Source organism: Macaca thibetana, chromosome 8, assembly GCF_024542745.1.
Source record: "Macaca thibetana thibetana isolate TM-01 chromosome 8, ASM2454274v1, whole genome shotgun sequence".
Classification (NCBI taxonomy): Eukaryota; Metazoa; Chordata; class Mammalia; order Primates; family Cercopithecidae; genus Macaca; species Macaca thibetana.
In genome coordinates this window covers 70,360,685-70,649,042 of record NC_065585.1, presented here as the reverse complement: position 1 = coordinate 70,649,042, position 288,358 = coordinate 70,360,685, and the positions used below count along the sequence as shown (strand labels likewise).

The 288,358-nt window shown below is 38.8% G+C and overlaps 2 protein-coding genes across 12 annotated transcripts; one reads left to right on the top strand and one right to left on the bottom strand.

Annotated features, from left to right (window-relative positions):
- Positions 1-50,104: 50,104 nt before the first annotated feature.
- On the bottom strand, positions 50,105-130,376 carry JPH1 (junctophilin 1). Of its 5 annotated transcripts, none has more exons than XM_050802299.1 (6): positions 129,748-130,376; positions 123,682-124,441; positions 69,827-69,945; positions 59,990-60,636; positions 52,618-52,713; positions 50,105-52,447 (listed from the first exon to the last, which is right to left on the bottom strand). In XM_050802299.1, the coding sequence occupies exons 1-5, from the start codon at positions 130,124-130,126 to the stop codon at positions 52,633-52,635; spliced, it is 1,986 nt and encodes a 661-aa protein (XP_050658256.1). In that variant the 5' UTR covers positions 130,127-130,376; the 3' UTR covers positions 50,105-52,447; positions 52,618-52,632. The 5 variants fall into 5 exon arrangements, with proteins under 5 accessions (XP_050658256.1, XP_050658257.1, XP_050658254.1 ...); XM_050802300.1 differs by having other exon boundaries at positions 50,105-52,167; XM_050802297.1 differs by having other exon boundaries at positions 50,105-52,170; positions 129,748-130,277.
- On the top strand, positions 129,613-175,679 carry GDAP1 (ganglioside induced differentiation associated protein 1). 7 transcript variants are annotated; one of them, XM_050802304.1, is made up of 6 exons: positions 159,534-159,724; positions 160,406-160,598; positions 169,209-169,382; positions 170,657-170,751; positions 171,717-171,831; positions 172,792-175,679. In XM_050802304.1, the coding sequence occupies exons 1-6, from the start codon at positions 159,608-159,610 to the stop codon at positions 173,172-173,174; spliced, it is 1,077 nt and encodes a 358-aa protein (XP_050658261.1). In that variant the 5' UTR covers positions 159,534-159,607; the 3' UTR covers positions 173,175-175,679. The 7 variants fall into 7 exon arrangements, with proteins under 7 accessions (XP_050658265.1, XP_050658267.1, XP_050658266.1 ...); XM_050802307.1 differs by having other exon boundaries at positions 159,674-159,724; positions 160,406-160,453; XM_050802306.1 differs by lacking the exon at positions 159,534-159,724 and adding an exon at positions 159,783-160,093 and having other exon boundaries at positions 160,406-160,453.
- Positions 175,680-288,358: the final 112,679 nt, after the last annotated feature.

The window sequence follows — 288,358 nt, the reverse complement described above, 5'->3', positions numbered from 1 at the left end:
TTAGTGAGAAAGAGAGACAATACCCATAAAATTGCGGGAGAATGGGGCCAAAACTTTGGTAAACATCTGAATTTTTTTGAGTACAACCAGGCCTTCTTTCTATTCCTGGGGTGCTGGCAGAGATTGCAGATTTGTGCTAGGCCGGGCTTTCTTTCACTTTGTACAAACTATAGGAATTTGTTCTTTCATATCTCCAGCAATAAAGATACCAGGATGTGACCATGCTCAGCTAATTTAATGCTCCTTCCAAGGATTTTTTTTTTTTTTTTTTTGAGACAGAGCCTCACTCTGTCACCCAGGCTAGAGTGCAGTAGTGCTGTCTCAGCTCACTGCAACCTCTGCCTCGTGGGTTTAAGCAATTCTCAAGCCTTAGCCTCCTGAGTAGCTAAGATTACAGGCATGCACCACCATGCCTGGCTAATTTTTTGTATTTTTAGTAGAGATGGGATTTCACCCTGTTGCCCAGGCTGGTCTCAAACTCCTGAGCTTAGGCAAACTGCCCACCTCGGCCTCCCAAAGTGTTAAGATTACAGGCATGAGACACCGCGCCTGGCTCTGTCAAGGATTTTGAATCCAGATGGAGAGAAATAAAGATACAGGGACTACTATTGAGAAATGTTTTATTTATTTTCCAGTTTTTGAGATGGAGTCTCGCTCTGTCATCAGGCTGGAGTGCAATGGCGCAATCTCGGCTCACTGCAGCCTCTGCCTCTCAGGTTCAAGTGATTCTCCTGCCTCAGCGTCCCAAGTAATTGGGACTACAAGTGTGTGCCATCACACCCAGCTAAATTTTGTATTTTTAGAGATAGGGTTTCACCATGTTGGCGAGGATGGTCTTGATCTCTTGACCTCACGATCTGCACGGCCTTAGCCTCCCAAAGTGCTGGGATTACAGGCGTGAGCCACGGTGCTGGGCAGAGAAATGTTTTAAAGATTGTGGCCCCAGCACTGAATCCAGAAACTACATTTGGTTTCTGTACATTTACCAATGTACTCTAGACTTCCAGGCACTCCGTATATTCCAATATATTTATCTTCTTCTTAAATTATTCAGAAGTATGTGTGTGTGTTGTTTTTCTTGCTTGAAATCAAAATCTTTGATACAAAAATTAATAATGGGGAGTGCAATGCAGACAACAGATCCTTAGGGATGGGAAAAACTAAAATTGGGAGGGGATCTGTGAAACTTGCATTAGTATTGGTTATGGGATTCTGGCAACCATGACATGAAGTGGTGAACACTAATTCAATGACCGCCCATGGTCACTTGTAATGAAGCACTCATTGAAGGCAAGATTTCAGGGACCACTTTACTGCTGACACAGAATAGTATGAAGAAATAAAAAAGTAGTATGAGAAATTGTTTAATTTAATAATAGTATGAGAAATTAAAGAGTAGTGGGTAAGGTGGATTCTTTTAATGGCACTAGAAAATCTGAAGAAAGAAAATGATAGGCCCAAATATATTAATTCAACCTTTGGCTGTTTCCTAAGTCTTGGGGGAAGAGGACTTACTTTTGTCACTGCAACTCCCTTGCTATGTGAAGCCAGTTCTTCTCAGGTCTTAGCCATCTGCCACCCTCACCCCCTCAACCTAACTTACCAGTAGAATAGCTGCCAGCTTTGAGTGGGACTCAGGACAAGAAGATGCTCTCTGGCTGGTATAATCAGAAGGACAGACAACTAGAATGATAAGCAGTGCTCATGGCTCAGCACAGCCAGCACTGTGTCTTATAGGAAATCATGCCATTGATTAGTTAAGAATTTCTATCACAACACCTGAGATTCTACCAACACCACAACATTTATCTTTTGTGAACCAGCTGAGCATCTACTAAACAACTTCAATATTATTTTTTCATGAGTAAATGCGCTTTAAACCTCCCCCAAATCATTTACAAACACAGCTTTGAAACATAGGCTGTTTGTTCCTGACTGTGTGTGGGTGCATGCGTACACACACAAACATGCACACAAATAGTTGTATGTGTAAACTCATTGAGCTTTGCCTTTTACTATGTATAAATACCTTTTAACTCAAGTGCACATTTCTACTTAGCATAGTGTAAGATGCAAGATGCATTGTAAGCCTTTAACCAGTAATTTTGTTATCAATAATTTGCTGAATCAAGACATAGGCGCTAATAATCTCTGATTCCTCAGATTCATAATGCAACAGATTTTATTTTCCTCATGGATTGAATTTCTTCCTAACTTGGTTTGACTCCAAACTTGTCAAGAGTTTATATCTCCAAAAAAAGTATCCCAGGGTGAAGAAAACATGTTTAAATTGTTGCATCTCTCTTAAATGTTATACTCTTTAGAAGGAAAGCTTAACTAAAGGCAAATAACTGGCCACACTTCCTCCTCCTCCTCCTCCTCTTCCGCTTCTGCTTCTGCTTCCGCTTCTTCTTCCGATGGGGTTGCCCAGACAAGTCTCAAACTTCTGGTCTCACAAGATCCTCCCACCTTGGCCTCCTAAAATACTGGGATTACAGGTGTGAGCAACCACAGCCAGCCTAAAATTTTATCTTTTGAAATTAGTATGGTGTATCATTGTTTAGAGGTCCCATTTCTACATAACAAGGGAAATGAAATACCTTTTACTGCTACAAAAATAGAATTAGGTAAGTGTGGTTTGATGAACAAATGTGTTTTTGGATGCTTAATAATGTGTTTCTTTTTTTTCTGTCTTTTTTTTTTTTTTCTTTGAGACCGAGACTCGCTCTGTCGCCCAGGCTGGAGTGCAGTGGCGTGATCTCCACTCACTGCAAGCTCCGCCTCCCGGGTTCATGCCATTCTCCTGCCTCAACCTCCTGAGTAGCTGGGGCTACAGGCGCCCACCACAATGCCCAGCTAATTTTATATATATATATATATTTTTAATAGAAACGGGATTACACTGTGTTAGCCAGGATGGTCTCAATCTCCTGACCTCGTGATCTGCCCACCTCGGCCTCCCAAAGTGCATGTGTTTCATTTTTTAAGGCATATGTTCTATAGAGGTATAACTGATACGAATTTGTTATCACTGGAAACATCTTAAGGTCTACTTTCTGAATAAATTTCAGAAATGAAAGAAGCCATTTCATAGTGGAGTTGGGAGCTCTCATGGTGGGATCTATGTTATAACTGAAACTTCTTTGAAGAGTTCATGTAGATATAACCTTTATTTAAGTATTTGATCTATTTGATGTAGATGAGGAGTTGGCAAATTTTTTCTACAAAAGGCTAGATAGTAAATATTTTAGGCTTCGCAGACACCTATGGTCTCTATTCCTCTTCCTTCTCCTCTCTGTCCTCCTCCTTCTCATCCTCCTCCTCCTTTCTTTCCCTTTCCTTCTTCTCCCACTTCCCTCTCCCTCCCTGCACCCCCATTCCTCTTCCTCTTTTTCCTCTTTCAGTCCATTAAAAAGGAACAAACCAATTCTTTGTCTAGAAAAACAGTCTGCAGACTGAATCTAGTCTGCAGGGCACAGTTTGCTGACCCCTGAGGTAGATTATTATATTAGTCGGAGCAGGGTGACAACAATAACAACTCTAAAACTCTGAAGTCTCTGTGGCTTAATACGTTTATTATTTATTTTACACGTATGCAGGTCAGGTGGCCCTCCCCCATCTTACAGACCTACTAGATCCTCATCAGCCATCCTCAAGCTTCCTGCAGAACAGGATTGGCACCAGGGTGAGGCAAGTGAGCTCTTTAGGGCATGGAATCCAAGGAGGTCCTGACTGTTAGGTTCACCAGGGTCTGCCTCTGAAGGGGAAGAGAGAGCTGGGGGATCGCGAGGCATTCTTTAAAGAAATATTTTTAGAACAGTTTTAGAATTACAGAAAAGTTGAGGAGACAGTACATAGAATTCCCATATATCTGCATCTAGGTTCCCCTATTATTAACATCTTATACTGGTTTGGTGCATTTATTACCATTAATGAATGAATATTGCTACATTAACATTAGCCAAAGTCTATACTTTATTCAGATTTCCTTAGTTTTTACAAAGTGTCGTTTTTTTAAAAAAAAAATTCCAGGGTCGCATCTGGGACACCATATGACATTTAGCCGCCGTGTTTCCTTAGGCTCCTCTTGGCTGTGACAGTTTCTCAGAGTTTCCTCGTGTTGGATGACCTTGACAGTTTTGAGGAGTACTGGTCAGGCATTTTGCAGGATCCCCTTCTATTGGAACTTGTCTGGGGTTTTTCTTACAGTTCAACCATTTTTGTGTGTTTTGGGGAGGAAGACCACAGAGGTGAGGTGCTATTTTCCTCACATCATATCAAGCATGCACATCATCAACATGATTTATTGCTGTTGATGTTGACCTTGATCCCTGAGCTGAAGTAGTATTCATTACCCTCTTCCTGTCTTCCCATACTGGACTCTTTGGAAAGAGTAATTAAGTGTAAACTTGCACCTAGGTAGTAGGGAATAGCTACATAAATTATTTGGAATTCTTTTGATTCTTCTTTCCCATTTACTTTCTTATTTTTTTTGTTTTATTTTATTTTAAATTGACAAAGAATAATGGTATATATTTATGAAGCACAATGTGATGTTTCAATACATGGATACATTGTAAAATGATTAAATCTGGTAATTAGCATATCCCTTACCTCAACTATCATTTCTTTGTTGTGAGAACATTTAAAATCCTCTTTTAGATATTTAGAAATACACAATACATTCTTATTAACTGTAATCCTCTCGCTGTGCAACAGAACAGCAGAACTGATTCCTCCTAACTGTAACTTTGTACCCATTGATCAATGTCTCCCCTTTCCCTGTACACCCCTGCACTCACCAGACTCTGGTAACCACCATTCTACTCTCTACTTCCATGAGTATGACTTTTGTAGATTCCATGTATAAGTGAGACCATATGATATTTGTCTCTTTATACTGGGCTTATTTTATTCAATGTAATATCCTTTAGGTTCATTCATGTCGTCACAAATGACAAACTTTTCTGTGTATTTTAAGGCCGTATAGTATTCCATTGTGTATAGATATCACATTAAAGAATTCGTCTGTTGATGGACACTGAGTTTGTTTCCACTTCTTGGCCATTGTGAATAATGCTGCAGTGAACATGGGCATGCAGATATCTCTTTGGCACACATTCCTTTGGGTATGTGCCCCACAGTGGAATTGCTGAGTCATATAGTGGTTCCACTTTTAGTTTTTTGAGGAACATCCATACTGTTTTCCAAAATTGCTATACTAATTTATATTCCCACCAACAGTGTTGAAGGGGTCCGTTTTCTGCACAGCCTCTGCAACACTGATCTTTCAACTTTTTGATAATAGCCATTCTCACAAGTCTCACTGCAGTTTTAATTTGCATTTATCTGATATTTAAAATCTTCAGCATTGTTTATATTATGTATGTCTTCTTTTGAGAAATGTCTCTTCAAGTCCTTTGTCCATTTTTAAATAGGGTTATTTATTTTCCAATTATGAAGGCAGTATGAATTCCTTGTATATTTTGGACATTAGCCCCTTTATCTGATGTATGGTTTGAAAATATCCCATTTATTAATTCATTTATATTAGTATGGGCTCTTGGATATTTACTTTATACTTTGGATTATAATTCAGTACCTTATTTTGGGGCTTGAGTTGTTTAGCTTTGGCCACAGGGACTCTTTTAGCTGGCTCCTGTGCTTCTTTGACATAAGTAAGTACTGCCATACTTTTTGGCACGAAAGAACCCTTCAAGTTCGTATTTTCTGCTCCAGCTTTAGAATTAGCCATTTCTCCAAAGAGCCGCAGTTCCTTCTGTTGGAGAATGGTATTAGAAACCAAGATTTGGGTGTTAGTGTGCTCATTGCTACTGGGGTATTATTGGTTCTATCTGGGACATTTTTGGGACTTGAAAGTGTACCATACTTTGAAGCTATTTCTGTACCAAACCCACAAAAGCGTCATCCTCATTTGAGAGATTGTTAGAAATATATACTTTTTGGCCCCAGACCTACTGGATTAAGATCTACATTTTAACAAAATTTCCAGGTGATTTGCATGGACATTCAAATTTGAGAAGCACTGGCTGGAACTTAGTCCTCCAACTACTAGGAAACCTAGAAATGTGTGCTCAGAAAGAGGAAATAATGTGGAGGGCATATGGTGGTGTCTCTGCCACAACTATGCCCTCGAGTGTTTGCTGACAATTGCTGATTTGTTTAGATAACTTATGCTTAAAACACCTGTTTTATTTTTGTTCCTGCTCTTTCATTATATTATTTTTTACATAAAATATTCATTCATTTATTTAAATAATTATTCATTGTATTAGTCTGTTTTCACACTGCTATAAAGAACTTGTCTGAGATTGGGTAATTTATAAAGGAAAGAGGTTTAACTGACTCACAGTTCCACATGGCTGGGGAGGCCTCAGGAAACTTATAGTCATGGCAGAAGGGGAAGGAGGCACCTTCTTCACAAGGTGGTCGGAGAGAGAGAAAGAAAGAGTGCATGAAGGGGGACGAGCCCCACACTTACCAAACACTCAGATCTTGTGAGAACTCACTCATTACCATGAGAATAGCATGGGGTAAACTGCCCCCATGATCCAATCACCTTCCTTCCTTGTGGGGATTACAGGTACCTCCCTTGACATGTGGGGATTACGATTCAAGATGAGATTTGGTTGGGGACACAGAACCAAACCATATCATTTATCAAGTCACTGCTGTGTTTCTGGTACTGTTCTGAGTACTGGGGATGCAACAGTGAACACAAATATAAACATTCCTACCTTCACAGAGTTTACAATTCATATGGGTGGGCACAGAAAAAATATGTATATGTTAAATGTGATGACTGTTGTAAAAAAAATAAGGCAGGTCAAGGGGTAGACAGTACTGGAGGGGTTGGGGGCAGGTTGATGATTTAGGTAGGATGGCCAGCAAGGGCCTGTTTGATTAGGTCATCTAAGAAGGGATTTGAATAAGGTGAACATGTGAAACCTGTCCTTATCTGAAAACATTCCAGGCAGAGGGGACACTATACCAGTGGTTCTCTTCAAAGCCAAAGAAACACATTTTGATTACAAGTTTAATTCTCAGCTCCAAAGCCAGGTGTCCAAATATCCAGGTGTCAAAGCCTTTTGGATCCTGGACTGATATTTTCTTTTTCCCCCATCTAGATTTTTGACAAGATATAGATCCTGCTATGTTATTGCAACCACTTTTGTCATCAATGTATGTTATGTAGTGGTGCTCACTTTATGGGATATAAAACACTGTACTATAGTCATTCTTAAGATTTTTTATCTCAAGACCCTTTTTCACCCTTAAAAATTATTGAGGGCCCCAAAGAACTTTTGTTTATGTGGGTTACATCTATAGATATTTAGTACATAGAAAGTAAAACTAGGAAAATTTAAGCATTTGTTTGTTAATTCATTAAAAAAGAAAGGTATTATATATTAACATAAACAGCACAGTTTTTATGAAAATAAGTCTATTTTTCAAAACAAAAACAAAATTTGGTGAAAAGAATGGCACTGTTGCATTTTAGCACATCTTTTGGATGCCTGCCTTAATAGAAGCCGGCTGGACTCCCGTATCTGCTTCTGCACTCAATCTCTTACATTGTCATGCAGCATCTGGAAAACTCTATGATATACTTGTGAAAGCATGACAGTAAAAAGGGCAAATAAGAGTTTAGTGTTATTACAAAAATAGTTTTGACCTCCGGGACACCCTCAAGGGTCTTGTGTAGCTCCAGGGGTCCCTGAGGCACAGTTTGAGAACCTGGCCCTGTGAATTCCAGCTTCAGTATGCCACCTTGGGGGCATTATTTAGTCTTCTGTGTCTTAACTTCTTCCTCTTTAAAATGGGGAGAAAAACAGTCCTTACCTCCTAGGGTTCATGTGAGGATCAAAGGACAATTCATGTGAGGCATTTAGAGCTAAGCCTAGTACAGAGAAGACTCCGCAGTCATCAGTACAATGTTTCAACAAGCACAGAAGTCGATTATGACAATTTCTGATCTGTGATAGAGTATTGTTCACATACAGGATTTAATTTTATGCTACTTCCTTGGTCAGGAATGCAATATAATCTTTTTAAAACTTATAATCTTTTAAAAATGTCATTACATTTTTTTCATATTGATAATCTCTTTGTGATCAGAACTGGGAAAAACATGTTCTTCCACTCCTCAAGTTGAAACATGCCCATGTATGACAGCTCTCCAAACATAGATCTCATTTGCTATTTACTGTTGCTGTGGATCTGAATTCCTGAAAGTCCAAGACTTCAACCACTGTAATAATTCCTTTGAGACCACTGACTTTTCAATGCTTCTTTCATTCACAACCATTTTGCATAGTTGATCTAATTGCTATAAAAATAGTATGAATTAAAACCACCAATCAAGAACACTAACATGGAAAGCTGTTTTTTTTTTTTTTTTTCATGTCAAGTTGCAGTGATTTTCTCTTAACTCAGGATATATGGCATTCACATTCTGTTTTATTGCACCATGTGAGTTAAAATGAAAAAGCTTCACATTACTTAAGTAACAGATGTACGATACATGCAAAGTTGTGCAGTCTTGTGATAACTGTCTTAAATGTAAAAGAACTTCAAAAGACAATAATGTGAGGTTAATCCAAGAAGCATTAACAGTCTCCTCCTTAGCCACCCTGAAAAGGGAAGCATTTATGTAACTAATTAGTGTTCCATAGTAAATAATCCACTGACATTTATAAGAAGCATTCCTATTAGAGTCTGGAGTAAATATTATGTTGCATGTAAAACTATAAATAGGATGAATAGTGGTACCAGGCTCAATTTTAAAATGCTATGGAAAATAAATGAGCACCGTCTGGGTAAAATGGGTATTCTATGTCCTCTATATACCGATGTCCAGCTGCCCAGCTCAGGTTTCCCTATAGCTGCAGTGGAAACTCGATGATTCATCTCAGTTTCCAGTATGACTCTACAAGGTGGCTAAAAAAGTGAGTGAAGTTTCTCTTCTGGAAACAAAATGTAGAGGACAAAAGAAAACAAAATTTCTAACTGACTTAGAGATGTAGATTTCACTTAGCTTTAAGTGAATGAAGAAAACAGGATTTTCTACATCATAGAATATAGAGTTTCTACTTGCAAAAGCTTAGACAATTTGAAGAGAGTTTAAATAAGGAAACCCTATGTTGCCCCAAATAATTTTATAACAAATGATCTTTGCCTGCAAGATCTGAGTATTTGGTGGTTTTCTTCAAAACTGCGTATCAGGTATAGAAAGAATAAAGCACAGAGTAGAAAAGTAAAAAAGGAAATGACATGTCTACATGGATAAAATTTCATGAGCCCACAGATTTGGGTGAAGCATAAACCAGATACTCAGTTTAAGGCCTAGATAAGAGGGAGTGAAGAGAGGAGTAGAAAAGAGAACCAGTATTTTTAGGGCTCACCCCAGCATAGCCAAAGAAGCAGCTGCTTTCCCAGGATGTGAGGAGCCCAGAGATTCTCACTTGCCCCATTCCTGAAATTCCCACCATGAGAGCCACACATTCTGATTAAATCCCTTTCAGTGGAATGATCCCATTCCTGTGTGTGACTATGTATTCATCGACTTAGTCTTTCACTCATTGATTAAACATCTATGAATAATGCATTGGGCTACAAATACAAAGATAAAACAGAAACATAAGAAAACGCTATAGTTCCTGTCTCAATGAGTTCATTGGTAGAGTAGAGAGAGGAAAATAAGTGACATTTTAGTGTGACAGGTGATTTGATGGGGATAACTTCCAATAAGTACAAGAGTACAAGAGATGGGGACCCAACCCAGGTTGGAGTATGGTTGGAGTAGATCCAGGTAATATTCCTGGAGGGATGGAGGACAGGTAAGGGTGGGAAGAGAGGAACGGAGTCCAGAGCATGGGTCTCAGGGCTTCTCACAAACAGGGGAGAGTGGGGTAATCATGTCTATCCTCTAGTTCCATTAAAGAAGACCTTACCCAGTGTTTCCACTGCTGAATCTTACTGAGGATAGAGTGTGGTACACCCTGGATAGCAATATTTGTGCATATAAGTGATAAGTATTCATAGATCACCTGTTATGTGCTAGGGATACTGCAGTGAATGTGACACACCCTGATTCCTCCCCTCATGGAGCTGATGTCTTTTTTTTTTTTTGAGACAGGGTCTTGATCTATTGTTTAGGCTGGAGTGCAGTGGCATGGTCATGGTTTAATGCAGCCTCCACCTCCCAGGCTCAAATGATCCTATCCTACCACCTCAGCCTCCTGAGTAGACGGGACTACAGGCGTGTGTCACCATGCCCAACTATTTTTAATTTATTTTTATTTTTTTGTAGAGATGTGGTCTCCCTGTGTTGCCCTTGCTGGTCTTAAACTCCTGGGCTCAGACAATACTCCCACCTCGGCCTCCCAAAGTGTTGGGATTACGGGCGTTAGCCATCATAACTGGCCGAGCTAACACTCTTGTTTAAAGAATGAATGAGTACCTATGAGGTAAAATTAATTCAGGTTATGGTTACACTAAAAGCCCAGACTTCAACTACACAACATATCCAGGTAATAAAAATGCACTTATACCCCCTAAACCTATAAAAAAATATTTAAAAGGAATGGATGGGGCACAGCATGGTGCAAATAGTTAATAATAGAGTATTGAACATTTCTTTTTTTTTTTTTTTTTTTTTTTTTTTTTTTGAGATGGAGTCTCACGCTGTTGCCCAGGCTGGAGTGCAGTGGCGCGATCTCGGCTCACTGCAAGCTCCGCCTCCTGGGTTCACGCCATTCTCCTGCCTCAGCCTCCTGAGTAGCTAGGACTACAGGCGCCCGCCACCGCGCCCGGCTAATTTTTTGTATTTTTAGTAGAGACGGGGTTTCACTGTGGTCTCGATCTCCTGACCTTGTGATCCGCCCGCCTCGGCCTCCCAAAGTGCTGGGATTACAGGCTTGAGCCACCGCGCCCGGCCGAGTATTGAACATTTCAAAATTGCCAAAAGAGTACATTTCAAATGTTCTCACCACAAAATATTTTAAGTATTTGAGGTGATGAATATGTTAACTAGCTTGATTTAGTTGTATTCATAAATCATAACATCACCTTGTACCCCATATATACAATTATAGGTGGTCAATATTCAATTAAAAAATAAAATTTAAACAAATGAATGGAAATGGACACGCAGAAAGAATTCAATTTGTTGTGCAGCTCCCTTACTACAACTGCATAGGAAATATGAATTGGACATACAGTAATTAAAAGATAACCATGGTTACTTCTGGATACCTGGAGATATTTATATTGTAATAATTTATTTCTGTATGCTTTAATTTTGCACACTTTGTTGCCTTAGTAATTATAAGAAGAATAAAGATGCAAAAAGAAAAAAGTGAGTATATGCTTGTGTAATAAATGATACTGCATTGATTTTTATAAAGATATTACAGAAAGTCCTGTTTCTGTTTCCTGGGAAAATGTGAGTTTTTCATCTGCTCCCTGACTTTTTTAGTTGTTGGGTCAGAATCCATTTCCCTTCAGTTTTAAGGCTGAGAACATTTTAAGGCTTTCTGCTCTTTTAACACTTTTCCGTTCCTAGAATGATTGACAGACACTATTGCTGAGCGAACTGCATTCTTTTTAAAAACATTCCCTCGTCAAACACAGGACATCTGTAGGTCTTAGGATAATGTTAGACCCATAATATTAGATACTTCATTTTGCTAATACGATATCTTCAATGTGAAGTATGCATCCGTCCGTCCATCCATCCACTCGTTCATTTATATTATGCGCTTTATGGTATCTAAATAGTTTAATAAGAGATACCAACAAGTAAGCAGGCCAGAGCCACCAATGTCGTAGTGCTCTGGGAGCATACTGTAATAGCTATTTGGCTAAGATGGAATTAATTCAAACTTAGCAGAATGAAGAAAATGAAAATTTGAAATATTTATCATACATAATGGTTATATTTTAAAATTTCTATTTAAAACTAAAATCATTGGAAGATTTTTGACAAGACAAGATAGCTGATGGCCTAAATTATTAAACAGCCCTGCTGCAGATCATGTTACCTCCATGGAGCTGTGCTTTGAGGATGTGCTCCAGAATTGCACATTAGAGAGGCAAAATAGTACCCTAGGTGGTAGAAAACCAAGCAAAGAAACACAGTCTCTGAAATAGTTCCTTCTGATTTGGGTGAAACCCTTAGACTGGGGTGAAAAAAATCAGATGCTCAACTTAAGACATAATTAGGGAGGGAAGAGGTGCATGGCAATGTCTGCTAATCACAGTCACACAGTTACAAGGGCCTCTGCTGCTCCTCGTGCATGATCTGTGTGCCAAAGCCCTTCCCCATGAGCCAGTTACTATGAAAATCCCCCAGAGGGAGGAGCTTCCTGTTCAGCTGTGCCTCTACTGCCCTTAAGGAAATGGAAGGGAGGCTGCATCCACTATTAATGACATCAATTGATATTCCCATACTACCAATAGGCTTAGAAGAAAGAACATCAAGGTGACAGCAAAGTCATGGTAAATGGTCCTTTGCTGGATGACTGGCTCCAAAACTTTTTTCTAGGTTAGCCCAGCATGGTGGCATGCATCTGTAGTCCCAGCTACTCAGGCGGTTGAGGTGGGGAGGATCACCAAGCCCAGGAGGTCAAGGCTGCAGTAAGCTGTGATTGAGCCACTGCACTCCAGCCTAGGCAACAGAGCAAGACCCTGTCACAAAAACAAAAACTAAAACTAAACAAAACCCAGAACTTTTTTCTAGGGCTAACATGCCCTTGGGGCTGAGGCTACCTGTGTCTGTTGTTGCACTCACATGGAATCTTCCTGGGATGTGGAGAAGGCTGAATCTGGTCAGCTGCAGAGGCCTGGGGCAGGATACCCTTGGGAATCCCTGTACCATGGGGTCCGTGTCTATAACTAACTCTTCGCATTAGGAGCAGACAGGACTGGGCAGGGCTGGTACTCATACACCCAGTAAACCTTCTCTGAGCAGAAGAGCAGCCTTTAATTCCCTGAGGCCACATCGGCACATAGTATCTCTCTGAGATTGTTCAAGGTTCTGGTTATTGAGGAGTTCCATTCCTTTTGTGGTTCCTGTTGTCTAATTAAGTAGATGTGCTTGGAGGTGGGTGGTCTCGGTGGTGGGTTGGGCAGAGACAGACTTGCAAATAGGAATATTCAAGGTTATTCTCCACCTGGTGGTTATGATGAATGCCACACAACCAAGGCCAGGGAGGGGCATGATGGCTGAAACAGTGGCTGGGGAGGCCACTTAGTGTCCTGCTGCAGGCTTGAGCCTGGCCCACCAGCTGTTCTGTTAACCACTGCTATGCTGTCATTCCAGGCCCCCTCTGGACTGCTCCAGTCAGAAGAGAGGTGAGGATGGGCGCATTTGCTGGAGATCCTGACCCAGTCATCTCTCTCTTTGGGATGAATAATGGAGGACAGTACCTCTTGCCTCCAAAGGATTCTTGAGAACAAAACCCAGATTTCTTGTCTACACACTATCTCCTGCTGACTTCTCTGAGGTCCCAACACACTGTATTCCCTGCTGATCCCTCTTCTCTTTGCTTAATTCATGCCAGCCCTGCTGGTCCCTGGGCTGATCCTAGAACACACAGGCAGAATCCTGCCAGTAGACATTTGTGCCTGCCTTTCCCTCTGCCTGGGGTCATTTTCATGCCTTGCCCATTCAAGGGCTTCTTGGAAGTATCTGCTCAACTGTTGTCTTATCAGAGACCACCCTATTTAAAATACTACCTTCCTGCCTCCCCTTCCTCCCTGCTGAGTCTCTAGCCCTTTCCTGGCTTTGTTTCTTTTCTTAGCACTTCCCACCAACTGACTTATGTTGTGCGTTTGATGTGACATGCTGAGTGTATGTCTCCCATCACCCAAATGCAAGTTCCTTGAGAGCAGCCACGTGGTATCCCCAATGCCTGGAACAGTACGTGGCAACTGATGAGTATAGTCAAAGGTATTTTGGAATGTTTGCTGAGTGGGTAAGGGCTGTTTTCCCAAAAAGAGTCCTCTTCCTGTAACCTTCACTGTCTCTGCTTGTTTACCTTTGATTCATTTTGTAATTCATGGCAGTGAAGCTTCTTCCTTGGCAGGACCATGTCCTCTTACGCTCTTACAGTTCTTTGTAGTTCCTATTTGACTTCACCTTTCTGAAGCAATTTATGCTGTGGAAAGACTACTATGGGCTTTGGAGCCAGAAAGGTCTGGCTTTGAATTCTGTTTCACCTCTTAGTAGCTATGTGAATCTGGGCATGTTATTTCACCTTTCTTGGCTACCATTTCCATGTTAGTTACATCAGGATACTAATGTCTCCTTCATGAGATTTTCCCAGGAACATGAAGTGAGAGACACAGGTAAAACTCCTGGTACAAGACTGAGTACATAATCAGAGTTCAATAAATGTTAGCTCCATTGCTTTCTTCCCTTTTCTACTCCACTTTTTTGTGACTCCACTTTTTTGTGACTCCACTTTCTTCTCTATTATGTTTCCTCTCTCTTGTCACTTCTTTGTGTCCCTTGCACACTTTTCTTTTTTCCTTCTCCCACCTTCTGAAAACTATTATGTTTCCCCAAATCTGTCCTCAGTCTTGCTCTTTTTCTGCTAATGTGTGCTCCCTGGGTTATCTCGTTCACACTTGTGACTCCAATTAGCATCTATTAATGATTCCAAAGTCCGCAGGCCCATCCCCGGCCTCTCTCCTGGGCTTCCAGCTCATACTTCCCAGTGCTGACATCTCTATCTACACGTCCCATGGGCTGCTCCACCTCAGTGTGTCCCGACTCAACTCATTCACTTCCCTCCAACCTCTCCTCTGTCCTAGAGCATGGTCCCATCTTCCCAGTTGCTCATTGGAAATTTGAGTCCGTTTTTACTGTTCTCTCTCCTGTGTCTCATATCACAAAGCCCAATAATTTGTAATTGCCAAATATACTTTAAACATTTTCACCTTATCTGCTGCTTCCTTAATTCAATCTCTAATCTTTTCTCACCTACTTGACTGCTGTTGTTTTTAACTGTTCTCCCCATTCAATGTGTTCTCTCTTAAATAATCTTCCAGAGTAAACTGGAAATATGATTATATCACTTCCACTTAAAAAACGAGATAATTCAGTGGTTGCCTGTTATCTTCAGGATTGAGTTAAAACTCTTTAGCCTAACAAACAAGACTTTTCATGAACTGGCCCCATTCCCAGCTACACTTGTAGTTCCCCCAACATGCTGAGCTATTACAAGCCCCCGACTTTGCCCAAGCTGTTCCTGGTGCCTGGAACACCCTCCTCTTCCTCTTGTCTATTTGGCAATCTCTGGTTAAGCCTTGCAGTACTCAGTTTCAACATCACCTCCTCTTTGAATCTTTGCTGCACTTTCTAAGCTGGGGCAAGTGCCTGCCTTCCGCATCCCTTGTATTCCCATTATATGACTCACCTCACTCCACTGTAACCCATTGATTTTCCTGTTTCATGTGCAGTCCCACAGGCGGGAATGTCACGGAGCCACTCACCTCTGATTCCCCAGTATTTAGCACATCTGGCCTTCAATAGATAATGGTTGGCTGAATGAAGAGTGGGGTTAGTGTTTGTTTTAGTAGAACAAACTGGTAATGGCCTAGCTCACCCTGTAGGGCATCGAAGCTGTTGATAAATTCAGCTTTACCTCCCTCCACCATTGTTCCCCATCATATATTGCATGTGAATTCATTGGAGACTTGCCTTCAGCTTCTTTTTTGTTCTTTTTAGAACAAGTTCAGTTTTCCTTCTTCATCAAATCTGAAGGAGTACATTGGACTAGTTCATCTGTAGGCTCCCTTCCCACTCTGATATACCATGATGACTTCTAGTGAGAATAGAAACTAACAGCCCCAAAGGAATGTCCCAGCCCTGTCATCAAATAGCTGTAGGACCTTGCACAAGTCACTTAGCCTTCTTGAGCTTCCACTTCCTCTTTATAAAATTGAAGGAATATTCTTCTAAATGTTTGTGGGGATGAACTTAAAGTATGTGAAAGCATCAAATGCAAGGCAATATTTTCAGGGTGTTATACCCCATATTTTTACACTTTATGCATCTTGAAATAAAGAGGGACAAATGTCACATAGCTGCCTGGTCATGCTATTTTGGATCAGGAGAGGCCATATCAAGAACTTCGGGTGAAGTTGTGAGGAGATAATGCAGTCCTCAAATAACTCAGAGCATTCAGAACATACCAGAAGACTGTCTTAGAGAAGTGGTCTAAGAACCTCTCTTCTGAAACCTAGATGAGCTGAAATGGAATCCCCTGGGGTGAAGCTATGAAGACTGGGGTGATGTCCACCTTGCTGGATCTTTCTGAGCTCTATCCAGGTGGTGCCCTGGAATGTTCTGCTGATGTCTTCTTCTGAGAGCACTGACAATCATGGATAAAGAGGTCACTGCTGTGATTTAGAAATCCAGGAAATCCTTGAAGAATGTTTCAAACACAGAGCCCCAGAAGCTATCTGGCGTCATGGCTACAAAAAAGACCTGGTCATGAGACCACAGCCAGGGATGGAGGCTGTCTGTGGATAAACCAGTTAATTCGATAAGACTTCGTGAGCAACTGGTATGAGTCAGGTCCACTGTCAAGCTCTGGGAAGGCAAAGATGAATAAGAAATGGTTTGCAGCTATAGTAGAAGTTAGAGAAGGGTTTGATATCATCAGGGTCTGGAGGAAAGGATTGCCACAAGGAGATGTGGCCCTTCCCCCAATGACTGACTACCAGAGTGCCTCAGGGACACAGGGACCAAGGGTGTGGGAGGAAGCCCAGCTTGGTCCCCACTTGTGCAGTCCCCTCCCAATAACTGCATGAGTGACAGGTACCTGTTCTCCCATCTCTATACCATGGTGGTCAGGGGACCTCCCAAAGGTTCAGATGCTGAACCGTGGGTGTGGTTTGGGGTGTGAGCAGCCAGGCAGAGCTATCATTCACACACATGGTTCTACTTGGTAGGCACAAAAAGCCCTCCCACTTAGAAATAACTTCCCCAGAAGCCTGTATTGCCTGACCTTTCACTAATACAGATTCATTGCTTCAAACTATCAATGAATGACATTTAAAAATAGGAATAATTCTGCAAATACTAATGATACTTAGTACCTACTGATATTTTCTTTATGATAGCCTCTGAGTGCTTTACTGTTATTATCTCATTTAATTCCCACAACAACCTAATGAGGCAGGTGTTATCATTATCCACATTTTACACATGAGGAAATGGAAATGCAGAGCTATGAAGGAACTTTTCCGAAGCAAGTCACACAGGGAAGTAATAGAGGCGAGATCTGAATCCAGGCAGACTGGCTCCAAATTCTTGCTATTAAACACTATGCTTTTCTAGAAAGAGCAGCATTGAGCCTTATTAGCAATTAGTTCCTTAGTTTAAACTACAGTAGCTAATATTTAATGAGCATTTATGGTGTGCCTGACACTGCACCAAGTGGTGTTTATTATTTAATTTATTGTTAATAAAACCCATAGACTAGGTACTATTATTAGCATTTTACAGATGAGAAAAATAAAGCTTAGGGCAGAAAAAGAATTAACTTGAGGTCATATAAGCGGGAAATATGGAAACAGGATTTGAAATCAGGCAGTTTAACTCCAAAATCCACACATCCAACAGCTACCTTCAATTGTGATGTACAATTGGGTGAGACCAGACACTTGGGAGCTGCCACACCCAGTTTGTCAGTGGGAGAGCAGGCCTTGTGGGGAAGGTCAGTCCAAGGGCTCTGTGGCACTCCTGGGGAAAAGAGGACTTGGGACACATGGAAATAATGCTTTTTACCCCTCAGTTCCATCTGGGGCTGACTCTGCCCACCGTCCAGCTCAGAATTGAAGATATGGCTTTATTTACTAAAGCCTTACCTACCAGGCCTAACATTCTATCACTGAACTTTAAAACAAAAAAGGTTAAGGATCTTCTATTTCAACATCCCACCCAATGCCACATGTAATCTCCCTGACAGGTACCAGCATTCTCATTTACAAGAACTTGTCTTTCTCAGGGCAACCATTCCTTTGTTAGAGCTCGCTATGGTGGTCAAATTATTGAACTGTAATCTCTCCTCCTGGAACTTCCATTTCTACCCTCCAGAGGCTGCATGAATCAGGTCCCTCTCAGGCAATCAAGAAAGCTGTGTTCTCTGCTTCTGCAAGACCTCTGCTCATGCTATTTCCTATGCCTGGAAGTCTAGCTCCTCCCTTCCAACCCATTTTGTTAACTTTGACTTGTCCTTTCACTTCAATGCAGTCATTTCCTCAGAAAGCTTTCCCTGGCCTCCCTGACTTGGTCAGATCTCCTAATTATATACTTTCAGAATATCATTGTCTTAGATCATGTTCTCTAAAAGCAGAACCTGGGGTAGGGGATGTGTGTTCTCATGATTTATTGAGGGAGCACGCCCCCCTAAAAAAAACTGCGAGGGAGTAAGAGCCACGCAAGAATGAGGTTTCAGGTGAGTCTGGTTCAGCCTGATTTGGAAAGGAGTGCAGGAGGGTAAACTGAATCTGCCCCGCCTTGAGGCAAATGTCGGGGGCTCTTGCATTCCCAACCCGGTCAGTGATTGGCCGTGGCCCGCCATGGATGGGTGAATTTCCAAGCACTTCCTGCAGGAAATGTCATGGGCAATGCTCTGGAAAGGCTGCAGGCATCAGCCATTAGGTAAAGACTGGCAGTAGCCGCAGCAGCCAGGCATGGGCTTGCTCACTAAACAAGCGAAGGGCATCCCAGAGTTCTGAGTGGGACACCAGCAGTGTGTGCTACAATCACAGCCTCTCCTTCATGGAACTTGCCCAAGTAAGACTTTTACATTTCTGCGCATGGTTATTCGATTGAAACCTGACCCTTCCATTGGAGCATAATCTCCTTGTGGCCAGAACCTGAGTCTCGTTGAGTTACTTTCCCACAGTCATTAAGCCAGTCAATCAATGTCTTTGCTTGTACAGTTTCCACAGTGCCAAGCACAGGGCTTGTAGATAGTTGGTGTTCAGCAAGGACTAGTTGAGTGAATAAATAGATCAATAGATAAATGATTGAAGTCTACTTTCTCTTATAGACGATAACAGTCTCTTTTATGTCCATATCTCCTTTTCTACTTACCAGCTTTTGGACACTTTCAATTCTCTTGTGTCTTACAGAATCTTTTCCTTTCTGGCTTCCTTGTATTACATTTTCCATCCTGTCTAGGAATCCTATATCCTGGTTGTTAACAAGCCAGGGTGTCTAGAGACATTTATCAAGTGCTTGTTCTCAAGAATGGGGCTCAGCCTGCCTTTGTAACAACTCATAATTCCTAAAGGCCTCAAGGAAAAAGACCAACAGCAGATATCCTTTAGATAAGGTTCTTTTCTGTTCTTTCAATGTCTCTTTCTGGGTGTCGGGGAAACAGTGGTGAATTACAGTCATTTTTCTTCTCCTGGAGATTTTCGTGGCTAACTTTCCGCTGACCTTTTGCTGTATCCTACTACCCTGCTTTATACTATTTAGAGTGCTGAGGATTTTTATTCATTCTTGCTAATCTATCTATTGGCTCATTAAATCAGCCAAATCCCACCTGTTGTCATATAGATTGTTGAGGGTTCAGGGTCCAGAAGCAATGGGACGAGAGAAGGCTAAGTGTGGATGGTTGAGAAGCTGTTTGGAACCTAAATGCTTTTAGAATGTTCAGGATACTGGGCATTGGGTACAGAGAGTGTTCTAATGGGTGATAGAAGGTTCTGAGGCACAACTAGTCTGGCTTCCATTCTACGAATGACTCTATTGGATTAGGCAGTGGAGTTCCAATTGTGCTCTGCCTTAACAAAATATGTGTATGTGTGTATTTTTGTGTTGTTGTTGTTGTTTTGAGATGGAGTTTCGCTCTTGTTGCTCAGGCTGAAGTGCAATGGCACCATCTCAGCTCACCACAACCTCCACCTCCGGGTTCAAGTGATTTTCCTGCCTCAGCCTTCCTGAGTAGCTGGGATTACAGGCATGCGCCATCACGCCTGGCTAACTTTTTGTATTTTTAGTAGAGAGGGGATTTCTCCATGTTGGTCAGGCTAGTCTTTGAACTCCCGACCTCAGGTGATCTGCCCACCTCGGCCTCCCAAAGTGCTGGGATTACAGGCATGAGCCACCGTACTTGGCTTTGTGTGTTTTTTAATTAGTCAGTCAAAAATATTGTCTAGGGTCTACTATTTGGCAAGCTGTGTTCTAGGTACTGGGAATATAGGAGACAATGAGATGACAAGGTCCCGTCCTTCAAGGAGAATTCCAGAGTGTGTGTGTATGTGTGTGTGTGTGTATGTGTGTGTGCGTGCATGTGTGTATTCATGCATAAATCCAATCCTGAGGTTTGCAGCTGTCTAAATCTGCTCCTGTAACATGCATACTCTTCTGAATTTCCATAGCCTCTCCTTCCACACATCAGAGCAGCTTGGTATATGGAACAGAGCACTAGGCCAGGAGTGAAAAGGCTCCATTCTTAGCTCTATATTAACCAGCTGGGTCACATTAAGAACTATACCTCATGTCTCTGAGCCCGAGTGTCTTCATTTATAAAACAAAAGTGTTGGAATACATATTCTCCATTTGCAGAATTCTAGGGAAACATTTACTGTGGGTCTACTATGTGCTGGGCACCTTCGTGGTATCTCATGAGATTCCATTTTCTCATTGAATTATCAGTGGAGCTGCTGTCCTCCTTGATTTATAGATGAGGAAACTGATGCTAGAGATATTGAGTTACCTTCCCACAGCCACTTAGCAAGTCAGTGTCAGAGTCAGGATTAGACCCATTAGACCTGAACTCATGTCCAGTGCTATGCTTCATCATAACATCTGCTTCTCACTTCACTCCAGAGCCTGCCACTGACAGGGAGTGCAAGGTGGATTTGGTGGGGAGAAAAGAAATGGGCGAATCCCATCTGGATTGGCTATGACACTCTTACTGCCAACCTGCTTTAAATCCCTGTCTCCACACGTCCATCCATGCTGGGGCAGCGAGGCAGTAGCATCGCTGGGAGAGAGAGCCCCAGGTAAGGCGCTGGGCAAAAACACACAGAATTTAGTGCTGGAGACTAACCAAATGCATGTTCAATGATGTGCACAATAGCTATTATATTCTATAGTTTTTAAGAATCAATAGTAGTTTATGTAAGTATGATAAATATTAGATTTTAAAAGTTAAGCCGAGTGCTGTTAGTTTTAGAAGAAAAGTCTTAGCTGAGATAGAAAATTCTTCACATTCAACTTTTCCCCTAAATGATTTGAGTACCAGCTCTGGCCTTACCTGATCGTGTATTCTTGGGCAGTGGTTCACTGCGCCCACTGATACGTAGTTTCATCATCTAGAAAATGGGGACAACAATAGTAACTATTTTGGAGGGCTTTGGTAAAGACTAGATCATGTCATGAAAACAATTTTGTAAAGTGCCAAACAAATGTTCATTTTTATTTTGTGCTAGCTCTTGCGCTATCCAGTTGCTGGGGATATAAAAATGAAGAAGACACAGCCCTCTTAACAAGCCAGGGTATCTGGAGACACTCCTCAAGTACTTGGCTTTTTGATGACCTTTAAATGCTGTTTTCTTGAGGCCCTTGTGGGCAGGACTGCCTTTGACTTGTGTGTTCTAGTTGCTGCAGGTCATATAGTTTCCTAGTCCTCTCATTCCTTTGATTTATGTTACCCATGGAGCAAACTGAGTTGATTTAAGGGAGCATCTCATTTCCTGCCATGCAAACCTCCAATCTTCTACCTTAGATTTTCCTGTCAGATTGCTTTCCTAATACCTGCATTCGTTTGTCAGTGACTGATAGCACAACAGAGAAGCTCCATGCAGAGTGGATTGCTGGCATGGGGTAAGGAGGAGAAGCCATCCGGAGTGACCTGGCCCAGCGATTGGGAACCAGGGACCTTGACTAACTTTGTCCAGATGTAAAGGGTGAGTATTGCAGAGGCTGCCACTGTCCGCTCATAACAACCTCCTTTCTTCCTCTAGTCAGATATCCCCCAGTTTAAGCTTGGTATGTGACTGCCACGCTCCATGACACGTATGTGTGCTTGGGAGGCTAAGTTCTGTGATGTGAACACGATTGATATGTGCAACCCCCGGGTTGTGTCCTCAGGGGAAGGGGTTTTTACTCAGCCTTCTTTTCTTTCTGCAGGCTGGAATGTTGGCATGATGGTTGGAACTGTAACAGCCATCTTCAACTACAAAATGGAAGCTGCATGCTACAAATGACAGAATGACAAGATCAAAAGAACCTGTGTTCCCAGCGCCGCAGAGCTGTCGGAAATAGACGTAACTTTGGGAGGCTGAGACGGGCGGATCACGAGGTCAGGAGATCGAGACCATCCTGGCTAACACGGTGAAACCCCGTCTCTACTAAAAAATACAAAAAACTAGCCGGGTGAGCTGGCGGGCGCCTATAGTCCCAGCTACTCGGGAGGCTGAGGCAGGAGAATGGCGTGAACCCGGGAGGCGGAGCTTGCAGTGAGCTGAGATCCGGCCACTGCACTCCAGCCTGGGTGACAGAGCGAGACTCCGTCTCAAAAGAAAAAAAAAAAAAGAAAGAAATATACCATACTATGTTTAAGCCTCTGTTATTGCAGTATGTGTTGTAGCAGTTGTATACTAAGTAACTAATGAGAAAGAATATTTTGTGCCCTGGTAAAGACGGATATCTCTATATGATGAGAACCATTTGATGAGGTAATTATAATTTAGTAGAATAATATCAAATATTAATGTCAAATGACTAGTTCGGAATTGCCACATAGTAATTGTTGGGCAAGTTACTAACCTGTGTCTCAGTTCCCTCACTGGTAGAATAGCGATAACAGACACGATGGTACTAGTGTCCAACATTTTACTGAATATGTAGCTTGGCTCAGTGCCATACATTATTTGAATTAAAGTAGAACAAGAGAGTCCTGAGTAAATATAACCCAAATGTAAATTATTTTTAAACTTTATTATATATGTGAATATTATTATTTGAGTTTTCTCATCCTGACTTCTTATTTACTTAACTGATTCTAGGCATTGACCACTCCTGAGATTTTACATCCATAACCCCTAAAAGATCTGGTCCAAAATTTAACACATAATACATATTTAATGAGGGCATAGCTTATTTTTAAGTGGATACCTCTATTCACAGAATGTTTCTCTCTTGATTAAAAAATTAATTGCATTATATACATAACATAAAATTCACTATTTTAGCCATGTTAAGTGTGCAATTCAATGGCATTAAATACATTTACATTGCTATGAACCATCACCACTATCCATTTCCAGAATTTTTCATCATTCCAAACAGAAACTCCATATTCATTGAATAATAACTCTCCATTCTTCCTTCCCTCAGCCATTGGTAAACTCTTTTCTACTTCCTGTCTCTATGCATTTGCCTATTCTGGGTACTCCATATAAGTGGATTCATTCACTGTTGGCCTTTTTGTTTTTGACTTATTTCACTTGAGATAATGTTTTCAAGGTTCATCATGTTATAGCACAGCACGTGTTAGAATTTCATTTGTTTTAAAATTTATTTTACTTTTAAGTTCTGGGATACATGTGCAGAATGTGCAGGTTTGTTACATAGGTATACATGTGCCATGGTGATTTGTTGCACCTATCAACCCATCATTAGAATTGCATCCATTTTTAAAGCTCAATAATATTTTATTGTAGGTGTATGCCATATCTTGTTCATCTATTCATCCATCAATGGACTCGGATTGTTTCTACCTTTTGGCCATCGAACAATGCAGCTATGAACAAGGGTGTACACATTCTTGATTTGTTGTTAAAGCAGCAATTTGACTTCATTGCAGGAGTTGACACTGATGTTTCTCTGGGGTGGTGCAGCACACTGGAACCTGCTTGCTGTGTTTCTGTTTCTCTTAGAACAAGCTGGTCCAACCCATGGCCCATGAGCTGCATGTGACCCAGGATGGGTTTGAATGTAGCCCAACACAAATTCGTAAACTTTCTTAAACATTGGAGCTTTTTCTGAGGTTTTTTTTTTTTTTTTTCTCATCAGTTGTCGTTAGTGTTAGTGTATTTTATATGTGGCCCAAGACAATTCTTCTTCTTCCGTTGTGGCCCAGGGACGCCAAAAGATTGGGCACCCCTGTGGTTAGCACGATGCTTGGAATATTGAGTGTTTCATTGGTGCCTAGACACAAAAACTATCTCTGGCAGAGCTGTGAGAATGTTCATAGTGTGAGGCCATGTCACTTTGCACAGAAAGACTCTAAGTCACAAAGAGAACATGGAGAGGGTGACATCAGGGTATACGGGCACAACAAGAGTTTGTGCAAATGAATTTCTCTCTGTTCCTGGGTATAATGTGTCACACCTGATACTTCCAGACTGGATGCAGGGGTGCTTCAATTTACTGAACAGAGTCAGAGTGGGAGATGGGAGCTGCAGGTCAGGCCTTCCATACCCGGTACTGTAAACGCTGTGTATGTGTTTGTCCGATAATCCTTCCATCTCTCAGTGTTGGCTCTCTGTTGTAGAGGCAGAAGCTGATGACTTTGAAGCTGCGTTACAGCAGAAGATTGCCTGAAGAATGTGACCATTACTCCAGCTTCTGCAAAATGCAGTCATGAGGATTCTCACTTAGGTTGTTTAGCTCCAAAGACATGGCTCCCTAGGCCTGCAGTTTTTATACTGGCTGCCAGTCAATTTTAGAATTGGTGTCAACATAGAAAGCACTGCGTGGCCTTGGAGTCTCTGATGTTGATCCTGCAGTCTGACAGATCAGATTCCGGGATGATGGGATTTTGACTGTCTCTAAATTTCAGCAAAGTCAGATGAGGACACCACAGGCAGGTGTTCTCATACATCCCTGATTTTAGCTCTGTCCCTTTGAGTTTCAGTCATTCAGTACAAATTCATATCCTTTTATGTATTGTGGTTTAAAATATTTTTGATTGTTTACTGCTTCTTAGGCTGTGTAAAAGACCTAATGAGATATACTAAGAAAAGTAAGGATGTTGGGCTGTGCTAGAAAAACAAAGGACTTACATTTCATGTTTTGGTTAACTGCAGAAATAAAAGAGTTTATGGAATGGAATAGCTCCCAATCCTCTGGCTGGGGTCCAATGCCCTCATTTGTGCTCTGCTCACTAGGTTTCTAAAAGAAAAAAAGAAGAATTAACTAGTTTTTTTAATTGAAAAAGAAATACATGCCTTAGTCTGGAAAGCCAGCTGAAGAAAACTGAAGTGCTACTGCTTAATTGGTGGGTACAATGCCAAGGCAGCGGGAGCAAGGGGGTGTTGAGGCAGGGAAGGATGGAAGCAAACACCAGGTGGTGTGTTACTGCACATATACATACAAGGTGGCTGCTGTTCACAAGTGCGTCAGCCCCTTGGAATGGCTCTGGACAAGATATGCAGAAACACTATATCCTGCAACAGTCCATGGAGGGATGAATGATGAAGACATTTATTTCTTGGTTCTTTCCCATTTTCTGTACTTCCATAAGTTAAAGTTCACCCTATGGGCTGTTATTGACCCTGTACCCTCAGGTTGCAACCCCTGACCGCTTGGCAGCTGTTGTAGAAGTCGGACTCCACAGGGTGTCACTTCATCTGAAGCAGTGGGAAGAACTGGAGACTTTGACCATTGATCTCACTGGGGTGGACCAGGTGGATGGGGCAAGTGAAAGAGGTCAAGGAGAGGGCTGAAGCTAGAGAATCTCTGGTAGCCTATAAGATGGGTTCCCTACAGACACAGTAAAAATTTCAGCAATACCAAAGAAAATACAATAAATACGTTTTCCTTCCAGCTCAGACCACCAAGTCACTGTCAGTGGTTTGCCCTAACATCTTGTGTATACCAAACATTCGTCTATGTTTATAAGATCATATGTTACAAGATTTTGCTGCTTGTAACAGAAACCCCACAAACATGGCTAAAACAAGAAAGAAATTTATTGTTCTTTGTCATGTAAAAGTCAGAGGAAGACAGGAAGGCAGACTAATGGCAGCTCCCTGGTGATCATTCTGCTTCATCATGTTTAGCATGTCCCTTTAGCTTCTATCCTCAAAGCTACTTCATCAGAGCAAAAAAAAAAAAAAAAAAAAAAAAAAAAAAAAAAAAAAAAAAAAAAGAGAAAAAGAAAAAAGAAAAAGAAAGGATAAAAGATTGTGTCTCCTAGCTGTGTTAGTCTCATTTAAGCATTTTTCTCAAAGGCCCTACCCAATAATTTTCACTTCACTTTCATTGGCCAGCCCTAGCAGCAAGGGAGGCTGGGAGGCTGAGAAATAGAACCTTTTAGACAGGTATTTTGCAGCAAAATAAAATCAGTGTTTATTTAGCAAAAATGAAGGAAAGAATGAATATTAGGTAGACAACTAGCAGGTTCGTTTTACACAAATTCAACACCTTGCTTCTTATAAATGTAATGTGTTTTGTATATTGTTCAAGAGTAACGCATGTAGACGTACTTCATTAATTTGAATACATTCATTGTATTCTATTGTGTGAAAATACTAAAATTTACTTAACATATTCTCTATGGGTAGATATTTAAATTATTTCTGATCTTTTGGCTATTATAAACAGCACCACAATTAACATTGTTAGACATATATATTTACTCATTATTTGAATATATATTTCTAGGATAAATTTACAGATGAGGAATCACTAGATTGAAAGGATAACTGCATTTTGAATTTTACTATATATTGTCAAATAGCCTTCCAAACTGCTGGCATTAATTTGTATTCTCACCAACGGTATATAAAAGTACTTACTGCCTTCCACCCCAGATAGCAATGTGAGTTATTGAACGTTACGGCATTTTCCAATACAATCAGTAAAAATGGCATCTTATCAATTTGGTTTTCATTAATTGTCTTATTAACCTTCTAAGTGATCATAGAAGTGGTCAGTTCCACCCATTTCCTAGCCCAAACCAGTTTGGATCAATGGGTGTTTATATTACTCTTCACAATTTTATAGAGAGGGATATTTAGATTCTCAATGTGTAATCCATTCTAGTCATGAAACATTTTTTAAAAAGAACAGCTTTATTGAGGTGTAATTTACATATCATAAAGTGTACAATTTGGTTTACAATTCACAGGTTTTTAGTATATTCATAGAGTTGTGCAACCACTGCCATTATATAATTTCAGGACGTTTTCATCATCGCAAAATAAATCTTGTATCTGTTAACAGTCACTCCCATTCCTCTTCCCTTCTTATGTTCCTTGGAAATCAATAATCGACTTCCTCTTTCTGTGGATCTGCCTATTCTGAACATTTAAATATAAATGGAATTATACAATATGTGACCGTTAGTGTCTAACTTCTTTCACTTAGCATAACGTTTGTCAAGATTCATCCATGTTGTAGGATGTACTAATACTTCATTCTTTTATTTCATTTTTCATTGTGGTAAACTGTATATAACATAATGTTTATTATTTCAAGCAATAAATATACAGTTTAGTAGCATTAAATACATTGACAGTGTTGTGTACCTATTACCACCATCCAACTCCGATCTTTTTCATCTTTCCAAACTGACACTTTGTACCCATTAAACACTAACTTCCTGTTCTCCTCTCTGTGTCTATGAACTTGACTACTCTGTGTACCTCATATAAATGGAATCATACAATATTTGTCCTTATGTGTCTGGCTTATTTCACTTAATGTAATGGCATAATGCTTTATAGACCATTCATATTGCAGCATATATCCAAATTTCCTTCCTTTTAATGGCTCAGTAGTATGCCATTTTACATGTATATCACATTTTGTTTATCCATTAATATGTTGATGGACACTTGGGTTGTTTCTATCTTTTAACTATTGTGAATAATATTGCTATGAACAGTGATATACAGATATCTGTTTGAGTCATTGCTTTCAATTCTTTTTCATATAACTTAATGGGTGTGAAGCAGTATCTCATTGTGGTTTTAATTTGCATTTCCCTAATGACAAATGATGTTAAGCATCTTTTCATGTAATTATTGACTATTTGCATTTTTTTCCTCAGAGAAATGTCTACTCGAGTCCTTTGCTCATTTTTAAAATTGACTTGTTTTTGTTGTTGAGTTAAAACAATACTTTAAACAATCTGCATTTCCATATTGTTCATTGTCTTGTCCTGACTACTTATTTGTCAGTTTCCTTTTTCCTCCCATTATCCTCCTGTGTCTTAGTTCGTGCAGCTGTGGTATCATAAAACACATAGACTGGGAATTTATAAGCAATGAAAATTTATTACTTACAGTTCTGGAGTCTGGGAATTCCAAGATTTGGTGTCTGGTGAAGGCTTCCTCTCAGCTTTTAAAATGGTGCCTTGTTGCTAAGTCCTCTAACATTTCCCTTGTACTTCTTTTGTAAGAAGAGGTGAACATTTCCCTTGTACTTCTTTTGTAAGGTCACTAAACCCATTCATGAGGGCTCTGCCCACATAGCTTAATCACCTCCTAAAGGCTGCACTTCTTTTTTATTTATTTACTTTTTTGTGATGGAGTTTTGCTCTTGTTGCCCAGGCTAGAGTGCAATGGCACGATCTTGGCTCACCAGAACTTCCAACTCCCGGGTTCAAGCCATTCTCCTGCCTCAGCCTCCTGAGTAAATGGGATTACAGGCATGCACCACCACGCCTGGCTAATTTTGTATTTTTAGTAGAGACGGGATTTCTCCATGTTGATCAGGCTGTTCTCGAACTCCTGACCTCAGGTGATCTGCCTGCCTTGGCCTCTGAAAGTGCTGGGATTATAGATGTGAGCCACCGTGCCTGGCCAAGGCCCCCCAGGGTGATCAAGTTTCAACATACGAGTTTCCTCAACATATTTAGACTCTAGCATCTTGCTTTGATGCTCTGCGATCATCCACCTCTTAGATGTGTCTGCTCTTTATAGAAGATCCTTTGATCAGAGTCATGCATAGCTCTCCACTGCCTTATTTTTATTCTCCATATACCCTAATCATTCCAGGTTACTCTTATGATTTAATTTTCAAACTTTTATGACCTCAGGACTTACTTTTTATGTAAGATAATCCTGAATCAATATGTGCCCTGATGTTAAATTTGTAGTCAATTTGATGTATCTAAAATTAATGTATATGATCGTTTTGTTCACATTGTCTTTGTCCTGTTCCCTCTTAACCAGTTGTGTGCTGGTTAAAGGGGCATAAAGCCCAAATGAATGGCCACTGGAAAATTTATTTTCATTTTTTTGTTTGTCATTTTCGGTTAGTTATCTTGGTAGATGTGAATTTTGAATTGGTATTTCAATATGGTTTTGATTTGCATTCTCCTAATAACAGATGATGCTGAACATCTTTTTGCATGCTTATTTGTATATCTTCTTTGGAGAAATGCCTATTCAGATCTGTTGCCTATTTTCAAATAGGGTTATTTGTCTTTATATTTTTGAGTATAAATGTTCTTTATATGCTCTAAATACATGTCCTTTATAAGATATATGACTTGCAAATATTTTCTGTCATTCTGTAGGCCATCTATTCACTTTCTTGATGGTATTCTTTTTTCTTTTTTAAAATTGTAGATTCAGGGAGTTCATATCCAGGTTTGTTACATGGGTATATTGCATAATGCTGGGGTTTGGGCTTCTACTGAACTCATCACTCAAATAGTGAACATGGTACACAATAGGTATTTTTTCACCCCTTCCTTGTCTCCTCCCATTGGAGTCCCCAGTGCCTATCGTTCCCATTTTTATGTCCACGTGTACTTATTGTTTAGCTCCCACTTACAAGTGAGAACATGTGGCATTTGACTTTATGTTTCTGCATTAATTCACTAAGAATAATGACCTCCAGCTTCATCCATTGTTGCAAAGTATATGATTTAATTGTTACTTATGGCTAAGTAGTATTCCATGGTGTAATATGTTCCACATTTTCTTTATCTAATCCACCATTGATGGGCACTTACATTGATTCCATGAATTTGTTATTGTGAATAGTACTATGATAAACATAGGAGTGCAGGTGTCTTTTTAATAGAATGATTTCTTTTCCTTTGGGTGTATACCCAGTAGTGGGATTGCTGGGTTAAATGGTAGTTCTATTTTTAGTTCTTTAAGAAATCTCTATCCTGTTTTGCATAGGAGTTAAACTAATTTTCATCTCCATCAACAGTGTATAAGCATTCCCTTTTCTCTGCATCCTCACCAACATCTCTTACTCTTTATGTTTTAGTCATAGCCATTCTGACTGGTGTGAGATGGTATTTCATTGTGGTTTTAATTTGCATTTCTCTGATGATTAGCATTTTTTCATATGTTTGTTGGCCACATGTATGTCTTCTTTTGAAAAGTGTCTGTTCATGTCTTTTACCCACTTTTTAATGGGATTATTTGTTTTTTGTTATTGTTAGTTTGAGTTTCTTATAGATTCTGGATACTAGTCCTTTAACGGATGCATAGTTTGCACATTTTCTCACATTCTGTAGGTTGTCTGTTTACTCTGTTAATTGTTTCTTTTGCTGTGCAAAGCTCTCTAATTAAGTCCAATTTGTCAATGTTTGTTTTTGTTGCGTTTGTCCTTGCGGTCTTAGTCATAAAATATTTGCCTAGGCCAATGTCCAGAAGAGTTTGTCTTAGGTTTCCTTGTAGCATTTTTTAATGTGAGGTCTTGCATTTAAGTCTTTAATCCATCTTGAATTGATTTTTGTATATTTTGAAAGGTAGAGGTCCAGTTTCATTTTTCTGCATATGTCTAGCCAGTTATCCCAAAATCAGTTGTTGGATAGGGTGTCCTTTCCCCATTGTTATTTTTGTCAACTTTGTCAAAGATCAGTTGGTTTTAGGTATGTGGCTTTATTTCTGGGTTCTCTATTCTGTTCCATTGATCTAAGTGTCTGTTTTTGTACCAGTACCATGTTCTTTTGGTTACTATAGCTTTGCTTGAAGTCAGGTAAAGTGATGCTTCTGGCTTTGTTCTTTTTGCTTAGGATTGCTTTGTTTATTTGGGCTCTTTTTGATTCCTTGTTGGTGTTCTTTGAGCACAACAGTTTTAAATTTTGATAAAGTCCAAGTATTTAGGATTTGGTTTTTGTTTTGGTTTCTATTTGTACTTTTGGTGTCATATCTAAGAAACCATTGCCTAGGCCGGGCGCGGTGGCTCAAGCCTGTAATCCCAGCACTTTGGGAGGCCGAGACGGGCGGATCACAAGGTCAGGAGATCGAGACCATCCTGGCTAACACAGTGAAACCCCGTCTCTACTAAAAAATACAAAAACCTAGCTGGGCGAGGTGGCGGGCGTCTGTAGTCCCAGCTACTCGGGAGGCTGAGGCAGGAGAATGGCGTGAACCCGGGAGGCGGAGCTTGCAGTGAGCTGAGATCTGGCCACTGCACTCCAGTCTGGGTGACAAAGCAAGACTCTGTCTCAAAAAAAAAAAAAAAAAAAAAAAAAAAAAAGAAACCATTGCTTAATCCAAGATCATGAAAATTTATTCTTATATTTTTTTGCTAAGAGTTTTATAGTCTTAGCTCTTACATTTAGTCCTGTGATTCATTTTGAGTTAGTTTTTGTATATGTTATAAGCTTAAGGTGAAACATTTATAAAACCATTTTTATAAAACAAGGAGGTTTTTATTATATCTAAGCAGTATACCTCCTCCCTTAGGTTTAGCTCATTTTCCTTCAGGAAAGATTTGTTCATTCATTTACTCAGCAATGATTTGTTGAGCAACTGCTTAGTGCCAGGCTCAAGCACACAGTGTGAAGGAGAATAAGGAGTAGTATCTATTTCCAGTGAACTAACATTGGAAGAGAAAAAAAGAGAAGGAAATCAACAATTACTGCATACTACAACAATAGGAGGGGTGCTTAATTCTGCTTGAGGAGGTCAAGGGAGAGTGTTTCTCTGGAGAAATAATGACTGACTTAAGCATTGGAGAATGGAGTAAAATTTATCAGGTGCATGAGTGTGGTGGGAGAAAGATGATATTCCAGGAAGGCAAAAGCACATGTAAGAAAGTCACAGAGCCCGTGAGGAAGCATGGTACATTTGCAGACATGAACATGTGGTTGTTATTTTTCAGGGCATCATACTGGGAAGTTGTAGTACAGTTCTGGTAGCAAAAGCAAAACAAAATAAAAACAAACAAGAAAAACATAGGTGAACAAACCTTGTTCAGGAAGTCCTTTGCTATAATGCAGATTAGAAGTTATTAAAGGCTTAACTGAATCAGAGTTAGTGAAAATGAAGGGGGAATGTAGATTCAAGGAATATTTAGGAAAGTTGAATTGATGGGAGCTGGTAATTGATCAGATTTGGACTGTGAAAAGGAGATGCCTAGGACACAGCTTTGCAGTACGGAGGGATTGGAGCGCAGTTCACTGAGATGATGAATTCAGTTTGGGACCTAACTATGGTTTCTAAACTTACCTACCACATTTTAAGTAACCCTGGACCAGATCCAAAGCTTTCAAGAGTTCCCAATAATGTCATTTAAGTGCTTTACTCTTCAAAGTCCAATTCAGTTCTTTTACATTTGAATTATTAAAATAGAAGAGTTTCTTATAATATTGCTAACACATCTCTGAATTAGGCTTATATTTCCTTTCCCTACCGCTGTTCTGCCTTCAAATTTTTTTTTTCCCCTTTTCAATACTCTTTTTAAAATTTGTGTTGAACTAGCCTATTGCAGGCTGGGGAAAGAAAGAGCAGAGAAGTTCTGACTCCCAGCACTGCTTTTCCCCACTGTTTCCCTGTGTGGAGTTTTGTCTCCATATTGAAGAACTTGCCAGATAATGGATGCAAAAGAATTTGCTTTTCTATTTGTTCCCTTCGTAAAAGCATTGCATGGAACTAGCAGATGCCTCACAAGGAGAAAACACTGCTTGTTAGCATAGGAAATGCAGATAATTGGCATGCTTCCTTTCCTGTCTGCCAACACTGGCCTGAAAACAAGCCATCATTGAGTGCAGCTTTTCCTCAGTGCAGCTGTGGCTCCCAGCACTCAGTGTCTGTTCTTTGGGGATTAGAAACACATTGATCTGAGCTGTAAAAGCTGATGGCTAAAGACAGTTCAATTGCATAAGTTGTCTAAGAGGCTCTAACTAATGAATGCACTGTTCGGTCAGTGGGGCTGTCCGGGTGGTGAGTGAGCCAGCTCTTTGCTTCTGTTTCTCCTTTCCCGTGACCCAGCATTTCAATGGCAAGGTAATAAGCATCCTTATGACAGGGCCAGGAGACCCAAGGGGAGCCAGAGAGGCAGTGTGTATGTGTCTCCTTCGCTAGAGTGTAAGCTGCTTGAGGACAGGGGAGTAGAATTTATTTTCGTATTTCCCATAGCACCTAGCATGGTGTTCTTCCAGGAGAAAAGTTAGTTTACATTGATTCACCTAAGTACCCTTGCTCCAAGAATGTGGCAGATTGACTTCATCTTTGATTCCTTCTCTTTCTTGGCTCATTCTCAGGTGAGCTAATGGGGCTTGGAGTGGGTATTTGAGCTATGACACCAGATGTCTAGAGAGAGCAGGCACAGGATTTTCTTCTCCCTGGTATCTGGAGAGGGCTGAGGGACAAGCAGAAGAGGAGAACTTGCCTCACCTTGAGGTCTAGCCAACACTGACCTTTCCTGGTTCCCCGTGGAGGCTGAAGTTGGAGAATTACTGCCTATGTTACTTTCATCTGGTGATCCTGATGGCCCCTTCCCTGAGCCTCAGTCGTGTAGTCCTGGTGTGCTGACTGGCTTGTGGGTCCACCTGCTCATGATGGTCCACTTCCATCCATCACTGGTTTGCCAATGTGCCAAAGCCCCCAACAGCCTAACTTGGTTGCTTGCAGGGCTGGGGTGGACACAAAATCATGAACAAAAAACAACAGCCCCTGGATATGAAAGCCAAGTGGGACATCTGGCCCAGGTGACTCTCTCAAAGCTAAGCTCTTTCCATAAACAAGGTAAAAAGGAACTTGAACAAAATATATCACAAAAAGTCTTAAGGCACTGAAATCACAGCATTAGAAAATCTTTCTGAAACAAAAGAACTATAATTTTTAAAGAAATTCAGCAGATGCATTTTGAGCACTTAGTATTTAAAAAAACCCTATGCTAAGTGCAACGAATACAGTGATGACTGGGACTGTCCCTTCTCTCGAGGACTTTACAATCTATTGAGGAAGACAGACTTATGGATAACTAGACATGGTACAAAGGAGGATGACATCAGAGCTTATGTAAAGTAGGAAGAAAGTGTTTTGCATATAGAAGCAGGAGCTATTAATTCTAAATGGCAGATAATGGAATGTTTGCAGAGGAAGTGTTGTTGCAGCTCAGTTCTGAGAGATGAGAAAGGTCTCAGCAGTGGGAGGATGAGTGGAAGGACAAACAGGGCTGTGAGGAGTGCTGGGCTTGGGGAACAGTGTGTGCAGGACTGTGAGACTGGAGAGAGGTCACAGGAGATGCAGCTGGAAAGAGGATTCATTCCACAGGTGTAGAATCAGCATCAGGGACCTAAGACTGGCATCAGGCACATATAGTTTTCAAGGCTCATTCTATCACTCACAGCTGTGTGCCCTTCTGCAATGGCATTGTTACCATGAAAAGAGGAATGCTGTAAGAACTGGGAATAATACATGCACAGGGTGTAAGGTACATCGTGGTCTCTTGGGGGTAGGTTTGCGATCTGAATAAACAAACCAGAGAGAGGCATGGGTATGTTATCTCCATTTTTATAGTTGGGCTATTCGAGATGGAAAGAGTTGAAATAGCTTGTTTAAGCTGTTTCAACAGTAAGAATTCCGGTCCAGATTTGAATCTACCTTCTGCCCCTTAAAATACACTGTTGCATGGGAAGAAGGCACGATGTGCGGAGGGGCAGTATAAACAACGTGTGTGGCTTCCTTCAGAGCGTGCAGTCTGGCTTGTTGAACATGAAGGTTGGACTGCAAAACAGAAGGGGCCACAGAGTGGCCGTGCTAGAGGGGCTTAGAGGAGGCGTAGTCCCAGTGAGGGGCAGTGGTGGTGGGGACTTCCTGGAGGAAGTGGAACTCTCCCCTGGAGTGGCTGAAGACAGTAAGCAGAGAGGGAACCCCAGAGTGGTGGCTGCTGTAAAGGCCCCAGTGTCCTTCTTAGGAATGAAGGACTTACTCCCCTGGCTGTAAGACGTGCTGCAGGAAGATGGCCCTCAGCTGCCAGTCCTTTGGGGACTGCCTCTCCTGAAGAGACTGCCTCGCCCACAGTCCCACCTCCTTCCACACCCAGGAACTGAGGCTTGGGTCTTTTGCCCAACTTGTGCCAACTTTGAAGGCTCTCTCAGAGCTCAAGGTCCTCATGGAGTCAGCTGAGGTCCTCTTCGGGGCTGCACCTGGGGCGACCTCTCCCTCTCCTGCTCTGTCCCCACCACGGATGCTGGCCCAAGAGCACTAATAGGCATCTGCATGTCTGTCAATCTCTGTTTTATCTTCCCAGGGAACCCAACCTGTGAATCCAGATCTGGATCAAAGCTTGTAGCTTTGGGCTGCAGCTGAGTCTGCAGGATGCAGCCCACTCCCGGGTGCTGGGTGGTGAGAGAGGGGGATCAACATAGATGACTGATGGATACCCCAGAGCCTGCTAGTGTGTTTTCACACAGGACCTGCGGCCTACCATCCCCCACCTCCCACCCACCCCCTTAACATTCTTTTCTGGGAGGGACACATTCTTTTCCACCTGACGGGTCAGAGCTGAGGGTATGTGTGTGGTGCGGTAGGGTGGTGGTCAGGGCGAGGGAGGACTCCAAAGTTCAGGCACTGTCTTCCACAGGGGTCTGTAGCCCTCACTCAGTGGAGAGAGGAGCAGAATGTGGGAAAGGAAACTGGGGAGGGACCGGCTGAGAATGAGGCCCAGTGTTGAGCAGGAAGGAGAATCAGAGTTCAAGAAGGACCCCTAGGTGGTCTCAATCTTATAAAAAACTTGGGCTCACTTTCGATGCAATGAAAATATGAAAATATCATGCTCAGTTATAAATATTAATTTGAGAGTACTTTCATTTAAGTGATTTTTTACCCCTAAGATATATATTTTAAATATTCTTTGGTCTGAACATGGTGGCTCATGCCTGTAATCACATCTGGGGCAGGAGGATTATTTGAGGCCGGGAGTTTGGGCAACATAGTGAAGCCACACACACACACACACACACACACACACACACACTTTTATATATATATATATATATTTCATAACATTGTGTTACTTTAAATACACACACACTGTATATATTATATATTCTATACACATATAACATGGTGTTATGAAATGTATATATAGTGTAATAAAATGGTTACTATAGTAAAATAAAAGAACATATTCATTGGGTTAAAATAATTAAACAGGCATAAATAAATAACACATCATAAGGAAAAAACAGTCATGCTTGAAAGGATCACAGATGTGCCGAGTGGAGAGCCCAACTTCTGCAAATCCCCTCAGGAGAGATGGTTCCATTGGGATTTATTTTCTGTAGTTTGGATCAAGAAGCAAGTTATTCTTCATTCGACTTAGTGAATGTAAAATTATGATTTGTAAATCAGAGACTCCCCTTTGGAAGCACAGCAGCTTGAGGCTATATGTATGTGAAGCTGGAAAATCTGGCTGGCCCAGTCTGTGGGGGTCCCCTTAGTGTTGAGCAGCTCCTTGGGGAACTTGGGGGTCTTTCAGAATCCCTCTTGCACTCCAACGACAGGAGGGCACAGGCCTGACAAAGTATCTCAGGCCTGCCTGGCTTGCGTGTGGGTGCACAGGTGCAGCCCTCAAGTTTCCAGTGAGTTTTCTGAGTGACCAGAGCCTGCTCTCTGCCCCTCGCCTGTCTGATTTCTCATGGCCAAGCACTGGCCATTGAAAAGCTGAGCCCCAGCAGGGGCCCTGGACCCCATGGCGGGGGTAACCTCTGACATTCTTCAGGCACCGAGACCCTTAATCAGAAAGAGTTGGACCTGATCCTGGGAATACAGAGGCCCGTTTCCCTGTTTCTTCCAATGTGTGCGACAGCAAAGAAGCTGGTACACATTTTTGAATAAGGAAGCATGAGGCTCAGAGCTGACTTTTGGAAAGATTCGGCTTTGTGTCTCTGGCAAGTCCTAGCTGCAGCAGTAGAGAGGGCAGATCGGGGGCAGGGAGGCCAGTCTGGATGTGCCTGTGACCCTCCAGCTGGTGGTAAGGAGGAGCTGCACTGGAATGGTGGCTGTGGGAATGGAAAAGGGGATCATCTGAGGCGCACTGGAGGCAGAATGTGTGGGCAGCAACAATGGCTCAGACACAGAGAAGTCTGGTTTCAGCCCCGAGGGAATGGTAGCTGATAATGCCATTAAAAGAAACTGGGAAGTCAATTCTCACAAACCCTGTGAGACAGGCTTCAAAAATAGATCTGGTTTCAAATTCTAGCCCCATTACTACCAGCTGTGTGGGTGCCACTGGATATACAAGTCACCTTATGGACTTGTATATCCATATACAAGTTATCAGCAGCATGAAAAAGGTCTAATACACCATTCTAATGATTTTTAAGTGTACAGTTTAGTGGTATTAAGTGCTTTCACATTTTTGTGCAACCATCATCACTACCCATCTTCAGTAGATTTTTTAAATTAAGATCTATTAAAATTGCCTTTCAAAAAATAACTACTTTGTAATTAATGTCACTATTAATTGTGTGTGTGTGTGTGTGTGTGTGTGTGTGTGTGTGTATTTTTAGATGAAGTCTCGCTTTGTCACCCAGGGTGAAGTGCAATGGTGCGATATTGGCTCACTGCAACCTCTGCCTCCTGGGTTCAAGCAATTCTCCTGCCTCAGCCTCCCGAGTAGCTGAGATTATAGATGCATGCCACTATGCCCGGCTAATTTTTGTATTTTTATTAAAGATGAGGTTTCACCATATTGGCCAGACTGGTCTTGAACTCCTGCCTTGTGATCCGCCTACCTCGGCCTCCCAAAGTGCTGGGATTACAGGCGTAAGCCACGGCGCCCAGCCCTTGTTGTTTTTTTTAATTTGTAAAATTGGAGATGATGATGACGATGATTTCATAGTTATTTATTGCAAAGAATAAAAGAAAACATCACAAAACATTTTCAAGAGGACAGCACACAGTTGGCACTCAATAAATGGAAGTGACTGAAGTAGAGTCTGATTAGTGCAATTTATGAGGTTGTAGAGGAAGTCAGACCCTCAGAGGAGAGTGAATGTTCCAGCTGAGCGGCGCACGGAAGGCTCATGGAGGAGCCAGAGATTGTGCTAGTGTCTCTTTAGGGTTTTTGAGGTCTTAGAAGGCCAGCTCTTCTAAGCACAGAAATGAATCAATTTATAAAATGGTCTCTTATTTTTCAGAGTTAGACGTAAATGACAAGCATGAATACTGTTGATAATCTCTTTCATACTTAAGATAGAAATAATTTTCTTCCTCTTTTTTGCAATTTTAATAGCAGCTGAGATTTTTAAAAAAGGGAATTAAACCATAATGACATTTATTTTTTCCTTAACATGAAACATTCAACAATGTTATTAAGGATCCAGCCTCTTTCCCAATTCTTGTTGGGTTTTTCATCTTATACCTGTTGCTTCATGGTTGCAAGATGGCTGCCATAGCAGAAGGGATCGCATTTATGTTCAAGACAAAAAAAAAAAAAAAAAAGGAAGGTGCAACACCATTGAGCTTGCTGATACCTAGCCCTCTTATCAGCAAAGCAAACGTTTTCTAGAAGAGTTTCATTGGCCTGAATTAGGTCACATCGTCATGACCAAGGATTAAAAATGTCTGGGAAAGCAAATATCTGGCAAAGAGGAATAGGATTGCCTGATAATGATTCGGTATGTTAGTGAAAGATTTTTAAGCAGCTGAGATTTTGGCAACTTAGAATTTTGGTTTATCCGGTGATTTACCATTTAACTGTATATCAATAACATTTTAATAGATGACAACTGTTTTCCAAAGGATAAGAGAACTGAAAGGGCATTTGAGAAGAAGAGATATTTTTGCCTTTTTGGTTTTCCAGGGCCTACAGAAGCTTTAATTCTGCTTCCTTTTTTTTTTTTATTCTTTTTTTTTCTTTTCTTTTCATATTTCAGTAAGTAAATAGAAGACTCTTCAATTAGATAACTGAAAAATATTGGTGGACTTCAAGCTTAAACTTTGTAGTTGGTTTTTAAATCTATTTCTGAGTTCAGCAGTAGACTGAGTTGCACTGGAAGCTGAAACTACAGGAAGGAGGAAAAAGATGCCCATGTCACCTCGTGCAGGAAGGGGCCTGTGCAGTAGTCATCAGCAGCTGCTCCTCTTGTCCTGATGGCAAGGCCCAGGTTCCTTCTGGTAAAGAAAAACCCTCCTCATCCTTCATGATTAAGCTGAAGATAGCTTAAGCATCTACAGATACTTAACAGTAGTTTAATTATCAAATGTCTTATTCTAAAATGAATGAGAAAAGTTGTATATTTGATTTGGTATTCGATAACTTCAACAAGATATGTAATAACTTCAAATGCCTCTGTAGTAAAAAAAGAGCTTCTAATAGTGACATTAATTACAAAGTAGTTATTTTTTGAAAGGCAATTTTAATAGATCTTAATTTAAAAAATCTACTGAAGATGGGTAGTGATGATGGTTGCACAAAAATGTGAAAGCACTTAATACCACTAAACTGTACACTTAAAAATCATTAGAATGGTGTATTAGACCTTTTTCATGCTGCTGATAAAGACATACCTGACACTGGGAAGAAAAAGAGATTTAATTGGACTTATAGTTCCACATGGCTGGGGAGGCCTCAAAATCATAGTGGGAGGTGAAAGGCACTTCTTATATGATGGCAGCAAGACAAAATGAGAAAGAAGCAAAAGTGGAAACCCCTGATAAACCCATCAGATCTTGTGAGAGTTATTCACTATCATAAGAATAGCACAGGAAAGACCTGCCCCCATGATTCAATGACCTCCCCCTGGATCCTTCCCACAACACATGGGAAATCTGGGAGAAATAATTCAAGTTGAGATTTGAGTGGGGACACAGCCAAACCATATCATTCTGCCCCCGGCCCTTCCAAAGCTCACATCCTCACATTTCAAAACCAATCATGCCTTCCCAACAGTTACCCAAAGTCTTAACTCATTTCAGCACTAACCTAAAAGTCCACAGTCCAAAGTCTCATCTGAGACAAGGCAAGTCCCTTCTGCCTATGAGCCTGTAAAATCAAAAGCAAGCTAGTTACTTCCTAGATACAATGGGGGTACAGGTATTGGGTAAACACAGCCATTCCAAATGGGAGAAATTGGTCGAAACAAAGGGGTTACGGGACCCATGCAAGTCTGAAATCCAGTGGGGCAGTCAAATCCTAAAGCTCCAAAATGATCTTCTTTGACTCCAGGTCTCATATCCAGGTCATGCTGATGCAAGAGGTAGGTTTCCATGGTCTTGGACAGCTCTGCCCCTGTGGCTTTGCAGGGTACAGCCTCCCTCCTGGCTGCTTTCATGGGCTGGCATTGAGCATTTGCAGCTTTTCCAGGTGTGTGGTGCAAGTTGTTGGTGGATCTACCATTCTGGGGTCTAGAGGATGGTGGCACTCTTCTCACAGCTCCACTAGGCAGTGTCCCAGTAGGGACTCTCTGTGGGGGCTCTGACCCCACATTTCCCTTCCGCACTGACCTAGCATAGGTTCTCCATGAGGGCTCTGCCCCTGCAGCAAACTTTTGCTTGGGCATGCAGGCGTTTCCAACATCTTCTGAAATCTAGGCAGAGGTCCCCAACCTTCAGTTCTTGACTTCTGTGTACCCACAGGCTCAACACTAGATGGAAGCTGCCAAGTCTTGGGGCTTCCACTCTCTGACGTCACAGCCTGAACTGTATGTTGGCCCCTTTCAGTCACAGCTGGAGTGGCTGGGGCAGAGGGCACCAAGTCCCTAGGGTGCATACAACATGGGGACCCTGGGCCTGGCTCATGAAACCACTTTTTCCTCCTGGGCCTCTGGGCCTGTGATGGGAGGGGCTGCTGTGAGGGTCTTTGACATGGTCTGGAGACAATTTCCCCATGGTCTTGGGGATTAACATTAAGCTCCTTGGTACTTATGCAAATTTCTGCAGCCAGCTTGAATTTCTCCCCAGAATATGGGTTTTTCTTTTCTATCACATTGTCAGGCTGCAATTTTTCTGAACTTTTATGCTCTGCTTCCTTTATAAAACTCAATGCCTTTAACAGTATCCAAGTCACCCCTTGAATGCTTTGCTGCTTAGAAATTTCTTCTGCCAGATACCATAAATCATCTCTCTCAAGTTCAAAGTTCCACAAATCTCTAGGGCAGGGGCAAAATGCCACCAGTCTCTTTGTTAAAACATAACAAGTGTCACTTTTGCTCCAGTTACCAACAAGTTTCTCATCTCCATCTGAGACCACCTCAGCCTGGATTTCATTGTACATATTGCTATCAGCATTTTGGGCAAAGCCATTTAACAAGTCTCTAGGAAGTTCCAAAATTTCCCACAATTTCCTGTCTTCTTCTGAGCCCTTCAAACTGTTCCAGTCTCTGCCTGTTTCCCAGTTCCAAAGTTGCTTGCACATTTTCGGGTATGTTTTCAGCAATGCCCCACTCTGCTGGTACCAATTTACTGTATTAGTTTGTTTTCATGCTGCTGATAAAGACTTACCTTAGACAGGGAAGAAAAAGAGGTTTAATTTTACTTACACTTCCACATGTCTGGGGAGGCCTCAGAATCGTGGCGGGAGGTGAAATGCATTTCTTACAAGGTGGTAGCAAGAGAAAATGAGAAAGAAGCAAAGGCGGAAACTCCTGATAAACCCATCAGATCTTGTGAGACTTATTCACTATCATGAGAATAAGCATGGGAAAGATGGGCCCCCATGATTCAATTACCTCCCTGTGGGTCCCTCCCACAATATGTGGGAATTGTGGGAGATACAGTTCAAGTTGAGATTTGGGTGGGGACACAGCCAAACCACATCAAATGGTAAAATTTTATGTCATGTGTATTTCATTACTGAATGTAGCCTTGTTGAGAGGTCTGCTTCAATGAATGGATAAATAATTTGTAAAGAGAAGAACAAACAATTGCATTTAAGTGTTTTCTTGTCTCTCTACACTCAGTACATATCTTGGTCACAGTATTCTCTTGAACCTTGGACCTGTACATTCAATCTACTTGGCACGTCTCATAGACACGTCAGGTCCACCATGTCTAAAAGTGAATTCAGTGTCTTCGGTTCACCTGCAGACACCTGCTCCTCCTCTTCCATTCTCTATCCGTGCAGCCAACTGCCCAAGCCAGAAATCTGGATGCCATTCTTGAATCCAACTTTTCCTTTATCTTCCACACCAACTGATCACCATGTAGGGTTAATTCTATCTTCTCAACGTTGCTCTAATCTGTCCACTTCTCTTACCTTCACAGTTGCCATGCTAAGGTAAATAAGGAATCAGGAATTCTTTCTCTAAGCTCCTCGCATCCATTTTGCCATGCACTGATCTTAATATGAGTCTTTCCAAGGAAGTAAGAAATCATTTTCTTAGTCAAGGTAGATGATCTGCTGGCTTTCTTGGAGATACTATCAAGTTGCTTAGCAAACCAATTTTACAAAGGTACTCAGCCATAATTTTTGAAGAATGGAAATTAGTGATCTCTCAGCAGGACTTTTGCATATACTTAAAACTTCTTACCCTTCCACAAAATATTCAACCCCACTCCCCACTTAGCATAGTAACACTGATAGTGTGAGACAAAAGAACTGGGGATCAGGTGCTCAGGGAGTGTTATGGAAAATGGGTATCTTACATTAATATGTGAGTTGTCCAGGACAAGTTTATTTTAGTTTCATCAATTTACTCATCAGTTAATTAACATTTATTCAATATCTATATGTATGGAGCACTGTTAGGAATAGAGAGATGGGACAGTCTCTACCTGCAGAAAGCACACAGCCTAGGGTGGAGACGGATGGAAAAGCAGACTATTGCTTTGCAGGGTGGAGTGCTGAGAATAGAGCAAGGTGGTCTGGAGTCATGGGGAAGGGCATTTCTCACAGCCAGGGATGGTCGGGGAAAGCTTTCCAGAGCTGGAAAGTAAAGAAGATCTGAATTTAAGATCCAGTCCTGATCTCACATCTGGCCTTTTTCCCATTTCAGCTAAGAATGTAATCAATGTGACAAGGCGCTGGACTTTAATAGTCTCAGTATTATTTCACTTCGTACTTCCTGCCTACCAGTCAGGCTGAGCATCTTCTCATGTTTATTGACCCTCCGCGTTTTCTCTTCTGTGTATCATTTAGTTTTATCATTTGTGGAAAATCTTAGTATTGAGAATAAACTCTCTGAGGCAGATAGGGAGCTTGTCTTTTGCTCTTTGAAGGATTGATTTCCTAAGTCCTACACACATCTACGGACAAAATAAGAATCAGGATGTTTCTCTAAAAGCCCCCTTGCTTCCTGCTAGTCCCTGCCTTCTTGCCAGTAATCTGGCTTCCTAAGGGAGGTCAGCAGGACATGATGGAATCTGTATGTGCAGACACCATCGTCATTTTTAACAGTTTTTTTCTTTCAAAAGTAAGCAAGAAAGTCTACCCAGATGGACAGAGGGAGTTATGTGTAGGTTTGCAAATGTGAGAACTGTCTGATAAATCGAAGTATTTGAGTGTGCAAATGTTAAAGAATGAGGTCCAATTTCATATGTGGTGTGAGAGAAATGTCTATAAACTACTACATGGATTTGAGAATGACTCTCATTCATGTAACAGAAAATACAATGCCTTCAACCAGTTATCAATGTCCCAATTAACACAAGGACTCAACATTCCTGGTCTCTTGCCTGATGGCAGGCAGAAGGACTCTCCAACTGTGCTTTGTGTTTTAAATGCCTGGTGGCCAGAGGACAGAATTAAAGCTGCCTGAAATGTAGGGGAAGCAACACTCAGGACTTGGAGCCAAAAGTACCTGGGTAGGACTCTTGGCTCTGTTACTTATCAGCTGTGTTCTGTTAAGCATTTCTCTCTACCTCTTTGTGCCTTGGTTTTCTCAAATGCAAAGTAAATGAAACACCTCTTAGCTTCCTGAGTTATTATAAGGATTAAATAACATGATAATAAATTGTTATACAGATGTTAGATGTGTGTACATATTCTTTTCCACTCTTTCTTTTCTTTACTATATCACACACACAGCCAAGCAGAAGGCCTTGAGTGTGTAGTTGATGCCTAATACTTGTTCATTGCTTGACTAAATACTACAGTGGTTCCTTTGGGGACCACTTTGATGTGGCCACCTGATTTGCAGCATTGGCATCACCCAGGAACATATTAGAAGTATAAATTCCTACACCTACTTGATCAAAAACTCAACAAGCTGTTTTCACTTCTAGGCAATTCTAATGCTTGCTCAAGTTCAAGAACCACTGAAATAGTCTCCTTTCTATTGTGGTCAATATAGAATGAGATTTAGTAAAATAATTTTTTGTCTTTTTTTTTTGAGACAGAGTCTCGCTCTGTTGTCCAGGCTGGAGTGCAGTGGCGCAATCTTGGCTCACTGCAAGCTCCGCCTCCCGTGTTCACGCCATTCTCCTGCCTCAGCCTCAGGCATAGCTGGGACTACGTGCTGGGATTACAGGCGTGAGCCACTGTGCCCAGCCGGTGAAATAATGTTTTAATGGGCCAGGCGTGGTCCCAGCACTTTGGGAGGTCGAAGCAGGCGGATCACCTGAGGTCAGGAGTTGGAGACCAGCCTGTCCAACATGGTGAAACCCTGTCTCTACTAAAAATACAAAAATTAGCCGGGCATGGTGGCAGGCGCCTGTAATCCCAGCTACTCGGGAGGCTGAGGCAGAAGAATTGCTTGAACTCAGGAGGCAGAGGTTACAGTTAGCTGAGAGTGTGCCATTGCACTTCAGCCTGGGCAACAGAGCGAAACTCCATTTCAAAAAAAAAAAAAAGAATGTTTTAATGACATAAAGGCTAATATTTAAAGTCCTAGGAGGTGACTTTCATCTAATGTCATATTTTCCTTAAAATATAAACGACATGTTTAAAGTATAATTGTTTCTTGTTACTTATTGAAGAAAAGCACAAGAGTTTAAGCTTAACACCAGATTTGAGATAAGCTATCTGGATGTCTGCACTGAACTGGAATAGATACATGTTTTTATCTTTTCTGTTCTTTATACAATGAATCACCGAACTTATAAACTAATGGTTGCTATCCTGACTACTCAGCTATGGAAGATCTGACATGATACTTTGCCATGCTATTATTTCTGATTAAATATATTAATGTTATTTAAAGCCAAAACCATTTGCTCGTGTTCATAACCACAGTGATTAAACATAATAGCTAGGCCCATTAACACATTTCTGCATATCAGTGAAAATCCTGAGGCTCTACACACACCAGGAAGTTCATTCCTACAACCAAGAGTATAATCATCGTGGCAAGTCTTTGTCAGGATCATTTCTTATACACCTTAATTGTATCTTTTTATCATGCAGTCTTTGTAATAGACATGAATGCAGTTGTACCTAGTGCATATAATGAGTGCTCTGTGTTATTGAATATTCCTAAGCCTTTTACGAGAGATGCATCAGTAATCACCAGTGTACCTTCTGATGACTATTAAAAAGCTTTGGATTTTATCTGCCCTTTGGTTTAGAGAAGAAACCCATTTAATTGTATAAACTACAATTGATTCTGTATGAAGAGTACATTTCTTAGGGCAGGACCTGATGCTTAATGACCTAAGGCTGGTAGAATTTTTTTTCAATGAATTTAAAGAAGTATCAATTAAGCATGTAATAAATGTTTGATGAAGTAAAAATTGCTAATAAGGCAATTAAAATCGCTAATAAGGCGCGGTGGCTCACGCCTGTAATCCCAGCACTTTGGGAGGCCGAGGCGGGCGGATCACCTGAGGTCAGGAGTTGGAGACCAGCCTGGCCAACATGGTGAAATCCCATCTCTACTAAAAATACAAAAAATTAGCCAGGTGTGGTGATGGGCATCTGTAATCCCAGCTACACGGGAGGCTGAGGCAGGAGAATCGCTTGAACCTGGGAGGCGGAAGTTGCAGTGAGCTGAGATCCTGCCGCTGCACTCCAGCCTGGGTGACAAAAGCAAAACTCTGTCTCCAAAAAAAAAAAAAAAAAAAAAAAAAAAAAAAAAATTGCTAATAAAACTGAGACTATTAATGTAATAGTATCTACTCTATGTTGAGAGTCTACTGTGTGTTGGGGAGTTTACTAAAGTTACCTAATTTGATTCTTATAAAAAACACTATGAGGCAGATATTATTGCTCCCATTTTATAGACACCAAAACAATCCTTAGAGTTTACCAGAATTGGGCATGTGGTGTTTGGTGCTGGCATACCCAATGAATATGGGGAAGACTCAAAAGGAAGGGTATGCTTGGTTTCAAAAAATGGCATCTGAGAAAGGAAGACCAGATGCCCAAATTCAGTTCTTCTTATACTTCTCTATTCGAATTAATATCACCAACTAATCTGATCTGCTTGTCAGACTTCACTGGTGAACTCTGAGCATGCTACTGGTGTGGTGATGCTGACAAGGCGCTATGGTCAGGGGAGAGGGAGAGCTCAGGTTTTGTACGGGACTAAGGGACTAAAGTGTACTAAACACACAGGCAATGTTAACATTCCTGAAAGCTAGCAGCAGGAGAGCAGAAAGGTTTGGAGTGCTTCTTTTATAACCTACTCAGGTAGTCTTTAGAATGTCAAAACAAATCCAGGGGAACTGTTGATAGTTTGAGTGAACCAATGAAAACACCCAAATATAGCCTGCCATGGCATTTTGGATTAGTAATACTACTTTGTGAAGAAAAAAATGAACATGATTGTTAGTAAAAATGGAAAATGATTTCTATACACAAAAATTTGAATGGAATAAAGCTGACACCGAGACATGAAAATTATGCTGAATTCCTCATATTACTTGCTGTATCATGACAAGTTGAATGTAGATAACATCAAGTCTTATTTTGAGCACATAAATATCTCATTCTTTGGTGCTCTATTGTGTGAGATTTTGTAAACTCTTGCTTTGTTTCAGTGAGTAACAGCACACTTACATAATATTTATCCTTTTGGATAATGTATGAATTAGAATATTTTCAATCTTGACTTTTTATTTGGCCCAATTATCTGATGTAAAACTGCTTTTACGATGCATCTGTAGTTCTTAGGTCATGGATTCCACCACCTGCTGGCTTTACGGCAATCCTATGTCTAAGCACCTCCTTGGGCCTTATCAACTTCCAAAGCAGCTATATGACCTCTAGATAGGTACTCACTCTACTGGTCAGAAACAGTTGTTAAAATATGTCCAGAAAATAATTAATCATGTCCAGAGAATAATTAATCTTTGGCTTATCCTCACCTTTGCTTCTGCTTTTATTGTGCAGATGATGTGATATTTATGACTCTTTTCTTCCAAATATATGTTGTAAGTGGCAAGGATGTGGCATATGCATTCCTGAAACTGAAGACCTCCACTGTTTTCTCATAAGCAAATATCATCATGAATTCCACTGCACATGTTCAATATCATTCTTCACATTTTATGAATGAGTTGCTTGGGTTGAGGCAGCGGACAAGGAAGAATGTGTGTATCAGTGCTATAATCTTCTGTTCATCTCTGCCTCCATTTAAGGATTGATATGCTCTTTACCACAGTATGCAAACAGCTTTATCAACCACCAGCTGAACAAATTTCAGGGCCTCGCTTCCGTGTTAATTCCATTATGGCTTACCTAAATCAGACTTCAGATTCAAGGGAATACCAAGGAAGTTTTATGGAATATTGACATAAGGTATCAAAAGAATACCACAGCATTGGCCAAACCTTTTTATGTCTTCTAGGTACTATGTGCAACTTCTGTGTTAATTATTGAGCTTAAGTTCAAACATAGATACGAAGTTCATGTACAACATGCCTCTTCAAAAACACCATTACTTATATGTTAAATTTTAGTAATATTTAGTATAAGGTTCAAATATATTACTATATAAATATCGTGCTAAAAGTGATGAAACAGGATTGTAAATACATGCTATTCAGAACTTTTAAAAGACTCTGCTGTAGTTATTATTAACTCAGTGGCTCATTAAGGAGCTTATGACAGATAGAAATGGGCTCATTCAACCCGCACTACTACCTTGGATTTCATGGTATTTGCCATCACATCTTCATGGCTGATGAGTGGCAATGTGGAATAATGCTAGGCAATATATGAAATGAAAAAGCACAAGACGTAGTGTCAGATCTGGGACTCTGATACAGATTTTTATGACTTTATGGCTACGTGATCTTGTGCAAGTCATTTAACTGCAGGAAAACTTTCCAGGGAGATTGTAAGAATCCAGTGAGACACTGATGTGAAAGCTCTTTGTAAAGCAAATGTCTCATATTCTCCTATACTGGAAAACACATGTTAGCATAAAGAAGGAACTCTGTAGGTGGGGCCTTTAATTTTCCCGGTGAGAAAGACTGACTTGTCATTACTGCAGCAAGGACATCCCATGACCCCGACCTAATTAAACATTACAAAAAGACCCTTAGAATGGAATCTCACTGTATTTTTCAATGTGTCTGAGACACTAATAGGAATTTAATTATTTTATCCCTTTCAGTCAGTAAAAAACATACAAAGCAGTTACTATGTGCCAGGCACTATAGTAAGCATTTAACATAAATAAGGTCATTTCATTCTCACCATCACCCTGTGAGGCCAGATAGTGCTATGACTACACCCATTTTATTGATAAGGAAACCAGGGGCATGGATTAGAGAAGGATCCATAATCAATCATGACCAAAGCCGGAATTTCATCTATATTGACTAGATTCATCAGTATTCACTGTCTTCTCTCTCTCTGCTATTTTCCCCTATTCCTATAAACCAGACCCCTATTATAGAGGCCACTGCATTTCAGTACCTTTGGGGTGAGAGTGAATTGTCAGAACAGATAATTCTTAAACCTGGAATAATCAAACGCAGTCTGATGAACCGTGACACTGTACTGGCAGAATACGCCACGTCAACAGCCACCTATTAAGTTGGGAAGATGAGGCTATGTTACTTTCCAAAGCATGGCAGGAGAGCTGCAAATGGCAGGGAGGGTATGCCTGGGGAGCCTGCTAGCCACAACTCTTGAGAAACAGTTTTTACATTAAAAGGGCATGTAGAATACTTTCCAGACTTCCCAACCACACAAGCTTCACCCTAGCTTTGGCATCAGCGCTCACAATGTGTGGCTTGGACACGAATCTGGAATCAATAATCTCTCTAGCACCTTGTGCTTTCCTTCCCTGCTTCAAAAGCCTGTTCTGTGTTCCCCTCTAGGATTTGCTAGGAGGCTAATTACTGAAGTTGAGTAATCTGTTTAGCCCCAGAGGCAATAACTCTGTGCATTATTTATATGAGGGGCTCCAAGATCTTAGCCCTCAACAGGTGTGATGAATTTGGGAATTTAAAAGCACCATGGCACCTCCCTGGAAAGCTGTTTTGGAGATGGTCCTTTTATCACAGCGCACAGGTGGCTTGCCTACGTGTCGAGCCAGCAGCTTAGGCCGGCACCCTGGATGGCTTCAAAGGGAGCACAGCGGCTAGAAGTCCCGGTGGCGGCAGGTTTATTCAACCCATGTTGTGCTTAACCTTCCAGGAGTGCACCTAAGCAGCAGGGGTCATAGCAACATATTAATTTATTTGGGGCACAATGGTAAAAAAAAAAATTCTAATTAATTGAAAAGTGCCCATGTAGGAGGGAGATTTACTTCAAGTTTTCTTTAAAAATAAGAGCAGTCTTTAAACTCTGGATAAGGCACTAATCCAATTAATGAAGGCATTAAGCAGAGCAATGAACCTTATTTTGCAAAATTATTTGAAAGGCCCAGGATGAAAGAAACGTAGAACCAACTGGTGGAGCGGTATAACTACCTTCTGGCACATGGCTTCTTTGTGCATTTTTTCCTTCTATTTCTGCTGTTAATTTTTCAGCAGATCTCTTTCAACACCACCACCGAAGCATTCCACATAACTCAAGACAGTAATTTACTCACAAAGAAAACACACCTCCGACTTTATTAATAACCAACTTTTTTTTTATTAGAGCAGATACAGTTGTGAAAACTGTACATTATACATTTTGGTTTCGAGAATTATAAATAAAGGAACTCACAGGTAGGGAGTTCTTTTTCACAGCAAGAAACTTTAAATAAACAAAGTCATGTTTTATTAAGTACATTGGCAGACTTCATGTGCTGTCCAAAATGTTGAGTACAGTATAACAACCCATTAGAAAGAGCCTTCATGTAAAATACAGCTGTGCACATTTTAGAAAAATACCAACAATTTGAGCTTTGTTTTAAAAAAGCTTATAAATCATACATATATTTATAAATGGGACCAACATGCTCACTTTATAAACATATCCTCTCGCTATCTGTTACCCATGATTTCCAAAGCATTACACATTTTAAACACTTAATAAGATTAAATATTTTATTATTATTTTTTAAAAAACCAGTTTTCCCAGCATAAGGAGCTACAGGGTTTGGGAGGGGCGGTGAGAATACTGAGAGTGACACAGGAACTTTAAACGTTTGTTCTCAGGTATAAACGGACTTCCTAAATTTAAAAGTCAAAGCAAAATGTAAAAAATGAATATACAAGTTGAAATTTTTCATTTGCTCTCTTTCTGCCTTCTTCTTTATTCCATATTGGTCACACCCAGGATTTTCAACATATTGTGCTTCTGTAAGAAACATCACTGGGTTACTACCCTGCAGGTGGCAAAGCACTCAGTCCACATCTGTGCTAACCAGGGAATTGTGTGAACTGTCTTCTGCATTGAAAAGGTAGCTAATACGGTAAAAAAAAAAAAAAAAAAAAAAAAAAAATCTGATTAAACCATGCAAATCATGAAAATATTTAGGAGTAGCTCCCCCTCTGCAATGTAATGTTTTAAAAAGATTTAATAGATTAGATAGATACTTTTCCTCCCCTGATTTCTTTTTAACTAATTACTTTTATAAAGACCATTTAGTTTCTCTAAGTAAGCATGCTTCTCAATAATAAAGGGTAAATTATAAAACAGCAAAAACCCAGAAATGTCAGAATGACAAAAGACTGTAAAAGACACATATTTAAAATAAAAATGTCTAAGCCTTTAAAATGGGAAATGAAATTACAAAAGGACTTTGAAAAACAGGAAAGGCAGAAAACTGAGAGGCAGTGATTGAACAAGGCTTTATGTTCTACCTGAATGTATTCAACAGAAATTTAAGTTGGAAAAAGAAAACAAGAAAGAGCAGAGCAGTTTATTAATAGCATCTTGCTTAACTTTCATGGGAATTAACACAGCCACCGACAAGATTTTATTTGGTTGTAAAGTACGTCAGCAAAGAAACTGAATCCTTTAAACACTGATTACTGCAATCCATGCAACGTTTGGACTATACTTCTTAGAATTCTGTCGTGTTTTGGTTTTTAAAATTTAGCACTTCCTAAGTGCATAAATAATTCACCTCAGTAATGTTAAAAAGATTTAAAATTAAATTAGTTCTTAGGAAGGCATAGTGTCTTCAAATTGCTAAAATTTAAAGATAAATAATCTTTTACAAGTATAGGAAGAATAAATGACATAAAAGATGGTATATTGCTATCAAAATAAGCACATTTTCACTAGCATTTTGTTGTTTCTTTTCCTTGAGATGCAACACGTGTGTTTCGGTCCGGCCAGGACCGCAGGTGGTAGATGACTATACATCATATTTAAATAAACAGCAAAAATGAACAGAGTCGTGCACAAGCAAACGAAACATTCTCTCCCAGAACATTCCAGGAGATGTTAAAGCAGCAGGTCATGGCATAAGACTGGTGAGTGATGCTGCTACCTATTTCTTCTAATGAGATAGGAGTGAATGTTGGAACCACGTCCACAGCAACACAATCCTCCGACCGCATTCCTCGGGCAGTCGTTTCCCCAGCTCCCTACTAAAAACGTCAGATGGTAAAATAGTAAGGCAGCTGTTGACTTCCATCAAAAAAAAAAAAAAAAAAAATGCAGCTCCATACATTTCCAGTTTAGTCACACTCTGCTAGGACAGATGGAGTAGCCAATGCCAAGAACTTCGCCGGATGGGGCTGCTTCAGCAGATTTTAAAAAAGAATTATTATTAAGTTTTGCTCTCCAACATGGCTGTGCGCTTCAGCTCCCAGAGGACCCCAAAGCCACAAAGCACTCCCAGGGGAACCGAACAGGTCCTCTGGCTGAATTTTCCAAGTTTCATCTCTCTTGCGATCCCATCCTAATTCCAAGCCTCCTTCCCTGTGTCTGAGTCTGCCTGGGGTGGGCCATTTAAAGGGCTGACGGCACCACTGCAGAGAACTGTGGGCTAACACACCACTAGTTGTCAGGACTTCACTGAAGGGTCAAAACAGTTATAGCATTAAGTAACTATGTTGAATCACATTCAGGCATAGCCAAAATTAAAGTGAAGGACAATATGTCATTGTTAAAAAAATAGCAAATTTGAATATGAGAAAAGAATGTTATTTACTATGATTCTAGATAGAAATTAAGGCGATTCTTACCTTTCCTAATTCCAATCAAGTTAGAAAGTGAACAAAAAGAATGGCCAACCCGATATTCAACAGCATGACAAGGACAATCATGATCGAATTAGGGCCCTGAAAATGAAAGAGAACAAAATAATCCTAACTTTTCCATGTTAATATCAAGATATAACCAAAGCCAATTACTGAAAAAATAAGAAAGTTAACATGACTGCAGTAAATAAGGCATAAAAGATGACAGCAGTTCCAAAAGGTGTAGACTAAAAACAGCAATGCTATGTTTAGATGGAGACATTTCAGAACCTTCACTTAAAAATGAATCCAGGCTTGAATTAGTTTAAAAACGTTTTAAACAACTCATCTACTTCATTCACCTCAAAACAATGGACAACAGCGTAGGCTGAGAGACACAGCTCACCATAACAGGGCCTACGAAGGGCTGGGAGTTAGAGGTGCATTTGTTGTTAGGATGCAGGTCAGATGAGGAAGAGCTGCTTCCTCCTCAGGGCAGTTAGGAATCTGTAGGACAAATCTGTAGGACAAAGCCGCCTCCAAGGAACAATTCAGGGAAAACTCAAAACGAGGTTCTCTACCTCCTGCTTTTTCCCTGGTTCTCTGTTTGGACACCACCCTTTCCGTTAAGTAAAAGCTGTAAGTGAGAAGTTGGATACTTTCAGAAGTTATCTTACAGGCCTAGCTTTTTAAATTTCTCTAATCACAATCACAACATTTCAGAAATCAAGTTATATTTTACAAACTACAGGATCCTATTTTGATAAATATCATTATAATAAATACCAGATAGTCCAAGGGCCCCAAATTTTACTTGTTTAAACCAACCAACCTCATATAACCCATCTTTTCAGATCTGCTCCATGAAGAAGCCACCTTGTTTTACAAAGCCATGATTGTGATATTTACTGTGAAAATAGTGTCCAATTCTTATATAGCATTAAAAGTGTTCTAAACTGGCTTTATGAGGTAGGTAGTTTTATTGTCCTTATTTTACAGATGAGGAAACAGTGGTATTCTATTTGGATATTGGGTAAGACTACACTGAAACAATGTTACAGAGGCTTCAAAAGTATTGATGTGTTTTGGGTGTGGGGTAAGTGAATAAGGGAGATTGGAGCTATCATTGGTCAAGCACTCATCAATTTGGGTCTAGGGTTTGGGTCACACATCATTTACTCAAGAAGGTCTCTTTCCCTGACTGAGCCCACATCTCTGTGGTAGAGGTCAGAGTGCCCTGCTCTCTCTATCACAGTGAGTTTCACACTTGACTGTCCTTTGTTGTTTAACTGCTATTTTCCCCCACAAGACGCTGAGCTCTGCAGTGGCAGAGGCCTTGTCTTATTCACTGCTACGTACCCAGTGCACAGACACGTGACATTGCCCAGTTCATTCAGGCAACCAATATTTAATGAGACCCCACTATCTTCCAGCACATTTCCAAGTGCTGTGGATGTGGGTTGTTTTGAGACAGGCTCTTGCTCTGTCGCCCAGATTGGAATGCAGTGGTGTGATCTCCGCTCATCGCAGTCTTGACGTCCCAGGTTCAAGCTATCTTACCACCTCAGCTTCCTGAGTAGCTGAGACCAACAGTGTGTGCCACCAAACCTGGCTAATTTTTGTATTTTTTGTAGAGATGAGGTTTCACTATGTTGACCAGGCTGGTCTCAACTTCCCGGCCTCAAGTGATCCTGCCACCTTGGCCTCCCAAAGTGCTGGGATTCCAGGCATGAACCACAGTGCCTGACCCAAATGTGGGTTGTTAAACAAAACGCATTAAATCACTGAAATGATTTAATTTCATTAATCATTTCATTAATCATTTGCATTAAATGAAGAACAAACAGGGTGATGAGTAAATTGGGGGAGGGAGAGAAAGTAAACATGAGTCCTCTTTAAGTGGGGACTATTAAGAAGAAGAAAAGCATCAGTTCCTAAACCTTAAGTAAATGGGAGGAAAATAAACATTTATTGCAGGTTTTTATAATGCTGGGCAGTGGGTTAAGCATCTCTGAGTAGATTTTTTTTTTTGGTTTATTCTTCACAAGCAATTATTAGTTCCATTTGACAGTGTTTAAGAGGATAGGTGTCTTGCTCAAGTTTCCTCAGCCAGTTTGAACAAATTAGAACTCGAATTAAGAATCAGAACTCGAATTAAGCTTTAGTCTAGTCACTTCGGAGCTCCATGCTCTTTTCTCCATATGTCTATTAAAGATACAGGCCTTAGTTTAAAGGCAGTTTCCCATTTAGTTATTTAAAATGACATTTTTATCTATATCCTGTAATTTCCACAGTATCAGAAAAATATCAAATTGTGGTAACGACCAACTGCTCTTTTAGAATAGTTATGTTCTAAATTAATAGGAGAGTCCTAACCTGTGCAACTCCTCAATTATGGTTAGAGCATAAAAATAATGCAGGAAACTCTTATAACTCAGAAAATAGTGGAGACGATCTTTCAATGTCACAACAGCACAGAGATTAAGGAAATGCTATTACAGGCTGAACATCCCTTATCTGAAATGCTTGGGACCCTAAGTGTTCGGGATTTCAGATTTTTTCAGATGTATGGGTTCAGCATCCCAAATACAAAATTCTAAAATGCTGCAATGAGAATTTCCTTTGAGCATCATGTTGGTGCTCGAAAAGTTTCAGATTTTGGAGATTTAAAAAATTTTAAAGTTTTGTGGGTCCATAGTGGGTGTATATATATTTTGATACCAACATATAATGTGTAATAATCACATCAGGGTAATGAGATATCTATCACCTAAAGCATTTATTCTTTGTGTTCAAACAATCCAATTATACTCTTTTTAGTTATCTTATTTTTTTATTTTATTTTTTTGAGGTGGAGTCTTGCTCTGTCGCCCAGGCTGGAGTGCAGTGACGTGATCTTGGCTCACCGCAACCTCTGCCTCCTGGCTTCAAGTGATGTTCCTGCCTTAGCCTCCCGAGAAGCTGGGACTACAGGTGCTCACTACGATGCCCAGCTAATGTTTGTATTTTTAGTAGAGACGGGGTTTCACCATGTTGGTCAGGCTGGTCCTGAACTCCTGACCTCAAGTGATCCATCCGCTTCAGCCTCCCAAAGTGTTGGGATTACAGGTGTGGGCCACCGTGCCCAGTTCTCTTTATTTTAAAATGTACAAGTAAATTATTATTAACTATAGTCACCCTGTTGTGCTATCAAATACTAGGTCTTATTTGTTCTATTTTTTTTTTCTTGTATCCATTAACCATCCCCACTTCTCCCTCCCCTATGTCTTCACTTTTCTTCCAGCCTCTGGTAACCATCCTTTTACTCTCCATCTCCATGAGTTTGATCGCTTTAATTTTTAGCTCCCACAAATAAGTGAGAATATGCAAAGGTTGTCCTTCTGTGCCTGGCTTCTTTCACTTCACATCACGACCAGATGCTGGAACATTCTGGATGTTCCACCTGTACACTTGGATTAGATTTTGTTCATGAGTGTTCTAAGAATTTTGGATCATTTCAACTATTCTGGGCTACTGGGTTTATTTCATAATTTTCAAAGGTAATTTAGTGATACGAAAGATGAGGAAAAATACACCTGGTCAGAACAATACAACGTAGACTTCGGTGTCTTACAGCGGACCCAGGAAAGTGAAATTGCAGAGAACATGCCTTCCATGAAGCCAACTTCTAAAGTCCAAGGTGTGCCTGAACCTTGACTCCCATTTCGTAAATCCGTATAAGATTCTGTGAATTTATCTAACCCCTTTGAATTAGTATTTTGAATTTGTATATCCTCTTGGTTTGAATTTAGTTTACTATCTTTTCTCCAGTTTTTAGCCCACATATCACTGTACTGGCAATTCAGATTTAATGAATAATGAATGAGTGCTTTATCCAAAATGAAAAATACATACATACATATTTTTTTCTTTTGCACACACACACACATACACATTTCTCCTGTGTATGTTCTAATATACACACACATATATATTTATCCTACCAGGGTGGCTCCACTTAGAAAGCTATTTTTAAAGGTGACTCAGTGAAGATGAGGGAAAACTAGACATGAAAGGTTCAAACAACAACCAGGGGGGAAAAAAAATCCAGGATGCTATGTTCAGTGGCAGATACCAAGCCCTGGCCTCTGTGTTCTTTATATACCTAGGCACAGGATACAGGGTGAAAAGCTTTAAGGTAAAGTCCCATAAATATGACTGTGGTGGCCAGTTGTAGCTTAAAATAGCAAAATGAAAAAAAAATCTGTCTTGCTTTTCAAGACTGACTGGGACAGGTGTAATACAAGAAGCTGTAGCAGGGCACAGGGTAAGTCTTGATTGGAAGAAATTTTCAGGCAGTAAGAAAATAAAAAACAGGAAATCAAAATACAGAAAGAAATCCTAACTCAAAAAATTAATCTTTTTTTCCTTTAAGAGACTGTCATTCATATTAACACTGTAAGGAATTTTCTGCTAGAAGAGTTATTATGGTTTATGTGAAATCTAAAGCTTCTCTAGTTAGAAACACGTGAGAAGAGCAAAGTTTAATTAAGTATTAATAGCAAAGTTTAATTATATATATTTACCTCTTTTTGGGGTGAGGTTCAAACCCGATTTGATGGGGATGCTTTAAATTTTACACACATTCAAATAAACCTCAAAACAAACTTGGATGCAAATCACAGGAATGACTGAGAAAAAAGTGCAGTCATTTTTCAGAATGGGCTGAGATGCCTAATTGGAAAATTCCCCCACTTGATGGTAAGATGCTAAAGATGCCTCTTCTGACCCTACCAGAGTTGTCATGTTGCAAAATCCTATAAAATTTCAGGATCATATTGAATGTGTGCCTCTAGGACATGAGTCCATACGCAACCACTGCCCACAGGGGTCACAGAAGTTTCTTAAGGAAAATCTTCCTCAAGAAAGTAATCAAAGCCACAGTCTCCCTTCTCCTACCTCTCATACTCAAGTTAACTAATTTCCTGTGTTAGTCTGTGTCCCAGGAGATTTTCTGTATTTCTAGGAGACCAATATCCAGGGTGATCCTGAGGATGGATCAAATCTACTTGAATATTTCTGAACTGCTTATGCTTCAACTAGCATTGTGTTGAAACAAACATCATAATAGCTAAGGTTTCTTCATCACTTACTCTGTGCTAGGCACTATGCTAAGAACTTTTAAAGTATTGACTCATTTAATCTTCACAACAACCCTGTGATAGGTAAAGATGAGGAAACTGAGGCACACAGCAGTAAGGAAACTGTCCAGCGTCACACAGCTGGTAAGCAACAGAGCTGGGATGTGAACCGAGGAAGTTTGGCAACAAAGTTCAATTCTGTGAATTTTAAAATTATTATGTCTAACTTACACAGCGTCTTTCTCTCAAAACTATGTAGTACTCCATTGTCTTAAAGGTCATCCACTGACAACATTTATGATGACTGTGTGACTGTGTCACTTCCTGACTCTTAGGAGTGGGGAAGGCAGCTTTCTGTTACTATTAGGAAGACAATGTTAATTCTTAGAATCTTTGCATGAAGGTGCCAAGTCAATCTTGAATTTTGCAGAGGCAGTCTAAAGCTCAGGGTGGTTGCAGAGCTGCTGGGGCCTCCTTTCTCCCTTGGGGTATAGAGGGGAACCCTCTACAGGGTTCAACTACTGTCCTCTACAAGGACCAACTACTGAGATGGAGGATGCTTGGCTAACTCTAAGAATCTGAGAATTCCGCAAATAAATAAAACAAATGATTTTTCTAAATGAGGAGGCTGTGAATTTACCAAACATATGTATACTACTGTTTTACAGAGAGACTCCTTCAGCTAAGAGCTGGGTAATTCAACTTCTTTTCCCCCTACCACAGCCTAATGTACACGACACTGGGGCATACGCTTCTCCTTGTAGAGGTCTAGAAGTCAACTAAAGCCCACAAATGGGTACCCAAAAGTATAAAAGATATGGCCTTGCATTGTTTGAATTTTTCTCCTTGTAAATCGGGCAAACTAATACTGATCTATGCGAGGCCTTATTAACTTGGGGATAAACATGCTGAAAGTCAAATGAGAAGTAAACTATTACATTTAACAAATTCAACAGTGATTATTCCAGTTGTGATGTCAGGATACTGACATATTAAGGTTTCAAATCTTTAAAATGAATGCCTACTGAAGAGTCAGAATCTTAGTCTGTTTTGAAAACAATTTTTCTCTATGCAGGTCGACTCTTAGGAAGTTGGTCCAGTTAATCTGAATAATTTATGTTCAGCTAATTAAAAAGTTGAAAATTTGAAAAAAGAAGACAGTGTTTTATAGATACTAGCAAAATAAACACACTTAAGAAATTTTAAGCATAAGTTAACAGAGGAATTTTAATTGTTTAATCCTGTGAGTAAATTAAACAGACAAAAATAAGAAACTGATGGCTGTACTATATTCTTGTTGGTCAAGGTATTAATCCATACCATTATGCAAATATGTCTCTATAATCACTAGTGAATACTAGGTGTATAACATTCAACACCTCTGTTCTAAAGGGATGTGACCAGGTCAAGAGGTCATTTTTAAATCAATAATTAGCTTCAGATTTTACAAATTCTATAGCATTTGATAAAATACTAATTCCATACATTATTCAAAAAATTTCCTTTGAAAGAGGGTATAAAGATTTTTCAATAATACAGAGCTTTTCTGGCTGAATAATAAATATCTTAAATGCTTAAGACTAATTGATACTAATAACCTGTATCTATCAGAAAACTGAAATTGTAAGAGTTCTCACACTTTGAAAAGACAGAAGACCAAAGAAATTCTCTTGAACTACTGGAAATTTTCAGTTCTCTTTTGGGGAAGAAAAATGTTCTAGCTGCAAAGCCTGGCTATTTAAAATCCAAGCTAGGTGTGTATGAGAAGAATTCACAATGGCTAGAGGAGAGGTTCTTTTGTGTAAAGATGCTGACCGTGGTGGTGAAAACAGGAGGGCTAAGAACTTGGTGGTGTTCTTTTCCTAGAGCTCTGAGAGCGGCTGGCCCTTGGCAGGGGTCATGATTCCTTTCTTCCTTTCCAGCAATCAGAGAGCAAGCTACCAGGAAGCTCACCAAGACACGCTGTTAAAGCCTTGCTAAAATGTGCTAAGATGCTGTGCTAAGCTGGTCAGATCTTACCTACCTGAATTACATCTAAAGTGGGGCCGGGTGAACACAGGGGTAGTGGGGGGAATTTCTGTCTGGAGAGCTCTTTGCTGTCTCAAACTACAGATGTGTTATGTGCTGCTTTAAACAACCCTGTGCTTCTAGAACTTTGGTTAGCCTGGCTGTGATCAAGACGCATAGTCACACCACACAGCTCACTGAAAAGAACCAAAGGGAAAAAAGAAAGAGAAAACACTACTTGCAGTACTTACTGAATTGGCTTCTTTTTCCAAAGCAGGGCATGAATCGTTGCTTGCTGGATTCTTTGGTATAGCAAGTTCAGACTTCTTAGCTTTTGGCTCAGCTTTGCTTTCTTTGGCAACTGGTTTTGTCACAGATTTGGAGGGACTCCACTTGTTAGCGGATGGCTTGTGCACCAGTGCTGAGGAAGACTGGCTGGATCCATCGCCGTCCTCCACGTCTACTGGAGGGTGCTGGGGGGCGTTCAGCTTCACGTAGTAGCCGTGATACTGAGAATGCAGCTCCCCGTTACTGGGGTTGGGGATGTGGTGGCGGCCAGAGTACTTGGACTGGGGCACAACCGCTCCTGCCTCCTTCGCGGGAGCCTTTGACATCAAGGGCTTATTGACAATGGCTGTCACCTGCTCATCAGCCACACTCCTTTTGTCTTGGTTGAGTCTCGCCCCTGAGCTGGGGTTTTGCTTCTTCAGGGGCTTTGGGGAGGAAGTAGGAGAGTGGCTGTGTTTGGGACTTGCCTCAGGAGATCTTGGGGGTGTCGTGCCTTTGCGATAAAAATGAGGAGATTCCTTTGGTGTAGGTGGCTTTTCTGGTACCTTTTCTTCTGGATTTTCTTTAGCATCTACACCTTCCTGAAATCTCTGTTTGACGTAATCAGGGCCTGGCCAAAAAATAAAAAAATAAAAAGGAGGTATGTATATGTATGTATGTGTATATATATATGTGTGTATACATATATACATATATTTTTTGCTAAATCAGATTAACCTTTTCTCTTTTAAAAATAATATATTCATAAGGTTTTGACTAAGCACACATTTCATTCTCTAGGGGAAAAGTTGATTTATTATGGAAAGGTTTTAAGATAATACAGAATCTAAACAGTTCTGACTTTTCTGATAATTGCATTCTTTCTGCCTACTTGCAGAATACAGAGGCAAAATTCATGTTGATGGAACACTGGTCACAATATCATAATCTGCTTATTCAAATTATGTGGTGTAACTAAGACACAGAAAGTATATACTTGTAGAAGGAAGTAAGCTGATTACTGTATGTGTCTGAAAATTTAATAAAGTATACTGCAAGAGGAGAACCTGTAGATACTATATTTTTAATGATCTGTCATCAAACATGCATTAAAACATCCTAGTTTGAAACAACCTAAGTCTGAGGCTTAGGTTGCATGACACAAAGTCACTTCCATGTAATCCATTCACAGCTTTGGAAAACATGGATTTGCACAAGCAGTGTTTTGCAGATATCAAAGTCAACACAAGGCAGTTGTCTCTGGTTCTGTAGCTTCAAGATTTTTTTTTTTTTTCCTTTTTTATATACCTCCGGATTGTTCATAAAAATCTTGTTATTTTTTATAAATGGGAACAAATTTTCATCAAAAAAGTGGCTATTCCTCTGACAGAGGAGGAAAAAAATGAAAAAAAAAAAAAAAAGTGGTCCTGCTGCGTTGTTATTTTATGGGGAGTAAGCTGTAAAGAAACAGGGTATGTGCCACAAGATGTCCTGGCCCTGGGAACTCGAGAAGGCTGTGGTCTGGAAAGGGGCATCTCTGGGCTGACACAGAGACCTTAGACTTCCAGGGCCTTCAGATCTCAGCAAGTCATGTGCATACTTTGGCTACCATTCCACCCATCTGCCACTTTTCGCCTCATGAGGTCAAGGTCACATGCAGTGCAGTTGACCCTCTTCCTCACAAATGGGCAGAAGCTGATATCTCTGGAGTATACATGGAAGACACTGACCCCACCAACATGCTTATAGAGAGTTGACAGGCTCTTGTCAATTCCACAGCACTGCATCTGTTCATTTTCCTTTCTGCCTTCCACCCCGCAACCCTTCACCCCAGACAAACTCACTAACTAACTAAAAGATTTACAGAGGGGCTGAACAGCAATTATCCCTAATTGTGAGACTACATACTGCATACTTATACTTTAATTGCTCTTCTCATGGTGGTCTGAGTAATAAGTTATTGTAATGAGACTGCTATTTAATTATACAAGGAATTATCCAAAATTTAAAGCCTCACCAAAATCTTAGGGAGTACGTGTTATTATCCCCATTTTACTGAAATGGAAACAGCTATAGCAGCTGAAAAATAAAAAATCACATAGCTCCCATGTATCTTTTAAGAAAAAAGCGTAATGCAACACATAATATTTTAAAGCCAGAGACAAGAATTCCTGAGCACCCAGCATTGCAAGTTATACTCAGGGCACAAAACATAATAGTATTATCACAGTTTCCACCTTCTAGAAGATACATCCACTCCTGGGGATTCAAGTTTCCCAAATCTGTCAAGATCGCACATCGACAATTGAGACTTCCTTTCTAAACTGGGTAAGCTCCCCCTTTATATAACTGACAATTTTCTTTTAATTCCTCCATCAAAAATGGCAGTGTGAATTCTTAGGCCAGCGAAAGGTATTTTGAATGACGAAAAGGGACAATTGCAAGCATTCAAAAGGTGATGTCCTTCTGTTTCTGAATTCTTTCTTGGTGCTGTGTGTCTGGACATAGCATTAAGGGGAAACAGGGCAGCATGAGCACAAAAAAGTTATGTCTTCCATCAGCTGAACTGCCTCTGCTCTTTAAAACTCATCAGGTCACTGATACTAGTCTGTCATGGAGAAGCCCCTCGTGATTCAACTGCAGGCGTATTTTAACAAAACCCCTCTTCTTCTGTGATAAAGTACATTCTCTAATAGATCTTGATGCAGTGTGATGTTTACATAGTTTCCCCTCACTTCTCTACCCAAAATTTCACTACAGTTGGTTTTATTTGTGCTTTACTGATATTCGACTTCACAGCATTACTAAAATACCCATCTACGTATGGTAGTGGATGTACTGTGCAAAGATAATTAAAATAGTCAAGGGCCTTGGAGCCAATGGACTTTTAATTTCAGCCACTTAATGCTGAAACAATTACACAAAATACAAAGTACTTTTAACATCTTTGATCTAAAGATCAATGCAGGTTATTTTTGCCAAGAAAAATTGGCAATATCTACTAAGATTAAGGCACATTAAAAGCTAATGTTTAACTTAAATATACAGAAAAGAGTGAAAAAATAGACTCTGGCAAACATTATTCATTATACATTCTCAAAGTTGGAGGGAAAAGGTAAAGAGTCACTGCACCCTGAGAAATGCAGCTGTCACAAAGCCCATGCATTTCATTTAGAAGATGTGAGACCGTGAGATCGTAGCTTACAAATTTAGGATTTAAATCTTTGTGATGCCCTCATCACACAAAAAAATGTCATTTTTTTTTTTGAGGTGATAAATAGGTTAACTAGTTTGATTTAATCATTCTGTATTGTATTAAGAAATTGTAACATCACTTTGTACTTCAAAAATATATACAACTATAACTTATCAATATATACATTAAAAACATTAGGATGTATCCTAGTGACCTTCAGTACCACCAGTATAGGTGGAGTGGCCAAGGCGAGACTGATTTGGCCATTGGAAGAATTTGTATTAATGAACTTACGAAGCTACATTTTGGATTCCACTGAAAGTATTATAATATGTATCAACTCTCAAATACTAGTCTAATCACTTCTTTAACTTTTAGAAATCTGATGTGTCACCTCTTTAGACAGTTTTCTGGTCCTCAATGTAGTAAGAAAGGCATGTCTTACATGATTACTCATGCCCACTCTGCTAAGATGAGTTTAGGTATACTTACTCAAATTGATCTACAGGGCTTCTGATGATACTCAAAATCTGTTAAGCTCAAAGAATTTACTAGAATGGTGGAAGTATATTTTAGCATCAACTTTTCCATCTAAAAAATTCCTAGCTTTATTATGCATTCAAAAAATATCTGGGTAAGAGAAAAAAACGCACTCCCAAGCAGGGGTGTCTATGCTTGCTGCTTATCAGAGCATCTGAGGTGCTTTGTCCAGAGATTTTAGTAAGTATGAATTGAAGCCTATATATATTAATGTTTAACAAACTATCCCAGTGATTCTAACACTCTGGGTTATAGGCATTTGACAGTATGCAAGCAATATGAGCAGAGGTGGACGTAGCACCAGCCTTACATGACTACATCCCGTTGGAAATGGTTCCGATGTGGCACAGTCATACAAGGCCTAGCCAACTAAATGAGGATATATGGTTAGATTTTCCAGAGGAAGATTAAATGCTTTTAAAACAAGACGTTTAATATAATGCAGAAGACAGAAGTTTTTCCTGGACTATTTTCTCTTGGAAGGCACATGTTGTGCCTGCTACTTGTTCTGTGTAGTAAATGTGTGTGTCAGTATTGCAGAGCCAGCAACATAAAGTTGGTAAGATGCAGCAGTTCATTAAAAAGACTAGTCAGAATATTGCCAGGGAGGGAAATTATGACAAATGTTGATAGTCGTTGCAGTCAGCATTTTCATCTGTTTATATAGACAGTATCTATGAATCCCAAAGGATTTTCTCCTCCTGGAGACTCATATTGGGAAGAAGTCAGATACAGGTCACCCGCTCACGGACATGGCTCCCATACAACGTGAAAAAACAAACAACATTCGGCATGCCATCCACCAACACTCAAAGGTTACTCGTTCTAGTTGGCACGAAGGCTCTGAACAGATATGGCAGATGGTGGCAGCAGGGTATCCAGCTAGTTCTTCAGAGGTGAGCCTTGGTGGGCTGGCTATGGGCAGCAGCACCATAAAGATTCCCCAAAACAAATGTCTATGAGGACAGTGCCAATATCAAAAGTTTTGTAGCAACAGCAGTAGTCATTAAGTACAAATTGGACATTTTCTGTGGAGACCGACAATCATTGAAAAGAGGACCAGATTGAAAGAGTCTAAAAACATTGTGTAACTGATAGCAGGATCACTTTTGTGTTCGATATAGAAAGAACACTCTTTTCCTATAGGACTTCACAGTCCCGTCTATAACAATCCTGCAATTTCTGTGACCACAGTCATACTGCTCTGGTCTGCAAACTGTGGGACATCCTTTCTAGTACCCTGCACTTGGCTGGCACTCAATACCCATTTGTGAAACTGAATGTACCAGAATGAATATGTGGTATGAGTAACCAGCAAACTCATGAATTATTAATTTCATGTCATCTAGTGGATTATTCAGTTTCCCTTTTTAATGAAAAAATTTATTCAGAATTTTGGGTTTGGAAGGTGAGCTTAGAAGTCATCTATTCCAGGATGCTTCCCTTTTCTTAATCAAATCCATGACATATTAATGATAGGCCTAGACAATTATGTAATGGAGATATGCTTTGATTTCTGAAGTCTTCTAATTCATATCAGAAATGCAGGCTCAGTTAACACTGGTCCATAAAAATCTGTGCTAAAGACTTCACTCTAAATAGTCAATGCACTGTGTGTATGAGCACATTTATGCTTAAACATGTGAAGACAAATCTTGTTGGGGATGATACCCAGGGAAGCAGGCTGGCTCTCTCCCAAGAGGGCTCCAAGTACTAAATTTACCACATTCCAGGGCAGTGTTTTAATTTAACTCATGCTCAGCCCCTGCCCCATCAATAAATATAAAAATTTTACATGCTACTTAATATCACTTGAAATTAAAATGAATTATCTTGACTAAAAGTTTTTTTTTTGAGACAGAGTCTCGCTCTGTCACCCAGGCTGGAGTACAGTGGCACCATCCTGGCTCACTGCAACCTCCGCCTCCTGGGTTCAAATGATTCTCATGCCTCAGCCTCCCAAGTAGCTGGGATTACAGGCATGTACTACCAGCCCCGGCTAATTTTTGTATTTTTAGTGGAGATGGGGTTTTGCCATGTTGGTCAGGTTGGTCGTGAACTCCTGGCCTCACATGATCTGCCCGCCTTGGCCTCCCAAACTGCTAGGATTACAGGCATGAGCCACTGTGTCTGGCCTAAAAAGAAATTGAAACAGTGGGAGAAAGAGCCACAAATCTAGTCTCCCAATCTTCCTTCCCAGGAAGGGTCGCTGCCCCAGTCCCTCCTGCTTCCTTAGTGGTTACCCTCTAAAGCAAGTTTGTGCAACCTGTGGCCCAACACAAATTCATAAACTTTTCTTAAAACATTATGAGATCCTTTTGTGATTTTGTTTTAGCTCCTCAGCTATCATTAGTGTTAGTGCATTTTATGTGTGGCCCAAGACAATAATTCTTCTTCCAATGTGGCCCAGGGAAGCCAAAACATTGGACACCCTTGCTCTAAAGCCTATGTTAGCCTTGCTGGCATAGAAACCTGATTTTCCAGCACTTTGAAGCAGAGCCATCCCTTGGGGCAGACTCACATTACCAAAGCTCACCAGACTGATGTACAATCCTAGAAGGCCAATTCACTAGTTTACAATGAGCAATGTAAATGTCACATAGGTCAGGGGACTCATGTTGATACTACCAGTACACGCTCTCCCTGTTGGCAGAACTCCATGGAAAGCTCAACCAAAATTAGAAAGTTACTGGTGAACATGGAATCAGAACAAGAAGCATGAGCTGAATCAAATATGTAATGGCATCAAGCTGGGCTAGCCTGATACATCCATTTCCTGAGTCAGGGTGATCTTGCCAGTAAAGCCGTACAGCAGAGCCACAGTTCCCCGCATCCTTCCCCATAATAGAAACGTCCTTGCCAACATGAGAGCAGTCCTCCAAGGTTCTGGGTCAGGCTTCTCCTCCTCTGGATAGTGTTGGGATGAACACTGCCAATTTTTGCCTCTGTGACTCTCTTTTTTCTATACTTCCTTGGGTGACCAAGTTTTCTTTCGATGTTTTTATAGCCCAATCAGGTTACAAGGAAATCCTGTGGTTCTTAAAGCCATCCTATTACTTATGATCACCTGATCTACCTTTGTGTAGTTTCAGGGACTCATTTTCAAGTTGAACTCTCAGAGGGCAATCTTCTAAGTTCTTGGGGGATGACTCACTGTGTCACTCCCACTAATGGCAATTTAGGTTTCTGTGTATGTACACAATTATCTATATATACATTCACAAACATCCATTTGTATGCTTTCTGTTTATTAGAGCTTAACCCTTTGGGAGAGAAAGCCGTCCCACATGGCTGTGTTTTTTTCTTTAATGACAAAAGTTATTATTTTATTTAAAAATTTTTTTGATTAATCTACATATGATCTAGCAACCTTTTTTTTTTTCCATTTCTCGCTTTTATAATCAAGAGGCTATGTTTTTTTCCCTAGTTTCTAACGAATTGTAGAATAATACAGTTTTAAACTAAAGATCATAAGATTTAATTAAGATGGAAAATATCTGAAAATACTGCCAGCTCCTGAAAATAGGTAATTTGCCATGGAAGCGTTCAACATGTAAGCTATGACAAGCATCCTTTATTACAGGGTTAACAACTTCTATGCACGAACACATGCATTCCAAACAATGGAGACTTTTATATCTGAGATATGTAAATTAAATGGCCAACCTAATTTAGAAGTACTTGAAAGCTCTTTTCAAAAATGTCTATCTGATTCGCTCACCCTGTAAATGCAAAGTGGAGAGCATGAGTTATGCTCCCTTGAGAAGATCAATAATACCCGCGACAGAAAGGCTTTCTATACAGTTGCTGAAGGAAGTGCTGGCTGTGGGTCAAAGGGGACTGCAGCCTCCCCCACAAGCTCTGGTCTCAAATAGACCCGCTGTCATCCATGCTACTGTGATGTATTCATTCCTGATGGACAACTTGCTTATATGAAGCTGTTTTAGCTAAGAAAGGGTGGAATTACATTTTCCCACAATATTTTTTTTCCCCTCAAATGCTTTTACACCAGAAAAGGCTTTTAAAACCACTCAGACTGGGAAACTGAGATGATCTTTCATATCATTTACCTCTTGTTAACACCTAATAGGAATCTAAAGGGACCCCATTCCCCAACAGAATTAACAGAACCAAGAAATTACCATCTGCAGACAACAGTAAGTTTGTGTGCTTTCAGAACCGCTCAAGCCCAGTGTCTCCTGATCAGTCAGGTTCTTTCCAATGGCAACAACTGCTGGGGAGGAGAGAACAATTTCTCCTGGGTGGCTGAAGTCTTTCCCCAGCTCTCATGCCCTGGAACAGCTAATTTGCCAATATACTTAGGTACCAGGGAAGTACGAGTTCATTTCATGCCAGAGGAGAGTTTATTCCTACCAGAGGTCGCTGCAAAAAAATGGAAAGGTTCCTTTTCCTTAAAAAAATGCATATATATATAAAATGATTTAAATCTCAACCAGAGGTTTAAGAGAGGTGCATGTGAAAGAAAACACCCTTCTCAGTGGTTGCCTTGGACTTGAACTCTTAGACAAGTCACTCTGTGATGATGGTATCTATCATTCAATAACCACCCTGGGTCCCTCCTCAGCCTTTCTCTTATAAAAACCGAATCTTCTTTGCCTGGCCTTTCACTGTCTTCTTTCTTTGCAGGAACCTCATGCTCCCATTCTCCAGGTCATTTCTCATTGTTCCATCCTTGATTATCGCCAAGTTTCTAGCTTTTCTACGAATCTTGCTCTTTTGTTCACTTTGACTCATGTTGTTCGTTAGGACTCAGTGATACCCTATGGGTTCCAACAGTGTATACCCCTCACCAGAACCAAACATGTATCGAACACCTATCTCATGCAGGGTGCTGGGCTAGGCACAGGATGCTAGTTATACAGCTTGATTTCACAAAAACCAGGGTGGAAAAATTCTTTACCAAGAAATGTAACTTTTAATAGAAATTGAGAACATTTATTTTGGTTTCTCCACCTAGAAATCTGTTGATGCCTCGAACAATCACTAGACAGATGTTCTTTAGAAAATAATGGAATATATATAAAAAGGTGAATATTGCCTTTTTGAAATTCAAAACAAAAACACTAGTATATTACAGAGGGGGTGGAAAGAGTCTACTGGGAAACTACTAGAAAGTGAATTAAGTATTTAAACCTATTGCACATATTTGTTGATTGCTATTTACTAACATCTGGGGGGGGGGCAGATGACCAAGATCGATTTTTTTGAGGTTGTCACTTTTATTTCTTCCATCATGACATGCATTTTCCTCTTAATCTGGGCAGATTAATCTCTTTAAGTGGTATGCTGCTTTATTTCCTAACCACACTCCTTTGAACTTTAGTTCAGATACGTTGAAAAAATAGTCACAGTACCGACTGGCTCTTCTCTTAATGCTAAAAGTGCCTCTGAATTTGGGAGTATTTGTTATAAAATCTGTGGCTGTCACTAACACAATTTCTTAGAATCAGATATTTCTTTTAGATTCTTGTCTGGTTTACTGCTATCAGGTCAAACTTTGTTGGTCATATGTAGAGGGGAGGAAGGGCGAGACTCTGGGGTATAACCCATTTCCAGGGCTAACACTCAGACTTCAGGTGATATTTATTACTACAAGTTGAACATTCCTAATCCAAAAATCTGAAATGCTCCAGAATCCAAAACATTGTGGGCACCAACATGATGCCACAAGTGGAAAATTCCACATGATCGATGGTCACAGTCAAAATGCAGTTAAAACTTTGTTCCATGTGCAAAAATATTAAAAATATTGTATACAATTACCTCCAGGCAATGTGTATAAGGTATCTATGAAACATAAATGAATTTCATGTTTCAACTTGGGTCCCCAGCTCAAGAGATCTCATTATGTATATGCAAATATAGAAAAATATCAAGAAATCTGAAATCTGAAACACTTCTGGTCCCAAGCATTTCAGATGAAGGATCCACATGCGCCCTTGCTTATTCTGTATAACGGTATTGCTGGGATTCAGGAAGCACAGACCTTTAGGTTGAAACGAAGAGGAAATAAAAGCAAACCAAAGCCAGTGCTCCTGCCTCGCTCATCAAAGCACTGTTTTACCTGGTTGGTAGAAATCAGGTGACAGCTCCCTGGCCACAGCTCTCGCGATGTCGCACTCCTGGCGAGCGGCCAGCGCGGCCTGGTCGGCAGCATCGGCCTTCGCCCTGGCGTGTGCAGTCCTACATGGGGTACAAAAGGACGAGTCAGCATAGGTGGCCCCTTGTTACTTACACAGGGACAAGCAAATCGTAATCTGGGAAAAGAAATGTTAATTATGATTATGGCCCGACACCTACAAGAGCAAAAATTTTAGAGTTCTATTGCCGTAAAATTTCAATGAAGATGCCATAGATGAAACTAAACTTCCTATGAATTGCCTCAGCCCTTCTCTCAAGGGAAATAAAAAGCAAGCACAAGGTCTGTGTAGCTTGATGCTAAGTGTGGTTTTCAAAACTTACTGGATCAAATCTGCTGTTGACTTTGGTTGGCATTTCTTCCCACCCCTAAAATTATGGAAAGTAGAATTAGAACATATAAATTAATACAGTGTTTATCGAATTAATTTCTATGGTACAATCAGTGTAAGAATTTGACTAAGAAAGGTCTGCCCACTGGCATGTTGGTGAAGTAGCACTTTGAAGAAAAAAATTAGCGAAATGGGGATTGGTAGTGTTTACTCATATCCATGTGTAAATGCTCTCACCGTGGCCAATTTCAGGCTACCAGCATGATGCCGCTGGATGTGTAGTGGGGATATATGCACTACTGGCCCTCGCCAGCCGGAGCAAACCACAGGGCCCGCTCTAAGAACATGCTCAGAAGGGTTCCTGAGGAGTCCATTTAGCTGACTTTTAGGCATGTTTCTGGTATGAACCAAAAAGGTGACAGCGAGGCAGAACTGGCAGGGATGAAATGGATCTTTCAGTCTTCTGTCACCTCCCTGGCCTGTCCTCACTCATGGAAACCTCTCATCTTTCTGGATGACTAGGGTTATGGGGAAGGTGGCAGGAAAAAGAATAGGGTTTCTTATGGCTGGACCAGGGAATGATGTCTACTGGTCCCAGAGAGGGTTGGAGGGAAGAAAACAACAACAACAACAACAAACTCTGGTTTATCTGCTCTGCAGAGGGGAAGGCCTTGTCCCGTTAGTCTTCAGATGTTTATGGGTACCTCTTTCTTATGACTTTGTAAACTTTCTATTATATTTTATTAGCACTAGGTAGGGCTATAGATAACTAGCAGTGAAAACTTAATGGAAGTCTGAGAAAGGTGCTTACACTTATGTTGGAGGCAGCAGGAGAGAGGAGGAGTTGGGAAAAGGCATGGACTTTGGATGCTCTTCAGGGAGAACACACAGCTGGAGGAGGCTGGCAGGCGCAACTCCTGGGACCAGACTGCAGGGGAAAACATGGGGGGAGCCGGGCCTGGCCTGAGACAAGGGGGCCAACTGGTAGGAGGCTCCCTTTTCACATTACTGTCTTCAATAACTTCCTCTCGTCCTGTGCTCTCATGGGGCCCCTTTCACTTCTATTTAGGCTCTAAGCAAGCACGGAGGCTTGATGTATTCAAATGTAAGCTTTGTGAAGATGGGGATTTTTAATTTTTGGTCCTCTGTCATAATCCCAAAGTGCAGAACACGACATGGCACACACTGTTTATTGAGGGACCACTTTATGAATAAAGGAATAAATGATGCTTCCTTAGGAAAAGCTGGGTAGTTCTTAAAACTGAATGGAAGGACAAAACCATAGAGACCATAAAAAGATCCAGAGTCGCTAAGAGTTCGGGGTATAGTAGGGAAGAATGAATTGGTAGAACAGAGGGCATATCTGGGGGAGTTTAATTATTCTGCATGATACTGTAGTGGGGGACATTACCTATTTGTCAAAATCTATAGACTGTACAACACAAAAATGAATGAAGCCTGATGTAAACTATAGACTTTAATACTAATGTATTAATACCGGTTCATCAATTAGACCATATGCACCTCAAAATGCAAGACGTTAATAATAGGGGACACTGTGTGTATGCATGAGGAGAGGAGGTACATGGGAACTTTGTAGTTCCTGTTCAATTTTTCTGATAACTTAAAACTGCTCCAAAAAAATAAAGTCTATTAATTAAAAACGAATCATCAAAACTGCTATTTCTAAACCATGGAGGACGCCTTAGGTTATTTGTGTACAGGGTATCAGGAAATATGAAATGGAAATAATATCAAGAGGGGAGGGACATATTCTTAAACAACCAGCTGTCGGGATAACCCCGCATGGGTGCCATTGCTAATCTATGATGGGTAATGCCTTAGTTCTGTGTGTTGTGCCTGAGAATCAAACGGATGCCCTCTACTAATGTTCTTTCAGTTTCTCAGAATCTAAACTTTTTTTTCCCCCCAAATGATTTTCCATTTTGTCTGCTATTCTTAGCCAGGGCCTAATTATGTCTAGGTGTCATAATTAATGAAGCCATAAGAGTACAGCTATGCTGCTTTATAATACAATCTCTTAGCCCTTTAATAAATTTGCAAAACTGAAGTACCGATAACTTACTCTGATCCAATCACAACACACCACCATACAGTCAAATAAACAGTAGTAGTATATCTACTACTTTTTATAATATGCTAAACTGCAGAATAGACAAATACAGCTTAACCTTTCTGCAAATATATTTTGGAAGCACAGCATCAGTGAAGGCTGCTAGCATTTAACCCTTTACTTTTTTATTTGCTGTTTCCTGTAAGACCACACAGCAAAGGAGGACCTTTCTATCCAGCCTAGCTCTGTGGCTCAGTGCTACTGTACAGCTGGTCAGATGAGTCAAGACCACATTCAAACCTGAATCCTGAAGTCTGCTCAAGAGCTTTTGGAACCGATGACAAGAAGGAAGAACAGGAACCCACTGTTAGTTTGCTGTTAACACCAGCCTGTAGAGCTAAGGCCAGTGGCATGTCTAGATTTTGCCCAGGAATAATCTGGACTTGCCTCTGGCTCATGTTAGTGAATTCATGTGATCACATCCCAGGCTCAGCTCCAGAGTGACACACGACCCCTGTAATCAGTCAATTGTGATTGTTTTTGTGTTGGGGGGAGGGTTCAGGTCAGGCAGTCCGGAGAGATAAGCTGAAACCACTCAAACTGCATGCCCTGATGCTGTTGCTGGTCACAGGCAAAACGTGCATACACCAAAGTGGCATACGTGCCCCAAAGCATTTCATGTATCAAAAGACTGCTGACATTTACAAATCTTCAGACCTTCAAGAGCCTCCAAATACCATTATCTCAGATACTTTCTCCCATCAAATGCAGTAAAAAGTAACTGAAAGGCCACTTCTTTCAGTTAAGCATCAGCTGTTGACTTTCTTTTAGGGCTATATATTTTTAACAAATAAACCAAATTTTTAACTTGTGAAGAGCTGCACCTTATGCGTGAAGACGCCACAGCCATGCTGGCTGCGGAGACCTGGGCAGCTGGTTATGCTCACTGAGCAGCTATGGAACGCCCTCCTGGACATAAGCTCTGCAGGGGTCAACCGTGACCAGCCACAACAATAAATGGGGAATTTCTGAATGCTAGGCATCACCTGTAGTTACAAACTTAATGACAAATTATTTTCCTAACCAGCAATTTGATGAGTATGTGAGGTTTCCTTTTCTTTAATGACTGAAATAGTGTTTTATGAGCTCTCTAGTTGGCTTAGGAGAAGATAATCTAGTTTCCTTTTCTTAAACGTGTAAGGCTTTAACAAAAAGCATACTCAATCATACATGGAACATGCTGAGCATATTCTCCTCCTGCTAAGGTACACATGGGTCTCTGAGACATCTCCAAGCTCCTTTCAATCTCTCATACATCTGTGAACTCTCACATAGCTGATAAAGATTTTCATCTAGAATGGAGAACAAGTCTGCTAAAGGTGAAGCGCTATTTCTACTTTTTACATAGCCTTTTCTCAACAATAAACTGCTTCAAAATTGTGCTGATATTGATGTTTTTAAAAATCTGTGACATATTAAGTCTAAGTTAGTTTACTGATCTGACTCTTAAAACTTGACAGCAGAGGCGATAACCTAATTGATTCAGGGGCTGTCCTTGTGATTTGCTTTGATGTACAAGTATTTCAAGAAAATTATTAGAAAAATTTAAAAATAAAAGCAATTGGCACATAAAAACCCAAGTCTTGGTTGATGGCAACACCATTCTTGCAGCTGCTCAAGCCAAAACCTTTGGGTCATCCTTGACACCTCCCGTTGTCTCACACACCATATCCACTGTCAGCAAATCCAGCTGGCACCACCTTCAGAATATATTCCCCCACCCAGCCATTTCACGTTCTCTGGTTCACTGCCACCTCACCAGGGTTAGTACAAAGGTAACTGACCTCCCTACTTCAATCCTCCTCTCTGCCATTTTATTTCCTTCCAGGTGGTCTTGAAAATGCCTAATAACCAAAAATTCATTCCTGGGTTATGGCACCATGGGTAAGAAAATGCAAAAAATAGGAGCCGTTAGCCTTTCTTTTGGACTGTGACATTATTCATTTATGAGAGACCTAGATTTGAGAAAACCAATTATCCCGTGCAGCCAGTTGGAGCTCTTAAGAAGAAATCAGTCTGTTAAGCAAGGAACACTCTTGATAGGGACAATAACCAACTGGCTCCACAGGCGTCAGCTTAAAATCAGAGGTGTGATTTCTGAGTTACCTGCACCTAGTAAGAAATGACTCTTTCAATCTGGATTTGGGTCTCTGATAAGATAGACTCAGCAAGGCTCAGCACAGGTACACATAGGGCCCTGAGATGTCTGTCCCAACTTCTAACTTGCAATCTTTTATACATCTGCTAACAGACAAAGCTGATAAAGATTTTGGTCTAGAATAGACAATAATTCTGCTACAGCTCCATTCTCAGTAAACTTGATTTGGGAAGATGACTTATGTGAACCCATCTTCACCATCTATTCATTACTGAATGTTAATTTTCTCCATAAATTCCTTTTTTTTTTTTTAAAAAAAAAAAACAAGATAGGACCTGGAATAATAACTTTAAGACAGAATTCTTATGTCCTGGTTTAAAACAAGTTATATCACCAGTGAATAGCTGTCCACTTTGCCAAGGCAGGAGTTCCTGTCTTCCTTTTCTCTAAAAGCAATATCAAGTTATTTGGATATAAAATGTAAACTATTGTTATTCAGTTATTTCTAAATAATATAAAATGTAAACTATTATGCCCCGTGTTATACTAAAGGGAATAATATTCCTAATGAAGTCTGGTATTTGATATTTCAAGGGCCTAAACTTCTGCAGAGGTGTTATGATATAGGCTTTGAAAGTATTAATAGCCAGAGAGTAGGTGAGGCCATTCTGAGCCACAAATGATTTTTGTCAATGAGATAAAAAGTTCAACCACATTACTCCATCCTACAAATGCATCCACAGATGCGTAGGGAGAGGAGAGGAGCCAAGATTCACCTGAAGAATGTTCATATGCCTTTTGTAAAAGGCTGTCCATTATGGGGAATCGTTGTCATGTTTACAAAGATCTAGGTGATACACTCCTCCTTAGAGTCTGGTACCAGGAAAAATGTGGTCTCTGATGCTTAACTGCTGTGCTTCCTTGTATCATACAACATGAACTATGGGATCGATTGTTTCTCTTTTGGTTAAGGCTACCTGGAAGCAAAACTATCCTCAATGTACGCGCACAGTAACCCTTTCTAACCACATGACTTTATTTTTATACCCTCAATATCAGGAATTCTATCATGTATGTAACTCATTATAGAGTCCTGCAAATACTTTTTGGAAAGCAGGATAAATAAATGAAACAAAACATTCCTGGATTAATAAGCTCTTGTAATACTAAGTTTTCTGAACTCTAGACCCCTGCAGTGTGCTCCTGCTCAGGGGACATATGTAATAATTTAGGAATAGCGGTGTCTACTATTCAGCCTCCTTTTATAAGATCTCTTTTTGTCTATCACCAGAACATTTTTTAAGCTTGGAAAATAAGCACTTAATTAAGTACTTTATAGACTTTATTCCTTAACACTTGATCAAAAGCTTAATAAGCTTAAAGGCTATATTCTCTGGATAGGACAGATCAAAGGCACATTTCTAATCCTTGATTGGAATATGCCAAATAATTGGTTATTCTACTTCATTGAGCTTTATAAAACTTATCTAAGATTTACCTTCCCATGTTATGTGTTGAGAAAAATCTGATGTAGAAATATTTAAGGGATGTTTTCTTCTTGGAATAATTTTTGGAGAAAGGTCCTTTATAATGAGGGTCATTCAAAAGTTCAAAAACATTACCATTAAATAAGATGAAAACTCCTCTTTAAAACATAATCACTGCAACCCACCGAATGGGATAAAATGTTTGCAAATCATGTATCTGATAAGGGGTTAGTATCTAGAACATATAAAGAACTCCCACACTTCAACAACAAAACAATCTGATGGAAAAATGGGCAAAGGACTTGAATAAACATTTCTGCAAAGAGACACAAATGTCCAATGAGCACTTAAAAAGACACTCAGCATCATTAAGCATAAAGGAATGCAAATCAAAACCACAATGAGATACTATTTCACACCCATAAGGATGGCTACTATAAAAAAAAAAAAACAGATAATAACAAGTGTTAGCAAGGATGTGGAGAAACCGAAGGCTCTGCGCACTGCCAGTGGGAATGGAAAATGGTGCAGCTACTGTTAAAACAGGATGGTGGTTCCTAAAAACATTAAAAATATAATTACCACATAATCCACCAATTCTACTTTTCAGTATATACTAAAAAAAAAATTGAAAGCAGGGTCTCAAAGTGATATTTATACACCTATGTTCATAGCAGCATTATTTATAATAATCCAAAGGTGGAAACAATCCTAATGTCAATGAATGAATAAACAAAACGTGTTGTATGTATTCTAGATACTCTTTATCAGAGAGATGATCTGCAAATATTTTCTCCCATTCAGTGGGATGCAGCGATTATATACATACTGGAATATTATTCAGACTTAAAAAGGAAATTCTGATACATGCCCCAACATGGATGAATCTTGAAGTCATTATGCTAAGTGAAATAAGCCGGTCACAAAAAGACAAATATTACATGCAGTACCTACAGTAGTCAAATTCATAGAGACAGAAAGTAGTACAGTAATTTCCAGGTGGTTGGAGGTGGGAGAATAAAGCATTATTGTTTAATGGGTACAGATTGTTAGTTTTGCAAGATGAAAACGTTCTGAAGATTGGTTGCACAACAATGTGGGTCTACTACTACTGAAATGTATACTTAAATGGTCAAGATGGTAAATTTTATGTTATACATATTTTACAACAACTAAAAAGAAAAGGAAGTCACCTAATGTACTACTATTTACAGAGCATCTTATATATCCAGAGGAAGTGAGGAGAGAAAAAACCAAGGCTGGGCTCTCTGTTGAGAAGTTGCTGCATGCAACTCAGCCCTGGCATGCTAAGAATCTAATAGAGGAAACAGCTGTAACATAAAGCAATAACTGATGGGCATTTTAAGGAAAGAGGGATCGGAACTTTGTAAAATGCGGGCAGACTTATGCCTGTTTGTCAAGCTTTTAACATAAAGCCTGGCATGGAGGCTGTCTTCAACAAATATTAGTGGATGAATAAATAGGTAAAAAAGAGAAAAACATAAAAGATAACCCCAAGATTTCTAATTTGGTGTACGAATAAATGACCTCACTATGGTCTGAGAGTGATGACAAGTTCTGTTTTAGACAACTAGGATTTTACACGACACAGGCATCTGTAGTTGGAGATACAGGGCTGCTATGCAAATTAAAGGTCAAGGTTCTAAACGGAACTGTGAGCGTCATGTCACAGAAGATGAGTTCAATGAAAGGTGACTGAACTCACCAAATAAGTGAGTCAAAAAAGCAAAGAACTAAGGACTGAGACAAAAGTGTCCTTGGGTGAACGAAACAGGAAGGTAAATGGAACAGCAGTAGCATACAGGTAGAAGGGGAACTTCTAATAAAGCTGTTCACAGTTCTTGTTCTTGCACAAATCCTGGGCTTCTTTTAGGAGGTAAGCGGGCCAGATCTGAATTTGCCTTATCTCTGGGGCAGCTGCATGTTTCTCAGCCTGCCTGGCGGATTTATGTGCAGTCACTGAATTGAGTCAGTACTGGAGAAGGTGAGGGCTAGGGAAAGTTTGCTGAATTTGATAAGAACCTTTCAGAAAGCAGTTCTCACAAGGAGGCCACCCCAGAAGCCGGACTGAAGGGAGTTGGCGAGGAAGCGGGCAGAGGAAGCCGAGGAAGCAGGTGTGGGCCACATGCTGGAGACTTTTGACCCAGAAAGGAAGGAGGAAATTTGGACAGTAACCAGAAGGATTAGCTGGGTCAAGGAAAAAGACATTTTACTCGTATTTTAAGAAAATGAGAGCTGATCCTGTTGGAAGGCGGGAAGGATGCCCAGAGAACAGGAGAAAATGAAGCAGCTCTGAAAAGGTGACAATTGCTGGAATTAAGTCCTGGATAAGTGAAAGAAAGGAAACAGGAAAGAATGTAAGAACAGTGAAAGGGGTGATTCAGTGATTTTTAAGGATCATAAAACCTGAAGAAGCCTAAGCTCAAAAAAGACCTAAAGTGTCGTGGGCTTTGGAACCAGGCAGACCCCGGTGCACACCCCATTTTATCACATGCTGGCTGTATCACCTTAGTCTCAATTTCCTCACCTGTAAAATGGGGAGAATATTACTTCTTAGAGTTGGTCTGGGATAAGAACGAATATATATGAAGTACTTAGTACTAACACAGAGAGGTACTTAGTAGATAAATGCCCATTATTGATCTTCTGCTGAAATAAACAGCTGGCAGGGGAAATCTGGGGCTTAAAGAGGTAAAGATTTGGAGTCAGCACTGTACAGAAGTTCTCAGAAATGTTAAGAAAGGCACATTAGAATCTATATGATTCTGCATCGTTCTCTAGCAGGGCTGTCTCTTCTGGGAGAAGAAGAGAAGGGAAAAGGTGGCTTTGATGCAGGGTCAGAGACATGGAGCAAGGAGGATGGGGAGCACGGTGTAACCCATGACAGAGTTCTGGGTAGGAAGGAAGGAAGTGTATAGAGCCTTTGGACCAGAGGAAATAGAAAGGGTGAAAAATCAAGCAAAAAATCAGGCAGGCCAAATTATTTTAAAATGGATGCATATTCTATAAAATGATACTAGATATAACCCTGACTCCATGTTTTTAGCACTGGAGCAAACATCTGAAAGCGCTTGATAAGAACTTCAGAACCTGAGAAGACCTTCTGGGTAATGATGAGAATTACCAACATCAATGCTGTTTTTTTTCACCTATCAGTGTTGTTATGCTTCTTGTCCTTTACCAATGGTCCACTATGGGTACATATTTAAGCATGACTAGGAATTAGAGCAATTCAAGACTGCATCATGGGCAAAATACATGATGGCAGCTAGGGCTATTCAGCTGAATGACACACTGACCAAGTGATCAGATCATAAACTGACCTAACCTCCACTTAGCAGCTGCAAATGCCCACTAAATGCACACTGTGGTGCTCAAATGATTCCATTTTATACATACTTGTAACTACATTTTAAAAAATTAAGCAAATACCATTCACTCCTTAAAAGTGACATGCGCCTGCTAGAACTCCTCCTTGAACTCACAGTTGAAAAACATTCTCTAAGGTTATACCTGTTTTATATTATCTAAAATGGTTATCTAGAAATCTCAGATCCACCAGTCTGCCACCTCACTTTGTTCTGTCTAGATATGCCCAACCAGTGAAGAACAAAAAGATCTATTCCTCTATCAGGCTTTTGATGCTGAACAGTATGAACATGAACTTGCTTGGGACTGGCTGTACAAAACCATTGTGCGTCTTAAGCTCTATCCTTGTCAAGGCACACATTTTGAAGTTACAGAATTTATGAGAGAACTGTTTTGTGAGGAACGTTAAAAAATTAGGGGTATAGTTATTCTCTCAGTGAACTTGTTTTATTCACTTCATGTTTCCTTGTAGGAACTGTCGCTCTGTCACTGTTTATTTCACATCTGTTTGATGACAAGGAATTATTCATTCTATAGTTCAACTAAGAAGCCCATGCATATTTTTACTTTAAATCTTCAGTTTCTTGCTGCAACAGATATTGAGGAGAGCAATACAACAAGCACAAGGGTATTTGCCTTGATTTATATTAAACTTCTGGTTTTGCTCTTGAAACTTCTGCTTTAACAGACATATTAAAACACACTATTTGAGCTGAACGGGGCTCTAAGAGTCCACATGATCCCTCCTGGTGACCAGGCAATTACTTTTCCTTCTGTAGAGACCTGAGACTCAGAGAGACTAAGGAATATATTCAAAGTCACACAGCAAAGTCATATGGCTACCCAGAGGAATCAATGGGTAGATCCCAGGTCTCCTAACCTTTAGGATGAAGACTACGTTGTGAAAAGAGATTTCTTTATTACCATCTTCTAGATTTGTTTTAGCAAACATTTTGTTATTATCATCTAGTTATACATTTTTCTTTCTACTATAGGAATTCATTTATATCTAGAGTTCATCTTCTTGTATTCATGCTTTCTCTGTGAATCTGTCACTGCTCTCCTCACTTCTCTATTCAATCTTTTATTTAATACATTTATGCCTCCTATTGAAAAATGCACATTTTGAGCTTTCTTCTCCCAATATATATTTTTTTAACCAGTTTCAGCTGACCTTCAAATGAAATAACACAGCTTAGGAAACATCTTACTAAAGACTATAGGACAGATTTGGTTTTCATCAAGGTTATTCTTTGGCAGGAACATTTTTAGGTGGTGTTAAAAATACTACAGATTCATCCAACTCATAGTTGCCTTCCTCAAATCACCAAATTAGTAATCAACGCCTCCAAGTTTAAAAGGAAATATCAGAAGATCATCTAGTTCTTCCGAGATTCTTAAGAAGTTTTCTTATTTTTCCTCATGGGAGTCTCAAATTTGTTGAGTTTACCTATTTTTAGCATTTGCTGTGTTACACCAAAAACAAATTCTTCATCCCAATACTCAAGAGATAAAATAATAGCTTATCTGAGGACATTGAGAAAATGGAAGCAGAAACAAATATGTAAACCAGGGTGACTCGTTTCTGCTTAGTACCCTTAAATAAAAGTAACATTGGTACAATTTGGGGAGCAAAGTCAGTTTTGAAGATGAATGCATGTACATCAAGATAAAAATGTTCAATTCTCCTTCATTAAAAATGGTGGTAGAAATGCAAGTCAGGATTCAAGCCAACTAAGTACAAGAATCATGTTAAACCCTGGCTCAAATAACAGGAATCTTTTCCTCTGGTTCTCACAGATTGTTAGTGAACTGCTTCAAAGTTTACATACTTACCACGCTTATAGGACTTGGGATATTCTTGACCAGGAGCCTGCTGTCTGCCTGGGTAGATCTTCTACACACATTTTGATGAGCTTTTAACCTTTATTATCTTCGTAGTGGGATTGATTCTGGGCCCTGGGATGCCACGGCTGTCGGTGGAATGGATGGATTCCTGCTACAGCCACTGAGGAATGCAGGGTCTGCCCTCCTGGACTCCATTCCTTAGTGACAGATGCAGTAACTTGAATGGAACTACTCCTCACCAATCCGAGGTTCAGACTGAGTCCAAAGAATCTCAGGAATTATTCTAGGCACAATGGGAATGCTGCACATCCCCTAAACAAGGGGGAAATTTAGGACGTCATTTCCACCGAGGCAAGAATTTCTAGAGGCCCAAGAATTCAGAATCTATGGACTGCCATCTTGTAACTGTAGGGAAGTTGACTGAATCGGGAGGAGTAGGGAAAGTAACCCGCCAACACCCCAGGCCCACCCTCCCCCTTGTTGCAAATTGTCTAGTATTAGTTTTGGGGTCCAGGGCCTTGCCTGCTGCTTCGCTGCTATCTGACAGCTACTTTAGTGGGGTCTACAGGATTGCCCTAGACATCAGGCTGTACTTGCCAAGTTAGACTTGTTCAATGTGCTAAGTCTTGGCCAGCAATAGGAGTACTGGAAATAGTTTTTCCTGCCTTTTCAATACAATCATACTCGTCTTCTGACATGACAACAGACTTGGTGACAGAAAGATGTGCCCTCACCTTACTGGCTGACTCTGCCCTATCTGAAGCACAAATGTGAAAAATCCCCTTCCATTTAAAGCAGAGAACCCTGTAGCCATGAGGCTCTCTAGGATTTAAAAATACATTTTAAAAATGCATTTAAAAATACATTTTAAAAATGCATTTAAAAATACATTTTAAAAATGCATTTAAAAATACATTTTTAAAATGCATTTAAAAATTTGGACCTAAATGTTGCTGCAACAGGCACAATGGGAGATGGGACTTCACAGGCAATGCTTTGTTATGGCATGAAGAAAACAGGGGCACAGAAAACCCTTTTATAGTTTCATATGGAGTCTCGTGGGCTGGCCAGTAGCCCTGAAAACATGAGGGCTGTCAGGGCAAGGAGAGGCCTGTGAGGTCCATCACGTTGTTTGGAAGAATCACATCCTGCAGGGGCTCCCACTGCCTTGGCAGACAGGGCTTCTTCCAAGAGCTGGAACACCCTGGAAAATGGCATTTGTTCCACAGAATAAGAAGGAGAGTTAAGAAGCCCCTTCCCATCCAAGACAAAGATGCAGGCAACTGCACAGAAACTCGAAGGGGGGTTGCTCACTGCTTGCAGCTATGCCGTCAGGAGCTTTTACTAACACTACGCATGTCCTGCTGCTCCTTGTCTTCCTAGTGACACTTCTCCAGGTTTCAGATAACTTTTGAATTTGTGTTCCCTAAAATAATCAACCCTGGCCTGTCTCCCCTGAAATTTTTTCATTGCTATCCAAATCCTCATTTCCTGATCAACTATATTTTCTACCTCCAACAAAACCTCAACATACTTAACGATCTACACATGTCTAGAAATGCTTTTACATTATTTGCTACTCTGGGCACACAGGTAATTCTGCCTAGTTCTAAATATCATGTTCACTCTTCTTTCCCTACTTATTACATACATTGCATACATCATTCTGCTCCAACCCCTCTGTAACGCTAGGGGTGAAAAGAAAGCTTCTTCTCCCTTAAATCTCTCACTGGCAAAAGATCACTGCTGGCAACAGTCAATTATAAATATGAAGTTTCTCTGTAATGTTTTTCCAAGACGTCATAGTAACAACAGCTCAAAGCATGATCTTGTATGGCAGAGTGAAATGAAAAGGTTCTGATTTGATCAGAGATGCCTCTGTTGGACCCTTAGCTCTGAGATACCACAAGTATAGCTTCTTGCAAGTTACTTATTGAAATATATTTTCTAGGGTGCTGGCATAATTCCAGAAAACAGTTTGTCTATCTTGGCTGTCAAAGTATGAAATTAATTTTTAAACCAAAACTTTGTCTACTCTAAATATAATGGAAAGACCTGGATTATTTTAAAAATCTTCTTTGTAATCTTAGAAGAAACTATCAGTTTAACCACACCATTTGTAACTACCAACTTAAATGTTATAAGGCGATGAATCCCTTGTATAATGAAAAATCTCTCAACTACTGAATGTTTGCTCGGTGGGTTTAATATGATTGTGAATTTTAGAGAAGAATATATAAACCTGTAGACACATGTTAAATATGTATACATTATATTAGATTGAAATACATATATATCTGCACCAACTTAGGAGTATCTGAAAGTTTTTTGTTTTCATTTGGGGCAAATACTTAACTGAATTCTTCTTTTAATCAAATGTTTTTTGGTTTTGTTGAGTCCCAGGAAAAATAACAAGAAAAACGAATCAACAACAATGACGACAAACCCAACCACACAAAACACTTCAGGAATGAATAATTTAACCGAAATATTAGATACAACTCTTATATTAGCACTGCCGTGACAACAAGTCAGGATCGCTCATATTTTTAAGTTATAATTTCATTATCTACAGTACCAGGCTCCTCTGTCAAATAAGGCTTTATTGCAGAGCTATTATGTAATTCAATTCATGGCTTAAAAATGTCTCCTAAGTCTGGAAAACCTAATTGGAATGGTACTGTCCTTGCCTCTTGGTAAGAAATCATTAAACTGGAATTCAGTAACCAGATTTTATTTTAAAAATAATACAGCATATTTTATTCAGTTTTTGAAATACCCTTCTAAGCTTTTGAGTGATTTAACCAGTCTTTTTTTTTTTTTTATGCCCTGGGACCTTATGTTGACCTGAAGTTTAAGTTATGAAGGAGGTGTCCTATCTTCTGTTGTTACTTGAGCCTCTACAGCCTCTCTCAAAAGCCCATTTTTCCCGTCCCTTAGCCATCTCCTGGCAAGGAGCCCCAGTCCCTGCCATTTGCCACTTGTTCTAGGCTATTTTAATTCTGGACAAGTTGTGGTAGTAGGCTATATTTAAATTGGCCTGCTCTGCGAAGAAACACGGCAAATGCACGTGGCACCTTTTCCCTTTTTGACATAATCCAATTGCGCGCTGGCTCTGAATCAAGCTGTGAGATTCTGCACCACACACCCTGGCTTGACTCCCACTCCCTGATTCCCAGGTGTTTACCACCCAATAGGTGGGGCAGTGGGCGTTTTCTGGGAGAAATGAGCCATGGCAGGGACCGGTGGCGCAGTCACCAGAAACTTAAGAGACTGAATTGAGAAACATGAACAATAATGAAAGGAAAAGTAAAGATGCTTTCTGGCTCCAGCTGAGCACTGCTGGAATATTTATAGAATAATTTTTCAAAGACCAATTTCCAGATATAAATTTTGTAAGGTGTAATACATTTATCGAGAGAAGCTTACAAGAAACTGCATGCACACAAAAAAGCCAGCTTTCTCAAGTTTCTGAGCTTTTAGATGTGGACATTCTAAGCACATTTGGTTCTAAGCTGTGCCTCCCTTTTGCCCCCTCCACTGCCATTAGTTTAGACATTTCTGTGCTAGACAGAGGGTATAACTTCTTACCTGGAGTTATGTTGTTGCTTCAAGAAGAAAAATAGATCAGAAATGCCCTGAATCATTAAGAATTAAATAAAATGTACAAAACACCTTTCTAGAGAACAGCTGTTGAGGGCTTGTAAACTTTCACAGTTCAAAGTTGACCTAAAGCCAGAATTATCCCTCTATCATGAAAAATCAGAGGACAGTTAACTTTTAAGGAAATGTTTTACATGTCTAGGACTTTTGCCTAAAGACCTAACACACATGATGCCGATATTAACATCTTCATTTTGCTGGCAGTGGAATTAAAATCCAGCTTAAATTATATGATCATATTCACCTAGCAGATCTAGAGGAATTTTAGTACAGAAACCAAGGTTTCAGCCTATTTACTTTTAAGATGTTTATTTTGCTTCCCTAGGCTATGAGAATTTTCCTACTGTCAGCCAAATTTCTATTTGATTTTTTGTTGAATAAACATTACTACCCAAGCAAGTAGTAAATAACAGAATGGGCTTTTGTTTTCTGGAATAAGCAGGAAAACCATCTTAAAAATGTTAAGTTAAAAAAAGTTTTCATCCACTTAGACTTGAATTAATTCAAAGCCACTTTTAAATGTCCCTAACACAGGAGGGACCATTCACAGACTATTTGGTTACATGTAGTCAGGGATACAGACTTTCAAACTTATCTACATAGTAGCAAAAACAGAGATGTCTGTTTTTACTGGAGGGCACGTAAGTGTTATTGAATATAATTATGGTTTGAATATAATGAAAACACAACTCCAAATAAATCCCATGTTACCCTTAGTGCTCTGAGCTTTCAAAGAGCAAATTCCAGATTTCAGTAAACAAGATGTCATCTTCTTTCCTGAATGCCTTCCCAAGCTCTCTGGTATTCTTTTAAGTAAGAAAATTATCTAAGGTCTTCTTAGTTTTTCTTTTCCTTTTCTAAGATGTTTCTCCAAGCTCATTCTTAAGGCCAGCATGACAACGAAAAATGTGAGCGACTCTTCCACCGTAACTATGCAGAACTGTACTTAGCAAGAGGTTGTGTATTCACTGATCTGGATCAAGAACCTGCCTTGGAGGCCCACTCTGTCTACAACACAACAGACAATGGGAGCATAACGTCCTTAAAGGAACTTCCAATCCTTTAATGTAACAGTCATCAGTTTTTCTTCACAGAACAAGGATATGAGGCAGACGCACTTCCCCACCCTCTGCTCTGAGAATGAGGAGAAAGGTTTCTGAGTCTTCTTTCTTACATCAGAATCAAATCAGGAAAGAGATCAATTCTGGCCTTAAAAAACAATCGAAGTGGTTATTATTGAGCTTTTAAAAATATTTTTAAAAAGTATTCCTAATTATGGTTCAAATTTGATTATATTGTATGCTTCCCTGTAATACTATCAACTATAAACACACATATAGCTCATACATGCTCTAAGATTTAAATGAATGAAAGGGTTATGGGTCATTATTTCTAGGAATGAGAGGGTAAAGGAGAAGTTAAGAGAAAGTGTATATTCTTTTAAGGAGGCCAGGAGAGAAACTAACATTAAACAGACACATAAAACCATAGGTGCTGGGAGCTGGAAAAAAGGGGCATGGGCCAAAGATTTTAGGTAAGGGTCGTGACAGATGGGACAGGTCTCAGATGTCTACACTAGCCACAGGCTCGTGCTCCACTCATCCTGAACAACAGGCTGATCCGAGGCTGTGAAGGTGGGAGCAGGGAGATGACCTGTGAACTCTGCCCTCTGTAACATGAAGGTCAAGCCCCAGGCTCTAGCCTTTATGTGGCAGTAACAGGACAATATATAAAGGAGAGTGAGAGACTCTTCCTAGTCAATGCCTTGCAACCTATAAATTACTACCATTGCAAAAATATAAATACCTGGGATATACTGATGATATTAAGTTAATCAAGTAAGTGTTGATAATAATGATAATTACTGTTAACACCGAGTGCTTATTATACGACAGATTTAACTAGCATTATCTGAGGAGTTTCTGCATAACATCTGTAATCTACCTTGGGCCACCAGCTGGTGAGTGGTGGAAGCTAGGGTGGCCTGAAGGTAAGAACTACACATGCGCACCTGCACCCCACCCCACTGTCCTAGTCGAGCTGTAGATTTTTGCTATGGTGGTCTTTCTGTCCATCCTGTCTGTAAATCCTTGGTTTTCCTCATCATCTGAATTAATAAAAGATGAACATTTTCTTCCAAATGATTTAAAAAATTTTTCTCAAATCAACATACAGTTCTCCTTACTGTGTGAGTTGATTCTTGCATATAATGACTTTTTAAGAGACGAAGAGTTTTTAGTATAAATAAGAGTATAATCGACCATAACATGTCATAAGTGATTGTTAGCTACACTAGCTCTTCAAATTATGTTACTTTAAGATAAAAAACTTATCAAGTTTCAACATCTCCCTTAAGCCCTTGTAAGATGCTGAGGTGTTGCCACTGTTGTTTGTTCTCGTTCACTGAGGTTTCAGCAGGTGACGCAGGCCAAACTCGCTCTAGCAAGCACTTTGTGATCTTGGGGTGGCATATGAGGCCCTCTGCCCGCAAGGCCACCCTGAGGCCACACTTGCCATTCCATCCTGGTCCCCGCTGTGCTTCCGCCATCTGGAGGCCCTCACTGTTCCCTTCCCACCCACTGCCCTGGGCATGTCCTTAGGTGTCTTGGCACCTGTAATATTTGGCATTGAAAAGCCAGCTACCTCAATCTACAGCATATTGTTACAACCACAGCATAAATGCAATCCTTGAATTAGATAAGCATAATGGAATTTTAGTCTTCCTGGACTATAGATGTAGACACATTATTTAGGATTCACAGACTTCAAAAGTGCCAAACTCCAAGTACCTCTTACATCATACTTGTACACAGCCGAAGTTGAGTTTCTTGCTGTTTGTCTAATCCATTCCTATGGTGGCTAAGAGCATGGGTTCTGGAATCAGACTGCCTGGATGTGAACCAGCTCTCACCACTCACTAGCCTGTAACCCAGGGTAAGTTACTTAGCCTCATCGTGCCTCAGTTTCTTATCTGTGAAACATGAATAGTGGTAGAACCCACCTCTTAGGGCTAGATGAGGCTCACAGATGATATACATAAATCCTAACAAAAAATACACACGGTGCTGGGCAAAGAATGAGCATTCAGTGGCATGCAGAGAATATTTATCCATTTGATTAATAACTTAAAAATACGTTTCTAAATAAGTAATATATTCACATGGCTCAAAGATATATTTTTTAAAAAAGGAAGAGTCTCCCATTCACCCTGATACTAATCCAGCCATAACTGAACAGTGTTGCTTTTTTTGTTGTTGTTAAGCAAAAGGATTTTTCCCAGAGTTTAAGTATATACAAGAAAATATGAATATAAAATCCTATTTCCCGTTTCTAAACAAAAAGAGGCAATATATACGATATTTATTGATATAGCTTGGCTGTGTCCCCACACAAATCTCATCTTGAATTCCCACGTGTTGCGGGAGGGACCCGGTGGGAGGTAATTGAATCATGGGGGCGGATTTTTCTCCTACTTTTCTCATGATCGTAAGTCTCATGAGATCTGATGGTTTTAAAAAGAGGAGTTCCCCTGCACAAGCTCTCTCTCTTTGCCTGCTGCCATCCATGTAAAACATGACTTGCTCTTTCTTGCCTTCCACAATGATTGTGAGGCTTCCCCAGTCAGGGGAACTGTAAGTCCAATATATGGTACTGTTTCTCCCATAGCCAGGATTCACGGGTCCAGAAATCAAGGGGTGGAAGTGGAAGTGGCACCACCTACCATCACCCCTAGTGATCCACTAGCAAAAGTTTTGCTTCCTGTTCCTGTGACATTACATTCTGCTGGCCTAGAGGTTTTAGTTCCAGAAGGAGGAATGCTGCCACCGGAAGACACAACAATTCTATTAAACTGGAAGTTAAGATTGCCACCTGCACACTTTGGGCTCCTCCTACTTTTAAGTCAACAGGCTAAGAAGGGAGTTACAGCGTTGGCTGGGGTGACTGACCTACACTAATACACTTACGTACCTTTGTAAAATGCTACCAGAAAACAGTAACCAAGCTTAAGGTAATATGTTGTGCCAAACTACTGTATCCTTTTCCCTTCTTCAGGGATGACAGAGAAACAGGACAGCAGAGAGTTAATGGGGTGCTGGTCAAAGACTTGGATTTCGGTCCTGTTCTACCATTTGTAAGCTGCGTGACTCTGGCAGATCACTTAAAAGTCTTGGATGTGAGGAGTGGTATTGCCAACATGTTTGTGTGGGAATATAATGAGGGATGTGTGTAAGAGTTTTGTAAATTATGAAGCAAGACAGACACACACACATAAACACAAACACACGGGCACACACACACACACACGTGCACACACAGCATCATTTTAAGTTAGAAGCTGCCACAACCCACAAGGCCACTCTTCCCACTCTGGAAACACGAAGTCCCTGTTTCTGAGTAACTGGCTGGCCAGAGGACATTCCTTGTCTAGGGTCCCAAGGCTCTACCATTCCTTGAGAAACAAAGACCCGGTGTGAGGTGGACTCTGACTTAGCTCAACTTTGTTCAATGTTTCCAATACGGATCCAGTTTCTTTGGGAGCTGAGCTAAAATGTCATCAACAGTAATTTTTACCTAATGCTAGGCTTAAGGTTTGAAAATAAACAAGAGGTAAATTGGGAAGGGGAGCAGAAGATGACACCGAAGACTTCCTAGCAGTTTTTACTTCCTCAGAAGCAACACAACCAGGTTAGTCCTAAAACCAGGGCTGCCAGACTTTAATCCCTCTGCGTTCCTGACACTGGCAGCAGCTGGGATCTTAGGTTCCTAGGGGCGGAATACAGGTGGAGTAGTAGCTCTGCATGGGGGCTTAAGACACTGGATTCCTTCTATTACAGACTCCTTGCTACTTAGGCCTAGGGCCCTTCTATCTACCTGTGATATATTCGTTTCCTCGTTTAAAATTAAGGGGTGAAAAATACGGCAATTCTAATTCATTTCTTATATAAAAATCTAACATATTCTCTCCCCTTGCTATAAAAGCAGATAAAAGTGTGTATGTTCTGGCTTACAGCTACCCATCTGCACCCCTTGGCTTTTCCCTGCCTCCAACAACAGTCCTTCAATAAAACCTAAGAATTCTGAGGAACATGGTTTGAAAACCACTGGAAAACTAAAGAGTTCTAAAGTTCCCTTCAACTTGAATATTCAATAGTTGTGGTAGCTGCACTTTTATTTTTAGAGAAATTCATTTATTTATATAAATGAAAACTAGACCTCTTTATTGTTATTTAGTGTTGATAGTCTTCGTATTAAATATGATTTTTTTTTTTTTTGCTTTGGTAAAAAAACATAGAGGTATCACATTCAACAAAGGAGACGCAAATACACCTTCTAACTAAACTTTCCTATCATTTGAATGATAAAGAATCTTAAATAATGGCTTATGCACAGCAATGAAATCATCTGTAGTAAGTAAAAAATTAAGCTATATGTATTTGCAACTGTAGATTGTAAAGTCTAGCAAGATGTTTATGTATATTAACATAATACTCGAGGATTAATAGTTGATTATTTTTATAAGTGTATGGTAGGAGGCATCATAATAGAACCATACAGGGTGCAAAGTACAAATATCCTTAATGGATTGGGCAAAAGGTATCACTTCCTCAGCCGTGAGGTGGTGAAAACTTGGGGGCTTTGCCATCCTCATGGGATAAAAACTCATTATTTGCAGAAATGGCCATTTTAAATTTGACTTCCCAGAACTGGGCTACTTTTCAGCAAAGTAGACAGATGGTTCACATAATATTGGTTTTTAATTTTTGATTATTCTCCTGACGCATTCACCTTTCTTATTAGTGATGAAATGAATGGAGGTGGGAAGGAAGAAGGGAGGCAGGAAGGGAAGGAACAGCACAGAGAAAAGTGGGTAACAGGGAAACTGAGGAGGAAAGGAAGGATGGCAACACATTGTCTACTGTGGATTCAGCACGCCAGAGGGTAACTAACCAGAAGACATTCTAGAGTTAAATTTAACATCAAAAATCCATCTTAAGTTCTCAAAAATGTGGAAATTAAAAATCTAATATTTATATAAGACTATAACATGCATGAAAATATACACTCAAATGATACACATATATAATACTGCCTGCCCTGCAATTACTGAGCATCTATATTTTGGGAATTTTGCTAAACACTTTATGAACCAAATCATCATGCTGGACTCTCACAACAGTCCTGCAAGGTTATTATTCCCTCTATTTTATGTATAAGGAAATATGCTCCAGTAGGAAATGGTTTGTCCAAAGTACACATCAATAAACAGCAGAATCAGGACTAAACCCAACTGTGTTCAATGATTCAGCTCATGTTTCTTTCCTCCACATGATTCTGTCTTTCACCTGGAAATAATTAAAATGTTATGGGGAAATATCTGCCAACTTGTGCTGCTTATTTGCTTATTAAACTGGTTCTTGTGTTTAAGTCTTAAACATCTTAAACTTTTCTATTTAAAGTCTTAAAATGAACTTTCACTAAATTGATCTTTCAGATAAAGATGATTTTTATCAATTCTGCGAGCTACAGCTAAAACGAATAATCAACTGGAAATTAACTAGCATTGCGAAACCAGCTCTGCTTACTGTTATCCTCCCTGGATCAGAATGTTACCAGTGGTTACTTGGACATGTAAGTCTTCACTTAATATAGTAGGAGCAAAAATCCTACTGATCCCTCAGTGAGCCAGTTTGGTTAAGAGTGATGAAAATATTAAGTGGACAGATGTGTCTACCCAATAATTTCAGTTGGACAGACCTAGCCTTAGTACCCAACACACTGAAATAACCCCATACTTCTTTAGAAACAAGTGACTATGGACAACTTTCTAACTAATGTTTGATACGAACATTTCGTTTTCATGAGAGTCTGTAAAAGATGCTAAGAGTTCTGATTGCAGGGGATCCAAATTCCAAGACTGAGGATCACTGTGATGTCTTTCAGATTCGTTCTCATCTGTCCTGTGTGGTTAGTAGGAGCTACCCCAACCCTGACCTGACTCATTCCACAACTATCCCCTCACATTCATACTTCTGTGGTCTTAGGTCATGCGATAAATCTTCTTGGATTTTCCCCTCCCACACCCTGCCCTTTTCTTATAACCACTGGTACCACCCACCGCCAGCCTCTTCCTTCCCAGGAGAGCTGAATGGCAGCCACCTTTGACATTATAACAGACTGGAAGATGGGGAAAGGCTACACAGAAATGCCCAAACTGGCTCTTGGAAACATGCTTAAGAAGCTGTCTAATTCAGCCTGAGGTTAGGAGACTTTCCAAATGTTCCATAGTTCCCTGTGTTGAAAGGATCACCACGCATCAGGCATTACACAAGATCCAGCTCATACATGAACCTACCTAATCCTTTTGATTTCCCTATCAGTATCCTAAGGTTATTGATGAAGACACCAAGGCTCAGGGAAGCTAATTTACTTGCCCAAGGTGGAGTCAAGACTTTGCCTTACCCCAAAGCATGTATTGTTCCCACACTCCACTATCTTAAATCACTGAGTTATTCACTGAGTGTGGATAAAACCAGTCCCCCTTGCATGCCTACTAGTCTAGATCTTCCACCAAGTTTTCTCTATCAAAGACCCAAAGCTATTATTCAAAAGATGTGTGAATATTTTATTCTAAAACAGAACATTCGGGGCGATCTGCCCAACCACAGAATGTATTCTATAGCCTATTGGAAAGTTTAAGTTTTTTTCTGCGCCATTAGGACAGAGATGTCATGAATATGCATGCATGCTGAGGTGGATACCAACAGTCTTTTAAACTGTAGGAAAACATTTTAAATTAAGAGTTTTAGAATGTACATATTTGAAAATAAGCCAGGCACAGAAAGGTAAATACCACATGGTCTCATTCTTTTGTGGAAGCTAAAAAAGTTAATCTCATAGACATAGAGTAGAATAGTGGTTAACAGAGGTGAGGAAGGTGAGGAGGGAGATGAGGATAGCCAGAGGAGGTTAACTGAGGCAAAATTACAGTTAGGTAGGAGAAACACGTTCTAGTGTTCTGTAGCACTACAGGGTGACTATAGTTAACAATTCATTATGTATTTTCAAATAGCTACAAGAGAGGACTGGGAATGTTTCCAACACAAAGAAATGATAAACGTTTGACGTGATGAATTTCCTAATTGCCCTGATTAGATCGTTACACATTGTATACATGTATCAAAATATCACACTGTTCTCTATAAATATGTACAATTATATGTGTCATTTAAACATAATCAATGAATTTAAATGGGTACAATATTTTACTAGAGGTATTTTAATGAAGGGCATCTTGACTTTTAAAAGACAGTTAAACAATGTTTATTGTAGCAATACTTATGACACTGGGGCATTAGGGGTTATTAGGGAGCAGTGAGTAAAAAGTGTATGTAGACTTTACTATGTAGCAGTCAGAACGAACCAGGTGTACATATGGCTGCATGGATAAATCTTAAAACGGTGTTGAGTGGCGAAAAGTACATACAAATACAACTTAAAATGCATGTAAAATATAAAATGTTGTTAATATCTTAAATATATATGTTTAAATTATAAATAAAAGAAAATGGCCTGTGTGGCATAGTATCCTTTACATAAACTAAAAAATAAAGAAAACACTACATTTTTCAATGTCTACATAATAAATGACATATAATAAACATATTACTGAGTGCTTATACAGGGGAATGGGAAAAAGGGAGCACAAGAGAGGGGCTTTGCACTGATGGTTGCATATAGAAAGCCAGAAATGGAGGGTTGTGATGATGTCAACTCTCTACACTGAAAGGTTAAGAAAAGGGAAAGGAAGATGGGAAGGAGGAAAGATGGGCAGAGATATAGGTAGGCAGAGGATGAATACAAGTTATGAATCTAACTCAGAGCTTTGGCTCTACGCACTCATTTTTATCTTTTAGTTCTATTTTTATTTTATAGTGGTATAATATACAATCATCAGTTTCAGAAACTTCTTTAACAGTGTGCCGAGTGCACACACAGCTCCCTCTCCCCAAGCCCTGATTAGAAGCCCAGATTGCAGCTTGAATACTAACATACACTGAAAGTGGTACTTGTTGGCATTAGAATTGAACTCTTGGATTTAGTCCCATAAAAATGCTCCTTTTTCTTTTTATAAATATATAGACTGGCAGAATATAAACACCACAGAGCAAAGAAATGGAGGAAATGAAAAGAACAGTGGCAAGCTAGCGTTTGGATAGGATTTAAAGTCTGAGTCGTTCTTCTTTTCCTTACATTCCTCCCCTCCACCCAGGGGATTCAAGAGGTGGCAGTGATTGCAAATTTCCTTCCCTTGGACCCCGGAGTCCTCCTGTCTCTTAACCGCAGGCCAGCTGGGGAGGGCTGTGGTGGTTGGGGAAAAAGCCCTCAGGAGCCAGGGCTGGTGAATGAACTCCTAAACAAACTCCCTATTGACACATCACTAAAAATAAGTATGCTTACATGCATAACACATTTTTGGAACAGTAAACTGAACTCTCTCCTTTATCCTCTCTAGAGACTTATGTTTCATTCTTATTGAACTTTTTATAAAATAAAATGCAGGTGTAACATCTTCCAGCACTGTAGGTAGTAACTTTTGATGTGATGAACGCACATCTGCTGAGAAGTTAAGGGATTGCGGAGAGAGTGGCTGGGTGGTGTATATCAGCTAGCTAGCCTGTATTCCGGTCAAACGCTGATAAGGCTCACTTGGGCATTGCCTTATTTAGTCAGACTTCTCTGCTGAAACACCGGTGCACGGTGACAACTGTGCATGCTATTACAAGGCTTTCTCCTTTCAGTCATCTGCTGACACATCAATTAAAAAAAGCGTCTCCATTATTGAAACAACCTTTCCTACTAGCAACTTTCCTACAAAGAATAATGATATTATAAATAAATCTGAATATGTTTACCTGGCAAAAGAATTCTCATAAGGAATAATACAAATTGAGTTCTAGTTCTTAAGGCTTTTTCCCCCCAACACTAAACAAATTATAATATTGAATATTATTACTCTATTAGCTTGGTTAAACTACATTTTTTTTTCATAGACTGGTACGCCGGTATGGTTACTATTTCTTTCTTTCTTTTTTTTTTTTTAAGACAAAGTCTTGCTCTGTTGCCCAGGCTGGAGTGCAGTGGTGCAATCTCAGCTCACTGCAACCTCCGCCCCGTGGGTTCAAGTGATTCTCCTGCCTCAGCCTCCTAAGTAGCTGGGATTTCAGGCAGGTGCCACCACACCCGGCTGATTTTTGTATTTTTAGTAGAGATGGGGTTTCACAATGTTGGTCAGGCTGGTCTCGAACTCCTGACCTCGTAATCCACCCACCTCAGCCTCCCGAAGTGCAGGTGTGAGCCCCTGCGCCCAGCCTATGGTTACTATCTCTAACTGGAGATTTTTTTTTTAAACCAGCAGGCATTATGATGTTGTAAAGAGCCTTACACTCAAAGTTAGTGACTTGATCTAGACCTGATTCTGCTATTAACTGCACATACACACATACACACACACAAATGAATTTTTCCATATAAATATTATAATACTATATGAATTTTTCTATATAAATGCTATGTATAAATACTATATGTATTTAAAATATTTCCTACAAGTCTAGCATGTATGCCAGTACTACTTCTAGAATGAAGAAGTTCTTTATGGAATGAACTCCAATATATAGTATATTGTTAAATTAAAAACAAACAAACAAACTAGGATGCAGTGTTTTCTGAGCTAGAATCCTTTATCTGCAACTCCAAGATCTTGAAGGCTTTAAAAACCAAAATTTCCTTTTTATAAATTTAGTGTCAAAACTTGATAGTAACACCTGAATGCAACTGACATGAGGCTATCTATGATTCTTCTTTATCCCACTTAGTGTGACTATTCAGTTTCCCTGGAGAATTAATGTGTCTGATTACTTAGTGCTGCTCAGACCCCCTGGGGATATTATGTAATCTGTATTATATGCAACATGTTGCTTTTTTAAGATCCAGTTCTGAATTCTAACACATATCTGGACCCAAAAAGTTTTGCATAGCAGTTATGGACTTGGAGCATGTAACCATCTGCATCAAAGAGGATAAAACATATTTCTATATATGTAAATATCAGAAAAAGTTTTATGAAGATACTTCACTGCCTTCAGGGAAAGGACGTAGTCAGCTGGAGTGAGGAGGAGATTTATCACTCAGTCTATACCATTTTGTACCTTAAAATTTTGAACCATGAACATATATCATTTGTTCAAAAAATACGGAGTTAAATGTTTTAAAATCATCACTTGTAAATACAGTGCAAGAACCTCGTCTATTTAAAATACATCCTGTTAACAAGACTTTCACATGCAATGCTTCACACCCATTGCTGGTGGTTACCTTGATCCACATCCTGCCGGTCACCATAAACTCCCATTTCTCTTGATTGTCACCTTACACATTACCAAGTCTTTCCAATGTAGCTGTCCTTTCCTTTAAAACACTGTCAACAGTTTTTTTTTTCTGCTTTTCGTCTTAAAATTAATTTTTAATATTTATAATTGATATAATGATTGTACACATTTATGGGGTACAGTGTGATGTTTCAATGAGTGTATACATTGCATAATGATCAAATCATGGTTATTACTGCATTTATTACTTTAAACATTTATCATTTCTTAGTGGTGATAACTTTCAAAATCTTCTCTTCTAGCTATCTTAAAAGTCTACACTACAATACCTGATGTAAATGACGAGTTGATGGGTGCTGACGAGTTGATGGGTGCAGCACACCAACATGGCTCAAGTATACATATGTAACAAACCTGCACGTTATGCACATGTACCCTAGAACTTAAAGTATTAAAAAAAAAAAAAAAAAAAAGGCTACACTACAATGTTGTTTGCCAGAGGCACCCCACCGTGCAACAAAGCACCAGGACTTATTCTTCCTAACTGTAACTTTGTACCCATTGGCCAACCTCTCCTGATCCCTCTTCCCCACTACCTTCCCCTACAGTTCATTTCTTAAATGAAACTTGTATCTCCCTAACCTATCTGATGTTATAATTATGTCTGTAACTCTAAAAAACATATAAGTAATTTGCCAGATACATGCTTACTTATTTCTCTTATCTTCTCCATTACACTGGAAATTCATGAAAGCAGAAATAAAATAATCTGGCTTTAAAATTTTTACTTGTTACAGTTTTTCTTGCATTGATGGTTAGTTAAATGGTGTGTATGTCTGATTTTCCTAAACAGCCTTCCAGGGCTTGCTCAAACAGTAAGTGATAAATATTTGCCAAACTGAATTAAGCTTATAAAACACAATCATTTCCCAGGAAAATAGAAAATAAAATGGAAAAAATAATCAAGGCAGGCTTTTGAAGACTCATACACCACCTGTAATGACAAGAGTCTATATAGGAGATAGAACCCTGGGCTAACAGGGAGCTACTTTGAATTTATAACTCTCAAGTGCTGAAACAGGCACTTGTGGTGGAGAAAACCCGGTAACGCTTTTGGAGCTCTTGCATGCATAAGAAATGGTTTAATAAGAACTACTGCGAGTTGGCTGGGTGCGGTGGCTCACACCTGTAATCCCAGCACTTTGGGAGACTGAGGTGGGCGGATCACCTTCAGGTGTCTGAGACCAGCCTGGCCAACATGGTGAAACCCCCTCTCTCCTACAAATACAAAAGTTAGCTGTGGTGGTGCATGCTTGTAATCACAGCTACTTGGGAGGCTGAGGCACAAGAATTGCCTGAACCTGGGAGGCAGAGGTTGCACTGAGCCGAGATGGCACCATTGCACTTGACTGGACAACAGAGCGAGACTCTGTCTCAAAAAAAAAAAAAAAAAAAAAAAAAAGAATTACTGTGAGTTAAAAATTACATTTTTTTTTTCTTGCAGTGTTAAGGAAAAAGGTTATCTACTGATTATTGTTGAGTCCCAAGTACCTAGGGTTGAAATCTTTAAAAATCACAGGCTACTAAATTTAGAAACAGCCTAGATCTTTTTCCTAGAATTCTTGAAATCACTTCAAAATGATTTCTGAGAAGGTCACTAAATTGCATTAGTTTACACATACGATTTAACAATTAGTCTAGTTTCTTTCTTTCTTTCTTTTTTTTTTTTTTTTAAGGCAGAAAGCGGAGACTTTTAAAGAAGGGTGAAATTCCACCCAGTGACGTGAAATTTCCCTCTGACTATACATTTCATTTACTTTCACCCAGTGACGTGAAATTTCCCTCTGACTATACATTTCATTCACATCCACTGTTTTGGCACGGGTAACAAACAGTTGCATTCAAAACCAGCAAAAAAGAAACAAAATAACTTTTTTCCTTGGAAATTAATCTTACTGAAGAAATTCACTTTAAACTATGTCCCTATAATCACAAACTAAAGAGAAAACATCTATGTAATTTTCAATACAAATATGTACTTGTTTTAGGTGACGATATTTTTTTTTCAGCTAGAAAACTCCTGACAACAATTCTAAGTCACCAGTCTCACTTTACTGCAGAGAAAATTAACTCCAGGGAAGTCACAGTTTATTGGATGTGTTCTATCTGCAAGGTATACAATTATTAAAGAGAACTGGCTGGACTCAGTACAATATTGTCTAATAAGTATTACACCAAAACAGAGGTCTGTATTGCATGCCATGGAGAAGAGGGCAGATGGAGGCAGGTGGAAGAGCAGCCCCAGGAGGGGCTTTGGGGAGGATAGGTTTCATCTTCCCATCCTCCGTGGGTTGCTAAGCCTCCGCCGCCCTCTGCAGCAGAATTTCAGCTGCACTAGCACTTATGCCTTGCAATTGGCTGTGTACTTATTTGTCTCACCCAAGGGCTGCCTCTGAAAACCCATTTCTTCAACAGCATGCATGTCATGAGCATGGAGTAAGCTCTCAATCAACACCCAGTAAATGAACTAGATCGATGAACGACTTTGGGGTGAAAATGGGGAAAGGAGAACCAGACATCCAGAAGGAAAGAGGATTGTAGTCTATAAGTAGGGAGGTGGGAAGAGTAAGAAAATGGGGGTGGGCAGGAATGGCAAACGTAGGCAGAAGGCTAGAAAAAGCAAGAGAGAGAAGGAAAGGATAGTGAAGGAGCACAGGAATAGTCAAGGAAATGCTTTACTAGGAAAGTGAAATGCAGAGTTAAGCCCATGGACAATTTCTCAAGAGAATGCATGTCATCTTTGGTAAATATCCAGGTTGGTGCAAAAGTAATTGCAGTTTTTGCAATTAATTAGGTTGGTGCAAAAATAGCAATTACTTTTGCACCAACCTAATACTAAATAAACAGAGCGTGTGAAATCACGGACTTATGTAACTGTAACAGTCTTAGGTTATTTGAATAACCTTTTGTTTGCACATTTCAGGTAAAAGCTTGTAGATATTTTAAGTATGTAGAGAGCTGACTTGGTCTTAAAAATGACACTCAAACTATGCCCTTCTTCTGTGCATGGAGTGAAGACTTTACCTAAGAGTTTAGTGCTGGGTCAATGTAGGGCCACCCATCTGTGAAGGGAGTGGGGAAGCTGCAGCATAAACTCTGAAAGATAGAAACTAGTCCAAGGAAACACATCTATACTAAAACCACAGGACCCTATAAACTAAGCAACCTTCAGTAACGGGAAAGGACATTTTCTATAGAAACTTTCCTGTTTTGAGAAAATGGAGCAACGGTCCAGTCAGATTTGATTTTCATTTCTTTACACGATTAATAGGAAATGGCTACTATGGCTTCACACCACTGCAGTCTGGCAATGCCTGTGTCCATTCCACTGACACCACTAGCTACAGCATAGCCTTCTTCAGAGAAAGGAACACCATCTTAGCGAGAACAGACAGGCTAACATATTAATAATGGTAATTCATGCTTTGATTGAAAAACAAGGAGGAGATAATCCTAAAAGTATTTAAATGAAAAATATGCAATAAACATAACCCTGCAGTAGCACACTAAGAACTGGTGTTCCCACAGTGCTGCTGGCACCCCCAGCACCTGCACTGGTGCCCTTTTCTCATCCTCTTTGCTCTGCTTAGAACACTCTCTCCCCATTTCTACCTGCCCAAATCCTTGTCATGGTTCAAGATCCAATTCTAACTCCCCTTTCCCCGTGACCTTTTCTGATGCTGCCACATGAATAAGCCCTTTGCCCTTATGAACATTACTTAGCACTTAAAAGGTTCTGAAATAGCTCTTATTATTTTGAGACATGTCCCATCAATACCTAGTTTACGGAGAGTTTTTAGCATGAAGGGCTGCTGAATTTTGTCGAAGGCCTTTTTCTGTATCTATTGAGATAATCATGTGGCTTTTGTCTTTGGTTCTGTTTATGTGATAGATTACATTTATTGATTTGCGTATGTTGAACCAGCCTTGCATCCCAGGGATGAAGCCAACTTGATCATGGCGGATAAGCTTTTTGATGTGCTGCTGGATTTGGTTTGCCAGTATTTTATTGAGGATTTTTGCATAGATGTTCATCAGGAATACTGGCCTAAAATTCACAGCCAATATCATAGTGAATGGGCAAAAACTGGAAGCATTCCCTCTGAAAGCTGGCACAAGACAGGGATGCACTCTCTCACCATTCCTATTCAACACAGTGTTGGAAGTTCTGGCCAGGGCAATCACGCAGGAGAAAGAAATAAAGGGTATTCGATTAGGAAAAGAGGAGGTCAAATTGTCCCTGTTTGCAGATGACATGATTGTATATTTAGAAAAACCCATCATCTCAGCCCAAAATCTCCTTAAGCTGATAAGAAACCTCAGCAAAGTCTCAGGATACAAAATCAATGGCAAAAATCACAAGCATTCCTATACACCAATAACAGACAAACAGAGAGTCAAATCATGAGTGAACTCCCATTCACAATTGCTTCAAAGAGAATAAAATACCTAGGAATCCAACTTACAAGGGATGTGAAGGACCTCTTCAAGGAGAACTACAAACCACTGCTCAATGAAATAAAAGAGGACACAAACAAATGGAAGAACATTCCATGCTCATGGATAGGAAGAATCAGTATCATGAAAATGGCCATACTGCCCAAGGTAATTTATAGATTCAATGCCATCCCCATCAGGCTACCAATGACTTTCTTCACAGAATTGGAAAAAACTACTTTAAAGTTCATATGGAACCAAAAAAGACCCCACATTGCCAAGACAATCCTAAACCAAAAGAACAAAGCTGGAGGCATCACGCTACCTGACTTCAAACTATACTACAAGGCTGCAGTAACCAAAACAGCATGGTACTGGTACCAAAACAGAGATATAGACCAATGGAACAGAACAGAGCCCTCAGAAATAACACCACACATCTACAAGGCTATAGTAACCAAAACAGCATGGTACTGGTACCAAAACAGAGATATAGACCAATGGAACAGAACAGAGTCCTCAGAAATAATACCACACATCTACAACCATCTGATCTTTGACAAATCTGACAAAAACAAGAAATGGGGAAAGGATTCCCTATTTAATAAATGGTGCTGGGAAAACTGGCTAGCCATATGTAGAAAGCTGAAACTGGATCCCTTCCTTACACTTTATACAAAAAATAATTCAAGATGGATTAAAGACTTTAATGTTAGACCTAAAACCATAAAAACCCTAGAAGAAAATCTAGGCAATACCATTCAGGACATAGGCATGGGCAAGGACTTCATCACTAAAACACCAAAAGCAATGGCAACAAAAGTCAAAATTGACAAATGAGATCTAATTAAACTAAAGAGCTTCTGCATAGCAAAAGAAACTACCATCAGAGTGAACAGGCAACCTACAGAATGGGAGAAAATTTTTGCAATCTACCCATCTGACAAAGGGCTAATATCCAGAATCTACAAAGAACACATTTACATGAAAAAAATCAAACAACCCCATCAAAAAGTGGGCAAAGGATATGAACAGACACTTCTCAAAAGAAGACATTTATGCAGCCAACAGACACATGAAAAAAGCTCATCATCACTGGCCATCAGAGAAATGCAAATCAAAACCACAATGAGATACCATCTCACACCAGTTAGAATGGCAATCATTAAAAAGTCAGGAAACAACAAGTGCTGGAGAGGATGTGGAGAAATAGGAACACTTTTACACTGTTGGTGGGACTGTAAACTAGTTCAACCATTGTGGAAGACAGTGTGGTGATTCCTTAAGGATCTAGAACTAGAAATACCATTTGACCCAGTCATCCCATTACTGGGTATATACCCGAAGGATTATAAATCATGCTGCTATTAAGACACATGCACACATATGTTTACTGTGGCATTATTCACAATAGCAAAGACTTGGAACCAACCCAAATGTCCGTCAATGATAGACTGGATTAAGAAAATGTGGCACATATACACCATGGGATACTATGCAGCCATAAAAAAGGATGAGTTTATGTCCTTTGTAGGGACATGGATGATGCTGGAAACCATCATTCTCAGCCAACTATTGCCAGGACAGAAAACCAAACACCACATGTTCTCACTCATAGGTGGGACTTGAACAATGAGAACACTTGGACACAGGGTGGGGAACATCACACACTGGGGCCTGTCATTGGGTGGGGGGACAGGGGAGGGATAGCATTAGGAGATATACCTAATGTAAATGACAAGTTAATGGGTACAGCATACTAACATGGCCCATGTATACACATGTAACAAACCTGCATGTTGTGCACATGTACCCTAGAACTTAAGGTATAATAATAATAATAATAATAATAATAATAATAAATTAAACAGGAAAAAAAAAGGTTCTGAAAAACACAACTACACAACTGATTTCCTCATGGCACTTACTCTCCACCTTGTATCACAGTGATGTGGAATGTTCCACTACTAACTAGTATGCCACTTGAGAGCTGGCACTATTCCATGCTCACTTGGAACCCCCTGAATACCCAGCAGTGTCTACTCGAGGAAGCAACATCAAACGGCCAATAAGCAAGGGGCTTGGTCTAGGTCTTCCATGAACTGCCACTAATACACATGGCGGAGGGGTCTGAGCTCCCTGTGTTTTACCTAATTCTTCTGATGTCATTTTGCAGATTGCAATTTACCTAACTGCATATGGGGGAAAAGAATGGCTTCAGTTATTTCCTTAAAGCCTAAACAGACACACTTACAAATGGGTAAAATGAAGATGTTTTAATAATCTTAACACAGACATTTCACATTGCTGTTAAAAAACAAAACAAAACAAAAACAAAACAAACAAACAAAAAACCCCAGAGAAGTAGTGTAAGGAGAATTTCCTACTGAACTTTAATGTTACTTTCTCATACTTTAAATTCTATTTTTTCTGAATAGGTTGATCAAAGCCATATGAGGCAGCAACGTAGCAATGTAGATGTGTAGGTGGGCAATTGTGTTGAAAAGGGAAGTCCAATCAAGTCCTGTTTAGCAAGGCAAAAAGCAAGACAAAGACACAGGTGTTCAGCTCATAGCTGTTTAAACTTCATAGCAGATGGCAGGCAGAGGTGAAATCGGGCTGGTCCGAGTTTTAAAGAGGAACCCTTCATCAAAGAAATCTGTCTTTATAGCCACAGTGTGCACACACCCTGGAGCAGCCTTTGGGAATGTCAAACAGAGGTGTGGTCATATAAACCACAGGCTGGGGGTTTTCTTCATATTTGTATGCAAAGTATTAGGAGAAAATCATTTACCCTTTTCCAGAATTTGGGTAGGAACCTGTACAGTTATCTTTCTCAGAGACCTGAGTGCCAATGAACTTCTACTGCTAATCCAGTAACTGAAAAAATATATATTATGACCTGTACTTCACAAAAGCCTTGGATAATGCCTCAAAGACACTACTGTATCCTCGGATAGGCCCAGTGTGGCAGCAGGAAAACAAATTCACCAAAGATCTCTTGATGTGACCCATAAGAGTAAGGGCTCACACCTGCACAGAGTTTACTAGCATTGGGCGCTGTTCCAAACACTTAACACACACCAAGTCATCAAGCACTCATTCTAACCCTGTGAGGAGGTGCCACTAAATATCATGCCCATTTTACAGATGGAGAAACTAAGGCTTGGAGAGGTGAAACCGGTTGCTCAAGGCCACTTAAAGCAACAGAACCAAGATCTCAAGTGCACAGCTGAACAAACCACTACCCCCATCTTGCAGAAATATTTCAAAATAATTCCCTAAATTTCTCTCAGTAAAAACCAAGCTGTCATGTTAAAGATTTGATAGGCATGCTTTGGCTTTTCTGCCTTCTGTAACACTTGGTGATGGAACTCACATTCACTTCTTTGATTTCTGGCAACCATAATTGAATTAGAGTTGACTGACCACCTCTCCTTCCAGGACCAGACTGACCATAAACAGGGGAGGGCACTTTATCAGAGCTGAAACTATGAGACTGTGCCAGGCTTGGACCACTGCCCGTGAGATAGTTCTGGCAAAAATAGGGTAGTCTGGACCCAATTGTTGGAAGACAAAGACACCGGGGGCCAATTGACACCAACCTCGCATTCAAGAGCCAGCAGCTCCTAGGTTGGGCATGGGGTGTGTCTTCTGTAGGGCACAGACCAGGGTCCCCCTTCACTGCAGGGGCTGCCTTCATCTCAGCCCCGACTTCCAAAACACAATGCAGGCCTCACTCTGGTCTGTCCTGGGGGGCTGGTGGGGGCGGGGGGGAATCCTGTATCTGAACGTGGGAGGCAGGAGCACAAATGGCCACAAGGGGAATTACGCGAATGTGCTCCACAGCCAGGGCCTGGGGACTCCTCTGTAGCCTGATTTCTTCTCATTGAAGATAAAGTTCCCCAGGTGCTGCCTGCCCTCAGCCCCTGCTCTTTCTGCACCTCCCTCAAGCAGGTGAGTGATAAAACTGATAAATCAAACCTACCTTATTCACCTCTCCAGCTTCACTCTAAGTGAAACATTTGAACACTGTCCAGGTAGACCAGAGAGAAGCCAAGACAAAGTCGGCCACGGTGAGGAAACAAGGCCAATAGCAGGCCCAGATGTCCCTGTCCTGATTCACGTACGACCAAGACAAAGCAAGTCAAAATGAGCACTAGGCACAAATTCTACACCAATCTCTCTTCTCACAAGAATTCTTCCTCTTCCTCAGAACAAATTTCTTTTTTGGTGATGCTCCCACACATTGTCTGAACCTCCACATAGCTATTGTTCAATTTCAAGCTGCACTGCTAGTTGTTTACATATTCATCTGTTTCTTGGTTATAAATTTCCTGGAGAATACAGTCCATATCTTTTTCATTTTGGTTTCTCCCAAGGCACCTACTATACATGCTTTACATAGAGCAGGTATGTGGAAAATGCTGGTTCAAATGATCACAACATTTACTCTAACATGAAATATTTAGTGTCCACTTTCTACCTCAAATTTATTGACTCTTTAAATTTTCACAATGGTCCTCTGAGTAGCTATTGCTGTTCTTTTCCCATTTTGCTGATGAGGGAGCCTGAGACGTGGAAAGGTTAAGCCATCTGCCCAACTCACAGCATTGGCAGGGCCAAGGTCTAAACGAATGTCTAGTGGCACAGAGTGTGTGCTTAACCACTAACCACATGTGCTGCTTCTCTGTGCCCTGGACCTACACAAGTTTGAATGACAATAGCACTTTAGCAGGGAAGAAACAAATGAGAGCTCCTAATTCTCCATGTTTTTGCCAATGCAGGTCCCTCTGCTTGGAAAGCTTTTCTTCCCCTATTTCTAGAAACTCCTACTGGTTTCCTCTGGGCCCTGCTGAGGACTCAAGTGTCTAGAAAGTCTCTTGGTTCCTCCAAGTGATTAGGGACCCTCTGCTGGGCTCATGTATACATCGATGATATAGTCACCCATGTGACTATATGTATGAGTGTGTGTATATAGTTCTATATGTGTGTATATATAATTCTTTGCTACATCACAGCTCTCATCACATCATACATTATATGCTGGCTTTTTCAATTTCTTGGCCCAGAACACTCTGAGGACAAAGACTGTCTTTTCACAATACTTGGCATGAAAATATTTAACAATTGTTGGCTGTAACAGTTTATTTAGCACCTATTAAGTGCTACTCACTGTGTCAAGGGCGCTCACATATACTTGATTTCATTTAATTCTCCTAAACTCCTGTGAGCTGAGTACCAAATCATCCCATTTTCTGGGTAAGAAATCTAAGGCTTAACAGATCTCATAGACGACACTTGAATGAAATTTTCCCCCCTTAGCTCAGTTTAATAAGGTCCCAGAGTCTTTCTGGCATTCTTGGCCCTAAACATAGGGCAGGACTAGTATCCTGAGGAAAAGCAGGATATTCTCTTGCAGTTAGACTGCAGATGGGCCTTTTGGGTTCTTGATTTGAAACCTGTTCAAGGAGTGGGTATAGTCCCCAGGTCATGAGTCAACAAAACCTCCAAAACTGCAACTCATTGGTTTTATCTCAAACCACTCAGGCGTTGCGTGTGTTTTACCCAAGTCCTGTGAAATCATTGTCACTAACCACAAACGACTTTCAGTAACGAATAATCACCATCTCCACTAAATGGAAAAACTGGTATGCAGCAATCTCAGTAAGGACACACATGCACATGCACACGCGCGCGCGCACACACACACACACACACGCAGTATTGGGCTAATATATGAACTGTCAGAAACCTGATTAAATCTTAGCCTAATACTGCCTATTCCAAATCTCCAAGGAAGAATATTAACTCAAAGGAGATAAATCAAAACCAAGTATTTGGAGTGCCTACAATGTCTTGGCATCCGTGCTGGGTCCCGTGCAAGGTATAGAAAACAGAGTTATTTTTATTAGCTATATAGTATATACTAATAAGCATAAAGTAAGTCACTGACATCTAAAAATGACCTATTCATAATTATCACTTTCTTTCCCAGAGTGGTATAAGCAAACATTTTATTCTGGGTACAAAACCAAAGTTAGTTCTCACTAAAAATGATCCTAACTTGCTTTAGACTTATGTTTAATTATTGGAAAAAATATTTTATAGTAACTCTATCTGGCTTTAAAGTTCATAGTTCAGTATTTATTCAGCCTTCTAAAAGTTATTTAGAATTTAAGTGAGCAGAATTTCATACTAATCATAGAGATGCAATGAATGGGGAAAGGAAGAACAGAAAACTCAAAGGAAAAAAATTCTTCAAAATGTCATGAGAAAATCCAGTTATGCAAAGCCTATTTCAAGTTCTTAAAGGTCTTTATAGCTGCTTGATGGAGGGCCTGCAAATATATCAACTTGCCTAAAAATTTCATTTTTTCCTACCAAGAAATCCCTTCTCTTCCCCCTTTTACAACTTAAGATATAATTGACAAATAAAAATTGTATATATATTTATAGTATATAATGTGATGCTTTGATATATGGATACACTGCAGAATTATTAAATCAAGCTAATTAATATATCCAAGAAATCCCTTCTTAACCTCCATGGCTTGAAAACTTAAAACTTTTACATCTCTGGCTAACTCAAGGTCCACATATAGACAGAAAGCATAAGGCATGATCCAATGCAAGCTATGATTTTGCAGGAGAAATTGATACCTGAAGAGTTCAGGACATAAACAATTTTATATTTTGACTCATTTGTTCATCATTTAGTAAAAATATTTTTTTCTTTACATATTTTCATGTTTGATGAACAGTAAAAAAAAAAAAAACTGCTGGTGGACTAGAGCAGAATATTCACATAACTAGTATTTTCTTAACAGAAAAATCAGACTGCTCAACAGAGACTCCTGTACTTCATCAAACGCACCCAACACCTGGCTGTTCCTCTGCAGGAGCAGGATGGATCAGATTCGGATGGGCAAGGAGTCCTCTCAAGCAGACACTTGCCATCACCAAAGATTTGCAGCTGGACTGTGCTCCAGACCAGCTTTGGAGACTACATAGATTCTCTATTACAAACCAGAGAGGGACGTCAAACAGAGTCAACATGTGAGAAGTTCCAGCAGGGACCAAGGAACGTAAAGACACAGATGGTACCACAGAACGTAACACAAAACAGACCCTCAGCTCCCCTTGCTCTTGTTCTCAAGCTGCATCCAAGTGTGCTTCGCAAGACTCTTAGCTCACTCACTGTTCTTTGCCCTACCGACTCCATGCAGTTAAAATGCCTAGTAATGTCCTCCCAGAGGTACAGCCCCAGACCACAGCGTTTGGGGCCTGAAATTAGCCATTGCAAAGTTTTCTACACTGCTTAACTGGTAAGACAAGTATCTTCATGTCAGCCATGTGCTCATTCTTTTGCTCCATTTTGCACACAACTAATCAAAACTGGAAAATGCCTTTTCTAAGGCAAAGAAAGTCAGAGATGTGAATTTCACTCTTTTATATAAATGTAGTCAAAGAGTCAGCATGAAGAGTTAAAGCTTTGATAGTGTGTGGCTATCTAGATAATGTGATGACTACTCTTATTACACCTTAAATAAAAAGGATTTGCTAATTTGATTTTAGATGATGAAATTATATAGAGAAATTACATTTATAACAACAATTGAACCTTGTCTAGCATTTTGTCTTAATAGTAGCACAAAAATAATTCTCTGCTTCTTTCCACACACAGGTCACCATCTCTGCCTCCTCTTTAGAGATTTCTCTATTCCAGCCCCCTCTACTCACTTTTCTAATAATTGCTGTTATAAATGACAGTGCCAATCTCCGATTTTGATTTATTCATATCCTCGGGAAGCTGCTAAGTGCTCAAAGCTTCAAAAAGTACTGTTCTTACACGAAACTCACGTTATCTTTTTTATCTTCCACCTTGAATATCCACACATCAGATTCACTATTTTTCTCCCCATAATGTCTCCATCAGCCTTTATGGTGCCAGTTATGTTCTTAGCTAATTGTACTCACATCATTAAGAGTGTTAACTCTCTTGTACATAGCTGGTTGTTGTATACAAGATGGGTTTTCCTTTAAAAATTTCAAGGGTGCAGTTCTTTATTGCCTATATGCATTTATTTATGTTCTTTATGATCTCATCCCCTACTTCTGCTGCTTACAATCTACCTTGAGCACTGTAGCTAAAATCACTCTCCTCAGATACTGTTTTGCTCCTGTTAATAACTTCCTCAGCACTCTGAAACGGTTTCCACTTGTGTGTTGCATAATACCCTAGTTAGTGCTTTTCAGATCCTTTAATAGTCAGGCACCCCTTATCTAATTGTCCTCTTCTCTTGCCATGACTCAGCTGTACTCGACAGCACTGCAACGCGAAATCCAGGTGGGTTTGTTGTAAGACTTTTCAAAAGAGGATGAAGCTACAAGGTACAAATTTGACAGGGCTGTGTCCAATATCTCCACCACTTTCCTACAACAGCATTCTTTTTCAGAAATATGAGTAGTCACACCACTGCTGTTCTCCCCAAATTTATTACCTTTCTGGATGTTTTTCTGGATGATGGTGGTAGAATGAGGGCATGAGAGGGCTGTGTGCATATGAAAGATCCTTGGTTTCAGGTTCTACTACTGGCAGTGGGAGTCATTATGGAACATCAACCCAGAATATGAGGAGAAGATCAAACGGGCTATGAAGCTAAAATTAAGACCTGCTACAAAAAGTCACGAAGACAACACTGCCCACAAATAATAAACACTGGTGATCTTTACTGCCTTTGAGGGGGTTTCTTTCTCCTTGGGCTGTACCTCATTAGATGGGGTCTTCTCCTACCTGGTAAAATTTCCATCCACTGTGAACAAATCTTGCCTTGGCTTCCCTTTAAAATGCTGCTGAAGGACCAAATTCTTTACAAAGTCATTCCAGACCAACTCTTCCTGGCACCAGACACTAATCATACCGAGACTTTCTTTATTCACCTCGACTCTCTAATATTTCTCCCTTTTTCTCATTATTCAGCATTTCTTTAGGGTGTTAAGTTTAGCCTAAAGCTGCCTCCTCACATATTTTACGTTCAGCCTAAAGGTTTCTCTGTACATCATGAACTACAACCTAAATGGAGTTGTATACAGACTGTAGCTTACTCTTGTGTCAATCACTGAGTTTTGGGCCAATCAAAGGGGGTCAATGGTTCGAGCTGTGTTCAAATAAGGCAAATGACGAGCTGCAGCCAATCGGCTGTTTCTGTACCTCACTTTCCTTTTTCTGTCTATAAATCTTCTTCAACTATGCAGCTGCACTGGAATCTCTGAACCCACTCTGGCTCGGGTGGCTGCCTGATGTGAGAATTGTTCTTTGCTCAATTAAACTCTGTTAAATTTGGCTAAAGTTTTTCTTTTAACCACAGCCACATATGCATATTTACACAGACATTGTTTATGGGGAGCGGGGTGCTTGTCTGAGGCTTGTTTTGTTTTTACCCTTTGTTGGTGTATGCCTTCTATTTCCCTTGAAATATCTTTAACATGTTACCACTGGGTGCTGAATACAGTGGCAGATCTGTAACTATTTACAAATATAGCAACTGTAATTTAAAGAAAACTTTTAAACCATAAAGTTTAGTAGCTGAACTTGAACACCACAAAAGTGATTCATTACTGAAAAGTTTAAAGAAAAAAAGAAAAGAAAACCCCTTCAATGTGTTCTTCTCGAACCCTCATTTTCACTTATGGAATTAAACATTAGTGACTACTTACTCTAGAATCACATTTTCATAGTTCCAACAATGGACTGAAAGTTATTCTGATCTAGCGAAGAGTTAGAATAATTTTTCAAAATGCTTTTACTGTCAAACTCACACAGTACCATGAAAAAAACGAAAACAAAAACAAAATATCACTAGGCTATAGGCCAAGTAAAAAGTCTTTGGAACTGGTTTATAAACAAGTCAATCCACTCTTTTGTAATTCCTAGAAGACTAGCCATTTTGATGTTTATATAAACTATGAAACCTTCATGGAATGTGGCAGAGCACTAATAAACAAATACGGGACTGACTGAATTGCTTCGTGTTATTTTTTAACTACCTCCCATGTACATGCATTTTTCTCTGACTAAGCTTGTGTGTGTTGGGTGGGGCGGTGGGGGTCAGGCCCACGCTTTTTTCTCCCTTCACATCTAGCACAGTATTAAGTGTGTAAGTATTGACAATACTTCTGATATAAACAAGAATAACTGGTGAGTTGTGCATGTGGAATGTTTACTTAATTTTGGTTAGAGGGTCCTAACTATATATAATCTTATTCCTAAGAGTACACAGGAGGACATTTTCCCTTTTATATCATCTTCTGATAGAGGAAAAATTTGGAGTTGGAAAAGTAAAATGTCAATGATGTCTCACTACATTTACTAACTGATTAATTTCTGTAAGAAACATAGGTATTGTTATGTAAAGTCAGGTTCAAAAACAGGCGAAAGGAGAGGAATTAACAAAAGAGTAGAAATCCAAACTCAGGTTTTCTGTGACAATCTGGTCAAGTTTCCCACTTCCTCACCCCTGTTTTATTGATAAGAAAGAGAGACCCAGAAAGATTACTTGTTTCCTATGTACTTGTTTCATATGAATGATGGGGCCTTACTGCGCCCCCATTTCCCCCACCAGCCATATACTGGGAATGAATCACTACATTTACTAATTGAATAATTTATCACCCATATACTGGGAATGAATGAACCTTTTTCATTAACCCTAATAGGGGTATTAGAGTATCAGCCACACAACATCTCAGACTTGCCTCTGTTCCTAACCCACTACCTGCAGTCCATCAAGTCCTGCTAATTGTATCCCCTGTGTTCTGCTACCCCTGCCCTCAACCAGGGTCTTTTATCACCTCCTCCACAGACCAGGCCTCCAGTCCTGTCGCCACTTAAATTCTTTCTCCATGAAGCAGGCAGACCATCCATTCAAAGGCAGATGGCTCCCTTCTCAAATGCCTTTGAAGACTCCCCAAAGCCAAGAGTAGAAAATGCACCTCCCAAACCTTGGGAATTTAGTTTCCTATCATATCCCCCCAATGCACTTACCAAATTTTAGTGTGCCCAAGAATAACCTGGGAAGTCTGTAATAAATGCAAGCTTCTGGACCTCATGCAAAGAAACATTAATTCAGTACTGCGTGGAGGACTGGAGAATTTTCAGCACCCCTTGTGATCTGCTGCAGTGGGTGGACGGATCACTCCTGGAGAAAGCGTTCTTCCACTATCTAACTGCTTGCGGGAACTCACACTGTACACTTTCATTCCACTCCACCCTTGCTCAGGATCTTCCTCCTGCATGCAACACTGGCCACTGTTTGCTCCCTAACTTCCACTCATTCTTCATGTTCACAGGCTCAGCCTCATCCCTGTAAACCCCAAATGCCCTCAGTGTTCTTCCCTCTTTTGCATTGTCGTCTTTTTTTTTTTTTTTTTTTTTTTGGAATTTACCATGTTATACTGACCTTATCTTTTTATGATTGTTTGGCTCACAAGATTTGTGGCTGTTGAATGAACAATGTCTGTTAAATGAAACAGTGGCCAAAAGAAGTCTATGACTAAATAATGCTGTTCCCAGACAGATCTTCTTTTACGAGCCTAAGGAGGGTACATGGGTTCAAAAAAAATTCCTGTACCAATTCTCAAAGCCCAGTGGAGGGGAAGGGCTTGGGGCTCTGACGCTGTCGTGTGCTTGCCATGTGAATTTTCTATGCGTCAGTTTCCTACCAACTCACAGGGTTGCCATGGGGATGAGATGAGATGACAGATATCAAATTCACAGCAGGTAACCACTCAAGACCTTTTGGGTCTGTTTATGTGTAGCCAAAAGGTATCACCCAAATTACTATCCTCAGACCACAAGGAGAGAACAATGTGCACTAGCGCATAACACACTTAGGGGAAACCTAGTAGCATCTACATTGTTTTTCTATCTGGAAACACTGCCAAAACATTCATTTACTGCAAATTGCTAACTGTAATGTTTCTGTACACAAATACTGCTAATAAGATCCTGCTACCACCCAAAATTGTATCTTATGGACTCTATGCAGAAATAATTTTTTAAACTTTTCAAAGAAACCACTAGCAATTTTCCCTTTTGCATTATAACATTTGTACACATATTTTGTATGCTCTATTGATAGCATTCCTGTTATCAGGTGTACAATTACTTACTGGAAGAGACATTTTGTTTCTTAATGCAGTCCACGCCTGCTATGGACCTTGAGTGTAATTGCTAAGGACTGACAGGGCTTAGGCAAGGAGGGGGACAAGGCAGAAGGCATTCAGGCAAGGAGCACTGCTGGTGCGAAGAGCTCCAGGACAGTGTCTATGATGAGCTTACCCAGGATGGGTCACGGGTGCCTCTCGGTAGGTCCCTCCAGCCTGCAGCCCCACAGCACCTGCCAGTTGCACAAAGGTACTGTGAACCTGGCAGGGTATTTGCTTTTAATGACAGGTTTTGTTTCTTATTCATCTCTGTATTCCCAGGGCCTAGTGCCATATTTGGACAGAGCTGGCACTAAATAAATGTTTGCCAAATGATGTTTCTTTAGTATAATAATTTGTGAGAGTGATATTTTGTTCCAGTAGGTTGCCAAGAAAAGACAAAAAAAAAAAAACAGTCCAACAGAGCTTGCTCACTGGGTAGGTCCCTTGAGCACAAACCTTAGAAAGCATAACTTCACAAAGTCAAGAATAGAAATTCAGATACCTGAATTGCATTGTCATAAGGCAACAAATTCCTAGTCACTTAATGTGAGAACTGCTTTACTTGTACTTCTTAAAAAGAGCTGTGTCTAGTATTACATACACAGATTTCCTCTTTCTCTGCATGTCCCATAAGAGTCTTTCCCAGGGTTTGGCTCCAAGCTCTGCAAGCACAGCTCAAATCTCTGAGTTCCAGATACATCTTCCCCTATTATCTTTTGGGCTAGCATCTTGAAATTCAAGAAGCCAAAAATCCAAACTTATCTTCCTCCCTAAATCTGTCCCTTCCTGTCCGGTATCCTTCTGAGTAAACAGTACCACCATCCATTAGTTGGCTAAGCCAGGAACTTGGAGCCACTCTGATGACTCCTTTTCCAGGCTTACCATGCTTAACTCAACCAGCCAGAGGTCCTAGTGAATCTGCTTGGGAGGCTCTCATTCAATCATTTGCTTCTTTCCATCCCACTGCCATGGCTTAGCCCAACACATAGGCTATCACTTAGATTACTAGTTAGCAGATAACTATTTTTTTATTTTTAGAGACAGGGTCTTGCTCTGTCACCCAGGCTGGAATGCAGTGGCATGATCACAGCTTACTGCCGCCTCAAACTCCTGGGCTCAAGTGATCCTCCTGCCTCAGCCTCCCAAAGTGCTGGGATTAAAGGTGTGAGCCACCGTGCCCAGCCTGTGACTATTTGTCTCCAGTTTCACTGCCCCTTACTGTCCCCATTCCCTATACCACCTGCAGCTAGAGTGATCTTTCTAAAGATGATGATGTAATTCTGCCTAACACCTATCAATAGCCTTCCCCTACCCTTGGGATAATGTCCAAACTCCCCCTTATAGGTTAAAGAGACCCTGCTCATCTCTCAACACCCTACACCTAGCACTCTTTTCCAACCATATTGCACATTTTACCAGACCCCAAATACACATGGTCCACTGTCCTTTGCACCCACCTCTATTTTCTGGAAAATACCGACACATCCTTTGGTTCTCACTCTGGATGCAGCCTGCAGACACTTGCCTCCAGCCGCAGGCTATGATCAACCCCTTCCTACGCATTACCTAAGCAAGGTGCTGATAATCCAATGGATAATAACTACTTTTTCATCTGTCTTAACCAGACTCCATGCCGAAAAGGATTAGGTCTTAATCATAATTTTACATTTCCATTGTATGTAATGGATTAATGTAACTAAGAATGATTAAGGTTGGTATTTCCCTTAAGAACTGAACCTTATAAATGGGCCGGGCTACTATCACCCCTTCCAGGGTGTTTGAGTCTTTACAAAGTAATCTATCAGTCCACAGTTCAACTGATTTTCAAATCATTTGGGCTGAGCAGGAAGTGGGCTGGGGAACAAGTGTCTGGGGCTGGTGGAGGAAACAAGGTGGCAGTAAGGTCCCATCATCTGAGGCTCTTCCATTCTTATCCTTGAACCCTAAATTGCTGGCTTCTATGGGTTATCTTAACACGTCAAAACATGTTCCCCACGTGTATCTCAAATGCTTCCCTAATGGATGGAAGGTTTGAAATCTTGAAATAATAATTCAAAAAAGTTCCCACACTAATTTAAAAAATGGCATTGATAGGGATTTCTAGATCAAGCAACCGAGATCAAAATTCTATTGATTCAATACAGTAAAAGTCACCAAAATTTTTACCATATTTGAGTTTAAAAATTAACAAAACATAATAAAATTGTTAATCTTTGACAATCTATTGTATTAAAAGTGCTAGAAAGTGAATTAATGTATTTTACTTGGCTTAAATAACTTTCTTTTGGCCCACATGGAAGTCCTAAGAAGATTGACTTCAAAGAGTTGTACTATTTGGGAGCCAATCTTGATTCCTTACATATTAATTAAATTTTTGTGAAAGCAGCTTATTTTTAATTTAGCACATTATACAAACAAATGTGAAACAGCAACTAAAACAGAAAGGTGAAATTATTAAAAGCTGATTTGACTTTATTCTCAAGAGGCTGTTGTACTAAAGCTGAATGACTTACATAAATACCTTTGGCATTTGTTGGATCCTGTTCCTAAACACAATGTTCATATTTCATCTATAATAAGAAAAGCATCTCAAAGATTTGCAAGGCACTAGTCTTGCAAGCGTCCAGTTTGGTGTCTTGAGTAAAGTGAGATTGGCAGAGTCAGCTTAATCCATAATGGAAAGTTGTGAGCAGGGTGCTTCGGCTGCCTGGCAGCTGCTGCTTGGAGAAGTCTACCAGCTATGGCAGCATGCAGGCAGAACTCGGCCACTTGCTTAAAAACAGAGTTTCTCCAGGTCAAAGCTGAAACTCACACAAAGCATACAGGATAAAATAGGAATGCAATCCCATTTTGGGGGGCTTTCCAGAAAACATAGGAGTAGGGTGGTTTTCATTACAAATGATGCTATACTAAAAAGAAATTGCTGCTTTAATTCTTCATGTTTGTACTATTGAGAAAGGGTCATGTTTCAGGGCTAAATGAGCTGGAATCTGTTGAAGTTTGTACTATTTAAGCAAGCTCAGGCTTCTACAGTTAAAACAGGGTCAACATGTGTCCCCAAAACCTGGCTTATTGTCATCCTGAAATTTTAGTTTTCCCTTCCAGACTTCAGTGCCAGCTTTTACTAAGTCTCTGCAGAACCGTTTTCTTTCTCACTTCATCTTTACCTCCATTCCAGTTTGGCTTCTTGGTCTTCTATCAACTTTCACTTGCGAAAATGGTACTTCTAGGATTGCAACATTTTCCTAAATAACAACTGCTATGTGTGGTTTATAGTTTACAAAGACCCATGATACCCACTCTTCCATTCAATTCTCAAAACAACCCTGCCATGAAGGGTAAGGTAATAATTGCTCCCTGTTTACCATAACTTTTCTGAACCTCAGAGTCTGGGTGTTTCAACCAAGCTTCTGGAATTTGCTCCTAGAAGCACCGGTTACGACAGTTGCAAAGAGTGACAGGCAGTCAAGGTGCAGATATGGAAGAACATAGGTAGTAGAACTAAAGAAAATAACCAATGCTTTCCTTAGCAATAAGTGCCACATTTTTAGGTCCCTTTAGCACAAACCTTAGAAAGCATAACTTCACAAAGTCAAGAATAGAAATTCAGATACCTGAATTGCATTGTCATAAGGCAACAAATTCCTAGTCACTTAATGTGAGAACTGCTTTACTTGTACTTCTTAAAAAGAGCTGTGTCTAGTATTACATACACAGATTTCCTCTTTCTCTGCATGTCCCATAAGAGTCTTTCCCAGGTTTGGCTCCAAGCTCTGCAAGCACAGCTCAAATCTCTGAGTTCCAGATACATCTTCCCCCATTATCTTTTGGGCTAGCATCTTGAAATTCAAGAAGGCAAATATCCAAACTTATCTTCCTCCGTAAATCTGTCCGTTCCTGTCCGGTATCCTTCTGAGTAAACAGTACCACCATCCATTTTAGGTGATTTTTTTCTAAAATTTCTTTAACTATTTAATAATCTATTCATTAAAATGACTCAGAAGGCATCAGAAGGATTTCCCCTTTCTGTAAAAATCACTTGTGATAATTACTGAAAATTAACCAGAGCACCAGAAGAAAAAAAAAAATCCATAGAAAAGGTGATCTAAACTTTCTGTTTAAAAATATAATACAACCACTATCATTACAGTACAGACATAAAGATAGCTTATAAACAGCTTTGACTTGTAAAAGATCCCTTTGTTGAGGATAATTTAAGAATTTCAAAGACCTGGCCCTTTATAATAACTTAGCAGAGAATGGGCCTTTTTTTTTTTGATATTGGTAATAGTCAGTTTAATTTGGATCCATAATGTGCACTGACTCATAGTTGACTTTGGGTTTTAATTACTTATGAGTGAAATGTGAATCAAGTCAAGTGATCTTGTGAATAACTGTTCTATCCCAGCCAACTTTATGTGTTAAATTAAATGATTTTCTTTAGGCCTAAGAAAAATGACCCCCAAACAAGAAAAATCCCCCCCCCAACCAAAAAAAAAGCTCCTGCATTCTGGCATATTACATGTTTTGGTGTTGTCAAATATGGAAGCTAAGCCAACTTAGCTTCCTGGAGTTTCCACATCTGGAAGGGAATCTCTCATATGTATCACTGACCAGCTCAATACTTATAAAGAATGGAGGTAACAGTTTGGCTCAATCTGATGCTCTTGTTCCCTGGTTATGTCCTGTAACAATGTTGACCTAATTAAGGAAAAGGGTACCTGTAGCACACACTTGGCATTTTCTGCACTCCTTGACTATTGTCAGACTATAGCATGAATTATGAGAGCTAAGTTTCCATCCTTAAAATGTGGTTTTGCCCAGCAAAACAAAATTAAGAGCACTGGCAGTGGTCATACCCTAAGTCGTGAGAATTTAATTCATTCATTCTCCAAATATTTACTAGAGCACTTACTAACGTGTTTTGATCTAAGCTCACTGCTGGGTGTACAAAAGTGAGCAAAGTTGACTTCAGAGTCAGCCCATCCTTCCCAATCTAGTTGGGGTGAGAGAGATTCAACAAATACCGTGAAATTAAGTATCAGTTTAGACCTAAGGGACCTAGGCTTAAAGCAGAGTGAGGACCCAGCAGCCCAAGGATCCAGCCAGAGGGAGCAGGGACAGGGGCTGAGACCTTCTTTCCAACAGAAAGCAAGCTGGCATGGTTGAACCATTCTGAGTATGGGGGAGGAGGGGAGATCTGCGTGAAAATGCAATATATCCTTTTTCATGCAAACATATGGGGGATGGTTTTTTAAAAATCCTACAGGAAAAGTATGTATCATTTTTATGTTTAAGTCCAAAACTGGCAAACATGGCATCCAACCTTAGTTCTGGGCTGAACAGGGAGCAAAAGAGACTCCCTCCTAAGATTACATGTCTAGGTAGCCCCAATCATCACCTGAAGTGCCAGTAATGGTCAGGGAATGGTTGGCAAAAGGAGCAGCAGAGTCCCATGTGACTGGCCACCTATCCTCATCACTGACACTTTCTGGTAGTACGGGGAGCCTGCTCAGCTGAGTACCAATGAGCTTCACTAGCTTAAGTGAGGCTGGTCAGAGTTAGTCAAATTTTGCAAAATGGAGCAGTTACCTATTAACTTGCTAACCTCCTCACTTTATAGTATTTCTTCTTATCTGTCTAATATAACACAGCCAGTACAAGCAAAGGCTTGTGGTTCTCAATTGCTTGAGGCCAGCTCTCTCCCACTCCTCCTACATCTTCTATCTTCTTGCAAGATAATTATTTCTTCTAATATTCAGATCACACCAAGCTCTGCTTCTGTCCACACCTCTTCCTAAGTGATCTGTTCATTTCCACAGATGTGGAGGTCTCTAAGGGTCACTTCTTATTTGCTTTCTCAACCAAATGTCTTACCTTAACATTCTTTCTTAAAGTATTTTTCTCAAGGAGTAGTGACATCTTCGAACATCTCATTTAAGGAATTACTGAAGATAAGAGTCGATGGAGTAAAAATTGGCGAAATGAGAAATATAGTTGAAATGAGAAATACAGTTAAAATGACAGGAACAGCTGAAGGAATTAAGGAGGCAAAAGCTAAGGGAATGAAAACTGAATGCCTAAGAAATAGAGCGCAAACAACAGGGACGGTGGGATGTTCTCGGGCAGAGCCTCAGTCCCTGCCTCTGAATGTGAGGGACTTGGACCAGATAATCTCTCTTGCCCTTTCCAGATCTGAAATTAGGGGCCTTCAGTCTCCTCTATCAAAACAGATTCTGCTTATTACAGTTTCTAGAAAGTAAATTCGCATATTGGGGGATCCAATTCTAAGTTATAAGGCTCTAGTTATAGTTTAGGGCTCTAAAACAGCACTCCAGTTACTCAAAAGGGTCTGCTTGGCCAAATTACCATCAAGGGTGCACAAAGGAAATACCATGGAGCCTGAGCTTAGGAACTGGCTCCACTCTCCCCAGTTCTAACATCTATCTGTCAGAGTGGCACCTTCATCTAAGAGCAGAGCAGCTGGGATCCAGAACTAGAGGTGGTATGTCAGCTACTGGCATGGAGCGGTCTCAGTAGCTGCTAGGTATACTCATTTCTTGAGATATTTAGAGTTGCTCTTCCACCTTTTGAACATTTCTTAAAAAAAAAAAATGTTGACACTCTCAATCCCAGATGATGATTTGTACCCTCAGTACTATGACAAAAGGGAAATAAAATTTTGTAAATCTTACAAACACAGTGCCTTTTGGAGCAGAGCAGAGGACGAAAAATAAGTCCCAGGAGTCAGTAAATTATAACTATCTCTTATGGTCTTGACTCTAAGTGTTAATCCACTGGAATCTATTAAATACTCTATATCAACTATGTGATATCTACTATCTACTGTTATGTCATCCGCATAGTCCTTGATCTGTCGGAATTATACAGGGGCCCATAATAAGCCTTCTGAAACAAGCCTCCTGTATGTGTTTACTGCGGAGTAACACAACTCCCTCTTCAGAGAAACAAAGCAAAGGTCCACAGATCACCATGCTTTCAGGAATCTTCGGGCCAAAGATGGTAGGTTCTGCGTCTCCTGGAGACATTATTGGAGAATATAATTGTTTTCCCTTAGAGTCAACCCGAACCTTTGCTTCAAGATAAAATAGGATGATGGTACAAGGGTGCGTCCATTTCCCTGGGACTTAAATAATAAATAAAAGTCCCTAAAGCATAAGAAATAACATAAATGAAATGAAAACATTACAGGGAGTGTTGGGATCTTGGGGACAGCCTCAGTCCCTGTCTCTGAATGTGAGTGGCTTGGACGAGATGCTCTCTCTTGGCCTTTCCAGATCTGAAACTGGGGGCCTTCAGTCTTCTCTACCATGCCATCCTTCCACCTGAGTCTCCTGAGTAGCCGGGACTACAGGCGTACGCCACCACACCCGGCTAATTTTCTTATTTTTTGTAGAGACGTGGTCTCACTATGTTGCCGAGAATAGTGATTTACACCAACTGGGTGGACAAACTGAATAGTAGATTACTATTCATTGATCATCTCCTTTTGTTGCTAATGATGAACTGTGACTTCAACAGCAGCAGCTGCCAAGAGACTTAGTTTCTAGTTTTTTTTCTGTGTGCACTGGGCTAGGTGGGAAGAGTATCATCTTATGTTCTTACATTTTCAGTAGTTTTAAAAACAAAAACATTGATAATAGCAACCACAGAGGAGTCATATAGATGTTCTGTACAGATACTGTGTAGATCTTCTGGCATTAGAGCCATGGTTAATGACAATAACGTAGCTAAAAGTCCTATCTCCCAGGCAGCAAATCTTGAAAGAATCTTTTCTTATTTTTAAGGGTTTTAAAAGACTGTAGGACTCTAAAATCAGAGCTATTATAAGGGAAATGTCATTCCTTTAACTGCTTTCTCCAAAAACAAGTTACAAAGCTCTAATTGGAAGTATTCATTGTATAATAGTAAGGTATCTGGGAAAATGACTAAAACAATGAAGGTAAGTAAAATATAGAAGGTTAATTGAATATTTTTAAGCTGTTGATTGTGTCATCCGAACAGTATTTTATTTATTGTGGTAAGAACACTTAACATGAGACCTACCTTCTTAACAAATTCTTTTTCTTGTTTGGTTTTTTTTTTGAGACAGGGTCTTGCTGTGACACTCAGGCTGGAGTGCAGTGGCGCAATCACGGCTCACTGCAGTCTCGACCTCTGGGGCTCAAGTCATCCTCTCACCTCAGTCTCCTGAATAGCTAGGACTACAGGTATGCACCACCATGTCCCGCTAATTTTCTTATTTTTTGTAGAGACGGGGGTCTCACTATGTTGCAGAGATTGGTCTTGAACTCCTGGGCTCGAGAGATCCTTCTGCCTCAGCATCCCAAAGTGCTAGTATTATAAGCATGTACCATAGCACCGGGCCTTGACAAAGTCTTCAATGCAAAATACAGTATTGTTAAGTATAGGCACAATGTTGTAGTGCAGATCTTTACAACTTACTTATCTTGAGTAACTGAAACTTTGTATCCATTGAACAGCAACCTTCCATTTTCCCCACCCTACAGTCCCTGGCAACCACCACTTCACTCTAGGTTTCTATGAGTTTGATCATTTTAGATAAAGTCAGGTCACTGCAGTATTTGATTAAGTGAGACCATGCAGTATTTGTTTTTCTGTGACTGGCCTCTTTCATTTGCATAATGAATTAAGCATTTTAAACATAGCTAAGTGAAATCTTTATGAAGTAACTAACTGGCTAAAAGTGTAAGGTCTTAAACTAAAGATCTCTTGGTTATAACTACACAATACAGTATTCCCAAATGAAATACTACTACCCCCAAAAGACTTTCAACAGAGAGAACATGGCTAGGACTCAGATGAGAGTTTTACGATACTAGCATAATCAGAGATCATCTCTGCATTGCTAGTCGCTTTCTGTTATATGAACTCCTCCAATGGAAACTAATCACAAGTTGTTTGCTAAAGTGTTCTGCACAGGTTCATTTTTCACCTGCCAAGACTGATCTGCCTTTAGCATATCACTAAGTTGTAAAGAGAAAACAACATGGAAGAATCCAAGTGTGCATTTAAAATTAGAGGTTAGGGCCTAACAACATGTATATCACTAGGTCTAAAAGTAAGCCAGCAAGATTAGATGTGCTGAGTATCTGATCCATAAGCAAACTGAAAAGCAAAGTAGATCCAAAACTGTGATCTGAAGTAAAAGATGCCTGGTAGAGAAGACAGGAGAGAGAGAGACCTTTCATGAAAGTTTGTGCTGATTAACAAAAAATACTAGCTTTGAAATGAAATTAGTTTGGGATAAAGATGAAAACCTTGAAGCCTTTTAACATAATATATAATATTATATCTAAAAGTAATGCAAAAAATGCAACCTTATTTAGTAGCCCTACTTATTTTTCAAGTAGGGGCATTTAAAAAAAAGAACTCTAGAAGTTGAACCATATGATGTCACCATTTTTTTTTTTTTTTTGTACATTAAGAAGTTCGAACAGTGGAAATTTCATTATGGCTCCACCAAAAAAAAAAAAAAAAGGGGGAGGTTCATTAATTCAATGCCAATAACAAAAACTTGAAGACATGCTAACATTTTGTGGTTTCAAAAGGGCGTTTACTTCTGTGGAAGAGTGTTATTGAAGCAGAAACAGGATTTTTAACATTCTATGCTAAATTTATGCTTCAAGTCTTACAAAGCTGTGGCTAGTCAGTACCCACTTAAATAAGACTAAAAATAAAATTTTCCATTTATAACCACACCTTTTTCTTTTTGTCTCACCTATAATATCCTTCCCTAATAGAACTTTATTCCCCACAGATTTCTCCATCCCTCTTGCTGGATCCCTGAAACCAGCTATTAATGGTAAAACTTCAAGCACATAGTCCTTCTGTGCCCACACATACACCCCACTTGTCAATCTATTATTCACCGGTTTTCTCCTACTCACTCCAGCCCTTCTCTACTGCTCTTCTTTCTTCCAACCTTGGCACATTGAGAGTCCCATCTGTCCATGTCAGGTTGTAGGTTCTCTCCACCCCTTTCCTTTTAATACACCAGTGACCTAATCTCTTCTGCATAGAATGTGGCGATTCTCCTAGGTCTCTTTGCCTTTCCCATATAGTTGTTGTTTTAAACAATGCATGCCAGATTTTCTCATGTTATTTTCCACTTTTGCCATATGTAGATTTTGGTGGCTGTCTCAAAACCAATTTTACCTATAAGACTTCATAGAATCTGAATTGTATAAGCTAGGCTTAGTGTGCATACCTCCAATGTAAATATCTGAATAAAGATACACGTCTATACTAGGTATGTTTCTACGTGGATTGCTATTTTCTTTTGGCACACAAAACACAATGCTTTCTATGGCAGCATTTCAGAGGTCCTTCTTAAAACAAGGAAAAAAAAAAAAAAAAAAAGAAAAGAAAAGAAAACAGCAACTTCCTGGGCTCAGGAAGATGAGCACAAGGTCTCAGTGAACTCCCTCACGCTATTTAATATGAGGGAAGTAATTTAGAATGGGAAGGGGAGCTCAAAGTGCCTTCAACATTTTTTGACAATGGGAAGTTGCAGAACAGTGCAGGTACATTTCTGACTTTGACTCTACTGAGTGTAATCATTTTCCACCTTTGATTTTTTTAGCAGTTGTAGAACGCATTTAGCAATGTCACCGGCAGACAAACATAATATTTGATACTCCATTGTTCGGACCAACCCGGCAAAACCAACCACCCTGCATTTACTTACCTTGAATTTGCTATTTCCACTTTGGTTCTCGCCATGGCAGCTGCCCTTTGGGCGCCTTCAATTGCTCTGTCCACCTTCTCCCTAGTTTTTGTGTGTCTTATTGGTATAAGCTGCTTCCTTATCCCACGGACCAGAATATTATTTTTGTATTTTCCCTCTTCTTTGGAGCCGTCAGGAAACACGGTACAGCCATATCCATGCCTCTTGTTATTTGCCCACTCCCCTTCATACTTCATGCCATTGGAGCGCTCGCTAACGCCGAAGCCGTTGCGCTTGTCGTTCTTCCACTCGCCCATGTAGGTTTCCGTGGTGGTGGCGTCCACGTGGTCTTCCACCGGGCAAAAATCACAATCTACATCGCCGAAGCTGATCGTGGAGTTGGCATCGCTGGAACTAATTCTGCTCATGGCCGCGTCGCTGCGGACAGAGCTGCGCTTGCTTGAGATGGAAGACTTTGATTCGGACTTGCGGAGTTTCATGCTTCCGAGAAGTGAGCCCCTCCGGAAAAGGCCGCCCTTCTTCTTGCCCGCTAGCTCAGCGTCTGCGTGGAAGTTGAGCACGAAACCACCGCGGGTACCAGCCGGGCTGTCAGCGGCAGCCGCGGCGTCGTGGAGCACGCTGCCGTTGCTCTGCTCGCTGCGCAGCGAGGCCAGCGAGGTGCGCAGCGGCGAGCGTATCACCGTGGCCATGCCGTAGGGCACGCTCTGGCGCACTCCGTAGCCATGCCGCATACCTCCAGCCCACTGGCCCTGGTAGGTACCTTGGAGAGACCGCAAGAAAGCACCGTGAGTCGGCGGCAGAAGCTGCGCAATCACCTGCACCATCCAGCCCACACTGGCGCAGGCCTGCCCAAGGTCAAATCTGACCATTTCCAAGTCAACCCTGGAGGATACTTTGCATCCACTTGTGAATCCCCGCCCTGTAATTTTGGGGGTAAGGTTTTAATGTCATTGCACAGAATTTTCCAGTAGTCAGATAATTTTTGCTTTTCATTAAAAAATTTATGCAAGTATTTCAGAGGAAAACCAGTACTTTCTAATACAAAAAGTGAACACTGGAAAACAACATTCTCCTCTGAAATTAATGCATCAAAAATTCCTCTTAGGAAGAAGACAAGGAAACAGGAGAATATGAAATGAATTCTATTTGTACATTTTATTCTAATATTACTAATTTAGCTGGAAAACGCTAAAAAATGACTTTTAGGTCTATGTCAGTATAACATTCCAAAAAGCACAGAGGCTTAAATCTGAATACTTGGGACACAGTCATCAAATGAACGTCTTAAATTTTCTGCTACATTCAGCATCTCTTTTTTTAGTGTAGAGAAAACTGTTGAATATTCAGGATTATCATTTGAATTTGGGTGAACCTTTTTGAGCTAAGAGTGAATTGACAACCATAATATATATTATGAATACAGTGAACTATTATAAAAAAAATGAGCAATTTAACATTTTTGTGCTTCTAAGTGAAAAGGTCAAAGCTTTGTGCCATGTCATTTGCCAAATCTCTGCATCCTCTATGGATTTTCCTAGCTGCCACTGCATTGTAAATCACACCACAGACTAGAAGCACCCTGAGGGCAGAATTACTTCATACCAGAACACAAAATTCTCATGTGTCCTGTGGTCTGTGTTTGTGGACAGAGGGTGTTTGATGACTATGTTGACATTAAAAAGCTATGGTGGCTAAAAGGTATACCCTTTACCCTTGGAGAAACTGATGTAAGGCCAGATGAAATCTTTTACTGTTACCATTTTGGACTTCATCTCAGAGAAAAGGTATATTTGACACTATTACAATGTTGATACCAGATCACTCTGTCAACAAATATTATGCTTTTTCAGGATAATCTGTCATCTAAAGCATTTGTAGTGAATATTTTGCTACTAAATAAATAAACAAAGACATTAAAAAATAACCTGGTACAGGTTTTAAAATAATCTTAGGAGGAAATGAATGTTAAATTAGGGAATTTAGAAGTTTCTTTTCAAAATCAAGGCCATTTCCTTTAATTAAGGGTAAATTTTAATTTACAGTATCCCTCAAAAGAAGCTATCTGGAAAATTTTAAATGTAATTACTTCTGTGTTATTCATAACAATTCACAATGTCAGAGAAAACAAATAATGATTAGTCTGTCTTGACCTCTTTCCATTTCTGATTATATAGATCTACCCTGCAGTCACTTTGCATTTTATATTGCCATGTACAGATTTCCACTGCATGGCATATATTCATTTTTAAAACACTGAGCAAAAATGCTAGTGGTTTTATATAACTGTGTCAACAATGGCTGGTTATTTCATTGCACTTAAAAGTTAAAACCATAACGACTCCCAAGTCAACAGTTTTGACCAATTTCAAGACTACCTTCTCTTTTTGTTCATTCTGACGTAGGTGACATAGGCAATAGTAGATATACAATGAAATACTAAGTGGGTCTGGTACTCTGTCATATTCTGGGTAGATGTGAAGTCTTAACCTGACATCTATGAACTTCTGAGGAGGTGGGTGGCCCATAGTTTTCTCCGAAAGATTAACCCAAGAGGATAAGATAGTCATGTAAAACATTTCAGGCTAAGAAGATTCCTACTGAATATTGGCCATCTCCAAATACCGCCATCTCAACAGGAATGGGAATGGAATTCTTAGGAAATTTTGACTTTGATTTTTCCTTTGCCTAGACGGGTAAAATTTAAATTCTAGAATGAAAGTTTCACAATCTGGCTTGAACATACTAAAATAAACCACCTTATTTTTAATATTTTGTTGGTTAAAAGAAAGCTGTAATCATATCCTCCTAACTTTTGTCTAGAGTGACAAGTTAATTTTGCTAGAACAATTTGCAGAGATGTTGTCTGATATCAATAAGTATCTACACTTTTAAAATACAACCATACCATCTTGGTAAATGTTTAACACTGATGGAAAATTAACAGCTAGTTTCCTTAAACTGTTATCTTCAAAAATACGACTAGTACAGTATTTAGAATTTCCAAAAAAGTATGGCTTGAAAATCCAAGCTGTTTAAGGCAACAGCAATAATTAGAAAGTTTAAGTCTCTGCTTAACTGTCAAACAGGGAAGGGGGGACAAGAGCATTGGCCACATTCCTCTCCCATTTTGTTAAATCACAGTATATGAAAGAATTCCTCCACCGAATTGCTAGAAACCAATTTACAGTCAAACTGTTAGCAGTTCATCTGAAATTTAAAATAGGTTTAGTTTAGTCAATGAACCTAGGAAAAAAAAGGGCCTATTTCTTTATGAAGCAGGTGGGTTCCAACTTCTCCCTGCTGCTCAAATAAAGTTCTAATTAGTTCCTCTTGATTCCTAAAATGTAGATGCATATTTCACAAGTATAAAAATTACTTTTACCAGTTTTAAACTGTGTTCATTTGGGAGCTAATTTTTAAGATTTAGTCGTTTTAACTACACAATCTTGTAGTGGAAGGCATCCAGTTTAGGAGTTTCAGTCAAATCTGCACTGCACTATGCCAAACTTCAGTTTATATGCTCTGAATGGGTATGTGCAAATATGCATCTAGTTAACAAAACATTATGTTTTCCCAGAAATTTTCAATAGTTTTACGGCAAGTGAAAAACAAAGTACAGATCAGAATTAGCACAAAAAATTCTGGGCACCTAGATTTGGATTTCATGAGTATGAGACTAACGTATTGTTGATATTCAGGGGGTTTCTATTTCAGCAACATATCATACACAAATCACTAATAAAATAAGTGATACTTCTCATATGAAATTACTGCTTCCTTCCTCCTCCAGTTTAATGTCACCACAAAAAAACACGGAATCAGATTTTCCCTGAATCTGATACAGGGTGTACAGGGATGGACATGTGGCGATGGGGAAAGTGGAGACAAAAACAAGCTAACTCCTTAGTGAGAACAGCAGAAAACAAGCTAATTTTTTTGTGATATTCCTATTTTGGCCAAAACCTTTGTATGAAATAAGTTATAGCAATACACTTGCTTTAGACTCCCCTTTTATGATTGAGGACTTTCTAATGAAATAAAGTTACATATGAGACAGCAGAAAATCCATTAGCACAGAGTAGACATTCAGCTGTGATTTTTAAGGTTTTTCTTCCTAACTGTAGCATATTAGATTTTTTTTGGTAGAAGAAGAAAACCGCAGTACCACCTAGCATGATGCCAAGTTTTAAGTTTTTTTTGTTTTTTTAAGTTTATTTTAAAACTGAAGGCAGATTATTCATAAAATCATTCTGGAGACTTATTTGGGCTTCTACAACATGTACACAGACAACCTCTACTGTGCTATATATATTTTGATTACTAGGTATAATGAATACTCTAAACCAAGAGAGTGTGTTTAATGAATAGCATCTTTAAAAGAAGACTCTTTCCAACTTTCCAAAACTGAAGAGAACCATCCCTGGCCTTCTTAAAAGATTATAAAACAATGCACACATTTAAAAAAATAAATTTTGCCTTCTACTTTTGAGCATGGAATTTAGTTATACAGTAGAGCTGGGGCCTCCAACAAAATCCAGTCACAAACTAATATATTTATAGCGCTGTCAACCAGGTACTTTATGCCCATTCAGAACATTTAAGGGTCCTAATTAACTATTGTGAAACTCGGTACTCAGCCCCACAGAAAAGTATTAGAGAACGTTTTTTTCTTTTAATCCATGAGAACCATACACTTAATTTATACTGTAGGATGAAAAGATGTCCTTTTTAGCAAGTTCTACCATTCTGCCATTTTGCATTTGAAACACGGCCCAAGTGTTCTGACTAAGTGAAGTGTACAAATTGTGTAAGCTTTTATATAAGCAATGGTATAAATGGGGTTGCAGTGGGCTGGAGAAACTTTTAATTACATCCCTTTAATATCCTCCAACTCTGAGCTGCTTAATTCCAAAAAGTGATGTCGCCTCCTACAACCCTTTTCAACTAAATATGATTATGTTTATCGGGAAATGCACTTTGCTAAAGCATAAGCTATCCATGAATATCTTTCTCAGCGTATTACACAAGGAGATTCATCAGGTTTTGACACCTGTTTCAGTAATGTATACTTTTCCTAATAAAAGAGGAACTTCTGTCCTGGTATATACACAATCCCTTTGGCAAATATTGTTGAATCTTAAAAGAAGGTGATCTTTGTTCACAGCCAGGCATACTGCTTAGGTCATACATAATGCAAATTTCTGTTTCAGTATTGCCATTCTCAGGAGTAAAGTAGCTGCTAACTTAGCAGCATAGGAACACACCTGCCAATTGTATTTTTTTCAACGTAGACTTCATTGCCCATTTCTAAAATATCTTGCTAGTAATTTGTCCAAGATCTCCAGGTCAGCAAAGACTGCTACTCTTTTAAGATCAATATTTTAAGGAATGGAATGAAAACTAGGAACTCTCACACTCTGAACTCCACCTGCATCAGGTGGCCTTTCTGCTCCCATAACTCGGACGTTTCCAAATGCACCCCCAAATAAGGTGCAATTCCCCAACATCCTAGTTACGGGGTTCTGGCTTCTATCTTTAGGCTACTAGAGGACCAGGAGCGAAATACGATTCCACGTGAAACCAATCCGGGGAGCGGTCAGCACGGACCTCCAGCCTCACCCGCTCAGGGTGTTCGCTCTAACTCCACGGGAGTGGCGATTTCAAACCCAGCCGGGAGAGGGAGGGATCAGGAACGTAATGTGACGGGCTCAAGTGACAGCGTCCTCTCTCCAGTCCAACCCTCCCGGGCGGCGCTCCCTCCCGGTGGCAGCGCAGCGCTGGCGCCGGCCAGGTACATTCACGCCTAGCTCCCCTGAGTGTGGACACACGGTCCGCTGGTCCGCTCCAAGAACGGGGTCAGATCCAGCCCTGGCGCCCCAGCCCTGGCGCCCCAGTCCGGCCCCAGCGCCGCCTCTGGGAAGGGCGGGCGCGGGCGGGAGGCGCCCCCAGGTGTTTTGGCGGGTTTCCGGACACGTGCGCCCGGCGTCCTCCTCACTTCCCCACAGCGAGGGCAGAGCCCACCGCACCAGCTCGCGGAGGAGCCGAGCCGCCCGCCACGCCGCTCACCTCCGTCCCCGTAGGTCTCCACGCCGTACCCGTCTTGCAGCCCGTTACTCCAGGTACCCTCGTAGCGAGCGGGGGTGCACAGGCTCTGCCGGACCCCGTAGCGCCCCTTGAAACCATGTGACCACTCCCCCCGGTACATCCACTTGCCCTTCGTCTCCACCCCCAGCCCGTGCCGCTTGCCCTGCGCCCAGTAGCCCTGGTAGGTATTGCCGCTGGGCCAGGTGTAGCCTCCGACAACCTCGAAGCCGTGCGACCAGGAGCCCGAGTACTCGCCCTGGCCTTTGGGCCCCGTGCAGATGCCATGCCCGTGCGCCTTGCCCTCCTCCCAGCCGCCGCAGTAGGTGCCGCCATCGTCGAAGTCGAACCTTCCGCCCGTCATTCGGGGGGCAGCCCCGGCGCGCTCCCCGCAGGGGCACGGACGCGGGCAGTGCTGGGCACGGCAGGGTGTAGCTCGGGGGTGGGGGCCCGGCGGGCGAGCTCACGACAGCGCCTTGGGCAGCTCGCGCCGCCGCTCGGCTCCAGTCCGACGCCGCCCCCGTCCTCCCTCCTCTTTTGCCGCCGCCACCGCCGCCTTCCTCCTCCTCCTCCTCCTTCGCCGCCGCCGCCCCGGCCAGCGCCGCGCGCGAGAGGACAGCCCAGGCTCCCGAGCGGACCTTCAGCTGCTCCCGCCCGCCCACGTGAGCCGGGCGCCGCCCCGCGCCCGCCCCTCGTCCCCTCCCCGGCCGCCGAGGCCCGGCCCCGCGGCGCTCCCGCCCCACCGGGCCCTGCCCCCAGCCCCGGGAGCCGCCACTTTCCCGGCGGGCGGGCGCGCGCGGGGACCGGCTGGCGCTCATGTGTTCTCGCAGTGGGATGCCGGTGGGAGGGCGAGTGTACCCGGGGACGCACGAGAATCCCTGCCTGGAGATGAAGGCGCGGCTGCCTGTGTGGGGGCTGCTCGCGGGCGCTGGAGCCTCCGGTTTTTGTGTTTGGGGTTTTTCAATGTGGTTAAGCTCCTGTGAGTGCGGCCACGTGTGTGTTGAGGGAAAACTCATTGTGTGCGTGTTTGTCTGCATGGGGTTTGTAGTTGCATTGTTTTCAGCGTTCCAACTTGTGTACTGTTGCATTTGTCATGCTCAGCTGTCATCGTGAATTGATATCTCCTAGATATATGTATGCATGTGATGTAAATCTGCGGCAGCCTAGATATAATTGTGCAGAGTGTTCTTTTACACCTACCCGTTTCAAAGCACACGTGTTTGCATTTATTTAATGAAGACACTGAGGGTGAGCAGTACAGTTTGAAAAAGCACAGAATATATTGGTTAGTTTTTTATTAATAGTGGTGAAGAGGATTTTTTAATCGGCCTTTGAAGCGGTACAGGATATTCCTTTTACATTAGAGCCTGCTCCCTCTCCTGTCTCGTTTATGCTTCTTAACAACCTTAGAGATTCTTGAGTTTGGAGCTGTGTGCCCAACAGGTAGACGGCTCGGTCTGTGTATATTGTATAAGTGTCTGGAATGCACACCTCTCCAGTGGTATCCACTGTTTGAGAAAGTAAACAAGTTTGCAAGGAGGAATATGGTAAGTAAAACACTGCTCTAAACTTGCAAAGAAACTGTGACCTACAAAACCAGGGACAGATGTCAGCTTATCTACTTTCTAGCTACAACACTGCTTTGTCGAATTCACTTTAGACAACTCTTCTAAACTTTTAAACCTCAATTTCACCATCTTCCGAATGGGAATGACAAGATTTGCTTTTCTTTCTATGTTAGGTAATAACTGAGTATATTGTGGCTTCAGTGCCAAACCAAAAATTAGAGATTTGGTAATAGGCAAGTTGAATCAGCATTGTCTCTGGTGAGAAAAAGCATTATTCTTCACTTCACCCTCAAAATACCCATGGGAGACACTTCTCCCGCGTTCACAGCCTAGGGTCTCAGGTTGGCCTCTCAAGGAAACTGATTTGAAGTGTATTCCTGTTATTTCTTAGACTGAGAGGCCTTTGGATGACTATGTGAGCATCAGAAGCTGCCAAAGGTTCTCTCACTAAGTATTTGATAATCAGATATAGATATAAGGACAGGTGTCAGGAAGACAGCCTGGGAAAAAGTAGACTAAACTGCACAGAAAAGGAACTCCAATTAACCTTGATTGCCTCTCTCTAAGGATGAAAGCCGACTTTTCCTGCTTATCTGGCTGAAAAACTGAAAGAAAAATCTCAGTTTATGCGGAACCAAATCACCAAAGAGAATTCGAAGCCCTCATCCATGGCACTGCCGGCAGAGTTGCCAGGAATAGTGCTTACCCTAGTGGCCTGAAATAATTATGCATCTCTCGAAGCATCTTGTCCTGGACTGGGGATTGATTTAGGCCGCTGGGAAGATGAGGGCCAGGGCTTTGCGGCTGAGCCATAATTCCACTTCCCTGTTAGGGGATACACCAGAATCAGGAGCTAATGTAGAAATATGTGTTCCCATATATTTTGAGGTTCTGTATAATATGAGAAAAGGTGTGGTTGGTCAAGTCAATATTTTGAATGGGGGAGTCTCTTTCTAAACTAAATTTCATCACAGAGTAGTCTTTGTCCCTTAACCTCTTTTTGTTGTTGGACCCACCCGGTGTGTTAGGACCCATATATGTTCTTTAAGGGGATAAATTTGGGAAACCTTTATGTATTTATTTATTACTCTTTCTAATTAGTTGTCATGTAAATGAGGGATTTTCTGGAACATACAGCATGAAATAAGTTTCCGGCTTCTGTAATGGATATCTAGTCCATTTGTGGTGTGAGGTGCACATACATCTGGTTTGAATATGGAGATTTGGGGAGGAAAAAAGACATGGCCATTTATTGCTTACTTTTCCTGTGGCTATCCCTAATAGATGCCTTGCGAAGAACCTTAATTAAAATGAGACTTTACCACCAGGTATCTATGATTAAATTTTAACAAATCTTAATCCTAGCCTAGCTCTGATGTTGACTTTCTTTATGAAAGAAAGTTAGTATTTTTGGTAAATTACTAAACAATTTTTGGCAAATGACCATATAGGCCATGCTTCCATTTACCAGCTGCCATCACAATGGAATGTTTCCCCAGTCACGAAGACGTATGTGTTCATGTAAGTGTTCAGGGTCAATAGTAATGGTTGGAGAAGACTGGGAGAGAGAACTAGGAAGAGGAAGAGGTGCTGAGAGTGATGGGGTAGCAGATAGTAGACAGTGGAATAATGTTGCAGTTTAATAGTCAGGGTTAATGTCCTTATTTTCCCTCTCCCTCTGAACCTTTGCCCTGGATAAGGGGGAGTTGAATTTAGCTTTAAGAAGGGATTAGTAAGAAGAGAATGTGAATGTTGGTTTGACAGGTGGAGTGGGAGAGGCCATGAAAATCCAGGGGCCAGCAACTGCCCTAGCAGTTTGTTTTCCTCCATGTTGAAAACCTAGTTACTATATAGTTCCATTCTAAAAAATTTTATAACATATTGTAAGCTATTTTGAGTGTGACTATGACCAATTAACAACATATTAGTAAGGATGTTTTGCTGGGATTTAATGATGTCTTTTAAAAAATGAAGGTGCATTTAAAAATTTATTGGTGACTTCATTTTATTTACATATTAGATTAATTATTGGTTGGATGAGGTGACTCTTGCCTGTAATCCCAGCACTTTGGGAGGCTGAGGCAGGAGGATCATTTAAGCCCAAGAGTTTGAGACCAGCCTGGGCAAAATAGGAAGACCCCCATCTCTAAAAAAGAAAAAAAAAAAAAAAGAAAGAAAGAAAAAAGACTGAGTATTGAGAGTTGTTAATAGAAACTTTACAAATGACTAAAAGCTAATCTGTATGTGTTTATCGTCTAAAGACCATGATTCAAAGTGTGTAGAAAAGCACATACAATTAAAATCACTTGATAGATAAGTCAAAAAGTATTAACATCCTGATTTATAAAATCAAATAATCAAAATTTGACTATTTGCAATATAGCATTCACAAACATTCAAGAAATTTGTCCATGATAAATATAAAAATTAAGAAATATGGTGAGAAACTTTGCAGGCAGCGTGAAATCAGAAGAGGAAGAGAATTCCAAGATTAATGGTCTTCAAATCTTTTGTGGTAACTACTGTGTGACAGATACCATACTAAGCTTTTCTTTACAGGTATGAATTCACTTAAATCTCATAATTGTAGATGATTTGTACTAGTCATACAACCATTTTACAGAAGGAGAAAATAAAGTTTAGCTTATTCATATGCCCAGAATTATTCAAGGTAGAAATGATTGAGGAAGGATTCAAACCCAGGTCTGTGTGACTTTAGAGGAGGTTCTTTATTCCTGTCCTTAATTGGAGAGAGGAAGAGAACACATTGAGAGCTTTCAAATGCTCAGCGGAGAACAAAAAGGTGTGGTAAAGATGACTTTTCTTTCTTATTTTTTTAGATTAGCTGCCTGGGTTAATGATAATGTTGCTGTCTAGATTTTTTTTTTCTTTTTTTAAGGGAGGAAGGACAGTAAATTACGGGAGCTGGGGAAGATATATTTATTTAGGAGAGAATGGTCCAGAAGTATACCCCAGAGATGATCAATAGGCAATTAGATAGGAGAGGTCAAAAATTAAAAATAAGTGGATAAGTAAATAATGCCCATTTTTCTCCTACCTCTGACAGCCGTTGTTCAGTAACACCCCCTTTTGAGACTTACACTATTCACTCAGGCCTCGGACATAGCCTGGACCTTACTTTGATCCAGCAAGTAAGGTCTGGTAAGGCCAACTCTCTGGAATTTGAGAGTAAAGGTCCAGCTGAAAATTGTAAACTGGGATTTTATAATTCCACTCTGACAGCATTCCCTCATTGCCACTGTCACTGAATACACCATTGGTTCTCATCAAAGTCCTCCATGCTACATAGCACAACTTTTCCCAAGCAACTTCCAGATGTTTATCGCCATCCTGGAGCCCATCTCCATCCCAGCTTTCTCCTGCTGAGCAGAGGACACTGTCTTCTGTCTTACAGAGGAAGAAGGAGCTAGGAACACTTGCATCTTTCCTCTCTTCAAAAACTTTACATAGGTTCCCATTTTCTTCCTGTTCCCATTCACCTGCCTCCAAGAGGAAAAGATATCCTTTTTCCTCCCCAGGTTCTGGGTCAGTTCCTTCTCTCTCTCTCTCTTAAGATGGAGTCTCACTCTGTCCCCCAGGCTGGAGTGGAGTGGTGCGATCTTGGCTCACCATAACCTCCGCTGCCTCCTGGGTTCAAGCAATTCTCCTGCCTCAGTCTCCCAAGTAGCTGGAACTACAGGTGTGTGCCACCACACCTGGCTAATTTTTGTATTTTTAGTAGAGACGGGGTTTCACCATGTTGGCCAGGCTGGTCTCGAACTCCTGACCTCAAGCAATCCACACGTCTTGGCCTCCCAACCTTCTTTCTTTTAAATATGCTTTAATTTGTTCTCTTTCAGCCAAAAAATGAGCTCTCGTGTTTTCCGTATTAAAACAGTCCTAATTTGCTGGTCTGCCATCTCCTTAAGTCTTCTATGTCCATACTTGAAACTGCAGATCTTGAAAGAATGTATTCTGGTCTTTACGTCCCCGCCTCTGATTTATGTACTACTTGATTTGGATTCTGTTCTCACCGGTCTAGTGAAGCTTGTCTAGCCATTGGGGACCTTCTGTTTGACAGATATGATGGTATCTCTTCAGTTCCTATCCTGCTAGTGGCAACAGTGAATTTGATACTTGTGAGCACTCATCTCCTTGGCTTCTGTGATGCCCATATCTCATGCTTCTCCTCTCCATCTTTATCTCCCACCACTTCAGCTTTGTCATTCCCTGTGTGTTTTTCTTCTTCTTATCCCTTTCTAGTCTCCTTAACTTTAGGTTATCCGTTGTATTCCAACTATTAGCCTCATGGTAGCAGAATTTTGTATAGTTGCTGGGTACTTGTTGGCTTGTCTTGTATAACTAGGCAATCCTGCCCTAGAAGCCAAGAGTCTGATTTAGAAATAGTCTAATTCTGCTCTAAAAACACCAGCTGAGCCTATTTAACTCTCAAGGGCAATGCTTTGGTTTCTTCTCATGATGTGTCTCTTGTGGCCCTCTGCCTCCTCTTCCTAATGGGGAAAGCTCCACATAGACGTGGACACCATCCGTGTCCAATGATGAGACTCACAGAGGGTTTCAGGAAAGTTCTAACAATAAAAAAGGTAACCTCAGATGAAAGGGAGAATTGAAAGAGTGGTAACTTGAAGACAGAGTGGATTGCAGGTCTGTATTAGAGATGTAGTGCCTGAACCAAACCACAAAATATATATTTATATGTATGTATATGTGTGCTTATGTTTATTCATCATATATATGCATACATGATTACTATCAGGTTTGGAGACATAGAGAAGTAAGGCTCAGCCTTTGCACTTAAGGATATAAAATATTTCTAAAGAGACATGAGATGAAAAAGAAAAATAATAAACATACAAGGGCGATAACTACAAGTAGCCAATAAGTGCCAAGTATCATAAGAGTTAAGAGGACAGAGTGATTTAATGGACTGCTATGGTTGAAACAATTTTGGGTAGTCAGTGGCACGTTGTTCATGGATATAGTAAAGGCATACCCTTCCAGATATTTATAATGCAATGATCTTCTTGAATTAAGAGGCACCCTACCAAGGGAAGGAATGAAGGGAAGGAAGGTTTACCACTCTTTCAAGTCTGTCTTTCAATCTGTGATTCTTTTTCAGGACTTCCTGAAAAAGAAGTCCCAGGAATCTGAGGAGACGTGGTGATGAGTTCATCTCTCATCCTACATTTAAAATCACAATGCTTTGTTCTGAAACTATGGCTGAAAGGCAACTCGGTATTTGAAATTGCACGACTTGGAGATAGCAAGGGAATATCAAAGCATTTTGAAGAGAGTCAGTATTGAGATGTTGTTAAAAGTTGTAAAAATTGATGAGATAACCTTTTCATAAAGCAGTTGCATAAAGAAAGGAGGTACACAATATTGTTGAAAGCAAAGGAGTAAGTAGCTACTAAATGACTCATAGCTGAAGGAAAGAAAAAAGAAATCAATTATTAGGCAGTAAAAGAAATGTAAATTATAATCGAGGAGTGAATGGTTCCAAGAGTTTGGAAATGGGATTTGAAACAATAGGCAATGATAGAAGAGGCTTTCCTCTAACTGAATGACAAGGGGGGATGTGGTATCTTTGCCAACCGTTGCAGTACCAATCTGCATATCAGCTCAGCATGCACACCTCAAAGCCCTTGTAGGATTCTTCAGATACTGATTGCATTCCAAATAAAGCTTAAATTCCTCTTCCTTTCCTTCATCACACTCTAGCATTTTTGTCATCTCTTGCATTTTACATCATTTTCACGTGGCAAGCACTTTTTAAAGCTTACAGAGACATCAGAACACCCAAAGAGTGGCCGTGGAGGCTCACTGCTCAGATCTCCCTTCAAGAGAACCTACAGTTTGGAGGGTACTTGGCAAACAGACTCCAGCTGCCACAACTTCACATCTCCTATGGGTTTTGCATCAAGGCCACTGCCCCTGACAGCCCCTCCAAGTTAAGGGCAAATTGATGTGTCTTGCATCCTCTGCTGCAAAAAGGAAGCAGAACACCCGGTAGGCCTACTCTTTGGTTCTGGAAGCAACACATACACACTTAGACAGTACTTCAGCTTATGTGCTAGATGACACAGAGGGGAGGCCACCAGCTTTGAGAGGGCTCAGAGCAGGAAGGGGTTTTGCCAGAGGGCCAGGTTGTGATGCAAGCAGCCCTGCCTCTTGGGCCATATGATCAGGCAGGGCCTATGGTGTTGGAGGTATCAGTGGTGAGAAAAGATATATGAAGATTATGGCAAGCCCCTGTGGAAGAATCATAGTTGCAGGTCTATGGGGATCTAAAGCAAGGATCTATATCATCTGCAACAGTCAGTCTCACATCTTTTTAGGAACAGTTTCTTTGAAAGTTACTTGGCCTTGGTAGTAAAGGTAGCCTGTTCATTCAGAATTTCACATTATGAGCTGAGTCTTCTTGACTCTGACAAGACAAAGCTGGACAGACCCAGAAGCAGTCTATTGTGAGTTGGGACCGGGATCTCTAGGAGCAAGCTGAGTGGGACCAGAGGGCATGGAAAGCTGCAAGAACAGGTTGCCCTTTCTTAAGGGCTGAGTGGGACAGACCCTCATGTCCCCCACCAGGGTTCCACTGGTTCACTCCTCTGAGCAGATTGGGGTTTCAAATAACCAGCTGAAGGGGGAGGAAAAACCTGTGTCTGGTTTATGGTTGCATGAGCTCAGTATGTAGATGAAGCTGAAAATGGATGGAGGCTGCATTATATCTATACTCAGGAGTGGTCTTGAACTTCTGTAGACAGGGAAAATCTTTCCAGTGGGCAGAACTGTGAATGTTGAACTAGTCATGTATTTTGTGTGGAAGGGAAAGTGGCCCCACGTGGGAATATTTATATAGATTTCTGAGCAGTGGCTAACAGCCTTGCCTGGTCAGGGGCTGGACGGAGAAGGACTGGAAGACTGAAAACATGGAGGTCTAGGCTAGAGACATGTGGATGAACATATGGGAATGGACACAAAGTGGAAGAGGCACTGAAAACCCAATTAGATGACAAGACTCAGCCAGTCAATGTCAGCCTTCCTCAACAGACATCCCAAATCTGAAGCAAGGGGCACATGAGCTTAGTAGACTCAGTGGCAGAAATAGAAGTTGCACCCGGGATCAAAAGCAAGGACTGCTACTTATTGAGGTCAGTTTAACTTCTCCTAACTTTGCAAGTCAAATCTGTTAGTAACAGAGAGTATTCCTTGTGAATATCAATCACCTACTTGGTGGTAAGTTGATTATATCAGACTCATTTCGGCCTAGAAGAGCCAGTGGTTCATCCTTACTAAGGATAGACGTTCTGGGTATAGATTTACCTTTCCTCCCCACAGAGCCTCAGCCTGTACCAGCACTGTCCAGGGGGCTTATAGAATACCTGATTCACAAGCATGGAATTTCACACATAAACTCCCACCAGGGAATCCACTTCACAGTGAAGGAGGTGCCAGAACAAGCCCTGATTGTGGGGTCCCCTGTATCTTAGACACTGTATTACTGCATACCTCTGTAACATTTGAGGGGCTAACCTCATAGAATAATGGAACGGTCTCCTAAAGGCGCAGCTATAATTCTAGTTTCTGGTAGTAATCTGCGAAGATGGAGTGGCACTTTTGGGGATATGGTATATGCACGGAATCAGATTTTTCTATGGCATTATCTCTAATAGGGAGGACATATAAGCCTAGGAACTAAGAGTTAGAATCAGTAGTACCTCACTTACTATCATATTCAGTGTCTTTCCTATCCCTGCATCTCTGGGCTCTGCAGGGTCCCCAGAGGGGAAGCACTCTTGCCAGGGGACAAAGCAGAGCTGCAAACTATGGCTCCTGCCTAGTAGATCCAGGGATTGTGCCCAGGGATCAGCAGGTAAGAAGAGGAATCACCAAATTGGCAGAAATGGTTGACTTTGATGAGCAGAAGGAGGCTTTTATATAATGGGGACAGAAAATACTTGCAGACCCAGGTGATCCATTTGGGTGCTTCCTGGGACTCTACGGATTCCTTGTAACCATGGATGCACTCATTTGGCAACCCTGGTATGAGGAATATATGACTTACAAAGGGTTCAGACCTTCCAGAAATGAAGGATTAGGTTACACCACTAGGTAAGCCACTAGAACCTGCTCTTGTGATAGCTGATGGTGAGGAGAATGAAGTAAAGGAAAGGGAGAAGATGAGAACCATTTTCAACCGCAAGGCTGAGTTGAGAAACAGGGACTGCTGTTTGTCCCACTAACTTCCTTTATCAGAGCTTCCCATTGGGAAGAAAGTCCCCCAGGAACTGCCCCCAGATACATGTGAAGACAATCTCTGCAGTGCAATGGGAGATTGTGGTGGTCATAGATGTGCACCATTCAGAGCTTCCTTCAGGAGAACTTGCTGTGAGAGAAGAGGTTGGTGAACAGCCTGTACCTGCTGCACCTTTGAATTCCAATAGCATTCATGCTGAGGCCACACTCTGTCTAAGCTGTTTCCAGCCAATAACCAAGCACAGTGGGATTCCAAGAACTGGGTCATTCCTTCTCAACACAGACCTCCTCTTATGGGTGAGATATCCTGTGCTCCCCACTGAGCTGACTAAAACCTTTTAAGGGCTACACTGCAGTCTGAGCCTTTTCTACGCAATTCTTCCTTCCCTGCTTTGCTTTCACGGGTTTCCCACCTACTCCTGTTTCCTGTAGCCTTTATCCTGCATGTGTATTCCCCTGGTAGATCTCTGATATGTCTGAATCTATCCTGGAATCTGCTTCTTGGAGACCTTGAACTGATACACCCAGTGATCTTTAAAGAACACACAGATAACACACACATGCATACATATACGCTTACATTTACAGGTTGTTCTTGGTCAGAGAGAGATGGAAAGTCTAAATCAGAACTTACTAAAACTGGGTTTAAAATCAGATTTCCAGGTTCTTAAAAAAGAATGGGGAAGCTTTCTATGTACTGATATGGAAAAACCCCAAGATCTATTAGATAGAAAAGAAAGCAAGGTATTGAACAGTGTATGTAGTGTGCTATAGTTTGCTATATTTGTACATATGTAAAAACCTATAAAGATACAAATCAATGGGGTGAGAGTAGGAAAGCTTCACTGAAGAACAATTTGAAACTTGAAATTATAGTACTTATTACTAATTAAATTGAAATGTCAGTCTTCAGCATCTTAGCATTTTATTATTTTAGTTATTTGAAAATTCCATTCTGTATATGTAACTGGATAGAACCACCATTTGGTAGATGATGCAATAGCCTGTGTAAAGCAATAAATAGACTTGATAAATTTTGGGACCCTCCAAAACTTACCATCTGAAATGGAAAAAGACTGCCTGGGTAATCCAGATGGTATGAGTGATTTCCAACTCACCAACTGATTGAATAATTCATAGACTGTTTGCCTGTCTGTGACAGAAGTGGACATTTAGAAACCTCCAGCTGTGTCAGTCCTGCCATTTTGGTTGTTCTGAAAGTTTTGCTATTTCTAGAAAGAAGTATACACCATCATTTCCTTCAATGTAACAGCCTATGCTAAATCATGCCTCGTTTCCATACTAAATGTTCCTTTAGGGCTGATAATTTCATCAAAGCAAAGGTAAGAATCATTGGGTGAGCATTTTCAAAAGATGCTTGTGTAGGTTCTGCTCTCCTCTAGCAAAATGTCAGAGTGGCCCCATCTCATACATTCTGAGAGCTTTCCTAGCAATCCTAGTGTACTTATCTGATGGAGAATCATTATCGTAGGGCAATTTCCAAAACTCCCCTGCTGACAGTCACCAAGGGGAACTTATTAAATACAAATGCTCTTTGACATACTATGGGATTATATCCTGATAAACCCATTAAACCCATCATAAGTTGAAAATATTGTAAGGTAAAAGTGTACTTAATACACCTAACCTACTGAATATCATAGCTGAGCCTCGCCTACTTAAAAGGGCTCAGAACACTTACATTAGCCTACAGTTGGACAAAACCATCTAACACAAAAGCCTATTTTATAATAATAAAGTGTTGAATATCTCATGTAATTTATTGAATACTGTACTGAAAGTGAAAACCAGAATGACTGTATTGGTACTTGAAGTATGGTTTCTATTGAATGCATATTGCTTTCACGCCATTGTAAAGTCAAAAAAATCCTCAGTTGGGGTCTGTCTGTGTACACATGCCCAGGTGTCCAATGCCAAGCCCACGGAATCAGAATTCATCTGATGAATTCAATATCAGAATTCTTTTTTTTTTTTTTTTTTGAGACGGAGTCTCGCTCTGTCGCCCAGGCTGGAGTACAGTGGTACGATCTTGGCTCCCTGCAAGCTCCGCCTCCCTGGGTTCACGCTATTCTCCTGCCTCACCTTCCTCAGTAGCTGGGACTACAGGCGCCTGCCACCATGCCCGGCTAATTTTTTGTATTTTTAATAGAGACGAGGTTTCACCCTGTTAGCCAGAATGGTCTCAGTCTTCTGATCTTGTGATCCACCTGCCTCAGCCTCCCAAAGTGCTGGGATTACAGGTGTGAGCCACGGTGCCCGGCCTATCTTAGGTTCGTTAAGCTAGTCAAATAAGTTCAAAGTTGTCTGAAAATAGTGATCCCAACATGACTTTACTTTTTTTTTGCATGAATTATCTCTCAAAGTGCTTTCATAGTTATAAACAATATCCTTCTCCTTGTAATTTTAAAAGCAAAATTCAAAAGTACTATGTAAGAACATGTCTTCTAAGGATAAGTATACAATGGATAGTTGATATTTACAAAACAAAACTAGCCATTATGAGGTGGCCTTGAAACCAGGACCTTAACAAAACTCTGATAACTAGGCCAAACCAGTGGGTGGACTTGTAAGTTATCTTCTCTTGTCCAGCATCTGGAGACTGAACTAGGAGGTGCTGTGTCTAGGCACCAGCACCATGGGAAGTCTGTCTCTTTTATCCACCTTGGAGAAGCAGTGGGCTCAGTATCCAGGCTAAGTAAGCCCCCAAAGAGCTCTGTTCTTAGGCCATGACACAGCAAGGTACTCCCTGCCCCAGCCCTTGTGGTTTCCAGCCACTTTAGAATGGCTGGAACCCTTGATTGAGCTGCGAGTTTCACATGGCCCTGGACTAGCTGGACATTGTGGCAACTGGGCACACTGGCCTGTCCCTGCTTCTGAGTATCAGCATCTGGATTAGCTGGATTTCCTGTCCACCACTCCTGGTGGTTAAGAGCAATGTTGAGACAGGAGGGGTGTAGGGTTGAACATACAGGAAGAGAGTATGTCCAAGTGATCCTGGGACCACCTCTTTCAGACTTTTTTTCAAGATGCTTTTTATTGTTGGATGAAAAAAAACCCAAATTTTTCTTTTCTATTACTATAAGCACGTGGTGACTGCTGAATCATATGTATCCCAAGAACTATTCTGTCCAAGCAGTAGTGGAATTTTGCTTTAAAAATACAAGTTTTGAGGTAATTTTCATACTGACTATGGTGTGTATTTTGTCTCTGATTAATATCCAAGCAGGATCATCTGCAAGTGCTGTTTTGGTTTATGATTCTCCCTCTCAAAGGCCACAGGTTACTTACCCTCAAAACGTATTGTTCTTTTAGATTATTCCATGTTAACATAATTCATTAATTAAAATATTGAAAAATGTTAGAAAAGGGCTTTTCCATTCTTTACAGCGATTTCAGTGATGTGAATATAATCTTCAAGATTTCCTTTTGTTCATTTACTCAATATATATGTAACAAGTACCTTCTAAATAGAGTGCTTTGTAATGGGTACAAGGTCATTAACTCCCTACCCTCAGGGAATTTACAGTCCACTGAAAGGATAGATATTAAATCAATATATCATTTCCAACTGTTGTACTACAGAAGAAAAAGTAGTGCTATAAAAAAGAATGGCAAGGGATACTTTCAGTTAGATTGCAAGATCAGGGAAGGCCTCCCCATCCATCCCTGCACCCACCTACCCATCCATCCATTCATTTGTCCATTCATCCACCATTCATTCATCTGTCTGTCCACCTACCCATGCATCCATCCATCCAACCATCTATCTACAATCCATCCACCAACCCATCTATCTGTCCGTTTATCCGTTATCCACCCACCCATTCATCCATACATCATCCATCCATCCATCCATCCACCTACCCACCCATCCATCCATCCATCCATCTACCCATTCATCCATCATCCATTCACCATCCACCCACCCACTCACCCGTTCATCCACCCACCGTCTGTCCACTCATTCATCCATCCATCCGTCTACCATCTATTCATTCACCCATTTATCTACCCACCTATTCATCCTTCATCCATCATCCACCCATCATCTATCCATCCATCATCCATCCATCTACACACCCATCCCTCTGTCTGGTCACCATCCACCCATCCACCCATCCATCCACCCACCCATCCATTCTTCAATAGATATTGCTTAGATGCTTCTCTAAGAAAGTGACATTTAAGCCAAGCTCTGGAGGATGAGTAGAAGACAGCCAGAAAAGTAAGTAGATCAGCTGGAGAAGAGAAAATAATTATGAAAAGAGTGTGGCACAATGAGTGTGGCACATTGAAGGGACTGAGAAGGCTCATTAAGCAAAGGAGAGGATCTTGGTGAGAGATGATGGTGGGGAGGAAGGCAGAGACCAGGGCCTGTTTGTGATCTTACTCTAAGAGTTCAGTAAGAAGCAGTGACTATTTAATTACCCTCCCATAGCTGAGGTGGGGCAGAGAAAGCAAAAGAGGCAGAAGTATAATATTAGAAAATATGAAAGGTTGTTAAATTTTAGCCCCTCTCTATTGGTTCTGATACATATCCTGAAGCAAGATGTGACCCCTCTGCTATTGAACAGTGTTTATTTTTAAGCTTGAGAAATCCAGGAATAACTTTTGAAAGAAAACAAAAATGTGTCCAGACCTTTCTCCCGTGGTGGATTAAATTTTATTATTTTATTTAAACTTACAATCATTGTATATGTGTACTTCAGTACATAAAATATAAGATATACCTCTGTATGCTTATAGTTTATTTAGAACATAAAGCTAACATAATTGAAAACAAATAATATCAAAGTTAACAACCTGAATTTAATGTGACAGATGATGTTTTTCATTTTAAAATGTTACGGTACTACCCGTGGAGCCACACTCCTAATTTCAGCCCATGTGTCTTGCTAGATGCTGTTCAGGACTCTGCTTTGCGATCTAGTAGGAAGCCGTTCTTTGTACAGTGTACCATTTGGCTATTGCTCGGTGGAGATGCATCAATTATGTATTAGGTCTGCCTTTCTTCTCATTAGTCAGAATCAATTAGAGTAGAAGGACTTAGTGCCAAAGTCAGCCTAAACATAAACATAAAATCAGCTTCTGAAATCAAGTAACAGCCCATGGAGATGAAAAATCTGGAGGGAATCAGCAGACCCCTTAGGATACATGGGTGAACTCCCATGGGTATGTGGACTTCTGCTTGGAATCCTAAGAGTGGATTATTCCTAAAGGAAAAACAAAAAGGAAACGATTTCTTCTTACATAGATCCATAGGGACAGGATAAATTATACCTTTTAACAGCCTAAAAAAGGATCGTTAGACCCCAGCGTTTGGTATGGTCAAGATCAGGTGATCATTAAGATCTGAGACTAAGGAGAGACCAACTTGGGTGAGATCACACATCCCCGTGATTCCTGCTTATGGTATCTAGGACAGACAGGATTAGAAAAAGGCGACTGAGAGGTCTTTGCCTCCTTGGCCATGTGGCTGAAAAAGGCTTAGAGAACTAGGCTCCAAAGTCAAGTCCACAAACTGATCCACTGGGGTGTGGGAAGAAAATATAAGAGCCCTGGAAAACCTGAGCCCTGTTCTCAGGCACATAAAGAACAGCTCGCAAGGAAGTTTGAGTAAAGGCCCTCTAAAACTGAGAGCTCCAAAACACTTTGTATAACTTGCCAAATGCAAACAGCAGCCAATAAGAGAAATGTACATTTCATGACACAGCAGAAAGTGGTGTAGCCTCCATTTGTAAGCTGATCAGGTTAATATATTTGAAATATCAGCTTAAGCTAGTTTCACTGTTTTCACAAGTCTTCTCATCATTCAACAATGTTGATTACTTCAGGAGCAGAGGAGGTCAAATTACAAAGGGTGTAAACTTGAAACTTTCAACTTGCAGATGGATTTTAACTTTGGAAGAAATGATATACAAGAGATCAAGGCTAATATTTGTAAGATTCAGGTTTTGTTGAAAGGAGGAAAAAATGATTATGGGGTTCCCAAAAGTTATCAATTGGAGAATTGAATACAGGATTTTAACTGTGACACATAGATGCGAGAGGATGTAGGACATGACATCAGAGCATTTTGGAGAGGTCTTCAAGAGGGAGTGGGGATAGAAGTTTCCAGATTTGATTATCTGAGGGCACAAGTGTCTCAAATGAGACTTCCTCCCAGATGTCTTAGGAGAAGGTATGGCAGCAGCCTCATCAAATATTCAGAACCAACTCAGGACAGCCACTGTAGAGGGGTTGGTTTTGGGTATTTAGGCAGAGCCTGAGATAGTCCTGTAGTGGACCTTGTAGTGCTGCACAGACACTCTTCTGGGATCCAGCATTCAATCGCTCTGTTGATGTGAGTGTTGGTAGCTGATGCCTGTGACTAACTCCTTCTCCCAGAATTGCCCTTAGCCAAAGAGTGCCTCCTAGTGAGAGGTCATGTGAACTCGCTGAGGGCAGCCTACATGGAATAACTGATAGACTGTCGGAGTGATAAAGGTCTGGCTTCCTTGCTTCAATTGGAACAACTCACAAAGGCTGTCCCAGCTCCAGTTCCCTGTACAGTCAGCTTTTTTGCAAGTGTGTGGCAGTTCTAACTTCTCTCTGCTCAACCCGGCTCCCGTCACTTCTATAGATGTTGTATGGAGAACTCTTGCCAATAAACCTTCTGTAAGCAAATCTCAAAGTCTGTTTCCTATGAAGCTGTAGCTACAACAAGCCTCTGTAGGTCCTCTGGGTCATGAGTTGAAGTTTGGAAGAAACTGGAGATGAGTTCTCCTGGCGTAACCTGGGTAAGAGTTGCAAGCTGGTGGGCTGCTGGTGGGTTGCTGTGGTATAGTGAGAGGTGAGGCTTTGGGTGTGCATCACAAAGGGACAGCCTGGATGGAAGACATGGCTGTATTTCACAGGATCAGTTAGAGCCAAGATTGAGTCAGCCTTAGGGAGGAGGAGTGGCCACCCACACGCTGACTGTGCTGGGAGGCTTGACCATGAGTGACCTCAGATATGAATCTTTCAGCAGATGCAGCAAGGCCAGAGGTCAAGTGCCAAAGATCCTGTTGGAAAAGACACTTCAGGGGAGGCCAGTGAGTACCAGAGGATGTTTCTTAAACCAGATGCCCTTCCCTTGAGGCAAGCCACCTGAAAACTAGATCCTTTCTCCACCCTTCCTCCCACCACCAGAGGGACAGAGAAGGGTGACTGAATATTTACCTCCAAAAGGATTATATTATACTAGAGGTAGCTAAGTTTCCCTGAAAGGGACAAAATGAAGTGTTTTTCCACGCTTCATTTTTGTGACATTTAAGCCAAGCTCTGGAGGATGAGTAGGAGACAGCCAGAAAAGCTACTTTTTTCTACAGACAGCTAATTTTTTCTACAAAAAAGTAGAAATGGGTCTTTAGAATTACTAATTTTGGTCCTAGAGAAATAAGATGGCTTCATTTGTACACATCTGTGATGTAATTGTGCAGAAATATGCAACTGAAAAGAGAGAAGAAAGTAAAAAACACAGTGCAGATAAGCCATATATGTGATATATATATTTATTTATTGTAAGATTATATATTTACATACTATTTATATATATTATATATATATAAAATCACTTTCTTGGCACTAAGAACCACGTCCTCTTCGAAGGCTTTTATTTAAATAATTCTGTAGTTTATGGACTTCTCAGGTGAAAATTAGCCAAGCTTTCAGCTGATAGTGCTCTTTAAATAATACCCTGAATGTTCAAAAGGTATTTCCCCGGCAGACAGCCAGAAACATCAGAATCTGGAGCACAACTCCTGTGTATTGTCATTTTAAGACTGAACGGACAGGTTGAACATGAACTACAGTGGATCCAAAGGAAACTTGTTAGAGGGAGGTTAAATGCCCCTGCACTAAAATGCAAACAAGGCTCTTGTTCTCAGCCTTTTAATTTTTCTAACTGCTTTTACAGAGATTTCTCTCATTTAATTCTCACAACAAGCCTGGAAGGTGGCTACGCTCATGACCTTAATTTTACAGAGGAAATGGAGTCTTCAAGCACTTCCACACCTGGGTTGTGGCCAAGCAGGGCTCTACACCCACAGCCCATGCTCATCACCTCTGCAACCTGCTGCCTCCGCTATACTGTTCTGCTTCTGTGTACATTTCAAGCCAAATTTGCAGAAGAGCACAAGGAATCTGAACAGTCATTTTAGCAAAGTTAAAAATGTCACATGCGTATGATGAACTAGGTGCATACAAACACGGAGGGATTATAAGCTATGGTAGAAGATTTTACCAATTGGTAATGAGTATGGATTAGTGGTTAAGTCAAAGTCACTCTCATTTGTTGTTTTTCTTTCTTTCTTTCCTTTTTACAACCTTGAAAGGCAGGAAGAATCCCTCTCAGTTGGTGCGTCATGTAATGCATGTTGTAATTAGTTATTTATGTATCTAAGTCCTTCATTTAGAAAACCTGTATATAGTTACTTCCCAGGAGCCGTCACCTGTGCCTTGTATCATTTTATCCTTAATTGGAGTTTTGGTGGCTTGTCATTTAGTTTATTTCATGTCACAAAAGAGGAGTGTCTTAGGAAGAGTGGAGAGGCTGAGCTCACGCTCGGGCAAGTAGAAAATCTTGGACACTCCCAACACTCAACATTGTGTTGGTGAAAAAGCCAACATTTGCCAAATTTCTAAGCTGTACTTATCAGTTAAGTTGTTTTTTTCACCCCCCTCCCGCCCCCCCACCCCACTCTTATCCATCTTTTCTTTGCTTAACAAAGTTACCACCAATAGCTGTTTATGGTACTAGTGGGATGCTAACAGTACACGTTTAAAATGTAGGTCAACAGATTTTGAAGCTTTTGATGACATACAGCAGATAGATTTGGAAATGCCTAAGAACTTCTCATTTTAACTTTCCTCCTGATAGAATCTATTTGTATCACTGGTTTTAGTCTTGTAGACTTGGAGGGAGTGGTGAAAGATGAACAGGCAGGGCTCAGCCACAAGGGGAGAAAAACGTCATCCACCCCCCAGAATAGCAACAGCAATAAATATGGTCATGTCGCTCTTCTGCTGAGGCTAAAACGACAGACAGGATCACATTTACGGCACCCAGCAGGCCCACTGGCCACAAGGGGTGGCTCAGGGCTTTGGAAGGAATGTGTACAAAAGTTGGTGCTGATTTCAGAGCTGTGACTTAGCACAGAAAGAAACAGGGCATAGGGTCTAGACCCCAACTCAGAGCTAGAAGGGACTTGGCACCCTCTTGGCCACAGGGGAGGACATTCTAAATCAGCTTTCAGGACAGCTGGCTCAGGGCTCTTGAGAGCAGAGCTGAGAACTTCTCTGCATGTCTGCCTGAGAACTTGTCTGCAGCTGCCACAGCCATCAAGGCACAGGCGTAATCAGGAAGGTAAAAAAGAGGGCTCTCATTGGTCATCAGTTATTTAAAGAGGGTCCATCAGATTTCAGTGACTTCTTTGCACAGAATTAGCACCTTTCTCTGGGAAGTCTAACAGGAAGGAACGTCTCCCTTACCTCAAAACTCATCAAGGCTTCCCTTCCAGACCAAGCCGCTGGGTTCTAGCCATTTCAGGCTCTAGATGCCTCATCTTCATCTCTCTATTTTCATATACATTCCAATTTCGTATACTATATGGCCATATCTCTGGGGAGTTGTGGTTTTACCATCGTCTTTTGCCACTTGAAACTGGCAGGATGGGGCTTACGCATTTTCATAACTTGCATACAGCAGGAGTCTCTTAGGCCGAATTGTTTTCAAGCTAACATATGTAGCTGGTTCTTCCCATGTGCTTTGGAAACCAAAGCATCACTTGGATTTGACCAGTTTCCCTTTTTCTGTTAAACTTCCTTGCTCTAAAATGATGCAATTTCATAAAGCCAAGCTTTTCCTGTCTGCCATATTTGCGGTTCACTGACTTCTCCAACCTGTCCCCACAGGGAGTCCCTGGAAGCAGATTCACTTTGGCCACACCACCCCTTTCTCTCATGGAGCTTTAGTAACCACAGACTCAACTCCGTGCTTTCATTTGTTTCAGTTACATACTGAGGACTTAAATTGATCTTTTCTCTGTGGATTGCAATATTACTTTTGTTTGAAAAATATAGTACTTAAAAAATGAAAGCCAATGTTTTACACTTTGGTGTCTCTGTAAAATTCAGCACTATATTCTATGATCACTGATATCTTATGCTTCTTTAGGATCTTATTAAGACAAACAAGATAAAATGAAGTATGTTTTTATAGTACTGTAATCACTCTCATGTTTGTGCTCTCACTGTCCTTGGTAATGGGTGGTTAAGAAGAAAAAAAAAATCATGCCAGTGTGTTGAAGCTGGTGCCAAAGGAGCATAAATGATTATTGCTGCTCAGGGTCTGCTGCTGCCCAGAACTTTAACTTGCCCTATTTATACCATCAAAAAGCAAAATCTTACTTAGAGAAACCTTTGCAACATTAGCATTTTCTTTCTTTAAAGCTTATGTCTCTGAGTTTTTATGCCGTGTTTCTCATGTAGCCAGAGACTGTGCAGACATAAATTAACTTTTCTATATATTATTTAGTGACAAAAAGAACACAACAGCAAGGACGTTTGAAAAATAAATACCAATGTATTCTTAAATACTCTTAATTTGAATGGCAAAGCTATGTTCCAAATGATCTTAAATCTCTGGAAAGATTCCTTTAAATATGAAAAGAGAATGATAAAATAAGATGTCCAGGAAGACTACTTGAATCATTTATTGGGAAATAGCAAGAAAAAGGCACTCTCCACTGAGAGGATAGTTAAAATGTACACAAACATGTTTCAAATTAATAAGAAAGCACTTAACTTTAGGAAATATATAAAAGCTGCAGTTTCAAACCTAAGCATTAAGTATCCTCTTCGCAATGTGTGTTTCTAAGATTGTGTCTAACATATCCTACAGGCTTTTATAGTTGCATTTATAAATATACCTCTTAATTATTCTTAATAAGACAAATGTTTGTGATATTATTAGTTTTATTCAAATATTAGATGACAGTGGGAAGTGCCTCGTTTTTTCTCCTAGATTTTTCTTACCTTCATATTATAAGTGATTTTTGCAGAATATTAATATAACCATTGAAATGTTCTTTTAATGATTTTCAGCAGGCGTAGCATGAAGTCAAGAAATGAATCTGTGGAAATATGAGTAATATCTAAGGATTTTTATTATTTATTATTTCCTTCTTTATAAACTGTAATTTCCAGCTAGTAGTGATTATTTCACATGTAGTTTTGAAGTGTAAGTACCTAAAATTCATTGTAAACCATTAGAGAGAATTGCCAAAAATGAAGTTACAAAGTGCAGTCAATCTAGCAGGATACACTGGAGAACATATTATTAGCTGACATTTACCCAGAGTATTAAAAAAACCAGTTATTTTTACCATTCTGTCATTATTATCTATTATACTTCTTATGTGCCATGTGCTAAAATTGTGTTAAATAGTTAACATGTTAAAAATTACAATGAATCCTCAAAATATCCCAATAATGGTGGTATAATTGCTTTACCTGGATTGTAGATGAGGAAGCCGTGCCCATGATCACATAGCTGGTGAGCAGTGAAGCCAGGATTTGAATCCAGTTCTGGCTTTAGAATTTGAGCTCTTAACAACTCCATATTCTGGAGTGAAGGGTAATGCTATGTTACAGTGGAGAAATTGCATTTAAAAAGAAGGCAGTTCCCACTGTCATCTAATATTTGAATAAAACTTCCTCATGCACTGGGAAGATTCCATGACCCAACCAATGTGTCCAAAAGCCAAGAAACTGAACTGAAGTCAGGCTGTGTTGCCAGTAGGTAAAGAGAGGGCTCTAGAGTTGGTCCTGCATACAAGCTGAGGCAAGTGGTAGGCCACACCGAGGCTGTGGGACACGGTTAGAGCGTACAGTGAGTTTGCAGCTAGAAGAATTGGGTTTTAGTTCCAGCTCTACTGGTTATTAGTGAGGTAGTGAACTTCACACCTCAGTGCTAATGTCTTATTTCTACTGGAAGGGTTGTTGGAAAAATCAAATAAGTACTGTTTACAAAGGCACTTTGTAAGCTTTTAGAAGGAAATTAGATATTATTAGAGCATATATAATAATAATTATATTATTATTAAAAGTCGGTTTACTTTTAGCAGGATATTCTTTCTACCCTATTTCTCCCAGTTTTTTTCTATGAACTCAAAACAATCTTGGGCAAAAATTTCCTAAGGTAGAACAATTAGTGACTTAAGGAATAGGTGATATTTATATGTAGGACTAGTGAAATCAAACTGATGACTGTGGTTGTGCCTTATATAGTAAGGCCAGATCATGTAGTGGTAAGAACACAATCTCTGGACCAGACTGATGGGTTTAATTCCTCATTTTGACATGAACAGTGTGAGTTCAGGAAAATTTTTGCTCCTCGGTATCCTCATCAGTAAAACAGGGATGATATTTCTCCCTGCTTTGAGGGATTTGCAACTGTTAAGTACAATATACATATAAAGCCCTTAAGACATTTCCTGGCACACAGAAAACACTCCAAGAAGTATTAGCAACCAAGTGGTGCAAATGCATCTTTGGTCTATATTCGTGTACTTATTCTGAATATGTACACCGTTCATCACAGAAGAGTTGGATGAAAGAGCATAGGTAGATAATGTCAAATCTTTTTCACAAGAAAAGTGAATTTCCACTTAAAGTGAATTTCCTACTAAAAGAATTTAGTGCATCATTAACATTATTAGCCATTCTTTGGGAAACTAGAATATTAAACTATTATAAGTCCATAGTAACCTCATAGCAAAGGTGTCCTGACTTAATGAGTTGCACTTGTTATTAAACATGATTATTTGTTCTGGGATGCAGTGAAAGACCAGAGAAAACATTTTAGAGTTTCAAAATCAAGTCTGGGCTGTTCTAAGGTTGTTGAGGCTTTTGCTTAGAAGCCCTCAGAGGGTAATCTGTGTTTTTGAGGGGAAGGTGGTGGAATCTTAGCACCTTGAACCTGGAGACTCTTTAACTGGTAGCTTGACACCATGAGATTTTACAGACCATTTTGTGGAGGTTGTTTCAAGTTATTTAACCTTTTCTTTTAGACTCTCACTATTCTGCTCTGAAAATTTTACAGATGAGGGAAAACTAGGGATTGAGAATTGGGACAGTTCATCAGTGATACACTAAATTGATAGTTTGTAAATTTTATCTGCATGAGAAAACCCTGGAGGGCTTGTTAAAACAGATTTCTAGGCTCCACCCCCAGAGTTTCTGATTCAGTAGAATATGCATTTCTAAGAAGTTAGGTAATGTTGCACTGCTTGTCAGGGACCCATACTTTGTGAGCCACTGCAATAAATCAAATACAGTACTGGAGTCAGGTTGATTGGAACTCTAGTAAACTAGCCAGAACCATCACAATTCTTTATCAAATCCATATACTTGATGAACCATCTTTTATCTCATTTAATTAGATAATATTTAGAATTTTATAGACACTTGAAATATCAGCTAACACGAATTGTTCACATTCAAGATAAAAATTCTCAAGAAAAAAATTTTAAAATAAGCACTCCCCTTTTTTTGGGGGGGGTGGCCACAGTGCTTCTTGGTCCCCAATGCATTGTTCCCAGCGTATTGATCACAGAGCCCCTTTGACACAGTATACCTTTGTCATGGCACTGAACTTTTATCACTGAGCACCTGTCCACAGTGTGCTGTGGTTCTAGTATGTCTTGGCCACAGACAGTATGCTTGCTTTCTTAAGCCTGTGTCTATGTGGGTGAACACCCCTCCCCCACCCTTTATTCTTATGTGTATCCCCATTAAAAATCTTGTGTAATTCACATGGATCTGATTACTGGCATAGGTCAAGGCTGAGCAGACAAAGTAGTTTCTGGGTGTTTATTAATAGTATTAACATTGCTACTGTCAGGAGAAAGTGAAGACAATTCTATTTTTTTCTACAGGTATAAAAGATCATTTTTTAATGGCTGAACGCGGTGGCTCGCGCCTGGCTGGGAGACTGAGGTGGGTGGATCACGAGGTCAGGAGTTCAAGACTAGCCTGGCCAACATGGTAAACCCCGTCTCTACTAAAAATACAAAAATTAGCCGGGCCGAGTGGGACGTGCCTGTAATCCCAGCTACTCAGGAAGCTGAGGCAGGAGAATTGCTTGAACCCAGGAGGTGCAGGTTGCAGTGAGCCAAGATCACACCATTGCACTCCAGATCTGGGCGACAGAGCAAGACTCCATCTCAGAAAAAAAAAGAAAAAAATCTTTTTTAATTTTGGAAAATTTGGTTTTGAAATAGCTTAATTAGATAAATATATTCTCTGGAGAATATCACCATTTCTGTTTTCTAACTTGTCAAGAAGGAAAAATAGCAGGCGATTGGTTATTCTTAAAAACAGAGAGACCTCTTGTGGCCATTCATAAAAGTACCTGAAAAAACCAGAAATCCAGAGTATTCTAATTTATCAGTTTTCTCTAGCTTAGTTGTCATTCTTCTTCTTCTTCTTTTTTAAATATAGGAATTACCTAATACCTGTCAAAATATATATGATAAGTCAGTAATAGGATTTTTACATAACAGTGACTTACATAAATGTATACCACCTCAGCCGTAACAGTACTATAGGATAAAGTAAAACTTTATTGAAGCATAAAGCAAAAACATACAAGAAATTGCACAAAACATAAAAGTGTCTAGCTTGAGGAATTTTCCTAAACTGGGTATTTCTGTGTAGCCAGCATATCTGGTAGATTTTTAATCATAATTTTATAGGTAAGATGACTCAGGCTCAGAAGTTATGTGATTCATTGTTTTATAACATCAATCAAATTCATGTGAACTTCATTCACTCAGAAATAGGCAAAATGAAGAAAGAACTTGAAATAAATGTTAACATAAAAGTCAGTTTACAGAGCCATGATCTATAATCTAGATTTATAAATATGAAAATTTATCAAATGAAGTTACTTTTACACGTATAATTTCTAGAGCAGTAGACTATTAGGTCACAATTTATTATTATTGTATTTGTTATTTTTTGTTGGTAGTGGTTACCTGCTATTTTTCTCCATTAATTAATAAGCAGTTTGGGTTCATCTTTTATGTACCAAGCACTTTCTGGGTTCCTGGTGACACTAAAATGAATAATATTGGATCTTTGCCCTTCAGTGGCTCAGAGTCTGATGCACCAGAAAGACATATGGACAGTAGTTTAATAATACAGCAGTTTGACAAGGACTCTAATGGAACAGTATCCATCTGCATGGACTCATTTTCAATAAGCTGGCTGTATTTTTCTCCAAAGTCCACCTCAGGCTGGTTAAAACTTGCAAGTCCACAACTTTCTCTCTTTGGTTTAAGGCTAGCATAGTGTAGTAGAAGCTAATACTTGACTAGTAATCAGAAAATGTGTGTCTGAGATGTAGTTCTGTCACTTACTGGCTCCACAATTTTGGACTAGTCTTTCACTTACTGAACCTCATTTCTTCAGCTATAACTGTAGTGGAAGCTCTTCTAACTTAGGGATGGTAGCTACCTCACAGGCTATCATGAAGATCAAATGAGATTGTAAGAAAACTGTTTACGATCTTTAGATGCAGACGTTCTACTTTATACCTTTTGTTTATAAAGTATTAATATTGAACATCAGTGCAGTCATCAGTTCATTCAGTGTTTACTAGTTCATGATTTTGCTGCTGGGAAGATGTGCTAGAGGAAGTGCTCAGTGTTTGATAGTGGGCAGATTGACCTGTGCATATCCATGTTCTTCCTAAGGATAGTGAAGAGAATGAAAAGATAATAAGCATAGTGGATGTCTCGGAAATGGAGAAGGAAGCAAAAGCTGATTAGGGAAAGGAAAAGGTACCGAAAACAAATTAGTATGCAAATTTACTCATTCACAAATTTACCCAGTTCTCTTTCTCCTCATCAAAACACTTTATTAAATACTAAATAAGATAGATACATTCAATGGTATACTAGTAAATATTTAACAACCAACTTTCTGGGAAAAAGTTAAACATGATAGCATTTACTGATTTCTGTAAAAAGTTCTACCATGGCCAATTTCAAGTCACTAACATGACATCACTGAACAGAGAGGAAGAGATATACAAGTAGCACATCCTTATATACTATTTCCTTTGTATGGATATGATAGACACAAACTCAGGAGTATAGATAATAATACACATAATTAGGAAATGATGAGTTTTAAGTATTTGTTAGCTTTATTTTAAAAATTAATTAATTAATTATTTATTTATTTTTGAGAAGGAGTCTCACTCTGTTACCCAGGCTGGAGTGCAGTGGAGTGATCTCAGCTCACTGCAAGCTCCACCTCCTGGGTTCACACCATTCTCCTGCCTCAGCCTCCCAAGTAGCTGGGACTACAGGCACCCACCACCACGCCTGGCTAATTTTTTGTATTTTTAGTAGAGACGGGGTTTCACCATGTTAGCCAGGGTGGTCTCGATCTCCTGACCTCGTGATCCGCCTGCCTTGGCCTCCCAAAGTGCTGGGATTACAGGCGTGAGCCACCGCGCCTGGCAAAAATAATTCATTTAAATGCAACTCAGTTTGATTTAATTTTGACAAATAGCTGAGTTGAACATCCACTTTGCAAATTCCGGAAATTTAACAATCAGCTATCATGAGCCAGTGGGGACACTACCCTGGATATATGGGTAATTGCATTAGTATGGTACTAGTTATGGTAAAGATTATCACCGCCTCTGGGAAGCTTATCTGTGTTAGGTGCCTTTCTCTATATTCCTACTATAACTTTCTAGATTTCACAGCAAGTACCACCCCATGTTGGGATCTCATTTCTCTGCCTTCACACTTGATTTCCTTAAGGCTAGTGACTGTGACTGACTTTGAACTCTGTATCTTCTCTATCTAGCACTTAGGGCTCAACAAGTGTATATTGAAAACAAATTTACCTGGACCTGGCTCCTGTCCTCAAGGAGCCCACAGTAATTATATCTATGATCTACAAAAACTCATAGATACAGAATACACAGTGTAGTAGAAGCTCTGAATAAACATGTGAATGGATAATAAGGTTTTTATATTTTTATTGGGATGGAAAAAAATGATTATAGATCATTGGAAGTAGATGTAGCAGTTCTTCTATTGTGATAAAACAAACACACACACACCTTTTTCCTTATGTCATCTATTTAATGATACTATTTTAGTGTTGACACCTTTAACAGTTAAAGGCAACACACATTCATTATAGAACAATTAGACCATGCAGAAGCATAAAGAAATAAAAGCCACCTATATTTTACAAGGTTGATGTATTAGTGAGGATAGGTTAAGAGAGTACCATCCAGAAAGCACCAAATAACGGTGCCTTGCACAAGATCCTTTGTTCCCTTTTCAAGTAAAAGTTTGGAGGTTTGCAGACTAAAGTTGGTGTGGGTTCTGCTCCTCATTGTCTTCAGAAGGTCAATTTTCCCCAAGCTCATGGCCCAGCCGTTCCTAGGGCGTGGCTCCATTCTTCATGGTCCAGATCAGAATCCATCCTCTCTGAAGCAGCATGGAGGGTGGGATGAACAAGAGGCACAGGGCTGATTGTCTCTTTAAGAAAGATTCCCAGAACTTGCCCTGTGGCACATCCATGACCTTCCCCTTGTTAGAAGATAGTCAGAAGACCATGTTTTGCTGCAGTAGAGCCTGGGAAATACAGTCTTTATTCTCAGCAGTCATGTACTCAGCTAAAATTTCTATTACCATGGAAGAAGGGGAAAATAGGTAGGATCAACTGTCAGAATTTGTCACAATTATTTCCTTAAATTGCAAATAGAGGAATTGCTAGGTTAGAAGTTATGCCCATTTTCAAGATTCTTGAAGCATATTGATACATTTGCCTGCAGAAGTTCTGTGCATGTTTACACTCCCAATGAGATCTATGATTACTTTGTACTAAACCCCAAGTAATCAAGCCATTCAGTGTTTCTTCTATGGCTTTGCTGTGGGCAGGATGTGATGGAGAAAGTGTTCAGTGTTTGAGGGACCAGGGCTTTATTGTCAGGACTTTTTCAGCTGCAGGTGACAAATGGCTTATCATTAGTATTGGAATTTATTCAAATATTTAGAATGATTTAGTACTAACGTTGGTGCAAAAGTAAGTGCAGTGTTTGCTACTGAAAGTAATGGAATAGAAAACTAGGAATCTGAAGGTGGATAATTAAAAAATGAAGTTCTGAAGAGGAATGGGAGAGGGGGATTATATGGGTAGTTTTAAAAATGTTGAGACCAAAAGAGAGAGGATGAAATGTAATATGATGTCCTCCTAATGACAGTGAAGGGGCTTTTACACATATATTTTTATCAATGGCTACATTCCAGGCAATACCCTAGGTGCTTTATGTACATCCTTTCTTGAATTCCCACAGCCATCTGAGTAGGCATATAATTTTTATGTATCCATTTTTTACACACAATGATGTCAAAGCTGAAGAAAGCTCAAGTTAGAGTAGAGCTAGAATTTAAACCCCACTCTGATTTCAATGTTTTCCTCTTTCCCCTTTTACTCTTAAGTGTGAACTGATAAAAACAATTTTGGCAAGGAGTTCACTTTTTCCATAGCACTTGAATTAACTGAAGGATATAAAAAGACATTATCAAATCTTTAAAAATTATGAAAGAATTACAGAGAGTAACAAATGAAGTACTGTAAAGGCAAGGAAGAACCTCATGAGATTTGTCTTTTTCAGGGGCCTTTCTCTGACCTCGGTTGACTGCCTGCCCCTCCTTTCTCATTGTTCTCTGCATTCACCGTAAGACAGTTCTCATCTTTATTGTGATTGTCTATTTCCTTGGTTGTCTGTACTGCCAGATTATATCTTGAGTGTTAGATATTAGATCTTACATATCTTTATATTACCAGGAGCCAGCACAATGTCTGGAACATTGTAGGTGCTCAAAAAATATTTGCCAAATACATTGTACAGGCATTTATTCCATGGTTATATTTATACATATTACTGTAAGAGATTTTTTAATTCAACTTACTATATGATGCCAAATTTTCAGAGACATACAATAACTAGACTAATATAAAATTATGATTCTATGGTTATAAACAGAATGTTTATAAGGCAACTGAACCTGTGACTAAGACTGAGTGCCTACAACGTGACAGGGTGTTCTGAGTGTTTAACATTTTATTATTAATTTTTCACAAAAATCTTATGAGAGAAACAATAAAATTATTATTCTTACTTAGAAAATGGAAAAACCAGGACATGAACTTAGGCAGTACTGTTCTAGAATTTTTGTGTTTAACAACTAGGCTATTTTATATCGCCATTGTTTATTAGCTGTTTATGACAAAAACAGTTTTTTTGCATGACTCCATAGTGGCATCTTTTTTTTTCTTTTACAAAGCACAGTTATCAATATCAAGTACTTAACGGTTTATACAAGACTATTCTCTAATCTACAGCAGTTAGTCAAATTTGAGGAATTAGTCCACTAATGTCATAGTAGCATCTTCTAATGAAAACTCATAGATCCTTTTCCTGTTGTTTTGTCGACCGGAACTTCCTTTCCAAAAAAGGAACAGGCTCTAAGAGCAACCCTAAGTATCTTGGGAAATTGCTGCTTTTATACCTGAGCAACCTCCAAACCGAAGAGTAATTTGCTATCACCATTTTTCCTTACGGCCCTTCATAACCAGGGTCTCATATTTTTGATTTTTTTCTTCTAAAAAAGCCAAAAACAAAAAAAAACCGTTCAATTGCACCTCCCAGGTGCACTCGCAGGCTTGCCAGGGGCTTTCCGGGCGCAGACCAAGCGTTTTCGCAGACTCGGCCGCCGGCGGAACTACATTTCCCAGCGGGCCGCGCGCCCTCCTTCCGGCAGGCACGGCTCAAAACCCGGAAACGCCTTGCGGGGCAGTGTGGGAGGCAGAAGCCCAGGGCGGACAGGCCGGGCCCACCCGTGCTCGCTTACCCCGAGATGGCTGGGAGGCAGGAAGAGCAGAGAGGGAGCCCGCCCTTGAGGGCGGAAGGCAAGGCCGACGCGGAGGTTAAGCTTATTCTGTACCACTGGACGCATTCCTTCAGCTCTCAAAAGGTACAGGCCTTGGCGGCGGAGGGTGACGCGGATCGGGCTTCAGCACTGGGACAGCTCCTGCTGGGTCCGGCTCAGAGAATCCGTTCCACCTAGAAACCCGCCTCCAGCGTCCTGACCCTGGGCAGGCCCTCCCTCCAGGATGCCCCCCGGTGGGGAGCGGGTAGAACCGGTCTGAGATAATCTTATGTGGCTATGACCCAGGCTCTGCCTCTCGCGAAATGCGACAAAAAAAGCATCATTTTCAGTATTTAGCCTGGAGGCCTTGCCTGCTGGGCTTCGGAGAGAGGCAGAGGGAGGTGCCTTCGTGCACCCTTATCATCTGCGATCTCTTCTGCTCTCTCGCATTCACTTTCTTCAGCAAGAGCTGATGTACGTACATGTCAGGTTCTTTTCTGGGGAGGGCGCATAATCAGGTTTAGGACGCCAAGAAAGTGGTGGTGATGAGGAGGGTGACTGTTTAATGAATACAGTAAGAATCATTTCATTACTTATTTTGTGTTCTTCTCTTAATTTGTTGAATATTGTTCTGTACTTGTTAATTCCAGGAATAGGAATTGTTAAAACGACTGTTGAAAATGTCAGTAACACAGGGGAGCCCAGAAAGGCTGCTTAGCGGTGTCCAGGGAAGTCATTTAATTGAAAGCTTACACGTGTTGTAGTAACCAGTGTGAACTCTTCCAGGTGCGCTTGGTAATTGCTGAAAAGGCATTGAAGTGCGAGGAACATGATGTAAGTCTGCCCTTGAGTGAGCACAATGAGCCTTGGTTTATGCGTTTGAACTCAACTGGAGAAGTGCCTGTCCTTATCCACGGGGAAAACATAATTTGTGAGGCCACTCAGATCATTGATTATCTTGAACAGACTTTCCTGGATGGTAATGTTAAGGCTACTTGTGATTTCTTGGATGTACTTTCAACACAACTATGTGTTCCCTTTCTCTTTTTCTCTCTCTCCTCTCTTTCTCTTGTGTCATGATGGTGGTTTGGGATTAAAAACCTTTTCCATTTCCATAAGCACACAAATAGGTCGATAACAAATTTTGTATAAGCTAGTATAATGCTACTTAAAAGAATTTCATTCAAAGTACAAATGTTAATGTTGAAACTTAAAAAAAATTCACTTGCAAAAAACTGCAGATGTGTGGTTTGTGTTGGAGATTTCTTAGCCTTAAATTCATAATATTCTAAATGTGCACTATGACAATTTCATCGAATAAACCAAATGGTTTCACCTTAAAAACAAGGGGGGAAAAAGAGCAACAAATCTTAAAGGAGAATAGGATGTTAGTATACCTGAGTTCTTTGCCCCAGTCACTTCTGAATTGTGTGAATTTTATATATTTACTAAGGAATTGTAGGGCTTAAATTTGTATAGTGCATTTAGGTAAATCATTTATTGATAGCTTGTTATGTGTCAGACATTTTATAATTTCTATACTATGTTGTCTTCAGAAGAATCTGAGACAAGTTATTCCCATTATGTACATGAGGAGAAAGCAACAGGGTTGCCCAAAGTAATATAGCTATTGTATGGCAGAATCTTTGGTCTCCAAAGCCTTCATACTATACTGACTGTCTCCCATAGTCCTTGTCACTTACACATTGTCTTGCTTGTTCCTAATAGTAATCCTTTGAGGTGAACTGTAGCTGCAAGGATTTACCCAAGATTACACAGCTGATCACAACGGACATTGTTGAGAGCAGAACAGGGGGCTCAGAGCTTCCAGCTGAATGCTCTTCTAAAAAGGCTGTGTGAGATTGTTACTTTTCATCTGCTACCAGTTATGTTGATGTTAATAGGGTAGGGTGAAAGCAGAGCCTAGCCCCAAACTACAGGAAGCTGACAAAGGAAATTACTAGGACAAAAAAAAGTCTCAGGTACTTAGAAGGAAAATGAGTATGAGGTCTAGATGGTGGGCAGTGGGGCCGGGGAAGCCCAGGGAATTAGATTAGCAATGGGCTACCCCTGTTCTTAATCTAAGTGCTAGTCCCCTAGGATTGTGATTGGAGGTTTTAATTAAAGGTAGCTTTGGCCTAAACCAAAACATTTAATGAGGTACTTTCTTTTCATCTTTATTTGCTATTCCTTGTAAATTAATATGCTGGGGACTGTACTGAAAATGACGACTAGTTCATTTAAGACAATTTTTCTTAATCTTGAGCTTTTTGGAAATGGATAAGTCTGTTAATAATTTGTATTTCTTGGGAGATGTAATTATAATTGAACAAAACAAAATAATTGTGTTAATAATTCTATTTTAAATGATAAAAAACTTTAAAAAGGTATTCTAAATGGAAAATCCCATTTAAGTTTTTTGGTAGCATTGCTTGAACTGCTTCTACTATCATCATTTACCTCCTCCCTCCATTCCTTACACTGTTTTTCCTCTAAGAAATTCAGTGATATAAATTATATTTACAACATAGTAATGTTACCAATTATTAGGTTTTCTTACAATTTTCCTTAGTCTTTCTCTTTTGCTTTTAGTACAGAATCATAACAAAGCAGAAATATGTTCTGTGTCCTGCTAAGTTGTATTTAAATAACCAAACAAAGGAAATGCTAAATTCTTTTGATTACTATTTATTGAATTAGAAGAGAAGGCACTGTAGGCTGTGACAGGATGGAAATACGGAAACCACAGACTTTAATTCTGGTTGAAATATTATTGTAACTCAGCAATCAAGAGTCCTAGCTTTTAGTCTGACGCTGCCACTAACTTGTTGAATCTTTCAATCAATTGGGAAGGACGAAAAAACGATTAAGGGACCCAAAACTTATGGTAGATAGGAAGACAGCAAGAGAACAATAGTTTATATAAATCAAGGCTGTTATATAAATCAAGGTCAAGAAGAAGTTTATCTCAGAGTACTGAAGTTTTAAAAAGTGTTATCACAATTAAGATACTTTAAGAACTCATGGGGAATGAAAGACAACATAGACAAACATCCTATTGTCAAAGGCAGGGAAAAGTGAATTCTAGCAATCCTTGCTACTTACTGTATGTTCCCATTGACCAGCAGCACTGGCATCACCTGGGAGCTTGTTAGAAATGCAGAACCTTAGGCCTCTCTGCAGATCTATTAAATTAGAATCTTTGTTTTAACAAGAGCCCCAAGTGATTCATATGTACATTAACGTTTGAGAGTACTGCTATAAATTAGTGTTTAGTTAAGTAAGCACTGGTGTAAATTACCGTCTTTAAATCTGGCAGAAATCTAGAATAGATTGTGAAAAGTTGTTTGAATATGTTTAAAATTTTTGTGTATCTCAGTGAAAGGAACCAGTTTAAGTTTTACACTGCTGGAGAATGTCCCTAACACTTTTAAAAAACTGTCTGTTGCGTGCCAGGCATGGTTCTAGATGTAGTATATCTTGATTTAAGTAGAACATTTGAGATTACATTACATATACCCTTGTGGAATAAAGGAGCAAATATAGCTAGAGGATTGTAATGCACATTTGCAGATGAATAAAGTACCATATTAAAGAATATTAATTTATAGATTTCTTATACCAGATTACCTCTTCAACTGTAGACTCTCATTTTACTTATAATTGTTTTTATACTTTATTTTAAATGTTTGAATTGTACACAACTGTATGTACCATGAGGTTGGGAACAGTGTATCTTATTAAAAACTGTCCCCAATGCCTTATACAGTGACTGTTTCTTAATAGGTGCTTAATAAATATTTTGAATGATTAAAATGAGTGAATTATTGAAACAGATGTTAGCCTGGACAGGAATCCCTTGTAATGTTCTTGTAGGCTTCTGTTTTGACTTGAGCCTAACAAGTCAATGATTTGAATAAAGACATAGAAGAAGTAAGATTACGTTTGTGAATGACAGAAAAGATAGTCAAAATGATGACTAGCTTATAAAATATTTCTTATGGAAATACAACAAAATGGAAAAATAAGATAAAGTTTAACAAGACTAAATGTAAAATGAGTATGAGGAAAATGGGTATCAGGCTTTTGATTTAAAAAACCCACTGCATTCCAAAAGAATAGGGCACCTGGTTAATAGATAGTAAGTTACCAATGTTAAATGGCTAGTGTGATTTCAGGTTCTTTGAAAATTATAGATTTTATTGAGAACAGGGTGAGTTGTAACTCTCTGCATTCTGAGCTGTTTGGAATAGTTGGCATTTTGTCCAATTATGGATGTAACTTTGAGGAATGTTGATGAGATAGAGTAAGTGGGTGGATTTCATGAGGTGTGCAGTTGCCCATGGTCATGACAGGAGACTGTAAGTGTAACGATTCCTCTAAAGAACAGAATGTAGTGAACTAGTATGTCCTTCACTGTTATTTGCTATCCCCTGTTATCGATCCAGTGGGGATTATGCCAAAAATGATGACTTGCTGATCTGGAGACATTTCTCAACTTTTTTGTGTTTATAGTTACATATTTATATCCTTGTACTTTTGGGATAGTTCATTAAATAATTGGTAGTTTGATAGCTGAGGCAATCCTTTTCAAGTCATAGTCTGAAATAGTGAATATCTGTTGGATAATGGCTATGTTTGATTATTTTTTTTTATTGGAAAGCAGTCATACGGAAGAATGGTATAGACATGAATGATGTTCCTGAGGGCAAAACTTGGGTCAAATGAGAAATTTAGAAGTATTCAGTTATGGCTGCTAAACTAAGAGCTGGCCAAGAGCTGTCTCTTCATTTATTCTTTCAGTAACCATTTATTGGGTATTAATTGGGTGTAGGGTCCCGGGATACTTCAGAGATATTTTAAAGATCCGAAATCATTAGAAGCTTGCTAGTCTTCAAAGATAATGTCTTTCTATAAATTTGGTGATAATTCCAAATCTGTTCTTAACATATACATGTGCTATTACTGTCCAGTTTTATAGACTCTTTCATGTACATGATACCTCTTTCAGTCTGGGCATGTGGTGAAGAATAGTTACTTTACAGCAAGCAACTGATAAAGCTAGATGAGGTATGAGAGCAAGCAAACTAGGTAAACTGAGGAAGAATGGATGGGACAAGGTGAATGTATGCACAAATATGGATTTTTCGATCTAGCTATTGTACTCATAACCTCTTTAAATAAAATTTAACTTGGCTACTAATCAAAAATATATGAAATAACTATAAAATACTAGAACATATGTATTACTACCAAGTAACTCTGATAACGTGGAATCAAGAATAATGGATTTTTGTAATTTAATACAACAGTTCCTTGAACATGACGTTCTTGTCTTATGTCTAGGTATATAATTTATTCTTAGGAAATAGAATTTAGTTTGGAAATAAACTATTCTAGTATGATATTAAAATCACATAAATCTTATTAGGATATCTAAATTTATAGATAATATTGTCTATAAAATATATCTAAATATTACATTTGAATTTCATCAAATGTAACATTTAAAAAGAATGTTAATTCTGGTGTCACTGTTATATTAAAAATAGTTATTTAAGGAATTACCAATTAACATTTATCTTTATGTTCATCAAGAAAAGGCTCTTGTGTATAGTTGAATATAGGCCTTTTAGCACGTAGACTGAAATTGCAGATTAGCACAAAGTATGGAGAAAATATACCATATGGCATGGAAAAGAATATCAGTCTTTATTGTGTCAGTAAAAGTTGCTTTAAAGAGTAACATTTTTTTCTCTTTGTGATTTGTCCAATTTTAGCAGACAAGTGGGGGGTATTAAAATTCAGAGGCCCTCTTTCTATATTATGTGTATCTGACAATTGGAACTGTCTGATAAAGGAGTTTTTGCTTCCATTATTACAAATGTTTCTGTTAAAAGTCTTAACTATAATACCAGTTAAAAGTAGTTAAACGTAAAATTTATTGACAATAATGCTATAAATTTGTCTCAAAATCCTGGATGCATACAGTGAACTGATATAATTTGACACCAGGTCTTTTTTTTTTTCCCCTCCTCATCTGTATTTAGATTTGCTCTTTCTAGTTCCAGAGTTATGACAGTATTGAATTGTAATCAGTTTGCAATCATATCTTTTGCCTCAGGTCATAACTTAATTGTTTAACACTATTGTGTGTGTGTGTGTGTGTATGTAGATATATATTTATATATCTCTATATATTTGAGACAGTCTCGCTGTGTCTCCAGGCTGGAGTGCAGTGGCATGATCTCTGCTCACTGCAACATCTGCCTCGCAGGGTCAAGGGATTCCCCTGCCTCAGCCTCCCGAGTAGCTGGGACTACAGGCATGCACCACCACACCTGGCTAATTTTTTGTATTTTAGTAGAGATAGAGTTTCACCATGTTGGCCGGGATGGTCTCTTGATCTCCTGAGCTCGTGATCTGCCCGCCTCGGCCTCCCAAAGTGCTGGGATTGCAGGCATGAGCCACCACACCCAGCCCCTTATTATATATTTTTAATAGCCTAGTGTGTGACTAGTTGAAGGGTACAATATTGTTCAGCTGTGTTATGCATATTATATACTGATGCAATCACTATACAGTCTAAGTAAAATAAACAGCAAAGGGCTAGAGTGAGGAATGAAATATAATCTGTTTCCATTGAGCTAGTAAGGGAGACTTGAAAATTATACAAATAGACCTAGGGGAGTCTTTCTTGAAAACAAGGCATTCCTGCCTTTGCTAGGAAACATGGGTAACCAGAGTAGTGAATTTAGTAAAATAATGAAAACTTATGCCTTTAAGCCCCTAATTTCTTTTTATTTTTTTACTCTTGGGAAAAACCAAATGTAATTTTTAAAAAAAGGCTCAGAGCCATTGTTATTTTACTCAGCATTACAGGGACTTGAGAATGTACAGACCCGTTTGTCTCTATTACATGGCTGCATAATGCTTTTATTGTTTCTTTCTAATTTTATTTTTTGCTTCTTTTGGTTTCCTCTGCTGTTTATCAGATCTTTCTGCTTTGTATCTATCTGCTGGTTTATAATTTGCTGCCTAAATTTATGTGTAATATAAAACTTGTCCCCTACTCAGTTCTTCCAGAAAGTCGGGTCTTGTGCCAACTTATTTGTTCTTCCAGCTTAATACCAAGCCTGATTTCCACTATTGCAATCCCACTCCCCAGTGCTGGCACCTCCTCTCATTGCCTGCTTCTTAAAACTCCGTAATTCTCTATTCTGCCCCTGTATGCCTTATGTTGCTTTCCCACTCCTGGTTGAGGTAGATTACTGAGAAAAAAATTCTTGCTTTTAGTATTTTGATAAAGGTGCTTTACGGAAGGACTGGAAAATAAAATAGGATGGGATTGAGAGGGAAGATCTCCTCTATAATTCAAAGGAAATTCCCAGTTGTCCTTTGAAAAATTCTTTTATCAGAAGCAGCAGATACTGCTGTGCTTCGGTTTGAGGAGGAGGATGGCAGCACAGTGCCCCTGTGATACTGGACAGGGCATGGTTGACACTAACGAAGAAAGAAAGATGGGAAGATAACTTGGGTTCAGTGGGTGCTCTGACAGAGTGCTTCAGGAAATGGTTAGATAGTAACGGCACACTGAGTACAAGAAAATTATTTTCATGGATTTAAACATTTGTCCTCCTTGAAGAATTTGGGCTTGGCCTGATGGATCTTCCCCAGAAAGCAATTAGGCATTGTTTTTCCTGTTCTCATTCACTTTTCTAGGAAGGAAATGGTATGCTGTTCTGGAGAGAAGCCCCAGGGCCTGGCACCAGAAAGCAGCCAGAGCCACCAGCCATTACTTTGACCTTTTGGGAAGCGTTTGAAAATGTACTATTTATGATTATTAGCCTGAGGTTCTTGGACCCCTAAAGCATTAGTTCTTAAACTTCTTGGTCTCTACACCCCTTTGTCTTTGAGGACACGAGACAGCATTTTTTTAATGTGGATCATGGCTATCAATATTTACCATTTAGAAAGCAAAACTGAGAAAACTTAAACTATTAGCCTACTTAAGCACAATCCCACTAGCTGTCAGAGTGATAGTGTCATGTTTCCTGTAGCCTCTGGAAACTTCTACTGTATGCTTGAGAGAGACAGTAAGAGTGAAAAAGTAATTAATGTCTTAGTATTTCCATAAAAACATCTTGACTTTGTAAATCCCCCAAACGTGTTTTAGGAAAACCCAGGGATCCTCAGACCATAGTGTGAGAACTGTCGCCCTTAGGGGTTTATGAATAGAATTCAGGATATTTGAGATCTTGGATGGGGAATAATTGTAGCTCTAATATTTAAAGCAATTATTTCCTTCCATTGGCAATGTAGGCACAATCCATGGCAATATCAGGAGTGCCTGCGGCTTTGAAATCCAATGGAAATCACAGATATGTTCATGGTTAAGTTATTGCAGATATCTTAATACTTTGAAATTGTGATAGTTATTAGACCTGACATTTTTTAGGGACAGTTTGAGAGCCAGAGGGTAGGAAGATTCTGAAGGGACATAGTCCCGACCTTTGGGTTGTATCCTTCACTTTATTCTTTTTGGATAGTCTCTGAAATTAAAATCCTTTGAAGATGTTATGATGGTATAATCAAAGAGAACATTACATTAGGAATCAGATGACTGTAGTTCTAGCTCTGCTTCTAATTAGCTGTGGGATCTTGTGAGAAATTTTCAGCCCTTGTTTCACAGTATACGTGTTAACTACTGCAGCGCTTCTCCAGCTCAAGTAATCTATGTAATAACTGGAAATTTTGGAATGTATTCATTATAATTTATTAAACACCTACTACATGTCAAACATTATACTAGGCACTGGGGATTTAACAGAGAGCAGTACATGGTCCCTGCCCTCAAGGACTCTACAGTCTGGATTTTAACTAGCAAATAAGGATGTATGTAGAACCCACTTTCTAGAGATAATTGTTAGAAATTCCTGGGGAAAGTGCACCTGTGATATTTGAGCAAAGGCCTTTCCTGTTCCATATAGACTGTCATTTCACATTCACATGTGTCAGTAGGGTCACTCTTGATGTTGGTTGGCACCTAGAAAAGAGTAACCCGTGATTATCTTCCCATAATGAGTCCTCATTCAATTAACCAAACTTTGAGGGCCTTAAGTGTGTGGAGAACTGTGCTAGAGTCTGGAATGCAGGTTCCTTTCCCTGAAGACAGTCATGGGGTAAAAAGATGCAATGAATTACAGTGTGATAAGGGCTGTAATAGAGTCTGTATAATGTGTTATGGATGTATAGAAGAAGGCACATGTGAGCCAGTCAGATGTTGGCAGTTGTAGGAGGTTAGGGAATGCTTCATGGAATAAATGGCATAAATAATTGGGCCTTGAAGGCTGAGTGCAGTTTGCAAGGTGGAGAAATGAGAGAATACCAGTGTGATTATAGTTTGGGATCTTGTCTGGTGCATCAGGCCATTTCAAACTTTGAATGTCTGCGGCGAGGAGACAACGTTCTTTGAATATACAGATATGTTGAAAATGTTAATGATGAGTGGTTAGTGTTTTTGTTTTGCTTTTGAGGGTAACAACTCATTTGTAACATTTTCTTCAATATTTGTATGTGCGTATTTTAGAAAGAACACCCAGATTAATGCCTGATAAAGGAAGCATGTATTACCCACGGGTACAACATTACCGAGAGCTGCTTGACTCCTTGCCAATGGATGCCTATACACATGGCTGCATTTTACATCCTGAGTTAACTGTGGACTCCATGATCCCGGCTTATGCAACTACAAGGATTCGTAGTATGTAAACATTTTAAAGACCTGGAATTCTGTCTAACACTTTCTTTTAATTCATTCTGAGACCTAGCATGTCTCATGGTCACTAAAAGAAATTTGGGAATAGCGTTGTTGAGTTTGCTTCATGGATGTGCATGTTATGGATCGATCCATGAACCAGTCGCATTAATCTGTGCTTCACTTGCTCAGTTGGACATTTATTGTCTATAGGACCTGATTTATCAACTCTTGGCTTTTAGGACCAAGCTTGGGTAAAACTCAAAAGAGTGAATTATGGAAAAGTAAAGAATATAACATATTCTCATGAACAGATGGACTAAGAATCTGAAAAGCTGGGATCTGCCTAGGATTATGGGCAGTTGAGTTCATGTTTCTGGTCCTTAATTGTTGTTTCGTTATGTGAGCAAACTGGACTAGAGGGTGTCTAACTATTACTCTGTCTCTATGTTCAGTGATAGGAGATTTATTGGGATTGAGTTGTGACATCCAGCTTTCTGCCTTCCCCCTGTCATGAGGATAGAGTCAGTGCATGATCTGTGGAGCAGGAGGTGTGCTTTATAGCACAGATAATTGGGGATAAGAAGGGAAAAGATGGTGGCAGTGGTCACACTTTGGAAATGTTGATCAGAAACACTCAAACTCAGATCTTCTAAATCCAGAAACCATGTTTCCCCATTATATGATACTCACCTTTATTATTATTATTATTCTTTTTTTCCTTTTTGATACCCCTCCTTTTCCTCTCCTCTTCTCTCCCTTCCTTCCTTGTCACCACTTCCTTTTTCTCCCTTCTTTTCCTTTTCCTTCTCCACTGCCCTCTCTTCCTGCTTCTCTTTCCTCTTATTCCTCCTCCTCCTCTTCATAAGTACCCTTTATAGGATGTGAAACAAGAGTTTTGAGTATAATTCTATGACCTACAGTCAATATTTTTTTAAAATAAGCCTTTTTCCTCCCTTCATATAGGAGTTCATTATAGAAAGCTTGAAAGGTAGAGGAAGGCAGAGCAGCAAGCCTGCACTGAGCATTCTAAAGTGCTGGGCCTTGCTCTAAGTGCTTCCAATGAAGCTTCTCATTTAGTCTTCACCCTGCATGGCAGATACTCTTATGGTTCCATTTGAAAGATGAGGAAACTGAGGCACAGACAGGGTAAGCCCAAGGCAGAGGAGCAGGGCATGAGCCCCAGAGCTCATGCTCTTGCCATTGAGTTTCTCTGCTTCTTGTTTCTGGTGTAGAAGGGAGAAAGTAATTTTCTGTTTCCAAAATGTTTTTATTATCAGGCCAAATTGGAAACACAGAGTCTGAGCTGAAGAAACTTGCTGAAGAAAACCCAGATTTACAAGAAGCATACATTGCAAAACAGAAACGACTTAAAGTAAGTCAATCAGCTGTCCTCAGTTGACACACACTGCATGGAGTAAATGTTCTACTTTTTGTAAAGTACCGCTATTTCTAGAATATTGTCTTTTAAATATTGCAATTTACTAGTATACATGTTACCTTTGGCTTATGTTCTCCTATTAGAAAGAACTTTTTATTAGACTTGATATTCAAACTTGATGACAAGTGCTTAACAAACAGATATTGAGCATGCTAGTTGCCAAAAAAGTTATGAAATGCAAAGGAAGTTCATAACATATTCTAGAATCTGTCATTTCAGGTATTCCACCACTGGAAGTCCTCACTAGACCTACATCCCTCCATGTGTCACACTGACTCGCTTTGCCCCCTGAGGAGCATGCTTTATGGTCAGCCTTTCTTCTTCTGTTGATTCCTTCCCTGAGCCCAGCAACACATGCAAGCTTCTCTCATATTAAAAGTGTAGAAAACGGCGGCACTCCCAACCTTCCCCAACTTCCCACCTTCCTTTATCCTATCTTAGCTAAACGAGCTCCTCAGAAGAAACACCTGCACTCACAGTCACTTGACTGATTCTCCACTCACCCTTTAACTCCTTTACTCGGACTTCTTTCTCATCCCTGACCTTTCAGCTGCTCTTTCAATTACAGCTGCTGCAATTCTTTTCCTGAGTTGGGCTTGGCAGACAGCTCTTCATGTCCCTCCCATTCTTTGCCTTCTCGGGTCACCTGGCCTCATAGGAGCTGCCAGTGAGTGGTGGGTCTGCTCCTGCGGCATTTTCAGAGATGGGATATTTCCTTTCAACTTAGCTCTTTTTTTTTTTCCTGAGTTTTTCTATTTCTTCCTGTTGTCTAAAATAAACAGGCTGAACTCTGTAAGAGTTTGTATCTGCTTTGCTTTACCTAGATTTATTTTTTTTAAAGGTGTAAATAATCTGTTTTGTTTTATTTTATTTTATTTTATTTTTTGGTGGTTGATTAGTCAAAGCTACTCGATCATGACAATGTCAAGTATTTGAAGAAAATTCTTGATGAGTTGGAGAAAGTCTTGGATCAGGTTGAAACTGAATTGCAAAGAAGAAATGAAGAAACCCCAGGTAGGTTCTCATTTGTATTCTTTTTCTCTTTTCGACATCAGTATCATTCATGGGAACATTCTTAGGTCTCACCAAAAACGTTCTGTAATCTGCTTTTCATTATTGTTATTCATGGGCAATTTTAATTATGATAGCAACAATGATATTGCACCCAGAAAAAACCAGGTGTCTAATTGTAACTCACCTACATGAAGTAGTCTGCATTTACATGAAGGATTTTTCTGCATAATTTCAATTATGCTTGGGAGATTTTTACCTAACTGTTTTACAGATTTGTAATTATAGTAATTAGTTTGGTTGAATAACTTGAGTAATTGCTTGAATGTTCCCTCTAGTTTTTTCCTTAGGCAGGGAAACAGCCTCCAATCTAAAGTGTAATAAGGGGGCCAGCACATGGGCATCTGTAAACTGGCTGGTAAGCATGCACGTGCCAGTGAACTGGCTTCAAGGTTAAGACATAGGTGTATACACGTGGGCCATTTATGCTACTCTGACTAGAGTTGAAGACTGTTACCTGTCACAAAAGCTCTTCTGCTTTAAGTGACTAAGAGCAGTAGCCACTGAGTGATGTTTCAGACTCAGCTTTATGAATTTCTCTAAAGCAGAACTGTGTTTATAAACAAGAAGGAAGTGTCTTTTAACCAACTTGGAGGCTCCCATCCCCTTAGTGTCCTTTACAAAGTGATAAGCTCAAGTGGCTGCAGTCTTACATAGGGACCTGGATGGCTGACAGACGTCAAGCAAGTCTCCTTTGGCCTAGGATACATTTGCATGGACATTTTTTCTTTTTTTAAAGCATGAAATTACTCTCTGAGTGTGGCTGTCAAGAAAATAAATACATAATGGCCTTCATCTTTTGGTATACTCACACTCACTCTGAAGGCTGAGACCACTGATACCAGCTGGAGTCTGTCTGTAGAGTGCTTGCCTCTAATTCTCTATGTCCCTTTCTCTAATTAGAAGAGGGCCAGCAACCTTGGCTCTGCGGTGAATCCTTCACCCTGGCAGACGTCTCACTTGCTGTCACATTGCATCGACTGAAGTTCCTGGGGTTTGCAAGGAGAAACTGGGGAAACGGAAAGCGACCAAACTTGGAAACCTATTACGAGCGTGTCTTGAAGAGAAAAACATTTAACAAGGTTTTAGGACATGTCAACAATATATTAATCTCTGCAGTGCTGCCAACAGCATTCCGGGTGGCCAAGAAAAGGGCCCCAAAAGTTCTTGGCACGACCCTTGTGGTTGGTTTGCTTGCAGGAGTGGGATATTTTGCTTTTATGCTTTTCAGAAAGAGGCTTGGCAGCATGATATTAGCATTTAGACCCAGACCAAATTATTTCTAGGTTTGTTGGGATCTTATGGTGGCAGCTCATCCAAGCATTTAGCTAGACCTTATGATTGCCAATAGCTCTCTGAGTCTGTCTTATTGAGTAGTTAGCAGTATTTTTTCCTAAAATTCAGAAGTCATCTTTGTTACACAATACAGGGGTTCAGATAGCAATAGGACACAAAATTGCTTCATTCTACGACTGCCAGCTCCAGGCAGAGATAGGAAGGCAAAGAGATAAGGAAAAATGAGAGAATGAAGTCTGTATAGGGTAGAGCAATAGAAAGTAAACTTTGGGTGCCTCCAAAATTCATGACTGTCTGTCCCATTGGTAAACCTCACATTTAGTTACTTGTGGCCACTGCCCACACATACACTCCTGTAATTGAGAACTCTTAGGAGAGGACTAGGGAATCACTGGGGATAGTGGGCTGGAGAGAACCCCAGGCTTTATATGTATAGCATCTCATTTGACATCAGCGTTAATTTTAAATGCTTATGAATCACACACATTGCTTTAGTAAGATTAAGTGCTTATATACTTGGAAATGTGATGCTCATTGGAACACATCTGCCTAGCATTTATGTAAAAGTCTTAAGTGATATTAAGATGATTCCTTACCATTTCAGATGGTCCGCAATTTGAATTACCAAGTGGTAATGGTTCCTTACTGTTTTAGATGGTGCCTGTGAGATACCATTCCTCTGGATGGTCATGTCCAGTGGGAGGTAGAAAGGGTGGCCTCTATAGCCCTCTTCGTGCACCTAAGTGGCATTTATGTGAATGTCCCAGCTAATCACTAGCATGTCATATGGCTGGGTAGTGGGTATTTTGATGACCTGGGAGCACCAAATATGTTCATTCTTCATTTGGGGAGGCTGGTGTGTTAACACAAAAATTGTTGTCCAGATCTTTCATCTGTTTATGATACTAACAAAAACTTGTTAGAAAAGTCTAGTCTTAGCACTTGGCAGTTAATCTAGGGAAGATGAATTAAAAGGATAGATAGTGATGCATACCTGTATTCATTCATGTATGTTTAAGGGATTTGGGGAGGATACCTCAGTTCATCTGGAAGGGATAGTCCCAGTGTGTCCCATGAATAACCATGGAACTGCAGCAAATGGTTTGTGCTCAGAAAAAGTCTTTCATGGTCACAAGAAGGCACCCTGGAGCTGGCCGTGAAGGCCTTAGGAGCCATTTGTGGTGTCTGGTGGGTAGCAGGCATAGAGATGATGTGCCGAGGTCCCTGTGAACAACAGTAGCCAAAGAATGTACTAACTTTATCATTAATAGGAAAGGCGCATGCCTAGGAAGCAATGACTTTTTGGTGGTAAAATGATTCTTTAATTCTATTTTGATGGACTGTAATTCCATTTCGTGACCTAGTTATATTAGAAAACCTTGATGAACTATATGTTCCCGATTTACAAAAGATTACTAAGACCTCCAGAGTAAACTCAATCAGACAATAATTGAGTAGCAGCTTTTTAAGTAGTAACATTTTAAATTTGCACATTAGTGTGTCATCATATGGAGTGTCTGAATCTGTTGCTGGTACATACCAATCCATGTACTCATAAGAGCCATAGAACTTATTATTCATTAGTTCATAGTGTTTGAGTTCTTTATGTCACTCTGTTAGAAACAAGAACTGAGTCATGAAGAAATAAAAATTGGATTTTTATAAAAATCTCTGAAGGATATTTACCTGTGAAAAGGTTGTTAATAAAAATTAGAAGTCCATGGTTAACTTTTCCTTCAATTTATATTATTCCTGAATCATAGGGAATCTTTATAGAATGTGTTTATAATTTCCTTGTACAGTTTCTTTGGAAATACATTAAAGATAGTGGCAATTTCACATATTTCATGGATACTTGAGTTTATGCTTTTAAGGCGTTTGTTTAGGGATACAATGACCACTAGATGTCGCTGTTCATCCAGTAGACTAAGATTGGGTGTTCTTTTTGTTCACCAACTCTTCTAAAATGTTTCGAGCAAAGATAGTAATGACCTCAGTTTCTGGAATAAGGGCATCTTCATCAGATTATTCTTCTGTTTAAAAAAAAAGCTTGAGGCAAATGTGACTGATTTCTAATGCTTTGTAAGGGATTACAGTATCACACAATGTCAAGCTAGAGTTAAACACATTATTAGCTAAATAGGCACTTATATGTATTTTCTTTTTCATGATTATTGGTGACTGGTCAATGTACTCCTCAATTTCCAAAATTTGTATACATATCACAATTAGAAAAATGCCTGAGGTACTAAAGTTATGTTGGCTTTTTGTGTCTTAACACACATAAATACTATTGTTATTGCGACAGATGCCTTTTGAATCCATTTTCCATAATTGCAGATAGTTGTAAATTGCTTGCTCAATTTTTAGTAATTATTGCTGTTGACACCAGCGTTGTAGATTTTTGGTGTTGTTGAATGCAATAGAGAGACCAAGACACTATTCTGTAAGATCAATAAAAGTATTTGGAAAATAAATATGAACCCTAAAACAAAGTACTCATTTTGTAATCTTTTTTGGAAAACAGATATTTTGTTTCATTTAAAATCAAAGCATCATGTGGTAATTAAAAGGGTAAAATAAGCAGAGGTTAGGTATTCAAGATATACTTAGCTATAGGATGCCATATTTTCCTTATAACAAAATTGCTGACTCTTGCTTCATTTAAATATACACACTTAAAATGAATGGCAGCCTAAAGAGTAACATGGATCTCTCAAAAAACAAAAACAAAAACAAAAACAAATTGATCCTGCTCATTAATACAGCTCTTTTGCAGGCAGCCACCTACCATGGGAGAGCATGAAAATGATGAACACTGAGTATTTATCTTTGCAAAATAGTTTTCTTACATGTTTACTGGGTTTCAATTATTACTCATATTTATGTATATTTTTGACATAGCTAATTTTCTTTTATCGAGTATGGATTATGAATATTCAAATTACCTTCCACATTTCTAGCTTGGTAGGCTTAGCCATTCTAATCAAGTAGAAATTGAGTACTTTCATTTTACACTCAACAAAGCAAAGTAAATGCAAGTCTAATTGGCATTGTTTTCCTTGAATTTACAAACAAGACCAAAGGGAAACAATACTGAATACTTGTGGAAAGTCACCCGAATATCTAACTTCGTAGTCTGCTCAGAAAAGAAAAACAATATGGTAAAGACATGAAGGTCAAATTAATGCAATACATAAATTAGTATTCAGATATAACCATCATATTGTTTATGCCTATTGGTCCGTTTACTTGATCTCTGCTTACCCATATCAGAATGTCTTGATTTTTTAATACTCCAGAACAGTTGTTTTACTAGGTGGGGTAGTAGATTCCAAACAAAGTGAGGAAGTGTAATTTCTAGTGTGAGGATAGTAGTTTTAATTATGTAGTACATTGTGAAAATGAAGAGAGGAAATGAAAGAACTCCGTTTATGGATTAGAAAGACAGTGGATGGATGACAGCAGTATCCTTTATTGATTGCACCTAAGTTGGGGCCTGACAGGAGGGAGGAGAGATTGGCATTGGTGAGAAGGCAGTGGGGTAGAGCAGCTCTGTAGCACTTGAGACAAAACATGCCTGCGGTGGGCCTTGATATACTCTTTGATTCAAGTAGGGTCGTGTATCTATTTCATTCACATTACCTTGTCATAAAACTCCTTTGGGAAAGTTACAAGTTTTTGTCTTCAGTCTTTTACTTTATTCCTTATGCATTGATTCCTTATTTACAAAGTGCTGTCATTAAAATCCCTTAGTAGGAGAGCCAATAGTATGGGTAAAAATATAAAGATCTTAGTGAAACATAATGAAAGGGTCAGGTTTCCGTGCCAGAAACAATATTCACATCCATGTATGTAAGTTAATTTTTAACAAAGTAAAATTTCAGATGTATGGCCAGCATGTATAAGTATAGCTTTTGGTATCTTCAGATTAAACTACCTTTTGAATTTAAGAATCTGATACTCAACAAAATTACTTGTAAACATTGCCAAATACGTGTCATAAAAATATAATGAGGACAGGTTTTCAAGAGCCTACATTAAATTCAGTGCTCAAAAGAAAATGAAGGTTTGCATTATGAAAATGATATGAACTAAAAATGATTAGCTCTAAAAGCAGAAGTGGCTGCATTGTAAAAATTCTTATTGCTCTGCTCATTCCCTTGCAACGTGATGTTATAAACTTTCCCATCAAGAAATAGCATCTGCAGAGCAAGACTACACGAGGCCTATCAGAGAGCAGTTTACGAGAGATGTTAGACATCAAGCAGTGCTGAAAATCACTGGAGGTTCCTTTCAGGTAGAGAGGAGGGCCTCATTAGCACCTTGTTAATCCCCTAGTCAGGAGTAAGGACCATGGCATGGAGTAAGGCTTACCAGCATTTTTCAGTCTTGGCCCTATTGATACTCTAAACCAGATAATTCTTTGTTGTGTGGAGCTATCCTGTGTGTTGTAGGATGTTTACCAGCTTCCTTGGCCTTTACCTCCTAAATGCCTGTAGTGCCCCCCACCCCACTTGTGGCAACTCAAAATGTCTTCAGATATTGCCAAATGTCACCAGGGGAGGAAAATCATCTCCAGTTGAAGACCACAGCTCTGCACCCATCCTAAAAAAGCCTGAAACCAAGTCATGACAAGATCTGCAAGGGAGACATATTCTGGGGGTTGATTTCTGCCAAGTCAGAGGCCTAGTCAGAGGTTTTTGGGAAACATCTTGGACTTCTACGTGCCCTCCATAACAAAGCACAGGACAAGACGTACACAATTTAAAGGTGACTAGCCAGTAACTGGACTGCCTACTAGAACAAGAATCAACATGCTTCCAAAAGAAGATAACAGAATCCAGAGTCTCTATAAGGTATCACTAACAATGTCCAGGACACAGTAGAAAATTACTAGATAAGCTAAGTTACAGGACTATAGTTGAAAAAAGTAATAAATAGATATGACCTAAATGTTGGATTTAGCAAATACTTTAAAGCAGCTAACAGACAATATATATTTATATAATTAAAAGAAAATGTCTGATTGAATTGACAGAAAATCATGGGAGAGAAATTAAAACCATTAAAAGAAACCAAATGGAAATTTTAGAAAATTATGTAAGTGAAAAATTCACTGGATGGGCTTCACAGCAGATGGAAGATGGCAAAAGAAAGATAAACAGAACCTCAGGAACATGTGGAAAATATCAACTGGTCTAATATATGTATTATGGGAGTTCTAAAAAGAGAATAAAGAATGGGGCAGGAAATATGTGCGTGTGTGTATATATATATTTCATCCCATATTTTCCCAAATTTGATGAAAAAACATTTACTTGCTCATCCAAGAAAATCATTGAACTCAGTGAAAGATAAATACCAAGAAAGTCTCGCCTAGACATATCATTGTCGGACCACGGAAAACAAAAAACCTTGAAAGCAGTCAGGGGGAAAAAAAAGATATACACAAGAGAATGATGATAAGAATGTGTGCTGACTTACCAGAAATCATGGAATGCAGACAACAATGAAAATGTCTTTCAAAGTGCTGATGGGGTGGGAAGGTGTGGTGAGGGAATCCTGCCAATTCAAAATTTTGTATCCAGAGAAAATGCCCCTTAAAAAGTTGGGTTTTTAAGACACTTGATTTCATGTAAATTGAAGCCGAGAGAAGTTGGATCCAGCAGACCCCTGCAAAACCAAAAAATGCTAAAGGCCTTTTTCAGGCTGATGGAGAATGATACAAAATGGAAACCAAATCCACAGAGAGGGGAAAGAGAAGGAGTGCCAGCAATGTTGAATAATGGGTATATATAAAGACTTTTATTGCCTCGTAATTTCCTTAAAAAGGTAACTGTTTAGAACAAGAATAATAGCATTATTATGTAAAATGTAAATTTCTGGGCTCTATAATACATGTAGAAGTAAATATATGAAAAAAAGCACAAAGGTTGGGGGACGTGGATTAATGGAATTATACTACTGTAAAGCTATTAGGTTAGTGATATGTAAAGAATGAAGTGTGAGAACAGATGTGCCAAATGAAAAGTATCAGGTGGGAAGTGTGAGGAAGGAAGTAGTGTCAAGGGTGAAGTAGTGCAATTTTGACACTGAGTAAACTCTGATAACACATTGTTAGCTCTGGAGGAACACTAAAAGCAAATTTTAAAAATCCCTAAGAAACACATAGAAATAAAATGCCAATGAAATAAGCAACAAAACAAATAGAAAGGACAAATGGAAAACACATAGCAAGGTGGTAGACTTAAACACACCAAGGCAGTAATTGCATGATATGTAAATGCAAATAGCATTAAATGTAAAATGTTCCAATTGAAGGTCAGAGATCAGATTAGATAAGAATGGAAGACACAAGTATGCGCTATCTATGAGATGTACTTTAAACATGTATAAACTGAACATAAAAGTATGGAAAGCGATATACCAGGTGTATAGCAAGAAAGGTGGTATGGCTATATTAATTTCAGAAAAAGTGGAGTTTAAGACAAAGAGTTTCATAAGAGACAGAGGGACATTTATGAATCACAAAAGAATTAGGAAGACATAATCACATACATATTCATCCAAGAGCTTCAAAATTTATGTGGCAAAATCTGACAACCAATGGAAAAAGTTGGAGATTTTATCACTATTCTCTCAGTAATGAATAGATCAAGTAGACAGAAATTCAGTTGGGATATGGAAGATCTGAGCACACTGTCAGCCAAGTTGAGCTCATTCACATTTACTAGACATACTCAACAACTGTGGAATAAACGTTCTTTTCATGTGTGTATGGAATGCTCATCAAAGTAGACATATTCTAGGCCATAAAACAAATCTCACTAAAGATTCAAAGATTTTTATGTTGCAGAGTATATTCTATGACCATAGTGGAATTAAATGAAAAATCAACAACTAAACTATTTTAAACATTTTCAAATATTTGGAAATAAGTAGCACCTGCGTAACCCATGGCTGAAAGAAGAAATCATAAGGCAATAAGAAAATATTTTGAGTTGAATGATAATAAAAAGACACTTCAGAATTTGTGAGATACAGCAAAGGCAGGGCGTAGAGAGAAATTTGTAGCTTTAAATGCCTGTTTTAGAAGAGAAGGAAAGTTTACAATTTTTCATGTAAATTTTCACTTAAAGAGCTACAGAAAGAGGAGTAAATTAAACCCAAAACAAGTTTAAACCCAAAATAAGTAGAAGGGAAAAAAAATCAGTGCAGAAATCTATGATATAGAAACAAAAATTAACAAAGCTCAAAATTCATCATTGGAAAGATTAATAAAATTGATAAACCCCAAAAGGATGAATCAAGAAATACACAGAGAAATATAAATTACCAATATCATGTAATACAAATAGAAGGGATGTCACTACATATCCCGCAGAGTTTAATAAGAAAATTAAAAATATTAGGAACAAATGTTGCTGATTTGGCAACTAGATAAAATTTACAGAAAGAGGAGTAAATTAAACCCAAAACAAGTTTAAACCCAAAATAAGTAGAAGGGAAAAAAAATCAGTGCAGAAATCTATGATATAGAAACAAAAATTAACAAAGCTCAAAATTCATCATTGGAAAGATTAATAAAATTGATAAACCCCAAAAGGATGAATCAAGAAATACACAGAGAAATATAAATTACCAATATCATGTAATACAAATAGAAGGGATGTCACTACATATCCCGCAGAGTTTAATAAGAAAATTAAAAATATTAGGAACAAATGTTGCTGATTTGGCAACTAGATAAAATTGACAAATTTCTTGAAAAATACAACTTCTCGAAAGTGACCCAATAAGAAATGGACATTTGGAATAGCCATATGTCCACTAAACAAATTGGATTTGTAATAAAAAATAACCATTCTACAAAGAAGACTCAAGGCCCAAGTGGTTTTATTAGCAAATTCTATCAGGTATGAAATGAGAAATAATGCCAACTATACATAAGCTTTTTTAGAACATAGATAAGGGAGTGCTTAACAAAATTATCTTATGAGACCAGTATAACCCTGATACCAATATCTGACTTAAATAAGAAAAAAATGGGGCCAGATGTGGTGACTCACACCTGTAATCCCAGAACTTTGGGATGCCGAGGGGGATGTCACTTGAGGTTAGGAGTTCAAGACCAGCCTGGCCAACATGGTGAAACCCTGTCTCTACTAAAAATACAAGAATTAGCCATGCATGGTGGTGTGCGCCTGTAATCCGAGCTACTTGGGAAGTTGAGGCAAGAGAATCTCTTGAACCCAGGAGGCGGAGGTTGCAGTGAGATTGTGCCACTGCATTACAGCCTGGGCCACAGAGCAAGACTCTGTCTCAAAAAAAATAAAATAAAAATCAGAGATCAACTGTTCCTCATGACTGTAGATTCAAAACTCCTCAATAAAGTATTGGCAAATCAAATTCATTAATATATTTAAAAAGTATACGTCATACATTATAGCCAGTAGAGTTAGTAGAGTTCATTTAATGGTTGCAAACTTGGCTTAATGTTTGAAAATTACACAGTGTTATTAACCACATTAACCAAATAAAGATGAAACATCATATAGCCATCTCAGTAAATGCAGAAAAAGATTTGATAAAATTCAGCACATATTCAAGGTAAAGACATTCAGGATACTAGAAATAGAAGGAAACTTCCTCACCCTGATAAAGACATCCATGAAAAATCCAAAGTTAATATTATGCTTAATGGTGAAAGACTGAAGTTTTTCCTTTTTGTAGATCAGGAATAAGGCAAAGGTATCTACTGTGATCACTTCTACTTGTTATCCCTTGGAGTAATAGCCAGTGCAATAAGGCAACTAAAAGAAATAAAAGGTGTAAAATTTTAAAGGAATAAGAATTTTTTTTTCTATTTTTAATTGATATGATTATTCCTAAGAAATCTTCTAAAAAACACTTAGAAATATTAAATGAAGTTAGCAAGTTCTCAGAATGCAAGATCACCATATAAAACTCAATTGTTTTATTTGCACTAACAACATACAATTGAAGAATGAAGTAAAAAATTCCTTTCGTAGTACACCAAAAAAGGTAAAACACTAAACACTTAGAATCTAACAGATGTATAATACAGCCACATTGATATCTTCAAATAATTGATAAGAGAAATTAAAGAAGACTGAAATAAATAGATATACCATATGCATGGTTTGGAAAATTAAATATTGTTAAGAAGTCCATTCTCGGCAAATGTATCCGTAGATTGAATGACGTGCCAGTCACCATTACAGCAGTCCCCTCTTCTTTTAAAATTAAATCGACAACTTTATTCTAAAATTTATGTGAAAATGTGAAGGACATATTAATAGATAGCTAAAACTATTTTGAGACACACCGGAGTTAGAGGGACTTTTTTTTTTTAGACAGTCTCGTTCCGTCACCCAGTCTGGAATGCAGTGGCGCAATCTCAGCTCACTGCAAGCTCCGCCTCCTGGGTTCACGCCATTCAGCCTCCTGAGTAGCTGGGACTGCAGACGCCCGCCACCATGCCCGGCTAATTTTTTGTGATTTTTAGTAGAGACGGGGTTTCACTGTATTAGCCAGCATGGTCTCGATCTCCTGACCTCGTGATCTGCCTACCTCAGCCTCCCAAAGTGCTGGGATTACGGGCGTGAGCCACCGCACCAGGCCAGAGGGACTTTCATCATCTTAAGACTCACAATAGGCTGGCTCTGAGTGCAGTGGTGTTTACAACTAATTGATCACAACCAGTTACAGATTTTTTTATTTGTTTCTTCTCCACTTCCACGGCTTCACTTGACTAGTCTTAAAAAAAAAAAAAAGACAAGAAATCTATAGCATTCAACCTAGTATGGTATTGGCATAAAAGTTGACATACAGATCAATCGCACAGAATAGAGAATTCAGAGTAGACCTTCCATGTGTGGTCAACTTTTTTTCTTTTTAAAGCATAGGAGTCAATTCTGTTTTATTGGGAAAAGAGAGTCTTTTCAAAAAATGACACTGGAATAAGTAGATATCCACATTAAAAACATATACCTCAATATTAATCTTAAACTGTACACAAAATTACTTTGAAATCTGTCATGGACCTAAACAGAAAAGCTAAAACTATAAAACTTCTACAAGAAAATAAAAAAAGCTTTTCCATTTTGAGACTGAAAAAATTACTAGAAAGGACACAGAAAAGTATTCACCATAAAAAATGATAAATTAGATGTTATCGAAGTTACAACTGCCTGTTTTCTAAAAGACACCATTAAGAAAATGAAAAGCCAAACCACAGAATCTATGAGAATATTCACAATATACATGCCTAACAAAAGATGTATAGTCAAAATATATAAAGTGTACCTCCAATTCAATAATAACACAACAAACAACTCAATAAAAATGGGTAAATGCTTGAATAGACGCTTCACAAAGAGGATATGTGAATGGTCAGTAAGCATACACAAAGATGCTGAACATTGTTATCAGATCTCATGTAACAATTGGATTCTGTTGAAAATCAAATATGCCAATCATTATACTAACATAGAAACTATTAATATACAGTCTAAACCAAATCCAAATTAAAACCACAATAAGATACTACTTTATATCTACTAGACTGGGTAAAATTAAAAAGGCTGACAATACTATTTGTTGACAAGGATATAGAGCAACTGGAACTTTTATAAATTACTCAAAGAAGATAAAATTCACATCTGCTTTGGAAAACAGTTTGGCAGTTTCTTACAAATTAAAAATTCAGTTAATATATGACCTAACAATCTCCCTGTTAGGTATTTATCCCAAAGAAATGACAACCAATATCCACATGTTTATGCAGGCTTTCACTTCACTGTTTATAGCTGCTTTATTACTAGTAGCCAATAATTGGAAACTTTTCCAAAGGTACATTGTGGATGAATGAACAAACCGCTCTATTCATACAGTGGAATACAATTCATAGATAAAAAGAACAAACCATTAATATGTACACTAATATAGATAAATTTCAAAAAACATGCTATGTGAGGAGGTAATGGGCTCACACATCTTACTGAAACCCAAGGATGACCATCAGTGGCCCAGAGCCCTGAACTTGTCCTATGTCTGACATGAGTGAGGGTCTCCCAAAATCAGTGTATCAGTGCCATTTTGGCAAACTAATCTCATGTGATTATGTGAAAGAAAAACTGTGTTGGTCAGTGGGAGTGATTTGCCTACCAGGCCACTCTCCTGGAACTGGACCTGACTGTGGGACTCCAAGACACTCTCCTAGGAGCACATTTTAGTGTTCCTCAGGGCATCTGGTGACCCCACATGAAGGTTAGATGGAGAGCATCCAAAATGGGAGAAAGAGGGCCAGAGTCCATGCAACTCCTGGTCTGAGCTCAGCGTTCTTTACCTGGATGACATTGCTGGCCCCAGCCAGTCCCACCACCAGAGGTGGATTGAGAAAATATTGGGAAACACTCTAAAGTGGTGGCCTCCCTGGGGTGTGGAACCCACACTTCTTGCTTGAGTCTAAGGGCAGTACTAAGAGAGGAATGTTTGATTGGTTCAGTGGGCTACCCTTGATTGACAAGGATTGACAGTATATGATACTGCCATTAAACTAGCATCAATTATCCTTAACTTAGTATCACTGCCAAAGGATTCTGAACCAGCAGAGGCCAGGTGGCAGCACATAACTAACAGAGGAAAGTAGTACATAATTACCAAAATGAGGAGGATCTCAGGCAAGTATACAAATGGGAGCCCTTGGCCCATACATAACTCTCTCATTTCTCTTTCCACCTGGGGGCCTCACTCACACATACGTATATATTCCAATATGCACATTTCATACTGTACAACCACACAACCTACTTCCTCTGGGCCACCTCTTGGGTCTAGAGGAATGCATACTAGCAGCATGATCTACCCTTGACAGGAAAGACTTAGGGAAGAGTTGCATGTAGGTTATAGAAGTGGACTCAGGGCTAATTGGGCAGGGAATTTCATAGTCCCTGGTCCTTGGAGTATGAGTGTGAGCCTGGGAGGGCGTGTCCTGTTGGCTCTATGGACTCTTACAGGGAGGGTTTTGGTTGGAGGCTGGAGCAGTCTTTCATTAAATGTGAGTCACAGAGAAATCTAAGGCAAGGGTCATGTTTGTTGACTTTCAGGGTGATAGTGTACATGAGGAAAGGGATATGGAATCCTCATATTAATTTCCTGGCATGTGGAGTAAGAGCCACTGTGTAGGAAGGGCCAAGTAGAGGCCGACAATGTTGTAAAAGTGTCCTGCAACACTGCAAATCAAAATGGCAAACTAGAAACCATCTTACATCCTCAGAGGAATTCCAGAGATGAGTGTTGGCATCAAAGACTTAGAGGATAGTGGTTCCCTGTTCACATCACCTGTTTTGACCTTCCCAAACCGAATGGTTCATGGTGGATGATTGTATTATTACATAGGAGCCCTACTTTTAGCAGCTATGCCAGCTGTGGTATCTTCATTGAGACGTATGAAAACTTCTTCTGGCATTTGAAATGCAGCTATTAAGTTGCAATTCCCATATGTGAAAATGATAGAAAGCAGTGTCTTTTATGTGGGAAAGACAAAAGTATGCCTTTCCTGTCTCGCTCCAGGGCTATGTTAATGTTCTTGCTCTGCATCTTAACATAGCAGGGATCTGGATCAGTTCAACATTCTGTTGAATGTCAAGCTGGTCCTCTTTTGTGGTGACAGGTTAATTGGACTTGAATAGAGGTTGGTAGGCAGTACTCTACTTGCCCAAGAATGACATGTGTCAGAGGAGAAAAACATCCTAAATAGGAGCAGAGACCTGCCTCAATGGTAAAGATTTTAGGGGTCAAGTGATCTATATGCATGCGGGGACTTCACCCCCAACATAAAAAGCCAGTTGTGCTTTAAACCCTCTATTCCTGAGAAAGAGGCACAACACTTGGGTGGCCAGTTTTGAATTTTGAAAGCAGAATATACTGGACTTGGAGTAGCGCTCTGATTCACTTGTGGATTGACCACAGTTTTGAGTGGGGTCAGAACAAGAGGTGGATCTGTAACAGGATCAGGCTGTGGTATAAATGGCTTTGCTTCATGGGCTTTATGAAGCCAACTGATGATGCTTGTGAGGTGAAAATATTTTTCTTCTTTAACAAAGAAGTTTTAGTCATCAGAAACAAAGCCCACAAATACACTAGCAATTAGAATGAATATTGTGTGAGATTCACGGTATAAAAATATTGCATTGACATGATTAGTGACTAGTCTTTCATCTAATATTCTATTCTTAGTTTACAGATGAGTAATCTGAGATATAGGAAAAGTAACTTGCCCCCAAACACAGGCTTTTCTAATTGATGGATGATTCTAGAACTCAAGTCTCCTAAATCCTTGATAACACTGTGCAGCAAAATTTGCCTAGAATGATTTTTAAAAATTTATGCTTGCACATTTAAAGACATAGGTCACCCTACAGAGTCTTTTTTTTTGTTTTTCCCACCAATTGTTCAGTGTATTTCTCCACTTTAAAATTCTTTTATATATACAAAATAAATTTATATTTAGAGAGAGATTTAAAAGCAATTCTAAGGATAAAATATTTAGAATGCTTTGTAAAATAAAATCATTCTGTGAGTGTTTTCTGGTAGTTTAGGCATGTAAGTTTAAAGACTTTGGGCCCCATTTTAAAGATAAAAATAATTTTTCTTTAACCATCTTCAGTTTAAGTCTATGGAACAGACAATATTGCAGTTAAGGCCCAGGTGTATAATTTCGTCTAATCAACATAAAATACGAACCATGATTTTTCTCTGAGACTTTTCCACCAGCTCACCCCAGTATTTAAAAATGCTCCTGCCTTTTATTTCAGTGGAGTTAAATTCAATCTCTTCCCTATTGGTAGTCTTAAATAAAGTATTCCTAATCCTGTTTAACTCTGTCCAGTGCGGTTTTCCTTGACGAGTGACAGAAAGCACATCAGTGATTGCCTGGGGATTGGAGTAGGTGAGGGAGAAAGGGATTACAAAGGGGGATGAAGAAATGTGGGAGTGAGGAATGTTATTTGAGTGTGTGTGTGCATAGTGATGATACATAAGTGTATTCACAGTCAAAATGTATCAGATTGTTTATTTATGTCAATAATACCTCAATAAAGCTGTTTATATTATCTGACCCAATAATTTGAGTTTAAAGACTTTTTAATTAAAGTAATTACATACATGTACAGAGATATATGAACAAAGATATTCATGGTAGCAGACTTTGTAACAAAAAAACTGGAAACAATCTTGTTTATCAATAAGAAAAGTATTAAACAAGTTATGGTACATCCATAATATTATGCAGCTATTAAGAGTGAGTGGAAAGATCACCACAAGCAAACTGAAGATTCATAGATATGTATATTATTATGTGTGATTTTATTTATGTAAAAAAAAGTAAGTAGGGCCAGGCGTGGTGGCTCACGCCTGTAATCCCAGCACTTTGGAAGGCCGAGGTGGGTAGATCACCTGGGGCCAGGAGTTCAAGACCAGCTTGGCCAACATGTTGAAACTGTGCCTCTACTAAAAATACAAAAATTAGTTGGATGTGATGCCAGGTGCCTGTAGTCCCAGCGACTCGGGAGGCTGAGGCAGGAGAATCGCTTGAACCCAGGAGGTGGAGGTTGCAGTGAGCTGAGATCACACCACTGCACTCCAGCCTGGGTGACAGAGTGAGAATACATCTCAAATTTTTTCAAAAAAAGTAAGTACATATGAAAACATTTAACACTGAAACTCCTGATAGTGGTTGATTCTGGAGAGGCAATTGGAATTGTGCAGGGATATGTGTGAGGGAGGTCTTAAACTTTTTACTTTGTATTCCGTGTTTTATATCAGTAGTTGGTTAATTTTTGGGAGGTCAGTCCTCTGCTTTCTCCTTCATTTCCTCTAATATTGGCCACTATGCTGGGGTAGAGTACCAACTAAAACTTTGTTTTTTTCCTACTATTTTCTAGTTTTCAAAATAGTGGGTTGATTCCCTAGTATCCTTCAAAGATGGGATGGCCAATGAGGGTTTTCTTGGTACTATTATGATTTAAACTTATTTCACATATTTCAATATGTTGCCTTTATTATTTTATGGATGCGCAAATTGTCCTATCTTTGGCCACTCTAAGCTATTCAAGTTGGCTCCTGAGTTCTTTTCTTGTGCTTATAATATAATTTGATAGCTTCCTTGATTTCTGATATGATAAGGTACTTCAAGCTCATGTTTTACATTTTTTGCCCCAGACTTGGAATCAGCTGTTTTTCTAAAGAGCCCTAGTTCCTGTTAGTGGGAAATTATAGGAAGTTTCCTCATTGCTATTGGGTTTTTTTTTCTGTATCTTTTCAGTGGCTCCAACTTGGTATGTTCTAAATATTCACAAGCATGAAGTCATAATAGGATTCTATTCTCTAGCTATCATATTGTTAGATAACATGGGTATTAAAAAAGAATATAGAAAATACTATCACTGATCGCTGTTATTGATCATCATATACTAATTATAGTTTACTGATTTTGCCTAATAACAAAAAAATATTGAGTAACATGCTTTGAATTAATTCCTGAATTTATCATCCTTTTTTTCATTGGCAAATACTACTACTAAATTCTCTTTATCTGTGTTAAATGATTATACCGAATACATGACTTGGATCTTAAAATAATATCTAGACAAATAATTAATGAAAAACAAACGGAAGGATAGAGCTTTTGTTCTCATCTATAATCCGGATGAGATTATAACAACTTTTTTTTCTGTACAGAATTTCACTTTTTTTCCCCTGAGTATGTATCAGCTTGGAATTTTGAGCTATTCAGATGGATAATTTTTGGATTACTAATTTTATCTATCTTATCTTTTATTTCAATTACTCTCTGTTTGGAATCTCTTCCTGTCAGGAGTTCTAAGCTTTTTACTCTTATTTGTTAAATTAAAATTTTAGAATTCATGGCATTTGAATACAATTTAAGCTAAGTACCAAACACAACAAACTTCTTCCTCAATTTGCTTACAAATGCATCAGCTTATAAAATGTTGGTAAAACTTTCCAACACTTTTTATAGACCTGGGTTAAGTCTGGATCTTTTCAAGATGTAACATTCAAGTTAACCAAAGTTCCACGAAACATGACATTTTGTTTCCCTGGGTGTTTGCATACAAACTTATTTAAGCACATCCAAATCCAGATTGACCTTTCAGTACCTTAGTTAGCCCTTCCAAAATTGGGTTTGGGAGAAATCTTAAACTCAATTCAAATTAGCTTGCTCTGCAAAATTTCACCTGTTTGCAGGTTTCTGATGGCTTTCAGCTCAACATTTAACTCAGTTCAGGTTTGTTTAAAAACCAGATGGTATTGGCTTTAAATTGACCTGGACTTGTTCCAAATGCATTCCACTGAAATTGTATCCCAGGTTAGTTAAAAGCTCATCTCTACAAATCCCATTTCTTCTCTTGAGAGAGAAGGAGCTGGCTGCATTTTGAGTAGTAGAACTGATTTCAAAAGTTTTAGATTTAATAATCTGTTTTTCAATTTCTACAAATATTTCCATCCTTAATTAAAAAATGTGTTTCTCTAGCAAAAGAGAATCCGACACTATATATAAGCTTTGACAGAAATCTCATTTCCAAATCTTTCTTTTCATCTTCCTCCAGTCAGAAGCTTAATCACTTATCTACATCCTCTGACATTAATGAGCTATACCTCTTTTCCACACTCTCTCCATAGGGTTGGAAGAAGTTATTTTTCTCTTAGCTTGCCAGTTTATCAGGTTTGGTTTTTAGCTGCACCTCTTGCCGATTCACTTCTTCCATGAAGCCTTCCAATCAAAATCTACGAAATGCCAGAAAGGAAATGCATACACTCACAAATATAACAGATATTTTTCCAACCTGTGATGGTGGGTGTAGGTGTCTAAGAAGTAAGGTTGTTTAAGTCTCATGTTGTCATATAACACACATGAATTCAACTCTTAACTCCAAGGTACAGATTTCCTGCCTCTGAAATGATGAGAATAATGATTTTATTATTTACCTCACAGGAACTTCTTATTTGGAATACAATCAGCTCAATTCAGACAATGCACTGATAACTGCTTGCTTTTTAAAACATTCTGTTGTTTATTTTAAAAACAATTTGTTAAATTTAGTCCATTAATATATAATGTAAGTTAACACTTTCTTCTCTGAGAAGATTGTGTGTGTTCACACCTCTTGTAGCTCCTGGTAATTCACTTCAATGGAGGAAATAACAACTGGCAGTAACAAACTGTATTATACAATTTTTAAAAATTCTTCTCAGGCAACCTCTTTTCAACCACTGTTTTGTTTCCAGAGCCCATGCATGAACAATTTTTATATTTTTCAAAGTAAAAATTGTTTTCTCCAGGTCTTTTCTTTCCACTCGGAAGTCATGCTTTCCTTGTGAATGGAACTCAAACCCCAATTGTTCAACTCTAAATTTAAAACCCACAAAATTTGGCCTAAAGTAAACAAAACGCATTCATTCTCTTGTTTCTAATTGCTCTAAATTCTTTCCAGGTTTTCCAAAAGTTGATTGAGTCTTACCAACATTTTCTATGAGCCACACATAGATTTCAAGTTTATAGAGAAACCCCAAACCTCTAGAAATAAACCCCACATCAAGAAGGTTTCATTTGGTTTCAGGTTTCACTACAAAAATTCAATATAACTTCATTAAAAAAGCATTAAGCAACACTGGAAGAAGTTGGTCTCTGTCGCCAGTGAAATGCCATTCTTGTGCATCATTGTGTAGCTGCACCGACTTACATCTTTATGTCTTGAGTAAAATCCACTTTATATTTTGCATTTACTACAACTATGCCCATTTTATTTATAGCTGAAGTCGCAATACTGACTTTACATGTTGACATTACACTAAAGAGTATACTAAGGAACAATATTATATGGATATGAATCTATTCCAAACCACAGTTGAATACTTTGCTAGCAAAGCAAATAATATGGATGCTAAATAGCTGAACACTAATCTATTAACTTCTACTAAAAGACCTAGAATCACAGAACTGGAAGGGGACTTTAAGGAATTTTTAAAAAATCATGGTACATCTTCTGCAGTAGGAATTAGATATTACCAAACCCAAGTTGCTTATTTTATGAATGAAGAATTAGGTGGTACATACATCTTTTTAAAATTATTATTATACTTTAAGTTCTGGGATACATGTGCAGAACGTACAGGTTTGTTACATAGGTATACAAGTTCCATGGTGGTTTGCTGCACCCATCAACCTGTCATCTGCATTAAGTATCTCTCCTAATGCTATCCCTCCCCTAGCCCCCCACCCACCAACAGGCCCCAGTGTGTGATGTTCCTCTTCCTGTGTCCATGTGTTCTCATTGTTCAACCCCCACTTACGAGTGAGAACATGGAGTGTTTGGCTTTCTGTTCCTGTATTAGTTTGCTGAGAATGATGATTTCCAGCTTCATCCATGGCCCTGCAAAGGACACAAACTCATCCTTTTTTGTGGCTACATAGTATTCCATGGTGTATATGTGCCACATTTTCTTTACCCAGTCTATCATTGATGGACATGTGGACTGGTTCCAAGTCTTTGCTATTGTGAACAGTGCTGCAATAAACACACGCGTGCATGTGTCTTTATAGTAGAATGATATATAATCCTTTGGGTATATACCCAGTAATGGGATTGCTGGGTCAAATGGTATTTCTAGCTCTAGATCCTTGAGGAATCGCCACACTGTCTTCCACAATGGTTGAACTAATTTACACTCCCACCAACAGTGTAAAAGCATTCCTATTTCTCCACATCCTCTCCAGCATCTGTTGTTTCCTGACTTTTTAATGATCGCCATTCTAACTGGCATGAGATGGTATCTCATTGTCGTTTTGATTTGCATTTCTCTAATGAACAGTGATGATGAGCTTTTTTTCTCATGTTTGTTGGCCGTGTAAATGTCTTATTTTGAGAAGTGTCTGTTTCATATCCTTTGCCCACTTTTTGATGGGGTTGTTTGTGTTTTTCTTGTAAATTTGTTTAAGTTTCTTGTAGATTCTGGATATTAGCCCTTTGTCAAACAGATAGACTGCAAACATTTTCTCCCATTCTGTAGGTTGCCTGTTCACTCTGATGATAGTTTCTTTTGCTGTGCAGAAGCTCTTTAATTTAATTAGATTCCATTTGTCAATTTTGGCCTTTGATGCCATTGCTTTGGGTGTTTTCATCATAAAGTTTTTGCTCATGCCTATGTCCTGAACAGTATTGCCTAGGTTTTCCTGCAGGGTTTTTGTGGTTTTAGGTCTTACGTTTAAGCCTTTAATCTATCTTGTATTAATTTTTGTATAAGGTGTAAGGAAGGGGTACAGTTTCAGCTTTCTGCATATGGCTAGCCAGTTTTCCCAACACCATTTATTAGATAGGGAATCATTTCCTCATTGCTTTCGTCAGATTGCAAAAATCAGACAGTTGTAGATGTGTGGCATTATTCCTGAGGCCTTTGTTCTGTTCCATTGGTCTAGATATCTGTTTTGGTACCAGTACCATGCTATTTTTTTTTACTGTAGCCTTGTAGTATAGTTTGAAGTCAGGTAGCATGATGCCTCCAGGTTTGTTCTTTATGCTTGTGATTGTCTTGGCTATACGGGCTCTTTTTTGGTTCCGTATGAAATTTAAAGTAGTTTTCTCTAATTCTGTGAAGAAAGTCAATGGTAGCTTGATGGGGATAGCATTGAATCTATAAATTCCTTTGGGCAGTATGGCTATTTTCACAATATTGATTCTTTGTATCCATGAACATGGAATCTTTTTCCATTTGTTTGTGTCCTCTCTTATTTCCTTGGGCAGTGGTTTGTAGTTCTCCTTGAAGAGGTCCTTCATGTCCCTTGTAAGTTGGATTCCTAGGTATTTTATTCTCTTTGTAGCAATTGCAAATGGGAGTTCACTCGTGATTTGGCTCTCTGTCTATTATTAGTGTATAGGAATGCTTGTGATTTTTGCTCATGGATTTTGTATCCTGAGACTTTGGTGAAGTTGCTTATCAGCTTAAGGAGATTTTGGGCTGAGACGATGGGATTTTCTAAATATACAATCATGTCATCTGCAAAAAGAAGCAACCTGACTTTCTCTCTTCCTATTCGAATACGCTTTATTTCTTTCTCTTGCCTAATTGCCCTGGCCAGAACCTCCAACACTGTGTTGAATAGGAGTGACAAGAGAGGGCATCCTTGTCTTGTGCCGGTTTTCAAAGGGAATGCTTCCAGCTTTTTCCCATTCAGTATGATATTGGCCATGGGTTTGTCATAAATAGCTCTTATTATTTTGAGATAGGTTCCATCAATACATAATTTATTGAGTGTTTTTAGCATGAAGGGTGTTGAATTTTATCAAAGGCCTTCTCTGCATCTATTGAGATAATTATGTGGTTTTTGTCATTGGTTCTGTTTATTGATAATGTGTTTGTTGAATCAGTCTTGCATCCCAGGGATGAAACCTACTTGATCATGGTGGATAAGCTTTTTGATGTACTGCTGGATTTGGTTTTCTGGTTTATTGAGGATTTTTGCATCAATGTTCATCAGTGATATTAGCCTGAAATTTTCTTTTCTCGTTGTGTCTCTGCCAGGTTTTGGTAGCAGGATGATGCTGGCCTCATAAAATTATTTAGGGAGGAGTCCCTCTTTTTTGATTGTTTGGAATAGTTTCAGAAGGAATGGTACCAGCTCCTCTTTTTACCTCTGGTAGAATTCGGCTTTGAATCAACCATCTGGTCCTGGGCTTTTTTTGGTTGGTAGGCAGGCTATTAATTACTGCCTCAATTTCAGAACTTGTTATTGGTCTTTTCAGGGACTAGACTTCTTCCTGGTTTAGTCTTGGGAGGGTGTATGTGTCCAGGAATTTATCCATTTCTTCTAGGTTTTTTAGTTTATTTGCGTAGAGATGTTTATAGTATTCTCTGATGGTGGTTTGTATTTCTGTGGGATCAGTGGTGATATCCCCTTTATCATTTTTTATTGTGTCTGTTTGATTCTTCTCTCTTTTCTTGTTTATTATTCTGGCTAGAAGTCTATCTATTTTGTTAATCTCTTCAAAAAACCAGCTGCTGGATTCATTGATTCTTTGAAGGGTTTTTCGTGTCTCTATCTCCTTCAGTTCTGCTCTGATCTTAGTTATTTCTTGTCTTCTGCTACCTTTTTAATTTGTTTGCTCTTGCTTCTCTAGTTCTTTTAATTGTGATGTTAGGGTATTGATTTTAGATCTTTCCCACTATCTGATATGGGCGTTTGGTGCTATACATTTCTCTCTAAACACTGCTTTAGCTGTGTCCCAGAAATTCTAGTATGCTGTGTTTTTGTTCTCAGTGATTTCAAAGAACTTATTTATTTCTGTCTTAATTTCATTACTTACCCAGTAATCCATTCAGGAGAAGGTTGTTCAGTTTCCATGTAGTTGGTGTGGTTTCGAGTGAGTTTCTTAATCCTGAGTTCTAATTTCATTGCACTGTGGTCTGAGAGACTGTTTGTTATGACTTCTGTTCTTTTGCCTTTGCTGAGGAGTTTTTTACTTCCAATTACGTGGTTGATTTTATAATAAGGACCATGTGGTGCTGAGAAGAATGTATATTCTGTTGATGTGGGGTGGAGAGTTCTGTTGATGTCTGTTAAGTCCACTTGGTCCAGAGTTGAGTTCAAGTCCTGACTATCCTTGTTAATTTTCTGTCTTGTTGATCTGTCTACTTTGACAGTGAGGTGCTAAAGTCTCTCATTATTATTGTGTGGGAGTCTAAGTCTCTTTGTAGGTCTCTAAGAAATTGCTTTATGAATCTGGGTGCTCCTGTATTGGGTACATATATATTTAGCATATTTAGCTCTTCTTGTTGCATTGATCCCTCTATTATTATGTAATGCCCTTCTTTGTCTTTTTTGATCTTTGTTGGTTTAAAGTCTGTTTTATCAGAGATTAGGATTGCAACCCCTGCTGTTTTTTTGCTTTACATTTGCTTGGCAAATATTCCTCCATCTCTCTATTTTGAGCCTATCTGTGTCTTTTCTTGTGAGATGGGTCTCCTGAATACAGCACACTGATGGGTCTTGACTCTTTATCTAATGTGCCAGTCTATGTCTTTTAATTGAGGCATTTAGCCCTTTTACATTTAAGGATAATATTGTTATGTGTGAATTTGATCCTGTCATGATGCCAGCTGGTTATTTTGCACATTAGTTGATGCAGTTTCTTCGTAGTATGGTTGGTCTTTATATTTTGGTATGTTTTTGCAGTGGCTGGTACCAGTTTTTCCTTTCCATATTTAATGCTTTCTTCAGGAGCTCTTGTAAGGCAGGCCTAGTGGTGTCAAAATCCCTAAGCATTTGCTTGTTTGTAAAGGATTTTATTTCTCCTTTGCTTATGAAGCTTAATTTGGCTGGATATGAAATTCTGGGGTGAAAATTCTTTTCTTTAGGAGTGTTGAATATTGGCCCCCACTTTCTCCTGGCTTGTAGTGTTTCTGCAGAGACATCTGCTGTTAGTCTGATGTTAGGGCTTCCCTTTGTAGGTAACCTGTCCTTTCTCTCTGGCTGCCCTTCACATTTTTCCCTTCATTTCAACCTTGGTGAATCTGATGATTGGTGTCTTGGGGTTGCCCTTCTTGAGGAGTATCTTTGTGGTGTTCTCTGTATTTCCTGAATTTGAATGTTGGCCTGCCTTGCTAGATTGGGGAAGTTCTCCTGGATAATATCCTGAAGTGTGTTTTCCAACTTGGTTCAATACTCCCCGTCACTTTCAGGTACACCAATCAGTTGTAGGTTTGGTCTTTTCACATAGTCCCATATTTCTTGGAGTCTTTGTTCATTCCTTTTTATTCTTTTTTCTCTAATCTTGTCTTCAAGCTTTATTTCATTAAGTTGATCTTCAATCTCTGATATGTTCAATCTCTGATATCTTTTCTTCTGCTTGACTAATACTTGTGTATGCTTCACGAAGTTCTCCTGCTGTGTTTTTCAGCTCTATCATGTCATTTATGTTCTTCTCTAAACTGGTTATTCTGGTTAGCAATTCCTCTAACCTTTTTTCAAGCTTCTTAGCTTCCTTGCATTGGGTTAGAACACACTCCTTTAGCTCAGAGGAGTTTGTCATTACTCACCTTCTGAAGTCTACTTCTGTCAATTCATCAAACTCATCCTCCGTCCAGTTTTGTTCCCTTGCTGGCGAGGAGTTGTGATCCTTTGGAGGAGGAGTAGAGGCATTCTGGTTTTTGGAATTTTCAGCCTTTTTGTGCTGGTTTTTCCTCATCTTCATGGATTTATTTACCTTTGGTATTTGATGCTGGTGACCTTTGTATGGGGTTTTTGTGTGGATGTCCTTTTTGTTGATTTTGATGCTATTCCTTTCTGTTAGTTTTCCTTCTAACAGTCAGGACCCTCTGCTGCAGATCTGCTGGAGTTTGCTGGAGGTCCTCTCCACACCCTGTTTGCCTGGGTATCACCAGCAGAGGCTGCAGAACAGCAAAGATTGCTCCCTGTTCCTTTTTCTGGAAGCTTCATGCCAGAGGGGCACCCTCCGGATGCCAGCCAGAGGTCCCCAGTATGAGGTTTCTGTCGACCCTTGCTGGGAGGTGTCTCCCGGTCAGGAGGCATAGGGATCAGGGACCCACTTGAGGAGGCAGTCTGTCTCTTAGCAGAGCTTGAGTGCTGTGCAGGGAGATCTGCTGCTGTCTTGAAAGCCGGCAGGCAGGAACGTTTAAGTCTGCTGAGACTGTGCCCACCGCTGCCTCTTCCCCAGGTACTCTGTCCCAGGGGGATGAGAGTTTGATCTATTTTCCCCTGACTGGGGCTGCTGCCTTCCTTTCAGAGATGCCCTACCTAGAGAGGAGGAATCTAGAGAGGCAGTGTGGCTACAGTGGCTTTTCTGAACTGTGGTGGGGTCTGCCCAGTTTGAACTTCCCGGTGGCTTTGTTTACACTGTGAGGGGAAAATTGCCTACTCAAGCCTCAGTAATGGTGGACACCCCTCGTCCCACCAAGCTCTATCATTTCAGGTTGACTTTAGACTGTTGTGCTGGCAGGAAGAATTTCAAGCCAGTGAATCTTAGCTTGCTCGGCTCTATGGGGGTGGGATCTGCTGAACGAGACCACTTGGCTCCCTGACTTCAGCCCCCTTTCCAGGAGAGTGAGCGGTTCAGTCTTGCTGGCATTCCAGGCATTACTGGGGTATGAAAAAAACTCCTGCAGCTAGCTCGGTGTCTGCCCAAACGGCCACCCAGTTTTGTGCTTGAGACCCAGGGCTCTGGTGGTGTAGGCATCCGAGGGAATCTCCTCATCTGCAGGTTACAAAGACCATGGGAAAAGCATAGTATCTGGGCCAGAATGCATTGTTCCTCACGGCACAGTCCCTCACAGCTTCCCTTGGCTAGGGGAGGAAGTTCCTTGAACCCTTCTGCTTCTGGGTGAGGCGATGCCCCACCCTGCTTCTGCTTGCCCTCTGTGGGCTGCACCCACTGTCTCACCAGTCCCAATGAGATGACCTGGCTACCTCAGTTGGAAATGCAGAAATCACCCACCTTCTGAGTTGATCTTGCTGGGAGCTGCAGACCGGAGATGTTCCTATTCGGCTATCTTGCCAGCCACACCCACATCTTTTCTTGCTGACAGAGTAGAATATCAATCAATTATGGTCAAAATTGACAGTACTGGTTAATTTTTGCATCACTTGTGATATGGACTTATTAGGATATAGCAAAATATATAAAGGTACATCTGTTACATTCACATTTATTATTGACTTCAGATATAAGAATATACAATTTTTTTTTTGAGATGGAGTTTCGCTCTTGTTGCCCAGGCTGGAGTGCAATGGCCCGATCTTGGCTCACCACAACCTCTGCCTCCTGGGTTCAAGCAATTCTCCTGCATTGGCCTCCCAAGTAACTGGGATTACAGGCATGCACCACCATGCCCAGTGTATTTTTGTATTTTTAGTAGAGATGGGGTTTCTCCGTGTTGGTCTGGCTGGTCTCGAACTCCCGACCTCAGGTGATCTGTGTGCCTCGGCCTCCCAAAGTGCTGGGATTACAAGCATGAGTCACCATGCCCAGCCAATTATTTTTTATTTAATAATACATATTGATTTCAGATACAGGACATAATAAAATCAGATCCAGTTATTTAGTTTATTTGACTTATCTCCTACCACTATGTAACCTTACTCTACCCATAAAGTGAAGATTTAGATTAAATGATCATGAAAGTACTTCGCAGTTTTATCAATGTGATATTTAAAATATTCCATATTATCAAACACATCCTACTTTGGGATTTTAGCAAGAATTGTAACAATTTTTGATGTCAGTAATTTCAAAAAACAAAGAAAATGAGAGAAAAATATAAAATCTAAATTGACAATTTGTATGGCCCATATAACAGAGGTTAAGGCCTATGCTGATCTCAGTGGAAAATGTTTTCCTGATTGCTATGGTTGCACGCTTTTATCTGTGGTGTAATATCATTTACATTTTAGCTTGTAGTATTTACTTTTACCACATATTATATAGTAGTGAGAAGTAGTAACCCACTAACATTCATGTTCCCCCTTTGATAAAGCAGAGCAGTTCCTGGAAATGGATGTGGAGCCACGAACTACATTTCCCAGCATCCTTTGGAAGTAGGCATTTTCTTATGATGAGTTCTTGCCAACCCAATGACAGCAGAATGATTTATGCCATAAAGAGGGCAACACAAATCTCAATTTTCCCCAAACACTTTTTCCTTTCACTAGAATAGATACAGATGTCAAGGCTTAGGGAATGGCAGAGCCAAAGGACACAAGGAGCTGTGTATGGAAGGAACCTGCTGCAGATGAAGAACACCCATACTGAGTTTACATTAGCAAGAAAAATATACAGGGTCAAGACATGGACTTTTGGGAGTTTGTTACAGAAGCTAGCACTATACACAATCCTAATAAAATATATACTTTACTAATACAGATTGCATTTTATGCTAATATTTTGTGTGAGTTATCTTATCAATATCCAAAATATTAAGTGAACTTTACATTTATAAGGAGCATGTTTCATATATTCATCAGTGTCTGGAAATTGCATCATATGGGGTAATATTCTTAAAAACAATGAGAATTTATTATAACACATACTTTTCATTTTCCTGGTTAAGTTTATCTAATTTAAATAATTATTTTTTTCTAGTAAAGTGGTTGACAAAAACACAAAAAGAACCTGATAATTTCTGGTATGGACAAAAAATGAGAAAAAACTATTTTTCAATTTCCTCTTTTCACCTTCTAGATTACTGGCTTTAAAATTGTCTCACTGTTTTCCCCTTCTTTTGCTGGGTAAGCTCAGTAAGTTTAGGATAAGGAATGATGGTATAAGATATGAATAAAAACTCTCAGAGAAGTTTAGATGTAAAAACTTGGCCCCAAATTTTTGTTTAATGTGCATAAACTATGTGAGGTATCCTGGATCAAAATGTTCTGAACAGGCTAGAAAAATGATAATGACTATTTGGAGTCTTTTTATTGTGACCAAGGAAAGAAAACATAGGGGCAGAAATTTAAAAAGAAACTTCTGTGGACTTGGACCATCCAAGTGTTTATTGTTGACCTGGGAGAATAACAAAATATATTGGATGTTTAATTAAAAAACTAAACTCCTTCCAGCAAAAAGTAGATCATTGAATACTGCTATAACTAATTATGAAAAAAACTACTGTAAACCTATAAGTTTTGCAATAATCAAGTGTAATTAAATGAGGGTAAATACCTTTCAGTAGGACACATGTATCTGTGAATACTTTTAAGAGCTAAATAACTCTAGCTTCTGAGAGATAACTAGAACGCTGAAGGTGGTAGGCACTGTTTGGATAATTTTTGAGACTTCTATTTTCCCCTGTTTTATGCCCTTTTTCCCCTCATTCTTATATAACTGTGCTTATATAACTCCATTCTTATATGACTTTCTATGGAAAAATGTATTAGTCCACTTTTTACACTGTTAATAAAGACATACCCAAGATTGGACAATTTACAAAAGAAAGAGGTTTAATGGACTTAAAGTTCCACATGGCTGGGGAGGCTTCACAATCATGGCGGAAGGCAAGGAGGAGCAAGTAATGTCTTACGTGGATGTTTGCAGGCAAAGAGAGAGAGCTTGTGCAGGGAAACTCCCCTTTTTAAAACTATCAGATCTCATGAGACTTATTCACTATCATGAGAACAGTAGGAGAAAGATCCACCCCCATGATTCAATTACCTCCCACTGGGTACCTCCCATGACACGTGGAAATTGTGGGAGTTACAATTCAAGATGAGATTTGGGTGGGGACACAGCCAAAGCATATCACAAACTCTAGTAAAATTCTCAGGTGAGTGTTTGTCTCAAGATAGAAGAGGTAATCAATCACTTTGGGTAGAACCTTCTAGTGGTTGTCACTCCAGTCATCTGACAGGCCCCTGAAGGAGACACATATTCACATCTCTGTGCTTTTCACTTGCTATCCTCTCTCTAGAATACCTTCCTTTTCTTCCTAACTTTAATGGTCACTCTTTAGCTTCCCCAGGCAGAGTTAGTCATTCCTCTGTTTTTAAAGTATTTGATTTGTAACTTGGCTCTTCACACCCATTCACACTATATCTGTCAATATTGACCAGAGGACTGAACATAAAGTCATGATGAGGTGCTGACTCAGAGAGGGCACTGCATTAAGTAGGTGGAGTTAGGCTAAGCTGGGGATTAGGAATGATACTGCTGGTGACAGAAGGAGTCAGGAGCCAAGAAACAGGGACCTGGAAATGGCAGCTCAAAGAAGACTCATACCTGGAGAGGGCCATCATGGGAACCAGGTCATGTCAGGAAGTAAAATTGTGAAACCCAAAGTAGAGCAAATACCTGAAGTTGCATCAATTGCAAATTAAATGCATGCCAGGGGCCCAGAAATTGCTGCCTTAACTGGACTTTTCATCTTGTTTCATCCCTTTGGAGTGTCTTTTGATCTTCTTTGCTAGCCTGTAAACTTCTCATGGGCATTTTCTATATTTTATTCACTTGAATCCACAGTGCTTATTTCAGTTTCTGATGCCAAAACAATGAATGTTAAATGAATGAACAAACTGTGGAAGATATTGTTCATCTTATTTTATAGATGATAAACCTGGGGTTTGATCAGAATTTTTAAGCATGTTAATGAGTATGGACACCACTTCAATAACATATTTCAAATGTGGTGTAATTTAGTGTTTACCAATCTTACTTTTAAGTTCAGGGACCTGGTCCTGTCCAAGTACTGTATCTGACTTACATGTAAAGGCTCCAGTATGTGTCAGGGGTGGATATTAAACACCGGGATATTAAACAGTCTGGGTATTAAACACCCAGAATACAGGAATCTTAATTTCAAGTCCTTTCTCTTCTTGAAGAACAATAGTAAATTGGATGAAGAGAAATAATCAATCCCTTTTATATAAAAGACAGCTTCACTGTATAGCTGTCCTAAGCTATGTTGCCGTGAGTATGCATGCAATACAGTATGCTGAGGTTAAACATAGGGTCACACAAGCCTGCTTTCATATGAATGACACTAGCACATTGCCATTTAGTCCTGATGTCCTAATGTATGTGGGTGTGTCTGCAATGCTGTGGACAACTCTAACATGGGAGTGAGTTTAATTGCATCTGCAGTCATATCTAAATAAAGCCAACCATCAAAACACCTGTATCTGTATCTCTAGTCATTTGGTTTTAGGCTTAATGGAAGTTTATTAGAATCTACCCCTACTCACATTTATTTTACCCTCTAATAGATGTACCACATTGTTTGACTTTACAGTAAGATGGCAAAATGGGTTAAAAGAACTAAAAGATCAAGATGTAAGGCAGGGTTTACAAGCTAGTGGTAACAACACATTAATGTATGGTGAAGTTAAAAAGGAAAACCATAGAATAAGAGAGTAAATGTCAGAGTGTCTCACATGTGTAGTAAGGAGAAGTATTACTGGACAGAAACATTTTTTCCCATATATATGTGCACAAATTCCTTACTGTGTATCACAATCAAAAGAGTTTGAGAACCACTACTTTAAGGAGTTCTACTATATAAACACTGGAATTTACATAATAATTTTTTGGGAACTAGAAACACCTCCTCCCTTATACAGTTGGTTTTGAAATGTCTAAAAAAGATTGTTTTTTTAACATCAGAAAAATGTTTTAAAAAACTCATGAAATTTATTGGGTTTCCACAATTCCAATGTCATTTTATTTTATAAAAATAAAAAACTTTTAATTTTTTGCACTAAAAGCAAAAATACTTTTACTTTAAATATAAACAAATGACTTTTTTGCACATACAAAACATCTTAAAGTTAACCTGTAAAATTTCCAATTTAATGGAAGTTACTCCTCCATAAAATTATTTGTCGAGACATATCTGAACAGATATATAATTGATTATTCTTATTCTCTTGTTGTGGTTTTTGTTGTTGTTGTTGAGTTGTTCTAAGTAAAGACAATTCAAGTTTCAATGTATGATGTTTTTCAAAATTTAATGAGAAAAAAATTAATGGATATATAGGAATTTATAGTACCCAGATAGAAATACTTCTATAATATGAAAATGGACATTTTCTTTACAAACACATACATGATAATAGTGCCCAAACAATCTAATGTTAAAATAAGCTAATTTTATACCTCGCAGTGATAGGAGAGTCATTCACTGGGTGTATTGGGCCTATTAAAAACATTTAACTATTTCATTTAGTTTGATTACATTGAGCTTTTAAAAATGATATAGATGCTTTATCTTAACTGTTTAAGGTGTATTAGTATTGCCAGCTCCATCCTACCAATTTCATTACAGTATTGACTGCATTTTATTGTTTTATTTGAATAAAATCTAAAAGGAAGAAATAGAAGAAGAGGGTATTGCAAACAGATTTAAAAGTTTAGTTATGATTATTTTTTCTATCCTCTCAGAGAAAAGCACAGGGCATGTTTACATGTTTTATTTGGGTGAATATCTCAGTTTACCCATTCCACATAGGAGATGACTAGAATTGCAGATGAACCCAGATGGTGGAATTTTCCTTTCTAAACAAACTGGCCAAATGTTTATAAGTTTTACACACTTACGTTTTAGCTTTTGCTGGTGAAGCATATCTACTAAATTTCACCATAAGTTCCAGTAAAAGTATACAAATTATGGTCAGCAGCATTTGGGTAAGACATTTGGGCAGATTTCTGACCTTGCGGGGTCTCTGTAGTGTATAAATTAGTAACTTTTACAGATCACTTGATAGAACAGTGAGGATGAACTGTAATCATTTGAAGCGCACTGCCTATCTGCCTGTGTTTAAACCTGAACCTTGATGGAGCTGCTTTTTTTTTGTTAAGACTCAGTTGAGATTTAAAAACTCAATACTCAAACTAAGTTGGTGTTATGTATAAGGCTTTGACAGTCTATATCTGCAAAGTTTTGTGTTTTATTCTCTTTATTGAGCAAAATGTATGAATAACCAGTCTTTAAATATGAGCTTGTAAACAAGAAATATCATAGGATAGTGAGTATTTTGAGTTTATCCAGTACAAATAATTGAGAATGTTAGAAATCTCTATGATAATAAAAAGATCATAAGACAAATTAATTTGTGATTAATAAAAATAATGATAATGGCTATTTCTTGAGTATTTACAATGTACCAGGAATATGTTAAGTGCTACCTGCATACTCTCATTTGATTGCTAAGTGAGAATTATTTAGTTTGTGCATTAACTTAAAAAAAAAATCCGTCTTAGGCTTATTAATTACATCACTGTAATAATAGTATTAGATCGGTGCAAAAGCAGTGACAGTTTTGACTCTTACTTTTAAATGGCAAAACCACAATTACTTTTTCACCAACCTTTAGTAGTTAGTATTTAGTAATATCATTACTAGTAATAGTAATATCATTTTCTAGATGATTACTATGTGCTGGGCCATTTACATGAATTAACAGAATCAATCATGACAAAACTCTCCAAGGCATATATTATATAAATATATTTAATATAAGTTATTAAGTTATTCTCATTTTAAGAAGTGAACATACTGAGATGAAGAAAAGCTGAGTCACTCACCTAAGGTCACATGGCTACTCAGTGTGGAGTGAAGACTCCACAAGCAAGTCTGTCTGGCCTCACAGATTGCATTCTTCTGTAATACCTCTCAGAGCTCTGTTCCTTACTAGTCTATGGTTATTAATATTGTCAGCTGATCTCTAGGGAGACCGTTCTCTTTCCTCCATGACTTTTGAACCTATATCAGTGTTATCTCTCCTCCCCATCCTCTTCTCTCACCCTTTGAGGATATTCTTGAGACACTGAGGGTGCAGAGTAAGTAATCTCTTAGTGTCCATGGGGGATTGTTTCCAAGACCCTCCCTCAACCACTGATACCATAATTCAAAGATGCTCAAGTTCCTCATATAAAATGGTGTAATATTTGCTTAAAATCCATGTATATCCTCCTGTATACTTTAAATTCCTTCTAGATTACTTATAATACCTAATACAATGTAAATTATATTATGTATATTAGTCTGTTCTCATGCTGCTAATAAAGATATACCTGAGACTGAGTAATTTATAAAGCAAAAGAGGTTTAATGGACTCACAGTTCCAAATCACTGAGAAGGCCTCACAATCATGGCAGAAGAGAAAGGAAGAGCAAAGGGGCATTGTACACGGTGGCAGGTAAGAGAGCTTGTGCAGGGGGATCTCCCATTTATAAAACCATCAGATGTCGTGAGAGTTATCACTAACACAATATAGGGAACCACCCCTGTGATTCAGTTATTTCCACCCAGTCTGGCCCTTGACACATGGGGATTATTACAATTCAAGGTGAGATTTGGGTGGGGACACACAATCAAACAGTATCATTATGTAAATAGTTATTATACTGTATTGTTTAGGGAATAATGTTAAGAAAAAAAGTCTTTCCATGTTCAGTATAGACAAAATTCATTTTTCAGACATTTTTTATCTGAAGGTGGTTGCATCAATGGGTGAAGAACCCACAGATAGGGAAGGCCAACTATGTTTGTTAAACTGAAGCAAAGTAAAGTTTACCATTGCCCATGCTGGGCTAAGGACCCTCTTTCATGCTTTGCTAGTGTCATCTTCATATCTTCGTTACTGCACTTACTGAAAATTTGCTATTGAATGTATGTGGGCTTAATTTTTTCTTGAATTTAAAAATAATATTTTGAGTGAATAGATAGTCCTATTATTTTCAAAATTGTTAAACCTATCTTGAATAGCAGAGTTGAAGCATCACAGTAACTCCTGACATTGAGCAAGGGGAGATATTGAGGAACTAAAACATGAGTGAATGTTTAGAGGGCAAAAATCTGTCCAAAGGAGTAGAACTTCAATATTTGAGCATTGGAGGCCAGTCATTAATATGACATTGAGACCATGAAGGGGAGCCACTGGGGTACGGAATGGTGTATTCTGGCAGAGAATAGATATCCGAGGAGACCTTCTGAATTGTGAAAGTTTCCACATGGGAGATTTTCCAAGGAACCAAAAATATATTGGAATCAATAAATGTCAGTCGCTTGCATAGGCTTTTAAACCATTTTAATGTAGGAATATAAAGGCCTTGGCATAAACAAAAGCTAACTCTTCAGCCAGATCCACATGCCTTGGATCATCTAAGATATTCACCTGACCTTGTCTTAGTTTAAATCCTGTTTTTAATCACTGCTGAGTTATAGTTCTTAGATGCTGAAAGGCAGATGAGGTAAAAATGTGTGGTACACATGTCTTTTCAACAGCATGGCAATACGTTGAGAATATTTGTGGTTCAAATTAAAGTTTAAGACACTCAGTGCCATTTAATGAATTCTAGGCTAGCAATGATAATAAACATTGACTCAGCAACACTGTTTGTTTTCTGTGCTTGAGACTTTACTTTGGACTGAGCCCTATAAACACACATGCACTTCTAACAGGACCGGCATTAACATAAAACTCTGTGATACCAAGAAAATCTGGTCTGAAACATCAGCTCTGCCTGGATGAACAGCTCCCTTTACTTATTACAAGAAACTGTGGAGAAATTGCATTTACAGCAGCAGTCTTATTTAATAGGCTTCTATACTGGGTACAATTTTAAGGTCACTTAAGAAATCCTGCAATTGTTATTGCTTAATTTGAGACCAACGGATGAGGGATATCATGTTGTCTCTCTCTCTTACTTGTTTTTCTACTTGGTGACATTTATAAATGGTGAAGTTTGCATAGTATTAATAATTCAGCACCACTTCATTCTTTACATCTACCATGGATTTCCATAGTGGACTGCAGATTTTGACAAATAATTGTTTAGGTTGGTGCTAGGGAAGTCCCAGAAATTAACTTAAAAAATTAACATGAAATAATTCATCTTCCAAAGCTAGAGGAGGGCTTCCATAGAATACCTGTTGGTAGCTGAGTGCAGTTAACTCACAAGGGAAGGTTTACTTAGAATGGCTGTTAATCAGGCCCACCAAGTGTTTCTTAGCTGCTTATTCTTAGAATCACCAGAATATAATTTTGTCTGCTGACATAATTCTTCATTGGAGTTGGCATACTTGAAAAAATATTATGTAATCACCCTTATGTTATATAATGTTTAGGCTTCAGTTAACAGGAGGAAGTACAAAAGAAAAGTAAATGTATTCCATTAATCAGAAAAATTGTGATCTGGGTGCAGTGGCTCACCTCTGTGATCCCAGAGACTTGGGAGGCTCAGACAGGAGGACGTCTTGAGACCAGGAGTTTGAAACCAGCCTGGACAATTTAATGAGAACCCTATTGTGATGGTTAATGTTAAGTGTCAACTTGATTGAATCAAAGTATTGTTTCTGGCTATGTCTCTGAGAGTGTTGCCAGAGGAAATAAACATTTGAGTCAGTTTACTGGGAGAGGCAGACCCACCCTCAATCTGGGTGGGTACCTTCTAACTGGCTGCCAGCGTGGCTAGAAAAAGCAGGTGGAAGAAAATGGAATGAACTGACTTGCTGAGTCTTCTGGCCTCCACCTTTCTCCCATGCTGGATGCTTCCTGCCCTTGAACATCAGACTCCAAGTTTTGGGACTCGGACTGAGTCACTACTGGCCTCCTTGCTCCTTAGCTTGCTGACAGCCTAACGTGAGACTTCGCCTTGTCATCGTGTGAGTCAGTTCTCCTTACTAAACTTCCATTCATGTATATATTCTATTAGTTCTGTCCCTCTAGAAAACCCTGACTAATATAACTGTCTTTATAAATGAATTAATGAATGAAATTGTGGTTCTTAGGGAGCAGTATTAGTTTAGAGGGCAAGTGCTCTGGCAATACCTTGACAATTGCCCCTACTCTCTGTTCCTTTTTTTCTACTGGCAAACTGACTTAGACAACAGGAAAAGAACCTAGATCTTTACTTCTCTTAAATTTTTTTTTAAGAAAAAAACTCTCTTAAAACACCAAATCGCAAGTCTAAAATTTTCTCTTTCCTCAACTTTTCAGAATCCAATGAACTTCCCCCAGTGAAAATAACTGTAGCCCAAATTACATTTTTCACTCAAGATACATCCTGGTAGGTATCCTTTAGGCTTTACAATTCTTTTACACTCCTGAACAACCAAAATCTCTCAGGCAAAAATGTCACACTTGAGGCCTGTATGTTCCAAAATAAGAAAAGAGGAAGAGTGAAAGTATGTCTGTTTTATTGTCTTCTCTGGAGACGGACTTAAAAAAAATTCTTCCCTGCATCTATTTTGTATTTCCATCGTGGTTTGAATGCATTCTCCACTGGAGATTGTCAAGTTCTCCCAGGGTATCTACCAGTGGAGGTGGCTTGAAATGGTCTGAATGTTTATGTTCCTCTAAAATTCATCTATTGAAAACTAATCCCCAGTGTGATGGCATGAGGAAGTGGGGCCTTTGGGAGGTGATTAGGTCAAAAGGACAAAGCCCTCATTAATGGAATTAATGTCCTTATAAAAGAGGCTTCAGAGAGCTGCCTTTCCCTTTCCAACAAGTCTTTCAGGACTTAGTGAGAAGGCACCATCCATAAGCCAGGAAACACATCGTCACCAGATATTAGATTTATCAGTACCTTGATCTCGGACTTGTCAGCCTCCAGAACTGTGAGAAATAAATTTCTATTGTTTATAAGCAACTCAGTCTATGATATTTTTGTAGCGGCCCAAATGAACCTAAGACATGAGTGGAAGAGTAGAACGTGGCACCATTCTCTGAATTATCTGCCTGAGCCCCTGTATTAAATTCTCGACTTACTGGTTAATGATGTTTCTAAGATGAAGGCCATCCTGGACCCCCAATCCTTGAATCCTTCTAATGTGGCAGTGAGTATTCCCCACTGAAATCCTGAGGAAGACATAGTCCAGGCTCTAAACAAAGATATCCTTTATTATTGGCTGGAAATTTCGTCACCATTCCCTTTCTCGGGTGAACTGGGATGGGTCTTCGTAGAGCTTCAAAGGCTATTTCTTGCAATGTAGTCCCAGACTACCTGCATCAGAGTCATTTGGGGTGTGTGTAAAAATAAAGATTTATGGCCCCCATTCTTCAAAAATATAAGTTTATAAAAGTGCGCTATAGGTGATTCTTATGTGCAATCAGAATGTCAAAACTTTTATAGAAGCCCCAAACTGGAAGCAGATATGATTAGCTAGTTTCGTTTAATGTTCTCTTTCCCTTTGGCCTGTGATTAGATGTACCTAATATATTCACAGTATTGAAACTGATCCAATTGTCCCATAAAGCTGATGTTTATGGTTTCTTTTGAATAAACATAGAAATCAGCCTTTCTGATCTTGAAACTTGAGAAAGTTACATTTTTTCTTATCTGAGTTCCTTTCTTTTTTTTTGAGACAGAGTCTCACTCTGTTGCCCAGACTGGAGTGCAGTGGTGCGATCTTGGCTCACCGCAACCTCTGCCTCCCAGGCTCAAGCGATTCTTCTGCCTCAGCCTCCTGCACAGCTGTGATTACAGGCACGCACTACTACTGCCCTGCTAATTTTTGTATTTTTATAGAGACAGGGTTTCACCATGTTGGCCAGGCTGGTGTTGAACTCCTGACTTCAAATGATCCACCTGCTTCAGCCTCTCAAAGTTCTGGGATTATAAGCGTGAGCCACTGCACCTGGCCCTGAGTTCCTTTCTCAGGAAACCAATCATAAGGCCTCCCAGAGAGTATCAAGGAATTGAAATTTACCAGGTTATTGCATCTGGACAATGAGATACCAGATCCCCACCCATCATGATTGCCTAAGCAACCACTTGCTTCCTGTTGACTACATCCTCTTCCTTACCCTTCCCTAATTCCTATTTTCCTGCATGTAGTTACATTTTCTCCCTGCTATATAGACCCCAGATTTTAGTTGGTCAGAAAGGTGGACTTGAGACTCATCTCCCATCTCCTTGGCTGTGGCACCCAATTAAGGCCTTCTTCCCTGGCAGTACTCATTGTCTCAGTGATTGGCTTTCTGCACAGTGAGCAGCAGGACCTAGACTGAAACTGGTGTTTCAGTAACAGTATCCCCAGCTCTGTATAAGTGCATGCACATCACTGAAGAGAATGGAGAGAGATATAAGAGAATTGTCAAAAGAATATGACATATGACCTAAGTTCCACCTGTCTCTTGAATCAGTTAAACGAAGTCACCATAGGACATTCTGATGCCAATTCTGGTGCCAACTCATCCACCAAGACCTGAAGTCGGCTGAAAATTAGAGCATTCATGGGGAGAAGAAAAATAGCAGCAAGAAGAAACCTTAAATTCATTGAGTTTATCTGCATTTCCAACCAGAAACTATTGGGAATTAGCAATGTTACATTTTTTACCATTAGCAGTAATGCAGGCTTCAGAACTAAATTCGAGTCAGTTACTGAGAAAACATAGAGTCGATCAACATGAAATACTAAACAAGACATAATTAAAAATAGTCATATACAGTTCAGTATTAGTGTTTTCATGTAGAATTTTCTTCCCAGCATTACTTGGGATATTTAAAATGGGCTTTTTTTAAAAATATTGAGAAAACGCAAATGGGAGAAAAGTATAGTAGTTCTTTGTATGAGTTAAAGCTTAACAACATCATAGTTACTGATTCCAAGGAGTCCACTAATATCAAGTCTAAAGTAAGAACAGGAGATATGGGGACAAATTTTAAGGTGGACAAGTCTGGGAACCTGGACAGAAGCATGTGAAAAGAAGCAGCTCAGTGGTCAGGATCTGCTCATTTTTTCTGGCTTATGGCTGTTGCCATGTTGAAGTGTGTTCTTATGGCGCTGTATTGGTAATGAGGACTTGTGTTTGCAATTAAATAAAAGTTAATATGTTTTTACACATAGCATATGATATGGTTTGGCTGCGTCCCACCCAAATCTCATCTCAAATTGTAATCCCCACGTGTCAAGGGAGGGACCTGTAATCCCCAGGTGTTGAGGGAGGGAGGTGATTGGATCATGGGGGAGGTTTCCCTCATGCTGTTCTCATGATAGTGAGTTCTTATGAAATCTGATGGTTTTAGAAATGTTTGGAAGTTCCTCCTTTGCTCTGTCTTTCTTGCCGCCTTGTGAAGAAAGTACTTGCTGCTGCTTCTCCTTCTGCCATGTTTGTAAGTTTCCTGAGGCCTCCCCAGCCATGCCGAACTGTGAGTCAATTGAACCTCTTTCCTTTATAAATTGCCCAGTCTTGGGTAGTACCTTTATAGCAGTGTGAAAACAGACTAATACAGCATACTTTATTACAACTCCTATGAGTGGTATCCTAAGAAATACCACTCATTTTGTTTTGGAAGCAAAATAAGTCCTCAAATTGACAATTTTGACTCATGATTCTGTGTAATGCTATTAACTTTGCTAGGCAATCTGAATGTTATGTTATGAGAATACTATCCAGTAGTATTTGCTGAAATTTTTCAGTGTTTTTAATGTTTGCTACAGTCTACAGTTACATGTAAATACTACTAAATTAGTATTTACTATTTATTAAGCAAATATATATATACACACACACACGTATACACACACACACACACAACAATTCATAAAGAGTGAGGATGTTGGAAATATTTTTTTAAAATATGGCTGGGTGCAGTGGCTCATGCTTGCAATCACAGTACTTTGGGAGGCCAAAGTGGGAAGATTGCTGGAGCCCCAAGAGTTTGAAACCAGCCTGGGTAACATAGTGAGATCGTTTCTACCAAAAAAAAAAAAAAAATTTTTGCTAAGCATGGTGGCTCATGTCTGTAGTCCTGGCTACTTGGGACACTGAGGTAGGAGGATCACTTCAGCCTGGGAGGTCGAGGCTGTGGTGAGCTGTGATTGCACCACTACCCTCCAGTCTGGACAACAGAGCAAGACCTTGTCTCAAAAAAAAAAAAAGTAACTTATGAGATTATAACTTATGAGAATTAACTTTGCAAATTCTTGAGAATTCCTGGGAATACCAATTTTTCATTCCTGAGTCCCAAACATAAATATCTGTCAGAAATTTGGAAACATTAAGGGTAATATTTTATTTTGAAAGTGTCTTTAAAAATTTGAGATAAAAGTTGGGACATTTTCTTAGCCACGTAATTCAAGATTCCTACAGATAAAGCCCTATAAAACAAGTTCACAATCCTCATTATATAATAAAACAATAAACTATATGAGAGTCAGACTCGTTGGATGAATTAAAAATCAGATTATAGTTAGACAAAGAGAAAATGATTAATGGAAAATATATTTGAAGAATTTTGAAAGTGTAACACAAAGATAAATAGAGATGAGAAATATTAAAGAGATATGAAAGACGGGATAAGGAAGTCCAACATATAAAAGTCAAGCTGAAGTTCCAGAAAGAGCAAAGAGAGGATGAGAGAGAGATAATATTTGAAAAGATAATGCCTTGGAACTTCCAGAAACGGCTAAAGACGCAAATTCTGAGATTTAGGAAGTGCAGCAAGTGTCAATCAAAGAGAGAATATGATTTTAGAAGCATCAAAGGAAAAAGTCATGTTACTTATAAGGAAAATTACAATTTGACAGCAGATTTGTGGACAAAAAGAAATAGAAATTAGTAGAATAATAGACGCAAAGTATTAAGAGAACATTACTGTCAATCTAGAATTTAGTAATAAAGGCAAAGCAAAATTTTACTAACAAAAATACAATAACTGAGGGCAAAGAAACAACAAGGTGAATAACAAGATGAAATAAACACTTAAACATTTTATGTAACATGCCAGAGGGTGATTTAAAGATTTCTGAAACCTCAGCTGGGCATGGTGGCTCACGCCTGTAATCCCAGCACTTTGAGAGGCTGAGGCAGGCGGATCACAGGTGAGGAGATCGAGACCATCCTGGCTAACATGGTGAAACCCCGTCTCTAGTAAAAATACAAAAAATAAAAATAAAAAATAAAAAATAAAAAATTACCTGGGCATGGTGGCATGCACCTGTAGTCCCAGCTACTCAGGAGGCTGAGGCAGGAGAATCCCTTGAATTCGGGAGGCGGAGGTTGCAGAGAACCGAGATCGCGTCACTGCACTCCGGCCTGGCAACAGAGCGACTCCGTCTCAAAAAAAAAAAAAACCCAAAAAAAAAAAAAAAAAAAAAAACCAGATTTTTGAAACCTCTGTATACATTAACCATAGATGTTTAAAATTCAACTGTGTATGCTAAAAGTCATGGAGAGGGGTTCTGTTACAGGATAAGATGAAGTAAGCATGCTTCCCCTGCTGCTTCCATTTAATGCAGCTATAAAATCTGGACAGAATGCACAGAGCAGCTATTTGAGGACTTTGAAAAGTAGAGTAGCAGGCAGATTCAGGAAGAAGGCAAAAATTGGAAATACCGCTGAAGTGGTAGTGAATTTACCATTCCCCCTTCCTGGTCTGGTATTTCCCTCAGCCTGGATCCAAAACAGCCCAGCCCCAAAGTGGGTATCAGTGGTGATGTAGGGAGAGGGAGAATGAGCACCAGGAGAAGTCCTAGTTATGGATTAGTCCTAGTTATGTATAAGTATTTTTTTTACTGAGAATTAGAAAGGAATCTTTTAAACATTCAGAGACTGTGAAAATCACCCATTTCTTCCCCCTGTGTTTTCTCATGCCCCATCTCCCCAGCATTCCTGTAGAGATTTTGGCAGCAGCAGAAACAAGGGCGTGTAGGAGTCTAAATCTCTGAGGGAGGGGATCTTCCTTTTTGATTAGAGAAGGAGTGGTCCTAAGTGGGTGGAATAAACTACTAAGCTTTTTTTTTTTTCTCACTGTGTCCTCTCACCATTTGGCCCCAAAGTTTGTGCAACCATAGGAAGTGCATAACAGAGCAGGGTCAATAATGCCCCCAGAGACTGGAAAGCACAGAGGGCTGGAAAAGGGAAGCACTAGAGAACAGGAAAGTACTGGAGCGGTTTCAGGGAGGGAGAACTTTGAGAAAGTGACTCTTCAAGTTGTTTTTGAATTCCTGGGCTCACTCTTGAGTTGTGCAAGCCTGGATCTTTAAAAAAGCATATGTAGACTTTGAGATTCAAACTATTGGCTAGACTACTACCAAAATCCAATACTAGTCAATGGCAAGTGTGTACGCCAGGCAGATCAGAATAGTACTGGTTTGTGAATGCTGTGGAAATGGAAATGACATTAGAACCACAACCCCCAGAAGGTGGACTGGCTTTAATCTGGTCAATTGCCTGCCCAAATAAAAAAAAAAATGGGTATTATCTGTTGGACCTGAACAAAATCCAGAGTCCCTTAACACAATATTCAAAATGTCTACAATATAATCCAAATTACTTGGCATATGAAGGATCAAGAAATCACGTGGGAAAATACAGTTGACAGATGCCTATGTTGACATAATAAAGATGTTGGAATTATGTGACAAGGGCTTTCAAGCAACTATTATAACAATACTCGAATAACAGCAAGCATTCTTGAAATGTATGGAAAGATAGAAAGTAATGGTGAACTAATACAAGAGATGAAGAACAACCAAATGGAAATTTAAGTAATTTCATCTGAATGACTGGAAAAATAAAACCCGCCCCAAAGTCATTGACTGAGCTGCATAGCAGAATGGAGATGACAGAGGAAAGAGTCACTGAACTTGAAGATAAATCAATGGAAATTATCCAATTTGAACAAGAGAGTAACACGTTAAAAGAAGAAGGAGAATTAAAAGGAAACAAAAAGAACAGAGCCTCAGGTACTTGTAGGACAATACCAAAAGATCTAACACTCATATCTTCAGACTCTCAGAAAGAGGATAGAGAATGCAAAACTGAGTGAAGATTTGAAAAACATTATGATTGAAAACCTCCCAAATTTGGTGAAACACCAAGCCTATAGGTTCAAGAAACTCAATAAACCCTAAGCAGAATAAACACAAAAGAATACAAGTCCATACACATAATAATCAAGCTGCTTGAAAACCAAAGACAAAAAAATATTCAAAGCAAATAGAGAAAATAATGTGTTACTTGTTGGGAAAATAACTAAAGTGATGGTCGATTCTAATTCAAAACCAGGGAGGGCAGAAAGGAGTGGTACACTTCTAGATTGCTCAATGAAAAGAACTCTCAATCCAAAGTTTATGTCTAGCAAAGATATCCTTCCAGAGTGAAAGAGTAATAAAAAGAGTCTCAGGTGAAGCAAAGTTGCTTTAAAAGAATTGCTTAGAGTTAGTTAGAAGAGAAATACCAGAAGAAAACTTGATATATTAGGAATTATAGAACAACAATAATGTATATATCTGGGTAAACATAATAGACAATGGGTTCTTCTAAGTAAGTTTGAAAATTGAAGCAAAAATTTTAATATCATTTTAAAATAATTTATTTGAAAATCATAGAAGAAAAGCATCAAAATGGCGGATTAGAGGCATTGTTAGCATGCCCCTCCCACTTGGAAAGACAAAATATTAATAGTGTGTAGAGATTCACACTGAACTTTTTCCAAGAAGCAACACAGGAACTTAACAGGACAACTGAAAGAAACCACATGTGGTGAAACATGTGGTGGGCTGCCACCTACACTGTGAACCAGGCAGAAAACTGTAAGTCCCCAGAGTGTGAATGGGGGATAAACTGCCTCTGGGATACACACACCTACTGGACAACCTGGCAGTCCAGGCCTCTGGAAAAAGCCTTAACCTTGCCCAGAGCTGGGGGTGATTTGGTGAGTGATGGGAAGCATATGAAAGGGAGAGGCACTGGGGTGAGCTCTGCATGCACTCCCAGTCTCCAGTGGGGATAAAAGGAAGCCATTCCTGACCCTAGTTCACAGAAGACCTCACAGAAGTCTACCAGCTGACTCAGGTGGCAGTCACAGGTTGGGAGAAACCCCTAACTATGAGAGAAGTTCTGGCCAAGGGGGATTCTAACTGTGAGAGAGGTTCTGGCCAAGTAGGGATTTCAACCCTACTTGAGATTCTCAATATAATCTCGAGTGGGGATGATCCCCCTTTGCCAGAACCAATGGGTCATGCACTAGGAGGGTCATGGCTGGAAAGCTGTGGTTTCTGTCTCTGCAGGGAGGCTTATGGCCCTGGGGCAGTTTTCAGATCTGAGCTCAAGACTACCTAGAACCTAACTAGCTGCTGCTAGCAGAGCACTGTGAGCAGAGGCAGCTATGCTCTTCCCTGGATCATTACCCCAGTGGCCAGAGAACTGCCCTCTGATCCCACTGGGGCTGCTTATTATACCTCACATGGAGAGCCAGAGTGTGGACTTGCCTGACCCAGCCCCAACCTGGCTTTGCCCCTCCACCTGCCCTGGTAGCTTAACACAAAGGACAGAAACTTTTGGGAGCTCTGTGGCTCTGCTCATTGCCTGAGACACCATTGAGCCTCCCCTGGGTAACATGAGGCAAGCACAAATCTCATCACTACTACTGCAGCTGGTACTCTTTTGCAAGTGCCACCTCTTGGCTGGAGGCCAACAAATACAGTGCATTACAGCATCTGCAAACAGAATAACACACTGCCCAGGAAGGAGAAAACTTTTGCGTGACCTCAGCTATCATCATTGCCTACAGCTCCCTGGCTAACCAGGAGGTCCTGAGTCTGTTCTGTCCACATGACCAGTTCATTACTACTACAACTGGCATTTCAGAAAGCCAACACACTGAGGCTATTTGTAACCAAGGAACCTCACAGAGTCTACATCATTCTCCTGCCACCCCCATCAGAGCTGGGAGACTTGAGGACCTGTCACATCATTGGGTCCCTTGAAGACATTCCTTAGCACCAGCCTGGAGTGTGGCAGTCCCACTGGGCAGCTAGACCCACAGGAGTAGAAGCATTCACAGTATTCTCACCTTCAGGGACTCCTGCTCCTAGGGGGAAGGGGTGTGCACCGCATCAAGGGAGCACCCTGTGGGACAAAAGAATTCAGACAGCAGACCTCGAATCCCAGCACTTTCCACTTATGGAAAGTTTTTTTTTTTTTTTTTTTTTTTTCTTTTCTTAGCAGAGGCACAGTGCAGTGCTGGTCTTACGAGGGGAAGTCGGCAGCTCTACCTCAGTAGTCAGGCAGCCCTGGTGCTCATGAAGGTTCTTGGAGAAGGGTACTTCTTCTCCCCCTCACTCACCACTGCAGACACAGCTGGGGCTTCTCCCATGGGAGCTTGCAGTGGGTGCACTTGTAAACCAACATATTAACAGTGTAGAGAAGAAAATCCACATAACCAAAAGAATTGATGCAGAAAAGAAATTGACTAAATGTTGATTTATTCATGCTAAAAACTCTCAGCTTACATAGAAGAAAATTTCCTTGACATGATAAAGGGAATCTATAAAAACTTTAGAGCCACTATCATAATTGACAGTGAAAGACTGAATGATTTACCCCTCAGATTAGGAATAAGGCAACAAATGCTATTCAACATTGTTCTATACTTCCCAATTAGTGTAATATGGCAAGAAAAGAACTAAAAGATATATAGATTGGATAGAGAAAAAATAAAAGTGTCCCAATTCACAGATGCTATGATTGTTAGTGTAGAAAATCCCGAACTCTTGACCTCAGGTGATCCACCTGCCTAGGCCTCCCAAAGTGCCAGGATTACAGGCCTGAGCCACCACGCCCAGCTAACATGGTAAAACCCCATCTCTACTAAAAATACAAAAATTAGCTGGGCGTGGTGGCACACACCTATAATCCCAGCTACTCGGGAGGCCGAGGCAGGAGAATCACTTGAACCCGGGAGGCAGAGGTTGTAGTGAGCTGAGATTGTGCCATTGCACTCCAGCCTGAGCAACAAGAGCAAAACTCTTATCTCAAAAAAAAAAAAAAAAAAAAATCCCAAGATGAATATAAACAAATATTGTAAATTAACAAGTGAGTTTATCAAGGTCAAAGAATGTAAGATAAACACATGAATATCTATCGTACTTTTATATACTAGGAATGAACAATTGCAAAGAAAATTTTGAAAACCACCAATTCAATAGCTTTGAAATACTTAGGTATAAATCTAGCAAAACAAGTATTGGATCTATATATTGAAAATGACAAATTGCTGATGAAAGAAATCTACGAAGGCCTAAATAGTGGAGAGACAAACTGTTTTCATGGATTGGGAATCTCAACGTTTCAAAGATTTCAATTCTTCGAAATTGATTTATACATTTAATGCCATTCCAGTCAAAATCCCAGCAGATGTTTTACTAGATATAAATAAGCTTGTTCTAAAATTTGCATGGAAAAGCAAAGGAACTAGAATAGCCAAAACAATTGGCTAAAGAGAAGACCAAGTTGGGGAAATTATGCTACCCAATTTTAAGATTTACTACAAAGCTGCAGTATTCAAATTGATGTGGCATTGGTGAAGGGATAAGCATATGGGTCAATGGAACAAAACAGAGAGTCTAGGAAATAAACTCACACAAATATGGCCAATTGATTTTTGACAAAGAAGCAAAGGCAATTTAGCAGAGATACTATAATGTTTTTGGCAAGTAGTGTAGGAACAACTGGATATCAATATTAAAAACCTCAACCTAAATCTAATGCTCTGTGAAAAATTAAATTACTTCACATATGTAGATGAACAACGACAAGTAACTATAAAAATTTTACAAGAGGACAAGGGACTGTTGTGCCCTGGATTAAGCAAAGGAATCTTATGCATGACACTAAAAGCATGGTGCATAAAAGGAAATCTTGATAGAATGGACTTCCTCTAAAATAAAACTTTTGCTCTGTGTTAACAGTGCTGTGTTAAGACAAGGAAAAGACAAAATACAGACTGGTAGAACATATTGGCAAATCTCATATTCAGCAAAGGTCGTGTATTTAAAACATATAAACAACTATCAAATGCAACAGTTATAACTATTCAGTTAAAAAATGGACAAAAGACTTTAACAGATATTTCATCAAAGAGGATATACAGATAGCAAATAACCACATCATAGTTATTTAGCATCATTAATTGTTTAAGAAATTCAAATTAAAAGCATGATGAAATACTGCAAAACATTTATTGGAATGGCTAAATTAAACATACTGGCAATACCAAGTGTGGAAAAATGCAGATCAAGTGAAAGTCTTACACATTGCTCCTGGGAAAACAAGATGGTATAGTCACTCTGAAACATTCTTTGGCAGTTTCTTATAGTTAAACCTGCACTTACCATATAACTCAAAAATTCCACTTCTAGGTGTCTACTGTAGAGAAATAAAAACTTGTGTTCACACAAAACACTTATATAAATGTTTATGGTGGTTTTCTTCATAATTGCCTCCAAGTAGAAACCATCCAAATGTCCTCCAATAAGTGAATGATAAACTGTGGGGTATTCATATAATGGAATAGTTCTCAACAATGAAAACGAATGTCCTATTGACACATGCAACAACTTGGAGGAACCTCAAAGGCATTCAGAGTAAGAGAGGCCAGTCTCAACAGGTTATATTCCGTTAATATTACATTCTTGAAAAGGAAAAACTGTAGCAATGGAGAATATATTCAGGGTTGGGGATTTGCCTATTTTAACATTGGGATGCTTGCTTTTCTTGTCATTGAGTTGTAAGAGTTTCTTATGTATTCTGGACACTAGACCCATCAGAGCTATTATTTGAAAACACTTTCCTACACTCTGTAGGTTGCCTTTTCACTTTCTTGATAATGTCCTTTAATAGAAAACATTTTTAAATTTGATGACATTATATTTATTTTTTCTTTTCTTGCTGATGCTTTTGGTGTTGTATCCAAGAATCTGTTGCCAAAGCCGAGGCTATTAAGAATTAACTCTGTTTTCTTCTAGGGGTTCTCTGGCTTTAGCTGCTACATTTAGGGCATTGATCTATTTTCAGTTAATTTTTATGTATGGTGTGGTGTAGCTGGTCCACCTTCATTCTTTTGCATGTGGATATCTAGTTTTCTCAGCACCATTTGTTGAAGAGAACATTTTCCCCATTAAAATGTTTTTGGGACTCTTGATGACAAAAAATTGACCATAAACATACGGATTTATTTCTGAACTCTCAATTCTATTCCATTGGCCTATATGTTTATCCTTGTGACAATACCACACTGTTTTAATTACTGTAGTTTTGCGGTAGGTTGTGAGATTCGGAAGTATGAGGCCTCCAACTTTGTTCTTTTTCTGGATTGTTTTGGCGTTTGGGATCTCATGCAATTCCATATAAATTTGAAGATTGGTTTTTTTTATTTCTTCAAGAAAAGGCCATTGGACTTTTGGTGGGAACTTCATTTTTTAAAATATAGTGGAGTGTCATAAAAAATGGAAGTGGTCAATCTTTTATGCTCAGGCCCTGGTTGAGTATCAACATAATAAAGTAGGAAAACCCTAGCATTTGTAATTTATAGATCCAGATTCATGTTTCTGGATCAGTTGCTTAATTTTCAAGGCCTTACTTTCTACATTTAGGAAATGAATGTATCAAAGAGAACTCTAAGCTTCCTTTAACTCTTATATACTATAATAGTAGGTTAGCATAGAATAAAGCCAAGTAAAATGTTGGAGAGAAATTTCAGAGGATAAAGGATTCTAATGGTTCACTGTCCTATAACAACACAAACAGTAACAGCAGCAATAACAACACCTGCAGCTACCGTCTCTTGAATGTGTCAGATGCTGTGCAGAGTGCTTCGCATTACTTACTTCATTTATTCCTTAACACGACTCTCTAAAGTAGTTATTATTATCACCATTATACAGATAAAGACAACGAACATCACTTTGTCTTTTGTGTTCAAGGTTATGCAGGTAGTAGATAGTAGAAATGGGACCAAAGTGTGTTCATTGTAAATTATGCTGTGGTATACTGATTCCTGTATTTTTTTTTTTTTAATGTTTCAGCAATCTAGTGATTGACGTTTTTTATTTTATTTTAAGTTCTGGGGTACATGTGCCATGGTGGGGCCTGGTTAGTACTTGGATGGGAGCTTGAATCTTTTTTATTATAAGTATTTTTCTTTTCCATCCTGAAACTCTTCTCTTTCCTCATCTTTACTGCTTTCACTTTTGTCAAAGCTCTGGGATAATCAGAAGAGATAGATGATAGATAGATAGATAGATAGATAGATAGATAGATAGATAGATAGATAGACAGACAGACAGACAGACAGATATTGCTATTGTGGCCTTAAAAGGATTGCTCTTCTATTGGGTGAAGCAACTCCAATTGCTCTTCTCATGAGGACAGAAACATTGACCAAGCTTATGATCTGTGCAGAGGCAAGGAGGCAGTAATAAACATTGGCCTAAAATATAGTTTTACTTCCTAGGTTAAATAGTTAAAAACATTGGAAATAACTTAAAGCTCCAGGTTGTCAATACTCAATGTAACAAAACATTTCTTCTTTTTGTAGGTTCTTTTTTTTTCCTTATAGGGTTTATTACATGTGCTTTTTTCTGAACTGAAATTAAGCAAACTGGAAGGAAAATAAAAAGGAAACAATCAGAGAACTTAGTGTTGACTCCCACACAAGTATTTGGGGTGAAGAGTACTTGTCACTATTGTCATAAATAACAAGAATGTCTTATTTCCCCGTTTCTAAAAACAAAAGCCTACAACCTGAAGAGCTAAGATTCTTGCCCGGGAGTGAGTAGGTGAAAGTGATGGTAACCATATTGAACAAATTTCACTTAGAGCAAGCTGCACAGTTCAACCATAGCCTTCAGGACTGTAATTTGTAAAAGGGCGCTGTGTGAAATCCGGTGAGTGGTGTCATTCCTCAAGGGGAAATTATGTCGTCTCTTAGCTCTCTGCTGGTACATTACAGCAGGGCGGTTGGTCCTACCTTTGCCAGTAGGTCTGGCTGTGAGATTCGACAACTGGAATGCAGTTTGGCAACTGGTAAAAGCTGTTTGCTTTTTACCAGACAAGGCACTGTTATTTTATTTTCATTAAACATGGTTTTTTTGGATACATATGACTCATGTGACATTAGATCACAGAATTTTTCTTTTTATTATTAATATATTGCCTTTGAACTACATTTCTAAACCTGGTCTTAATATCTGTGAAGTTCTAACATCTTGCCACAGCTTAGTTAGCTTTGAGAGGGAAAGAGTAGAATCCACTTAAGGAGACAGGTTAAAAAATGATATATTTAAGCATATATGCAATGGTAGCACATGATTACCAAAACATAATTAGCCTTTTCTTTCTTGCTTTATCATTTTCTTTCTTTCCTTCTTCATTTTCTTTCTTTCTTTCTTTCTTTCTTTCTTTCTTTCTTTCTTTCTTTCTTTCTTTCTTTCTTTCTTTTTTTTTCTTTCTCTTTCTTTCCTTCCTTCCTTCCTTCCTTCCTTCCTTCCTTCCTTCCTTCCTTCCTTCCTTCCTTCCTTCCTTCCTTCCTTCTTTCTTTCTTTCTTTCTTTCTTTCTTTCTTTCTTTCTTTCTTTCCTTCCTTCCTTCCTTCTTTCCTTCTTTCTTTCTCTATTTCTTTCTTTCTTTCCTTCTGTTCTTTCTTTCTCTCTCTCTTTCTTTATTCTTTCTTTCTTTTCCCTCCATTCCTTCCTTCATTCCTTCCTTTCTTCCTTTCCTTCCTTTCCTTTTCCTTTTCCCTTTCTCTTTTCTTTTCCTTTTTTCCTTCCTTCCTTCCTTCCTTCCTTCCTTCCTTCCTTCCTTCCTTCCTTCCTTCCTTCCTTCCTTCCTTCCTTCCTTCCTTCCTTCCTTCCTTCCTTCCTTCCTTCCTTCCTTCCTTCTCAAACAGCTGTGAGCTTAATTCAAATACATGCAAAATCTTTTCTGTGTCAGAGTCTTTGAACCATTTTGCTGAAGCACTTTCTCCCAAGGTCTTTATATGATTAACTCATTCACCTTCATGACATTGAAGAAAAGAGGCCTTCCTGGCTATCTGGGCATGATTTTGCAAAACCCCTTTATTCTTTATTTCATTTTAAAAGAAATTGGCACTGTTTCTCTTTTAGGTACCTACTATGTTTTTAAAAGTTTACTTTTTATTTTCCATTTTCTTCTCACTTGTCACTTCCTGGGATCACCAAACTTGCAAGTGTCACAAAAGGCAGGGACTAGAGTTGTTTTATTCAGGCATATATGTCTAGAAATATAGACATGTATATATATAAACTGAGATTCATCATCACTAATGATAACACCATCAATTCATCTAATGAATATTTTTTGAAGACCCACTCTATGTAAAATAGTATCTATTTTATAAATACTATTATATATATGCTATTATATGTAATAAACATTATATATGCTGTATATACTATAAAATAGAGAATTAGATTTGTCATTGCCAATGATAGCATCATCAATTCATCTATCAAATATTTTTTGAACACCCAATCTCTGTAAAATAGTATGTCTTATGTATATGCTATTATATATATAATAAATAGAATATATATACACACTATATGTGATATGTATACTATATATAATGGTATATATACTATTTATTATAGTATAATAAATTATAAATTAAATTAAATTCATATAAGATAAATAGTATATATGTATACTATATATTTTATGTATACTACATATAGTATATATACTATTTATTGTATATATAATAGTATATGTAAGATATATACTATTTTACACAGATTGGGTGTTCAAAAAATATGTGATAGGTGAATTGATGATGTTATCATTAGTGATGACAGATCTGATTCTCGATTTTTCCAATCCTTCCCCTTTTCATAAACCTAATACAAGCTAAATAATTTTTAGTGTCTATGCTTATTGATATTATCATGGATGCAAATGTGGGATATCCTCAGTAAAACAGATTTACTATTATTGTTTAGAGCAATATGCTTATCTGTGGTTGAGTTCTTCTTCCTTCTGGGGTCAACTGATGAGAGCCAGATGGACTCTGTAGATGCACAAATGGGATTTCTTGCATCACAAGAGAGGAACTCCCAAATTATGAGTTTGGGAGCTTATGCACACACTGCCCATCCCCTCCTGAGAGAGGAATAGAAACTTAATTACTCTGTTGTAGAAAAAGCCTTCTTGGGAAGAGAAGGGGAAGTTCCCTAGGTTCTCATCATTTGAAATATTAACCTAATCACCAAAGGGAAGATAAACCCCTCTGGGCTGCAACCCTGGAATGTTTTCTTGGTTCCAGGTTTTATCTCCTTTTGAAATGTAAATACAATTGTTCCTCAGTATTTGTGGGGGATTGGTTCCAGGACCTCTGGTGGATTGGTTCCAGGACCTCTGGTGGATACCAAAATCTGCAGATGCTCAAGTCCTTTATATATTATAGTGTAATATTAGCATCTAACCTATGTATATACTCCTGTATACTTTAAGTCATTTCTAGTTTATTTATAATACCTAATACAATATAAATGATATATAAATAATTGTTATACTGTATTATTTAGGGAATAATGACAAGAAAAAGAGTCCATATATGTTCATTGCACACAGTTTTTCCCCAAATATTGTCAATCCACGTTGATTGAATCCACAGATGTAGAGCCCATGGATATGAAGGGCTGATTGTATATACCTCAATGGACACAAATCACTTTCCTGAGTTTGCTCATGATCCATTCTGTCATCATTTAGCCTCCAAGATTTGTCCTTTAATGTAAATTCCAGTAAAATTTACTCAGAAAGCCCAAACCATGCAAAAACATGATAATAATGACTTCTGGACAAGTGTTGCAGACATCTAATACTGTTTTTGCTCTTCACTGTGGTGATTATTCATACTGCCTTCAGAGCTTGTTATTTAATATTTTGTAAAGGAGTACGTACATTGCTATAGCATATGTTTATTTTAAAAATATTTTGACAAGTGTATTGCAATATAACTAGTTTCCTTTGTAACCAAATGTATTTCATTTTGTGAATTTAAAAGAATATTCTGAGAGGGTGTTCATAGGCTTTGCCAGACTGTCAGTGGCATCCATGATGCAAAAATAGTTAACAGCCTCTGCTCTAAGTATTAGAAATTATGTCTGTGGATTATATTGATCAATATCTATTTCACACATCCAAGACCCTACCTCCCACTAACACACACTGTGTTTGCAGGTTATTATAGGTTTTTGAATTAGCACTTAAAATCTTTAAACTTCCCTCTTATATTGTTTTATACTCCTAAGAATTCTTCATCCCATAAGATGAGAGTCAGCATCTACTGACTTCTTGGATCTTTCTCCTTTTGAGGGGTCAACTGCATTCTACTCACAGCAGCTGCAATATCTTCATCAGTGGGTCAAACAGGCATCACAGGCACACACATTTGGTTTGGGTCCTCAGGAGGAATTCTATGCTTTGCGGATGACCTTGGCAATGCTGCAGATTAACCTCCCGAAAACAAATTGAACAACACGTTGCTTGCGCTATACCCTTGTTTGCCCTGGGGCCCTGGCCTCTGAATGGTGCTGTTGATGAGAACCATTTGCAATGTCTCACATAATATTATTCCTTTTTTACTTGTTCCAGAAAGTACTTATGATTAACCTTAGCCTTGTTTAAATTGGAATATGAAGACAAATGATGGTTCATTTAGCTGGAGTGGGAATCAACCAGAAATATTCTGTAGCCACATGTCATAACTCACCAAATACAGTTTTTAAAACCAGACATTAAAAGGTTAACAGTGGTTGTATGGGACAAAGTGGAAGGAGACAGAAAGTGGGACCTGATGGATGGCAGGAATAAAGCAATTACCCTTATCTGATGAAAGGACTGGGAGGAAGCGGGTCAAACCGTAGCAGTTGGAATATCAGAAACTGCAATATCAGAAACTAAAGTGCAGTTTCTTTGAATCAGAAAAGAAAGTTGAGTATTTTGGATTTCGATTAAAAGTGGAGATCCTTTTGAACCTTTGAGTGAAGAGTGACATAAGAGAACCTCTACTATGTGGAAGATATAAGCTTATCATTGGTCAAGTGTTAGCTAACAATTCCTATCTCTAGGATGATGGTGAAGGCTGTAGGTAGAACATTTTTATGTTTAGAGGATTGCTTCTACCTTGGTATATATATATCCTCCTCTTTTTTTCCTCTTCTTTAATTATCTCAATTATATGTCTTTCTGAGAAGTGACTCCAGACTTTAACCCATTTCCTCCATTTCCAGGGCCGCAGTCTGATTTGCATCCTGCACTGTTCTTCCTCACTGGTGACTTTTTACTCTAAACTTTGATATGTTAATTATTGAAATCCTAGACTCTGCAGTTGCTCCTAGTTCTGCTAGCTTAGATATACATGAATATTGCATATAGGCATGCATGCACATGCACACACACATAACTTAGTTTACTGACTATACGTATTTTTTAAACTTTCAGATTTTGAAATAATATTAGATTCACAGAAAAGTGCGAAGATAGTGCAGAGGGTTTCCCTATACCTTTCACCTGGCTGCTCCGAATGTTAATATCTTATATAACCTTGAAACATTTATCAAAATGGAGAAGTTATCATTCATGCAATATAGTACTGGTAACTAAAGTGCAGACTAATCTTTTACCCATTTTTCTACTAATCAAACAAGAAAGTTGAGTATTTTGGATTTTATTTGATTAAAAGTGGAGATTCATTTGAATCTTTGAGTAAAGAGTTTCTGTTTTAGGATCCAGTCCAGGATACAACATTGCATTTAGAACGACTATGTTTTCAATGCTCTTGCTATCAATATTTGCAATTCTGTGTATTGTAGTTGTAGCTGGAAATGTAACATTCTTGTATAACTGTTCCGAATTACTTTTCTTGAATAGTGATTGCTTTTTTCCTGGAAGAAGTTTTAGATTCAGGAATGGGAGTGTAGTTGTAAAATGATATTGTCTTTTAGATTGAATGCTGGCTAGAAGAGCCTTTTCTAATACTTAGATGTCTTTCTTTTACTTCTATGACATTGTTTTTCTCTTTTTGAACAGATATCTTCTTGATTGCTTGCCATAAAATGCTGTCATGTTCTCAGGGCTTTGTTTTTATTGTTAACTTTTTCGTGTTGGTTACATAGGAAATACATACAAAATAACTGCCCCATTATTTTAAGTCTTTTCTGTTTTGCCGTTACTCACTCCGTCTAGAAATTATAGAACTCTATCCTAATGGCACTTGGCTTACTTTGAGCTTAGACCTATGTGGTAGATTGTTAAAACCATGGCCTCTTATAAATCACACTTCTTTGCATCTCTACCTGTATGTGGCCTCTTCTTACATGGACTGTGGACTTGGTCATGTGATGTGGTTTGGCCAATGGGACTCAGCAAATGTGATGGAGAGGCCAGAAAAATGCTTGTACAAAAGGCTTTTTCCTCATGGAATTCTGTTGCCTTGTGAAGAAGCTTGTGTTGGCCTGATCAAAATATGTGATCCAGCTGACAGCCAGAATCAACTTCCAGATGAGTAAACGAGGCCATGTGGTGCCAGTACGTCCTGTGTGAGTTACATCTCATGGTAGCCATATATGTGATCCCCGGTGAAACCAGCATAGGAACTGCTCAGCTCAGCTCAACCTGGCCCAAGTTCCTGACCCATAGAATTGTGATAAAATAAAATCTGCTTTTTATTAAGCTGCCAATTATTGGGATAGTTTGTGATACACAACTGATAACTGGTAGAACCTATAAAAGCTTATGGCACATGGCTCAGTGGTGGATACATGAGTCTCAGAAGTATTAGTTTTCCTTAGGCAATCGTTTCTTTTGTTATAAAAATGCTTTATTCATTCCAGTTCTATCCTAAAACAGACAATCTTTGATACTCTTTCCAACCCAATTTATCAATGATTTATTATTTTTGTACCCTGAGAGGCCTTTTTTGAACTATAGGTTATTACTGAAAAATTCAATAAACAAACACATTTGCTAAGAAATGAGATAAAAATGTGGACTGTTACTCAGGCAATCTGTACTCACTTTTTCTGTTCAGTGTTCATCAAGAAGAAAATAGTAAGAAACTGGGTGGAACATGGGTAAACAGATACTTACTTTTCTCTCCACGATCCTTTTGTAAGGTAACTTGAATTTTGTGCCTTGTGCATATATTACCTTTTGTGTCTATTACCTATTAATTTTTAAAAATAATTTTAAAATTTAGTTCACATTATAAAATAATTTTAAAAGCTCTATCCCTGACAATATCCAATGTCAAGAATATTTTTAAGAAATGTTTTTAAGAATGTTTTCTTGAAATTTTAGCTGCCTTCTAAATCCCCAGAGGTAACAGCACCTAAAGATCAGATCAGTATTTGTCACCGTTTCAGTTGTATGGTCTTTCAGTTTTCCTAAAGAATGGTCACCCAGCAGTTGGGAGCAATGGCTCACACCTGTAATCCCAGCACTTCAGGAGGCCAACATAGGAGGATTGCTTGAGGCCAGGAGCTCAAGACCAGCCTGGGCAACATAGTGAGACCCCATTGCTAACAACAATAACAACAACAAAAGTACAGTCACCTAGGAAGAAGAAAGAAAAAATCATCATGATCTTTGAAGAGATGTTGCCCTAAAACAACAGTGAATTACAATGGTGGTGTCCCTGACCATCACGGGAGAACCAGAGTAACTCTTAAGTGTGTAGGTGGAAAGGATGCCCACATTTTATGTGAAATGTCATCTCAGAATTTTGTTTTGATTGTTTTGTTTTGTTTTTTAATTTTGAGACAGAGTCTTGCTCTGTTGCCCAAGCTGGAGAGGAGTGTCGTGATCTTGGCTCACTGCAACCTCTGCCTCCCAGGTTCAAGTGATTCTCCTGGTTCAGCCTCCCGAGTAGCTGGGACTACAGGTGTGTGCCACCACACCCGGCTAATTTTTTTGTATTATTTTTTAGTAGAGACGGGGTTTCACCATGTTGGCCAGGCTGGGTTTGAACTCCTGACCTCATGTAATCCGCCCACCTTGGCCTCCCAAAGTGCTGGGATTACAGACGTGAGCCACCCAGAAGTTTGGCCCAGAAGTTTGTTTTGTTAGGAAAGCTACAAATAAATAAAAATCTAAGAGATAAATGGCTAATTACAGTAATTTATTCTTATACAAACAAGAATAAAAAATTCACCCTTCAAAATAGTATATGTAATAGTATTAATTTGTTAAGGCTTCCATAACAAAATACTACAGATGGGGAGGGTTAAAGAGCAGATATTTGTGTGCTCACAGGTCTGGAGGTGAGAAGTCTGAAATCAGTGTGTCAACAGGATTGGTTTCTTCGAAGAGTCCCTCTTCTTGGTTTGTGATGGCCATCTTCAGATGTCTTCACATGGTCTTCCTTCTGCAAGTGTCTGTGTCCTAATTTTCTGTTCTTATAAGGATACCAGTCATATTGGGTTAGGACCCACCTATAAGGCCTCATTTAACTTAATTACTCTTTAATGGCCCTATTTTCAAATACAGTCATACTTTGAAGTACTGGGGGTGTGGATTCCAACACGTGAGTTTTGAGGGGATGCAATTCAGCCCATAGCATGTAGTACTGTAGAATGTATGTACAATCAATAAAGGAAAGAATACAATATTTGTAATTACGTTTAGAAAAAGTATAACTTTATATATCAAGGAACATGATAAGCAAAGTAAAAAGAAAATAACAAACTAGGAAAACATATTTCCATTGCGCATCACAGACAGTGTTACCCTTTCTAATATATAGTTTCCCAAAACAGGGAAGAACAACCACATAGAAAGATGTGGTTGAGAGAAATGAACATAGTTCAGACAAAAAGAAAAGCATATGGCTTATAGCCATATAAAAAGATGCACAACTTCCTTGATTGTAAGAGGAATGCAAATTAAAAATACAACAAATACCATTTCTCAACTATTAGATGGGTAAATGTTTCAAGTGTGACAATGTACTTAGTTGGAGAAGCTAAAGGGCATTTTTATACATTGTTGATGTGATTGCAAAATGGTTTTACAAAACACCATATGCATTTATTCTTTGACAAAACAACTCCACTTCTAGAAATTTATTCCACTGGCAAAATTACAGAAAGATGTGTGGACATGGCTTTCATTGGATATCTATTGGAGTAGCATAAGACTAGAACCAACTCCAAATTCCCAGAGTAAGAAGCTAGTTGAATAAACTGTGATACTCCACACAACATGGTTCTATGCAACTGTTAAAGGAATGAGGAATATCTTTATGATATATTGCCCACTGAAATAAAGCAATGTAAAGTGTATAGAGTATTTTATTATTTACTGGAGAAAGGTAGGGTGCACATATATACAAAGGAAGAATAAACTGTAAAATAAAAAACAGCTACTATGTAAAAAGGGAGAGAGAAAGTAGGGTAAAGAGAATAGGCACAGAAGCGAATTTGCCTTGTAAACTTGACTTCTGAGCTGCATAAATATTTTATGTAATTACAAAACAAAAAATAAAAAAGCAGTTTTTACAAATCTTGTGTGTTCAGTTAGGAGCACACCTTCACAGAGAGGAACTCCTCCAAATGGCTTTAAGGCATAATTATTGTTGTTCTTTTTAAAAACATCTTTAAAACAGTTTTGTTTTTATAGATTTAGGGGGTACAAGTGCAGGATTGTTACATGGATAAATTGTGTGATAGTGAAGTCTGGGGCTTTTAGAAGACCAATTATTTGACTCTCCATCCCTAGTGCACAAAAAAGAATTAAACAATTTCCGTTATTCAGGATCCAAATGAGGTTCATACAATGATTGTTTGAAGTAACTTTTAAGTCTCTTATAATCAATATTTCCACATCTATTTCTTTCTTTTTTTAATCTATAAATTTTTCTGCTTATTGAAGAAAACTAGTTATCCTGTAGTTTTTCCTACAGTCTGAATTTTGCTGTTGCATCACCATAACATAGAAATAAAAATGATATATGATGTTCATGAGCTAACTGGAAATGTGAACATAGACTGGTTATTTAATGATATTAAGAAATTATTGTTTATTTTTTTGGGTGAGACTATACTGTGGTCTTATTAAAATGAGATATATACTGAAGAATTTATGGATTAAATGTAGATGATAATGATGCTATATCTGGTTTGCTTTAAAATAACATGGAGGAGGGTTTAGTCTGTGGATTGGCTTATATGGACTTAAGTAATGAGTATTATGGGCATTCATTGTACTAGTTTGACTAGTGTGAACATGTTCAAAATTCTTTATAATAAAAATGGTAAAATAAGCATGCTAGTTCTAGAGTTTATCCACCTGGGTTTGAATTTTGTACCACCAATTAGTAAATACATGATTGTGGGAAAATAATTTCACCTTTCTGTTTTATAATCGGAAAAGTGGGGCTGATAGTATTATTACCTCATAGGATTCTTGAGGCAGTTAAATGAGATGTTTCATGTGAAGTATTTGGAGCACATTTTGCCACATGGTAAGCGACAATAAATTTTAGTCATTGTCATACCTATTATTATTTTCTCTAAAGTATAATATACGAATACTGGAAGATAGAGGGTTTCTCTCTCTTCCTCTGAGATCATGAGCTATGAGAATAAGCTGGAACTACTGGTAGCCATTTTTCCATTGGACGGTGCATAACTCACAGGAAAGCAGGGACCCTGGTGGGCATTTCTGTTGCAATATCCCTTAGGCTCTTGGATTCAGCCATTCCTCAAGGTATTTTACCCTTGGATTTCTCACTTGCTGAGTCAATAATCTTTAAGCTAGTTTGAGTTGTATGTCTAGCACTAGCAAGTAAAATTTTTTTCTGGTCATTCACTCATTCTAACATACAATAATTCTGTTACCCTTTACCTAAAGCATACTTACGCTTATAATATTTGTCACTTAAACTCTGTGTAAGCTTCCCAGTATTTAATAAATAAAATCCAACTTCCTCAGTTTGGTGTTTGGTTTTGGCATAGTCCAAATCCACTTCTCTAGTGTAATGTTCTACTCTGCCTGTATCCCTATCGTCCCATCTTCTGGATGGGCTGGAGGGCGTGTTCCTTGACCAGGTTCTTGACTGAGCTGCTCCTGTGCTTCCATGAATGGCTGCCTCTCATCTGGACTGGGATTTCCATCAGCGCCTTCCCTGGCCATTTAATAGATGGACTCACCATCCTTCAAGACCTTGTGCAAATGTCAACTTTCTAAAAATTTGCTTTATTGGAGCTGAAAGGGACTATCTTACCTTCTCTAGCCCTTTGTTTTGCTCCTCCTATAGCACTTGCCACTGATATTTTGGTACCAATATTATTGTTAGTTTAAAAATTGTGATATGACATTTTTAATGAGATCATCCGTTCTTTTGTACTTGGAATAAAATCGTATTACTATTATGTATAGAGCCTCACGTGATCTGGCTCCTTCCAGCTTTTCTGACATCATATTACATGATTGTCCCCTTGTCCAGTAGGTTCTAGCCACATAGGTAATCATGTTCTTCAGTAAACTCAGCTTTCTGATCAGCTGTCCCATTTGTCTGCAAGGCTCTGCTTCCAGATCCTTCCATGGTTGGTGCCTGCTCATTATTTAGGCTCTAGGGCTAAGGTATTTTCTCAGAGGAGCCTTTCCTGATCATCCTATCTAAATTAGCCCTTACTGCCCCTCTGCAATCTCTATCCTATTATATTATTTTCTTTATAAAACTTACAACTGTATTAAATTGCCATATTTACTGGTTTACTCCTTGAATGTCTGTTTCTGCCCCCTTCCCTTCCTAATTCCACAACATTAAAGTTCCATGAGGGCAGGGATCATTTGGTCTTATTTAATACTACATTTCCATGACCTAGAATAAGGATTAGCACATGGTCAATATTTCATAAATATTTGTTAGATGAACATTTTCTAATCTGTTTACTAGATTATCTGTACTGCAAAGGCACAGGAGCTCATTATCAAGTATCTTACTTTTTGCATAGTGTATGCACACAGTAAATATTTGATGAGTGAACAATTTCATCCTATTACGTTGAACCATAGGGAATTGTCATTTTTTTAAAAGTCAAAATGATTAAATACTGAGAATTGCCTATGGCTCAACCTGGTATCTTGAACTGTTTTTTTCCAAGAATTAAACTTACTTAGAGAGAGTTCTCGCATTTGCCTTTGGCTATCGGGAGGTGATCTCTAGGTGCCTGGAAGGTCCTGCCAGATAGAAATGTCTTCGTTTGCCTGAGGGCTTTGGGATGTGCCACATCCCAAAGAGAGTAGAGGCACTAGTGCGGACCTTCAGGAGGGTATGGTAAAGGTCAGCCACACAGGCTGTATGTGATCAATCCCAATAAAAACTCTGGATACTGAAGGCCTGGTGAGCTTTCTGGGTTGGCAATACTCTGTGTGTACTGTTAGACATTGATACTGAGAGAATTGTGCAATCTGTGGCTCCACGGGGAAGGAAGGGGTAACTAGTAGTTCTGCATTTGGAAACTTCCCAGATTCTTCCTCCTATGCATTTTTTCCTTAGGCTGGTTCTAATTTGTACACTTGTCTACAGTAAACATGGCAGTGAGTCTCATAGCTTTCACTGAATCATTTTAGCAAATTATTAAACCTGAGGGTGGTCTGAATTTGTAGCCAGTTGGTCTGAAGTGATGGTGGCCCTGGGAACCCATTGGGGTTCACACTCTGAAGTGACAGCAGTCTTCTGGGGACTGTTCCCTCAGACTGTGAAGTTCATGTAAATTCTTGCATGTTTAAATAGTTATTTACTCAAGAATAAAGACCATGATGATTTCATTATTCCTCAGTGTCTATGACACTGTCAGCCAGTTACACTCTAGACACTTTCTTCCTGCATTTGTCAGTACAAATGCTGATTGGTGTAGGCCACTGAACTGTTCTCATGAAGTAATTAGACCATCACTATATATTAAACATTTAAAATGAAGGTACTGAATTGAACATAATCAAGTGCTCAAATCTACTATACAGAAAATTCTGTGCTAGGACCTGTTATTCCCAGAGTGAGATCAATATCAAAGAAGATGGGAATTGGAATGGCTCTAGAAACAGACAAAATATGGCATGAGTTCTCATTCTACTTGATCTTTATCAGACATGAATAAAATGTCCAAAACTTTTTGAGCCAACTCTGCTCATGGATAGAGTCAGGCCTTATACCATGCCCCTTTCTTCAGCCTTCTCAAGAGTAATCATAATTTCACAAATTGCTCTTTTTATCCTTAGTTCTGTAAGGAATTAGTGTCATCTCACGATAGTCCTTCAGGTGGCAGTTGAGTTAGCAAGTGATGTTTAAGTAACTTTACATAGAAGTTTAAGGAGACAGGACGGGCGCAGTGGCTCAAGCCTGTAATCCCAGCACTTTGGGAGGCCGAGACGGGCGGATCACGAGGTCAGGAGATCGAGACCATCCTGGCTAACACGGTGAAACCCTGTCTCTACTAAAAAATACAAAAAAAAAAAAAAAAAAAAAAAAAAAACTAGCCGGGCGAAGTGGCGGGTGCCTGTAGTCCCAGCTACTCGGGAGTCTGAGGCAGGAGAATGGCGTGAACCCGAGAGGAGGAGCTTGCAGTGAGCTGAGATCCGGCCACTGCACTCCAGCCTGGGTGACAAAGCAAGACTCCGTCTCAAAAAAAAAAAAAAAAAAAAAAGTTTAAGGAGACTTTATACAAAAAAAGTGCTCATCTTCCAGCAGAGCTGGGTTTAAACATAGATATTCCAAATTCTTATCTTCTCTATAATGCCTCCAAATTTCCAGTATGGTTGTTTTTTCTTTGGCAGAGAATGACTTTTTTGTCTATTTTTATATTTTAGCTCAACCATTTGTAACTGATCCTAAAATTGGATGCTGTAAAAATATATTGAATGGCAGTCACATTTTTTGCGTGATATTATTTCTATTCTACTAACATGAAAGTAATTTGAATAGATATTACTTGTACATAAAATAAGTGGGCAGACCACTTATTAGAAATTACTTCTTAGAAATCTTCTCTTTCAAAGCATTAGGTTATAACATGGAACCTAAGATACTGAGAGATAGTAAGTAATAAAAAGACAATCTTTAGTCCTGAGAAGCTTACACTTTAAAGCAGGAGATAGGAGTTATATAAGATATTGTAAATATGAATCCTGATACAGGTAGACTAACCCTCAAGAGCCATACCTGCTATTTTCAGAGAGCTAGAGAAACATCCTATTGGAAAACACACTAGTATGCGCATTTAGTGGCAATTCAGTGTCAACATGCAGAATGATGAAGCAGTTGAAATCATTTCAAGGAGCCTCTGTGCTTGTCTTTGCTTCTTACTTCATCCCATTCAAGTAAGAAGCTTGAATAATAAAGAGGATAATTTGCATGGTTGTAAAAAATCCCTGAAACACACCTGAATTTTAAATCATGCAACTAAAGCAGGTTGTATTAAAGTTGAAGGATTCTGAGTTTTTAGAAAAACCAGCAAGTTCATCAGCTTTCAAATCGAAGAGTAAGAATGTTTAATGGCATGTAAACATTGAGTTTGGTTGTCAATGATTTCCATGTTGCGTCTCACAAAGAGATGTTTAGAAGCAGTTCTACTTTGCTTCCTCCAAATATCATAAATCAACTCTTTGATTTCTCTTTACTTTTTCTTCAGTTGGTTAGTCTAGAATATAAAAAAGTTTATTGTAGTCAGCAAATATTTTTAGACCTTGAGAGGTGCCAGTGTGTTATGAGATCAATGGGAGAAAGTACTCCAACTTGTAGCTCAATATTGGCACATAAATATTAATGAGTACAAATCACTCCAAGCGTGTCAAGAATAAGAGAAATATTTGGAAATATTTTCAAAATGCATCCTGTTGTGCTGATTCCAGGGTGAAACACTTTAAGCTGTTAATAAAAAGCAGGCAACATACTCTCCTCATCTGACCCATGTCATGGCATAGATTGCTCATGGGAGACTACTTTTGGGTTGCCTGTTTGCTCCCAATTATTGCTTTCTGGAAATTGGACTTAAGACTCAGAGATAGATTCCCAATGGCTTTGTCTTTAATACATGGCTCTGTCCACACAGCCAACTGAGTTAAAAGAATATATTTGACCCAAGTTGGACCAATGCTGTATCCTAGGAATTATAGAATTGGAAAAGAGTGACCAGAAAACTGAGGATATCTGGGGCTGAGTTTTGCAAATGGTAGAGCTCTTGGAGGAAGGCCAATATCAACTTTTGATGCAGAAATCCTTGAAACTTTTCCTTCCTAAACCATCCCTTTCTCTTTTTTTTTTTTTTTTTTTTTTTTGAGATGGAGCCTCACTCTGTCACCCAGGCTCCAGTGCAGTGGTATGATCTCGGCTTTCTGCAACCTCCACCTCCCTGGTTCAAGCAATTCCCCTGCCTCAGCCTCCCAAGTAGCTGGGATTACAGGTGTGCGCCACCACACCTGGCTAATTTTTGTGTTTTCAGTAGAGACAGGTTTTCACCATGTTGGCCAGACTGGTCTTGAACTCCTGACCTCAGGCAATCTGCCTGCCTTGGCCTCCCAAAGTGCTGGGATTACAGGTGTGAGCCACCGCGCCCGGCCACCATCTCTTCCTTTAATTCCAAGAGATACTCACAATCCTTTCAATAATTGTCTTTTTCCCGGCCCTTTACCCCCCATAAGCCAGACAGAATCAATTTCTTGCACTAAGAAACCCTGAAGGTTAAATAGTGAGTAAATTAGGACTCAAAAATTTTACAAAAAGTAAAAGATTACCCAGATATCCCTCACAATGCAGCAGAAGATGGATATGCCTAGGCTTGGAGTAACTGATACTACAGCAGAAGGAGAGGTCATTTTCTGCTATCGACCAATTCAGAATACAAGGTAGAAATGGCTGGAAAGACGGCCTTATAGGACACTTAACACAATTTTCACTCATGTCTCTTCACAAATATAGTGTGAAGAGACCACCAAACAGGCTTTGTGTGAGCAACATGGCTGTTTATTTCACCTGGGTGCAGGCGGGCTGAGTCCGAAAAGAGAGTCAGCGAAGGGAGACAGGGGTGGGGCCGTTTTATAGGATTTGGGTAGGTAAAGGAAAATTACAGCCAAAGGAGGTTGTTCTCTGGCAGGCAGGGGTGGGGGTCAAAAGTGCTCAGTGGGGGAGTTTTGAGCCAGGATGAGCCAGGAGAAGGAATTTCATAAGGTAATATCATCAGTTAAGGCAGGGACCGGCCATTTTCACTTGTTTTGTGGTGGAATGTCATCAGTTAAGGCAGGAACAGGCCATTTAAATTTCACTTCTTTTGTGATTCTTCAGTTACTTCAGGCCATCTGGATGTATACCTGCAGGTCACAGGGGATATGATGGCTTAGCTTGGGCTCAGAGGCCTGACAACAATAATGGCTACAAACAGAGGTGAACAACTGAACAGTGTTAAGAAGTCATGGAGTAACATCCATGTTATACGTTCATGCCTCGAGTTTCAAATTCCATTTTAAAATTCAAGTTATTATTCATACTTTTGTTGCTACAAGTCCTGTGAATTGCTTTGAGTTGAATTTTATAGCTGTATGAGATCTTAGAGATTACGTGGTTCAACTCTTTCATTATACAGTTTAGGCAAGTAAGGCCCCTAAAATTTAAGTGACTTGCTTGTTGAAGATCTACAGTTACCAGTCTCAGTAAAGCCAGGAATCTAGTACTGTTAATTACTTAATCTTGAATTATATGCTTTTCACACTATCAAATTAAATTAGTTTTAATTAGGACTCACACTGTGCTTTGTTTTAAATTCATATTAATTTATTGCTTATTTTTATACTTTTAAGAACATTTAAAGTGAAATAAATCCTTACAGATATACTTGAGACCCCTACATGCTCCTTCGCAATTTTATTCACATCTCTCTTTCCCATGCTGTTTTCCTGTTTATTAGTTCTGGTATGTTTTTATTCATATATATATATATAAAATGGCAAAATATATAGTATCTGTTTTATGTTTGAAATGTATGTAAATCATAGTATAAGTCAACATATTTTAGAGATTAAATAATCTTATAAGTCAACATTACATTTTAGAGATTTAAGCACGTGGTACATGTAATTCTTGTTCATTCATTTTCTTTGTATTAATATACTCGAATATATCTACTCCCCTTCTGATGGACATATAGACTGTCTCCAGGCTTTCACTTTTAACATAGTGCTGCAATAAACATTCTTGCGCATGCCCACTTGTCCACATGTATGAGAATTTCACTGTGGTATGTAGGAATAGAAGGGCTGAGTAGGCCAGGCGTGGTGGCTCACGCCTGTAATCCTAGCACTTTGGGAGGCCGAGGTGGGAGGATCACAAGGTCAAGAGATTGAGACCACCCTGGCCAACATGGTGAAACCCTGTCTCTACTAAAAATACAAAAATTAGCTGGGCATAGTGGTGCGTGCCTATAGTCCCAGCTACTCGGGAAGCTGAGGCAGGAGAATCGCTTGAACCTGGGAGGCAGAGGTTGCAGTGAGCCGAGATCACGCCACTGCACTCTAGCCTGATGGCAGAGTGAAACTCCATCTCAAAAAACAAAAAACAACAACAACAACAAAAAGAAGGGCTGAGTAATGAGTACATGCATTTCCAATCTAACTAGACTTTGTCAAAATAGTTGTACCATATTATGTTTTCATCAGCTGTGTATGAGAATTTGCCTTGTCCAAGTTAGACCTGTCAGACTTTAAAATGTTTGCCAATCTAATCTAATGTGTGTGAAATGATATTTCACTGTGGTTTTATTTAGTAGTTCTCTGAATACTAATGAAGTTGAGCATCTTTTTATATGTATATTGGACATAAGGCTTTCCTGATCTGTATGTAAATTGTTTGCTTAAATTCATTGCCCATTTATCTATTGAATTATTTTATTATTACTTTTTAGAGACAGGATCTCTGTCACCTTGGTTGGAGTGCAGTGGCATGATCATAGTTCGCTGCAGTCTTGACCTCCTGGGCTCCAGCGATCCTTCCACCTCAGCTGCCCAAGTGGCTGAAACTACAGGTGCATACCATCACACCTGGCTAATTATTTTTATTTTTGTAGAATGGGGATCTTGCTATGTTGCCCAGGCTAGTCTTGAACTCCTGGCCTCATGTGATGCTCCTGCCTCAGCTTCCCAAAGTGCTAGGATTACAGGCATGAGCCACTGGGTCCAGCCTGAATTAGTTTTTTATTCTTATTGGTTTATAAGTATTCATATGTAATCCAGATAGTATATACGTTCTTTAAACATGTGGCTTGTTTTTGCCTTTTGATATGGCTGGCATATGTGTGTATGTGTATGTGTGTGTGTATATATGTGTGTGTGTATATGTATATAACTTTTTTGTTTGAAGTCTCCCATTTTAATGTAGTCAAATGTATTCATCTTTTTATTTGTGGTTCTCGCTTTTTGTGATTTAAAATATCCTTCTCCACCAAAATGTTTAACATTTTATTTTTTACCAGTAAGTCTTTAATCTACATATATACACACATATTATATATATGTGTGTATGTATATATATGTGTGTGTATGTATATATATACATATTACATATATATCTATTGCTTTCTTGCTTATCTGTAGAGATGAAGAAGGATATAAATTAATTTCTTTTTACCTGTGGAAGACCAATTAATTTAGCAATATTTTATAGTTCATTTTTTCCCTACTGATTTTCAATGGTATCTCTGTCATCTGCCAAATGTTCGTATGTGTGTAGGTCTATTTGTGGGCTCTCTACTCTGTTCCATCAGTTCATTTTCGATCTTGAGCCAATACTACAATAACATAATTACTGTAATTTTATAATAGGTCTTTATATCTGGTAGGGAAAATCATTGCAACATTGTAGTTTTTTAAACTTGTCTTGGGTTCCTGGGCCAATAGGTGGTTTTTCTTTTTTTTTTTTTTTCATTTCTAATATTGTTTTCATTAATGCCATCTCATTTTTTGCTATCTTATATTTTGCTGAGAATTTATCTTTTATTAATTATGAAAAATTCTACCTATTATGTTTCAAATTGTGCCTTTCCCCATTCTTTCCATTATCACTCTCTTTACACCATAAATTAAATTTTGCATCAAAACTGTTGTAATAAAGACTTTAAAAAAATTTAGTAAATCTTATTTGGTTATTTAAAAAGCTCTCTAATGCTTTTTAGTAAGTTTTGTATTCTTTTATATTTTCAATTTTTTTGTAAGTGACATTATTTATCTTCATATATCTTGTAAGTGACATTATTTATTTTTATATATCTACTTTTGGGTGTCTAGTCAATAGTTATAGCATTTGGCATTATTGGAAAATTTAATATTGCTATTAATTATACCTAGTGACTCTTCTTCATTAATTTAAAATTTTTATTGTAAACTCCTTTTCACTGAACCTTTCCCATGGGAATTCTTCAGAGCCAGACTGAGACCATTTTCCACTAGAGAAATTTTGCATTTGCTTCTTGTAGGCACCACAGAGTTAGCATGAGTTTGGAGCCATTTTTACAGTAGTGACTGAGTCTGGAGGATTAGCCACACATGAATAGTGTAAATTTAAACCTCAGTCCTCATTGAGACAGGGGTATGGTCACAAATTTTAATAGAAGCTCTTTTAACCTCCAGCCCAAACCTACACCAAAAGAGACAAGTCATCCTGTTGTATTCCTGTGCCAGTGTCCATACTTTCACCTGCTCACATTTTCTCTGAAGGTATATCTCTTCCAGCGTCGGTTCCTGATTTGCACTAAGGATATCAGTCCTAATTCCTCATTTTCTAAGTGTATGTTTCTTGTGCTTATTTAAGTAATCTAACCTATCTCTCATATTATTGAGTCAGCATGTACCCAGAGCTATTTCTGCTGAATTATTGTTACTTTAGAATTGTCTTTTTTTTTTTTCTTAATGAGTTAGGGTTTGCATGTAAAACTATGTTTGTTACATCTGTAGGTATTTTGTAGTGGGAGTTAATCATGCCTGCTACATTGCGGGAGCAAAATTCAACACTAAACTTTAGTATGTGAATTAGAGTTCAATAAAATTTTGACCTCAAACAGCATCTTTGTCTCTAGGACATTAACTATTTCCTAAAATATTTAAAGTGCCTACTAAGACTTATTTTTTATAACCAGTACAGACAGTTTCTCTGTTTATAAATATATATTGGAAACTTATGTCACTAGCAATTGTTGTTGAATTAAATCTTTCAAAAGCATAAGTATTTCCCTTGTAATGAAATAGTAGGTTTTAATATGCTTTTTAAGAAGATGCTTCAAAATACTTGCATATTTGTGTTGCTAACAGCTGCCCTTTAGAAATGATAATTAGCTAGTCTTTAAAGTATCAGTAATCTGCAGGTATTCTGATAGTACTTTTCTAACTTCAAATTTACATTTTATTAGAGTTTCAACTCAACCAGTTTGTATTTTCTGAAAAGTCCAAGATTTGCGCTCAGTGGATAGGGTGCTTGATGTAAGGAGCCCTTAGATTTGTAGTGATTTAAAAAGAAAGACAGACTTGGGCCACTTTCCTTCAGGACATTGTGCCTTTTGTTTATGACTACTTTACTATGTAAGTAACAGATTTATGACAATACAGTTTGATGACTCGTAGGTCCCCTGTGAGTTTCATTTAAAAAGGGTGTACCATGGACATCAAATGGATGAAGAACATATGGATTTAGCAGCTAATAAACAAGCTGACTCAGTTTTGGGTTCCTTTTGTCCTAACCTTTGACCTAGGGGAACATAAAATAAAAAGACTGAGTGAAGACTTAGTGAATTAAAAAGGCTATTTGAATTTTTATGGCCATGTGTTCATGTGTTGAAGTGATTTGAAAGGATTAATGAGATGGGGCTTACTATGTAAAACAAAATTGGCATAAACTTTGTAAGAGTTCTCACTCTAAGTGTTTCCCATTGAATTAGCCAAGTCCTCACAACTTCCAAATTTTGTTATTCTAACTCCAAGTTGAAATGATCCTTAATATTACAGTTTTTAGTATTTATAACTTAAAATTTAAGAATTGGCATTAAATTATAATCTAATATAGTATCTCTATTGGTAGGAAATTATCAGTCTTCTTCCTAAAGTATTTAAGACCGGCTGTGAACATTTTATTCCTTACCTTGGAAAGTAGCAGTCTTTCATTTGTGCCACTTCCATTCATAGACTTCACTGCTGTTTAGATACACACGCATATCCACCTCTGCCCATACCACACATCTTGATTTATCAGACTGAAATATGAAGTGGTAAAAGTATACTTTTCTATTAAATTTTCTTAGTCTATCATTTCTGTTCAATTTTCTTCATATTCATGGCCAGGGCTTTCTTGCAACCATTTAAAACTGTCTTCACGGATTATAAAAACTGTTGAGCTAAGTTAAATGTGTGTTTTCATAATGCTGTGTAGTCACATTTCAGGAGAACACCTGATGATGACTATGCTAATTCAAATAACCGAATCTGTGAATGTGGTATTTCAGATACGTTGGTGGCAATGTGGGGAGATACTTTGGCCTTTTCAGGCCTAAATTCTTCCTTACAGCAACCCATGTTTACTTCCAGGCTTCCCTGAGGATCCCGTACCTTCTGCCCTACTTCAGTAAGGACTCTCCTGAAAAGCTTATTGTCATGCAAAACTTAGTGTTTAGATATTCTGTCACTTCCTCAACTCAGTAGCCTGACACTGAACTTCCACACTTGTTTTGTTCATTGTGTGTTAAGTTTGGGTTGCCACTCCATTCCTGAGGCCACAATTTTATTAAGGTCCCAAATCTTTTACTAACTGATTTCTGAAATTAAACATAATTTGATTTATCAGCCTCCAATATGTCTTTACACAATTTCAAGAAGTGGAAATTCAGATTAAAAACATACTCTTGGAGATTATTATTCATTTAGAGAAAAAATTGAAAAAGACTTCCTTGAAACAGTGTGTTCTCTACTGATTATGACTGAAATCTTCAAGTTTGGGAAAAGAACAGCTGTCAGCACAGGAGAGCAAATGTGAAGACTGAATATATAAAGAAAGGGCCCAATGCTACTGGAGAGGCAGTAGCAAAGGAAGGTTGCATGCAAACACATAGAGTCAAAGGTTCAAAATGCTTGGACATTTCCAGAATGTCTAAGCACAAACGAAACAAGTGTTATAGAGAGTTCTAAATAACAGGAAGTCATAAAAATTCTAGGATTTCATTCATTCATTCATTCTTAATGCATTCATCTATTACAGCAAATGGAGCGCCACCTTTTAGCTGCACACTCTACTAGACTCTAAAATGGATGGCAGCCTTGGGACAAAAGGAACCCAAAACTGAGTCAGCCTCTCAAAGAGATTAGAAACTAGTTGGGCAATGGGAATTTAAAAATTTGAAAGAAGTAGTTGATGCATTTATAGAAAAACTGGGTTATTCCCTATGTGGACTGAAGGATGAGAAAGAAGCATGGTAGTGTGGTAAGAAGGAAGTGCCCAGTGAGCCTGGAGTACTGGTATACCAGTGAAGAACAAGCCCAGAACCGTAAGTGCATTTTGTTGGGAAGGCAGGGAGCCCGATCTGGATCCCAAATGCTGGTTTAGGCCAATGGCAGACTGTAAAGAGCCTTTCTGTTAGTCCAGTACGAAAAAGCTTCGTAAGGTAAAATTTGCAAATTTAAGAAACTTTCATTTCTTGAAATCAGTTCCTTTCCAGTTTCTTTAAAAGATGATGGCGATAGGCAGTTAAAAAAAAATCTTCGATAAATTTAAAAGTTGACCATTCTATCTGGATCATTTATTTATTTTAAAATTAGTTGGTCTATAAAATCCAAACATGAGTCCAGGTGTGGTGGAGCACAGCTGTAATCGCAGCTACTGAGGACTACTTTCTGTAGTCCTCAGAAGCTGAGGTTGGAGGATTGCTTGAGCTCTGGAGTTGGAGGGCAGCATGAACAACTTAGCGAGACCTCCTCTCCAAAATCCAGACATCTAAAATTGATGGTCATGATCCAGGACCTGATCCAGCACCCCAGCTATGGGACTGGTTCAAGAACGTGAGTGACCACACCTGCAGCCTGGGAGGCTTCCTTATTCATTCTTTTTTCCACATTCTGGATCCTCATTCCTCACCATTCTGCCACTCGTGTTTGCTCTTGAAATCTCCCCAATCTGTCTGTCCACATTTAAATGTGTCCCAATTTCAGCCCTCTGCACAGTTTCTCTCCAGCTGCTTTTCTTTCCTGGCCTCCTTGCATTCACACCTGTTTCCTTCTTTGGGTTCAGTAACAAGTTTCCTTTATTCTATCTATCTATCTATCTATCTATCTATCTATCTATCTATCTATCTATCTATCTATCTATCAATCAATCATAATATTGTATATTATATAATATAATAGGGTAAAGCAGTTTAGATAGAAAAAAATTAATTGTTGCAAATGGTCCCTAAAGTCAAATAAGATGAAAACAGCCAACTGTCCACAGTGATTGGTGAGTGTGGTGAGAATAGTGACAGGCAAATGTGCACGCATACACACACACACTTCCCTTTTCCCTGCTACTGATACATGGCTATTTTTACCCAGAAGCGAAGATATGTTAAACATAGAGAGACTATGTGGCATTTGGCATAGTTCAGTTTTCGCATAAAATTGCCAGAAAATTTCTTGAGATTAGGGATGAAGTCTATATGAAAACTCTGGGCTGTCAGTACTCATTGAACTCCTGCTTTGAATTCTAGGGTAGTAAAAGTTCAGAAGTAGTTACTAGTGAGCCAATACCAACAGCTGTGGTCAGTTAATGGAGTAAGAATTAAACAGAAGAATTAGAAAATTATGATTATACAACTAAGTAACTTCAGACTTGAATTTTGGTCACATGTGTTTCAATTAAAGATCTGTAAAATTTCCGGTTCTACATAATGTGAGAAAAGTCGGCCAAAATGGAAGGAAAAAAGAACATGAAACAAAACATATGTTGGGTTATGGTTTTGCAGATATTTTTGAAATTAGAAGTGGTAAACAGTTTATTCTAAATGAATTGGATTTCTCCTTTAAGATTCAAAGTAGGCAAATACTTAAATCAGACTACAAATTAGATTAGTGCTAAGGACTGGGTGACTTTGGGAATATTCTTAAAGGGTAAATATATATTCCATTACTTCTATTTTAAAAAAGCATCTATTATGCTCACTCATTTATCAGAAAGCATAATGTGCTATTTCTAGTGAAAGAAAAATAAATCCATTAGTTTGATTCTGGGGTTCAGGATTTTCCAGAGAACTCAAATACTTTGGCAGATTTGTCTTTGGTGTCATAACAAATTGTTCTTTGTTTTCCTTTGTATTTTGAGGGTGTCAAGTTGTCCTAGTCAACAAGCAAGTCTTTTGGGGATCTACATTAAGTTGCAATGAATCATAGAATCATGGAGTTGGAAGGGCATCTAAAAGTAATCTAATGCTACCCCTTGCGTCCAGGAAACATATCGGTATCATGCTTCATTCTGTTTCTAAAATCTGAAGAAGGAAATAGAATAATGTAGAATATATGGACTGAATTCTTACCATGAGGTTAGAAACTATTGCGTCTTTTATAACCTTCTAAACTGGACTGAGATCCATAAATAAATTTAAGTAAGGTTGTTTGCTTTGCTTCTTTTGCAGATTGTCTTTTCTACTGGATAGAGATCTATCAGTAAAAAGAGAAGCTGTTTATTTTTCTTCTTTTACAAATTGTATAATTCTATTTAAGACTTAACATATTTAGCCTGGTATTTTCTTAGCAGTTCATTCTACAACATCCTAATATTGTGATACCCAAAGGCATCCTAAAAAATATATTATCACTGCTGTGATTGAATAGTATACATCTTTATGTATATGCAATCAGTTTTCCTTGAGATCATTTCTAGTTTCTTTTAGTACACACGTGCTAATTTGTATACTACTTAAAAAAAAGACTAGAAAAACGTTATCATTCTAGACAATAGAAAGTTGCCTTTTTATATTTACTTGTTCTAGAGTGATTGAAAAAAGTTGTCCTAGGAAAAGATATCATTTGATATAACTCCTGGAAATCTGTTATACAAATAAATTAAAATACTTTATAGTCACTGCAGATTACAGTTTGAGAAGACATCAAATCAGACACAATCATGAATCAAAGATGGTCTTGAGCTATCAGGTTATTGTCAACACGGCATCTCAACATTTGGAGCAGAGGGATGAAGTAAAACAGTGTGTTAGGAAAGATTTTTAAACGGATTTTCAACCAGTTATCCTTTACAGGAAATATGCTAGCCTTTAGATTCAATAAAACTTCACATTTCAAATAAATCTGCCCAACAAAATAGCAAACATCTCCTTGTCTCAGCTAATTAAAATAAAAATCTCTTGCCTTTTCTACTCTGGGGAGCTGGGTTGCTATCCGAAGACTGTGATCTAAGTTGTGGATTAAGGGAGATTATTGCACCACCAATATTCTGGAGTCTTTTAAGAAAGTAATTCCTTTTTCCTTCATACTTCACCATGTAAATAGCATGGAAAAAGCCTTCATCAGAATTTCTGAGGGCAATGTGACTAGTGGAGACATAATAAAGCAACAGAAAAAAATCCTTTTCTTTCTCTATTATGATGCACTTTTTGGCTGCTCAGAAAGTCTAGAGATCTGGAGTTTGTAATGTAGGAATGCTGACCTGTGTGTGATGGGTGCTGGAGACCAGGCCAGGGAGCATGAAGCATCCCTTGCTCAGACCATAAAGCACCCCTTGAGAGAAACTACAAAGAGGAATTTTCTCTAAAAAGTGGTTTATCTTGTAATACGAAGCCTCCTGAAATTGAGTATCCATTTCATAGATCAAAGGAAAATTTGGCATTTTTCAACTCGTAATTTTGTAATAGTTTTAAAAAATTACTTTTAGTTGAAAAATGAAGATGAAAGCTAGTGTTTATTGAGCAATTACTAGGTGCCACATTTACATAAATAAAATTCTTACAATGAAATATTGTTCAGTCACAAGAATGAATTAAGTACTGATACATGTTACAACAAGATGAACTTTGAGGGCATTATGCTAAGTGAAAGAAGCCAGACATAAAAGATCATATAACACGTGATTTCATTTATATGACATGCACAGAATAGGCAACTTCATGGAGACAGAAAGTAGATTATTGATTACAAGTGGCTATGGGGAGGAGAGAGTGGGGAGTGACTATTATGGGTACTGATTTTTTTGGGGGAAATTATAGAAACGTTCTGGAGTTAGTGGTGATGGTAGCGCAAACTTGTGAACATACTAAAAACAACTAAATTGTATATTTAATCAAATATAATCTTTCCACAAGGGCCTTCTTTCACCTTCCTAAATAAAAGATTAATTAGAATGAAAAAACATTCTATTTTATAGGTGAATTCATGTATAAATTAGTAGCTGAAATATAAGTTAGAAAGAGGTAATTACCATGAGAATGAAACACACCAAAATTCTATAATGCTCTTTTTACCCTGTGTCTTCCAATTAATATCTTTAATTCAATCAATAATTTTTTTCCAGATGCCACTATGTCTTTCTCATTAACAAAATTATTTCATGAAATTGGTGTGAAGTTGGTAATTATTAAAGCTGGGAAGTAGAAAATGGGGTCCATTTTTCTATTGTTCCTACTGTATATCTGGTGAAAAATTCTGTAGTACAGTTTGAGCATCCTTAATCCAGAAAACTGAAATCTGAAGTGCTTCAGAATCTGAAACTTTTTGAGTGCTGATGTGACTCCACAAGTGGAAAATATACCTTGCCTCATGTGATGGCTTGCAGTCAAAACATAGGCACATAACACACAGTTTCTTTAGTGTCCCCAAGGGAAAAAAGACCCTCTCAACCCCCTTTATTTGTGATGTGTCTTTTCCATACACACCCAGATTCCCCCAAGCACACCCACAAAGGGTAATAAAATGGGCACTTTCAGAACAGAAGCACAAGTGGCAAGTTCCCTACGATGCCCACATGGGGCCAAGACCTACATCATGGGTAGCTGAGTTAGTGACTCCTTCACTTTCTAGTGGTTCAATGAATGCAAACTCTGTTTCATGCTAGAAATTCTTAACAATATTGTATAAAATTACCTTTAGGCTTTGTTAATAAAGTGTATATGAAACAGAAATGAATTTCATGCTTGGACTTGGGTCCCATCCCCAAGATATTTCATCATGTATATGCAAATATTCCTAAATAAAAACAATTCTGAAATCTGAAACAGTCCTGATACTGTGTTTTGGATAAGGGATATTCAACCTGCAGCAAATTAAAGAAATTACCTGGTGGAGGAAAACATTAATTTTTAAAATCAGTTGATTTATATTCTTTTTTGAATTTTTATAAAGGAGGTGAAATTAACCTCAGTGCAATGTGCAGATAGAACCATTCCTTCACCTTGGAAATTTCCCAATTATTACCTTCCACAGACAAGTACTATTTTGATTTCCGTCATATGGATTTGTTTTTCATGTTTATGAATTTCACATAAACAGATATAGAGTATGTCCTTTTTATGACTTTTCGTTTGCTCCACATAATATTTTTAAGATTTACTCATATTGTTTTGTGTTTTAGTAGTTCATTCCTTTTTATTGCTGAAGAGTTTTGTTATATGAATATGCCACAATTTGCTATCTAGTCTCCTGTTGATGGACATTTGGACATTAGTTTTGGTAGTTTTGAAAGAAAACTGTGATGCATGTTCTTTTTGTGGACATGTGTTTTCCTTTATCTTTGGTATTTACAATAAAACTAACGTAATTTTGCAAAGTGTTGTACCAGTGTAGACTCTCCCCAGTAGTGAATGAGTGTTCTAGTTGCTCCATGTCCTCACTAACATTTTATTGTTGTTCGTTTTACTGTTGTTAGCCAATCTAGTAGATGTAAAATGTTATCTAATTGTGGTTTTACTTGGCCTTTCCCTGATGACTTTCCCTGATTTTGAGAACCTTTTCATGTGCTTATTGGCCTCTTGAATATCACATATGATGTGGTCTTTCATGTCCTGATTTATTTTAACAATTACGTAGTCTGTTATTTGATTGTAGGAGCTTTTTGGTTAGATATAGGCATTACAAATATTTTCTCTCAGTGTGTGGGACTTTTCATATATTTAATTATGGCTTTTGATTATTAGATATTTTAATTTTATAAAGCCCAAATTAGCAATTAAAAAGTGTTCAGTGCTAATTTGCTTACCCTGTTATTGATTTGTTTTCCTCTAAAAGTTTTATAGTTTTTATTTTTACATTTAGCAACTTTAAGTTAATTTTGTGTATGGTGTGAAGGAGGCTCCAAGGTTTAATTTTTTCTATGTATTTATCTGGGTCTCCCAGTATCTTTTATTAAAAAACCTTTCCTCCCCAGTGAATAATCTTAACATTTTTGTCAAAAATCTATTGACTATATATATTTAAATCTATTTCTGGGATGTATTCTGTTTTATTGATCTGTTTGCCTATATTTATGATCCTAATTCACTGTATTGATTACTATAACTGAAAAGTAACTCTAAAAATCAAAGTTGAATCAACTTTGCTATTCTTTTTTGTGATTGTTTTGATATACAAGCTCTTCTGTGTTTAAATATAATTCTTATTGTCAGTTTATATTTTAAAACCTCCTTAGATTTTGATAGGAGTTACATTGAATTTGGGAAGAACTATCTTCTTAACAATACTGACTCTTCAAATTCATGAACATGGTATATATCTTCATTTATTTAGGTCTCAGATTTTTCTAAACAGTGTTTTGTAGTTTTTAGTTCAGAGAATTTGCAGATCTTTGTTAAATTTATTTGCAAGTATTTTATGTTTTTTTATGTGATTAAATTTTATGTTATAAATGTAATTGTTCACAAATTTTATTTTTCAGTATGGCACAGTATTGGTAAATGTATCCTGCAACTTTACTAAACTCATATATTAATTATAGTCACTATTTTGTATTTTTATGTGCAGAATCATGTCATCTGTGAATAAGGGCAGTTTTTGTCCTATTTTAATTAGTTTGGCCTTTTTTGTTTTCTTATCTTATTGCTTTGTTAAAATTTCAAGTAGAATGTAAAATTTCTTTGAGTTTCTAGTTTGCCAAGAGTTTAATTTTAAATAATAAACGAGTGTTAAATGGTTTTGTCTGCATCTTTTAGATGATCATATGGTTTTCTGCTTTATTCTGTGAATAAATGAATTAAAACAACTTTAGAAATTTCTACTTTTCAGATGTAGAAATAAAAAATGATACATTTCCATTAAAATACTACTTTAGCTACATCTGGAAAATGGATATGTTGTGTCTTATCATTATTCGGTTTGAAATATTTCCTTTGGGTTTTTTTTCATGGTTTATTTATATGTGTCTTGTTCAACTTCCACATATTTACTTTAAATATATGTTTTATTGTTGACTTCCCATTTAATTCCACTGTTGTTTCAGAATGTGTTCTGTAAGATTTTAATCTTTGGGCATTTATTAAGATGTATTACATTTATTACCTAAGATATAGTCCATCTTTGTGAGCATCTGATAAGCACTCAAAAATGATGTGTCTATTTTGGAGATGTAGTTTTAATGTTCTATAAATGTTAGATAAAGATCATTTATAGTATTGTTCAAGTAGTTTATATTTCTACCGATTTTTTTCTAGGTGATCTATCAATTACTGAGAGAGATGTATTAAAATATTCAATTCTGAATGTGATCATTTTTTGTCCCTTGAGTTCTGTTAATTTTTGTTTTATGGATTTGAATGACTGTATATTAGATGTATTAAATGCATATTTGACACATACACATTTCTCTGGTAGTATTTTGAAATCTTGTTTATATTGATGTAACCACTTCAGTTTCCTTGGCTTAGCATTAGCCTGGAATATTCTTTCCATCTTTTTATGTTTTACTTATGCGATTTTATCTATAAAGTATATATTTTGTAGTTGTACTTTTTAAATATTTGGTTTGGCAATCTATTTTAATTGCTGCTTTTAGTTTATTTACACTTAATAACAATTACTGATATGTTTGGATTTATGTCTACCATTTCCTATTGTTTATTTGAATAATGTATTTTTTTCCTCTTTATGTTCTCTTTATCTTTTGGAATAATCAAATTATTTTAGCATTCTATTTAATTATTCAGTTTATTTTAGCTAGATCTATTTAAAAATATCTATCTATCAAATTTGCATTACTTTTTTATTGTTTTCTTTAGAGATTACCAATGCCTCTTTAATGATTGCTTAGAGTTAATATTTTACTGACTTCATTTAAAATGTAAGACATTTTTAATGATATAGCTCTATCTACATCCATCCTTTTGTCATATATTTTATATCTACGTCTGTTACACACAAATCTTAAATGTTGTAAGTTTATGCAAATCAACAAATTTTCCTTTAAGGAAATTAAGAGACTGGGCATGGTAGCTCATGCCTGTAATCCTAGCACTTTGCCGGGCTGAGGTGGGTGGATCACTTGAGGCCAGGAGTTTGAGACCAACCTAGCCAACATGGTGAAACCCTGTCTCTACTAAAAATACAAAAATTAGCTGGGCATGGTGGTTTATGCCTGTAATCCCAGTTACTTGGGAGGCTGAGGCAGGAGAATTGCTTGAACCTGGGAGGTGGAGGTGGCAGTGAGCCAAGATTGTGCCCTTGCACTCCAGCTGGGCAACAGAGTGAGACCCTGTCTCGGAAAAAAAAAAGGAATTAAGAGAAGAACAAAGGTTATTTTATTTAAGTACACTTTTACCACTAAAAAGATTTTTTTTTAAAGACCTGAGTTTCCATTTGGTGTCATATCCTTTTAACTTAAAGAATCTTCTTTTGAGTTTATAAAAAATTTAGATGTATTGGCATAAAGTCTTCTGTTTTTTGTTTATCTTAACATATCCTTATTTCACATTCTCTTTTGATGGTTGCTTTCACTGGTATGGGATTCTATGTTGACAACCTTTTCTTCCAGTAATGGCAAAAGATAGATTTTTTTTTTGGCTTTCTACTGATGTAACCATATGTGCATGTGTCTTTTTTCTTCTGACTTTTTAAAAGATTACCTTTTTGCTTTTGTTTTATAGCAGTTGATATAAATGTGCCTAGGTATGTGTTCTTATTTTATTTTATTTTATTTTATTTTATTTTTTTGAGAGGAGTCTTGCTCTGTCGCCCACGCTGGAGTGCAGTGGTGCATTCTTGGCTCACTGCAAGCTCCGCCTTCCGGGTTCACGCCATTCTCCTGCCTCAGCCTCCTGAGTAGCTGGAACTACAGGCGCCCGCCACCACGCCTGGCTAATTTTTTGTATATTTTAGTAGAGACGGGGTTTCACCGTGTTAGCCAAGATGGTCTCGGTCTCCTGACCTTGTGATCCGCCCGCCTCGGTGTCCCAAAGTGCTGGGATTACAGGCATGAGCCACTGCACCTGGCTGCCGTTCTTTATTTTTATACTCCTTGAAGTTCTATGAACTTTATTCTTTAAGCCAGTATTTTACACTACATTCGTGAACATTTTGGCCATTATTTCCTCAAGCATTGTTTTTTTGGTCCATGTTTCTCTTTCTTCAATGCATGGATTTCTAATTACACATAAATTGGGCCATTTGATATTTTCCTGCAGACTACTGAGACTCCATTTTATTTTATTACCATTACTCTTTGTTGCTCAGATTGAGTTATTCCTTTTGACTGTCTTCAAGTTCGCTGATCTGCTTTTCTGTTACCTTCAGTCTTCTGTTAAGCCCAAGAAATGAATATACACATTTTTTCACATATATTTTTCAGCTCTAGAATTTCAATTTGGCTCCTTATTTTAGTTTTCGTATGTTCTAATAGTCCTCATTTGTCCATTTATTATATTCATTATAATTATCTTTTTATATATGTTTTTGCACATGTTTATAATAGTTGTGTCTGTTAGTTCTACCATTTGAATCGTCTTGGGATTTGTTTCTACTGATTGTTTTTTCTTTTGACCTTATGTTACAGTTTTATTCTTCTTTACATATCTTGTAATTTTTTATTGTGTTCTTGGGCATTACTTACATGTTATAGAGGTTTGGATTCTGTTATTTTCCTTGAAAGGTGCTTTTTTTGTTGTTGTTCTAGTAAGCATTTGAATTGTGGATTGATCATGTTAGGTTAGTGGAGGCTTGGGTTTACACTTTATTAGGGCATATTTGCTTTGGTTTTGTTGTTAGTCATGCTAAATCACTTAGTTCTGGAACAGACTATGTATGCATAAACAGTGGGTTCTGGAGTTCTGGAGTTTCAGTGGAAAGTTTAAGGTGTTTCTATCCTCTCAAACTTGATGCAAACTATCCTTCAAACTTTGTTTTCCCTTTGGTGAGCAGCAGCTATAACATAGTGGTAATTTCAGGGGCAAACATGAGAGATTTGAAAAACATTAATGGTTTACACATGTAAATGGAAACACAGCTCTGTTGGATATTTTATTGGGAAAACTTAAAAAAGAATATTTTAAAATATAAATGGATCATTATCAGTAAAATGGGGACATTAATTATATTCACTCAGGCTATGAGAAGTTAAAAGGCAATACATATATAAGCACTTACAGAATCTAGCATATTGGAAGAGTCTGATGTATATTTGCTATCTTGTATCCATTCATTCAATTACCAAAGATTTTTAAATTACTGATTATGCACCAGGTGCTGTGCTACTCACTAGAGATGCAAATATTTGGTTTGTTAAAGGTGATAGTTAAAGGTATATTTGTAAAAGCCTTTGCATTGAAACTTTTATACATTTGTATTAACTTTTTTATATGTAAGCGAGATCTGGTATTTATTCTCTCTTAGCAAGCCAAATTGAAATCAGGAGATGTTTTAGTTCCAGGTTTGCTACTATTTCCTCATATGAATTAGAGCAAGCCAATTCTTCTCTTTAGCTCTCTGTTACCTATCTATAGAATGAAAGTATTCCACTAGGTTAATGGAGCCTGATTTGTTTTTAAAACTTGAAGAAGCCCTGTGCCCAGTAACAACTTTACCCCTGCAGCTCAACTAAGATGTTAACTGAGAAGTTATATCAAAAAGGTAGTAATTTATTCATCCCTCTATTCTCTCTACCTTATTATCTACTATTCTGAAGAAAACACACACACACACACACACACACACACACACACACACACACGTATTCTAAAGACCCAAGGAAAAATTCATTTTAGAGCCAAACCTGGGAATCAAGATACTATTAAGTATTGTATATAAATAGAATTATTGCAGCTCATCAGCTAATTCTATTTTTGTTTTGTTATTTAACAAATGTCTAGTGAGTTTTGGGTCTGTGGTTAAACTTTTTTATAAGGGTTGGATGAGGAAAAATGTTCACCAAACTATAAACTACAGAAATGAGTCTGGACACTTTCCAAAAGTGCTTATGTGGGAGGAGTTCAGATAAGTGAAAGAAGAAATAAGATTGGGGTGAGTGGCTCAGAAATGGAAGTATACTTTGTGGATCAGAAATATGCATAACTTGGGTTTGGCTTCCATTGGATGTGGGAGACAAGGGCCAGGTTAAGGGGAAGAAGCCCAATGTGTGGATTTAAAGCCAGAGACAAGCTAATTTTAGATTACAGACATTAGAGATGGAAAAGATCCACAGGATTATATTACCAAACTCATTTCCCTGCCAGTTCAGAATACATTTGAACAGAAAGCGGATTGCATATGAAACTGACCTTAACCAATGGTTGAAAGATGGGGGACAGGCTACTGTGTGCTGCTAGATACATTCACAAGGATGGTGTTCTTTCGAAAAAACTTAAGGGTAACAGGGGATTTTTTAGGGATCACAAATAAGAAAAATGGATTTACATTTCTGCTCAGACATTGCTCTGGGCCCTAAAATAATATAATGCCAAATAATACTACAAATGCCAAATACAATGTAATAACATAACGCCAAATAATTATAAAGCCAAATATAATGATACAAATAAAAATTAGTTCAAGGGATACTACTTAGATCAAATTAATTTATTTTGCCTCTTTAAAAGAAGCTGGGATAGAGATATTTGAAACCAAGAGAAAAATGTTTTGAAAACACATTCATCTTCTTTAGATAGTATGGTTGCAGTGTTTTGTTCTTAAGATTCCTTGTCTACAGGATTGGGGCTGTTGATGAATATTAGAGAGTTGTGCCCCAATATCCAAGAGAGTGGTTCCACAATGCCAGTCTATTGACTAATACAAATCCACATACGAGAAGAATAAAGACAATATGAATGTTTCATAGAGAACATTTTATTAAATGATTCATCATAATTCTGAGATGAAGATCTTCACATAGTTTTGTTTTAGAATATCCTTTTTTAAAAAAATAGTACTGGTACACGTATTTGTAATCACTTTTCTTCGCAAAATGAAAGTTGATAAATAACCCGATAGAAATCCCTGCATTTAAACAATGAGTCTATAGCATTCAAATTCAAGGTACGATTTCTTCAAAACAGTCTGAGGACATTTTAAAAACAAAAGGGAATGTACATCAAAACTAAACCTTTATCCGTTATGAGATAATCCATTATTTTAGATGTAACCAAGAAAGAAATCGCAGATGAATTATTTGTGCCATCAATGGTAAGATGTATCCTGATATCAGAATTGTTAATATGTGAAAGAATGTGACCCAAAGAATCTACAAAATGTGCTGTATAATTAGCATAAATAATTTCCATTCATTTAACACATAACTATTAGAAATATTCTTACTATTTGTTCATTAACACAATGCATTTGAGTTCAGGCTTTGAAGAGTTTCTGAGTGATAACATTAGATCATGTCCTCCATTTTTCATTTTTTTCTCCTCAGTGTAACATTTCTCAAAATTTGAAGTCCTCCAAGTTACAGTTTTTAGATATTTCTCTCTTGATAAGTATATGTTTGGGTGTGGCAAGTACTTGACTATGCAAACCATTCTGTATCCTCAAACATTCAGCTCAGTGGATGCATAGTAGACTAAATAATCACCATGATATATAGGATGTGCTTCTATAAGGCAGGCAGGGGCACTGTGAGCTGCTAGACACATTCCCAAGGATGCTGTTCTTCTTGATAAGCTAAAGAGTAACAGAGAATATATTTAGTGATTATAAATGAGAAAGATGAATTTAAGTTTCTGCTCATCCTAAATATCTCTCCAAGTCTTTCTCAAAGAGAATTGCTGAACTTACTCTGTCATATTTTTGTAGAAAATAAAGGAATTTCATCCCTACAATCAATTATTAAACTCCTCTCATTAGTATTTAACTAGTACCTCAGTGACAATTTTTTGTTGATGCTCAAATTCCCTAGTTAGTACAATTGCAATTTTTAGCATTGCAAAATACAGAGAAACTAACTAACCTGAAGTTCATTATAGTTCTGTCATTGGGGGAGATTTGGTGGGGCTGGACTTATAAAGAGGCAATGTTGGAATTTTTTGTAAAAAACAGTGTGTCTTGTATTGAAAAGCTTTACTCTAGAAAAGTCTATTATGTAGAGCTTTTATTAAATTAGCCCAATTTCTTTACCAGAAATGTAGAACAACTACTTATCAATTTTTATGTTTTCCTACTACTTAGTATCCATGGGAAAACAGTGTGGTTCAAAGTAAATAAAATGAAGATCAGGATTGAGAAAATCAGATCATGACCCCTTACTAGAAAAACTCATTTTGGCCCCATTCATGTCTAAATATCTCCATTTAATGGTGCTGATACTTCAGAGACAGTAGGGAAACGCTAAAAATGTTCTGTGGAAATGCTAGTAGATATGGACAGGAGACATAGTTTTAGCTGTTTCTTGAAGACAGTTATAATAGGTAGTATATGTGCTCTCAGAGGTGCATGTTGACACTGAAAAACAACTGATAGGAAACCCACTATGCAATTATAAAATAATCATGATACTGAAATAGCAGTCTTTTTTGTGCCACAGGTTCAGGGTAGGAAAGAATTTTAATATGCTTAAGATGGGGGTTTGACCTAACATTCTGATGTGTGATGAAGTTGAAAATATGTAACTTGGGATAAGAAAATGATCTGTAAGGAGAGGAGAAGGAAATTTGTGGCTTTTTTCCATTTGAAAATAATTATGGTTTCCTTTAGCCAACTCCAGGAGATTTAATAACTTTTTGTATTGGAGAAGGGTGGCCCATGCCATATGGCTACCCCCTACTTCTGTGTTCAAACTACAAAAAGCACAGTTTGGAAGCCCAGCAAAATTTATTCATTGTAAATTCATTCTGTAATTCTTTTTATGTCTTAAAATTATATTCAAGACCCCTTTTTGGCTCTTGAATTGCCTTTAAAAAATTAACTGGCAAGTATTTGAGGAGATTGAGGGAATAATTTCTAAGTGAGTGACAGAAAACTGTACCTTTTCCGCAGATCATTTCAAAATAACCTTTGATGAGTCCACAATCCATTTTAATTACCTGTGCAAATATCCTGTTTCTAATCTTGTGAGCAATGGATGTCCTTGTAACTCTGTGTAATTGCTTGGAATATTGCTACTTAGATATAGAATACTTTATGAGGGACACCTATTCAACCACAAAATTAAGGGCCAGAGTATTTTGAATTTTGAACTAAAATTCAGCCATGCAACCTTGGATACTTCCAGTTTCCCTTTAAAATTATTTCCTCCTGTTTATATAGAGAGAAGGAAAAATGATTTCAGAATGTTATCAGATTGTTTCAAACAATTTATCACATTAAACAATTTGTTCAGGCAGAATAAACATTCATTTCAACAGATGTAAAGGAAGTAGTTACAATATTCTGCTTGTTTAGCATGTTAAACATCTATTTTTTTTAAATGAAGAACATTTAAAGAATTTCATGAAGATTTTTATTTTGTCCCTTTTCCAAAGAAGACTCAGAGAAAATTTGGGCTACTTGGCAATTGGCAAAAATGTTTAGAGAATGACCACAATCATCCAGATTCACTTTGAGTAGTGTTTAAGCTACAAGACACTATGACTCAGTGATCAGAGGCAAATCTCTTAAACTGTCAGTCTCTTAGTATTTATTTTTCCAAACATGTAATTATGATTACCATGAGATTATCAGTAAAGTCCATCATAGTCCTTGGAAGTAGTAGACTACTTATATGACTTATGATAATTCTTTCTTCAAATGATAGCATCCATTTGTATTTTTTAAGAATAACTGTTCACTGTCCCTAAATGAGTTGCTATCATTACCTCTAAAACACAGAGTTGAAGTCATCCCTACAGTTTTGAGGGGATATAATAAATAACAATATTGACATGGTGTGCTCCTATTCTTAAATAATTTTATTATCTCACTCCAAACTTTACTGAGATGGTGAATTCGAATGAATAACTATACTTCAGCAGCTTAATCCACAACACAGACTGTTTTATAACACGGAGATATTAATTTTCTTTAAGCTGTGAGTAAATGACCATGACCAGATTGTTCCAAGACTACACCACTCATTCTAAGTTTGTGAGGTCATTATAAACGACACATGTGAAGTGAAGACAATGTTTATAGTTGTTTACTTACATGGATACACTTCTTCAGTCGTGTAGAATGTATGTCCTGGTTTGATCTGCCCCTGCTGGGTTAAACGGGGTCCAAGTGAGGAAGCAGTGCAAGGTCCATCCACAACTCAAGAATGGTTTTGTAGAGCAAATGGAAAGAAGAAGACACTTTGATGAATTGTGTTTGTTTCTTCTTGAGTTTAGTGGATTACGGGAGCTTTTCAAGACTAGTTCTCAAGTTGTAAGGATCTGTTTCCACAGGGATGATATACTGGGTTAAATAGTGTCCCCTCAAAATTCTTATCTACGTGGACCCTGTGAATTTAACCTTATTTGGAGATAGAGTCTTTGCAGATGAATCAATTGTAGTGAGGTCACATTGGATTAGAGTGGCCCCCAATCCAATATGACTCATGTCCTTATAAGAAGAGAGAAATTGAGGCACACACACCAGGTATGGTAGAGGTGGGGACTTGAGGGGCAGCCACAGAAGATAGAAAAGAGGCCAGCAGCATGCTCTTCGTTGAGCCTCCAGACACCCAGCTGATATTTCGATTTCAGATTTTTGGCCTCCAGACTATGAGAGAAAAAATATTGGCGGTTTTAACTCACCCTGTTTCTGGTAATTAGTTTGGGCAGCCTTTGGAAACTATACAGGTGATAACTGGGTCTGATAGTGAATTGGTTCACTAATGGGACAAGAAAATATTCATAAAAATGGAGGGGTACAATAAGACCCCGGTGTGCTGTGCCAACACTTGGTGGGTAGAAGCCCAAAAGAGGTAAGAGAACAAAAGCAGAGAAGTACTAGAAATAACTCAAACAAGCTCTACTTTTCAAGAAAAAGAGAGCTTCATCAGTGTCATATATAATGGAAATAATGAGGAGGATGAGACCTAGAGAAAGGGAGCTGGCAGGATATAGATTATCAGACTGTATATAGATTATATAGTTTTGAGAAAACGTTTTAAAAGAGCAGCATCTCTCAATCTTGAGTGTACATAAGAATGACACATGGACCTTTTTAAAAATGCAAGTCCCAGAGCGACCTCTGTGGATACTAATTCTATAGATCTAGTGTTTTGTCTGGGACTCCGCATTTTGACAAGCACTCCAGGTGATTCTGAGGCAGAAGCTTCTCATACTTCAATTTGTGAAACGCTACTGCAATGGTGAGGTCAGGGTGAATCAGGGTTCATGGAACCAGAAACTAATACTATTTAGGGACTTTAAGCAAAAGAATAGGAATAAAATGAGTATTTATTGAGTGAGAAAAGGAATAACAAATTATAAATTGAAAAGTACAATTATCTTCAACTTTTAAGACATTTTGAAGTTTCTACCGATTTTATTTCTTTTGGCTCACAGGTTTGGCTTCCACTTGGATATTTCTTTAGAATATATTTGATGTTTTATATGAATAATTCTGAAAATGTACAAAATTAATTTGAAATTAAGGCATGCACAGGAGCTATTAAAATGTACTTAAAATTACAATCACATTATATTCAGCTACATAATTCTGAATAAATCACTCTTATGCCACCACTGGATTACTTCCTAATGCAGTATGTGCAGGAGCTTTGTCACTGGAATACTTGTTTCTTCAGGCAATTTCTCTGTGTTGGTGGCAATTTTGTGGGCAGCACTGAGTACAACATCTAGTCTTTAATGAGGATAGAATGCATCAGATATCCTGAAATACTATGCAATAATTTGGGATGCATAAAACATGTTAATTCAAGCAGACATATTACTATTCATTGCACTGCTATAGATGTGTGCCCCACGAATGGGGATTCTGATTAATTTCATTCATCATGATCTCCATTAAAAGGAAGAAATATATAACGTTCCTTAAATTGTATGTGTCATGTTCATCAAGGACTTGTTGATAAGAGAGAAATTTATTTTGACTAAGCATCATTGAGAAGGGAATGTTCCATCTGTAACTTTCTACTGATCAGTTTCTGGCTCTGAGCCTTCCAAATCTTGATTCTTCTCCATTTCAACACAATTCTGGTATCAGGTGCTCTATTACAATACAACCTCTAACCCTGCAACTGCATGTCATTCCGTAAATTTTACTAAAATATATGTCTATGTGAACACATTGCCAGGGCCACTCGCAGGGCCTCAGCTAGTAGACTCCTTTATGGGAGGGCCCTGAAGCGTAAGCTTCCTTAGCTTAATGGAAAATCTAATACTGAACAGCAAGAACAGAAACTGGCCTGCAGGGAGTAAAGGAGGGCCTGGTGGATAGGCAGTGAAGTTCCTGCAGGGGCCTGAGGAGTTAATCCAGGAAGAAATGAGCTATGGAATGGTCATTATGAAGAGTGGTGGGGTCCTAAGAAAAGGTTCTATTTGTGGAGTTGATGTTTTGTATTTGAAGACATGAATGTACAGAGAAAGAGAGAGAGGGAATGAGAGAGAGGAGGAGAAGGAAGATAAACAGGTGGAGGAGAAAGAGGAGAAGACAAAAAGGAAGAGAATTAGAATCGCAGTTTTAAAATGTTCAGTCACAGACCCTGGGCTTTTTGCTTTCTCTTCCTGCTTTTTTGGAGTTGGTCTACATTCCTGAAGGCTTTGTCCTTGTATCGAGAGAGGGTATTCTCTATCCTCTTGGGCTTTCCCTACAGAGCATCTTCTGCCAGCACTTGGATGTCAGTCTGCATCTGAGGCCACTGCCAATGCTTTGTCCCACTTTGGCCTTTGGGCGTTGCACCCTTACCCTCTTCATTTTTCTGCTCTTAGCCATAAATCTGTCCCACATTTCTCTTGGAAAAACCTCTGAGAAAGCAAGGAAAGGATTAGAGGATAGGCACAGGAGCATGCTGAGTTAAAAATGGGGTACATAAGAAACTTAAGCAGATTATCCCCATATAGATATTTTCCCAGGAAAGCAGAACATTAGCTCTGCTCTCTAAAACCTATTAAATAAACATACACATTATTTAATGACCCTGATTTTTGCTATTGTGACTTTTAACATAAATTCTTTATCAAAATTAATCATGAAAGACTGCACTCTAAATAGATTTTCTTTGGCTATTGAGGGGCTAGGTCTTTTAAGAGATTTTGGAACCTGTTGCCTGAAAATAACAACACAATCCAAAGTGCCCACATTTGGCTGTGTTCATATGCTGCCAAAAAAATTCGGAAGAAAAGTAAAAAATTCACCCATTCATTTGGATATTTCCAAGTATCCAGATGTTTGGCATCATCCAGACTAAATGTTAGGTGACTAATTGATTGGGTTGTTCATGTTCCACATGTTTGGCCTTGTATGGATAGATTCTGATTATGCTCTCAGACAGGGAAGTACGATGTGTTTTACATGCTCACTTGGGACCCCAAAGCTAATAGTGTCAAATGAATTTTTCCTGTTTGACCTCCATGGACTCAGTTCAGTTTCACTCGTATTTTTCATTCCCACAAAAATGCAGGTGCAGCTATTTTATTGCCATTAAATCTCATAAAGCACTAAAAGATTTGAATGAGAAAAACAATTCTGTTCCAGCAGAAAGCATTTCATCCCAAGGAATAAAATTTTCCTCTTTTCATTCCAGCAAATGAACAATAAAAAGTATATGAAATCATGGTATCACTAAGTCTGAGAATAAACATCAAAACTTGAATAATTTTTTTAAAGAGGTGGAACTAAGAGATGGAATTTTATAAAAAGAAACTTTCAGTTAGATGGTATCTAAACACACTTTATTATTTTAACACGTAAAGATTTAAAAGAGTTAGGAATATGGCTAGGTGATTTTAACTACATGTAGTGACTCCTTGAGTTCTGTTTGCCTAGAGTTAATTTTTTGTCGCGTACTTCCTGGCTGAGCTGGGCTACTTATTTTGTATTGATTGTGTGTTCTAAGTAAAACTATAATAGAAAAGTAGGAAAATAGATCAATTTCGGGACCAGAGAGCTACCACAGAAGAGCTGTTCCCATTAATTTAAGAGACTTGGGCCTGTGAGCATTTCCTTCAATACATCTAATGACTTAATTCAACAAATATTGTCTGAGCTGTTTTCATTTGAAGAGCCTATTTACCTGAGTGCCTTGGGACATGTAGAGTTGAACAGGGAAATCGTTGATTCCAGCTGATGGTAAGTTAGAGACTACTGGGCAGAAGCAAGCAATTTTATAAAAAATACACTGTAGGGAAGAAATGGTACCTACTAAATAGACATTAATGATCAACTGTCAATACTTCAAGACACTGAGACCTATAGGGGTTGCTAACATATTCTTTAGAAAAAATGAATAGAAATTAGGAATCATTTAAAGAACTTAATCCTTCTTGCTTCTGGTTGACACAGAAACCACTAAGAAGAAAAGAGGGCAAAACAAAAATAGGGAATGAGAATTATAGAATTTCTTTTATACTTGAATGATTTCAAAGGATATGCTAACATTTACACAACTCTAAGAATCTAGTAGATTAGAAAGCATTTGAGTGATGAAATAACAATGACATAAGTTGAAATCAATACAAATACAAAACCTGATGAATTGTTTCATTCAGAAGAGATCAAATTATTAAAAGATCAAGTGCAAAGGGAAAAGTTTGTAGATATTGATGTGTTCTGATAAACTAAAAGAACCAGACAATACATGAAAGCTTATCTTTAGGGTGGATGACTAGTAATTGCAAGTGATATGTAATTAAGGCAATAAGTTATGGCAAATGAGTTAATAACATTTCTAAGACTGATCCTCAGTTGTGGGCTGAAACAAATTGATGTAGCACAGTAAGCATGACTTCAAGAATATTTTAGGATGGGTGTGGTGGCTCATGCCTATAATCCCAGCAGTTTGGGAGGCCAAGGTAGAAGGATTGCTTGAGCCTAGGAATTTGAGACCAGCCTTAGGAACATAGGAAGACCCCATCTTTATTAAAAAATTTAAAAAAGTTAGCAGGATGTGGTGTTGTGCACTTGTGGTACCAGCTACTCAGAGGCTGATATATGAGGATTGCTGCTTGAGCCTGGGAGTTCTAGGCTGCAGTGAGCTATGATCACACCACTGCACTCCAGCTTGGATGACAGAGTGAGACCCTGTCTCCAAAAATAAAAAGAGCATTTTAACAGAGGTGCTACACAATATACTGGAATGTACCCAAAGTAGATCAAAGGATTCTTGCTGCAGGAAAGTACATTCTGCTATGGAAAGTTTTAATAAAGCAGAGGTTGTTCCTCTGCTTTATTGAACTGTCTAATAAGCATACATCTAATTTAATAGAAATAAGTGTAAAACATAGGTAGCTTTAGAGAGAAGCTGTCTAATTTAATAGAAACTGTCCAATTTAATAGAAATAAGCATAAGACATATACAGAGAAACTAAACATATGTAGAAATTGGAACATCAACCTTAAAATGGTTACTACCATGATTACAAGAAAGCAATTCAGTAATTATAATAGTAATCAAAATTTCTGTGTATTGTAGTCATTTATACAAATAGAATTGGCTGTGTATAAGCACAAATCAATACAAATGACTACATGATGGTGGGATTTATTTAGTAGAGGCCAAATTACTGAAATATCTAGCATAAAGGGAAAAAAATCCGTAAATATGTACGTACCCTGCTATATCAGGAGAAATGCTATGGAACAACTAAAGGCAACGTGGAGGAAATATTTAGTTCTAATATATTTAACAATACCATCCCAAGAGAGAATAAATGAAGGTGCTGCTGGTACTTGAGTGGGATTTTAAAGGACAAATCTGGGTTTCCAGAAGGAAAGAGAAAAGACCTGGAGACTTTTATCAACGAAACAGGCTTGGGTGAGGCATGCTAGAACCCCAAAGTGTGGAATGATTAGTCAAAGTAGAAAAAACTCTCTCTCATAGGTGGCAGACAGTCCAAAATACAGTGCCAATAGGGGAGTGTCAAATTCTGGTTTAATTTAAGCTACTTCAATTCATGGTGACTTGATAAGTTGTAGCATTATAGCAGAGGGATCCAGGCTGCAGTAAAATTCAAAGTCATTGGGGAGTAGGGTCATATTTTAGTGGTTTGCTTAGTTTTCTGTAAGACCCTAAGCAATAGCAATTGAAATAAGAAAAATGTGGAACCCTAAGGGAGGAGCAATTGGAAGGGGCTAGGAAGGCTGTCAACAGCCCGGTGAAGCAAGTTTGTTTTCAAGGAATAGTGTGGAAACTGAAAAACATATGGTTGTGCCTGCATCCATCTAGACACCCTGAATGCTGGTTTTATAATAGCAAAACTACATTTTGTGCACACTTCCAGATGGAGCCCCTAATGTGCTGTCTGTCTTGGCAGGATGCATTTGAGTTGGGCCTGGATGAGATTGTATATGCTAAGAGTATTGCTAGAGATAAGAATAACTCTGTAAGACAAAGACTGAGGGGGAATGGACAATCATACCATATTTAGGGAAAGGGATATTAATTTCATATTCAAACCTAAATACCTGCCTACTGTCATCTTAAATTGTAAGTATCTTACAATTTAAGATACCATCTTTTAAATTTAATTGTAAGTATCTTAAATTTAAAACATCTAAACCTAAGCTGTCAGCCGGGTGTGGTGGCTCATGCCTGTAATCCTGGCACTTTGGGAGGCCGAGTGGGGGTAGATTGCCTGAGCTCAGGAGTTCGAGACCAGTCTGGGCAACACAGTGAAACCACATCTCTACTAAAATACAGAAAGTTAGCTGGGCGTGGTAGTGTGTGGCCTGTAGTCCCAGTTACTTGGGCGGCTGAGGCAGGAGAATTGCTTAAACCCAGGAGGTGGAGGTTGCAGTGAGCTGAGATAGCACCACTTGCACTCCAGCCTGGAGTGAGACTCCTCTCCAAAAATAAATAAAAACAAGCAAGCAAACAAAAAAACCCTAAGCCATGCTATTCTGCCTGAAACTAGTTCCTCCCTATCTTTATTTCAGGTAGGGGTACCTACTTGCTCAAGCCAGAAGTTTAGGAGTCATTCTTGATACTTCTGCTTCCCTTACCCCTTTCATTCAATCCCTCACCAAGCCTTGTAAATGTTACCTACAAAGTACTGCTGGTCTCCCTTCACTTCCACCTCCACTGCCCCACCAAGTTCAAGCCACCAGGTTCTTTGGACTAGATGATAGCCGGATAGGTTCTCCACTTCTGCTTCTCATCTTTCCCCAACACTGTCTCCATGGAGCAGCTTGATCATTTAAAATTGTAAGTCTGGTCAAGTTACTCATCTGCTTAAAATAACTTCAAGCCTCCAGTTGCTCTTAGCATAGCATTAAAATTCCCCACTATGGCTTCTGATGCTCTGCTATTCTGCAAGATCTGGCCCCTGCTGCCCCTCCAAACTGCTTGTCAGTCACTCTTCCCTGCCTCAGGCACACTGATAATTTTCAGTTCTTTTTTTTTTTTTTAAGTCAATTTAGGGCCGCTTAGTTTGGAATTTTTCATCATACTTCTAGGCCAAAAGAGAGACCTAACAGTGTCATTTATTAAATAGTTATGAGCAGAGACCTTGGTATTTATTTGTCCTAACAACTTAGTAGCTATTTTTAAAAAACACATAAATTGAAAGAGTAGAACATTTTAATTTCATTCTTAACTAATCACAATTATTTATTAATATGATGTCTGCATCCCTTGCTTATAGCACAGACTCTCAAACTTTGGAATCAGATTGGATACTGCCATACTCATTTTCTGTTCCACATTGTTTTTTTCAGTGGGACGTGCTTTTTATCAGAGCAAACTATGCTTAAATCATGCTTAAAATATGCTTTGCAAAGATATGACATCATAAAAAAATGTAATGTGATCTAGCTCACCTTGTATCCAAAGGATATTGAATATCTCTGGATTTCTCTCTGAAAATTTTAAGACATCTCAAAAGTTCACTGCAGGGCCCCAGGGTTCATTGGGACACAGTTTGGGAACCATAGCTTTGGAGGGTTTTAGGGAAAAGTGATCTGATTTGGCTTAGATTTTAACAGATTTACTCTGTGGAGAAAAAAACTGAAGGGCACAAAGGTAGATGTGTGAAGATCAGTTAACAGGCTACCACAGTAATTGAGAGCCAACGGTGGGAGCTAATGGTGGCCTAGACTGGAGTGGTAATAGTTGGGCAATGAGAAGGAGTGCAGCACAGATATGGTGAAGTTAGAGCTCACAAGATTTGCTGATGGATTGGATTCCAGTTGTGGAGGACAGATCAAGGATAACTCTAAATTTATTTGCCTGATAACTGGAAGGATAGACTAACAATCTTAACGGGGTAGGGGAAAAATAGGAACAGTTTTGTACATGTTAAATTTGAGGTGCTGATTAGATATCCAAGTAAAAATGTTAAATAGGAAGCCAGGGTCTGGTTTGCAGGGGAGGATTCTGATCTAGAGACACATACATTTGTGAATCATCACTATGTATTTGTGGGCAGGAGACTGAGTGACATCTCCAAGGGAGTTGGCTATAGAGAGGAGACTTTCAGGACAAATGACAGCAGATTTACACATTGCTGGGAGAGACTAAGATAGAGGGGAACAGATGGTGCTGCTGAAAAGGAAGAATTACTGAATAAGGAATCATGGACTCTAATCCATAGCCCTAGTTAAGGGCTGGCATTAGGAGCATAGACAGCTTATACATAGGAATAGGGAAAAGAGTAGAGGATATGGGGATAAATGAAGGTAGGTATTTATGTAAGAAGATTGTCAAAGTTCTCTTTTTATTTTTTCTGTCTTCTCAGTGAAATAGAAGCAAAGGCATCAGCTGAGAGGGACAGTAGTAGAGAAGGAGTTGGAAGCTTGAGGAGAAAGGAGAAGGAATAGAATAGCTGTCTTGGAGAGTGGAAGATCAAATGGAATAGGTTAATCTTATCATTGACGAGCATCATTGCTTACTAGAACTTAGTGATCATGAGTCATGAATTAAAGTGAGAACATTTAGCATGGTTATATGGTTTTCTGAGCCAGGTTCAGCTTCCCTGGTTCAAGTGTGGAACAGGCAAGCAGCTAGATTTAACCACTGTAACATGTGTTCAAAGTGTGATGAAGAAAGAGAGGGCAAGGGGTTTGAGGGCTTATTTGAGAGAGAGAGTATAATGATTGATCCTGTTGGAACCGAACTGTCAATTCCCTCCTGGGCAGGGGTCGCCGCGAAGGATCACCGACACGAGATTCACAGCAGAGAGTTATTTATTACTAGTGCGCTAGGGTCCCAAGCTCTAAGTTGGCCCTGGGACCCCGACTGCTTGTTACAGGCTGTTTATATAGGCAAACACAAGTTCAAACACAGCTTATGGCGCGAAATTCAAACAAAGCTTAAGGCGCAAAATGATTGGGTCTAGCTATGGCCTGAGCAAGGTGTCTTATGCTAATTGGTTAGAGCAGGACCTTATGAGGTTTTTTCCTGGAGTTGTTGATTCCGGGAACTTCGAGGCAGGGTGGGACCCCCGGAATTGGCAGGGTGGGACCCCATGAGGTTGTTTCCCGGAATTGGCAGGGTGGGACCCTATCAGGGTGGGTCCTTATCGAGGCAGGGTGGGACCCTATCCAGAAACACCTGGTGTTAATTTTTTCTATATGAGGCCTAGTTTTTAAGTTTTATGAGGCCTAGTTTCAATCCCAGATTTTAAGTGGTTAAGTTCAGTGAAGCTATGAGAGGCAAGGGTCAATGAACAGGCAGTACAATCAGTAGTCTGTAGGGCCTGAAGGGTTCTAAGGATGGTTATAATAAAGCTGCTAGGTTCACTGCTGCCCAGAGAGTAGGTTCTTGGAATTGAGATTATGCAGAGGTTGTAATTATTGGAAATTACAATTATTTTGGAGATTACAAATATTGGAAATTACAATAATTCCAATAATTACAAATTGTAATTATTGGAAAGGTGGAGGTACCTATAGAGTGAATAGCCAAAGCAGGGTGTTAGACAAGATACTGGGAGGAGGGGAGGTCGAGGGAGTGTGGAACCCGGGGACTGGACTGATCATTTACATTCACCAGTATTTGCTTTTATGATCTCTGGCATTTTGAGTTGTTCTTAGGCTCTATGCACACCCATACCGTAAAATAATTTTTCTATGTTTTCTTCTGTTACTTTGAGAGTTTCATTTTTTTTACATTTAATTATTTCATCTCTTGGACATTTTTCTTGGAACATGATTTGAGATATTGATATAACCTGATTTTTTTTTTTTTCAGATGCATACCTAGTTGTCTTAAAATCATCTGTTGAATACTTTGTCTTTTTACCACTGGTTTATGATAACATTTTGTCATAAATTAAAATTACATAATTATTTGGGTGTACCTGTGGACTTACTTTTCTATTTTGTTTTTGGTCTGTTATTTGTATACTAGCACCATACTCTTTAAATTATGGTGGTGTTTTAATATGTTTCAGTATTTGTTGGGCTAATGCATGCTCATTGCTCTTCTTTTTCAGTGGTTTCTCACTGATTCTATGTGCATATTTGTCCATATACTTTGGAATCTGCTTATCTATAAAAAACTATTTGTATTTTTCATTGTTGTATTATATATATATATATATAAATTAAAAATAATAAACATCTTTATGATTTGGAGTCTTTCTCTTCAAGACCTGTCCATCTGTGCCCCTTAAAGGTGCATTATTCCATTGATTTAATAAATTTCTTGCTACATTTATTAATGTAGCAAGACCCCATCCACACACACACAAACACGAATGTGTATATACACACACACACACACACACACATATATATGTTGCTAATTGCTAATGGGGTCTTTTATCCCATTATATCTTTTAATTTGTTGGCTTTTGTGTACGTGAAAACCACTGATTCCTATATAATAATTTTTTACCCTGCTAATTTACTCAATTCTCTTACTGTTTGTAATAGTTTTTTATTTGATGCTCTTATATTCCAAGGTATAGAATCATATCATCTGCAAAGAGTGAAAATTTACTGTCTTCTTTCCTAATTTTTTATCTTCAAATTTTGTTCTTATATTCAATTGCCTTGGCAGCTAACTCCAGTACGATGATAAATCATAGTAGGCATAGTGATCATTTTTCTTCTCCTCTTGTCCTTAGTGGGAATTCCTCAGTTATGCATAATGCTGACTTTGGGCAAAACAAATTTCTTATCTATACTTACATAATTCATTATTAAAATTAGGAATGATTTTGAATTTTGTCTTTTTAGCATCCAGGGAGATGATTATATGATTTTTTCTCCTCAGATATATGCATATGATGAATTATAGTAGGTGAATTACATTAATAATCCTGAATTATTCTTGCATTATTGGAATAAACCCCACTTGGTCTTAGTGGATCATTTTTTCTAATGTACTGTTTTAAATGTACTGCTAATATAACACATAGGTATTTTTTAAGGATTTTTTTTCCTTTTTAATGCCATGAAACAGTATAGATGCAATTAGAGATATTTATCTTTACAAATTTTAAATGTAAAAATTTGTTAAAAGTATTCTGAAGGCCGGATGCGGTGGCTCACGCCTGTAATCACAGCACTTTGGGAGGCTGAGGTGGGCGGATCACCTGAGGTTGGGAGTTTGAGACCATCCTGACCAACATGGAGAAACCGTCTCTACTAAAAATACAAAATTAGCCAGGCGTGGTGGTGCATGTCTGTAATCCCAGCAACTTGGGAGGCTGAGGCAGGAGAACTGCTTGAACCTGGGAGGCGGAGGTTGTGGTGAACCGAGATCACACCACTACACTCCAGCCTGGGCAACAAGAGCAAAACTCCATCTCAAAACAATAAAAATAAAAATAGAAAAATAGTATTCTGAAACCATTTCAGCCTGGAGGTTTATTTGGGAGTTGGGGGACTTAACTTTTATCTTCATTTCTTCTATTGATATTACTCTGTTTAGGTTTTTTTTTCCCTTCAGTTTTGGTAGCTAATGCTTAGAAAATTATTTGTTTCGTCCAAGTTTTAAAATTTATTTGGTTGTTGTTAAGGAAAGTAATTTATTATGAGTCTTTAAAAATTTCCTCTGTTTCCTCTCTCCTTTGCCAGCTTTTATAATAATTTTATTTAAAGTATTTTCACTTCATCTTTTTTCCCTGATTAGTTTTGCTAGTGGTTTATTTATTTTACTTATAAGATTATTTATTTAATTTTACAATTTTTTCTGTTTTCTAAATGAGAATAAATTTTCCTTTTTTTAAAAAAATTCCTTTTGTTTTCTATTGGTTTATTTTGATATTCTTTTTCTCAATTTTTGAGTCATATTTTAAATATTTCAATTATTTTTCATTGACTTTTTTAAAAGTATAGTCTTATGAGTTTTAACATATATCTACATATATTTGTGAGACCATTACCAAAATCAAGATGACATTTAATTTTCATCACCCTGTTGAAATCCATCCTTTCTCCATCCCCATCCCCAGATAACCACTGATATACTTCTTGCCCCTATCAGTCAGTTTGCACTTTCTAGAATTCTGTATCATTGTAATCATACAGTCTGTACTCTTTTTCATCTGGCCTCTTTTACTTGACATATGGATTTTGAGATACATTCTTGTTGTTGATATCAATTATTTGCTCCTTAATATTGCTGAGTAGTATGCAATTATATAGCTATACCAGAGGTTATCCATTCGCTTAATTAAATTAATTGTTTTAAACTTTTATTTTAGGTTCAGGAGTACATATGCAGGTTTGTTGTATCATAAACTCATGTCATGGGGTTTGTTGTACAGATTACTTTGTCACCAGCTACTAAGCCTAGTACCCAATAGTTATTTTTTCTGATCTTCTCCCTCCTCCCACACTCCACTCTCTGATAGTCCTTAGTGTCTGTTGTTCCTCTTTGTGTCCATGTGTTCTCATCATTTAACTCCCACTTATAAGTAAGACTATGTTATATTTGGTTTTCTGTTTCTGCATTAGTTTGCTGAGGATAATGGTTTCCAGTCCCCTCTATGTCCTTGCAAAGGACATGATCTTTTTCGTTTTTATGACTATGTAGTATTCCATGGTGTACATGTACCACATTTTTCTTTATTCAGTCTACCTTTGATGGGCATTTAGGTTGATTCCATGTCTTTGCTATTGTGAATAGTGCTGCAATGAACATAAGGATGCATGTGTCTTTATGATAGAATAATTTCTATTTCTTTGGGTATATTCCCAGTAATGGGATTGCTGGGTTAAATGACAGTTCTGTTTTTAGGTTTTTGAGGAATTGCCACACTGCTTTCCACAATGGTTAAACTAATTTACACTCCCATCAACAGTGTATAAGTGTTCTCTTTTCTCTGCAACCTCACCAGGATCTGTTATTTTTTGACATTTTAGTAATAGCCATTCTGACTGGTGTGAGATGGTATCTCATTGTGGTTTTGATTTGCATTTCTTTAATGACCAGTGATATTGATATTGAGCTTTCTTTTCTTTCCTTTTTATTTGAGAGACATGGTTTTGTTCTGTTGCCCAGGCTGCAGGGCAGTGGTGTGATCTCTTGTTTTTGAGAAGGAGTCTTGCTCTGTTGCCTAGGTTGGAGTGCAGTGGCACGATCTCAGCTCACTACAGGCTCTGCCTCCCGGGTTCATGCCATTCTCCTGCCTCAGCTTCCTGAGTAGTTGGGACTACAGGCACCTGCCACCACGCCTGGCTAATTTTTTTTTTTTTTTGTATTTTTAGTAGAGACGAGATTTCACTGTGTTAGCCAGGATGGTCTCGATCTCCTGACCTCATGATCCACCTGCCTCGGCCTGCCAAAGTGTTGGGATTAGAGGCTTGAGCCACCATGCCCGGCCGGTGCGATCTCTTGATTGTAACTTCTGCCTCCCAAACTCAAGCAGTCCTCCCTCCTCAGCCTCCCCAGTGGCTGGGACTATAGGTGCGTGCCACTGCACCTAGCTAATTTTTGTATATTTTTGTGGAGATGAGGTTTCACCATGTTGCCCAGGCTGACAGTGAACTCATGGACTCAAGAAATCTGCTAGCCTTGGGCTCCCAAACTGTTGGGATTACAGGCATGAGCCACTGTGCCCAGCCGAGCTTTTTTCCTATGCTTATTGGCTGCATGTATTTTTTTTTTTTTTTTGAAAAGTGCCTGTTTATGTTCTTTGCCCACTTTTTAATGAAGTTATTTTTTAAAATCTAAATTTGTGTAAGTTCTTGATAGATGCTGAATATTAGACCTTTGTCAGATGCACAGTTTGCAAATACTTTCTCCAATTCTGTAGGTGGTCTGTTTATTCTGTTGATAGTTCCTTTTGCCGTGCAGAAGCTCTTTAGTTTAATTAGATCCCATTTGTCAATTTTTGCTTTTGTTGCAAATGTTTTTGATGTCTTCATTGTGAAATCTTTGCCCATTCCTATGTCTAGAATGGCATTGCCTAGGTTGTCTTCCAGGGTTTTTACAGTTTTGGGTTTTACATTTAAGCCTTTAACCCATCTTGAGTTGATTTTTGTATATGTTGTATGGAAGGGGTTCAGTTTCAATCTTCTGCATGTGGCTAGCCAGTTATCCCAGCATTGTTTATTGAATAGGGAGTCCTTTCCTCATTGCTTGATTTTTTCAGCTTTGTTACAGATCAGATGATTGTAGGTGTACAGCCTTATTTCTGGGCTCTCTGTTGTGTTCCGTTGGCCTCTGTGTCTATTTTTGTACCACTGCCATGCTGTTTTGGTTACTGTAGTCCTGTAGTATAGTTTGAAGTCAGGTAACATGATGCCTCCTGCTTTGTTCTTTTTTTTTAGGATAGCCTTGGCTATTCAGGCCCTTTTTTGGGTCTACATGAATTTTAGAATAGTTTTTTTTTTTCTGGTTCTGTGAAGAGTGTCATTGGTAGTTTCATAGGAATAGTATTGAATATGTAAATTGCTTTGGGCAGCATGGACATTTTAATAATATTGATTGTTCCTATCCATGCGCATGGAATGTTTTTCCATTTATTTGTGTCACCTCTGATTTCCTTGAGTTTGTAGTTCTCATTGTAGAGATCTTTCACCTCCTTAGTTAGCTGTATTCCTAGATATTTTATTCTCTTTGTAGCAATTGTGAATGAGATTGCATTCCTGACTTGGCTCTCAGTTTGACTGTTGTTGGTGTATATGAATGCTAGTGATTTTTGTACATTGATTTTGTGTTCTGAGACTTTGCTGAAGTTGTTTATCAGCTTTAGGAGCTTTTGGTCTGAGACTTTGGAGTTTTCTAGGTATAGAATCATGTCATCTGGAAACAGTGATAGCTTGACTTCCTCCCTTCATATTTGGATGCCCTTTATTTCTTTATCTTGTCTGATTGTTCTGGCCAGGACTTCCAACACCATAGGAATAGGAGTGGTGAGAGAGGGCATCTTTGTCTTGTGCCGATTTTTCAAGGGAATGCTTCCAGGTTTTGCTCATTCAGTATGATGTTGGCTGTGGGTTTGTCATATATGGTTCTTATTATTTTGAGGCATGTCCTTTCAATACCTAGTTTATTGAGAGTTTTTTTAACATGACAGGATATTGAATTTTATTGAAAGCCTTTTCTGCATCTTTTGAGATAATCATGTGGTTTTTGTTGTTAGTTCTGTTTATATGACAAATCACATTAATTGATTTGTGTATGTTGCACCAACCTTGCATCCCAGGAATAAAGCCTACTTGATTAGCTTTATTCCTTTTAACAAGTTAACAACCTAATATCACCACTAAAAGAACCAGAAAAGCAAGAGCAAACCAACCCCAAAGCCAGCAGAAGACAAGGAATAACCAAAATCAGAGTTTAGCCAAAGGGCACTGAGACACAAAAAATCCATTCAAAAGATCAACAAGGTGGATTAGATTTTTGATGTGTTGCTGAATTCAGTTTGCTAGTATTATGTTGAGGATTTTTGCATCAAAGTTCATCAAGGATTTTGGCCTTTCAGTTTTCTTTTTTGGTTGTGTTTCTGTCAGGCTTTTGTAGCAGAATGATGATGGCCTTATAGAATGTGTTGTGGAGGGGTCCCTTCTCAATTTTTTGGAATAGTTTCAGTAGAAATGGTACCAGCTCTTTTGTACATCTGGTAAAATTCAGCTGTGAATCCATCTGGTCCTGGGCTTTTTTTGGTTGGTAGGCTATTTATTACTGATTCAATTTTGGAGTTCATTATTGGTCTGTTCAGTCTTCCTGGTTCGGTCTTGGGACAGTTTATGTGTCCAGAAGTTTATCTGTTTCCTCTAGATTTTGTAGTTTGTGTGCACAGAAGTGTTCATAATATTCTCTCATGGTTGGTTGTATTTCTGTGTGGTTAGTGGTATTATCTCCTTTGTCATTTCTAATTGTGTTTATTTTGATCTTCTCTCTTTCCTTCTTTATTAGTATAGCTAGCAGTTTATCTATCTTATTAATTTTTTTCCAAAAACCAACTCCTGGCTTTGTTGTTCTTTTGAATGGATTTTTCATGTCTCAGTGTCCTTTGGCTAAATTCTGATTTTGGTTATTCCTTGTCTTCTGCTGGCTTTGGGGTTGGTTTGCTCTTGCTTCTCTGGTTCTTTTAGTTGTAATATTAGGTTGTTAACTTGAGATCTTTCTTTTTGATGTAGCCATTTAATGCCATAAATTTTTCTTTTAACACTTCCTTAGCTGTGTCACAGAAATTTTGGTATGTTGTATCTTTGTTCTCATTAGTTTCAAAGGAATTCTTGTTTCCTGCCTTAATCTCATTATTTATCCAAAAATCACTCAGGAACAGGTTTTTAAATTTCCATGTAATTGTATGGTTTTGAGCTACTTTTTTAGGCTTGAATGCTGTTTTTATTGCCCTGTGGTCTGAAAGACTGGTTGTTATGATCTTGGTTCTTTTGCATTTGCTGAGGATTGTTTTTTGTCTGATTGTGTGGTTGATTTTGGTATGTACCATGTTGTGATGAGAATAATGTATATTCTGTTGTTTTTGGGTGAAGAGCTCTGTAGATGTCTATTAGATCAATTTGGTCCAGTGTTAAGTTCAGGTCCTGAATATCTTTGTTAATTTTCTGACTCAGTGATCTGTCTAATACTGTCAGTGGGGTGTTGAAGTCTCTCACTATTATTGTGTGAGAGTCCAAGTCTCTTTGAAGGTCTCTAAGAACTTGCTTCATGAATCTGGGTGCTTCTGTGTTGGGTGCATATATATTTAGGATGGTTAGGTCTTCTTGTTGAATTGAAACCTTTACCATTTGTAATCTCCTTCTTTGTCTTTTTTGATATTTGTTGATTTAAAGTCTGTTTTGTCTGGAATTAGGATTGCACCCCTTTTTTATTTTTCTGTTTTCCTCTTGATTGGTAATTTTTCTCCATCCCTTTATTTTGAGCCTATGTGAAATGGGTCTCTTGAAGACAACATACAATTGGGCATTGCTTCTTTATCCAGCTTGCCACTCTGTGCCTTTTAATCGGGATATTTATGCCATTTACTTTCAAGGTTAGTATTGATACGTGTGGATTTGATCCTGTTATTGTGTCATTAGCTGGTTATTATGTCATATTGTTTGTGTGGTTGTTTTATAGTGTCAATGGTCTGTGTATTTGTGTGTTTTTGGCTGGTAATGGTCTTTCCTTTTCATATTTTGCACTTCTTTCAGGAGCTCTTGTAAGGCAGGTCTGGTGGTAACAAATTCCTTCAGAATTTGCTCATCTGAAATAGATTTTATTTCTCCTTTGCTTATGAAGCTTAGTCTGGCAGGATATGAAATTTGTGGTTGGAATTTCTTTTCTTTAAGAATGTTGAATATAGGCCCCCAATCTTTTCTGACTTGTAGGGTTTCTGCTGAGAGGTCTACTGTTAGCCTGATAGGCTTCCCTTTGTATGTGACTTGTTCTTTCTCTCTTGATGCCTTTAACATTTTTTCTTTCATTTCAAACTTGGAGATTCTGACGATTATATGTCTTCATGATGATCTTCTTGTGAAGTATTTTGTGAGAGTTCTCTGAATTTTCTGAACTTGAATATTTGCCACACTAGCTATGTTGGGGAAATTCTCATGGATAATATACTGAAATATGTTTTTCAAGTTGCATCCATTCTCCTCATCTCTTTCAGGGATACCAATGAGTCATAAATTTGGTCTCTTTACATAATCCCATATTTCTCAGAGGTTCTGTTTATCCCTTTTCATTCTGTTCTTTTTATTTTTGTCTGACTGCCTTATTTCAGAAAGCCAGTCTTTAGTCTCTGAGACTGTTTCCTCATCTTGGTCTATCATTCTGTTAATACTTCTGATTGCATTATGAAGTTCTTATAGTATGTTTTTCAGCTCTATCAGGTCAGTTACATTCTTTTCTCTACTGGCTGTTTTTTTTCTGTCAGCTCCTGTATCACTTTATTAGGATTCTTAGCTTCCTTACATTGGGTTTCAACATTTTCTTCATTCCCAACCACATGATCTTCATTCCCAACCATATTCCACATTCTTGATTCCATTGTTATCGTTTCAGCCATCTCAGCCTGGTTAAGAATCTTTGCTGGAATACTAGTGAAGTTGTTTGGAGGAAAGAAGGCACTCTGGTTTTTTGAGTTGTCACAGTTCTTGTGCTGGTTCTTTCTCATCTTTGTGGGCTAATATTCCTTCAATCTTTGAAGTTGCTGTCCTTTGGATGTTCTTTTTTAAATTCTATTTGATGACCTTGGGGGTTTGTGGTATAAGGTGAACTCAGTCGACTGGCTCTGTTATTGGAAGATTTTGGTGGACCAAGGCTCAGCTCAGGACTCCTAGGCTGCATTCTTTAAACCTGGGGGACTGATATCAAGCCGAGCTTTGTTCTATGGCTCCTTAAGGTTAGAAACCTGCTGTGTTGGAGGGGCCCAGATGCTCCCAGACTGCTGGTCACAACACTTCAATGTGGGGTGCCAGCCAAAGCACTTCATAGGGCAGTGGCAGTGGCAGTGGCATCTGTCCTCATTCACATATTCCAGCAGCAGTGGCAAGGGCAGTGCAGTGGACTGCACACTCATCAGCTGTGGCAAGGTTCTAGCATGTGCTGGGATACTGGCTTTCATGTGGGTGTTCACAGTGGTCACATTAGCAGCAGGTTGGGGTGGTGCCCTCCCTTTCGCCAGCAACTGTGTGTGCGTTCTTGCTGATGGTGGTGTTAGGATGGAGGCAGGGCGCTAGTGGGAGCAGGACAGTGTGTGTCCTATGTGCACATTCGGGTCTGTGGCAGTGACTGCTCAGAGCCAGGGCGGCTTTCCTGTTCTTTTTGCCTAGTTTTGCGCTGGCAGCAGTGTTAGCACAGGGGCAGGGTGCTGGTGGGGCGGCGGGGGTAGGGAGCGGCTAGTGGGGGTGGGGCTGGTGGGTTCCCTGCCTGCCAACACTGACAACAATGGCAGTGTGGCAAGGGGAGAGGGGCAGAGTGTACTCACACTGGCAGCAGTGACATGGTTGGGTGCACGTGCACACATGCACTGGTGGGGAAGGAAAGGTAAGGTCCACCGGTTCACAGCCGTGCTGGCCAAGTGATGTTGGGGTTGGCCATGGTCGAGTGTGTGCAGGCAAAGTGGCAAGTGGGAGGCTGCAGTACACGGAGGGCGTGGGTGGGCTGGTGTGCGTCTATGGGGGCTTCTCTGCTGGTACACTCTACCAGTCAGGTGTGGTCTGCCAGCACAGATGCTATGATGTGGGCCCCCCGGGAGGTACCCGAAGGCTGCACCGCAAGCAGGCATGGCCAAGCTGGGGCCCCGGGAGATGACAGCAGACTGAGGGGTGCTCAGGTCTGACTGGCCCCATCTTGCAGGCAGTACCATCCTGCAGAGTTAATCTTTAACTTTTCCCCTAAGATTAAAAGTCTCCTGTGGGCACAAGTCCAGCCTAGGGGAATGGGTGTCCCTGGCTGTGCTCCACTGTAGCCGCTCCCACACCAGACCCTCTGGGCTCTGCACCAGCTGGAGTTCTGCCCCTACCACTTGTCTAAGCAGTTCTCCCTGACAACTCAAGTGTCTGTGGTGGCCAAGGGTTTCCTCCTGCCAGGATGCCAGAGGACTACAGTGAGAGCGGTTGCTCTTGCCAGTTCAACTTACCTCCTCCCCAGGAGTCACTGTGGGCCAGGAACAAATTCCAGTGCATGGTAGCTCCCTCCCCTTTCAACCCAGCATCTGTGTCTTCCCTCCATTCACCCTCAGTGCTTTCCCTCTGAGGATCTGCTAGGAGCGCACCAGTCTTTCTGATGTTCTGGTCTCTTGGTGGAAGATGTTCCTCCTGATTGAGTCTAGTTAGCCATCTTGGTGATATAAATTAAATGCCAACATTTGTTTCTAAACAGTGTTTCAGCTGCATTTTACAGACTTTATAATAGTGTTGTTATTATTACTTTCTGGAAATTTTGCTTACTAGTTTTAAATTTCCAGGTAGAAGACCTTTCTGTTATTTGGTTTTGTATTTAATTTCTGCTTTTATTGCCTTCAAAAGGGTATTCTCTATTTTTAAGGCAGAATTCAATAAATATTAATCAAGTCTACTTTCGAATTATATTATTTAGATATTTTATATCCTCACATATTTTTTCCCATGTAGCTTTCATGGACTGGGAAGTGGAAATTAAAATCTCTTAATTATAAAAGTGTTCTATTGATCTTTATTTCCTATAATTTCTTTTTTATGAATGTTGCTTCTATGTTAAATGATAGTTTTACCTGCAATTTTTAAAAGATTTAATGAAATCTGTATTAAATGGAATCTTTTTTGCTGAATAGCAAACTACTTGAAAAGTTAGTGGCTTAAAGCAATCACTATTTATTTAGTTTTTCTGTGCATCAGTTGGCCAATTCTTTTTGTCTGGACCAGTTCAGCTAATCCTGCTAGGTTCTCTCCTATGTGTGTAGCCAGCTGGTAGGTTAAGTTGGCAGCTGAAGCTTCTAAGATAACTGGACCCTGTCAGGGTGTCAGGGTTGCTAGGCCACAAATCCTTCATTATGCAGCAGGCTAGCCTAGGGTTTTTATATGGCAGGCACTAGGTTCTAAGAACAGCAAGAGCAGGGGCTGTAGGGTTTTTTGAGGCCTAGTCTTGGAACTCACAATGTCACTTCTGTTGCTGTCTATTAGCCAGAGGAATTAGCTAGGCTACTCCCAACGTGGTGATCCCTGAGTGAGTGAAGAAATGGACTCTCTCTCTCTCTTTTTTTTTTTTTTTTTGAGATGGAGTCTTGCTCTGTTGCCCAGGCTGGAGTGCAGTGGCGCAATCTTGGCTCACTGCAACCTCTGCCTCCCAGGTTCAAGCAATTCTCCTGCTTTAGCCTCCCAAGTAGCTGGGATTACAGGCACATGCCACCACACCCGGCTAATTTTTTGTATTTTTGGTAGAGATGGGGTTTCGCCATGTGAGCCAGGATGGTCTTGATCTCCTGACCTTGTGATCCGCCCTCCTCAGCCTCCCAAAGTGCGGATTACTGGTGTGAGCCTCCACGCCCAGCTGACTCTGTCTCTTGATGGATGGAACTGCACTGCAAAGTACTGTGGCTATTTTTGCAGTCAGACACATTAACTGTACTGTCACTCTAGGAGTAGGATTGTGGAATAAAGAGATTACTTCCAGGATGACTATTCGGAAGTTCAGGAAATGGATACTATATTGGTTGCACAGGCAGAGAAACATTAAGTATCATTTGCTTTTGGCAAGTGAGAGGAAATGAGGAATTGAAGACTCCTTAGTCTTTGATTTCTCGTTTGGATGCTGTGTGAATGGTATTGTCATTGTCAGTCATAAAACGAAGTTGTTGCTCCTAGCTTCCTTACTGTCTTCCTCTATCTATGGGTTGGTCAAATTTGAAATCACAAAATTGAGTCACATTTCTAGAGGCCAACTTTTAATGTCAACTATGAAAAATAATCTTGTCCTAGATAATTACACTGTGTCTTTTGAGCTTTCTTCTGTTTCTTATTAAACCTATTCCAATTCTTCACTTTGGAATAGAAGATTTGGGCAATAGGGTGGAAGCTGGCAGAACAGACCTTTTCTCCTACATTTGTTTCAAGCCATTCAGGTAATGGAATTCATCTTGGATCCAGTAGAACTTTCTGGGAATCTAAGACTGTATCCTGATTGCAATAAAGCATTTTTCGGAGGGTCTTAGTTTGTTTTGGGAAAAAACTAGTAGTTGATATTTATCAAGTACTTACAATGTATCCTGAGTACTTTGTGTATTTTAAATGATTTAATTCTTATAATCTTATAATAATCCATTTAGGGAGCTAATATTACCATTTTCATTTAACAGTTGAAGAAATTGTAACACTGAGAAGTTACCAAGCTAGTGAACATTGAAATCAGAGTGCCTGGGTTTGGGTTTTAGCTCTGTCACAGACTAGCTGCCTTTGGGACACCCAGTGCATTTGGATGCTAGTAAAAATAAGAAGTAGTAATGGTTCTCAGAACAGTGCCCTCAGCCAGGGCAGGGCTAAACCAGGTCAGTTCTACTTACCTTCTAGGATGGCACTTGGAATAGCTGCAGTATTGGCATCTATAAAATCTGGTTACTAGTGTATAGATAATATATCATTTCTGACACTGTAGTTCTAAAGTCTGTTCTTTGACTATGTTGGCCTTATTTTGTGAAGTACATGCCTTATTGTAGAAATTTTTCTTCTTATAACTAAAATTAAGACTGGGATTATTTGCCTACATCAGTGTAATAAAGTTCTACCTTCTTATATCTCACTTCTTTGAATTGCTGCTCTCCAAACAAATCTTCATTTTGGGCAATAACCACTCCCTTTCTAATAAGTTGTTCACTCCTGTGGCTTTGTTTTGGTCTGACTGGAGCTAGGCCAGTTCAGATTTGCTCATTACTCTGGAGGCTAAAACCAAAAATTGGCTCCTCAATGTATTATTAACTAAAATAAGCTTTTCTTCTTTTGAATAATTTTCCTATTAATAATAAAAAACACCAGAGCACAATAAGGAGAAGGGGGGTAAAAAGCTTGAAAACTGCTGGGAAAATACCCAATTTTTTGTTTGTTATGGTTGATGATGGAAATGGATTACATAACTCACTATCATTTATTTTAAACAGGCTAGACAAAGGAATAAAACAATGGGGATCTAGACATGGGAGTTGGTCTTTAGCACGGGAGGAGTCTAAAAGAGAAATCTGGTGTAATGGAGATAGACTTTTTGTGGAATGAGGTGGAATGGGGACAAAAGAGCAGTACAATGGTGAAGGTGGAAGGACTTTCTGTTAGACTTCCCACACGCTTCTCAAACCAAACTGAAGGGTTTTTTTGGGGCAGCGGGCGGGGGGGGTGGGGGTGGGCAGTGGGGTTATCTTTCTTCCAGAATCAAGTAGCTTAATTTGATACTATTTGCCTCATTTACATTCTTATGTTATTATCAGCGGCAGCATCAAACCTATGGAGTTCACGATTCCTTCAGGCAAAAGTGGAAGTTCCCATGTGATAAAGAAAATAGTTCCTCAGTATTTGGCCTCCATGAATATGCCAGCAAATTATCCCTGTGCAAGGATCCAATATGGTATATTGCCTCTACTTCCTCTTCTGATCTTGAGGAATTACTAGGAATTTGTTTCATTTACTTAGTTTTCACATTGTATTCTAGATGTTTTTGTCTCTAGATGGGCAGGGCATCAACTTCTTGTGTGAGAAGATGTGTTATGTGGCATGGTAAAAAAAACAAAATAAAAATGATTAAAAAATGAAAAAAATGAAACAAAAAACATTTAGATGATCGGGCATTCCTTAAATATGGACACAGCCCAAAGTATCACCTGGACTGCTTGTTTTCTTGCCTCCTTTAGAAGTTGCTCATTTGGAAGCAACATTTCCAGATTTCTTTCTCCGCGACACATGCATATGACAGCCTCCCTTTCCTTATTGTAAGTGAGAAAGGCACGCTTACTAGATAAACAGAAATCTTTGGGCCTGTGATTCTGGGTAGAAACAACTTTTAACAGAACTTTGGTGTGAAATGGTCTGATTTTCATCACAATTAGTTTCTCCTTTCTGCACTGTCTGTGACATTAAGTACCTGACGCTCTTGTGCTCTTTCCTCTGTTTTAACAAATGCTCATAGAGGCAGTACAGTGTAGGAGTTACAGACATGGGCTCTGGAGTCAGACTTCCTGGACTTGAATTCTGCTTGTGCCATTTGCTGGCTGTGTAACTTGAATAAGTTACTTAACTGCTGCAAGCCCTGGCAGCTTAATCTTAAAATGAAAGTAAACTCTGTTCTACTTTATGAGGTCGTTTCTGATCACAGTAAATAAATGAGGCCACAGAGCTAGTGCTCTGCTGGACACACAGTTAAAGTTCTATGTGTAAGTAATTATTACTGGGCATTAATTAGATCAAGAAGACACTGAGCTAGGGCCTTGGGGAATAGAAGGAGTTATAACATTCCATCAAATGCTCTGAGTTTATATTCTTATGGAGGAATAAGATAAACATACAATTACAGTAGGCAGCATATAATGAGGGTAGACATTCGAACCATAGTTTTTCAGAATAAGGCTTTACACAGGCTATTAGGTTGGTGCAAAAGTAATTGCGATTCTTGCGGCAAGAACCGAATAGAATTAGAGCTGTGTATTAAAGCACGGGTAGCCTTTGGATAGGAAGGCATTCTTTTTTCCTCCTTATTAAAGGACACTTTCAAGATAAAGTATTGGATAAGCCGTCTATGCATTGGCATGCATTTCAAAGAAGTCATCTTTTACAGGGTGATATACATTTAAAGCATTGTCTTTAAGTTATGTGTTAAGAAACTCCATACTCTCAGAGGCACTAGTAAGCAGTGGGTGGAGATTATTTTTGGCCAGAAGGATCTTTCCAGAACTCTTGAAATGATATAATATATTGGTTATATATTTTGTTTACCTACAGGAGTCATGCTTAACTCCAGTTATATTGGAATAGCTTCCACTTAGGAGAAGTTGGAGGGCTAACTCTTGCCTTTTGTTGAACCAGGATTTTCTTGAAATGCAGTGATTTCTCCTTCTGCTAAAGGCTGTGTGTCCCAGGGCCACCTTACGGGATAGTTGGCCAAAGACTTCTTTCCTTCCCGGTGGTCACGGATTTCGACAGGATGAAGTGACTTAGGAACTAACACAGTGAGGAGTACATGACTTTGCTCAGAAAAGTGCAGACATATCTATGTTGTTCCTTCCTTACTTTAGAGGCAAGAGAAAATTGAGTTCAGTCTGCATTTGTACACAATAATATCGGTTTAATGGATAAATGTTCATTTAAAATACTAATTAAAATTATAATTTGATCTGGAAATTTTGTATAGAAGGTGCTTACAAAATCTAGAAGATTCTAAAAAGTGAAGTTGGGTGACCTAAAATTATACCATAGGCTGAACATTAATTGAACATTTCAATGAACAATTTTCTTCTAGATGTCAAACATTCAGATCAAATTTTTGATTCTATTTCTCAACAGGATATATTAGCAGGTTGTATTTGCATCAGTGAACTTAGTCATATACAGTTGCTCCTTAAATGACTGAGCATTTCTTCATTCATTCAGGACCAGATATTGTAGTAGACATTGCATTTGTAACGGCATTCTATTATGTATTCATTCTTTGTTCTAAGGATATCAGAAAATAATGACAACTAAACATCACAGAACACATTGCTGATTCTGCAATAGTTTTATGACACATAGCTATGAAAGAAGGAGAAGATTTCTGTCTAACTTGGATAAGCAAAGTTAATCATAAAATTAGCCTGAATCATCAAATGGATGAATATGCTTTTCCCATTTCAGAAAAACCATAGTGTTATGAGATACCTGGTCCTAGATCCAATTACTGCTCCTGGGAACTGGCAAAAATGAGCTTGCTAAGAAGACAACACAGAGGAACATCAGTAGATGTCTGGTTCTTCTGCATTCTGCTTGTTATTTCTGTGAGGCAAATCTTATTTTTCTGGATATGTCCACTGATTTTCCTAAAAGTCCATAAACCTAGTCATCTTGATTTCTTCTCTTTTATCCCCTATACAGTAAGCCAAAAAATCTCTGAAGTCTATGTTCTCTCATTACCACTGGCCAAGTTCAAGCCCTTATCGTATGTTAGTTAGACTATGGTAACCATTGCCCAAAGTCTCTTTTCAGCCATTCTCAGATTTTCCAAGTTTATCCTTTACCATTTCAAACCCTCATATTCACACGCAAAATTACCCTACTACTTAAAAATCATAAATGGTTCTCTGTCACCTGCAGAGTAAAGTCACACTAGTTAATATGCAATTTTCTTTATAATTCCTTTCCTTTGGGTTCCACAGCTTAAAATATTACCCTTATCCCTCTTACTGTGCGTTAGTTATTCAAAACTGACAGCAATTCCCATGATACGATTATGAAATCAAAAAGTTATTCCAAATCCAAAGATTTATAGGTAAAATTCTGTTTGTTCTTCGGAAGGCAGCACAGCAATCTAAGTCAAGTAATTATTGACCTGGGTTCTGTACCAAGGACTGTGACAGATACAAATGAAATAGAGTGACCATTAGTCCTGGCTTTCCAGGGACATCCCTTGATTATGTCTGATATCTAAGAGTCATTATTAATACCTTCTTTTTACTCTCAGTTTGGGTGACAGATTAAGTGGTCCCTCTGTATATGAGGCACAATTCTTGCTGTCATAGAGGTCGCATTTAAACATATATACAAAAAATGGTTAGAGAGCAATACAAGATCCAATATAATCAAGCACTTAATTTTTTGATAGAGCCCAAAGTGTTTTGTTATCATTCAGGAGAGATTTGAAGTCATTAAGAAAGGCTTTAAATGGGAAGAACCTGAAGGCTGGAGAGACAGAGAGAGAGGCTTGGCCTTCTAAGTGAGGGAGAAAGCCGAAAAAAAATCATAGAAGCGGGAATACGTGTGGCAATTTTGTGCCCCATGAGGAAACCAACTTGAATGAAGTGGGGAAAATGGTTTGTTGGGTGAGGTTTGGCCATTTGATGGGGGATTGGGGGAGCGTGGACTCTGCTGGACCATAGGAACTGTTGTGGTGTCCAGAGCCCAAGAATGAGGAAACATGGCAACAGTGATGATTTTGGAACACTGACCCAAAAGTGGTGAGTGGGAGATGGTCACTTGTCCTGTGTGGGAAAGAAAATCCGTGGTACTGAACTCAGGGGCAGCAATTCTCTCTTTATTTACATAGCCTCACTTGAGAGAATTCCACTGAAGGGGAAATCCATGTTAGCAAGACTTAGGCTTGGCTCCCACCATTCCATGGGGCCATAGTTACACACATAGGCTGATATGATTCTTGTCATAGGACGGAATGAACAGAAAATCATTACCTACAGGACAATGTTTGGTATCAGATGACATGTCTCTTCTCTGGGCCAAGAAACCTATAGAGTTACTATTATTTTTTTTTTAATGATAGGTAAAATAGAAATGAAAATACAGTGATGCTTTCCTTATGTTCTAATGTCATGTTTTTTGATGCAGCCACAGGCAGTCACTCTATTTTGCTGCCTTTGCTGCACTTTGCACACTTATCACACACTGAGGCAAGGTTTCCTTCGCATGTCTAGTTCTCCTTCTGGACAGCAAATTCTGTGGTCAGAATCTTATTTTGTCTTCTGTGCTTTGCATAATGCACTCCATGAATAAATTAGTGAACAGCCAGCTGACGCTAGAATTTCTGCTTTTGATAATTTTGTTTTCACACAAAGAAGTTGAAAGAGTCTCAAAAATCCCAAAAAGGGAACGTACTGTTCTTCTTGAGGCTGAAGCACAGTTGGGAATTCCGAATGTGGCTTCACTGAGTAGTGAAGGTTGTTGTGGTTTCATTTATGGATCTGACAATACACAAAATTATTACCTGAAGTCTCCTTTCTCAGCTAAGAAGGCCACATGATGTTCCCTGTTTGAATATTAATGTATTTTACTTTTTCTGCCCTCAACTGTTTCTCCTATTACTTAAATCAACACTCAATAAATACTACAGTATAGGTACAGAATCTGTCCTTCATTGCACTTTCTTGATGCTTTTCATTGTGAATTATGTCAGTAAGACTTCAAACAGCCATACTAAAAACCTGAATAGGCTTTGGAGTCAGGTAGACCTGGTTTAAATTATTCTGTCTCACTTACTAACAAGCTATGTGACCATTCACAAGTTATTTCTCCTCTCCAAGCCTCCGTTTCCATCTGTAAATTGGGAATAATAATAGAACATATCTCATAGAGTTATGATTATTAAATGAGATGTACATTTAAAAGACCATGGCACAGTGCCTGGCAAATGGTAAACCCTTGATTAATGTTAGCTTTATTAATATTATATGTGAAAATAGACTATTCCCAGAAAATAAAATAGGTCAGTTGTCTTAGAATTAGGAGTTTGATACATTGCAGTGGAAATGAAGGAAACCATTTCAACAAAAACATACCTTAAGGAAGATGAATGCAAACCCCAAAGTGAAGGAAATAGGAAAACTAAGATATATTATTATTTTTCTAAAACATTAATTCATAGCCATTCTTCCTTCCAAACTGGCTTCCAATATTGCATAGAGGAGGGATATACTGCCTCTTAAAAGGGAATTAAAACTTCTTTGTCCAAGCTGGCAAATGTGGGCAAATCCTCTTTTATCTGATGATGGCTAGACCCACATAGCAGGTGTCTGGCATAATATAATTGAGAAAAGGGGAAAATATGAATATTCAATACTTACTGAAAATGATGGGCTTGGCAGGGGTAGACCTGAATGGCTGAAGCCAAATGTGAGGTTCATGGTGTTCCATTGGTCCTTTTTATTTCTCTGGCAGGACTGGAAAGTAATGTAGATATGAACAATTTTCTAGGGAATTCAAAAGGTAGAGAGGTACAGTAGGTCATTTAGGCCAAGGGATCTATTTTAGATTTGCCTCTTTAACTTAATCTTAGTATCTAAGAATCAGCTCTGGATTGAGCTTTGAGGTCTGCTGAGAGGAAAGGCATCCATCCTGCCATCAGCTGAAGGATGCGGACCATAAATTGGGAAGTGTTGTTGAAAGACATGCTTGCCTAGGACATTTCTAAGAAGTTATGTCTTGATCCAAACATTGGGGTCTTGGATAAAAATGGAGATTTGTGTGCCAGATCTAAATTCAACAAACTTGTTCATACACATTTCCACACTCATGCCATTCTTTTCTCAGCCCTTTACAGAGAGAATACTCTTCTGCAATGTACTGCTTTTGCTACAACTTTTTCAATATATACCTCTACTTCTTGTACATTCTAGTGATTCTACTGATAAAATATTAGAGGAACAAACATTAAAGTCTAATTATTAAAGTTAAAAATTATTAAACTAATACATTCATTCATTCCTCTTCTTTGATCCACAGGCATTTTGAGTAGTTAACAATCAGAATATATTTTATCTTTTTCTACAGAAGTTATTGGTAAAGAATATATGCTTTTAACTTGTAAGACATTTCCAAAATATCACTGTTGGATTTTGTCAAGCTCTTGAGGGATTAAATTCCTAGGATTACTTCTTCCTTTCCCCCACAGCTGGAGTTTGGGAAGTGTCCTGTACCCTCATCAATTTTTAGTGTAACCTTCTAATCATACTTGGACATAAGAATGACATTTCTTAGACTCTAAAGAAACAACTATGACTGGTTTCTAATGGTGATTGTTATGGATAGAGTGAGTGAGTTGCTACTGACCTAGGTATACTCTTTACATACACATTGAGACTTATTTTGGTTAATGTGTTCTTACAAACTATCTAATTAAATGCTGAAGACCATGATTTATTGAATGCAATTACCCAATTAATGTATTGGTTTTCTATTTTTAGCTTCTCACATGCAGACTTGGCAGAGCCGGCTGCCTTGACAGTGTATCAATAGCAGAGCTGATCTGGCACCTGCCAATTGGGTTTATTTCAGCAAACCCATTTAAAAAATTTTATTAGCAAATAATGAATAAATAGATTTGGAGCCTTTCTCTCCCTCTTGATATCTTATTTTATATAATCAGGATTGTGTAGGAAATTTTCCTGCCTTTCTGATCCTGCATTAGTGTTTTCAAAGTAATCAATCAGTAAATCCTCACAATGGACTCAGCTGAAGTAAGATTACAGGCCAAACATAGAGTGTTATGGATGAGTTTTGAAAAGTTAAGTAGGAAGCCAACAAACTTAACCATAAAAATCTTGTTTATGAGGACTTACTTAATATATGACTAATTCAAACTGAAGCAGCTTGGCCATGGAAAAATGGTGGCATATATGTAACTGAAGGACTATTAACCTGATGAATTGTTTTTGAATGGAGTTGTACATATACTCAGTGTCCTGAATATATGTATTGTCCTGGTACATCCAAGCAGTCAAGAAGAGTGCATACAGCCACAGAGGCT

Excerpts from the sequence above, each read along its gene's own strand:
- JPH1 (XM_050802299.1), bottom strand. The coding sequence starts at position 130,126 with ATGACGGGCGGAAGGTTCGACTTCGACGATGGCGGCACCTACTGCGGC. Across the intron at positions 124,442-129,747 it reads GGAGACCTACGGGGACGGAG|GTACCTACCAGGGCCAGTGG; the intron begins GTGAGCGGCGTG and ends GGTCTCTCCAAG. Across the intron at positions 69,946-123,681 it reads GTGGAAATAGCAAATTCAAG|GACTGCACACGCCAGGGCGA; the intron begins GTAAGTAAATGC and ends TACCCCATGTAG.
- GDAP1 (XM_050802304.1), top strand. The coding sequence starts at position 159,608 with ATGGCTGGGAGGCAGGAAGAGCAGAGAGGGAGCCCGCCCTTGAGGGCG. Across the intron at positions 159,725-160,405 it reads ATTCCTTCAGCTCTCAAAAG|GTGCGCTTGGTAATTGCTGA; the intron begins GTACAGGCCTTG and ends GAACTCTTCCAG. Across the intron at positions 160,599-169,208 it reads TGAACAGACTTTCCTGGATG|AAAGAACACCCAGATTAATG; the intron begins GTAATGTTAAGG and ends TGCGTATTTTAG.